Below are 288,358 nucleotides of genomic sequence, written 5' to 3' on the forward strand. Positions count from 1 at the left end.
GAGATGCATGACAAAGACAACAACACACGGAGACAAAAAAACCCGACAACAAGGAAAATAAAATAACTTAGGCCGGAAACGGCAAGAGTTGGGATACATATAAGGTAAATTACATCCGGGGTGTTACAGATCGCTAGTGAACAAAGTTTGTGATGGTTTGGAGCTCTACCTTGAAGACTTACCAGAGTGATTGGGCGAGGACTGGGTGTCCTTAGCTCAAGGGGAATAAGGTGAAGACACGGTCTTCTGAGTTAAATCTCAGCCTCCCTAAGCAGACGTACAATTGCCACATCAACTGGAATTGGTCTACCAAATGCCTGTCTTCAGCAAGCAACTAGTTCTATCTCCCACTTCCCTTTACTTTATAATTTGTCTTTGTGAAGTCATTTCCTGCTTGTTTGATCTGATTGACTTCGTTGAGTGAAGACTGTTTACTGTTTGGCCTCATACTGTCTTCCATCCTGTTCCATACTACCAAGCTGCTGATAGTCTTCACGCTTTCACTTCATTGCTTACTTGACTATGGCTTGTCTAGTGTAGTCTTCCTTCCGCTGCATATCAATAGGTTCATTTCTACCGATTGTCTTCAAAGACCTCATGTTTTGAATACTTTCATAAAAATCGCCTATTCACCCCCCTCTAGTCGATAACTAGCACTTTCAAAACTGCTAGCTAATCCTTATGCAGGAGATGGAACAATACATCCTGATATGCACGTAATCTATGTGGATGAAATTTGTGGATTATTTAAGCTTGCAAGTCTACCCTGAGATGAATTTAATAGGAAGCTTTTCCCCTTATCTTTGAAGGGAAAAACATTGGCATGGTATAGGCTATTTGATGGTATTGGAGCTTGAGATTGGAGTTTCATCAAAAAATTATCCTATACATCTTGTTCATCGTGATCAGAATTATATATATAATTTTTGGCCTCGTGAAGGAGAAACTATCTCTAAAGCTTGGGGGAGGCTTAAGCACATGATGTACACATGCTCCAATCATAATCTCTCAAAAGAAATTATCTTACAAAATTTTTATGGTCGGCTTTCTCATGAAGATCAAACCATGCTCGATTCTTCTTCAACTGGTTCCTTTATGAAGAAAACTATTGAATTCAAGTGGAATCTTCTGGAAAGAATTAAATGAAAGTCTGAAGATTGGGAACTCAACAAAGGTAAAGAGTTAGGTATAATGCTTAAGTTTGATTGTGTTAAATCTTTTATGGATACCGATGCTTTTCATAAGTTTAGCACTAAATATGGACTTGACTCTGAGATAGTAGCTTCCATTTATGAATAATGTGCTGCTCATGTTGATCTCCCTAAGGAGAAGTGCTTTAAATATCACCCCCATATTAAATAAAAGATTTAGGAAACCATTGTAGTTAAAGATGAAACTATCATTGACAATGTTGATCCAGTTGTTCCTACTGCTTATATTGAGATACCACCTTTCCTTGCAAGGATAAAGGAACATGCTAAAGTTTCAACTTTGGTTCACAAAAGTAATATTATAACACCTAGACCCTCTGAATGAACTAAAGTTGAACCTAATGTTTCTATGGTTAAAGATCTCTTGGTCAATAATATTGATTGGCATGCTATTTACTTTTGTGGTGAAGCCGCTAGAATTGCTAAACCCGATACTAAAGATAAGAATAAACCTGTTGTTGGCATGCTTGTTGTCTCAGTTAAGATAGGAGATCATTGGTATCATGGCTTATGTGATTTGGGCGCTAGTGTGAGTGCTATTCTGTTTACTTTATATCAAGAAATTACGAATGATATTGCTCCTGCTGAAATAGAAGATATCGATGTTACTATTAAGCTTGCGAATGGAGATACTATTTTACCGCTTGGGACCATTAGAGATGTTGAAGTATTGTGTGAAAAAATGAAATACACTACTGATTTCCTTGTTCTTGGTTCTCCACAAGATGATTTTTGTCCCATTATATTTGGTAGACCTTTCTTGAACACCATTAATGCTAAGATTGATTGTGCTAAAGAAACTGTCAGTGTTAACTTTGGTGATATATCTCATGTTTCCTAAGTTCATAGACAACCTCGTGATGAAGAATAATTGCCTAGTAAAGATGAAATTATTAGTCTTGCTTCCATTGTCGTACCTCCTACTGATCCGTTAGAACAATATTTGCTAGACCATGAAAATGATATGCATATGAATGAAATAAATGAAATAGATAGGATGTCCTTTGATCAACCACGTATCCTCAAGCATAACTTGCCTGGTGAAACTTTGGGAGGTCCTCCTCCACCTAAAGGTGATCATGTGTTTGAATTAAAACAATTGCCTGATACACTACAATATGTTTATCTTGATGAAAATAAGATATATCCTCTTATTATCAGCGCTAACCTTTCAGAACATGAAGAAAAGAGATTACCAAAAACTCTGAGGAAGCACTGTGCTGCTATTAGATATACTCGTGATGATCTTAAGGGAATAGTCCCACTTTATGTCAACCCAATATTAATATGGAGCCTGATGCTAAATCAGTTGTTGATCATAAACAACGATTAAATCCTAAGATGAAGGGGGTGGTAAGAACTAAAATATTAAAGCTTTTGGAAGCAGGTATAATCTATCCCATAGCTGATAGTAGATGGGTAAGTCATGTTCATTGTGTCCCTAAGAAAGGAGGCATTACTGTTGTCCCTAATAATAAAATGAGCTAATCCCACAAAGAATTGTAACTGGTTATAGGATGGTAATTGATTTTAGAAAATTAAACAAAGCTACTAGAAAAGATCATTACCCCTTGCCTTTTATTGATGAAATGTCAGAAAGATCGTCCAAGCACACACACACTTTTTCTTTATTGATGGATATTCTGGTTTCTCTCAAATACCCGTATCACAAGCCGATCAAGAGAAAACTGCTTTCACTTGTCCTTTGGGAACTTATGCTTATAGACGAATGCCTTTTGTTTATGTAATGCACCTGCTACCTTTCAAAGATGTATGATTTCTATATTCTTTGACTTTTGTGAAAAGATTGTTGAGGTTTTCATGGATGATTTTTTCATTTACGAAACTTCTTTTGATGATTGCTTAAGCAAACTTGATCGAGTTTTGCATAGATGTAAGAAACTAATATTGTCTTGAATTGAGAGAAGTGCCACTTTATGGTGAATGAAGGTATTGTCTTGGGGCATAACATTTTTGAGCGGAGGTATTGAAGTAGATTAAGCTAAAGTTGATGCAATGGAGAAAATGCCATGCCCTAAAGATACTAAAGGTATAAGAAGTTTCCTTGGTCATGCTGGTTTCCATAGGAGGTTTATTAAAGACTTCTCTAAAATTTCTAGGCTGCCTACCAATCTTTTGCAAAAAGATGTTCCATTTATTTTTGATGATGATTGTGCAGAAGCCTTTGGAACACTTAAGAAAGCCTTAATTTCTATGGTTCAACCACTTGATTGGAACTTGCCTTTAGAAATTATGTGTGATGCTAGCGATTATGCTGTTTGGGCAATTCTAGGACAAAGAGTTGATAAGAAATTAAATGTTATCCATTATGCTAGTAAAGCTATAGATAGTGCCCAAAGAAATTATGCTACTACCGAGAAAGAATTTCTAGCAGTTGTGTCTACATGTGATAAATTCAGATCTTATATTGTTGGTTCTGAAGTAATTGTTCACACCGATCATGCTGCTATTAAATACCTTATGGAAAATAAAGATGCTAAACCTAGACTTATTAGGCGAGTTCTTTTGCTTCACGAATTTGACTTGCATATTACTAATAGGAAGGGATCGGAGAATCCCGTAGCTGATAACTTGTCTAGGTTAGAAAACATTCTTGATGACCCACTACCTATTGATGATAGTTTTCTTGATGAACCATTAGTTGTTATAAATGCTTCTTGTAATACTCCTTGGTATGCAGACTATGCTAAATTGCATTGTTGCTAAATATATACAACCTAGTTTTACATACCAATAAAAGAAAAAGTTCTTCTTTGATTTGAGATGTTACTTCTGGGATGACCCACACCTTTATAAAGGAGTAGTTGGTATTATTAGACATTGTATACCTGAGCATGAACAAGAACAAATCCTACAGAAGTGTCACTCCCAGGCATATGAAGGGCACCATGCTGGAGACAGAACTGCGCATAACGTATTACAATCTGGTTTTTATTGGCCTACTCTCTTGAAGGATGCATGTAAGTTTGTCTTATGATGTGATGAATGTCTAAGATTTGGTAATATTAGTAGACGTCAGGAAATGCCTATAAATTATACTCTTCTTATTGAACTGTTTGATGTTTGGGAATTTGATTATATGAGACCTTTTCCTTCATCAAATGGGTATACTCATATTCTAGTTGTTGTTGATTACGTTTTACTAAGTGGGTAGAAGCTATTCCAACTAGTAGTGCTAATCACAACACATCTATTAAAATTCTTAAAGAAGTCATTTTCCCGAGGTTTGGAGTCCCTAGATATTTAATGACTGATGGTGGTTCACATTTTATTCATGGTGCTCTCCGTAAGCTCCTTGCTAAATATGATGTCAACCATTGAGTTACATCACCTTATCATCCTCAATATAGTGGTCAAGTTGACTTGAGCAATAGAGAAATAAAGTTAATTTTACAAAAGACCGTCAATAGATCTAGAAAGAGTTGGTCTAAGAAACTTGATGATGCATTCTGAGCATATAGAACTGCTTATAAAAATCCTATGGGTATGTCCCCTTATAAAATGGTCTATGGAAAAGCATGTCATTTACCTCTTGAGTTAGAACATAAAGCATATTGGGAAATTAAAGAACTTCACTATGATTGCAAACTTGCCAGTGAAAAGAGGTTATTTGATATTAGTTCTCGAGATGAATGGAGGACACAAGCTTATGAAAATGCTAACCTATTTAAGGATAAAGTTCAAGATGCCATGATAAAAGAATCCAAAAACTGGAATTCAAAATAGGAGATCAAGTTTTATTATAAAACTCTCGTTTAAGATTCTTTGCAGGAAAGCTTCTCTCTAAATGGGAACGACCATATATCATTGAAGAAGTTTATCGTTTCGGAGCCATCAAGATAAACAACTCCGAAGGCACTAATCTGAAGGAGGTTAATGGGCAAAGAATTAAACATTATATCCTAGGTACGCCCATTAATGTTGAAACTAATATTATCCAAACCATGACACCAGAGGAACACATAAGAGAGACCTTCGGAAATGCTCTAGAGCCCTGAAAAAGGGTTAGGTATGTGGTACGGTAAATACACCGACTCCAAAAGTTCCATAAAAGTACTTTCTGTCCGTTTTGGAATATTTAAAAAAATAGGAAAATAATAAACAGTTTGAAAAGCGCACGAGGGAGCGACAGGCCCTAGGGGCGCGGGCAACCCCCTGGGCGCACCCCCCAGGCCTGTGGGCCCCTCGTGGACTCTTTCGACTCCATTTTTCTTCCATGTTACTTTTTGTGCACGAAAAAATCATTATATATAAACTTCCCGAGGTTTTGACCACCGCATCGTAGAGATATCCCCTGTTCTTGTTTCATGCTGTTTTTTGCCAGATTTTCAAACCCGGGCATCATGTCTTCCTTCTCCTCCAACAACGTGGAAGACGATTCTTGGTTGATTGATACGTCCATTTTGCATCATGTTTTCCTACTATTATTTATAATGTTTTTATGCATAATAATGCTTTATGGAGTAATTCTAATGCCTTTTGTCTCATAATATGCAAGGTTTACACAAAGAGGGAGAATGCGGGCAGCTGTAATTGTAAGTGCATCTAGTGCCACCCCTAGTTGGTATTGGAGTATTGACGACAAACCTAGTTGAGGGACTAATGTGTTTGTGAGAATTGCAGGATAACACAGGTAGAAGTCCCTCATTGATTCGGTTTTCCTACCAGAGATGACCCCTAAAATGTATGAAGACATTGATGTCAAAGGTGGTATATGAAGATATTCACATTGAAGACTATGACAAGAGAAGACATCGCATGAAGCCTATGGAGCTCGAAGACTTAGATCTTTCGTAGTTCTTTTTCTCCTTTGTTGAGTCATAGGAACCACCGTACTGTTAAGTGGGGTCCAAGAGAACCAGTCAGAATGACTGAAGTGATGCTTAACCAAAACCTATGTCTTCGAGTGAAGAGTATGAGAGCGAATCTTGTCCAGAGTCGGACAAGTCAGCTTTGCTTGTAGCCCAAGTAAAGTTGCCGTGTGAGTTTGAAATCTGACCATTGGAACACGTGTCAGTTCCTTAGTGACCCAGGGTCATTCGGACAAATCAGGCCGGGTTGCCTAGTGGCTATAAATAGCCCACCCCCTACAACCATAAACGGTTGGCTGCTCAGAGTTAGAGTATGGCTTTTGTCGTTTGAGAGCAACCCACCTCGAAGCCTTTGAGAGAGAATTCCTTGCGAGGATAAAGCCCTAACCACCCAGAGCCAAAGAGTGTTAGGCATCACTTAAGTCTTCTTGTCTGTGTGATCTGAAGACTTATTACACTTGAGGACTGTGAATCCTCCAGCCGGTTAGGCGTCGCGTTCTGAGCATCCAAGAGACATTGTGGATCGCCGGTGAATGAAGTCTGTGAAGGTTTGGAAGTCTACCTTGAAGACTTACCAGAGTGATTGGGCGAGGTATGTGTGACCTTAGCTCAAGTGGAATACGGTGAGGACTGGGTTTCCTGAGCTGCGTGTTCAGGACTGGGTGTCCGGGACTGTGTGTCCTCGAGTTTAAATACCTAGCCGCCCTAACCAGACGTAGAGTTGTCACAACAACTGGAACTGGTCCAACAAATCATTGTCTTCAACGAGTCACTGGTTTTATCCTTCCCTTCCCTTTACTTACTATTGGTCCTTGTGAAGTCATTGTATGATTGCATATCTTTTGTCTTCACTGAGTGACTGTGTGTTCTGTTTGGCTTCATAATATCTTCCTACCTGATCCTTGCTACCTAGCTGCTATTAGTCATTGTGCTTTCACTTCATTGAATACTTGACTATGGTTTGCCTAGTGTAGTCTACCTTCCGCTGCATGGTAATAGGTTTATTTCTATCGTTTGTCTTCAAAACTTCCACGTTTTGAAGACTTTCATAAAAATCGCCTATTCACCCCCCCCCTCTAGTCGATATAACGCACTTTCAATTGGTATCAGAGCAAGGTACTCCCTTGTTCTGTGTGATTCGGTTTAACCACCTGGAGTTTTAGCTATGTCAACTACAGGGATAATTAAAGTCTCCGCTACGTGCCCCGTCTTTGATGGAACTGAATATCCCTACTGGAAGAATAAGATGCGCATGCATCTTCAAGCCATTGACGTCGACCTATGGTATGTCGTCAAGAGCTGCTGATGTCAAGAAGTTCATTCAACTGGACTCTACTACCAAGAATATCATCTGTGGTCATCTGACCAAAGGACAGTATGGCCGCGTGAGTGCTTTGGAAACATCTAAGCTAGTCTGGGACTGGCTCTCCAAGGTCAACGAAGGCGTCTCAACCCAGAGAGATCAGAGAATCAGTGTCCTTCGCAACCTCTTCAACCGCTTCAAGCGAAATGACAATGAGAATGTCCAGCTCATGTTTGATCGACTCACTGACATCACAAATGAGCTTCAAGCCCTCGGCTCTACTGAGATCACCAAGCATGAAGTCGTCAAGACACTACTGACATCACTTGACAGTTCATTTGACACCCTAGCCCTGATGATTCAAGAACGTCCTGATTTCAACACACTCGATCCGTCTGACATACTTGAGAGGCTCAACACACATGAGTTTCAGCTTTCTGAGAAAAGAGATATCTACGGTCCAAACTATGGGCGAACTCGTGCCTTGAAGTGAAAGTGCATTATATCGACTAGAGGGGGGGGGGTGAATAGGTGATTTTTATGAAAGTCTTCAAAACATGGAAGTTATGAAGACAAACGATAGAAATAAACCTATTACCCTGCAGCGGAAGGTAGACTACACTAGGCAAGCCATTGTCAAGTATTCAATAGAGTGAAAGCACAATGACTAATAGCAGCAATGTAGTAAGGATCAGGTAGAAAGATATTGTGAAGCCACACAGAACACGCAGTCACTCAGTGAAGACAAAAGATAGTGCGAACATACAATGACTTCACAGGGAGTAACAATAAGTAAAGGGAAGGGAAGATGAAACCAGTGACTTGCTGAAGACAATGATTTGTTGGACCAGTTCCAGTTGCTGTGACAACTGTACGTCTGGTTAGGGCGGCTAGGTATTTAAACCTTAGGACACACAGTCCCGGACACCCAGTCCTGAACATGCAGCTCAGGACACCCAGTCCTCACCATATTCCCCTTGAGCTAAGGTCACACAGACCTCATCCAATCACTCTGGTAAGTCTTCAAGGTAGAATCCCAAACCTTCATAGACTTCGTTCACTGGCAATCCACAATGTCTCTTGGATGCTCAGAACGCGACGCCTAACCGGCTGGAGGATGCACAGTCCTCAAGTGTAATAAGTCTTCAGATCACACAGACAAGAAGACTTAAGTGATGCCTAATTCTCTTTGGCTCTGGGTGGTTAGGGCTTTATCCTCGCAAGGAATTCTCTCTCAAAGGCTTCGAGGTGGGTTGCTCTCAAACGACAAAAGCCGTACTCTGAATCTGAGCAGCCAACCATTTATGGTTGTAGGGGGTGGGCTATTTATAGCCACTTGGCAACCCGACCTGATTTGTCCGAAATGACCATGGGTCACTAAGGAACTGACATGTGTTACAACAGTCAGATTTCAAACTCACACGGCAACTTTACTTGGGCTTCAAGCAAAGCTGACTTGCCCGACTCTGGACAAGATTCGCTCTCAAAGTCTTCACTCGAAGACATAGGTTTTGTTTAAGCATCACTTCAGTCATTCTGACTGGTTCTCTTGGACGCCACTTAACAGTACGGTGGTTCCTATGACTCAACACAGAAGAAAGAGAACTACGAAAGATCTAAGTCTTCGAGCTCCATAGGCTTCATGTGGTGTCTTCTCTTGTCATAGTCTTCAATGTGAACATCTTCATATACCACCTTTGACTTCAATGTCTTCATACATTTTTAGGGGTCATCTCTGGTAGGAAAACCGAATCAATGAGGGACTTGTACTTGTGTTATCCTGCAATTCTCACAAACACATTAGTCCCTCAACTAGGTTTGTCGTCAATACTCCAAAACCAACTAGGGGTGGCACTAGATGCACTTACAATCTCCCCCTTTTTGGTGATTGATGAAAAACTAGTTGAAGTTTTCAATGGGGAATATAATCTATGAAATTGTAAAGGATAAGGAATTGTCTTCATAAGTTGCAAGGGCTCCCCCTGAAGATGTGCATATAAGTAATTTTCTTTTGGAATGCAAATGCACATGGCAGGTTGTACTTGTGGAGATCCACTTCAACTTATGATGACAATCCACTATGCATGTGAAAGTATATGAAGATAATGACATGCATAATGGAAAATGGACGTCTGCAGAATGATCTAAGTGGAATTTATCGTCGCACATGCAGAATTTATCATCGCAACACAAGGTGGCAAATAAGTAGCAGACGACCATCGAGTTTAAGTGTTACAACTCAAAGAACCAAATGTAGCAAAACGATAGTTGTAAGCACGAAGCAAAACATAAAGCACCCGCCCATATGGACCCGCTTGAAGACTATCAACCTCATATGCTTCTCCCCCTTTTGTCAGTAAGGACCAAAAAGGTTTGAAGACATAGAGCATCTACTCATTCCCATGAGGAGTAGGTGAAGCAGCAGGGTCGTTGGTTGTGTTTGGCGGTGCTGAAGAGCTTGGAGCAGAGTCGAAGCGTGTTGAAGGAGGTGGCGGTGAAGCAGCATTGTCTTCATCCTCGATTACTCTGGCATTCACAGTTGCAGCAGAGGAAGAGAACTCAGAGTCTTGAAGGGATGGAGTTCGTCGCAGCACTGCCCTTCGAGGAGGTGTGGAGTCAAACTTGAATCGCTCAGTGAAGCCATCCTCTTGAAGATCATCTTCAGAACACATCAGTGTTAGCCCTTTCCATGTGCGGCGAGAGGTTTCATGGGCAACAAAAGCATTTTTGGTGGCAAGATTGCAAATGCAATTAACATCCACTAAGAGGCTTTGCATCTGACGCTTCAGCCAGTCATGATGCCTATCCTGTTTCTGATGAAGAGCCACAAGAAGCTCTCGGTCGTTGAGAACACGAGTGCACTTCTTGGGTCGTGGAGCAGTTGTACTGTCAGTGGCTTCAGTGAGAGCAGGATGCGGTGCACGTGTAGTGCCAGCCAAAGGATACACACGAGTTACGGCTTCAACACCTTCAACGCTCTGAGTGAAACTTTGATGCTCTGCATTCTGAAGACTGAGAGGTTCCTTGGCAGGCTCAGGATAGATGGCTTCAATAGACATATCCACATCAGGCAAAAAGATCTGATGGTTGCGGGCCGAGGGCTGATATGAGATAGCGGAGTGAAGTTTGATCAGCCGCATCACCCAAGGGGCGTAGAACTTCAAACCAAACAGATCAGAGCCAGATGCAGCAAGTTGGCGAATGAAGAAATCCTGTGTATTGAAGCATTTTCCATGAAGAATGTAGAAGACCAAAGTCTTCATTGCACCTTCCAGCTTGGCATGGGGAGAATGTCCTTTGATTGGCCAGAGAGTTCGCCTTATGATGTGATAAATGGTTCTTGGCAGATACTCAAGGTCTTCAATGAAGAACTCCGTGGGGTAAGCGGCATCTTGGGGCAATGGCTTCATCATACCGAGCATTTGACTCATTTTAGGTTCAGTCTTCTGAAAGATGCTCTCAATAGCTTCACTATGAAGCTGACAGCCATGCTCGTAGAGATCGCCAGGAGTGGGCTTCGTGATGAACGTTTCCTGTCATCCACTCTAGGACCCAAGTCTTCGGATCTCTGCTATACCCGCGGATGTGAAGTCTGGCCTAGAATTGGAGCAGCAACTCTTCATTCCAATGCTCTTGGTCAGTGACGAACGGCAGCAGTCCAACCTCTTTGAAGCAATCCAGAGCTTCTTCCAGACAGGGCAGACCAGCTATTGCTTCAATGTCAAGGCGCTTGTGTGGGAAGATGCGACCTTGGTTGTAAAGAACGCATGAGTAATAGCTTCGCTGTGGATAACTCCAGAACCGATCAGATGATATTCTTTCCCTGGGTAGGGGTTCCTGGAGCTGTTGAAGAATGTGTTGTCTGCTCTGAAGCCATTGATATTGAAGGAGCCAGGTGCTGATGCAGGACCTGGGAACCTTGGCAATCTTGGGATTGGCTTCTGTACCTGAGGCCTGTGCTCAACATGATAGTCGAATTGGGGACCGGCAGCAGACGCAGGAACAGAAGCAGCGGGATCAGTGGCTTCGCTGACTTCTGGTGCTTTTGTTGGTGAGGGCTCCACATTTGCTTCAGCCATGACAGCGTCAGTGGCTTCAGTGGTGTTGGTGGTGGCAGTCGCAAGATTTTCAACCTCCACTTGACGAGCTGGAGGGTCGCTTACGATCACGTTCTCCTCGAGAACTGCTTCTTGGTGGGACAGGGGAGTACCAGCTTGTGGTACTTCTTCTTCATCGGCTGATGCAGCCGGAATGTCTTCAGCAGTTTTAGCTTCAGACGCAAAGACTTGAGGCCTTGGACCTTTGCGAAGCCTGCGCAACGCGGGCGACGCCTATGGAGTTTGTGTTGGCTGGGCCTCAGAGTCTTCTTCCTCTTGTGGGCGATCCGCCCACGAAGCATCCTGTGCTATTGGTGTCAGTGGACGACCAATGCTGATGAGTTCACTGTGCATGAGCACAGGCGATGATACCTATTGGTGCTCTAGCCGAGGAAGGGCTGCATCATCTTCAACATGGTCATGGTGACCAATGTCCTCAGCAGCGAGGGGATCATCTGCTGGAAAGTCTTCAGCTTCATGAGCCTCTGTGAAAGCAGGCTCATGGACAGTCAGTTGACGTTCTTGTGGATCGGCATCGGGGTGAACCATGGAAATGTGTTCAACAATCAAGGGCTCTGTGGGAGCAGCCCGTTCCTTCTTGGTCATTCTTTTCTTCTTGGCGGGGGCAGTAGCTGAGGCTTCAGGATGTTTTCTCTTCCTTGCTTCAGCCTCAGCAGTCCTGGTCTTCTTCAGTTCTGAAGCGGTTGACCTGGCCTTTGGCTTCGGGCCAGTCATGCTAGTTGGGAAGACAAGGGGATCTGCCTCCTGCCTTGGTGCTTTAGGTTCAGCCATAGCAGGCTTCTTCTGCTTCTTGGCAGCCATCCTGGGGTCGATGCCAGGACGCCCAAGGCCTTGCACTTCTCAGCCTCATTGTAGGCTTGCACACACCTATCAGCCAGGACCTTCATGCGCTCACGAGAACCCTGAGCTTCTGCATGTTTCTTTAGAAAGGCTTCCTTGAGCTCGTGCAGCATAATCTTGAAATTCTTCACGTCTTGCACGCTGAGCTTGGCCATATGCTTCTTGAACTGAGATTTCTCAAAGTCAATCTTCTGCTTCAGTTCAACAATGCGCTGGGCGATAGCTAACTCTGAAGCAATGGCGCCATGGAAGGCGACACTGAGGCCAATGGGTAGTTGGAGATCGTCGAAGCTGATGTTTGGCGTGTCAAACCATTCATCAATGAAGTTGTGAATGACTGTTACATCAAAGAGAGGCAGATCATTGAAGATTTCTGCTTCTTCTTTGCTCTTGATGAGTTGCTCAAGAGCGTCATCTGCAAGATCTTCATCACTTGACAGATCAATGGCATCATTGCGCAGAATGGCAGCAGCTGTTAGCTCTTGGCCGATGTGTGGCAGAGGCATCTTGACCTTCTGGGGCTTGGAGACGCGTGATAAATCTTCGGACTGCACACTGTCTTCAGGAGGTGCAGTTGCCAGTGGCTTCGCCCGTGAGATTTTTGGTGAAGGGGCAGGCTTTGAAGCTTTAGGCTTCTTCAACTTCTTTGGCTTCGGCGTTGCAGGCGCTTCATCTGATTCAGCGTCAGCTGCAGGCTCATTCACTGCAGTCCCTTGAACCAAGATATCGGTGATGAGGCTTTCAAGGTTGTAGAAAGGACTGACGACATTGGGTTCTGCATCTCGTGTGCCATCAGCCCTTGGAGCTGAGGGACCAGGGTTTAAGTCTAGTCCCAATGTCTTCTTGTTTTGCTTCGCTGAGTTCTGGGCAAACTGGAAGTTGCGCTTGAACAGAATGTCGTCACGACACCATAGTAGTGACGATGGGTGTGCATCAACAGGCTGTGGCCCATGGACCATGCAGGGATAGAAGCCTTGTTCAATGGCTTCATCTCTGGACCTGGGTTGAAGATTCTTGTATAGGATGTCTCCCCACGGTCTCTTGATGGCATTTTTCTCAGCATATTCCTGGGTTACAAATCGGTATTTGAACCATTGTTCTGCCCAATATCTTCGAATCCATTGGATTCGGGTCTTGCTCTGATTGTAATCCTCTTTAGGATCTGTCTTGTACAGTTCTAAGAGGTCATCTGGCAGATCTCTAGATGTTTCTCCACGACGCTTTCTGCCACCCTTCCTTGCTGATTTCTCTAAAGCCATGAACTTTAAACTAAAAGGCTTCAACACGTTCAAAGGCTTCAAAGATTTTCGCTTGCTGGACAAACAGGAACTTGCTTCGGGAGAATTTATATGATGCTGTAAGAATTGTGCAAATGAATGCAGACTATGAGAACCAAGGGATTCTCCCACGGACATGTACCTGTGACGGCATTAAGGTGCGAGGGAAGGGGAAGAGGTCATATGCATTCTCAGAAGATTTTGAATATAAATCAGTTTAGAAGACATTGACCTCATCGTGCGAAGACATTCACTCATAGATAAGGAGTTGGTTCCAGATTTGTACGAATCCAAAGATCAATACAAGTGAGGAATCTAACTACTTTGTGAAGCATAAGTGAATATACTAGGCATGTTATGAGATGCAGTATGAGAGAGATCTAACTTGTGTGAATAGAAACTGCTTGTGGTAGAAAGTGACAAAGCCATAGGATCAACGGTGCCGTAAAAAGGAAGTTTTATTTACCACACTAAGAACTGCTAGACAGAGTGGAAGATGAGGCCGAGCAGTTCGATCTTCCGTGCCCTAACTTGGCGACGAAGGACACCTACGGCGACGGCGGAGAGGACGATGTCCGCGGTCGGCGTGAAGACGGCATCGGAGAGGTTGCGGCAGCAAAGCGCTTCGTCGCCGGCGTCGTCGAGGGCTAGCGGTGGCACTAGGGTTCGTGCGAGAGTGGAAGAAGAGATAATGACTGCCGTGAAGAGTGTATTTATAGGTACAGGGGCGGCACTGCGTTATTACACAGGTGCCCCTGGCGATTCGCATCTGAGGAACATGTGGCCATCATGCAGAATTTTGGGGTTTGTTCCACGTCCCACGCACGCCTGGATTGTCGGGTGGTCGTTCCTACTTCTCCGGGTTTCATGTGGAGGAATGAGTATTGAAAGTGGACTTAAGGTTTGTCTTTGTATCTTCTGCTGACAAGGACGCAGAGAAGACATTCGACTGTTTCAATGGAATGCATATGATTTGGAGAGATAGAGTTTGAGATAGATAGCATAGAGAGGTTAGGGTCCGATCACATTCACTTAGTTCAAAAGATTCAACAATAATACATAGCTATAAGTGAATGTTGTAGAGGACAGAACACTAGTATATATATATATATATATAATCAACATAGTGAAGATAATCATGAAGACATGTTGAGATTGAACCCAAACCAAATGTGAAGACATAGCAAGGTAACGCCATGAGTGAAACACTTCAAAATAGAACATTTGGTGGTGGCGTTACCCACCGTATAGGAAATATTAGACCTAGACACGACGCACAACTATCGTGGCGCTCCGAAGTCAAATTCCACATTAATGTATTCACACTTAGAATGTATGTCTTCATTGATTGAAGATATACTTTACTTCGTGTGTTGCACATCTAAGTCATCAATATGCATAAAGGTTAGGATGTGTGCCTGATCATAGGACATTTGAGGATTCCAGGATATTTAGCTCACACCGTAACTTGCAAAATCTCTTCTCATCCAAGGGCTTGGTGAAGATATCTGCCAATTGCTCTTCAGTGTTGACGTGTATGATATCAATATCTTCCTTCACAACATGATCTCTGAGAAAGTGATGACGAATTTCAATGTGCTTTGTCTTCGAGTGCTGAACTGGGTTGTTGGCAATCTTGATGGCGCTTTTGTTGTCGCAGTAGAGTGGCACTTGCTTCAAATGAATGCCATAGTCCTTGAGCGTTTGCTTCATCCACAGAAGCTGAGCGCAGCAAGATCCAGCAGCAATGTATTCAGATTCAGCAGTGGAGAGAGATACACAGTTCTGCTTCTTTGAAGACCAACATACAAGTGATCGTCCCAGAAAGTGACATGTGCCTGATGTAGACTTGTGATCAACTTTGTCACCAGCATAATCAGCATCCGAGAATCCAACCAGATCAAACTCCGAGCCCTTTGGATACCATAATCCTAGAGTTTGGGTGTGAGCCAAATATCGAAGAATTCGCTTCACAGCTAAGTGATGCGACTCCTTTGGTGCCGCTTGGAATCGAGCACACATGCAAACACTAAGCATAATATCTGGCCTAGATGCACATAGATAAAGTAAAGAACCAATCATGGAGCGGTATACCTTTTGATCGAACTCTTTACCATTGTCGTCAGGACCCAGATGATGCTTGGCTGGCATTGGCGTCGTGAAGCCTTTGCAGTCTTGCATACCGAACTTCTTCAGGCAATCTTTGAGATACTTCTCTTGAGATATGAAGATGCCCTTGTGTTGCTGTCGTATTTGAAGACCGAGAAAGAACTTCAGCTTTCCCATCATAGACATTTGATATTGCTCTTGCATCATATATCCAAACTCTTCACCATACTTCTGATTGGTGCAGCCGAAGATAATGTCATCCACATATATTTGGCACACAAACAGTTCACCATCATATGTCTTCGTGAAGAGAGTGGGGTCGAGAGAACCAGGTATGAAGACTTTGCTCTTCAGGAAGTATTTGAGTGTGTCATACCAGGCCCGAGGGGCTTGTTTGAGGCCATACAGTGCCTTGTTGAGCTTGTATACCATGTCAGGATGTTTTGGATCTTCAAAGCCAGGAGGTTGTGCAACATACACTTCTTCTTCAATCTTGCCATTGAGGAAGGCGCTCTTCACATCCATTTGATAAAGAAGTATGTTGTGATGATTTGCATAGGCCAGCAATATGCGTATGGCTTCAAGTCTAGCCACAGGAGCAAATGTTTCATCGAAGTCAATGCCTTCCACTTGAGTATATCCTTGAGCAACGAGACGAGCTTTTTTTCTGACAACTTGACCATGCTCATCTTGCTTGTTGCGGTATATCCATTTGGTGCCTATTATGTTGTGCTTCCGAGGATTGGGACGCTTGACCAGTTCCCATACATTATTCAGCTCAAACTATTGAAGCTCGTCTTGCATAGCTTGAATTCATTCAGGTTCCATGAAGGCTTCTTCAACTTTCTTGGGTTCTGTTATTGAGACGAATGCGAAGTGCCCACAGAAATTTGCTAGCTGAGTTGCCCTTGAATGAGTGAGTGGACCGGGTGCATTGATGCTATCAATTATTCTTTCAATCTGCACTTCATTGGCAACGCGAGGATGTACAGGGCGAAGATTTTGCTCTTGCTGATCATTGTCGTTTTTAGAAGGAATGTCTTCAGGCTGAGCATTGTCTTCATGTTGATCAGGTGCTGAGATGATAAGTTCTTCTTCAGGATGAGCTTCAGAAGGTATAATTTCTCCAGTTCCCATTAGCTTGATTGATTCACTGGATAGAACTTCATCTAGCACATTTGGCAGTTGCTCTCTTTGTGAACCGTTTGTCTCATCGAACCGCACATCCACTGTTTCAACCACTTTGTAATGAAAGAGATTGAAGACTCTGTAGGAGTGCGAATCCTTTCCATATCCAAGCATAAAACCCTCATGTGCTTTTGGTGCAAACTTTGAGGTGTGATGTGGGTCCTTGATCCAGCACCTGGCGCCAAATACTCTGAAGTAACTGACATTTGGCTTCTTGCTAGTAAGGAGCTCATAAGATGTCTTGTTCAGAAGCTTGTGACGATAAACACAATTGATTGTATGGCATGCAGTATCAATGGCTTCAGGCCAGAATTTTCTTGGAGTCTTGTATTCATCTAGCATTGTTCTGCCATCTCAATGAGTGTTCTGTTCTTGCATTCGACGACCCCATTCTGCTGTGGCATGTACGGGGCTGAGAATTCATGTGTGATGCCCAAGGTATCAAGATATGTATCAAGGCCAGTGTTCTTGAATTTAGTGCCATTGTCACTCCTAATATGCTTTATCTTGGCGCCATAGTTGTTCATTGCTCGATTGGAGAAGCGTCTGAAGACATCCTGCACTTCAGTCTTGTAAAGGATTATGTGCCCAAGTATATCTAGAATAATCAACAACAATGACAAAGCCATAGAGACAAGCAGTAGTAGTAAGAGTTGAGTAATGAGTGGGACCGAAAAGATCCATGTGAAGCAGTTCGAAGGGTCGAGTAGTGGTCATGATTGTCTTCGAGGGATGTTTGGCCCTCGTCATCTTTCCTGCCTCACAGGCACCGCATAAGTGATCTTTCTTGAACTTGACGCCCTCGATGCCTATGCCATGCTTCTTCTTTGCCAGGGTGTGGAGGTTCCTCATGCCAGCATGCCCAAGCCTCCGATGCCAGAGCCAGCATTCTGAAACTTTTGCTAGACGACATACGGCAAGTTGTGCTCCTGCTGAGAAATCTACCACGTACAAATCATCTTTTCGATACCCTTCAAATACTAGAGACTTGTCAGATTCCATTAGAACAAGGCAACGATATTTTCCAAATATTACGATCATGTTTAAATTGCAAAGCATTGAGACAGACATTAAGTTGAAGCCAAGGGATTCAACAAGCATGACTTTATCCATGTGTTGATCTCTTGAGATTGCAACTCTACCTAGACCCAATACCTTAATTTTACCAGTGTCAGCAAATGTGATGTGGCTCTTGTCGGATGGACGTAAGGTTGACTCCATAAGAAGGCTTCTTTTGCCAGTCATGTGATTTGTACACCCACCATCAATAATCCATTCTGAAGACGCTGGTGTCGTACCCTACAGTGCAGTTAGGGGGATAGGCTTCACGAAGAGCATTGTGAAGCAAAAACATTTGACAAACCAGTGGGTTATGAAAGCTTAGATCTAGATTAGGACTAATAGGGAGAGTAGCAAGCGATTCAGGAATGAAGTACATAGTAAGACCATTCGGGCATTTGATCTTGCGCCCTACAAGATGTTTAAGGTCCCCAGCAACAACGTCAGACGATTTTGGTTTTCTGCTGGAGACCTTTCCCTACAAAAGAGAGTTAAGCTTTCTTAGCCACCCACATCTTCAAGGGTGGCTTAGAAGCAATAAGTCTAGGTGCAGCATCTGAGAACTTTGGCATTGGAGACCTAGCAAACAGTCTTGCAGGCGGACAATAGTACTCATAAGAATAAGCAGAATAGTTATTGGTCTTATGAACATGGCGGTTTGATGAACCGCTCTCATATTCATATGCCTGAGTATGGTTTCCCTGCAAAACATTTGCGTTAGTGCGACTCAGGTGAGTCATCTGTCTGTATGAAGCCTTTGGTCTGAGGTTTGTCTTCTTCATGTGAGGTGTCATGATGACATTTACAGGAAGATTCTCCAGACACCTTTTCGGAACCCAGATCTTCTTCATAGGCGGTCCATTCCTGCAGTTAGTACCAATGTACCTGGCAAACACTTCACCATTCTGATTCTTAAACAGTTTATAGTTTGCATCAAAGGATTCATCAATGACAATGGGGTTAGCACAAGTGAACCTAGATAGAGTGGATGGATCTGCTGAAAATTCCTTTGCAGCAAGCCATGTGGTTTTGGGGTACTGCTCAGGTTTCCAGTAAGAGCCATCAGCATTCATTTTCCTTACGAACCCAACACCCTCTTTCCTCGGGTTTCGGTTCAAAATCTGCTTTTTGAGGACATCACATAGTGTCTGATGCCCTTTAAGACTTTTGTACATCCCTGTTTCAAGCAATGTCTTCAACCTAGCATTCTCATCAGCAATAGCAGTGGAATCCTCAGCAGAGGGGTTAGTTCCCACATCAACAGTTGAAGATATTGCAACAGTAGCAGCAGTAGAACATTCAGCAACAATAGTAGCATTATCACGCTCAATGCATTTAAGACATGGTGGTTCAAATCCTTCCTGAGCGGAGCTGATCTGTTCGGCACGAAGTGACTCGTTTTCCTTTTGAAGATCTTCATGAGCCGCTCTCAATTTCTCAAGATCTTGCTTCCTTTGAAGATAATCATAGGAAAGCTTTTCATGAGTTGTTGAGAGAGTTTCATGACGACTTTCAAGTTCCTCATACTTAACGTGAATATTTTTTATGTCTTCAATTAAGGATTCAGATTGAGTCATTTCAGCACCTAACAGATCATCGCTTCTGTCTAACAGTTTTTGAATATGTTCCATAGCTTTCTGTTGTTCAGTTGCAATTTTAGCAAGTGTTTTGTAGCTGGGTTTTGAACCACAATCAGAGTGATTGTCACTAGATGTTTGATAGTGAGTAGTGCGTGTGTTTATCTTGGCACCGCGTGCCATGAAGCAGTAGGTAGAAGCGGAGTAGTCCTTGTCATTTGCATCGGTGTTGGTGATGAAGTCATTGTCTTCAGTGTTGAAGATGGACTTGGCAACGTATGCTGTAGCCAGACTTGCGACGCCTGAATAGGACTCCTCCTCAGACTCCACCTCCGCCTCCTCAGAAGCGGACTCCTCCTCTGAATCCATTTCCTTGCCAACAAACGCACGTGCCTTGCCAGATGAGCTCTTCTTGTGTGATGAAGACTTTGAGGAAGACTTGGAAGAAGACTTTGAGTATTTCTTCTTCTTCTTGTCGTTAGAGTCATATTCCTTGCTCTTCTTCTTCTTTTTGTTCTCATTGTCCCACTGTAGACACTCAGAGATGAAGTGGCCAGGTTTCTTGCACTTGTGACATGTTTTCTTCTTGTAGTCATGAGCAGAAGCTTCATCATTCCTTGAGCTTGATCGGGAAGACTTTCTAAAACCTTTCTTCTTGGTGAATTTTTGGAACTTCTTCACAAGCATAGCAAGTTCCCTTCCAATGTCTTCAAGATCATCCGAACTGCTGTCAGATTCTTCTTCAGATGAGGAGACAGCTTTTGCCTTCAAGGCACGAGTTCGCCCATAGTTTGGACCGTAGATATCTCTTTTCTCAAAAAGCTGAAACTCATGTGTGTTGAGTCTCTCAAGTATGTCAGACGGATCGAGTGTCTTGAAATCAGGACGTTCTTGAATCATCAGGGCTAGGGTGTCAAACGAACTATCAAGTGATCTCAGTAGTGTCTTGACGACTTCATGTTTGGTGATCACAGTAGCGCAGAGGGCTTGAAGCTCATTTGTGATGTCAGTGAGTCGGTCAAATGTAAGATGGACATTCTCATTGTCATTTCACTTGAAGCGATTGAAGAGGTTGCGAAGGACACTGATTCTCTGATCTCTCTAGGTTGAGACGCCTTCATTGACCTTGGAGAGCCAGTCCCAGACCAGCTTAGATGTTTCCAAAGCACTCACACGGCCATACTGTCCTTTGGTCAGATGACCACAGATGATATTCTTGGCAGTAGAGTCCATTTGAACGAACTTCTTGATATCAGCAGCAGTGACACCTTCTCCAGCCTTGGGAACGCCGTTCTTGACGACATACCATAGGTCGATGTCAATGGCTTCAAGATGCATGCGCATCTTATTCTTCCAGTAGGGATATTCAGTTCCATCGAACACGGGGCACGCAGCGGAGACTTTAATTATCCCTGCAGTCGACATAGCTAAAACTCCAGGTGGTTAAACCGAATCACACAGAACAAGGGAGCACCTTGCTCTGATACCAATTGAAAGTGCGTTATATCGACTAGAGGGGGGGTTAATAGGCGATTTTTATGAAAGTCTTCAAAACGTGGAAGTTATGAAGACAAACGATAGAAATAAACCTATTACCCTGCAGCGGAAGGTAGACTACACTAGGCAAGCCATAGTCAAGTATTCAATAGAGTGAAAGCACAATGACTAATAGAAGCAATGTAGTAAGGATCAGGTAGAAAGATATTGTGAAGCCACACAGAACACACAGTCACTCAGTGAAGACAAAAGATAGTGTGAACATACAATGACTTCACAGGGAGTAACAGTAAGTAAAGGGAAGGGAAGATGAAACCAGTGACTCGCTGAAGACAATGATTTGTTGGACCAGTTCCAGTTGCTGTGACAACTGCACGTTTGGTTAGGGCGGCTAGGTATTTAAACCTTAGGACACACAGTCCCGGACACCCAGTCGTGAACACGCAGCTCAGGACACCCAGTCCTCACTGTATTCCCCTTGAGCTAAGGTCACACAGACCTCGTCCAATCACTCTGGTAAGTCTTTAAGGTAGACTCCCAAACCTTCACAGACTTCGTTCACCGGCAATCCACAATGTCTCTTGGATGCTCAGAACACGACGCCTAACCGGCTGGAGGATGCACAGTCCTCAAGTGTAATAAGTCTTCAGATCACACAGACAAGAAGACTTAAGTGATGCCTAATTGTCTTTGGCTCTGGGTGGTTAGGGCTTTATCCTCGCAAGGAATTCTCTCTCAAAGGCTTCAAGGTGGGTTGCTCTCAAACGACAAAAGCCGTACTCTGAATCTGAGCAGCCAACCATTTATGGTTGTAGGGGGTGGGCTATTTATAGCCACTTGGCAACCCGACCTGATTTGTCCGAAATGACCCTGGGTCACTAAGGAACTGACACGTGTTCCAACGTTCAGATTTCAAACTCACACGGCAACTTTACTTGGGCTTCAAGCAAAGCTGACTTGCCCAACTCTGGACAAGATTCGCTCTCAAAGTCTTCACTCGAAGACATAGGTTTTGTTTAAGCATCACTTCAGTCATTCTGACTGGTTCTCTTGGACCCCACTTAACAGTATGGTGGTTCCTATGACTCAACACAGAAGAAAGAGAACTACGAAAGATCTAAGTCTTCGAGCTCCATAGGCTTCATGTGGTGTCTTCTCTTGTCATAGTATTCAATGTGAATATCTTCATATACCACCTTTGACTTCAATGTCTTCATACATTTTTAGGGGTCATCTCTGGTAGGAAAACCGAATCAATGAGGGACTTCTACCTGTGTTATCCTGCAATTCTCACAAACACATTAGTCCCTCAACTAGGTTTGTCGTCAATACTCCAAAACCAACTAGGGGTGGCACTAGATGCACTTACATGAAGGAAAAAGCGGTCTCCTCATCTGAAGAAGAATCTGACAGCAGTTCTGATGATCCTGAAGACATTGGAAAGGAACTTGCTATGCTTGTGAAGAAGTTCCAAAAATTCACCAAGAAGAAAGGTTTCAGAAAGTCTTCACGATCAAGCACAAGGAATGATGAAGCTTCTGCTCATGACTACAAGAAGAAAACATGTCACAAGTGCAAGATACTTGGCCACTTCATCTCTGAGTGTCCGCAGTGGGACAATGAGAACAAAAAGAAGAAGAAGAGCAAGGAATATGACTCTGACGACAAGAAGAAGAAGAAATACTCAAAGTCTTCTTCCAAGTCTTCCTCAAAGTCTTCATCACACAAGAAGAGCTCATCGGGCAAGGCACGTGCGTTTGTTGGCAAGGAAATGGATTCAGAGGAGGAGTCCACTTCTGAGAAGGCAGAGGTGGAGTCTGAGGAGGAGTCCGGCTCTGGCGTTGCAAGTCTGGCTACAGCATACGTTGCCAAGTCCATCTTCAACACTGAAGACAATGACTTCATCACCGACACCGATGCAAATGACAAGGACTACTCCGCTCTTACCTACTGCTTCATGGCACGCCGTGCCAAGGTAAACACACGCACTACTCACTATCAAACATCCAGTGAAGATGACTCTGATTGTGGTTCAAAACCCAGCTACAAAATACTTTCTAAAATTGCATCTGAACAACAGAAAGCTGTGGAACATATTCAAAAACTGTTAGACAAAAGCGATGATCTGTTAGACGCTGAAATGACTCGATCTGAGTCCTTAATTGAAGACATAAAAAATCTTCACGTTAAGTATGAGGAACTTGAAAGTCGTCATGAAACATTCTCAACAACTCATGAAAAGCTTTCCTATGATTATCTTCAAAGGAAGCAAGATCTTGAGAAATTGAGAGTGGCTCATGAAGATCTTCAAAAGGAAAATGAGTCACTTCGCGCCGAACAGATAAGTTCCGCTCAGGAAGGATTTGAACCACCATGTCTTAAATGCATTGAGCGTGATAATGCTACTTCTGTTGCTAAATGTTCTACTGCTGCTACTGTTGCAATATCTTCAACTGTTGATGTGGGAACTAACCCCTCTGCTGAGGATACCTCTGCTATTGCTGATGAGAATGCTAGGTTGAAGACATTGCTTGAAACAGGGATGTAAAAAAGTCTTAAAGGGCATCAGACACTATGTGATGTCCTCAAAAGGCAGATTCTGAACCGAAACCCGAGGAAAGAGGGTGTTGGGTTCGTAAGGAAAATGAATGCTGATGGCTCTTACTGGAAACCTGAGCAGTACCCCAAAACCACATGGGTTGCTGCAAAGGAACCTTCAGCAGATCCATCCAATCTATCTGGCTTCACTTGTGCTAACCCCATTGTCATTGATGAATCAGAATGGTGAAGTGTTTGCCAGGTATATTGGTACTAACTGCAGGAATGGGCCGCCTATGAAGAAGATCTGGGTGCCGAAAAAGTGTTTGGAAAATCTTCCTGTGAATGTCATCATGACACCACAGGTGAAGAAGACAAACCCCAGACCACAGGCTTCATACGGTCCAAAGGCTTCATACAGACAGAGGACTCACCCGAGTCGCACTAACGCAAATGTTTTGCAGGGAAACCATACTCAGGCCTATGAATATGAGCGCGGTTCATCGAATCGCCATGTTCATAAGACCAAGAACTATTCTGCGTATTCTTATGAGTACTATTGTCCGCCTACAAGACTTTTTGCTAGGGCTCCAAAGCCAAAGTTCTCAGACGCTGCACTTAGACTTATTGCTTCTAAGCCACCCTTGAAGATGTGGGTGGCTAAGAAAGCTTAACTCTCTTTTGCAGGGAAAGGTTGCCAGCAGAAAACCAAAATCGTCTGACGCTATTGCTGGGGACCTTAAACATCTCGTAGGGGGAAAGATCAAATGCCCGAATGGTCTTACTATGTACTTCGTTCCTGAATCGCTTGCTACTCTCCCTATAAGTCCTAATCTGGATCTAAGCTTTCATTACCCACTGGTTCGTCAAATGTTTTTGCTTCACAATTCTCTTCGTGAAGCCTATCCCCCTAACTACACTGTAGGGTACGACACCAGCATCTTGAGAATGGATTATTGATAGTGGGTGTCCCAATCACATGACTGGCAAAAGAAGCCTTCTTATGGACTCAACCTTACGTCCATCTGACAAGAGTCACATCACATTTGCTGACACTGGTAAAAGTAAGGTATTGGGTCTAGGTAGAGTTGCAATCTCAAAGCATCAACACATGGATAAAGTCATGCTTGTTGAATCCCTTGGCTTCAACTTAATGTCTGTCTCAATGCTTTGCGATTTGAACATGATCGTAATGTTTGGAAAATATTGTTGCCTTGTTCTAATGGAATCTGACAAGTCTCTAGTGTTTGAAGGGTATCGGAAAGATGATTTGTACGTGGTAGATTTCTCAGCAGGACCACAGCTTGCCGTATGTCTTCTAGCAAAAGCTTCAGAATGCTGGCTCTGGCATCGGAGGCTAGGGCATGCTGGCATGAGGAACCTCCACACCCTTGCAAAGAAGAAGCATGTCATAGGCATCGAGGGCATCAAGTTCAAGAAAGATCACTTATGCGGTGCCTGTGAAGCAGGAAAGATGACGAGGGCCAAACATCCCTCGAAGACAATCATGACAACTACTCGACCCTTGGAACTGCTCCACATGGATCTTTTTGGTCCCACTCATTACTCAACTCTTACTACTACTGCTTGTCTCTATGGCTTTGTCATTGTTGATGATTATTCTAGATATACTTGGGTGCACATAATCCTCTACAAGATTGAAGTGCAGGATGTCTTCAGACGCTTCGCCAATCGAGCAATGAACAACTATGGCGCCAAGATAAAGCACATCAGAAGTGATAGTGGCACTGAATTCAAGAACACTGGCCTTGATATATATATCTTGATACTTTGGGCATCACACATGAATTCTCAGCCCCATACACGCCATAGCAGAATGGCGTCGTCGAACGCAAGAACAGAACACTCACTGAGATGGCCCGAACGATGCTTGATGAATACAAGACTCCAAGAAAATTCTGGCCTGAAGCCATTGATATTGCATGCCATACAATCAATCGTGTTTATCTTCACAAGCTTCTGAACAAGACATCTTATGAGCTCCTTACTGGCAAGAAGCCAAATGTCAGTTACTTTAGAGTATTTGGCGCCAGGTGCTGGATCAAGGATCCACATCACACTTCAAAATTTGCACCAAAAGCACATGAGGGTTTTATGCTTGGATATGGAAAGGATTCGCACTCATACAAAGTCTTCAATCTCTTTCATTATAAAGTGGTTGAAACAGTGGATGTGCGGTTCGATGAGACTAACGGTTCACAAAGAGAGCACCTTCCAAATGTGCTAGATGAAGTTCCATCCAGTGAATCAATCAAACTAATGGGAACTGGAGAAATCATACCCTCTGAAGCTCAACCTGAAGAGGAACTTATCATAACCGCACCTGATCAACCTGAAGACAATGCTCAGCCTGAAGACAATCCTTCTAACAATGACAATGATCAGCAAGAGAAAAATCTTCGCCCTGTACATCCTCGTGTTGCCAATGAAGTGCAGATTGAGAGAATAATTGATAGCATCAATGCACCCGGTCCGCTCACTCGTTCAAGGGCAACTCAGCTAGCAAATTTCTGTGGGCACTTCGCATTCGTCTCAATAACAGAACCCAACAAAGTTGAAGAAGCCTTCATGGAACCTGAATGGATTCAAGCTATGCAAGAAGAGCTTCAACAGTTTGAGCTGAATAATGTATGGGAACTGGTTAGGCATCCTGACCCTTGGAATCACAATATAATAGGCACCAAATAGATATACCGCAACAAGCAAGATGAGCATGGTCAAGTTGTTAGAAACAAAGCTCGTCTAGTTGCTCAAGGATATACTCAAGTGGAAGGGATTGACTTCGATGAAACATTTGCAACTGTGGCTCGACTTGAAGCCATACGCATACTGCTGGCCTATGCAAATCATCATAACATACTTCTATATCAAATGGATGTGAAGAGCGCTTTTCTCAATGGCAATATTGAAGAAGTGTACGTTGCACATCCGCCTGGCTTTGAAGATCCAAAACATCCTGACATGGTATACAGGCTCAACAAGGCACTGTATGGCCTCAAACAAGCCCCTCGGGCTTGGTATGACACACTCAAATACTTCCTGAAGAGCAAAGGCTTCATACCTGGTTCCCTCAACCCCACTCTCTTCACGAAGACATATGATGGTGAACTGTTTGTGTGCCAAATATATGTGGATGACATTATCTTCGGCTGCACCAATCAGAAGTACAGTGAAGAGTTTGGATATATGATGCAAGAGCAATATCAGATGTCCATGATGGGAGAGCTGAAGTTCTTCCTCGGTCTTCAAATACAACAGCAACACAACGGCATCTTCATATCTCAAGAGAAGTATCTCAAAGATTTCCTGAAGAAGTTCGGTATGCAAGACTGCAAAGGCTTCACGACGCCAATGCCAGCCAAACAATGGTAAAGAGTTCGATCAAAAGGTATACCGCTCCATGATTGGTTCTTTACTTTATCTATGTGCATCTAGGCCAGATATTATGCTTAGTGTTTGCATGTATGCTCGATTCCAAGTGGCACCAAAGGAGTCGCATCACTTAGCTGTGAAGCGAATTCTTTGATATTTGGCTCACACCCCAACTCTAGGATTATGGTATCCAAAGGGCTCAGAGTTTGATCTAGTTGGATTCTCGGATGCTGATTATGCTGGTGACAAGGTGGATCGCAAGTCTACATCAGGCACATGTCATTTTCTGGGACGATCACTTGTATGTTGGTCTTCAAAGAAGCAGAACTGTGTATCTCTCTCCACTGCTGAATCTGAATACATTGCTGCTGGATCTTGCTGCGCTCAGCTTCTATGGATGAAGCAAACAATCAATGACTATGGCATTCACCTGAAGCAAGTGCCACTCTACTGCGACAACGAAAGCGCCATCAAGATTTCCAACAACCCAGTTCAGCACTCGAAGACAAAGCACATTGAAATTCGTCATCACTTTCTCAGAGATCATGTTGTGAAGGAAGATATTGATATCATACACATCGAAACTGAAGAGCAATTGGCAGATATCTTCACCAAGCCCTTGGATGAGAAGAGATTTTGCAAGTTACGGTGTGAGCTAAATATCTTGGAATCCTCAAATGTCCTGTGATCAGGCACACATCCTAACACTTATGCATATTGATGACTTATATGTGCAACACACGAAGTAAAGTATATCTTCAATCAATGAAGACATACATTCTAAGTGTGAATACATTAATGTGGAATTTGACTTCGGAGCGCCACGATAATTGTGCGCCGTGTCTGGTCTAATACTTCCTATACGGTGGGTAACGCCACCACCAAAGGTTCTGTTTGAAGTGTTTCACTCATGGCGTTACATTTGCTATGTCTTCACATTTGGTTTGGCTTCAATCTCAACATGTCTTCATGATTATCTTCATTATGTTGATATATATATACTAGTGTTCTGTCCTCTACAGCATTCACTTATAGCTATGTCTTCTTGCTGAATCTTTTGAACTAAGTGAATGTGATCAGACCCTAACCTCTCTATGCTTTCTATCTCAAATTCTATCTCTCCAAATCATATGCATTCTTTTGAAACTGTCAAATGTCTTCTCTGCGTCCTTGTCAGCAGAAGATACGGAGACAAACATTAAGTCCGCTTTCAATGCTAATTCCTTCACCTGAAACCCGGAGAAGTGGGAACGACCCCCCGACAATCCAGGCGTGCGTGGGACATGGAACAACCTCCGACATGCTGCATGATGGCCACGTGTTCCTCAGATGTGAATCGCCAGGGGCACCTGTGTAATAACACTGAGCCTCCCCTGTCCCTATAAATACACGCCTCACCACTGTCATTATATCTTCTTCCACTCTCGCACGAACCCTAGCGCCACCGCTAGCCCTCGACGACGCCGGTGACAAAGCGCTTTGCTCCCGCAACCTCTCCGACGCCGTCTTCACGCCGACCATGGACATCGTCTTCTCCGCCGTCGCCGTAGGTGTCCTCCGTCGCCAAGTTAGGGCACGGACGATCGGACTGCTCGGCCTCCTCTTCCACTCCGTCTAGCAGTTCTACGTGTGGTAAATAAAACTTCCTTTTTACGGCCCCTTTGATCCTATAGATTCGTCACTTTCTACCACAAGTGGTTTTTGTTCACACATGTTGGATCCACTTCAAACTGCATCTCATAATATGCCTAGTATATTCACTTATGCTTCACAAAGTAGTTAGATTCCTCACTTGTACTGATCCGTGGATTCGTACAAATCTGGAACCAACTCCTTATCTATGAGTGAATGTCTTCGCACGTTGAGGTCAACATCGTCTGAACTGATTTATCTTCAAAATCTTCTGAGAATGCATATGACCTCTTCCCCTTCCTTCGCACCTTAATGCTATCACAGGTACATGTCCGTGGGAGAATCCCTTGGTTCTCATAGTCTGCATTCATTTGCAGAATTCTTACAGTATCACATAAATTCTCCCGAAGCCAGTTCCTGTTTGTCCAGCAAGCGAAAGCCTTTGAAGCCTTTGAACGTATTGAAGCCATTCAGTTTAAAGTTCATGGCTTCCTAGAAATCAGCAAGGAAGGGTGGCAGAAAGCGTCAAGGAGAAACATCAAGAGATCTGCCCGATGACCTCTTAGAGCTGTACAAGACAGATCTTGAAGAGGATTACAATCAGCGCAACACACGAATCCAATGGATTCGATGCTATTGGGCAGAACAGTGGTTCAAGTACAGATTTGTGACAAAGGAATATGCTGAAAAGAATGCCATCAAGTGACCATTGGGAGACATCCTCTACAAAAATCTTCAACCCAGGACCAGAGATGAAGCCATTGAACAAGGCTTCTATCCCTGCATGGTCCGTGGACCACAGCCTGCGGATGCTGACCCATCGTCACTGCTATGGTGTCGTGACGACATTTTGTTTAAGCGCAACTTCCAGTTTGCCCAGAACTCAGCGAAGCAGAACAAGAAATCTTTGGGATTAGACTTCAACCCTGGTCCCTCTGCTCCCCGTGTCGATGGAACTCGTGAAGCTGAACCCAATCTTCTTGGGCCCTTCTACAACTTGGAAGGTCTCATCACTCACATCGTGGTTCAAGGGACAGCCGTGAATGAGCCTGCAGATGACGCTGAATTAGATGAAGCACCTACAGCGCCGAAGCCAAAGAAGTTGAAGCAGCCTAAAGCTTCAAAGCCTGCGTCTGCACCAAAAATCTCACGGGTGAAGCCACTGGCTACTGCACCTCCTAAAGACAGTGTGCAGTCTGAAGATTTATCACGCATCTCCAAGCCCCAGAAAGTCAAGATGCCTCTGCCACACACCGGCCAAGAACTGATAGCTGCTGCCATTCTGCGAAACGATGCCATCGATCTGTCCAGTGATGAAGATCTTGCAGATGACGCTCTTGAGCAACTCATCAAGAGCAAAGAAGAAACAGAAATCTTCAATGATCTGCCTCTCTTTGACATGGCAATCATCCACAACTTCATTGATGAGTGGTTTGACACGCCCAACCTCAGCTTCGAAGATCTGCAACTTCCTATTGGCCTTAGTGTCGCCTTCCATGGCGCCATTGCTTCAGAATTAGCTACCGCCCAGCGCATTGTTGAACTGAAGCAAAAGATTGACTATGAGAAAGCTCAGTTCAATAAGCATATGGCCAAGCTCAGCGTGCAAGAGGTGAAAAACGTCAAGATTATGCTACACGAGCTCAAAGAAGCCTTTCTCAAGAAACGCGCAGAAGCTCAGGGTTCTCGTGAGCGCATGAAGAGCCTGGCTGACAAGTGTGTGCAAGGCTACAACGAGGCTGAGAAGCGCAAGGCCCTTGGGCATCCGGGCATTGATCCCAGGATGGCTGCCAAGCAGAAGAAGAAGCCCACTGTGGCCGAACCCAACGCACCAAGGCAGGAAGTAGAGCCCATTGTCTTCCCAACTAGCATGACTGGCTCGAAGCCAAAGGCCCGGTCAACCGCTTCAGAGATGAAGAAGACGAGGACTGCTGAGGCTGAAGCCAGGAAGAGGAAACATCCTGAAGCCTCTGCTACTGCCCCTCCAAGAAGAAGCGGAAGACCAAGAAGGAACGGGCTGCTCCCACAGAGCCCTTAATTGTTGAACCCATCTCCATGGTTCGCCCAGCCACTGAACATCAAGAGCGCCAACTCATTGTCCATTAGCCTGCTTTCACAGAGGCTCATGAAGCTGAAGACTTTCCAGCAGCTGATCCCACCGCTGCTGAAGACATTGGTCACCATGACCATGTTGAAGATGATGCAGTTCTTCCTCAGCTCGAGCACCAACAGGTATCATCGCCTGTGCTAACGCACAACGAACTCATCAGCATTGGTCGTCCTCTGATGCCAATTGCTCAGGATGCATCATGGGCTAATTGCCCACAAGCACAAGAGGAAGATGACTTTGAGGCCCAGCCAACTCCATCTCCATAGGCGTCGCCAGCGTTACACAGGCTTCGCAAAGGACCAAGGCCTCCAGTCTCTGTGTCTGAAGCTAAAGCTGCTGAAGACATTCCGGCTGCATCAGCCGATGAAGAAGAAACCCCAAGCGCTGCTACACCCCCGTCTCACCAAGAAGTTGTTCTCGAGGAGAACGTGACTGTGACCGACCCTCTAGCTCATCAAGTGGAGGTTGAGAATTTTAAGGCTGCCACCGACGCCACTGACGCTATCATGGCTGAAGCCAATGTGGAGCCTTCACCTACCCAAGCACCAGAAGTCAGTGAAGCCAATGATGCTACTGCTTCTGTTCCTGCGCCTGCTGCTGGTTCTCAATTTGACTATCATGTTGAGCACAGGCCTCAGGTACAGAAGCCAATCCCAAGATTTCCCAGGTTTCCAGGTCCTGCATCAGCAGCTGGATCCTTCAATGTCAACGGCTTCAAATCAGACAACACCTTCTTCAATAGCTCCAAGAACCCCTACTCAAGGGAAAGAATATCTTCTGACCGGTTCTGGAGCTATCCGCATCGAAGCTATTACTCCTGCATTCTATACAATGAAGGTCGCATCTTCCCACATAAGCGTCTTGACATCGAAGCAATAGCTAGTCTGCCCTGTCTGGTAGAAGCTCTGGATTGCTTCAAAGAGGTTGGATTGCTGCCGTTTGTCACCGACCAAGAGCACTGGAATGAAGAGTTGCTACTCCAATTCTATGCCACACTTCACATCCGTGGGTACAACAGAGATCCGAAGACTTGGGTCCTGGAGTGGATGACAGGAAATGTTCATCACGAAGCCAAAGCCTTTGATATCATTGAGCTCACTGGTCTAGCCACTCCTGGTGATCTCTACGAACCTGGCTGTCAGCTTCACAGTGAAGCTATGGAGAGCATCTTTCAGAAGCCTGAACCAAACATGAGTCAGATGCTCAGTATGATGAAGCCATTGCCCCAAGATGCTGCATATCCCAAGGAGTTCTTCGTTGAAGACCTTGAGTATCTGCCAAGGACTATTTATCACATCATAAGGCGAACTCTCTGGCCCATCAAAGGACATTCTCCACATGCCAAGCTGGAAGGTGCAATGAAGACTTTGGTCTTCTATATTCTTCACGGCAAATGCTTCAATGCACAGGACTTCTTCATCCGCCAACTTGCTGCATCAGGCTCTGATCTTTTTGGCTTGAAGTTCTATGCTCCATGGATAATGCGGCTGATTAAACTCCACTCTGCTATCTCATATCAGCCATCTGCTCGCAATCATCGGATCTTTCTGCCTGATGTGGATATGTCTGTTGAAGCATTTATCCTGAGCCTGCCAAGGAGCCTCTAAGTATTCAGAATGCGGAGCATCAAAGTTTTTCTCAGAACATTGAAGGAGTTGAAGCAGTCACTCGTGTTTATCCTTTGGCTGGAACTACACGTGCACCACATCCTGCCCTTACTGAAGCCACCGATAGCACAATTGCCCAACGACCCAAGAAGTGCACTCGTATTCTCAATGATCGAGAGCTTATGGTGGCTCTTCATCAGAAACAGGATAGGCATCATGACTGGCTGAAGCGCCAAATGCAAAGCCTCTTGGTGGATGTTAACCGTATTTGAAATCTTGCCACCAAGAATGCCTTTGTTGCACATGAAACCTCTCGACGCACATGGAAAGGGCTGACGCTTATGTGCTCTGAAGATGATCTTCAAGAGGATGGCTTCTATGAACGCTTCAAGTTTGACTCCACACCTCCTCGAAGGGCAGTGCTGCGACGAACTCCATCTCTTGAAGACACTGAGTTCTCTTCCTCTGCTGCAACTGTGAATGCCAGAGTGATCGAGGATGAAGACGATGCTACTTCACCGCCACCTCCTTCAGCACGCTTCGACGCTGCTCCAAGTTCTTCTGCACCGCCGAACACCACCGAGGACCCTGCCGCTTCACCTACTCTTCATGGGAACGAGTAGATGCTCTATGTCTTCAAAACTTTTTAGTCCTTACTGACAAAAGGGGGAGAAGCATATGAGTTTGATAGTCTTCAAGCGGGTCCCTATGGGCATTTGCTTTATATTTTGCCTAGTGTTTACAACTCTCGTTTTGATACATTTGGTTGTTTGAGTCGTAACACTTAAACTCGATGGTCGTCTGCTACTTACTTGCTACTTTGTGATGCGATGATAAATTCCGCACGTGCGACGATAAATTACGCACTTAGATCATTTTGCAGACGTCCATTTTCCATTATGGATGTCATTATCTTCACATACCTTCACATGCATAATGAATTGTCATCATAAGTTGAAGAGGATCTCCACAAGTACAACCTGCCATGTGCATTTGCATTCCAAAAGCAAATTACTTATATGCACATCTTCAGGGGGAGCCCTTGCAGCTTATGAAGACAATTCCTTATCCTTTTACAATTTCACATATTATATTCCCCGTTGAAAACTTCAACTAGTTTGTCATCAATCACCAAAAAGGGGGAGATTGTAAGTGCATCTAGTGCCACCCCTAGTTGGTTTTGGAGTATTGACGACAAACCTAGTTGAGGGACTAATGTGTTTGTGAGAATTGCAGGATAACACAGGTAGAAGTCCCTCATTGATTCGGTTTTCCTACCAGAGATGATCCCTAAAAATTTATGAAGACATTGATGTCAAAGGTGGTATATGAAGATATTCACATTGAAGACTATGACAAGACAAGACATCGCATGAAGCCTATGGAGCTTGAAGACTTAGATCTTTCGTAGTTCTTTTTCTTCTTTGTTGAGTCATAGGAACCACCGTACTATTAAGTGGGGTCCAAGAGAACCAGTCAGAATGACTGAAGTGATGCTTAACCAAAACCTATGTCTTCGAGTGAAGACTATGAGAGCGAATCTTGTCCAGAGTCGGACAAGTCAGCTTTGCTTGTAGCCCAAGTAAAGTTGCCGTGTGAGTTTGAAATCTGACCGTTGGAACACGGTTCAGTTCCTTAGTGACCTAGGGTCATTTCAGACAAATCAGGTCTGGTTGCCTAGTGGCTATAAATAGCCCACCCCCTACAACCATAAACGGTTGGCTGCTCAGAGTTAGAGTACGGCTTTTGTCGTTTGAGAGCAACCCACCTCGAAGCCTTTGAGAGAGAATTCCTTGTGAGGATAAAGCCCTAACCACCCAGAGCCAAAGAGTGTTAGGCAACACTTAAGTCTTCTTGTCTGTGTGATCTGAAGACTTATTACACTTGAGGACTGTGAATCCTCCAGCCGGTTAGGCGTCGCGTTCTGAGCATCCAAGAGACATTGTGGATCGCCGGTGAACGAAGTCTGTGAAGGTTTGGGAGTCTACCTTGAAGACTTACCAGAGTGATTGGGCGAGATCTGTGTGACCTTAGCTCAAGGGGAATACGGTGAGGACTGGGTGTCCTGAGCTACGTGTTCAGGACTGGGTGTCCGGGACTGTGTGTCCTCAGGTTTAAATACCTAGCCGCCCTAACCAGACGTACAATTGTCACGGCAACTGGAACTGGTCCAACAAATCATTGTCTTCAACGAGTCACTGGTTTCATCCTTCCCTTCCCTTTACTTACTATTGGTCCTTGTGAAGTCATTGTATGATTGCACTATGTTTTGTCTTCACTGAGTGACTGCGTGTTTTGTTTGGCTTCATAATATCTTCCTACCTGATCCTTACTACCTAGCTGCTATTAGTCATTGTGCTTTCACTTCATTGAATACTTGACTATGGTTTTCCTAGTGTAGTCTACCTTCCGCTGCATGGTAATAGGTTTATTTCTATCGTTTCTCTTCGAAACTTCCATGTTTTGAAGACTTCCATAAAAATCGCCTATTCACCCCCCTCTAGTCGATATAACGCACTTTCAGAAATTCTGGGCCTAAAAAGCTACGTCAGAGCTACCTATTCGACACAACTCCAAATGAGCTGAAAATTTATGAAGAATTTTTTTGGAATAGATGAAAAATACTAGAGAAAATAACTACCGGAGGGGGCCAACTCGTGACCACAATACACCAAGGTGCACCAAGCCCCCCAAGCACACCCTAGTGGGTTGTGGTCAGCCCGGCCCACCTTCCCATCTTCTCGTATACAGGTCATTTTGTCCTAGAAAAAAATAAGGAGAGGAATTTTGGGACAGAGTGCGCCGTCTCGAGGCGGAACTTGGGTAGGAGCACTTTTGACCTCCGGCGAAGCGATTCGCTGGGGAACTTCCCTCCCGCAAGGGAAATCGAAGCCATCGTCTTCACGAACAACCCTCTCATCTTTGGGAGGTTGATCTCCATCAACATCTTCAACAACACCATCTCCTCTCAAACCCTAGTTCATCTCTTGTGTTCAATCTTTGTATTGGAACCTCGGATTGGTACCTGTCTATGACTAGTAGTGTTGATTACATCTTGTAGTTGATTACTATATGGTTTATTTGGTGGAAGATTATATGTTCAGATCCATTATGCTATTTAATACCCCTCAGATCTTGAGCATGATTATCATTTGTGAGTAGTTACTTTTGTTCTTGAGGTCTTTGGAGAAGTCATGTTGCAAGTAATCATGTCAACTTGATATGTGTTTGATATTTTGATGATATGTATGTTGTGATTCCCTTAGTGGTGTCATGTGAACATAGACTACATGGAACTTCACCATATTTGCGCCCAAGGGAATGCATTGTGGAGTAGTTATTAGATAATGGGTTGTTAGAGTGACAGAAGCTTAAACCCTAGTATATGCGCTACTTTGTAAGGGACCGATTTGGATCCAAATGTTTAATGCTATGGTTAGATTTTATCTTAATACTTTTCTTGTAGTTGTGGATGCTTGCAAGGGGGTTAATCATAAGCGGGAGGCTTGTTCAAGTAAGAACAACACCTAAGCACCAGTCCACCCACATATCAAATTATCAACGTAGCGAATGCGGATCCAACCAACATGATGAAAGTGACACGATGAAATTCCCGTGTGCCCTCAAGAACGCTTTGCTTATTATAAGAGACCGTTTTGGCCTGTCCTTTGCCACAAAAGGATTGGGCTACCTTGCTGCACTTTATTTAATGTTACCGTTACTTGTCCGTTACAAATTATCTTGCTATCAAACTACTTTTTACCGACTATTTCAGTGCTTGCAGAAAATACCTTGCTGAAAACCACTTTTCATTTCCTCCAGCTCCTCGTTGGGCTCGACACTCTTACTTATCGAATGTACTATGATTGATCCCCTATACTTGTGGGTCATCAATGATGCAGATGGAGCTCAGGAGGGAGGAGGCAGAGGAATTCACTATGGAGGAAGAAGAAGGAGATTCGCTTGAGGTCCGCCCTCCGGCTTCAGAGAGAGGCACTCTAGCTGGCATCTCCACTATTCCAAGTCCCCATCAAGCAATAAGGACTACAAGAAACCATCAAGGCCAAGAGATACAAGAAGGAATTCCCCCTAGGAGTCCCTTACACATGTTTCATCGGAACAATTTTCATAATTTGGTTCACAATTATGGAGTCAAAAATACTCGTATGCACATACCGCCCAATTAGGACATATCTCGCCCAAGAGAAGGGGATGCGGGAACAAAATCTTGTGGACCGGAGAATAAACATATTATGGCTTTGTGGAAAATAATACTGAGTTAATTCTTGATGTGCTCCGGGAAATTCAGAGTTTGAGGGAGATACTCATGAGCATTGTGAAGGACAAGCCTACTACTTCATCGCCGTCAGCATCACCACCAAAGAAGGAGACTTGAGTACATGGGTATGGGCACTCCCCTTGGCTTGTTCCTAGCTTGTGGGAGGTGCCCCGTTATCGTATCACCATTACCTATCTTAGTTCGATCCTTAGTTATTTCATGAATTAGAAGAATATAGTTTTAGTATGATCTATTTTGAGTGCTTGCTTAGTGATCTATCTATCTATGTAATCGTGTGCGGGATATATAATAAAGAGTAGTTTGAGTTTTACTTTTCTTTCTTGTTTCAATCTTGGCAATAAAAAAATAAAAGAACAAAAGATCATATGCTACTCCCATGGGGAGTAATGACTCCACATGAAAGGAGTATAGTTTATAAAATTTGTTGGAAGTTGACAAACATAACATTGGTCATTGGTGTAATCCATGGAAAAGTAATAAGGAGAGAGAGGTCTCACATACAAATATACTATCTTGGACATATTTTATGATTTTGAGCCCCCATCAAATATTCTATATCAATTAGTTGACGTTGTACAAGGAAGACAATGTAATGAGTTATGGTTGTTTACATTCACATAGCAGTTATATTGTTATGGATCTCCTAACATGTGGTGCTTGTCTAGGATCTTTTTCTAGCCAAAAATTCACACTAAATAGAGATACTACTTGTGCATCCAAAACCCTTAAACCCAATTTCATGACACGAGAGTCCACCATATCTACCTAGGGATTGAGTAAGATCCTTAAAGTAAGTTGTCATCGGTACAAAAGAAACAAAAATTGCTCATAAATATGTATGATCTTTGATTGTAAGGGAAAGTAATCTTTGTATGATCTTGTGATGGTGAAGACATAAAAATGACAGTCTGCATAATAAAGGTTGCTATGACAAGGGGCAATATAAAGTGAGGTTCCTTTGCATTAAGAGTTTGCACATTCAAAAACAAAAAGTGCATGGCAACCTTTGCTTCCCTCTACGAAGGGCCTATATTTTACTTTCATGTATTTTACTTTTATGCAAGAGTCATTAGTGTTTTTCCTCTATGTGCTCTCTAGTGGCAATCATCATGTGGTAGATAGATACAGACATATATATCCAGTTGGATGTAGGTGATCATGAGTTATTATTGTTGACACTACCCTTGAGGTAAATAAGTTGGGAGGCGAAATCATAAGCTCGTATCTTTCTATGTGTCTGACTAAGACTTCTTGCTCTATAAATATGCCTTGAGTGTCAGCAATCATAGAAGACTATAAGATGGTTGAGTATGGGAACTTGCTAAGTAGAGCTCTGACATGGACTCTTTCTGAACATATGATGGACTGTGATTGTTTCTATAACTAAGAACACAGTTTGTTAGTTTCCAATAAAGTTTATGTTACATACTTTAGATTGTGAATGAATTGTTACTCTAGCATGAGAAGCTTTATGGTAATATATTGCTGTTATGTTAATGACCATGATGCTTCCAAGTTCGTATTTTATTTTCATCGACACCACGCTCTCTAAACATGTGGTCATGATTATCGATTTCGGCTTTCGCTTGAGGACAAGCGAGGTCTAATTTTGGGGGAGTCGATACGTCCGTTTTGCATCATGTTTTCATATTGATTTTTATTGCAGTATGGACTGTTATTTCACTTCATGATACAATTCTTATGCCCTTTCTATCTTATTTTGCAAGTTTCACATAAAGAGGGAGATTGTCGACAACTGGACTTCCGGACCGGAAAGGGCTATATCAGAGGCATTTTTCTGAACATCTCCAAATGAGTTGAACATTGACGAAGAATTATTTCGGAATATATTAAAATTATTGGCGAAAGAAATACTAGAGGGGGACCCACTAGGCAGCCACAAGCCTGGGGGGGCGCCCCCCGAGCTTGTGGTGGCCCTAGTAGGCTTCGGGGCCCATATTCTCCTATATGATGCCATTTGCCCTAGAAAAAAATCGGAAAGAAGGTTTCGGGATTATGCACCGCCGTCTCGAGGCAGAACCTGGGTAGGAGCACTTTTGCTCTCAGGCGGAGCGATTCCACTGGGGAAACTTCGCTCCGGGAGGGGGAAATCAAAGCCATCATCATCACCAACGACCCTATCATCGTGGGAGGACCAATATTCATCAACATCTTCACAAGCACCATCTCGTCTCAAACCATAGATCATCTATTGTATTCAATATTTGTGTCAAAACCTTAGGTTGGTACCTGTGGGTTGCTAGTAGTGTTGATTACATCTTGTAGTTGATGCTAGTTGTTTGGTGGAAGATCATATGTTCGGATCGATTATGCTATTCAACATCCCTCTGATCTTGAGCATGAATATGTTTTGTGAGTAGTTACTTTTGTTCTTGAGGACTAGGAGAAGTCTTGTCATAAGTAATCATGTGAATTTGGTATTCATTTAATATTTTGATGATATGTATGTTGTTTATTCCCTTAGTGGTGTTGTGTGAATGTTGACTACATGACACCTCACCATCCTTGGGCCTAAGGGAATGCATTGTGTAGTAGTAATTAGTTGATGGGTTGCTATAGTGACAGAAGCTTAAACCCTAGTTTATGCACTATTCTGTAAGGGGCTGATTTGGAACCATATGTTTAATTCTATGGTTACACTAGTACATCGAGGTGCTATAAAAACTATTTTTAACCCCTTTCCACGACGACATTTGGAACCGTCGCCAAGTGAGTGTGGGTGATAGGGGGTTCCTTCTCACACGATCCATAAACTATCGGGGATAGGGAGCCTCAATGCATATACAATATGTCGGTGTTAAAACCGGTGGATCTTGGGTAGGGGGTCCCGATCTATGCGTCTAAGGTCGATGGTAACAGGAGACAGGGGGCACAATGTTTACCCAGGTTTGGGCCCTCTCTATGGAGGTAATACCCTACATCCTGCCTGATTGATCTTGATTAATATGAGTATTACAAGAGTTGATCTACCACGAGATCGTAATGGCTAAACCCTAGAAGTCTAGCCTGTATCACTATGATAATGAATATACCCCCCTCCGGACTAAGTCCTCCGGTTTATATAGACACCGGTAGGATCTAGGGTTACACAAGGTCGGTTACAAAGAAAGGAATCTACATATTTGGTCGCCAAGCTTGCCATACACGTCAAGGAGAGTACCAGCCGAACACTGGTGCAGTCTTCGATCTTCGTATCTTCACAGCCCATCAGTCCGGCCCATGGCTAACAGGCCGGACGCCCGAGGACCCCTTAGTCCAGGACTCCCTCAGTAGCCCCTGAACCTGGCTTCAATGACAAGGTATCTGGCGCGTAGATCTGTCTTCAGCATTGCAAGGTAGGTTCCTCCTTCCGAATTCCAAGATAGCCTTCGGACGAAACAAACGTGCCCCGATCTGCAACACACAGCCGTAGATAGTATAATATTTCATGAATCCAATCTACTGACCACTTTAGTAACGTGACGTCACGCTTGCCCGGTCATTATTTCAAACTGTTTCCCGTCCTGCCGTTCCACATTTTGGGGCGTGGTTTTTGTTGGCACGTCCTGTCGAAGCAGAGATCGTGTCCCCTTATTGCGGGATTCTCATCAATACGAACGTGGGTAACCCAACCGTCCCGCGGGAAAGATTCCTTAGGAATAGGCAAGTTCTCGGGCTTAGGAGGAGGCATTCAATACCCGCTGCCTTTATAAAGGAACCAAGGGTCGTCTTTTTTATGCCAAACCTCCCCTCAGCCTTCCCAACATCGAGTTCTAGCACCCAAGGTCCGACTTCATTGCTTCAAGCCTCCCCATCATGTCAGGACGTAGCCCTCAAGGCCAATGTGTGGCTTCCTCCGTTACAGAGGAGGATATTGCGAAGCTTCGGGTGGCCAGATACTTGACCGCGAAGATCCACCATAGCTTTCCTGCTCAAGGATATGTTATTCCGACCCCCCAATATGGCGAGAGGGTCGTATTCATCTCCCACTTCCTCTGAGGGCTAGGGTTCGCTCTTGACCCCTTCGTCCGGGGGCTAATGTTTTGTTAAGGACTAGATTTTCATGATGTATGTCCGCATTCTTTCCTCCACATCTCGGCATTTATCATTACATGCGAGGCCTTCCTCCGAATCCCCCCACACTTCGGATTATGGCTCAAGACTTTTAGTGTGAAGCCGAAGGTGGGCGACGGGGAACAGGCGGAGGTGGTGGTGCTGTAGTGAGCAAGCTTACCAACACTCTCTGGCCAAAAGGCTCGTTCACCTAAACCTCCAACCAATGGCAGCGAGAGTGGTTTTATATCACGGAACCCCGTAGCACCAAGTGGGCAGCTATACATGCGTTCCGTTTTGGCCCTCCACCATAGCTTGCCCCATGGATTAACAAGGGGCTGGACTGGGGATCAATTGACAAAGTGCAAACTCTACAGAGCCGCATTCGAACCCTCCTTGAGAGAGACATCAATCTTGTCAACGTGATTCAAGTGATGCTAGTTCGCCGAATCCTGCCATGCCATTGCAGGTCTCGCCGCATGTGGGAGCTTAATCTAGAAGGACCACAAACCCTCCAACACTTCTTCGGCACTACACACGAAGGGATGTGGAAGCTGTTTTTTGGGACGCGAAAATATTGGTCGGACACTACTGAGGACGCTGGCCCTGACTGCCACCGTCCGGATACCCCGGTAAGCACTTGTCTTCCGAACACTTTGTAGTTATGCATATCATAATATGGTACTGAGCAAACTATCTTCTTCCAGGGCTGGATAAAGAAAGCGGAACTAATCATGTGTTCGGCCCCCCTGCCTGAAGGCCGAGCGAATCCTGTTTTAACAAGGATGCTAGCGCTGGTACCATACCAGATGCCTGCGAAGGGGGGCAAGGCAGAGAGGACCAAAGATGGCCTCCATCCCGAAGGTGCATCAAACATTGTGTCCGGAGGAATCAAGATCCTATCGTCCAAAGACAAAAATGAGGGGGAGTTCAATGCCTCTTCCCCCCCATGGAAAGAAAAGGGCCGCCTCCGAAGATTTGGAGGAAAAGGCTCCTAAGCGAGGCAAGATGCCTTTGTCGAGCGATTGAAGCCTGGAGGACATCGACGTGCAGTCTCATGATGAGGACAAGCCTCAGGACAAATCGTAAGTAAACAAGGATGTTTTAGACCTGTCCCGTTCTTTTTCTTGTGATGCCTAGAATATATATTTTTCAACAATCCTCTTCCTCGGGGGACCTTCTCCTAGAGATGATGGAAAGCGAGACGCCTCCACCGGCCTCTCCGCCCCATAGGGCGGAGGACTTCGAGGTGTCGTCGTGGAGGGTCTCCCCCGACCAACAGGCGGTGCGAGGGACGATGAAGATATTACCCGAAGGTGATACTTCGGTGGCCCAGGGTCCGGGGACCAGTGATGAAGGCCCTGAACAATCCGGTCTACAGCCGAATACGAATAAACGGATCCCTTCAAAGGGTGGCCGTACTCCTACGGTAGCCTCCGGAGATCCAGAGGTGCCGGATATACTGACTAACATGCTGCAGCAGGCGTCCGTCTCAGAGGAACATCATACCTTGATGGGCACGGTGGTTAAAAAGGTCATGTCCACGAAGCACGGATTGAATGAGGCCTTTGTGGGCCTACTAAGAGGTTTCGAGGTTTGTACTGTAATATGTTCAATTGTGTATTATTCAGGAAATCCACCTGTGTATATATAGTAGCCCCTGAGACTCTGATTGGCTTCTTGAGGGAGGCAATCCGAGGATCAAAAGAAATGCCTAGGGACTGACCTAATTAATTGGAACACATGTTGTTTCTCCCCTGACGAGTGCCCGGACTACAGATATTGTCAAACTGCAGCGGAATCTTGATGTGGCAGGGGATGACATTGCGTTAATCAATAGGCGTCTTGATGAGTCGCAAGGTATGTATTCGGAGCAGTCCTTATACATGCGTGTCTGTAATATAAGCGTGACACTGAAAATTGCATATTGGGATATATATAGCTGCAGAAGGTGCCGCCACCGTTGAGATTCTTCGGGAGGAGCTGGCCTAGGCCAAGGGGCAGGCCCGGTTTAGTAATGCGGCTGCCGAGAAGGCATCAGCCGAGTTAAAGGCCGAACGAGCTGCTCGGCACCAAGACGCGGAGAAAATATCCGCGATGGCGCTTGAACTAAAGAATGCTACTAGCCGCTGTGAATTCCTCGAGAAGATGAATAAATCCAAAACGGCTGATCTTGACAAGGCCTTGCGGGAGGCGAAAGAAGCGCGGTCCGAATCTAGAGCGGCCCGTGAGGAGATCCGTCAAGATGGGTAGATTGCGGCTAGTAAGCCCTTTTTATTACAGACTAAGTTCGATGATCCAAATTATGCTCAGCTTAACCAAGTGTGGAGCCCTCCAGACGTGTTTTTAGACTTGCCGAAGAGTTCTTCCGATGCGGCACATTTTTACCAAGTGCGAGAGGGGTATGCAATGGAGAAGCTTTTCTGGTCACAATTTGGCGCATCAAAGCGCCCTCTGTTGCTGAATGAATAGATGTCCCAATGGGCCAAGCTTCATAGGATATCCGCCGTTGCCATGAAGAACGTCATAATCCAGCTGTGGCCGACTGAGCCTATTCCGAATAGCTACTTCAGCTTGGTGCGACAGCTAGTTGATGCGGCGCCACATATCGACGCTGTTAAGCGGTCGGCGTGCATTGAGGGTGCACGCATGGCCTTTTCCCATGTCAAGACATACTAGGGGAACATGAAGGACATCGATGTTGCAGCGAAGAGTCCACCCAAGGGCATGGACCATCATGCACCGGAGCATTATTATGAGGACGTCATAGAGGCTGCCCGCTTGATAGAGGGTCAATGCTCAAAAGACATAATATTCGAGTGAGGTGTATGGGAATTGTAAAAGACAATTTTATATTTAATCTATTTTCATGTTTTGCTCGAAAGCTTTTGTTCCTCTTGTGCGGCCGTTTTTATATAATCTGAAAGTTTTCCAGTCGTCGGCTTCAGCCCCCTTGTAGGAAGTACGGGGGTGTTCGGAAAAGCATTTGATCACTCTTGACCCAACGTCTTGGTCCGTGAAGGAGGTGAAAATGCGGCGAACCAGGCAATCAGACTATAGGGTGTTAATACTTTCACTTAGCTATAGGAGTTTTATGGTGGGTCTACGATATAGCCCCTGGTACATACGTGGCTTATTTGTAATAAGATGCGTTGGAAAAAATGATCTGAAAAAGATCCTTCATATGACATGGAGAGAATCGCTAAAGATTCCGATAAGTCGTCGAGTGGTTGACCAACTCTCGCCGAATCATGACAGTCAGTTTTCAGCTTTATCTACTGAGGTGCTTGACCAGATGAACCGGAAGCACAATCGCAGTAGTTCTCCCTTTACGACCCTAGCCGATAGAGCGAAACGTAGGGTAGAAAGCACAGGAGTCGGGCAACCCAACTATTGACCCAAGACATGATTCGGAGCTGATGCATATAAGGACAAACTCGCAACGCCGAAGTACGCTATAAAGTTGTTCGGACTTGCCGGCAACTCATTTGTTCCCATACCGAGCCCCTGGCGGGTTATGCCGAGGTGTGTGTGTAAAACAACCATAGGAGCAAAATTTCGGATCGATTAGGAAAAAGTCAATACTGGACACTTGTTACTTTTACTGGGAGTTGGGTGATATGCCAATTATTATATAGATAACAAAGACATGACTTTGGCTATTTGACATGTCAAGGGTCGAAGGCTGAGGAAAAAGGCACTTTACAGGCTCGGAATAGAGAGAGCGGTCTACAAAAAGTTATTTTGGACCTCCTGTCGCACGTCTGCGCCGCCTGTCCTTGGTTAGGGGATTCCTTGACAGGAATAACCCTTGGGTGATTGTACGAACCCGAACTCTAGTAGATTCCTCGGGGTGACCGGCCCTTGAGCTACCTGTAGAGGGAATAGTAAAAGGAAAAGGGCAATTAGAAAAGTAGGGGGGTTTGTAGGCCCACCCTCATTGTGCTTCTGCCGATGCCCAGGGTATTTCAAGTGCATAATTATGTATGCGCGGTACCCACTTCGAAGGCATATTAGGCAAACGGTGGAAGACGAATTGCTAGTCCAATATGGACATTGGTTGGTCATGTTGAATGGAGACCGGCGGCATGATGGCCGACATGGTATGCAGCGTGATAAGGCCGCTGCGTAGTTCGGCAGAGGTAGCCGTAGTATGATCTCCTGTACAGAGGGAGTGTTCCGTGCACTCACCTCTAGGGGTGTGTGTCACGTATACCATGTTTACTATTTTTGCGTCAGGGGGAAACTTCTTCTGACCCCCGTTGTTCGGTTGGTGAGCCTGTTCGTCGTTGCTATCACCGGGCGGCCTCTTCCCCTTGTGTTCGGCATTTAACTTGCCAGCCTTCTTGAAGACCCAACAACTTCTGTTGGTGTGATTAGCTGGTTTATTGGGGTGGCCATGGATCTGGCAGGGCCTATCTAATATTTTGTCTAAATTGGATGGTCCGTCTTTGTTTGCCGCAAATGGCTTTTTTCCGTTGGCCGGGTTTGGGGCCGCTGAATCCAGCGTTGACCGCTGTGTCCTGTGTGCCCTCATTATTATTGCGACGTTTGTTTTTATTGCGCACTTTGTATTACCGTCCCGCACTTTGTAGGTGCCCGGATCGCTGGCGCTATTGCTTCTATGGGCGAGCCAACTGTCTTCTCCCGGAGGGTCATCAGAGCGGTAAGGGCTGACATAGACTTTGGGTTTTCCTGACTGAGGTGGCGGGCAAGCCACTCATCCCGGATGCTGTGTTTGAAGGCCGCGAGGGCTTCTGCGTCTGGACAATCAACAATTTGGTTCTTTTTAACTAAAAACCTAGTTCAGAGCTATCTGTCGGACTCTTCGGGCTGTTGGACAATGTGACTTGGTCATCGGCATCCGGTGGCCGGACATATGTACCTTGAAAGTTATCGCGGAAGGCATCTTCCAACTCCTCCCAGCTGCCAATTGAGTTTTCAGGAAGACTGTTTAACTAGTGCCGAGCTGGTTCTTTGTGTTTTAACGTGGGGTATTTGATGGCATGAAGGTCATCTCCGCGGGCCATGTGGATATGGAGAAGGAAATCCTCAATCCATACCGTGGGATCTGTTGTTCCGTCGTATGATTCAATATTTACGGGCTTAAACCCTTCTAGGAACTCGTGATCCATTACTCTGTCAATGAAGCAAAGAGGGCTTGCGGTGCCTCTATATCAGGCCGCATCGCGATGTAGCTCCGATGGAGTCCGCCTGCAGTTTTCGGCCCGGGCGTGACTAGGTTTGTCGCATCCGAATAGATAGCCATCGTCGCGTGTCGCGGTACGTCCTCACGATCTGTAGATCGATCTGGTATATCCTGCTTTATTGTCCAGGTCCTGCCGAAGGTCATATGTGTAACCCCGAGCTGTGTTGTTTCTGTTTTTACGTGGCGGTGGGGCGGGTTGCTGTTCGGCTTGAATTGCCGCTTTATCCCGGCCAAGTTGTGGTCGACCTGCCGCATTGTCCCGGCCGTGTTGTGGTCGGTCGGCCGTGTTGCGCGAGTGAGGTATGAGCTCTAGCGCCTCCTCATCAAATTGGGGTAGCAGTTTGCGCTTTAGGTAACTCCTGGCTGGGAGCTTGAGGCCGTATTCTTCGGCTGCCAGGACATTAGTCCATCTGTTGTTGAGCAGATCTTGGTCAGCTTGAAGCTGCTGCTGTTTCTTTTTTAGGCTCCTTGCAGTGGCTATTAGCCTGCGCTTGAAGCGCTCCTGCTCAAGAGGTTCCTCGGGCACGTTGAAATCCTCGTCGCCGAGGCTTACCTCATCTTCGGAGAGCGAAAGATAATTATCGTCCTCCGAATTGTCATGTATGGCCTGTTCATTAGCGCTAACTTGCCTATTTTCCCGTTCCTCCTGTTCGGAGGTTACCTCAACGGGGTCTTTATTATCTTCGGGTTCGTCCGGAGTACTATTTTCCCCGGTGCCAGTGTTACTATCCTTTGAACGACGTGTCTTAGAGCGGCGCCGAGGACGCCGGCATTTTTGCTTTGTCTCAGGAGGTTTATTCTCAACTAGATTTTCTTTGTCATCGTCGTTGGTTGTTTTGGATGTGTCCACCATGTACACATCGTATGAAGAGGTGGCCATCCAGCGTCTAGTGAATGGAGGACTTTGATTTTTCTCCTCTCAACATTGTCATCAATACCGTCGATGTCTTCGGAGTCGTAATCGAGCGTGTCGGTTAAATCCTCGACTGTGGCTATGAAGTGGGTGGCGGGTGGGAAGCAAGATTCTCCATCATCGGCCCCTTCGAACCGAACATAGTTCGGCTATGAGTCCCCCACCAAGGACAGGTTTTTTAATGAGCTTAGCACATCGCCCAAGGGTGAGTGCTGGAAGATAGTCTCCGACGCTGAACTCGAATATCGATAAATGATCAATTTCGGCATCCGTGGACTCACATGGTTCGGAATTTACACCCAGAGACGAGTCCAGAATTCCGGTGACACAAATATTGTGTATGTTTAAGTCCATGTGCGGCTCCAACGCTGAGGAATCTGTGGCCTCCGTGGTGGGGTTGAACCTCCAGTCCTTAGAGCTATCTCCTGAATGTGGTCCGATGCTAGATTTAGGTCATGTTCATCGAGGTGACTAGGAGCGATCGCCGCGGTCTCGAATCCAGTGAAGATCAAATCTCCATGGATGTCCGCGACGTAGTTCAAGCTCCCAAATCTGACCTGATGGCCAGGGGCGTAGATATCGATCTGCTCCAGATGGCCAAACGAGTTGGCCCGTAGTGTGAAGCCGCCGAACATGAAAATCTGTATGGGGAGGAAGATTTCTCCTTGGACAACATCATTGTTAACGATTGAAGGGGCCATCGAACCTTTTGAGGACGGCACAGTGGAACTCTCAATGAAAGCACCAATGTCGGTGTCAAAACCAGCGGATCTCGGGTAGGGGGTCCCGAACTGTGCGTCTAAGGTAGATGGTAATAGGAGACATGGGACATAATGTTTCCCCAGGTCTCAGCCCTCTCTATGGAGGTAATACCTTAGGTCCTGCTTGATTGTTCTTGATGAATATGAGTATTACAAGAGTTGATCTACCACGAGATCGTAATGGCTAAACCCCAGAAGTTTAGCCTGTATGACTATGATAATGAATATATCCCCCCTCCGGACTAAGTCCTCCGGTTTATATAGACACCTGGAGGATCTAAGGTTACACAAGGTCTGTTACAAAGAAAGGAATCTACATATTTGGTCGCCAAGCTTACCTTCCACGCCAAGGAGAGTCCGATCCGGACACGGGTGCAGTCTTCTGTCTTCGTATCTTCACAACCCATTAGTCCGGCCCATGGGTAACAGGCCGGATGCCCGAGGACCCCTTAGTCCAGGACTCCCTCACAGTACTCACTACTCGTTTGTGTTCGCATTCCATCGTAGTCGGTATTTTATGGTTCTACATTTACGATGCGCGGCCCATCACAAATAGTTCACTATTATAGAACGTGTACGATAAGCAGACAATCGCACACATTCACTTTTCCCAAACTGTATGCGATAACTAATTAAGAATATTAGATAATCTTCGTACGAGTGCCGGACAGGATTACGAAACATTGGACCGTTGTAACATCATCGTACACGACCACTATTGCACACACTATTCTATGAAGCAATGTTTATGATGCACACCACATCAGAATAAGTTCATGGTTGCGAATTGTGTACAATAAGGCAAGTATCACAAACTTTTAGTTTGCCTGCACCGTTTGTGATATTGTCTGACATCGCACACGCTTTGCAAACGGCAACTGTGTGCATGCTTGCACACGTTTCCTTTCCATGAACCGTGTCGGATTATGTTGTATATCGTAAACGTTTGTGTGTTTACCAACCGTGTGTGTCGTAACGACCTGTAGAGCATAATTTCACCGTATTTAATTGCTGCTATTTCAAATTGTACCGGATTTGAATTTGAATGTATGCTATAGCTTTATTCATATCCATCAGGTTGAAACAACCAATGCATTATTCAATTCATAGGTACATATGTTCAAGAATTACATAAGAACCAAATAAAGAATGATGAACCATAGTTGTATACTTGTACTATTAAAGACGGTAAAGAAACAGACGAAATACATTCTGGTTGTTGAACAAGGTGAAGCGGAATGCCCATATTGTGCCCTCCTCCATGCAGAAGGCACGCACGACTCTAGTCCAACCCCTTGTGATGGCCGACCGCCCATCCTTCATGGTCTTCATGAAAACATCTAGATAATCATCGTGTTCTGGTAGAAATACTTTAACCTTTGCATGCCCACCAATCATGTAGTTTGATGGGTAATCTTGAGTAAACTGCTTTGGGAACCACTGCAAAGGAAAAAGATTCAGACATTGTCATCTAACACAACTCATTATGGGCAGTAAAAAGAAGGCTGCAGAGTTCTTACTTACCATCCTACAGTTCGTTGTTGTCTTGGATAAAGTGTAAACAAATAGTTTAATTGCCATCTTTTGACCCATTTTTTACTAACAATCTTTGTCAGCTTCCTCACTTGATGCTGGTTCATCGATATCTCATTGCCCCATACACAGAAAGGGTCGAAGCGCGGATCTTTACCAATGACATATGTACCTTAAAGAACCAAGTTAATATTAGAAGCTAAACAACAATTGCACACTGATGTAGTACAACACTCTTTTATAATATCTTATAACATCCAATATACTCACATATTAGATGAATTAACATCTTATATTATGGGCCGGAAGGAGTTTATTGCATTCTTACAAATTATCGGCTGATTAACTATTGTTGTATCCATGGGTTGGAGTTAGTTTGAGCTAGTTCGGGCTCGAATAGCCCTAAAGTATATCCAAACATGAGGGCTAGTTTGACCTAGCTGCATCTAACCCACCCAAAAAAACTATCCAACCCAAGAGGTGCTAATGGGAGCTAGTTCTCCTAGTGCATTTATTGTCAATCTAACCCTATCATCCAAAAACCTCTTTGGATGGAGTTAGTTCAAGGTTAGTCATGAGCTAGAAACTAACTCTAACCTCTAGCTAAGTTGAGTGTCCAAACAGGGCTGTGTTGTTGTTGCTGCTCTTCTATGTATATCTAGATATCATCAGAACATTAAGGTAACACTCTTCCTTGTTGCTATGTAGCCTAGGATTGCATATTTAGACATTAAGTACAATGCATGTTGCTATGTAGCCTCAGATATATTACATATGGCCCTAGTTAACCTAACGATAAATGGGTTACAAATATATCCAGTTAAAAGTCTGATTCACCGGTTAGTCCCTTATCAGCCCCCGGCCTATAGGTACCAGCTACCGATATCCTGAACAGTGAGTATATATAAGCCATGGGATGAAACTAACCTCGATGGAAAACAATAGTCGTTCCCAAAATTGTCCCGTGTAGGTACATCGAGAGGCATGTTAAGCACAACAAGCTAAACATCAACCAAAAATATCCATGGCAGACAGAATAATCTCCGAAAGATAACTTTAGTGTCCAGGTTTAAGCACGCTAGTAAAGCAAAACAAGTGGAAAGGTGTCAGTTAACACACCTTTAACAATAGGCCAAACATAGTCATTCAAACGGGAAATTGTGTCAGTCTAAGTACACTAGTTATTGTTAAATAAAAATGGAAAGGCATGTTAACTACAAGATGCAGCAACCAAATGTAGTCATTCAAAGTGGTATTGTTGAAACTGGTATTGATGAAATTGAACTGCACAGTTCATACTTGCACATATAGAACATCACATTGTGAATAACTGGAATAAACAAGGCATACTACGAACAAACAAAGATAGCATTTGAAACTGGACATATGCTAACTACAAACAACCGAACAATCAAAAAACTTTAAAAGAGGCATATGCTAGGTATAACAGGCTTAACAACAAGAAAATATATGCATTCCTATTGGTATGTTTAAAACTGGATTGATGAAATGTATTGCATAGTAAATAATTGCACATATAGAGCATCACATTGTGAACAACTAAAATAAACAAGATATACTACAAACAACCAAAAATAGCAATTAAAACTAGACATATTCTCGCTACACTGCAAAAGGGACTCGACAAAACAAATCATGGGTTCCCCCATGTGAAGAGGCACGGCAAAACAAATCATGGGTTTCCTCACTTGTCACAGATGGGCTCATTCCGGTGGGAAGAGCACGGACCCTGGATGCACTCCATGTTGTCGCAGATGGGATCCTTCCCCTTGGAAGAGCACGGCTATAGGGTGCCCTCCCTGATGTCGTAGACGGGCTCTTTCCCATTGGAAGACCAGATGGGCTCTTTCCCCTTGGAAGAGCCAAAGAGGGTGCCCTCCTCATGGTCGCCGTCAATGAGGTCTGACTTGGAAGCTGTGGATCCCAAGCCAGCGTCACATAACATGTCCTTCAGAAATGACAAAAGGGGCTCGACGGCGATGTAGGATGGAAAATTCTTGACAACGAGCCGGAGGAGATCAGCGACGGGGCCATGGATGAGATCAACGGTGGTTGAACCCGAGGGGTTGGGGTGGGCCACTTAACCTGTGACATAGCCCACCTCAGGCCATCACTGTCGATGACCTTTGTAGCAATCCGACCTCAAACGGTCAAATCTCTATGCATAAGTGTCATCCCTGGATCGGTAATGCTGACACACACAGTACTTCGAAGGATTTATAATAGAGTAGCAATCACACACTTATTACATTGAAAGTCTCAAAAGAGAACTTAATACAATAAATATGGCTTAAGGCCATCTAAATAAGATAACAGCGGAAGGCTTGGAAGATAAAGTGAGTCCATCAACTCCAATGGTATAGTTGAGTGCACAACAACGACCTATCGCACCTTACTCTTCGTCTGAAAAGTCTGCAACATGATATGTTGCAGCCCGAAATGGGTCGGCACATGGAATATGCTGGCAAGATAACATAGTAGAGCAAAGAACAAGTAAAGACTACCACTACATGCATAAGAGGCTGGTGGAGGCTCTACAGCTATAATGTTTTTGCGAAAAGCCAATTTTTCCCTACATCAAAGGAATAATTTATTTAACTATCATGGTAGTTGTTAAACATTGAGAAGGTTCCTCCAACACAATCCCAATTAAGAAGTAATTAACATCCAGATACTCAAGATGTCCATAACAGGGGACACAGCTAACCATGATTAGTTTGTACACTCTGCAGAGGTTTGCGCACATTTCCCCACAAGACTCGATCTCCTCCATTGAATTTCTCGCACTACAGGGTGTTTGAGAAACGGATGACTGAGACGCAGTTTTTTAGAAGCATTAACTCTAACCCCGGGTAGACCATACCAACCTACATCCCCTACATCTGCTAGCCTACCACTGGAAGAGGTCATGCAACTTACTCCACTATGCTAGAGCCCATAATAGCTTGTGGCTGCACATGGAAGTTTCTAGCATGAATAATCTTATGATCCCTTTGAGCCTGGGTGGCAAACCATAGGATGATCACACGGGTACTCCGGGATATCTTAGGACAACCTGGGTTCTCTAGGTGCCCGCAACCAATCCACCCAGATGTGTATTTAAGTAGCCACCTTAAGTTCACCATTAATTAACAAACTCACATCTGTCATGGATACACTCAAACCCAATCCACGTCTACGAGCATAGCATGGCAATATAAGCATAACGTAGAAGTAACTCCCAAGGCTTTATAATAACAGGCAATAGGTTCTACCTCATCATCTACTTCCCAAAACCCACATGTTAAGAGATCCTACTCATGCAATGTTTGATGGTTGTAACTAATGCATAAAAACTGGGTAATAAAAGAGTATGATCAAAGTGTTACTTGCCTTGCTGATGATCCGCAAAACTTAGTGACTTGTAGTAGCACGCTGCGCACTCTGGGAATTCTAGCGCAAACAACCAATAACATTCATAAGCAGTCAAGCTAAGATGCAAAGGTAAAAATTCAAATAATAAGATCCAAATTGAAAGTTCAGTTGAAGAGATTTGATTTGCAAAAAGAATCGATCGAATCGGAGGTACGGAACTGAAACTACTATGAAAGAACTTCGAAAACAAATCTGCTTGAAACCAAAATTTTAAATTGTCAAAACCTTGTTGAAGTTGATTAAACAGAAAGAGGGGTTTGAGATGAAGATTTTGGCGTTGGTTTCACTGGATTTGGACAAACAGTTAAGAAACGGCGACGGTTTGAAATCAGGGGCTAATCTGCGATAAAAATAATCGCAGATAGGTCCCTGGCAGAAAAAAAAGACTAACGAATGAACGTTCGCTGTCTGAATCCTACCAGCGAACAACATTCGTTAAAACGAACGAATGGACAAACGTCCGCTAAATAAATAAACCTAAGAAAACCGAAAAAATGCATCTAGGGTTTTAAAGAAAAACCGGCGGTTTTACCTAAAAACCAACAAAAAACTGGGCGGATCGGATCGGTGGCGGCTCCGGCGGCGTGCGGCGGCTCCGGTGAGGCAACAGGTGGCGGCGGCGCGGCAGCAGCAGCTCGGCGGCGGCAGCGGCGGCAGTGGCGCGGCGGGCGGCGGGGCTGGCGGCGCGGCTCGGGAGGCGGGGTGGTGTGGGGGTCGGGCGGCGGCGGGCTCGGCCTTTAAAGGCCCGAGGGGGGGGGCTGGTGTGCGGGAGGGGGCGACAAGGCGGCGGCGGCGTCGGACTCCTCGTGGAGTCCGACTTGGTGACGACGGGGACGGCGGCGCGGGAGTGGGCCTCAGCCTAGTCGGTCAGGAACATTAAAAAAATATTCCACCGAGAAAATCCTAAATAAATAAAAATAAAAATCTAAAAATGCCAAAACAAATTTTCATCGTCTAAATAAAAAATTTAGAAGAAAGTGAACATTTTCTTGGCCTAAAAATGCAATTTTAAAAAATGCATATTTTTCTAATTGAAATAAAATAGCAACAAAATTCAAATAAAATAATTATTTGATTTTAACATTTTTTCCTCCAATATTTCATTTATTTTGGAGAAGTCATATTATGTCCTCTCATATATTTTTGATATGAAATATTTTTGGAGAGAAAAATAATAAAACCAAAATGATCCACTTTTCATTATTTGAGAAAATTCAAATATGAAAACTATGAAATCCCCAACTCTCTCCGTGGGTTCTTGAGTTGCTTAGGATTTTGGGATCACAAAGCCAAATTGCAAATAAAATATGATAGGCATATGATGACCTATGTATAACATTCCAAATTGGAAATTTGGGATGTTACAAACCTAACCCCTTAAGGTGAATCTCGCCCTCGAGATTCAGGTTGGCTAGAAAATAGGTCTGGGTGGTCTTTCCGTAGATCATCCTCCCATTCCCAGGTGGCTTCATCCTCGGTATGGTGGCTCCAATGAACTTTGCAAAACTTGATAACCTTGCTGCGTGTGACTCGGCTGGCAAACTCAAGAATCTTGACTGGTTTCTCCTCATAGGTCAGATCACTATCCAACTAGATTGCTTCCAGGGGCACTGTATCTCTCATAGGAATATCGGCCATCTTTGCATGGCACTTCTTCAACTGGGAAACGTGAAACACATCATGAACTCTTGACAATCCATCAGGTAACTCCAACTTGTAGGCTACTTCTCCCATGCGTTCCAAAACTCGGCATGGTCCTACAAATCTTGGGGCTAAGTTTTCCTTAACTCCAAAACGTTTAACTCCACGCAGTGGTGACACACGAAGATATGCCCTGTCTCCGATTTCATAGACTACCTCCTTGCGTTTTGAGTCTGCATAGCTCTTCTGCCTGGACTGAGCTACCTTCAGCCTATCTCGAATCAACTTAACCTTATCTTCGGACTCTTTGATCAAATCTGATGCAAACAGCGGGCGGTCTCCAACTTCATCCCACATTAACGGTGTCCTGCATCTTCTTCCATACAAAGCTTTGAAAGGTGCCATCTTCAAACTGTCCTGATAGCTGTTGTTGTATGAGAACTCCTCATAGGGCAAGTTATCATCCCAACTAGATCCATAATCTAGCGCACAAGCTCTCAACATGTCCTCCAGAATCTAGTTGACTCTCTCGGTCTGTCCATCGGTCTGCGGATGGAAGGTTGTACTGAACTCTAGTATGGTTCCCAGAGTCTGGTGCAGCTGGTGCCAAAACTTCGAAGTAAACTGGGTCCCTCTATCTGATAAGATGGTCCTCGGAACTCCATGCAGACACACGATCCTGGTCATATATATCTTGGCCAACTTTGCGCTTGTATAGGTGGTCTTCACTGGGATAAAGTGAGCCACTTTGGTCAAACGATCCACCACTACCCAGATAGAATCATATCCCGATCGGGTCCTGGGTAATCCGATGATGAAATCCATGCCAAGCTTATCCCACTTCCATTCGGGTATCAGCATAGGTTGCAGTAATCCTGCTAGCTTCCGATGTTCGGCCATCACTCTCTAGCATACATCTCATACGGCTACATATTCAACAATATCCTTCTTCATTCCTGTCCACCAGAAACGCTCCTTTAAATCCAAATACATCTTGGTGTTTCCGGGGTGTATAAAAAATATGGTGAGTCGTGGGCCTCCTGTAGTATCAACTTCCTGATATCGTCATTATTGGGTACATAAACACGGTCCTCAAACCACAAGGTGTCGTGCTCATCCTCATAAAAACCCTTGGCTTTTCCTTTGCTCATATTCTCCTTTATCTCGGCAATTTCCTTATCATCCTTCTGACCTTCTCGAATTTTCCCCAATAATGTCGACTGAATTTATAATGCTGCAACAAAACCTCTAGGGACTATCTCCAAACGTAGCTGCCTGAGATCTTCAACTAACTCCTTTGGCAATCCTCCGCTTACAAGGATATTGGCATAACTCTTCCGGCTCAAAGCATCTGCTACGACATTGGCCTTGCCTGGATGATAGCGCAACTTCATATCATAATCCTTTATAAGCTCCAACCATCTCCTTTGCCTGAGATTCAACTCCTTCTCTGTGAAAATGTACTTCAAACTCTTATGATCCGTGTACACATCACAATGATTTCCAATAAGAAAATGTCTCCAGGTCTTGAGCGCATGCACTACAGCTGCTAACTCCAAATCATGCGTGGCATAATTCAACTCATGCGGTCGAAGATGACGTGAAGCATATGAAACAACTCTTCCGTCTTGCATAAGTACGCCTCCATGTCCTAAGCGAGATGCGTCGCAATACACTTGGAAATCCTTCCGTATATCCGGCAGAATCAGCACTAGGGCTGTAACCAAACATTTCTTCAACTCCTAGAAACTTGCCTCACATTTATCGGTCCATTTGAACTTGGTGTCCTTATTCAACAACTCTGTCATAGGCTAGAGAAATTATCAATGAATCTCCGATAATATCCCGCGAGTCCCAGAAAACTGCGGATCTCTCCAACTGAGGTAGGTGCCAACCACTCGGTGACTGACTGAACCTTAGTAGGGTCTACTGCTATACCTTGTCCTGATATAACATGTCCAAGGAATCCATCTTCCTTCAATCAAAACTCACACTTGCTGAAATTGGCGTATAACTTATGTTCCCTGATCTTCTCGAGAACTAAACGCAAATGCTCCTTGTGTTCCTCTTCATTCTTCGAGTATACCAAAATGTCATCAATGAACACCACAATAAACTTATCCAAACACTCCATGAACACCTTATTCATCATACTCATGAAATAGGCTGGGGCGTTAGTCAATCCGAATGACATAACCGTGTACTCATATAGCCCATACCTTGTGGTGAAGGCTGTCTTAGGTATATCATGTTCTCGGAACTTCAGTTAGTGGTATTGTGATCGAAGATCGATCTTGGAAAATACTTTAGCTCCTTGTAGCTGGTCAAACAAATCATTGATCATCGGTAGTGGGTACTTGTTCTTGATCGTCACTTCATTCAATGCACGATAATCAACCACCATTATACGAGATTTATCCTTCTTCTCAACCAAGAGCACTGGGGCTCCCCATGGTGACAAGCTTCGTCGAATGTAACCTTTCTCCAATAACTGGGTGAGCTCCGATGGGAAGACAAATCCAGGGTCACGTCTCGGAGGCATCTGATGGGTTTAGAGGGCAGAGATTAGAATAGAATGAGGTCTAGTGAGAAAGCACCACCCATATGCACATGAGTCAAACACAATCATATCACACCAAAACAATTTCAAGAACGGGCATACAATCGGTCTAACTATCGTTACAGTGCTCGGACTACTAATATATACATGGGGAAAATACTACTAATAATGTGGTAGTCTACTAAAAATTTTGATCGGTGGAAGATTCCATGATATCTGCTCCAGCTTCGTCTTCATATTCATCATCACTACTTCCGGGGTCGGAGTCAGTGTCGTCGATGATGATGTAGTCCTTGGGATGGTCGTCATCTCCTCTTGGCGCAGGGTCTCCCATGAATACTCCTAGCTTCATTGTTAGGTCGTCATTCTTCTCCACTAGTATTGTGATTTCCTCCTCGTATCTGTCGTGTGTAGACTTGAGTTCCTCTTCTAGCTCCATGTTCCTAGTCATCAATTTCTTCAAATATATCATGCTTGCGCATGTTTGGTCCTCCTGGCGTCGAATGTGCTAGTTTAACTCCTGGATGAAGGCTGCAATGGACCTGTATCTCCTGGTGCTGATCATCTCCCATTGCTCATCTTGGCGCCCACATATCTGGTAGATAGTGTCCTTAAGATCCTTGTGATAAACTCCGCCGATGTGTCCCATGGCGATGTGGGCTGCCATGCTCTTACCTAGACTCTAGGTTGGGGCATCAAAGGAAAACTATATGGGCTGAGTGACTGGCATGAATGTCCTTCTTGAAACTTGAACTCGAATCATCCAACGCTCCTCTTCTGGTAAAGTGGTTGTGTAGGTCCCGGTGAAGCTTGGTATTCCAATGTTCAGGTACCTAGTGACTTCCTTCAGGTGGCGTCCAAAAGGTGTGTCTTCATCCGGTTGTGCAAACTTGTTCCTTGAGTCTCCCATCCTATAGAGTAGAAAATGGAGAGGAGTCAGAAATGAATAGAGAAGAGTGAGATATGGCTTATCTTAGTGGTCGTGTCCTACATTCAGCGTGTGCTCTGATACCATCTTGTAGCGATCCGACCTCAAACGGTCAAATCTCTGTACATAAGTGTCATCCCTGGATCGGTAATGTTGACGCACACAATACTTTGAAGGATTTATAACAGAGTAGCAATCACACACTTATTACATCAAAAGTCTCAGAAGAGAACTTAATACAATAAATATGGCTTAAGGCCATCTAAATAAGATAACAGCGAAAGGCTTGGAAGATAAAGTGAGTCCATCAACTCCAAGGGCATAGCTGTGTGCACAACAACGACCTATCACACCTTACTCTTCGCCTGAAAAGTCTGGAACATGATATGTTGCAGCCCGAAAAAGGTTAGCACATGGAATATGCTGGCAAGATAACATAGTAGAGCAAAGAACAATTAAAGACTATCACTACATGCATAAGAGGCTGGTGGAGGCTCTATAGTTATAATGTTTTTGCGAAAAGCCAATTTTTCCTACAACAAAGGAATAATTTGTTTAACTATCATGGTAGTTGTTCAACATTGAGAAGGTTCCTACAACTCAATCCCAATTAAGAAGTAATTAACATCCCAACAAATTAGTTTAGGGTAATAAGATCAACATGATAATCCAGATCCAGATACTCAAGATGTCCATAACCGGGGACAGGGCTAACCATGATTAGTTTGTACGCTCTGCAGAGGTTTGCACACTTTTCCCCACAAGACTCGATCTCCTCCGTTGAATTTCTCGCACTACATGGTGTCTGAGAAACGGATGACCAAGACACAGTTTTTCAGAAGCATTAACTCTAACCCCGGGTAGACCGTACCAACCTACATCCCCTACATCTGCTAGCCTACCACTGGAAGAGGTCATGTAACTTACTCCACTATGCTATAGCCCATAATAGCTTGTGGCTGCACACGGAAGTTTCTAGCATGAATAATCTTATGATCCCTTTGAGCCTGGGTGGCGAACCATAGGATGATCACACGGGTACTCCGGGATATCCTAGGACAGCACTGGGTTCTCTAGGTGCCCGCAACCAATCCACCCATATGTGTATTTAAGTAGCCACCTTAAGTTAACCATTAATTAACAAACTCACATCTGTCATGGATACACTCAAACCCAATCCACGTCTACGAGCATAGCATGTCAATATAAGCATAACGTAGAAGTAACTCCCAAGGGTTTGATAATAAAAAGGCAATTGGTTCTACCTCATCATCTACTTCCCAAAACCCACATGTTAAGAGATCCAACTCATGCAATGTTTGAGGGTTGTAACTAATGCATAAAAACTGGGTAATAAAAGAATATGATCAAAGTGTTACTTGCCTTGCTGATGATCCCAAAACCTAGTGACTCGTAGTAGCACGCTGTGCACTTCGGGAATTCTAGCGCAAACAAACAATAGCATTCATAAGCACTCAAGCTAAGATTCAAGGGTAAAACTTCAAATAAGAAGATCCAAATTGAAAGTTCAACTGAAGAGGTTTGATTTGCAAAAAGAATCGATCGAATCAGAGGTATGGAACTGAAACTATGATCAAAGAACTTCGAAAAAAAATCGGCTTGAAATCAAAATTTTAAATTGTCAAAACCTTGTTCAAGTTGATAAAACAGAAAGAGGGGTTCGAGACGAATATTTTGGCGTTGGTTTCACTGGATTTGGATAAACAGTTAAGAAACGATGAGGGTTTGAAGATCATGGGCTAATATGCGATATAAATAATCGCGGATAGGTCCCTGGCCGAAAATATAATAAAAAAAAACTAACGAACGAACGTTCGCTGTCTGAATCTAACCGGCGAACAATGTTCGTTAAAACGAATGAACGGACGAACGTCCGCTAAATAAATAAATCAACGAAAACCGAAAAAAACGCATCTAGGGTTTTAAAGAAAAACCAGCGGTTTTACCAAAAAACCAACAAAAAACCGGGCGGATCGGATTGGCGGCGGCTCCGGTGAGGCACCAGGCGGCGGCGGTGTGGTGGGGCGACAGCGGCGCGGCAGCAGCAGCTCGGCGGCGGTGGCAGTGGCGCGGCGGCGGTAGTGGCGCGGTGGGCGGGCAGGCTGGCGGTGCGGCTCGGGAGGCATGGTGGTGTGGGGGTTGGGCGGCGGCAGGCTCGGCCTTTAAAGACCCGAGAGGGGGCTAGCGTGCGGGAGGGGGCGACGAGGCGGCCGCGGCATCGGACTCCTCGTGGAGTCCGGCTCGGTGAAGACGGGGACGGCGGTGCGGGAGTGGGCCGGCTGGGCATCGGCCTAGTCGGTCCGGAACATTAAAAAAATAGATTCCGCCGAGAAAAATCCTAAATAAATGCATATTTTTCTAATTCAAATAAAATAGCAACAAAATTCAAATAAAATAGTTTATTTGATTTTAACATTTTTCCTCCAATATTTCATTTATTTTGGAGAAGTCATATTATCTCCTTACATATATTTTTGATATGAAATATTTTCGGAGAGAAAAATAATAAAACCAAAATGATCCCCTTTTCAATATTTGAGAAAATTCAAATATGAAAACTATAAAATCCCCAACTCTCTCCATGGGTCCTTGAGTTGCTTAGGATTTTGGGATCACAAAGCCAAATTGCAAATAAAATATGATATGCATATGATGACCTATGTATAACATTCCAAATTGGAAATTTGGGATGTTACAACCTTGATGTCATAGCCAGCGCCTGCAACATACCCGCATACTCAAGCCCGCTGATTGAGTGCATGCGACCAGTAATGGTCGTCAGCTTCCTCAACGATGTCGGGCGAAGAGACCATGATACACCTCTTTTGGGCCAGTCGCTCCTCAAGCTCCACGGGAAGCGTAGCCGGGCTTAGGCTGCGACGCTCTGGAGTGGGGGATGGGGATGCGGATGCGGATCTGTGGGAAAGGGCGCATTTGGCATGTGTCATCTAAGAAAGTCAGGGTGGCCTGGGTATGGAGATCGATGGGTAAGCTGCACGGGTAAACTAGGAAATGTTGACAATGGAGGCCTTGCGGCGGCGGCGACCTTGCTAGGGTTTCGAGCGAGGGAGGGTGTGTGTGTGTGTGCGCGCGCTCGAGGAGGTTTTATTGTCTCTGTGTGTGTGGAGGGGTGTGTGTTTGAGGAAATAACGCGACTACTGAAAATTTTACTATGCGGGAGTGAAATGCTGGGGCTATTGAAAATTTGGATGATGGTGCATCCCACACGGTCCGGAGATAACAACAGTGTGTTATGAAATAGAAAAACCCATGACGCGGGCAGATATTTTCAAGGGATGCAGTCGGGAGCAGGAACAAGAAACATGACACACGGTCGAAACATAATAACTGTGTGTTATCAAATAGAAAAAAGCTGCAGGCGGGTATATATTTTTGAGAGGGGAAGCCTCATGGAGCCCAACTTGGGCAGGAGCAATTTTGCCCTCCGGTGGAGCGATTCTGCCGGGGGAACTTCCCTCCCGGAGGGGGAAATCATCGTCATCATCATCACCAACAACTCACCCATCTTAGGGAAGGAAATCTCCATCAACATCTTCAACAGCACCGTCTCCTCTCAAACCCTAGTTCATCTCTTGTGTTCAATCTTGTTACCAGAACTATAGATTGGTGCTTGTGGGTGACTAGTAGTGTTGATTACATCTTGTCATTGATTACTATATGGTTTATTTGGTGGAAGATTATATGTTCAAATCCATTATGCTATTTAATACTCCTCTAATCAGGAACATGTTTATCATTTGTGAGTAGTTACTTTTGTTCTTGAGGTCACGGGAGAAATCATGTTGCAAGTAATCATGTGAACTTGATATGTGTTTGATATTTTGATAGTATGTATGTTGTTATTCCCTTAGTGGTGTCATCTGAATGTTGACTACATGACACTTCACCATATTTGGGCCTAAGGGAATGCATTGTGTAGTAGCAATTAGATGGTGTCTTGAGAGAGTGACAGAAGCTTAAACCCCAATTTATGCGCTATTTTGTAAGGGACTGATTGGATCCAAAAGTTTAATGATTTGGTTAGAATTTATTCTTAATACTTTTCTCATAGTTGCGGATGCTTGAGGGATGGTTAATAATAAGTAGGAGGTTTGTTCAAGTAAGAAGAGAACCTAAGGACCGGCCCACCCACATATCAAATTATCAAAGTAGCGAACACAAATCAAACCAACATGATGAAAGTGACTAGATGAAATTCCCGTGTACCCTCAAGAACGCTTTGCTCATCATAAGAGGCCGTTTTGGCCTTTCCTTTGCCTCAAAAGGATTGGGCTACCTTGCTGCACTTTTTTTACTATTATCGTTACTTGCTCGTTACAAATTATCTTGCCATCAAACTACTCCGTTACTTACAATTTCAGCACTTGTAGGCAATACCTTACTGGAAACTACTTGTCATTTCCTTCTGCTCCTCGTTGGGTTCGACACTCTTACATATAGAAAATAGCTACAATTTATCCCCTATAATTGTGGTTCATCAATGCTATTTTCTGGCACCATTTCCAGGGACTGAAGCGCCTTTGGTAGGAAACATTTATATAGTGTGGTGAAATTTATTGTCACTTGTTACTATGGAAAACAATCCTTTGAGGAGTTTGTTCGGGTTATCTTCACCTCGTCTAGAACCACAATTAGCAACCCCTCAACCTACTGCACCTACTAAAAATATTGAATATGAAATTCCTTCAGGTATGATAGAACAACTGCTAGCTATTCTTTATGTAGGAGATGGAACCGAACATCCTGATATGCCCTTGATATATGTGGAACAAATTTGTGGATTGTTTAATCTTGCAGGTTTACCCAGGGATGAAGTGATGAAAAAGGTTTCCCCTGTATCTTTAAAGGGAAAATCATTAGCATGGTTTAGGCTATGTGATGATATTGGATGATGGAATTGGAATCATTTGAAATTGGAGTTCCACCAAAAAAATTATCCTTTGCATCTAGTTCATCGTGATCGGAATTATATATATAATTTTTGGCCTCGTGAAGGAGAAAGTATCGCTCTAGCTTGGGGTAGGCTTAAGTCAATGTTATATTCATGCCCCAATCATAAGCTCTCAAAATAAATTATTATCCATAATTTTTATGCTCGGCTTTATCGTAATGATCAAACGATGCTTGATACTTCTTGTGCTGGTTCATTTAGGAAGCAGACTATTGAACTCTGGTGGGATATTTTGGAAATAATTAAACGCAACTCTGAAGATTGGGAACTCGACGAAGGTAAAGAGTCAGGTATTAAACTTAAGTATGATTGTGTTAAATCTTTTATGGATACCGATGCTTTTCAAAAGTTTAGCACTAAATATGGACTTGACTCTGAGCTTTTAGCCTCATTTTGTGAATCATTTGCTACTCATGATGAACTCCCTAAGGAGAAGTGGTTTAAATATCACCCACCTATTAAAGAAGAAATTAAAGAACCAATACCAGTTAAGGAAGAAACTATACTTGATAATGTTGATCCAGTTGTTCCTTCTGCTTATATTGAGAAACCACATTTCCCTGTTAGGATTAAGGAACACGCTAAAGTCTCAACTGTGGTTAAAAAATCTATATTAGAACACCTAAACCTGATGAACAAATTAAAGTTGAATCTAGTATTTCTATGGTTAAAGATCTCCTGGAAGAAGATATGGATGGGCATGTTATTTACTTCTGTGAAGAAGGTGCTAGAATTGCTAGACTTGATAAAAGAAATAAACATAGACCTGTTGTTCGCATGCCTATTATTTCAGTTAAAATAGGAGATCACTGTTATCATGGTTTATGTGACATGGGTGCTAGTGTGAGTGCTATTCCTTACACTTTATATGAAGAAATCATGAAAGACATAGCACCCGCAGAGATAGAAGAAATAGATGTTACTATTAAACTTGCTAATAGAGACACCATATCACCAATTGGGATTATTAGAGATGTAGCAGTCTTGTGTGGGAAAATAAAATACCCTACTGACTTTCTTGTTCTTGGTTTCCCACAAGATGAATACCGTTAATGCTAATATAGATTGTGAGAAACAAACTGTCGGTGTTAGTTTTGGTGATGAGTCTCACGAGTTTAATTTTTCCAAGTTTAGTAGAAATCATCATGAAAAAGAATTGCCTAGTAAGGATGAATTAATTGGTCTTGATTCTATTCCTGTTCCACCTACTGATCCTTTAGAACAATATTTGCTAGACCATGAAAATGATTTACATATGCATGAAAGAAATGAAATAGATAAGGTTTTCTTTGAACAACATCCTCTTCTTAAACACAATATACCTATTGAAACTCCAGGAGGTCCTCCTCCACCTTAAGGTGATCCTGTGTTTGAATTAAAACAATTGCCAGACACTTCGAAATATGCTTACCTCGATGAAAATAAGATAAATCATGTTATTATTAGTGCTAACCTTTCAGAACATGAAGAAGAAAGATTGTTGAAAGTTCTAAGGAAGAACTGGGCTGCTATTGGATATACTCTTGATGATTTAAAGGGCATTAGTCCCACTCTATGTCAGCACAAAATTAATATGGAACCTGATGCTAAACCCGTTGTCGATCACCAACGACGGTTGAATCCAAAAAATGAAGGAAGTTGTAAGAACAGAAATCCTAAAACTTCTGGAAGCAGGTATACTCTATCCTATAGCTGATAGTAGATGGGTAAGTCCTGTTCTTTGCGTCCCTAATAAAGGAGGTATTACGGTTGTTCCTAATGATAAGAATGAACTTATTCCACAAAGAATTGTTACATTGTAGCGACCCGACCTCAAACAGTCAAGTCTCTGTGCTTCAGTGCCATCCCTGGATCGGTAATGCTGACACACACAGTACTCGAAGGATTTATAATAGAGTAGCAATCACACACTTATTACATCGAATGTCTCAAAACAGAACTTATTACAATAAATATGGCTTAAGGCTATCTAATACGATAACAGTGGAAGGCTTGGAAGATAAAGTGAGTCCATCAACTCCAACGGCATAGCTGAGCTGCACGACAATGACCTAACGAACCTTACTCCTCGTCTAAAAAGTCTGCAACATAATACGTTGCAGCCCGAAAACGGGTCAGCACATGGAATATGCTGGCAATATAACACAGTAGAGCAAGAACATAATAATTCTATCACTACATGCATATTTGGCTGGTGGAAAGCTCTATGGTTATAGTTTTTGCGAAAAGCCAATTTTTCCCTACAACAAAGGAATAGATTTTATTTAACTATCATGGTAGTTGAAACATCATTGAGAAGGTTCCTCCAACTCAATCCCAATTAAAAGTAATTATCAACCCAAAAACATTAATTTAGAGTGATGATATACATATGATAATCCAAGTACTAGATACTCAAGAATTGTCCATAACCGGGGACACGGCTAAACATGATTAGATTGTACACTCTACAGAGGTTAGTGCACTTTTCCCCAGAAGACCCGATCTCCTCCGTTGGATTTCTTGCACTACAGGGTGTTTGAGAAATGGATGACCGAGACACAGTCTTTCAAAAAAAATTACTCTTTACTCCGGGCAGACCATACCAACCTACATCCCTGTACCTGCTGATCTACCTCTTCAAGAGCTCATGTGACTTACTCAGCTATGCTAGAGCCCATAATAGCATGTGGATGCACACAAAAGTTTCTAGCATGAAATATCTCAGTTCCCTTTGAGCCTGGGTGGGGGACCTTAGGATTATCACACGGGTACTCTGGGATATCCTAGGACAACACTTGATTCTCCAGGTGCCCAACAAACAATCCACCCAGATGTGTATTCAAGTTTCCACCTTAAGTTGAACCATTAATTAACAATCTCACATCTGTCATGGATTTCAGTCACCCAAACCACGTCTATGAGCATAGCATAGCAATGTAAGCAATACGTAGAAGTAACTCCCAAGGGTTTGATAATAACAGGGCAATAGGTTCTACCTCATTAACTACTTCCCAACCCACATATTAATCACATCCTAATCATAGAATGTTTGAGGATTGGAGCTAATGCATAAAAACTGGGTGATAAAGGGGTATGATCAAAGTGTTACTTGCCTTGCTGATGATCCGCAATACCTAAAGATTCGAAGTAGCACGCTTCGCACTCCGGGTGTTCTATCGCAAACAAGCAATAGCATACATAAGCAATCAAGTAAATAAGCATAGATAAAACTCAAATAAGAAGGTCTAACCAGAAAGTTCAACTTAAGAACTCCGATTTGCAAAAAGAATCAAATCAAATAGGGCAACGAAACTCAAACTGTGAAAGAAATAAGGTCCGTTTACTATTCTAGACTAAAGTCAAATTTTACAGTACCAAAACCTTGTTCAAGTTGATTGAACAGAAAGAGGGTTTCGAGACGAAGATCTAGGAGCTTGAATCGCCTGATTCCGATAGACGAGCGAAAAAATAAACTAAAACGAAAATTGGATCAGAAATCACGATCAAAAATAATCGCAGAATATCCGGGAAAAAAACTGACGAATAGGCTAACGAACGAACGTTCGCTGTCTGCGGCTAACTAGTGAACACCGTTCGTTAAAATGAAAATACGGATGAACGTCCGCTGAATAACTAAACCGAGAAAAACCAACGAACCGATCTATTCAAAAAAACCTAGGGTTTTCTAAAAAACCGGATCAGTTCTTTTTTTTTAAAAACCGAACGACGGCTTTACCTCCGGAGAGGTCCGGCTAGGCGGGGCGGCGACTCTGGCGGTGGGCGGGGGTGGGGTGGTGCGGGTGGCAGGGGCAGCGGCGACGCGGCGGTGGCGCGGCAAAGGCGGGGCGGCGCGGGGCGGCTCCAGTTGCGGCGGGGTGCGGCGGTGGTGGCGGAAATCGGAGGCGGGGTGGGGTACTTATAGGAGGGGGTGATTGCTTGGGCGAGGGGGCAAGCGGCGCGGGGAAGGAGAGTCCCGGCCGGACTCGGCCTCGCGGGCGGCGGCGCGCTCCCGTTCTCCTGGAAGGAGACGACGCGGGGAGGTGGGCCGGCTGACTTGGACTTCGGCCCAGTCGGCTAAGGAAACTTTTTTTTAAATAATTTCTCCGAAACTAAAAAAATCCTATAAAATAAAATAAAAAAACTAAAAATGCCAAAACAAATTTTCACCGTCTAAATAAAATATTTAGAACGAGATGAACATTTTCTTGGCCCTAAAATGCAACTTTGAAAAATGTGCAATTTTTTCTAATTCATATAAAATAGCAATAAACTTTGAATAGAATCAAATATTTGATTTTCATATTTTTCCTCCAATATTTCATTTATTTTGGAGAAGTCATATTATCTCCTCTCATATATTTTAATATGAAATATTTTTGGAGAGAAAAATAATTAAAACCCAAAATCCTCGTTTCAATATTTGATAAAACTCAAATATGAAAACAGGGAAATCCCCAACTCTCTCCAAGGGTCCTTGAGTTGCTTAGGATTTTGAGGATCGTGAAACGAAATGCAATAAAATATGCTATGCATGAATGATTTATATATAACATTCCAGATTGAAAATTTGGGATGTTACAAACCTACCCCCCTTAAGATGAATCCCGCCCTTGAGATTAGGGTTGGCTAGAAAATAGGTGTGGGTGGTCTTTGCGAAGATCATCCTCTCGTTCCGACGTGGCTTCATCTTTGGAATGGTTACTCCATTGAACTTTGCAAAACTTGATAACCTTGCTGCGGGTGACTCGGCTAGAAAATTCAAGAATCCTGACTGGCTTCTCCTCATAGGTCAGATCACTGTCCAACTGAATCGCCTCCAAGGGCACTGTATCTCTTAGTGGTATATCGGCCATCTCAGCATGACACTTCTTCAGTTGTGAAACATGAAACACATCATGAACTCCTGATAGTCCTTCAGGTAACTCCAACTTGTAGGCATGCTCTGTCTCCAATTTGATACGCTCCTACAAATCTCGGGGCTAACTTTCCCTTAACTCCAAAACGTTTCACTCCTCGCAGGGGTGACACTCGTAGATATGCTCTGTCTCCAATTTCATAGGTTATTTCCTTGCATTTCGAATCTGCATAACTCTTCTGTCTGGACTGAGCTGCCTTTAATCTATCTCGGATCAACTTAACCTTTTCTTCAGACTCCTTGATCAAATCTGGTCCAAACAATGGACGGTCTCCAACTTCATCCCATAACAACGGTGTTCTGCACCTTCGTTCCTACATGGCTTCGAACGGTGCCATCTTTAAACTGGCTTGATAGCTATTGCTATATGAGAACTCCGCGTAGGGTAAATTGTCATCCCAACTAGATCCATAATCTAGCGCATAGGCTCTCAACATATCCTCCAGAATCTGGTTGACTCTCTCGGTCTGTCCATCCGTCTGCGGGTGGAATGCTTTACTGAACTCCAATCTCGTTCCCAAAGTCTGGTGCAGTTTATGCCAAAAATTTGATGTAAAATGTGTTCCTCTATCTGATACTATGGTCCTTCGAACTCCATGCAGACATACGATCCTGGTCATGTATATCTTGGCCAACTTCGCACTTGTATAGGTGGTTTTCACTGGGATAAAGTGAGCCACTTTGGTCAAGCGATCAACTACTAATCATATAGAATCATGTCCTGATTTGGTCCTGGGTAATCTGGTGATAAAATCCATGCCAAGTTTATCCCACTTCCATTCGGGTATCGGCATAGGCTGTAACAATCCTACTGGCTTTTGATGCTCAACCTTCACTCTCTGACATACATCACATACGGTTACATACTCGGCAATATCCTTCTTCATACCAGTCCACCAGAAATGCTCCTTCAAATCCAAATACATCTTGGTGTTTCCAGGGTGTATCGAGTATGGTGAGTCATGAGCCTCCTGAAGTATTAACTTCCTAATCTCTGTGTTATTGGGCACATAAATACAGTCCTCAAACCATAAGGTGTCGTGCTCGTCCTCACGAAAACCTTTGGACTTTCATTTGCCCATTCTCTCCTTTATCTCAGTAATCTATTTGTCCTCCTTCTGAGCTTCTCGAATCTTTCATAACAATGTAGACTGAACCTCCATTGTTGGAACAAAACCTCTGGGAACAATCTCCAATCAAAGTTCCCTGAGATCCTCTGCTAACTCCTTTGGCAATCCCATGCTTATTAGGGTATTAGCATAGCTCTTCCCACTCAAAGCGTCGGCTACGACATTGGACTTGCCTGGATGATAATGAAGCTTCATATCATAATCCTTTATAAGCTCCAACCATCTCCTCTGCCTAAGGTTCAACTCCTTCTGTGTGAAAATGTACTTCAAACTCTTATGATCTGTGTACACATCACAACGATTTCCAATAAGGTAATGTCTCCAAGTCTTGAGCGCATGCACTACAGTTGCTAACTCCAAATCATGCATGGCATAATTCAGTTCGTGCGGTTTTAGTTGTCGTGAGGCATACGAAACAACTCTTCCGTCTTGCATAAGCACACTTCCAAGTCCTAGGCGAGAGGCATCGCAGTACACTTGAAACTCTTTACGTATATCCGGTAGAATCAATACTGGGGCTGTCGTCAAATGTTTCTTTAACTCCTAAAAACTTGCCTCACATTCTTCCGTCCATATAAATTTGGTATCCGTATTCAATAACTCTCTCATTGGCTTCGCAATCTTGGAAAAATTCTCAATGAATCTCTGATAGTATCCTGCGAGTCCAAGAAAACTGCAGATCTCACTAACTGAAGTGGGTGCCAACCATTCATTAACTGGCTGAACCTTGGTAGGATCTACTGCTACAACTTCTCCTGATATAACATGTCCAAGGAATCCAACCTCCTTCAACCAAAACTCACATTTGCTGAACTTGGCATACAACTGGTGTTCCCTGAGTTTCTCGAGAACTAAACGCAAATGCTCCTTGTGCTCCTCCTCATTCTTCGAGTATACCATTATATCATCTATGAACACCACAAAAAACTTATCCAAATATTCCATGAACACCTTGTTCATCATGCTCATGAAATAGGCAGGGGCGTTAGTCAGTCCAAATGACATGACCATATACTCATACAACCCATACTGTGTGGTGAATGTTGTCTTTGGTATATCCTTCTCTCGAATCTTCAGCTGGTGATATCCTGATCGCAAACCGATCTTTGAAAACACCTTTGCTCCTTGTAGCTGGTCAAACAAATCATTGATCATCGGCAATGGGTATTTGTTCTTGATCGTCACCTCATTCAATGCACGATAATCAACAACCTCCTTAAAGACTTATCCTTCTTCTCAACCAAAAGCACTAGGCTCCCCATGGTGATGAACTCCGTTGAATGTAACCTTTCTCCAATAACTCCTTGATCTGCTTCTTAATCTCTTCCAGATCATTCGCGGGCATCCGGTATGATTGCTTCGATATAGGCTCGGTGCCTGGCAACAGTTCTATCAAAAACTCGATGTCTCGATCCGGTGGCATGCCTGGTAATTCCTTCGGAAAAACATCTGGGTAATCCTTCACTATAGGCACTTCCTCCTTAACAATTCCCGTGAGGGTATTTACTTGGCTACTCCTAGGCGCATGCCTAGATACATACTTAATCCTTTTCCCCTCCGGGGTGGTGAGATAAATCGACTTACTAGCACAGTCAATGCTTCCTCCATACTTTGACATCCAGTCCATGCCTAATATCACATCCAATCCTTGTGACTCCAAAATTATTAGGTCAGACGGGAAAACATGGCTACCAATGGTTAAGGGTATCTGGTCGCACCATCGACTAGCCATATACTCTGCTCCAGGTGAACTCACTAACAGGGGGGGTCCTAAGGGTTTGGGTTGGTAGTTTAAACTTATCCACGAATCCCCTTGATATGTATGAATGCGATGCACCAGTATCAAAAAGAATAAGGGCGGTAAAAGACTTAACCAAAAACTTACCAATAACCGCGTCTGGCTGCTCTTCAACCTCCTCCACATTACCGTGGTTCACCTGTCCTTTGTTGAATGGAGTGGGCTTCTTCCCAGCGCTCCCATTACCGTTTCTATTCTTCGCTTCAGGGAACTCCATGGCATAGTGTCCAGTCTTCCCGCACTTTAAACATGTAACGTGGCTTAGGTCTCTCTTGGCCGGTGTGGCTGGATTGGAACGGTTCTGATTGTTGCTTGCTCCATTCCCATTCCCATTCCTTGGGCCGGTATGATTATGGGTACTTCCTCCATTGTGGTTGTGGCCACCATGGTTATGAACAAGTCCTCCCGAGTTCGGGGTTAAGCGAGGCTTCTGCTGAGTTCCTGAATTATATCTTCATTGTCCATAATTCCTCTTACGGCTCTCAATCTGCTGCTGCTTCCCTTCAATCATAAGAGCCTTATCTACCAACTCCTGGTAGTTGTTGAATGTTGCCACCATCAACTGCATGCTCATCTCATCATTCAGCCCTTCCATAAACTTCTCCTGCTTTGCGGTATTTGTGGCCACATTGTCAGGGGCATAGAGAGATAACTTGCTAAACTCATCCGCATACTGAGCCACAGTACGGTTCCCCTGGCGTAAGTTGTGAAACTCACGCTTCTTCATACTCATAGCTCCAGTTGAGACATGGGCTGTGCGGAAAGCTTGCTGAAACTGGTCCCATGTAACAATGGCTACAGGGTAGGTGACAGTGTAATTCTCCCACCATGAGGCTGCTGGTCCATCCAACTGATGTGCGGCAAAATGCACCTTCTCAGCATCGGTACATCCTGCAGTGGTTAACTCCCTTCCAATCCTACGGAGCCAATCATCTGCTACTATGGGCTCGGTGCTATTGGAAAACATCGGCGGTTGCAACCTCAGAAAACGGGCTAAGTTATCAACTGGTGGTGGTGGTGGGTTGTTTTTGTTGTTGTTGTAGTTGTTGTTGCGTTGGTTCTGAACTAACAACTACATTAGGGTATTCTGCTGCTGGATCAACTGAGTGAGCTCCGGTGGGAAGGTGAATCCGGGGTCACGTCTCGGAGGCATCTGATGGGTTTTAGAGGGAAGAGATTAGAATAGAATGAGGTCTAATGAGAGAAACACTACCCATATGCACATGAGACAAACTCAATCATTTCACTCAATCAATCAAGCAAGGGCATACAATCGATCTAAGTATCATTACAAAAATGCTCGGACTATACTATATATATGGTGGAATACTACTACTGATGTGGTGGTCTACTAAAAATATTGATCGGTCGAAGACTCCATGATGTCTGCTCCAGCTTCGTCTTCATAGTCATCATCGCTATCGTCGGGGTCCAAGTCGGTGTCGTCGATGATGATGTAGTCCTACGGACGAATCTCCTTGGGTTCTTCGTCTTCTCCTCCTGGTGCGGGGTCTCCCATGAATATTCCTAGCTTCCTTTCTAGATCATCATTCTTCTCCACTAATACGACGATTTCTTCCTCATAATCTTCGCGTGTAGCCTTGAGTTCTTCCTCCAGTTCCATGATCCTGGTCATCGCCTTCTTCAGATCTATCATGCCCGCGCACATCTAGTTCTCCTGGCGACGAATGTGCTGATTTAATTCTGGGATTAAAGCTGCAATTGATCTATCCTTACTGGTGCTGATCATCTCCCATTGCTCATCTCGGCGCCCACAAATCTGGTAGATAGTATCCTTAAGCTCCTTTTGGTAAACTTCTCCAATGCGTACCATGGTGATGTGAGCTGCCATACTCTTTCCTAGACTCCAGGTTGGTGCATCAAAGAAAAACTCTATAGGTTTGGTGACTAGCATGAATGTCCTTCCTGGAACTTGAACTTGAATCATACATCGCTCATCTTCTGGTAACATGGCGTTGTAAGTCCCGGTGAAGCTTGGTATTCCTATGTTCAGGTACCTAGTGACTTCCTTCAAGTGTCGTCCAAAAGGTGCGTCTTCATCCGGTTGTGCAAACTTGTTCCTTTGCGTCCGCCATCCTAAAGAGTAGAAACTGGAGAGGAGTCAGAAATGAGAAGAGAATAGTGATCTAGGGCTTTAGCTTAGTGGTCGTGTCCTACACTCAGCGTGTGCTCTGATACCATCTTGTAGCGACCCGACCTCAAACAGTTAAGTCTCTGTGCTTCAGTGTCATCCCTGGATCGGTAATGCTGATACGCACAGTACTCGAAGGATTTATGACAGAGTAGCAATCACACACTTATTACATCGAATGTCTCAAAATAAAACTTATTAAATAAATATGGCTTAAGGCCATCTAATACGATAACAGCGGAAGGCTTGGAAGATAAAGTGAGTCCATCAACTCCAACGGCATAGCTGAGTTGCACGGGAACGACCTAACAAACCTTACTCCTCGTCTGAAAAGTCTGCAACATAATACGTTGCAGCCTGAAAATGGGTCAGCACATGGAATATGCTGGTAATATAACACAGTAGAGCAAGAACAGAATAATGCTATCACTACATGGATATTTGGCTGGTGGAAAGGTCTATGGTTATAGTTTTTACGAAAAGCCAAATTTTCCCTACAACAAAGGAATAGATTTTATTTAACTATCATGGTAGTTGAAACATCATTGAGAAGGTTCCTCCAACTCAATCCGAATTAAAAGTAATTATCAACCCAACAATATTAATTTAGAGTGATGAGATACATATGATAATCCAAGTACTAGATACTCAAGAATTGTCCATAACCGGGGACACGGCTAACCATGATTAGATTGTACACTCTGCAGAGGTTTGTGCACTTTTCCCCACAAGACTCGATCTCCTCCATTGGATTTCTCACACTACAGGGTGTTTGAGAAACGGATGACCGAGACATAGTCTTTCAGAAACATTTACTCTTTACACCGGGCAGACCATACCAACCTACATCCCTCTACCTGCTGATCTACCTCTTCAAGAGCTCTTGTGACTTACTCAGCTATGCTAGAGCCCATAATAGCATGTGGCTGCACACGGAAGTTTCTAGCATGAAATATCTCAGTTCCCTTTGAGCCTGGGTGGCGGACCTTAGGATTATCACACGGGTACTCCGGGATATCCTAGGACAACACTGGATTCTCCAGGTGCCCGAGAAACAATCCACCCAGATGTGTATTCAAGTTGCCACCTTAAGTTGAACCATTAATTAACAATATCACATCTGTCATGGATTTCAGTCACCCAAACCACGTCTACGAGCATAGCATAGCAATGTAAGCAATACGTAGAAGTAACTCCCAAGGGTTTGATAATAACAGGGCAATAGGTTCTACCTCATTAACTACTTCCCAACCCACATGTTAATCACATCCTAATCATGCAATGTTTGAGGATTGGAGCTAATGCATAAAAACTAGGTGATAAAGGGGTATGATCAAAGTGTTACTTGCCTTGCTGATGATCCGCAAAACCTAAAGATTCGAAGTAGCACGCTTCGCACTCCGGGTGTTCTATCGCAAACAAGCAATATCATACATAAGCAATCAAGTAAATAAGCATGGATAAAACTCAAATAAGAAGGTATAACCAGAAAGATCAACTTAAGAACTCTGATTTGCAAAAAGAATCAAATCAAACGGGGCAACGAAACTCAAACTACGAAAGAAACAAGGTCCATTTACTATTCTGGACTAAAGTCAAATTTTACAGTATCAAAACCTTGTTCAAGTTGATTAAACAGAAAGAGGGTTTCGAGACAAAGATCTAGGAGCTTGAATCGCCCGATTCCGACAGACGAGCGAAAAGATAAACTAAAACGAAAATTGGATCAAAAATCACGATCAAAAATAATCGCGGAAAATCCGAGGAAAAGAAAAACTGACGAACAGGCTAACGAACGAACGTTCGCTGTCTGCGGCTAATGAGTGAACACCATTCGTTAAAATGAATGTACAGATGAACGTCCACTAAATAACTAAACCGAGAAAAACCGGCGAACCGATCTATTCAAAAAAACCTAGGGTTTTCTAAAAAAACGGATCGGTTCTTTTAAAAAAACCGAACGGCGGCTTTACCTCCGGCGAGGTCCGGCTAGGCGGGGTGGCGACTCCGGCGGTGGGCGGCGCGGGGTGGCGCGGGTGGCAGGGGCGGCGGCGGCGCGACAAAGGCGGGGCGGCGCGGGGCGGCTCCAGTTGCGGCGGGGTGCGGCGGTGGTGGCGGAAATGGGGGGTGGGGCGGGGTACTTATAGGAGGGGGGTGCTTGCTTGGGCGAGGGGGCAAGCGGTGCGGGGAGGGAGAGTCCCGGCCGGACTCGGCCTCGCAGGCAGCGGCGCGCTCCCGTTCTCCTGGAAGGAGACTATGCGGGGAGGTGGGCCGGCTGACTTGGGCTTCGGCCCAGTCGGCGGAGGAAACTTTTTTTTCAAATAATTTTGCCGAAACTAAAAAATCCTATAAAATAAAATAAAAAACTAAAAATGCCAAAACAAATTTTCACCGTCTAAATAAAATATTTAGAACAAGATGAACATTTTCTTGGCGCTAAAATGCAACTTTGAAAAATGTGCAATTTTTTTCTAATTCATATAAAATAGCAATAAACTCTGAATAGAATCAAATATTTGATTTTAATATTTTTCCTCCAATATTTCATTTATTTTGGAGAAGTCATATTATCTCCTCTCATATATTTTAATATGAAATATTTTTGGGGAGAAAAATAATTAAAACCAAAAATCCTCGTTTCAATATTTGATAAAACTCAAATATGAAAACAGGGAAATCCCCAACTCTCTCCGAGGGTCCTTGAGTTGCTTAGGATTTCGAGGATCGCGAAATGAAATGTAATAAAATATGCTATGCATGAATGATCTATGTATAACATTCCAAATTGAAAATTTGGGATGTTACATACATGCTCTAGAATGGTAATTGATTACAGAAAATTAAACAAAGCAACTAGGAAAGATCATTACCCCTTGCCTTTTATTGATCAAATGCTTGAAAGATTATGTAAGCACAGACACTTTTGCTTCCTAGATGGATACTCTAGCTTTTCACAAATACCTGTTTCTCAACATGATCAAGAAAAGACTACTTTTACTTGTCCCTTTGGAACTTATTCTTATAGACATATGCCTTTTGATTTATGTAATGCACCTGCTACCTTTCAAAGATGTATGACTGCTATATTCTTTTGATTGTTTAGGTTTTCATGGATGACTTTTCTGTTTATGGGAAGTCTTTTGATGATTGTTTAAGCAATCTTGAGCGAGTTTTGCAGAGGTGTGAACAAACAAATCTTGTCTTGAATTGGGAGAAGTGCCACTTTATGGTTAATGAAGGCATTGTCTTGGGTCATAAAATCTTAAAGAGGTATTGAAGTAGACCAAGCTAAGGTTGATGCAATTGATAAAATTCCATGTCCTAAGGACATCAAAGGTATTCTTAGTTTCCTAAGTCATGCTGGTTTCTATAGGAGATTTATCAAAGACTTTTCTAAAATTTCTAGGCCTCTTACTAATCTTTTGCAAAAGGATATTCCTTTTGTTTTTGATGATGATTGTTTAGAAGCCTTTGAAACACTCAAGAAAGCCTTAATATCTGCACCTATTGTTCAACCACCTGATTGGAACTTGCCTTTTGAAATTATGTGTGATGCTAGTGATTATGCTGTTGGTGCTGTTCTAGGACAAAGAGTTGATAAGAAACTTAAAGCTATTCATTATGCTAGTAAAACTCTAGACAATGCTCAAAGAAATTATGCTACTACTGAAAAAGAATTCTTAGCAGTGGTGTTTGCTTGTGATAAATTTAGATCTTATATTGTTGATTCCAAAGTAATTGTTCACACAGACTATGCTTCTATTAAATATCTTATGGGAAAGAAAGATGCCAAACCTAGATTTATTCGTTGGGTTCTCTTGCTACAAGAATTTGATTTACATATCATTGATAGAAAAGGAGATGAGAACCCCGTAGCTGATAATTTGTCTAGGCTTGAAAATGTGCTTGATGACTCACTACCTATTGATGATAATTTTCCAGATGAGCAGTTAAGTGCAATAAATGTTCCTAATAGTACTCCTTGGTATCCTGACTATGCTAATTACATTGTTGCTAAATATTTACCACCTATCTTTACATACTAGCAAAAGAAAAAAATTCTTCTATGATTTAAGACATTACTTTTGGGATGACCCACATCTTTATAAAGAAGGAGTAGATGGTATTATTAGCCATTGTGTACCTGAGAATGAACAGGGACAAATCCTACGGAAATGTCACTCTGAGGCTTATGGAGGGCATCATGCTGGAGATAGAACTGCTCACAAGGTATTGCAATCTAGATTTGATTGGCCTACTATCTTCAAGGATGCCCATAAGTTTGTCTCTTCTTGTGACGAATGTCAAAGAATAGGTAATATCGGTAAGCATCAAGAAATGCCTATGAATTATTTACTTGCTGTTGAACCATTTGATTTGGGGATTTGATTACATGGGACCTTTTCCTTCCTCTAATGGGTATACACGTATTTTGGTTGCTGTTGATTATGTTACTAAATGGGTAGAAGCCATTCCAACTAGTAGTGTTGATCACAACACCTCTATTAAAGTGCTTAAGGAAGTTATTTTCCCATGGTTTGGAGTCCCTAGATATTTAATGACTGATGGTGGTTCACACTTTATTCATGGGGCTCTCTATAAGATGCTTGCTAAGTATGAGTTAACCATAGAATTGCATTACCTTATCATCCTCGGTCTAGTTGTCAAGTTGAACTTAGCAATAGAGAAATAAAATTAATTTTGCAAAATACTGTCAATAGATCTAGGAAGAATTGGTCTAAGAAATTAGATGATGCAATTTGGTCTCATAGAATGACATATAAAAATCCTATGGGTATGTCTCCTTATAAAATGGTTTATGGAAAAGCTTGTCATTTGCTTCTTGAGTTAGAACATAAAGCATATTGGGCAGTTAAAGAACTCAACTATGATTTCAAACTTTCTTGTGAAAAGAGGTTATTTGATATAAGCTCCTTACATGAATGGAGAATCCAAGCTTATGAGAATGCAAAGTTATTCAAAGAAAAAGTTAAAAGAGGGCATGAAAAAAGAATTCAAAAGCGTGAGTTTAAAGTTGGAGAATATGTTCTTTTGTACAAGTCTCTTTTTAGATTTTTTGCAGGAAAGCTCCTCTCGAAATGGGAAGGCCCATACATCATCGAGGAGTTTTACCAGTCTGGAGCCATCAAAATAAATAACTCCGAAGGTACTAACCCGAAGGTTGTCAATGGGCAACGAATAAAGCATTATATCTCAGGTACGCCTATCAATGTTGAAAGTAATATTATCTAAACTTTGACACCAGAAGAACACAAAAAAGAGTCCTTCCGGAACACTCCAGAATCGTGAAAATAAAGAGGTACGTGATAGGTAAGTAAACGAACTCCAAAAAATCTGCAAAAATATTTTTTATAAGTTTTGGAATATTTTAAAATTTTGGAAATAAAGAAATTTCCAAGAAGCGTCGCCTAGTGGGCACAAGACACCAGGGCGCGCCAGGCTTGCCTAGCGCGCATAGGTGGGTTGTGCCCACCCGGGACACCTTCCGTACTCCGTGTTTCTACCATATACTTGTCCTCCAAGATAAAAATCTATATATACTTCCCAAACCTATTGATCACTGTATCACGGAGAAATCCTCTGTTCTCTTTTCTTGCTGTTTCCTACGCAGTTTTGAAAATATGTCGTCCCAAGACTCCGACGGTGAGAGCTATGTCTCACATCTCATTGCTGACCCAAAGACCTATGGGGACCTATCTCCTTGTGGTCGAACTACAGATGACGAGGAGGATGCTCACTGGATGATGATTGACGATTCAAGCTCGGAGGAGGAAGATGTTCCTCTACCTCAACCTAGGGATATGCACATAAAATTCAAGAAGTCCCGTCTCCCTAAGAGAGCTAACCGGTCTAATAACCGATCTATTCCTTCTCATTTTCAACAGAAAAGCAAAGGAGATTTATGTGACAAGATCTTCAAGCTGGAGTTGGACGGCGATGATTTAAAAGAGGAAATTGCTCTCCTCAACTACAATATGAAAAAGTTGAAAGGCATAGTTGTCCTCACCACCACCATCTTCTTCACCACCAAAGGAGAATTGAGTATCAGGTATGGGCACTCCCCTTGGCTTTCGCCAAGCTTGGGGGAGGTGTCCCAGAATCGTATCATCCCATTATCCTTTTGCTTTTACTTATCCTAGTTCGATCATTTGGTTTTAGATGAAATAAAGTTTAGTTCGATCCTTTCTTCTTTGAGAGTTTTCTTAGTGATCTATCCTTGTAATCGTGTGCAAGTTATATAATAAAGTTAGTTTGAGGTTTTGCTTTCTTTACTTTCATGTTGCAAATAAAGAAAAGAAATAAAGAAAGAAAAAGAGAAATAAAATAAATGAAGAAAGGAAATAAATCATTAAGATTATATACTAATCCTATGGTAGGTGATGGCACCACATAAGGAAAAGTATAAAGTAGAAAAATTTATTAGAGATTGATAAACATAGCATTAGTCAATGATGCAACTCATGAAAGAATTAATAAGGGAAGAGAAGATTCACATATAGATATACTATCCTAGAAATCTTTTGTGATTGTGAGCCCTCATCAAAATATTATATGCCAAAATTGTTGTCAGATCTTGGGTTCCGGCAAAACTCTCAAGGTTCGAACACTGGAGTGCGCGCGAAGATCTCTCCCAACCGATCCACGTCCTAGCTTTGCTAAGATCTCAAGGGATAACTCGATTAACTCGCAACACAAAGGACACAAGATTTATACTGGTTCGGGCCACCGTTGTGGTGTAATACCCTACTCCAGTGTGGTGGTGGTGGATTGCCTCTTGGGCTGAGGATGAACAGTACAAGGGGAAGAACAGCCTCCTGAGGCGAGGTGTTCTTGTGCTTGGTGGGTGTGAGGATGAGATGAATGAGTTCCAGACCAGTTCCATCCCCCCTACTGTGGTGGCTAATCCTATTTATAGAGGCCCTGGTGCTCTCCCCAAATATTTAGCGGGAAGGGAGCCAACAACGGCCAATTTGAAAGGGGACAGCTAGTACAGCTTATCCTGACAAAAGCAGTCTTCGCCTGCAAAAGGCTCTGGTGGTGACGCCGCCTTGGGCTCCATGGTGACCTCCGTCTTGCCGTCTTGCTGGTCTTGGTCTCGTTGCACTGATATGGAAACCTTTGCTTGACGCCTCGGTACTCCACGCCTGCGCTTGCTTCCTTAGCACCAAAGAGGAAATAAGGACACTCTACGCGCTGGCGCCTGCCTGATTTTGATCTTCATGGCTCACGTCACTGAAACCTCGCAAGGTTTTCCTTGCCTTGAACTCTCCGCCCCTCGCAAGCCAGCCTAGTGAGGGCGCTCCCAAGGAGGTCTTGTGTCATCCACCTCGCGAGGTTTGGCCCCTCATGAGGGTCTTGAGTGCTTGTTGGTGAAGATGGGCCGTATGGGCCCGCTCATAGAGCCACGCCATGGGCCACAGGCAGGCAAGTCTGGGGACCCCCGTTCCTAGAACGCCGACAATTGTTGACGTTGGACAAGGAAGACAACTTAATGATTTACGTTTGTTTATATTCACATGGAAGTCATATTGTCATAGATCCTTTAACATGTGGTGCTTGCCCCTATCTTTGCTAGCCAAAAATTCCACACTAAGTAGATATACTACTTGTGCATTGAAAAACCCTTAAACCAAAATATTTTTCAAGTGTCCACCATACCTACCTAGGGATTGAGCAAGATCCCTCAAGTAAGTTGTCATTGGTGCAAAAATTCACTAAAAATTGATTCTAAAAGTGTGAGATCATTTAGTGTAAGAGAAAATTGAGCGTTATACGAACTTGGATGACAAAGAATAAATGCGACAAATTGCATAATAAAGGTTGTCATCTTAAGGGAAATACAACGTGACGTTCTCTTGCACTAAGGGATTGAGCATCCAAACAAATAAGGGCATGGCAACCTCTGCTTTCCTCTGCGAAGGGCCTATCTTTTACTTTTATGCAAAGAGTCAAAGTTTTTCTCTCTATTCCTTTTATTTTTCTCTTTTGGCAAGCATCATGTGGTGAGGAAATATCTAAGCACATATTTCTAGTTGAATATAGATGGCATGAGTTATTATCGTTGACATCACCCTTGAGGTGAGTATGTTGGGAGGCGAAACTATAAGCCCCTATCTTTCTATGTGTCTGGTTGAACGTTTTGCTCATGGGTACGAGGTGAGTGTTAGCAATCATATAAGACTATATGATGGCTAAGTATGTGGACTTGCCTAAAGGCTCTGACATGTGACCCTTCCTGAAAAGACGATGAATTGTAGTTGCAAAGTTGACTGAGAACATAGTTTGTCGGTTTCTAATAGAGTTTTTGCTTTATACTTCGATTGTGTGATGAACTATTACTTATTCATGAAAAGTATATGATAAAAGTTCTATGATAAAATTCCTATTTTAATGTTGTTGTTATAATAATCAACATGATGCTTCTATGCCAGTATTTTGTTTTTATCGACACCTCTCTCTCTCAAAGCATGTGGACCTGTTTTTTGATTTCGGTTTTCCCTTGAGGACAAGTGAGGTCAAAGCTTGGGGGAGTTGATACGTCCATTTTGCATCATGTTTTCTGACTATTATTTATAATGTTTTTATCCATAATAATGCTTTTTGGAGTAATTCTAATGCCTTTTCTCTCATAATTTGCAAGGAACACACCAAGAGGGAGAATTCCGGCAGCTGGAAATCTGGACCTGGAAAAGCTACGTTAGGCCACCTATTCTGCACAAATCCAAATGAGCTGAAAATTCACGGAGATTTTTTATGGGTTATTTAAGAAATACTTGAGCTAATAAACACCAGAGGGGGGCCACCAGGTGGGCACAACCCACCTGGGTGTGCCAGGCCCCCCAGGCGCACCCTGGTGGGTTGTGGCCTCCTCGGCCCACCTTTGGTGCCCATCTTTTGGTATATAAGTCGTTTTATCCTAGAAAAATAAGGGGAGGACTTTCGGGACGAAGCGCCACCTCCTCGAGGCAGAACTTGGGCAGGAGCACTTTTGCCCTCCGACGGAGCGATTCCACCGGGGGAACTTCCCTCCCGGAGGGGGAAATCATTGTCATCATCATGATCAACAACTCTCCCATCTTGGGAAGGGCAATCTCAATCAACATCTTCAACAACACCATCTCCTCTCAAAACCTAGTTCATCTATTGTGTTCAATCTTGTTACCGAAACTATAGATTGGTGCTTGTGGGTGACTAGTAGTGTCGATTACATCTTGTAGTTGATTACTATATGGTTTATTTGGTGGAAGATTATATGTTCACATCCATTATGCTATTTAATACTCCTCTGATTATGAACATGTTTATCATTTGTGAGTAGTTACTTTTGTTCTTGAGGTCACGGGAGAAATCATGTTGCAAGTAATCACGTGAACTTGATATGTGTTAGATATTTTGATACTATGTATGTTGTTATTCCCTTAGTGGTGTCATGTGAACATAGACTACATGACACTTCACCATATTTGGGACTAAGGGAATGCATTGTGCAGTAGCAATTAGATGGTGGGTTGCGAGAGTGACAGAAGCTTAGACCCTAGTTTATGCGTTATTTCGTATGGGACCGATTGGATCGAAAAGTTTAATGCTATGTTTAGAATTTATTCTTAATACTTTACTCATAGTTACAGATGCTTGTGGGAGGGTTAATAATAAGTAGGAGGTTTGATCAAGTAAGAACAACACCTAAGCACTAGTCCACCCACATATCAAATTATCAAAGTAGCGAACACAAATCAAACCAACATGATGAAAGTGGCTAGATGAAATTCCCGTGTACCCTCAAGAACGCTTTTCTTATCATAAGAGACCGTTTTGGCCTGTCCTTTGTGAATGTGCTAGTGATAGACTAGAGGGGGGGGTGAATAGGCGATTTATATGGAAGTCTTCAAAACATGGAAGTTTCGAAGACAAACGATAGAAATAAACTTATTACCATGCAGCGGAAGGTAGACTACACTAGGTAAGCCATAGTCAAGTATTCAATGAAGTGAAGGCACAAAGACTAATAGCAGCTAGGTAGTATGGATCAGGATGGAAGATAGTATGAAGCCAATAAGAACAAGTAGTCACACAGTGAAGACAAAAAGATAATGCAAACAGGCAATGACTTCAAAAGGACCAACTGAAAAATAAAGAGATGGGAAGGATAGAACCAGTGGCTCGTTGAAGACAATGATTTGTTGGACTAGTTCCAGTTGTTGTGACAACTGTACGTCTGGTTAGGGAGGCTGAGATTTAACTTAGAAGACTGCGTCTTCACCTTATTCCCCTTTAGCTAAGGACACCCAGTCCTCGCCCAATCACTCTGGTAAGTCTTGAAGGTAGACTTCCAAACCTTCACAGACTTCGTTCACCGGCGATCCACAATGACTCTTGGATGCTCAGAACGCGACGCCTAACCGGCTGGAGGATTCACAGTACTCAAGTGTAATAAGTCTTCAGATCACACAGACAGGAAGACTTCAGTGATGCCTAACACTCTTTGGCTCTGGGTGTTTAGGGCTTTGTCCTCGCAAGGATTTCTCTCTCAAAGGCTTCAAGGTGGGTTGCTCTCAAATGACAAAAGCCGTGCACTAACTCTGAGCAGCCACCAATTTATGGTGTAGGGGGTGGGCTATTTATAGCCACTAGGCAACCCAACCTGATTTGTCCGAAATGATCATGGGTAACTAAGGAACTGACACGTGTTCCAACGGTCAGATTTCAAACACACATGACAACTTTACTTGTGGGCTACAAGCAAAGCTGACTTATCCAGCTCTGGATAAGATTTGCTCTCATTATCTTCACTCGAAGACATAGGATTTTGGTTAAGGATCGCTTCAGTCATTCTGACTGGTTCACTTGACCCCACTTAATAGTACGGTGGTTCCTATGACTTAACAAAGAAGAAAAGGAAACAACGAAACAACTATGTCTTCGCGCTCCATAGTCTTCACTGAATGTCTTCTCTTGTCATAGTCTTCAATGTGAATATCTTCACATACCACCTATGTCTTCAATGTCTTCATACATTTTTAGGGGTCATCTCCGGTAGGAAAACCGAATCATTAAGGGACTACTACCTGTGTTATCCTGCAATTCTCACAAACACATTACTCCCTCAACTAGGTTTGTCGTCAATACTCCAAAACCAACTAGGGGTGGCACTAGATGCACTTACAATCTCCCCCTTTTTGGTGATTGATGACAAACTGGTTGAAGTTTTCAATGGGGATAAAAGTATGTGAAACTGTAAAGGATTTAAGTATTGTCTTCGTAAGTAGTAGGAAGGCTCCCCCTGAAGTTGTCCATATAAGTATTTTGCTTTTGAATGCAAATGCACATGGCAGGTTGTACTTGCGGAGCTCCTCTTCTACTTATGAAGACAATTCATCATGCATGAAAGGATATATCGAAGATAATGACATGCATAACGGAATTTATCGTCACACATGCGGAATTTATCATCGCATCACATAGTGTCGAAAAGGTAGCCGATGACCATCAAGTTTAAGTGTTACAACTCAAAACGAACCAAATGTATCAAAAGCGAGAGTTGTAAGCACTTGGCAAATGTAGCAAAAGTATAGCAACCACCCATATGGACCCGCTTGAAGACTATCAACTCATATGCTTCTCCCCTTTTGTCAGTAATGACCAAAAAGGTTTGAAGACATGGAGCGTCTACTCGTTCCCATGAGGAGTAGGCGAAGTAGCAGTGTCGGGGTTTTGGTGCGACATATGCCAACGGATGGCTTATCATGGTGGGGGCGAGTAGAACGTCGCCGGTGCTTGGAAACGGGATGAGGCGAAGACATGCACGCCGGCGAATCTTACCCAGCTTCGGGGCTCTCCGGGGAGATAATACCCCTACTGCTGCTCTGCGGGGTCTCCGCATGATCACTATGGCCAAGTGTTTACACGGTGGCTCCTTGAGCTATTTCTGGTGGTAGAAGAGGGCAAGGCTAGCTCTCTCCTTCTATCCGATATGGTCTAGAACTACTGGGATCCAACCCCTTGCATGGGTGCCCTGGGGGGTTATATAGGCCTACCCCCCAGGGGTACAATGGTAATTCGACTGGGCGCGGGCCCAGCCGTTAGTGCCTCCGACCTCCGACTTCTCCGCCGACTGCTGGGGCCCGCCGACTGGTCTGGTACGGAGCCGACAGGCCGCGTCCGCCGCGGGCGGGTCTTGCTGGTCGTTGATTACTGTAGCCGTGCTTCTGATGACGCAGGCTTGGTCATGGGGTCGTGGCAATAGCCCCGCTGCCTGGCGGGATATCACTGTGGCCACTCCCCATCTCATCTTGATTAATGGCGCATGGGCCCCGGGGGAGGGCTCGGCCGACTCCCCCGGGCCGACTCCCGACGGGTCCGAGTGGCGGTTCTCCCGCCGTCTCCTGAGGTCTCGCTGACTAGTGGGCCCCGCTGCCTCCAGGCCATATAGACAAGCCGTCATGGGCGCAGGACTTGGTACTGTGGTGCTGATGTCAGGGCCGGCCGGGCAATAGTGCCACGCCGCATGTAGATCTTCCTAGGTACGGCGTGCTGTGGCCATGCCTGCCCTTGGTAAGGGGCGGGAGTGGGCTTCACTGTAGCCACGCCTCTGCCCCGTCCCCTTTGATGAGGTCATGGGTTTGCTGGAGTCGCCGGCCGACTCCCCAAAGCCGGCTTCTCTGGAAGTCGTCCCTGGAACTCGGCCGTGAGCGGGCAGTCGGCCGCCCTGCCGTCGACTCCTCAGGAAACGGCTCTTCGCCCTGGGGTCTTGAGGGGCGCAGCCTGCCCCGATGTCTTGAAAGGTTATGGGACTCGGGTTGGCCTACCCGTGGCCCATTACTCCGACAGTGGTCCCTGAAGCTGGTGAGGCGCCATGGACGATCGGCCGAGAAGCCTCACCAGTTTCTCTTTCCAGGTGCTCAACACATGGTCTTGATTGACTTCTGCCAGGCCGTCTAGAAGGAGTCGGACTTGGTCAACTCGGACTTCACTCAATTTCGACTTGCTTGGTATTTCGAACGTCGCGGCGGGATTTTAAGTGGCGTGCTAGCTAAGCCTCCAGGCCGCCGCCCGTTCTTGGCCTATCACGCGAGGGCACGTGGCTAGGCCGTCCTGCCAGCCCACGCATGCGATGAGACAGGCCCAGAGGCGGGGCCCACCACTACCGCGCCTCGGCGCCCGAGCGGATCTGCTGCGGCCCCGGTGGACGGTTGGTATTCCCATGGAGTTACTGCGCGCAGTAACTTTACGTGGATCGTGGGGGTCGTGGGGTTGTGGGCACAGTAAATCCTCAAGTCCGCCCCCTCGGCTTCGCAGCCCACAGGGCTATAAGTAGGGGGAAGAGGGGGGCACGCACGCCCCTCCTTCCACTACTCCTCGTTCTCTTCCTCCTTGCCGCTCCTCGCACTCCTCCTTCCTCTTCTCTTCTTCGCTCCGCTGCACGCCCAAGCTCCGGCGAACGCTGCGGCGACAGCTCGCGATGAGTTCTTCCTCCGCTGCCATGCCTCCTCTAGTGCGTTCCGGCACCTAGGACGGTTCCGAGGTTCATGAAAACCACATTGAGTTCCTCCGCCGGACCCGTCGGCTTCCCGGCAAGGATCGCGTGCAGGTGCGTCTTGCGCCGGAGGGGGAGATTTCCCCCGCCCCGCAGGAGGGCGAGCGGGTCATCTTCCGCTCTCACTGCCTGCGCGGGCTGGGGCTGCCGGCGAGCAGCCTTTTCCGGTCTTTCTTGGAGTTCTACGGCCTCCAGCCGCACCACCTCACCCCCAACACACTGGTGCTGCTGTCCACCTTCGTGGCCTTGTGTGAAGGCTTCCTCGGAGTCCTCCCCACCCTCGAGCTCTTGGGGGAGTTCTTCTTCTCCAATCTCGGCACCCAGGCCGCAGGCGTGCCGGCTCAATGCGGCGCCTTCATCGCCGTGCGAAGGTCAGGAGCCGACAACCCCTTCCCATCCATCTCGTTGATAAAGTCGGTGAAGATGTGGCAGAGATCCTACTTCTACGTCAGGAACGTCGCCACGAGGGGCGACTGGGTCAATCTGCCGGCTTTCGAAGCTGGCCCGCCGGCTGGGAGACTGCCCAACTGGTCGTACCGGGCCAGGTCGCTGACGCCTGCGGGAGCCGGCGCCATCACGCGACTCCGAGTGCTGACGCAGTCGGAGGGTCTGACTGGTCCGGACCTGCTGGCTGCCTTCCTCTCGCGCCGAGTTCTCCCACTCCAAGGCCGCCCTCACATGATATGCCAGATGAGCGGGCACCGCGACCCGAGTCGGATGTGCACCAAGGACATGCCTCACGAAGAGGTGGCCTTCATGGTGAACTACCTCTCGGACAGCAGGCTCCTGGAGGACTAGTGATTCGGCAAGGAGCCGTACTCCCGCGCCAACCCCCCGCCCGTGGTGAGTCGCCTTTCTTTTCTTTCTTTATATTATCTTCTTCTTGCCGAGTTTTGTTTTGACCAGTTGGCTTTGGTTAGAATCCCCTTCTTCATCCACCAGCCGGCACCTCGGGGCCGGTCCATGAGTTCCTCGCCGACCGGGCGGAGAGCGACGTCGACGACCCCGATCTGGGGGCGACGGCTCTGGAAGACAACGCCAAGGGAGGAGGAGGGACAGCAGGCGACTTCAGGCCTTCGGCTACCTTCGCCGACTGGCCTGAAGACAGCGTCGAGGGAGAAGTCGCCCCTCGCCATCGGCCAGGAGCCAGCCAGCCTGGCGCGGGCTCTTCTGCCGTGCCGGGCGCTCCAGGTGGCGGGAAGAAGCGCAGGGCCGTGCCGACCTTGTTCGGCAGTCGGCCGAAGAAGCCCAAGGGCTCGGCTGCGGCGACCCGGCGGGACGAGGCAGCCGCGAAGGCCATCCGCTTCCGTAAGGATGTGAAGAAGCCGCCGTTGGTCTCCGCGTAAGTATTCTGTCTTCAAAGTTTTATTCTTTCTTCCTGATTTGTCTGAGTCTCTTCTTGCCCCTCTTTCTTCAGGGCTCCCCTCTCTCTTGAGCGGGTCGCCGCCGCCTCCGTCATGGGGTCAGCAGAGACGTCCGCCACCACTCAGCGGATTGACCCCGCTGCTGACCTCCGGGAGGCGACGGAGCATAATGCGCAGGAGAGGCGCAACGAAGAAGAGGCCCTCCGCCTGGAGAAGGCGGAGGCTGACAGGGCGGAGGCCTCCACTAAGAAAAAACTAGCGGAGGCCGAAGACGCCACCGCGGCGAAGCAGCAGGCTGAGGAAGCCGCATGCCGCCAGTCAGCCTTGCTTGTCACCCCGCTGAACTCTGCGCCGCCGCCTCCGGAGTTCACGGGGCCAACTGGAGAAGCCGGCAGGGAGAACCTCGTCGAGGAGAGGGAAGGCGGCAACCCCTCTACTCCGGACGCGCACGTTCCGCCGCCGCCTCCGCCGCCGTCTGAAGATGCGCAAGGCGAGCAGCCAGCGGACCCTCCGGTGCCGCTGACCGAAGACGAGGCCGTGGCGAGGCTACTCCTCCAAGTCGGCTCGCCAACGCACCATCATCTAGAGAAGGCGACTTCGGCACCCCGCCCCTGGAAGCCGGCACCGCCATCTCGGCGGCCCCAGACGCCGAAGCGACGAGCGCCGCACCTGTTGGCTGGGTGCGAGGAGGCGGCACAGGGCCGCTGAACCGGGCGCTCCTGGACGTCCAGGCGAAGCTCCGTGCTGAGGGCGACGCTCTCCAGAGTTGCACCAAGGCGTTACTAGCATCACGGGCAGCCGTCCGGGTATGTTTTTTCCTTGGTCTTTATTTTCTTGCTCCTCTCTGTGGGGGCGCACCAGCGCACCCACTGGGTGTAGTCCCCGAGTTTCGGGCCGGCTGTTGAGTAGGCGGCCCGGAACTCCAATTGATGAACTTCTGGGTACTAAATTTGTCTGAAATGCTTGTCGCAGGATTACCACAACCTCCGCATCACTGCCTTCAGCCGTAACGTTGAAGACCTGGGCAAGCGGACTGCCGACTTGGCAGAGAGCCGGAGTAAGTCCTTTTTTCTTCTCTGCAGGGGCACGCTGGTACACCCGCAGGCTGTAGTCCCCGAGATTCGGGCCGACTGCTGAGCAGTCGGGCCGGATCTCCCCGGCGACCTACTTTATTGATGACTGTTATCTTTCTTCCTTTTCTTCAGGAGCCAACGCTGCTCTTCAACAGCTGGGCGAAGCCAACTCCGCCCTGCGCGCCAAAGGGGAGGAGTGCAGCAGGCTCGCCACAGAGCGCGATCTGCTGGCCACTCAGTTGGCAGAGCAGAAGGAACTGCTTGTGAAGTCACAGAGGGAGGCGGAGGAGACGGAAACCACCCTCTTGGCCGAGTTTGCGAGCGAGTTCTCCTCCTGGTCTGACAAGGAGGCGCTGTTGTCCTCCGGCTTCCACGAGATTGAAGACATCGTTGATGGTGAGTCTCTTTATTTTCTTTCCTCGAGCTGCTGATTTAAATCGTGCCGCCTCCTAGTTTTTGACTAGCTTCTTCGTTTCTTCGCGTCTTTGCAGACTTCTTCCCTAGGCAGTCATAGGCCGCCATCCAAGCCATCGAGGCTGACCATGAGAGTCGGAGGGCAAAGGGCGCAGAGATCGCCGCCGATGCCCCCCGAACTCTTGACGAGCACATCCTGAGCATCGAGGCTCACCTCCGGCTAGCTCACCGGATGCTGCACCGGCTCCAGCGCGTCGGTACCTAGGCGATTGCCGCCCTTTGGCCGGATATGCAGGCTCCGCGCACCCCCAGCCTGACGGCCAACTGGCTGGAGGTCGCGGCTAGTCGTCTTGAGGCCTGGAAGGGCTCTTCGGCCCGGGCTGGAGCGCGTCAGGCCTTGGAGTTCGTCAAGGCATGGTACCCGGGGCTGGATCTAGACTGGTTGGCCACGCTTCGGTCGGAGGCCCAGCCGGAGCTGGCGGCTGCAGAAGACGTCCTCGTCAAACGTGCTACGGCGATCGCCGAGTACACCGACACCAGCATCTTCGTCCCCGAGCGGTCTGAAGACGGCGAGGAGGTACCGCCGGAGTGGTTTGGGATGAACCCAGACTACGGCGAAGACTCGGCGGAGGTGATTGGCTCCAGCGTCGAGGAGGAGGACGAAGCGGAGGATGGAGGCGAGGTGGAGGCACCAGAAGACCGAGCAGACGACCAGCCTCAGCCCGACCGCGCCTCCAGCAACGAGCCGCGTGCGACTGAGTCGACTGCTGCCGGAGGTGATCAAGCCGAGACTAGCCAGCCGGCTGCCCCGACGCCTGACGTTGGCGCCTCCTCCGACCCTCCGAATTCGTCTGCTGCCTCCTAAGCTGCTGTTGTATCTTTTATTTTATCTGCTTCAGTAGTCTTTGAAGAACTTGTTAATTCGCATAATTCCACCCGCGGGGTGTATTTTGAACCTCTACTCGATAATTCGGCCAAAGTCCTATGTTATGTAAATATATATATCTATCTTTTCTTGCTCATTGTTCTTTTGGCTTTTTCCTTTGCCGCTTTATCTTAGTTGCCTGCCTTGCCAATCGGACAGCCGCTCTGCGGACTGTTGCTGGATCAAGTGCTAGGCTACTTTGGGAAAGCAAGTACTTAGCCGATTTCAAGATTGTTTGAGCAAGTTGGATAGAAGACGACAATCCGACTATCCAAGAGTCGGTTTGCGAGAAAGGCTTGAAGGCGTCTTGAGATATGTTTTATGCTTTGAGCCCTTAACCCTTTTTCATGCGAACACCCATTCTACCTTACCTCTGCCCACCGTACAGTCGCTCTGCGAGCTGCGGCTTCTAACAGAAGACGGTTTAGGTGTTTACACACTACTTGTCCGGCTGCAGGAAGCATTTCATAGTGCAAGGCGGCAAGTCCCCGGGTCGACTTGTCGAGCCCGGTGCCAAGCGGCATGACAAAGAGTAGCATACTTGTAGGCATAATTTTTATCATACAGACAAAAGAGGGCAGTCCCCGAGCTCGTCTCGGGGGCTCGAAGTCTTGGTACTTTAATACAAAAGGTAGCGTGGTACATACTGCATCAACTGTAAAATCTTCGGAGGAGATTTGCATTCCATGGCCGCTCTGTCTCCTTGCCGGAGTCGTCCCTCTTGCGTGCTCGGGGCTTCTGAGCGTCGATCAGGTAGTAGGAATCGTTGCCCAGTACTTTGCTGATGATGAAAGGGCCTTCCCAAGGCGCCGACAGCTTGTGCTGGCCGGCTGTTCGCTGGATCAGCCGGAGCACAAGGTCGCCTTCTTGGAAAGATCTTGGCCTGACCTTCCTGTTGTGGTATCGGCGCAGGCTCTGCTGGTAGATGCTGGACCGGCTGAGTGCCAACAGCCGGCCCTCTTCCAGCAGATCGACGCCGTCTTGTCGTGCTTCTTCTGCTTCCTCCTCGGTGTACATGGTGACTCGTGGGGAGTCAAACTCTATGTCCGTTGGGATGACGGCTTCGGCACCATAGACGAGGAAGAAGGGCGTGAAGCCGGTTGACTTGTTTGGAGTCGTGCGCAGACTCCAGAGGACGGCTGGCAGCTCGTCGAGCCAGCAGCCAGCCGAGCGCTCCAGAGGCTCGATCAACCGAGGCTTGATGCCGGACAGGATGAGGCCGTTTGCTCGCTCCACTTGGCCGTTTGACTGCGGATGGGCGACGGACGCTAGGTCCAGTCGGATGCCCTGTGTTGCGCAGAAACGGGCCAAGGCGCCTTTGGCAAAATTTGTGCCGTTGTCGGTGATGATGCTGTGTGGTATGCCGTACCGAATTGTGATATCGGTGATGAAGGTCACGGCAGTCGGACCGTTCAGTTTCTTAATTGGCTTCGCTTCCACCCACTTGGTGAACTTGTCCACTGCGACAAGTAGGTGAGTTAAACCACCTCGTGCTGTCTTGAATGGTCCCACCATGTCTAGACCCCAAACTGCGAAAGGCCAGGCAATGGGGATGGTCTTGAGCGCAGAAGCCGGCTGGTGCGGCTTGGAGCTGAACTTCTGGCACCCTTTGCATTTTTGGACCAACTCCTTGGCCTCTTCCAAGGCAGTCGGCCAGAAGAAACCGTGCCGAAAGGCTTTGGCGACGAGTGCTCTTGAAGCCGCATGGTGGCCGCATTCGCCTTGATGGATGTCTTTGAGAATCGCCTGGCCTTGCTCTGGCTCTACGCAGCGCTGGTAGACACCAGTGACGCTGCGCCTGACCAGCTCTCTGTTGATTATGGTATAGGCTGCCGCCCGGCGTTGTACTTGCCGAGCTGAGGTCTCATCAGTTGGTAGCTCTTTGTTCACCAGGAATTTGAGGATGGGCTGGGCCCATGAGGGTGCTGCTATTTCTTCGACTACCAGAACTGCGACTTGGACGAGGGCGGCTGGGCTGGGAGGCGGCGGGTTGGAGTCAACAGCCGCTTGCTGGGTTGATGAAGTCCCCAGGCCGACTGGCGCGGTCCTTGGGCCGAGTTCTGGAATCTTCGAGTCCGCCACCGCAGTCCCCGGGCCGGGCTCGACTGTGGCGGCTTTGGAGTCATCCGCCAAAGTCCCCGTTCCGTCTGCCGGAGCTCTGGAGTCGGATCCGCCGTCTTCGGGAGGAGCCGGCACAAAAATGGAGTCTGATTCTGGTGAAGGCTTGACAGACGGCTTGAGGAGGCGTTGAAGGGCGACGCCAGATGGTATTGCTTGGCGGGTAGAGCCGATTCGTGCCAAGGCGTCTGCTTGGTCGTTGTCGTTTCTTGGCACATGGAGGAACTCGCACCCTTCGAAATACCCGCTGAGTTGCTGCACGAGGAAACGGTAGCTCGCCATGTTTGCGTCTTTCGCGTCCCAGTCGCCAGATGACTGCTGGACCACTAAGTCCGAGTCGCCATAACACAAGATCCGGCGGATGCCAAGTTCTTTGGCAAGCCGGAGCCCGTGAATGAGCGCCTCGTACTCGGCAACGTTGTTGGAGGCGGCAAAATGGATTTGCAGTGCATATTTGAGCTTGTCGCCTTTGGAGAGGTGAGGACGACGCTGGCTCCCAAGCCGGTGCGCATCTTGGAGATGTCGAAGTGCATCCGCCAATGGGTGGAGTCAGGCGCTGGAGGCAGGTACTGGGTCTCGGCCCAGTCGACGAGGAAGTCGGCCAGTGCTTGTGATTTGATAGCGGTGCGGGGCTGGTAGTAGATGGTGTAAGGAGCCAGCTCTATGGCCCACTTGGCCACTCGACCAGAAGCATCTCGGCTACCGATGATCTCGGCATGTGGAGCCGTGCAGACCACTGTGATTGGATGCTCTTGAAAATAAGGCTTCAATTTCTTGGCAGCAAAGTGTATGCCATAGCACATCTTCTGGTAGTGGGGGTAGTTCTGCTTGGAGGTCGACAGTACCTCGCTCAGGTAATATACTGGTCTCTGGACAGGCAGCGCCTTGCCTTCCTCCTTGCGCTCCACTACAATGACTGTGCTGACTACTCGGCTGGTGGCGGCGATGTACAGGAGCATAGGTTCCTTGGGAGTCGGAGCCGCCAGGACGGGTGGAGTAGTCAGCATCTTATTCAACTGGTAAAAAGCTTCGCCCGCCTTATGGTTCAACTCGAAAAAGGTGGTCTTCTTCATGAGTTGGTATAAGGGGAGAGCTTTCTCGCCCAGCCGACTGATGAATCGGCTGATGGATGCTAAGCAGCCGGTGAACTTCTGCACATCCAGCAGTCGGCTGGGTACCTCCATTCTCTCGATGGCCTTGATTTTTACTGGGTTGCATTCTATGCCGCGTTCAGAGACCAGGAAACCTAGCAGCTGGCCGGCTGGTACTCCGAAGACACACTTCTCGGGGTTGAGCTTGATCTGGAACCGGCGTAGGTTCTCAAAGGTCTCCTTGAGGTCTTCCAACAGTGTTCCACGCTTTTCCGTCTTCACCACCACGTCATCTACGTAGACGTGGGCGTTCCTGCCGAGCTGCTTGAGGAGGCACTTCTGCATGCAACGCTGAAAGGTGGCGCCGGCATTCCTCAAGCCGAACGTCATGGTGAGGTAGCAGAATGCTCCAAACGGCGTGATGAAGGCGGTCTTCAATCTGTCAGCCGGGTTCAGCTTGATCTGGTGATATCCTGAGTATGCATCCAAGAAACTCAACAACTCGCATCCGGCTGTGGAGTCTATCACCTGGTCAATTCTTGGTAGAGCAAATGGGTCCTTGGGGCAGGCCTTGTTGAGGCTCGTGTAGTCAATACACATTCGCCATTGCTTGTTCTTCTTTAGCACCAGGACCGGATTTGCCAGCCACTCCGGGAAGAAAACTTCCATAATGAAGCCGGCTGCTAGGAGTCGGGCTATCTCTTCTCCGACAACTCTTCTCTTTTCTTCTGATAAGCGGCGCAGGGGCTGCCTGACCGGCTTTGCATCAGATCGGACATGTAACTTGTGCTCGGCGAAATCCGTCGGTACACCTGGCATGTCTTTGGGAGACCATGCGAAGATGTCCCGATTCTCACGGAGGAAATCGACGAGCTCGCCTTCCTATTTGCTGTCGAGGTTTGCACCTACGACGGCGTACCTCTCTGGGTGCTCCGGATCCAAGGGTATCTTCTTTGTCTCTTTGGCCGGCTTGAACGAACCTTCGGCTTCCGACTCCTTTGGGTCGGGCGATATCTCCGGCTGCTTGCCGGCCATCGCCACAACTCGTTCAAGGAGTCGCTTCTCGGCTGCGATCACCAGGGACTCGGCCAGCCGACTGCTCTCGGCCGCGCAAGCGGACGACTTCCGGTAGTCGCCGGCCACAGTCAGAATTCCCCTGGAACTGGGCATCTTCATCTTGAGGTAGGCGTAGTGGGGGACCGCCATGAACTTGGCCAAGGCGGGTCGGCCAAGTAGCGCATGGTATGGGCTCTCAAGGTCCACCACCTCAAACCAAACAGACTCTCTTCGGAAGTGATCTTTGTCCCCAAAGAGGACGTCAATCAGGATCTTGCCGATTGGTGAGCAGGAAAGCCCAGGAACAATGCCGTGGAACACAGTCCGGCTGTTCTGAAGCTGTCTTTGCTTGATTCCTAACTTCTCCATGGTGTCCTTGTACAGGATATTGATGCTGCTGCCCCCGTCTATCAGAACTCGCGAGAAACGCGCGGCCCGTTTGTCCGTGGCAAAGGTGGCGTCCAGGACCAAGGCGTAGGAGCCCGGACTCGGCATCACTTCTGGGTGGTCAGCCCTGCTCCAGCTGATGGGCTTCTCAGACCAGTGCATGAACTCTGGCGTCTCTGAGGCTACTGCGTTCACCTCTTGTCGCTGCAGCCGCCTGCTGCGTCGATCATCAGCCACACTGGTGAACACCACATAGGCTCCATGCTCTTCAGGGTATTCGTCTTGTACTGCGCCGACTGGCCTGACTGCCGGCTGCTGGGGCGGAGGCGGAGGCGGCTGCCCAGCAGGCGGGGGTGGCAGGAGGCCGTCTCCCTTGGCGATCCTGGTGAGCCAGTGGCACTTCCGGGTGGTGTGATTCGACGGCTTCGCGCCGCTGTGGAACTTGCAAGGTCCATCCAAGGTCTGCTCATAGGAGAAGGCCGGCAACCAGTTCGGCTTGCCGCCTTTCTGTCGCTTGGGCGGAGGCTGCTCTTCTGGCTGCTGGGCTTCAACGGTCGCGACCTGCCGGCTGCCGGAAGCCGGCTGCGGGGCCTTGCGCTTGTTGTCGCCCTGCTGTTGTCGCCGGCCGGCGTCTGCCGCCGGAGTTCTTGGAGCCTGAGGAGCTACTTTGCCAGTCGTGCTGATTTGAATTTCCGCCTTCATGGAGGAGTCGGCCGTGGCGTACTTGTCCGCTATGATCAGCAGCTCGTCGAGGGTTTCTGGCTCGTCGCAGAGGAGCTTGTGCTTGAGGAGGGTGCCTTCTCGGCACCCGGCTGTGAAGTACTCGATGGCCTGCACCTCGTGCACGCCCTCGCAGGAGTTCCGGAGCTCAGCCCAACGCGTGAGGTAGTCGCGAGTCGACTCGTCAGGACCTTGCACGCACAAGGAGAGCTGACGAGGCTTGGGAGGACGCTTGTACGTGCTGGTGAAGTTGCGGACGAACGCTTCAGTGAAGTCGACCCAGCTGTTGATGCTGCGGGGCTTTAGGCTGTTCAGCCATGTCCGGGCCGTGCCCTGGAGCATGAGCGGAACGTACTTTACGGCGACACGCTTGTTGCCGTTTGCTATGCTGACAGCCGTGGAATAGTCGACTAGCCAGTCTTCCGGCTTCACGGAGCCGGTATACTTGGGCGTGTCTCTTGGGAGCGTGAACCCTCTGGGAAAGGGCTCGTCCCGAATGCGGGGCCCGAAACAAGGCGGACCCAGCTCGTCTTCTTCTTCCAGCGCCAGGGACCGGTGAAGTCGGTCGATCCGGTGGCGGGCGTCATTCTCTCCAACTCCCTCTCGGCGGCCAAGGCGGTCACCGAGAGTCGGATGGTCAACAGGCGGCGGGGAGACTCGCCTCTCCTTGCGGGGAGGGGGAGGCGGACAGTCGTCCCGTCGTTCCACTGCTCTCGGGCGGCCATCTCGGTCGCGCTCTATGGTAATGCGAGTCCGACTGTGGCTGACAGCCGGCTCCTTGTCCTTTCTTCCTCGGGCGCCGCCAGTCGGCGTCCGAGACGTCGCGCCTTGATCTCGGTGCGGGTCGTCGTTTGGCCGCTGCGGCGCCTCCGTGCGGCAGCCGGCCTCGTTCTGCGCGGCGGCCGCGTCGAGGAGCCGCTGGACTCGCTCCATCATGAGGCGGCGTTCTTCGCCCTCGAAATTGTCCAGCTCATCCGCCGCTGCCTGGGCGGCTCGGATGTTCTCCGCCGGTGTAGCGTACACGGGGCGGCTAGCCCCAAACAGGCTGGCGATGGCTACGCCGCGCTGCTGGACCGCGCCAAGGCGGCTGGGCCCTGCCGGGGCCGGCGAGCCGCCAACGGCGCGATCCATCTCCCGCTGGTAAGCTTCTGACAAGCGTCTCATGCTGGCCAGCTTCTTCGCGCCTTCAACGAGCTGAAGGCGGCGCGCTTCTAACGTCTCCGCGTCAGCATCTTCCGGAATGGGCGCAGTCAGGTCTTGCAGCGCTGCGCCGAGTGAGTCGGGCGCTCCTCCGCCAGGGAACTCGTCATGACTGATGACTAGCACCTCAGTGACGGTGCTTCCGTCGCTCTCTGCGTGGGGGAGAGGTTCGTCGTAGACCACCACGTTGGTGGGGAACGCGTCGATCGACGCGGTGTCGGAGTCGACCAGCATCGGGTCGGTGGAGCCTACGGACTCCAAGTCTACGGCAGGCTCGCCGGAAACGTGGAGTTGATCGAGGAGGCCCGCGAGGAGGTTTTCGGGGCCGCCCGCGCCTGCGTCGGACGCAGGTTCGTCGGAGAGGCGGACCTCGCCGACAAGTTCGGCCAAGGAGCTGGCTGCGCAGGCGATCTCAACGCCGCGCAGCGCGTCGATGCAGACTTCGCCTGGCGTGCCTGGCTGGCTGCGCTCGCCAGGGAGGAAAAGGGTTCCCGTCCAGAACAGATCTCCGGACGGCGGTGCACCAGGCCCCACGGTGGGCGCCAAATGTCGGGGGTTTGGTGCGACATATGCCAACGGATGGCTTATCATGGTGGGGGCGAGTAGAACGTCGCCGGTGCCTGGAAACGGGATGAGGCGAAGACATGCACGCCGGCGAATCTTACCCAGCTTCGGGGCTCTCCGGGGAGATAATACCCCTACTGCTGCTCTGCGGGGTCTCCGCATGATCACTATGGCCAAGTGTTTACACGGTTGCTCCTTGAGCTGTTTCTGGTGGTAGAAGAGGGCAAGGCTAGCTCTCTCCTTCTATCTGGTATGGTCTAGAACTACTGGGATCCAACCCCTTGCATGGGTGCCCTGGGGGGTTTATATAGGCCTACCCCCCAGGGGTACAATGGTAATTCGACTGGGCGCGGGCCCAGCCGTCAGTGCCTCCGACCTCCGGCTTCTCCGCCGACTGCTGGGGACTGGTGGGCCCCACCAACTGGTCTGGTACGGAGCCGACAGGCCGCGTCCGCCGCGGGCGGGTCTTGCCGGCCGCTGATTACTGTAGCCGTGCTTCTGATGACGCAGGCTTGGTCATGGGGTCGTGGCAACAGCCCCGCCGCCTGGCGGGCGATCACTGTGGCCACTCCCCATCTCATCTTGATTAATGGCGCGTGGGCCCCGGGGGAGGGCTCGGCCGACTCCCCCGGGCCGACTCCCGACGGGTCCGACTGGCGGTTCTCCCGCTGTCTCCCGAGGTCTCGCTGACTGGTGGGCCCCGCTGCCTCCAGGCCGTACAGACAAGCCGTCGTGGGCGCAGGACTTGGTACTGTGGTGCTGATGCCAGGGCCGGCCGGGCAACAGTGCCATGCCGCACGGAGATCTTCCCGGGTACGGCGTGCTGTGGCCATGCCTGCCCTTGGTAAGGGGCGGGAGTGGGCTTCACTGTAGCCATGCCTCTGCCCCATCCCCTTTGATGAGGTCATGGGTTTGATGGAGTCGCCGGCCGACTCCCCAAAGCCGGCTTCTCTTGAAGTCGTCCCTGGAACTCGGCCGTGAGCGGGCAGTCGGCCGCCCTGCCGTCGACTCCTCAGGAGATGGCTCTTCGCCCTAGGGTCTTGAGGGGCGCAGCCTGCCCCGATGTCTTGAAAGGTTATGGGTCTCGGGTTGGCCTACCCGTGGCCCATTACTCCGACAAGCAGGGTCGTCATTGAGGTTCGGTGGTGCAGAAGAACTTGGTGCAGTGTCGATAAGCGCCAAAGTTGGAGGTGGTGAGGTAGCATCATCTTGATCATCTATGACTCTGGCATTGACTGTTGCAGCTGAAGAAGAACAGTCAGAGTCTTCAAGTGAGGGAGTCCGACACAAGTGAGCATTCCTTGGAGGAGTTGAGTCAAACTTGAATCTCTCTGTGAAGCCATCGTCTTGAAGATCAGCTTTAGCACTAAGCAATGTCAAACTCTTCCAAGACCTCCGACAAGTTTCATGTGTAACAAAGGCATTCTTGGTGGCAAGATTGCGAATGCGATTGACGTCCACCAAGAGGCTTTGCATCTAATGCTTAAGCCAGTCATGATGCTTATCCTGTTTCTAATGTAGAGCAACGAGAAGCTCTCGGTCATTGAGAACACGAGATCGCTTCCGAGAACTTTGGGCAATGGTGCTTACAGTGGCTTCAGTTTGGGCGCGAGGGGCACGTGTGTTGCTAGCCAAGGGATAAACACGAGAGACGGCCTGAACTCCTTCAATGGGCTGGGTGAAGCTTTGACGATCAACATTGTGAAGATAAATTGGCTCCTTTGCAGGCTCTGGGTAAATAGCTTCAAGAGACAGATCAACCTCTGGCAAGAATACTAGATGATTGCGCTCAGACGGCTGATAGTTGAAGGCAGAGTGAAGCTTGACAAGACGCATTACCCATGGAGCATAGAACTTCAGACGAAAGATGTCAGAGCCAGATGCAGCCAACTTCCTGATGAAGAAGTCTTGAGCATTGAAACTGATGCCATTGAAGATATAGAAAACCAAGGTCTTCATTGCTCCTTCAAGCTTCACTGCAGATGAATGTCCTTTGACAGGCCATAGAGTTTTTCTGATGATATGGTAAATGGTGTGGGGCCGATACTCTAGGTCTTCGACAAAGAATTATGTTGGGTATTCAGCATCGCGTGGCAGAGGCTTCATCATGCTCAGCATTTGGCTCATGTTAGGCTCAGGCTTCTGGAAAATGCTCTCCAAAGCATTCTGGTGTTGTTGACAACCTGGTTCATAATATTCGCCAGGAGTGGGCAGGGCTGTAAGCTCAATGATGTCTTGGGCTTTAGCTTCATGATGGACATCGCCTGTCATCCACTCAAGGATCCAAGTCTTCGGATCCCTGTTGTATCCACGAATGTGGAGGGTAGCATAGAATTGAAGCAGAAGTTCTTCATTCCTGTGTTACTTGGCAGTCACAAAGTTGAGCAGACTCGCATCATGGAAGCAGTCAAGGGCTTCTTCAAGGCATGGAAGTCCAGCAATGGCTTCACAATCAAGACGCATATGTGGGAAGATGCGCCCCTCATTGTACAAGATGCAAGAGTAGTAGCTTCGCTGCTGATAACTCCAGACTCGATCTGAGGAGATTCTTGGCCTTGTGTAGGGGTTCTTGTCACTCTCAAAGAATGTGTTGTGTGCCTTGAATCCATTCAGATTAAACGATCCTGGTGACATTGCAGTACCTGGAAACCGTGGTAGCCTTGGCTTTGGCTTCTAGACCTGAGGCATGTGCTCCACATGATAGGCAAATTGTGGTCTTGAGCAGGCGGAGGAACCAGAATTGGCCAGCGGACGGTAACAGGCTGACCACGATCATATGCTTGCTCGATGGTGTGTGGCCTAGGAGGTGGTATAGGAGCAGAGGCATTGGCTTCAAACTGCAGATTTGCATCAGGTGCAGCATTAGCTTCAGGTGCAGCGACATCTGGCACCACATTAGCTTCAGGCGCCACATTAGCTTCAACCATGACAACGTCATTGGCTTCAATGTTGGTGGCAGCCTCATTATTGGTAACCTCCACTTCAGGAGCTAGAGGGTCAGACATGTTCTCCCCGAGAACAACTTCATGGTTGGACAGGGGTGTAGCAACTCTTTCTTCATCTCTTGGTTCTTCTTCTTGGTCATCGGCTGATGCAGCCGGAATGTCTTCAGCCGTTTTGGCTTCAGATTCAGGGATGTTCGCAGTGGGAGAGGCTTCAGGAAAGACTTCGCGTGAGACGGATTGGCACTCTTCTCCTTCTGGAACACTTGATAATGTGACATGTGGCCTTGGTCCTTTGCGAAGCCTGCGAAACGCTGGCGATGCCTGTGGAGATGGAGTTGGTTGGGCCTCAAGGTCTTCATTGTCAATCACCGGAGTGGTGACCTGTGGTGGGGGAGTAACTAGTGTTTCTTCATCACGAGGGGATTCTTGAGGGTGATCAGCCCATGAGTCATCCTGAGCAATTGGCGTCAATGGACGACCAATGCCGATGAGTTCCTTGTTCGTGAGAACAGGCGATGGTACCAAATTGTGCTCGATCTGAGGAAGGACTTCATCATCTTCAACATTTTCTTGATGACCAATGTCTTCAGCTGCGGTGGGGTCAACAGCTGGATTCGCTTTAGCTTCAGGAGCCTCTGTGGCAGCAGGCTCATGAACTAGCAAACGATGTTCTTGATGTGCAGAGGAAGGACGAGCAATAGAAATTGGCTCGACAACAAGGGGCTCTATGGAAGCAGCCCGGTCTCTCTTCTTCGTTTTTCTTTTCTTGGTTGGTGGGGCATCATCAGTGGTGGCTTTGGTCTTGCGCTTTCTGGCTTCGGCTTCAGCTGCTCTAGTTTTCTTGAACTCCAAAGCCACTTTGGGGACCTTAGGCTTCGAGCCTGTCATACTGGCCGGGAAGACAATCTGAGGTTCTTCCTGCCTTGATGCTTCTGGTTCTGCCACAGCGAGCTTCTTCTTGGCAGCCATTCTGGGGTCGATGCCTGGTCGCCCCAAAGCCTTATGCTTTTCAGCTTCATTGTAGCCTTGAACACATTTGGCAGCAAGATTCTTCATGCGCTCATGAGAACCTTTTGCTTCTTCTCGTTTCTTGTGGAATGCCTCCTTGAGCTCATGCATCATGACCTTGAAGTTTTGAATGTCTTCAACATTGAGCTTAGCCATGTGCTTCTTGAACTGAGCCTTTTCATAGTCAATCTTGTGCTTCAGCTCAACAATCTTCTGCGCAAGAGCCAGCTCAGGAGCAATGGCTCCATGGAAGGAGACGCTGAGGCCAATTGGGAGCTGAAGATCATCAAAACTGAGGTCTGGGCTGTCAAACCACTCATCAATAAACTTGTATAGAATCTCCACATCAAAGAGGGGAAGATCATTGAAGATTTCCGCCTCTTGCTTGCTGTTTATCAATTGCTCAAGAGCGTAATCGCCAAGATCGTTATCGCTAGACAGATCAATGGCGTCATTCTCGTTTTTCAAAATAGCAGCAGGGGTCAATGCTTGACCAGTTGGTTGCATGGGCTTTTCCAACTTGTCAGACTTTGAGATGCGAGAGAGATCTTCACACTGCACACTGGCTTCAGGAGGTGCAGTGGCCAGAGGCTTCGCCTGTGAGACCTTTGGTGCAGAGGAGGGCTTTGAAGCCTTTGGTTTCTTTTGCTTCACAGGCTTCGGTGGTGCAGGCGCTTCGTCAGAATCAGCGTCATCTACAGAGTGGTCCACGGCTGCCCCTTGAACCTGAATGTGAGTGATGAGACCTTCTAAGTTGTAGAAGGGCCCAACAAGATTGGGTTCAGCTTCGCATGTGCCGTCATCACGTGGCGCAGAGGGGCCTGGGTTGAAGTCTAATCCCAAAGACTTCTTGTTTTCCTTGGCCGAGTTCTTTGCAAACTGATAGTTGCGCTTGAACAGATTGTCATCTTGACACCATAGCAATGATGATGGGTCGGCATTAGTAGGCTGTTGCCCTCGGACCATGCAAGGGTAAAATCCTTGAGCAATGGCTTCAGTTCTGGTCTTGGGTTGAAGATTTTTATAGAGAATATCTCCCCAAGGATGCGAGAGAGCATTCTTTTCAGCATACTCCTTGGTGACGAATCTGCACTTGAACCATTGCTTGGCCCAATATCTTCGAATCCATTGGATTCGTGTCTTGCGCTGACCATAGCTTTCTTCGGGGTCAGTTTTGTATAGTTCATAGAGATCTTCAGGCAGGTCCATTGATGTACCCCCACGGCACGGTCTGCCACCCTTCCTTGCTGATTTCTCTTTTGCCATGAAGTTTAGACTGAAAGGCTTCAACACTATCAAAGTCTTCCGTCTGCTGGTCAAATAGGAACTGGCTTCAGGAGAATTTATGTGATGCTGTAAGAACTCTGCAAATGAATGCAGACTAAGAGAACCAAGGGATTCTCCCACGAACATGTACCTATGAAAGCATTAGAGATGCGATGGAGGGGGAAGAGGTCATATGCATTCTTAGAAGATTTTGAAGATAAATCAGTTTAGAAGACAGTGACCTCATATTGCGAAGACATTCACTCATATGTAGAGAGTTGGTTCCAAATTTGTACGAATCCACGAATAAGTACAAGTGAGGAATCTAACTACTTTGTGAAGCATAAGTGAACATACTAGGCATGCTATGAGATGCAGAACAGGATAGATCCAACTTTGTAGCAACAGAAACCACATGTGGTTAAAAAGGATGAATCTATCGGATCAAAAGGACTGTAAAAAGAGTTTTTATTTACCACTCGAGGAACTGCTAGGCTGAGTAGGAGATGAGGCCGAGAAGTTCGATCTTCTGTGCCCTAACTTGGCGACCGAGGACACCTACGGCGACGGCGGAGAAGATGATGTCCACGGCTGGCGTGATGACGGCGTCGGTGAGGTCGCGGCAGCTAAGCGCTTCGTCGCCGGCGTCGTCGAGGGCTGGCGGTGGCGCTAGGGTTTGTGCGAGGAAGAGAAGTGGAAGAAGAGATAATGATTGGGGTGTGGTGAGTATTTATAAGGACAGGGACAGTGCAACGTTATTACACAGGTGCCCCTGGCGGTTCACATCTGAAGGACATGTGGCGATCATGCAACACATCGGAGGCTGTTCCACGTTCCCATGTATGCCTGGATTGTCGGGTGGTCATTCCGGCTTCTCTGGGTTTCAGGTAAAAAGGATTGAGCATTGAAAACAGATTAATATTTGCCTCTGTATCTTCTGCTGACAAGGACGCAGAGAAGACATTCGACAGTTTCAATAGAATGCATATGATTTGGATAGATAGATTTGAGACGGGAGCATAGAAAGGTTAGGGTACGATCACATTCACTTAGTTCAAAAGATTCAACTAGAAGACATAGCTATAAGTGAATGCTGTAGAGGACAGAAACCAAATCAATATATTGAAGATAAACATGAAGCCATGTTAACATTGAAGACAAACCAAATGCGAAGACTTTGCAAAAGTAACGCCAACAGAAAGCATTCTAAACAAAAGTTTGGTGGTGGCGTTACCCACCGTATAGGAAGTATTGGATCCAGACATGGCGCATAATTATCGTGGCGCTCCGAAGTCAAATTCTGCGTTAATGTATTCACACTTAGAGTGTAAGTCTTCATTAGTTGAAGATATACGTTACTTCATGTGTTTGCACATCTAAGTTATCAACATGCATAAGTGTTAGGATGTGTGCATGATCATAGGACATTTGAGGATTCCAAGATATTTAGATCACACCGCAACTTGCAAAACCTTTTCTCATCCAAGGGCTTTGTCAAGATATCTGCCAGTTGCTCCTCAGTGCTGACGTGAATGATATCAATATCTTCCTTCATGACATGATCTCTAAGAAAGTGATGACGGATCTGAATGTGCTTTGTCTTCGAGTGCTGAATTGGGTTGTTGGCGATCTTGCTGGCGCTTTCATTGTCGCAGTAGAGTGGCACTTGCTTCATATGAATGCCATAGTTTATGAGTGTTTGCTTCATCCATAGAAGCTGAGCGCAGCAAGATCCAGTAGCAATGTATTCAGATTCAGCAGTGGAGAGAGATACATAGTTCTGCTTCTTTGAAGACCAACACACAAGTGATCGTCCGAGAAAGTGACATGTCCCTGATGTAGACTTGGGATCCACCTTGTCACCAGCATAATTAGCATCCGAGAATCCAACTAGAGCAAACTCTGAGCCCTTTGGATACCATAATCCTAGTGTTGGAGTGTAAGACAAATATCGAAGAATTCGCTTCATAGCTAAGTGATGCGATTCCTTTGGTGCCGCTTGGAATCGGGCACACATGCAAACACTAAGCATGATATCTGGCCTAGATGCACATAAATCAAGCAAAGAACCAATCATGGAGCGGTATACCTTTTGATCGAACTCTTTACCATTGGTGTCAGAATCCAGATGACTCTTGGTAGGCATTGGCATCGTATAACCCTTGCAGTCTTGCATTCCAAACTTCTTCAGGCAATCTTTGAGGTATTTCTCTTGAGATATGAAAATGCCATTGTGTTGCTGCCGTATTTGAAGACCAAGGAAGAAATTAAGCTCACCCATCATGGACATCTGATATTGCTCTTGCATCATGTATCCAAACTCATCACTGTATTTCTGGTTAGTGCAGTCGAAGATAATGTCATCCACATATATTTGACACACAAATAGTTCACCATCATATATCTTCGTGAAGAGAGTGGGATCCAGGGAACCAGGTTTGAAGCCTTTGCTCTTCAGGAAGTCTTTGAGTGTGTCATACTAAGCACGAGGGGCTTGTTTGAGGCCATACAGTGCCTTGTTGATCTTGTAAACCATGTCAGGATGTTTTGGATCTTCAAAGCCAGGCGGTTGTGCAACATACACTTCTTCTTCAATCTTGCCATTGAGAAAAGCACTCTTCACATCCATTTGATACAGAAGGATGTTATGATGATTTGCATAGGCTAGTAGTATGCGTATAGCTTCAAGCCTAGCCACAGGAGCAAATGTTTCATCGAAGTCAATTCCTTCAACTTGAGTGTATCCGTGAGCAACGAGATGAGCCTTGTTTCTGAAAACTTGACCATGCTCATCTTGCTTGTTGCGATATATCCATTTAGTGCCTATGATATTGTGTTTACGAGGATCAGGACACTTGACCAGTTCCCATACATTATTCAGCTCAAACTATTGAAGATCTTCTGGCATAGCTTGAATCCATTCAGGTTCCATGAAGGCTTCATCAACTTTCTTGGGTTCAGATATTAAGATGAATGCAAAGTGCCCACAGAAATTTGCTAGTTGTGTTACCCTTGAATGAGTGAGTGGACCAGGTGCATTGATGCTATCGATTATCTTCTCAATCTGTACTTCATTTGCAACACGAGGAAGAACTGGACGAAGATTTTGCTCTTGCTGATCATTATCATCGTTTGAAGGATTGTCTTCAGGCTGAGCATTGTCTTCAGGTTGATCAGGTGCAGAGATGATAAGTTCCTCTTCAGGCTGTACTTCAGACGGTATGATTTCTCCAATTCCCATAAGATTGATGGGTTCACTGGGTGGAATTTCATCTAGCACATTTGGCAGGTGCTCTCTTTGCGAGCCGTTAGTCTCATCGAACCGCACATCCACAATTTCAACCACTTTATAGTGAAAGAGGCTGAAGACTCTGTAGGAGTGCGAATCCTTTCCTTAACCAAGCATAAGACCTTCATGTGCTTTCGGTGCAAATTTTGAAGTGTGATGTGGATCCTTGATCCAGCACCTGGCACCAAATACTCTGAAGTAACTGACGTTTGGCTTCTTACCAGTGAGGAGTTCATAGGATGTTTTCTTCAGAAGCTTGTGAAGATAAACACGGTTGATGACATGGCATGCAGTATCAATAGCTTTAGGCCAGAACTTCCTTGGAGTCTTGTATTCATCGAGCATCGTCCGAGCCATCTCAATGAGTGTTCTGTTCTTGCATTCCACGATGCCATTCTGCTATGGCATGTACGGAGCTGAGAACTCATGAGTGATGCCCAATGTATCAAGATAAGTGTCGAGGCTGGTGTTCTTGAATTCAGTGCCATTGTCACTTCAGATGTGCTTGATCATGAATCCACAGTTGTTCATGGCTCGATTGGCGAAGCGTCTGAAGACATCCTGCACTTCAGTCTTGTAGAGGATTATATGCACCCATGTATATCTTGAATAATCATCAACAATGACGGAGCCATAGAGACAAGCAGTAGTAGTAAGGGTTGAGTAGTGAGTAGGGCCGAAGAGGTCCATGTGTAGCAGTTCGAAGGTTGAGTCATTGTCATGATTGTCTTTGAAGGATGCTTGGCCCTCGTCATCTTTCCAGCTTCGCTGGCACCGCATAAGTGATCCTTCTTGAACTTGACGCCTTCGATGCCTATGACGTGCTTCTTCTTTGCAAGAGTGTGGAAGTTCCTCATGCCAGCATGCCCTAGCCTCCGATGCCAGAGCCAGCATTTTGAAGCTTTTGCAAGAAGACATACGACAAGCTGTGGTCCTGCTAAGAAATCTACCATGTACAAATCATCTTTCCGATACCCTTCAAAGACTAGAGACTTGTCAGATTCCATTAGAACTAGGCGACGATATTTTCCAAATATCACAATCATGTTCAAATCGCAAAGCATTGAGATGGACATTAAGTTGAAACCAAGGGATTCAACAAGCATCACTTTATCCATGTGCTGATCCTTTGAGATTGCAACTCTACCTAGACCCAATACCTTGCTTGCCAGTCATGTGATTAGTACATCCACTATCAATAATCCATTCTGAAGCAGTTGGTGTCATACCCTATAGTGCAGTTAGGGGGATAGGCTTCACGAAGAGCATTGTGAGGCATAAACATTTGACGAGCAAGATGATTATTAAAGCTTGGATCGAGGTTAGGACTGATAGGGCAAGTAGCAAGCGACTCAGGAACAAAATACATAATAATACCATTTGGGCATTTGATCTTGCGCCCTACAAGATGTTTAAGGTCCCCAGCAATAGCTTCAGACGCATTTGATTTTCGGCTGGAGACCTTTCCCTGCAAAAGAGAGTTAAGCTTTCTTAGCCACCCACATCTTCAAGGGTGGCTTCGAAGCAATGAGTCTAAGTGTAGCATCTGAGAACTTTGGCTTTGGAGCCCTAGCAAATAGTCTTTCAGGTGGAGAATAGTATTCATAAGAATAAGCAAAGTAGTTTTGGGTCTTATGCACATGGTGGGTTGATGAAACACGCTCGTATTCATAGGCCTGAGTATGGTTTCTCTGCAAAACATTTGCGTTAGTGCAACTCAGGTGAGTCCTCTGTCTGTATGAAGCCTTTGGACCATATGAAGTCTGTGGTCTGGGGTTTGTCTTCTTCACTTGTGGTGTCATGATGACATTCACAGGAAGATTCTCCAGACACTTTTTCGGCACCCAGAGTTTCTTCATAGGTGGCCCATTCTTGTAGTTAGTACCAATATACCTGGCAAACACTTCACCATTCTGATTCTTAAACAGTTTATAGTTTGCACCAAAGGATTCATCAATGACAATTGGATTAGCACAAGTGAAGCCAGATATGGTGGATGGATCCACTGAAGGTTCTGTTGCAGCAACCCATGTGGTTTTGGGGTACTGCTCAGGTTTCCAGTAAGAGCCATCAGCATTCATTTTCCTTTCGAACCCAACACCCTCTTTCCTAGGGTTTCGGTTCAGGATCTGCCTTTTGAGGACATTACAAAGTGTCTGATGCCCTTTGAGACTTTTGTACATCCCTGTTTCAAGCAATGTCTTCAACCTAGCATTTTCATCAGCAATACTAGTGGCGTCCTCAGCAGAGGGGTTAGTTACCACATCAACAATTGAAGATATTGCAATAGTAGCAGCAGTAGAACATCCAGCAACAGAAGTAGCGTTATCACACTCAAGGCATTTAAGACATGGTGGTTCAAATCCTTCCTGAGCGGGACTGATCTGTTCGGCGTGAAGTGACTTGTTTTCCTTTTGAAGATCTTCATGAGCCGCTCTCAATTTCTCAAGTTCTTGCTTCCTTTGAAGATAATCATAGGAAAGCTTTTCATGAGTTGTTGAGAGCGTTTCATGACGACTTTCAAGTTCCTCATACTTAACATGAAGATTTTTATGTCTTCAATTAAGGACTGAGATGGAGTCATTTCAGCATCTAACATGTCATTGCTTTTGTCTAACAGTTTTTGAATATGTTCCATAGCTTTTTGTTGTTCAGTGGCAATTTTAGCAAGTGTTTTGTAGCTGGGTTTGGAACCACAATCAGAGTCATCTTCACTAGATGTTTGATAGTGAGTAGTGTGTGAGTTTACCTTGGCACCATGTGCCATGAAGCAGTAGGTGGGAGCGGAGTTGTCCTTGTCATTAGCATCGGCGTCGGTGATGAAGTCATTGTCTTCAGTGTTGAAGATGGACTTGGCAACGTAGGCTGTAGCCAGACTTGCAACGCCAGAATCGAACTCCTCCTCAGACTCCACCTCTGCCTCCTTAGAAGCAGACTCCTCCTCTGAATCCATTTCCTTGCCAACAAACGCACGAGTCTTGCCAGATGAGCTCTTCTTGTGTTATGAAAACTTTGAGTAAGACTTGGAAGAAGACTTTGAGTATTCTTCTTCTTCTTGTCATCAGAATCATATTCCTTGCTCTTCTTCTTCTTCTTCTTGTTCTCATTGTCCCACTGCGGACACTCAGAGATGTAGTGACCAGGTTTCATGCACTTGTGGCATATTCTCTTCTTGTATTCATGAGCAGAAGCTTCATCATTCATTGAGCTGGATCGTGAGGACTTTCTGAAGCCTTTCTTCTTGGTGAATTTCTTGAACATCTTAACAAGCATAGCAAGCTCCTTTACAATGTCTTCATGATCATCAGAACTGCAGTCAGATTCTTCTTCAGATGAGGAAACAGCTTTTGCCTTCAAGGCACGAGTTCGGCCATAGTTGGGACCATAGATGTATCTTTTCTCAGAAAGCTAAAACTCATGTGTGTTGAGCCTTTCAAGTATGTCAGATGGATCGAGTCTCTTGAAGTCAGGGCATTCTTGTATCATCCGGGCTAGGGTGTCAAACGAGCTGTCAAGTGATCTCAGGAGTGTCTTGACGATTTCATGCTTGGTGATCTCAGTAGCACCGAGAGCTTGAAGCTCATTTGTGATATCAGTGAGTCGATCAAACATGAGCTGAACATTCTCATTGTCATTTCTCTTGAAGCGGTTGAAGAGGTTGCGAAGGACACTGATCCTTTGATCTCTCTGGGTTGAGACACCTTTTTTGACCTTGGAGAGCCAGTCCCAGACTAGCTTAGATGTTTCCAGAGCACTCACACGACCATACTGCCCTTTGGTCAGATGACCACAGATGATGTTCATGGCAGTGGAGTCCAGTTGAACGAACTTGTTGACATCAGTAGCGGTGACACCTTCAGCAGCCTTGGGGACGCCATTCTCGACGACACACCAGAGGTCGACATCAATGGCTTCAAGATGCATGCGCATCTTATTCTTCCAGTAGGGATATTCAGTTCCATCGAAGACGGGGCACGCAGCGGAGACTTTGATTATCCCTGCAGTCCACATAGCTAAAACTCCAGGTGGTTAAACCGAATCACACAGAACAAGGGAGTACCTTGCTCTGTACCAATTGAAAGTGCTAGTGATCGACTAGAGGGGGGGTGAATAGGCGATTTTTATGAAAGTCTTCAAAACATGGAAGTTTCAAAGACAAACGATAGAAATAAACCTATTACCATGTAGCGGAAGGTAGACTACACTAGGCAAGCCATAGTCAAGTATTCAATGAAGTGAGGGCACAAAGACTAATAACAGCTAGGCAGTATGGATCAGGATGGAAGATAGTATGAAGCCAATCAGAACAAGCAGTCACACAGTGAAGACAAAAAGATAATGCAAACAGGCAATGACTTCACAAGGACCAACTGTAAATAAAGAGATGGGAAGGATAGAACCAATGGCTCATTGAAGACAATGATTTGTTGGACCAGTTCCAGTTGCTATGACAACTGTACGTCTGGTTAGGGAGGCTGAGATTTAACTCAGAAGACCGCGTCTTCACCTTATTCCCCTTGAGCTAAGGACACCCACTCCTCGCCCAATCACTCTGGTAAGTCTTCAAGGTAGACTTCCAAACCTTCACAGACTTCGTTCACCGGCGATCCACAATGACTCTTGGATGCTCAGAAAGCAACGCCTAACCGGCCGAAGGATTCACAGTCTTCAAGTGTAATAAGTCTTCAGATCACATAGATAGGAAGACTTCAGTGATGCCTAACACTCTTTGGCTTTGGGTGTTTAGGGCTTTGTCCTCGCAAGGATTTCTCTCTCAAAGGCTTCGAGGTAGGTTGCTCTCAAACGACAAAAGCCGTGCACTAACTCTAAGCAGCCACCAACTTATGGTGTAGGGGGTGGGCTATTTATAGCCACTAAGCAACCCGACCTGAATTTTCCAAAATGACCCTGGGTCACTAAGGAACTGACACGTGTTCCAACGGTCAGATTTCAAACACACACGGCAACTTTACTTGGGCTACAAGCAAAGCTGACTTATCCAGCTCTTGATAAGATTTGCTCTCATTATCTTCACTCGAAGACATAGGATTTTGGTTAAGCATCACTTCAGTCATTCTAACTGGTTCACTTGGACCCCACTTAACAGTATGGTGGTTCCTATGACTCAACAAAGAAGAAAAGGAAACAACGAAACAACTAAGTCTTCGCGCTCCATAGTCTTCACTCAATGTCTTCTCTTGTCATAGTCTTCAATGTGAATATCTTCACATACCACCTTTTTCTTCAATGTCTTCATACATTTTTAAGGGTCATCTCCGGTAGGAAAACCGAATCATTGAGGTACTACTACCTGTGTTATCCTGCAATTCTCACAAACACATTAGTCCCTCAACCAGGTTTGTCATCAATCCTCCAAAACCAACTAGGGGTGGCACTAGATGCACTTACACTTTGCCTCAAAAGGATCGGGCTACCTTGATGCACTTCTGTTACTATTATCGTTACTTGCTCGTTACAAATTATCTTGCTATCAAACTACTCCATTACTTACTATTTCAACACTTGCAAACAATACCTTACCGGAAATGACTTGCCATTTCCTTCTGCTCCTCATTGGGTTCGACACTCTTACTTATCAAAAAGAGATACAATCGATATATTATACTTGTGGGTCATCTGGGCGGCGGTGGTGCTGGGCAGCAGCGGTGAAGGTGGTGGCAGGGTCGGACGGGCGCGGCCCTAGCGGAGCAGCGCGGCAGGATGCGGTTGCACGGACGCAGCCATAGAGTGAAGAGGCAGCAGCAGCGCAACTAGGCGGCACGGGCGGCAGCGAAGCGAGGCAAGCCAACAAGGCGGGCGGCGAGCCACATGCGGCAGAAGGAGGCTGGGGCGCCGTGGTCGACGGTGGGCGTGGGAGGCCGTAGGGCGCGAGGCGCGGACGCAGGACCATGCCGGGGCTCGGTGGTCCATGTCGGGGGGGGGGCTTCGGTAGTGGCAGTAGTAGCGAGCAACCGCGCAGTGGGTGGTGGCACGTGCACGTAGGTGGACGTGGGTTGCAGCGAGCGCGACGGAGGCGAGGCAGGACCGAGCGCGGTCGGCGCACGGGGGACGGCGCCAGTGACAAAGAACGAGGAGAGAGGAGGCCGGTGGCCTCACCAACGTTGCAGGTGTCCAGGGTGGCAAGGCATGAGGGATCTCATCGGGGAGATGGGGATGCGAGCATCGATGACAGGCGGTTCCGGGTGACGACGTCGGCGTCGGCGAGGTTTGGGGCGAGCGTCGGGGAGATGGGATCAGGGTCGATCGCGATCCAGATCAAGGAGGGGAGAAGGGCATCGTGGGGTGTGAGGGAGAGTGGGGCGACCGGGCTAGGTCACGGGGGAGTGGGGTGGTTATGGGAGGCTGGGTGGCCGGCCGGGTCGGCCTGGCTAGCCCAGTGGCCAGCTGGGCCGAGGCCGAGCGAGGGGGGTTTCTTTCTTCTTTTACTTTTCTATTTTTTTACTTTTTCTTAATTTTTTTGCATTTATATTTCTTTAGCAATTGACTTTTGCATAATATGGAACTTGGTCCAAAACTAGTGTTGTATTATTAGGCATTGCCACCAAAGTGTTGGGGGTTATTTAAAACAGTTTGGAATTTAGTTAACTTAAAAGGCAACTAAAATATCAATTTGGCCCCTCCTTTAATTGTTTTAGGGCATTTGAATATGTTATAAAATGTTGGTTTCTTTTTGTTAATTAGTTAGTGAATATATGTAACATTTTGAACAATCTTAATTCACTATTTCACGAAACTATATTTGACTTGATTTTGAATTTGAATTTGAATCGGTTTCTAAACAACGCGAGTTTATCAACAGTAACCGAGGTGACGTGGTATCATTAGTAGAGGTTCACTGTAGCTTAATTATCCGGGCGTTGCAATTCTCCTCCACTACAAGAAATCTAGTCCCGAGATTTAAGAGGTGGAGTAAGGGGAAAAGTCCTGGTTAGAAAATTCTAATGGATCTTTTTGTTCTGGGTTGCTCTTCTCGAAGAAGTCGATCTCTTCCATTGACATCTTCATTCCTCTGCTCCAGGCCATCATGATGAAGTCGTCATCCTTTCTTTGAGAGATCCATCATACTTATGAAAGAATAGGGGGGGTACTCCAGAAGAATGGACCTCTACATTTGTTTATCTGGTAGATAACACCAGGGAAGCTTGCAGAAAGTAACTCTTGAATTAAAACTTAAGAAAATATCGAGACCAAAGTAAGAAGGTGCAAAATAGAAGTTTCAAGCAAATGGGCAATCATTCATTGCCTGAATCGAAGTGCGAAAGGGGTTCAGAGCAACGGTAATAAGTATTGTGCCTGATACTAGAATGGATCACTAGGAAGGTGACCCGTGAATTACAACCGAAGTTAAGTGCGAGAAATAACTGGGGAGACAGGGGCGTACAGGGGAGTCAGGTTTCGATCCTGTGGAATTGTGGGTTAAGAGTAGGAGGAGCGGTAACACCTTGCACGATCATGGTAGCAAGACATGTCAGAGGACATCTTCTCAGTTATGTTGACAACAAATGTTGGTACCAAGGGATAGGGATGAAGAGAACCATTCTCCTGCTCGTTTGAACAAGGCAGACCAATAGGCAAAGTTCTCATCCATCGGTGGTTACCGGAATGTCATCAACAATAGTAATAGGGTCTTACTGACAGAGTGGTACAACCAGGTGCTTACCTAAGCATGGAATTATCACTCCTCAATTAAGTAGATTACAAGAAAGGTTAAACAAAACAATGGAAAGTAAAAATGCGATTATCGGCTTAAACAGAACAATGGAAAAGAAAATGTGTTTAAACACATATTTCAGGGGTATTTCCTTTCCAGTGACAAGCAGAGCATTATATCCATGACATGATATAAATAGAAAACCCTTTACGAAAGGGGTGAGAAATTTCATGACATTACCCATACAACGGTGTTTGGATAAATGATAAAGAGAAAATAGCATTGTGCTTCAAATGCTTTTATTGAAGATTGGAGTACCACAGACATGCTTCGAGATAGCATTGGCATGGTCTTAAAGCAAAGGTCAGACTTTCGATACACAAAGGATCCATCAGGAACAACTTATAGGATAAGTCTTACAATTTCCTCATGGGAGAATGGTTAACCTTGCTAAAAAAGGAAGAACCATAACAATAGGTCCTCTGGCCAGGTGTGCTAGTCATGACATCACCTTACCGGGTCATATAAAGACCAATGTTATAATGATGTCGCTTGAAGCTACGTCGGTATTTCCCCAAAGAGGAAGGGATGATGCAGCACAACGGCGGTAGGTTTTTCCCTCATATATGAAACCAAGGTTATCGAACCAGTAGGAGAACCAACCAACACAACGTAAACAACCCCTGCACACAGATAACAAATCCTCGCAACCTGACGTGTTAAAGGGGTTGTCAATCCCTTCCGGGTACGGTGCCTCAAGATAGGCAAACAGACGTGAGATAAAATTGTAGTAGATTGATAGATCGAACGCCAAATGAAATAAATAAAACTAAATTGCAGCAAGGTATTTTTGTATTTTTGGTTTAATAGATCTGAAAATAAAAGCAAAGGAATAGTAGATCGCAAAGGCAAATATATGAGAAAGAGACCTGGGGTCCGTAGGTTTCAATAGTGGCTTCTCTAAAAAAATAGCAAATGGTGGGTGAACAAATTACTGTTGGGAAATTGATAGAACTTCAAATAATCATGACGATATCCAGGCAATGATCATTACATAGGCATCACGTCCAAGATTAATAGACGGACTCCTCCCTGCATCTACTACTATTACTCCACACATTGACCGCTATCCAACATGTGTATAGTGTATTAAGTTCATGGTGAAATGGAGTAATGCAATAAGAAAGATGACATGATGTAGACAAGATCTATCTATGTAGAGATAGACCTCATCGTTTTATCCTTAGTAGCAACGATACATACATGTCGGTTCAACTTCTGTCACTGGGATCAAGCACCGTCAGATCGAACCCACTACAAAGCACATCTTCCCATTGCAAGATAAATAGATCAAGTTAGCCAAACAAAATCGAAATAATAAATACGAGGCTATAAGAAATCATGCATAAAAGACATAAAAGAAACACAAATGCTTTCATGGATATAAAAAGATAGATCTGATCATAAACTCAAAGTTCATCGATCCCAACAAACACACCGCAAAAGAGTTACATCATATGGATCTCCAAGAGACCATTGTATTGATAATCAAGAGAGAGAGAGAGAGAGGAATCCATCTAGCTACTAACTATGGAGCTGAAGGTCTACAAAGAACAACTCACACATCATTGGAGAGGCACCAATGGAGGTGGTGAACCCCATCCGAGATGGTGTCTAGATTGGATCTGGTGGTTCTGGACTCTGTGGCGGCTAGATGAATATTTTGTCGACTCCCCTAGGGTTTTAGGAGCATTGGGATATTTATAGAGCAAAGAGGCGGTCCGGGGGGCACCCGAGGTGGGGACAACCCACCAGGGCGCGCCTGGGCCTCCTGGTACGCCCTAGTGGGTTGTGCTCTCCTCGGAGCACCCCCAGGTGCAGCAAAGGCCCATTATGTTCCTTCTGGTCCAAAAAAATCTCCCTAAAGTTTTGTTGCATTTGGACTCCGTTTTATATTGATTTCTTGCGATGTAAAAAACATGCAGAAAACAGCAACTGGCACTTGGCACTATGTCAACAGGTTTGTACCAAAAAATTATATAAAATGATTATAAAACATCCAAGATTGATAATATGACAGCATGGAACAATAAAAAATTATAGACGCGTTGGAGACGTATCAGCATCCCCAAGCTTAACTCCTACATTTGCTCGAGTAGGGAAGTGATAAAAACAGAATTTTTGATGTGGAATGTTACCTAACATGTCATATCATATTCTTTGTTTATAGCACGGACATTTGGACTTTTATGTGATTCAAAGCAATAATCTAGTTTTGACATGATAATTTAAATACTTAAGCATATCAACAAGCAACCATGTCTTTCAAAATATCAACACTAAAATAAGCTATCCCTAGGCCATCATGCTCAATCATTGATCCATTCATGAAACACAGTCGCATATTAGCTACGCCTAATACTCAAGTACGATCATATTGGCTCCTAGTTAGTGCTTTTATAAAAGAAGATGGAGACTCAAATCCAAAATAAAAAAATGCATAAAGTAAAAGAAAGGCCCTTCGTAGAGGGAAGTAGGGATTTGTAGAGGTGCCAGAGCTCAAAGAGAAAAACTTAGAGATAAAAACATTTTGGGAGGTGTATCGATCCCACCAATGAAAACAACTTAGAGTTCCCAACACTTTCCATGCTAGATATATCATAGGAGGTTCCCAAACAGAAAATAAAGTTTATTCCTTTTTCCACCATACTTTCACTTTCCATGGCTAACCATATCCACGGGTGCCTTCCATGCCAACACTTTCCAAGGAATTTATTATTTGACAACATAAAGTAATATCATTTTTTTCATTTCGGGACAGGGCATCCCAAATACCTTTGCCTTACTCTCATGCAATGACAAGTGAATAAACACTCATAGTGGACTCATGTGGCAAAACTAGGTTAAGGTTTTTTGGATGGAGAAGTAGAAATCATACTTAGTGCAAAATGAAGGCTAGCAAAAGATTAAGAAGCGACCATCCAAGAAACGGATAATCTCATAAGCGAGCATTAAGCATAATTAACACCGAATAATGCACCACAAGTAGGATATAATTTTTGTCAGATTCTGTGTTCGAGCAAACCCTTAAGATTCGAACACTAGGGTGTGCATGAAGATCTCTCTTCCCCACGAGCCCACTCTCGCAATGATCTCTAAGCTCAGCTCGCCCAACCCAAAGAACAAGGGACACAAGGGTTTATACTAGTTCGGGCCACCGACGTGGTGTAATACCCTACTCCAGTGTGGTGTGATGGATTGCCTTGTAGGCTGAGGATGAACAAGTACAAGGGATGAACAACCTCCTCAGGAGAGGTGTTCTTGAGCTCGATGAGCTTGTGTGTGTGAGGATGGTCTAGATGATCCCCCCTCTCTATGGTGGTGGCTAGTCCTTTTTATAGAGGCCCTGGTCCTCTTCCCAAATATTAGGCGGGAAGGGATCCCACAACGACCAATTTGAAGGGGGACAATTAGTACAAGTTATCCTGACAAAAGGTGGTCTTCGCCTGGCAAAGGCTCTGGTGGTGACGCCGTCGTGGGCTCCGCGGTGACCTCCGTCCTGCCGTCCTGCTGGTCGTGGTCTCGTTGCACCGATATGGAAACCTTTGCCTGATGCCTCGTGACTCCTCGCCTGCGCTTGCCTCTTTAGCACCAAAGAGGCAATGAGTACTCTGTGTCCGCTGGAGCCCGCCTGGCCTTGGTCGTCATGGCTCACGTCACGCGCCCCTCGCGAGGTGCCCCTTGTATAGACATGTCCACCCCTTGGGAGCCAGCCTAGGGAGGCTTCCCATGAGGAGGTCTTGCGCCATCCACATCACGAGGCTTGGCCCCTTGCGAGGGTCTTGAATGGTTGCTGATGAAGATGGGTCGTACCAGGCCGCTGGTGAAGGCATGCCCTGGGCTGCCGGCAGGCAAGTCTGGGTACACCCATTCTCAGGACGCCGATAGTAGCCCCCATGCCCAAGGCGCGCTCGTGCTTGGCTTCACGGTGAAGCCAAGGGTCAAGTGCGGAGCACTGCGGGCGCCAATAGCTTGCGGCCTTAACTAACGCGTGGCGTTTCATGGGACATGGGCATCTCCGCTTCCCCATGCTGCCTCGGCAATTGCCTGACTTGACAAGACCCTGTTGCATGCAGAAGAAAGTCATCATTACCTTATATCGTGGAGGCCGGGGATTGGCCTCCCTCTAGATATAAACGAGGAGAGGGGCAGAGCCCCTGTTGCTCATCTCTTCCTCCATTCTGCCCGCTTCTTCTTCTTCCTTGCTGCAACACCCATGGCGCCGATATAGAGGTTCTCCGCTGCTGAGAAGGGTAAATCCCCCTGCGAAGAGCCAGGGCCACTCCCACCGAAGAGGAGGCTGGTCCGCTCCCGCAATATCATCGCGAGACCGGAGGTGACAAGGCCCTGGCACGAGCGGCCTCCCCAGGGCTACCCGCTGGCCTTGTATGCTCAGGCGGATGGTTCCGGAGGAGGAGGCATGGGCCGACACCCCTCGCGCCATGGCCGTAGTAGCCGCGCAGTGGTGGCGTGCGCCGCGGCCCCATGAACCCACACCGAGGGATCCTCGCGAGAACTCGTGGTGTGGGCGGCGATGCCACCGCACACGTGGATCCGGTTCCCGCCGTTCTTCACCGAAGAGATGCCGCCGAGGGGGACACTAGAGTTGTGGCTGCAGCATGCCGGGTGCGACACCCCGGCGATGGGAGCGAAGGTCGCGGTCGTCTCCCCAGGCAAGATCTTCATCACCCGCGGATGGGGTGAGGTCGCTCGCGTATGCCATGTGGAGGGGGTGCTCGCCATCCATTTCGAGTACGACGGCGCCTCCATGCTGTTCTTCAAGGTCTTCGACAAGGAGGGAAATCGCTTGGAATGCTGCCCTGGAGGGGGCCGTCAGGATGGTGTGGCGGCAGGTGCTCAGCCCGCCCTTGGACCTACCGAAAGCTCCTCCAGCAGCAGTGGCGGCTCCTGGGAGTCCAGCGACTCTCCCGAGCCTGACAAGACTTCGGAGACGAGCGACGACAGCTACGTGCCCCCGAGCTCTCATCGTGCCCAGAGCGCAGCAGCAGTGTCCGCTCGTCGCCGTCGTCGATCTGGATGAGGCTGGCATCGGCCTCCCCTAGTCCACCGTTGATGATGGCGCCGGCGGTGGCGCCTGTAGATGTGATCTCCGATAGCCTTCTTCTTTTGTTCCCTGTGAAAGGTCGAGACGAACCCCATGGGGGCATGTAAAGGGTCTGTAGTGCGTTTTGTCAGTGTTATCCTTATTGTGAAGATTTATGACTGCGTGTTTTCCTTCGGCTCAGCCCCCCCTTTCCATCCTCGCGCTATCTTGGTGCTCTACGCCGACAGGTCCTGGTCCCTAGGCAGGCTGCAGCCATCGCTGGTATGCCAGGTCGCGATGCCGTGGTCAAGGCCAGGAGGTGAGCGGCCCGAGGTCTAGTAAGAGCTCCTGAGGCGTGATGCCCAAGAGGTCCCCTTTAGCGTGCAAGCAACTACCTGAAGGTAGGAAAGGAAGGCGGCGTCGCCGTAGCAAGGCTGCTAGAGGTGGGAATCCTGTCTCACATTGCCGAGCTGATTCGAGCGTGAAACTTATATTAGTGGTCTGGAGCCGATTCCTTGCGCAGCGCCAATTCTGTGTGTCAGCTGGGTCAGGCTCGCATGAGCTTCCCCCTCCTTTCACGCTCTTCTATGTGCTTTGCGTCCTCGGGTCTCGGCCCCTGAGCGAGCTAAGCCGCTGTTCGTAAGCCAGGTCGTGATGCCATGGACAAGGCCAGGGGGTGAGGGCTGGAGAGCCAGTAAGAGCTCCTGAGTCGTGATGCTCAAGAGCCCCCCCTTTAACGCCCAAGCGAATTGTGTGAAAAAAGAAGGAGCCCGCGGTGCCGCCTGCCATCAGCCTCCGGAGATTCCTGCAAGTTAGTGCGAGGGAGGAATACAAGTTGCTACCACGCTTGCCGGTATACCACTAGTCGTTCCGCAAGAAGATGAAGGCACTGAGGGCCTGGTGAGGTGACGTGCGCGGGGCATGCCACGAGCCAGAGCTCGACCGCTCAGATTTGTCAGCGTTGCAGGGACGGACCCGAGCACAAGCGTCGTGCCAGCATGAGTAGCCCCCATTGCGGCATGAGCAGGGGACCGGTTGGCGAGGCGGGTGGCCGCAATGGATAGTAGGTAGCAGGAGATAGTCATGAAATGACTCCAGCAATGGAGCGGGTTAGCTTAGATAGATGCAAGAATGATACATGCCACACGGATTGACCCATGCGGCCTAGGGATGATGCAGCCCGAGGGGCGCCCCATCAAAGTAAGCTAGAGATGCAAAAGGATACACGTTGCAGGGATAGGCCCGTGCGACTAGGGGATGTTGCTGCCGAAAGGGCGCCCCCAACTGAATGAACTAGAAAGAGTCACCTGATACCGTAGCAGGAGCGGTGTCGGAGTAGCTGAAGATGCGCGGCGAAGGGTTGTTCCTGACGAGCCACCAAGGTCCTGAGCCTCAGGAGGCTCCGCAGGCCTAGGTGGCTCCTGAAGAGCCGTAACGATTTCTTCCAGGACAGCGTGATGCCTGGCCTCCTAAGCCGCCAGGATGCTCCACAGGTGGCGCTGGAAGGTGACAGCTGCGCTCGGCAAGCCGAATGGCATGCGAACGTAGCTGTGAGGTGGACCCTCACACCGTCCAATGCGCGAAGGCCAGAAACGTCCCCGAGATGCAGCCCTATTGAGCCCTGGAATGTTGACACAGATGCGCATCCCGCCTTCCTCGCCAGGATGGGGAGCTGCGCTGGGTGGTGGGCGGCGGTCGCCACATATGGTCCTTGCCTCTTGAAGCTCCTAGATCGCCTTGGTGATGAACTCCTGAGCACTGGGCGCTCCGTGCCTTGTGCCATCTTGAAGGAAACGTGCAGCGAAGCATGCCTCCACGTGGTGCCCGAGTGCCTCCCTCGCGACGTTGGCTAGGTCTGAGGCCCTCCAGAAGAGAGCCCCGGAGCCTAGCCTGAGGAGGGCGCCGGGCGCACCTTCCTATGTAAGGGAGGGACGCGCCCCATCTGCGAGCGCGGGTCCTGAGGTGGTATTGCTTGGAACGCCGCTCTCATGAGGTCCTGGGTGGAACAACTTCTTCTTCTTCTTCTTGGGGGCGGCTTCAGGAGGGTACAAGGTCCCTTCGTTGTCAGGTCTTCGGCCGCTGCAGCTTGGAATGCGCACTCAAAGTAGCATACCACATCTCTTTCTTCACAGACAACCGAGATGACACCACCACTCCCTGGCATCTTGAGGACATTGTAGCCATGGTGGGTTACTGCCATAAACTTGGCCAAGGCTGGATACCCAAGGATGGTGTTGTACGGCAGGCGGATGTGGGCGACATCAAAGTCGATGAGCTCGATGGAGTAGTTGTCACGCTGGCTGAAGGTGAAAGGGAGGCGAACCTGCCCTATCGGGGTGGTGGAGTCGTCGGTCACTCCTAAGAAAGGCTTGGTAGGTTGTAGCTGATCGTATGTCACCTGAAGGTTGTCGAATGTCTAGACAGACAGGATGTTGAGCCCTGTGCCACCGTCGATGAGGGTCTTGGTGATTTGAACGTTGCTGATGACGGGTGAGCAGAGCATCGTAAGGACACTGGCGGTCGCCGCACACTTGAGCTGGTCCACTGAGCTGAAGGTGATGGCGCACTTGGACCACCTGAGTGGGCGTGTGGCCTCGAGCCTGGGAAGGGCTGCGTTCACCTCATGAGCAAACTGCTTGAAGATACGCTGAGAGGCGGGGGCTTGAGCGCCACCCAAGATGCAGGCGATGGCACGAGGCTCTTGGAAGCCCCCAGCCCCGTCGTCCTGATGATGGTCGTCCTTCCTCCTTGGCCGTGGTGGCAGCGGAGGGAGGCCGGCGTTGCCCTGAGGGCGGTCCTCACGAGGCTGCTCCCTCCAGGCGCCCTCACGAGGCGGGTCCTACCAGCGGTCCTCATGAGGCCAGTCGTGCCACTCCTAGCGGCGGCCATGGTCGTCCCAGCGCCCTCCACTTCATCCTCCTCCTCGACCGTAGCCCCGGTCGCCGCGCTCGGGGCGCCGATCGAAGCGCCCATTACGGATGGCCCTAAGCTCTTGGCAATCGTTGGTGTTGTGGTTGTGGATGTTGTGGAAGGCGCAGAACAGACGTCTGGCCTTGGATGACTCGGGGTGGTCGCGGCCGCGTTTCTCTCCGGCTTTGCCGCAAGCACGGGAGCCCCCTTACACTTCACGTCCTTGATCTTGGCCTTCTTGTCTTCTTGGTCTGCAGCTGGGAGCTCGAGGAGGGAAAGGCGCCCTTCCTTAGCCCTCGCGCACTTGGTTGCCATGTTGAACATCTCTAGGGCCATGCACAGGTCCTCGTGCATGGCGAGCTCCCCCTTCATATTAACATCGTGGACGCCATCAGAGAATGCAGAGATGATCGCTTCGTCCATCACCTTGAGGATCTTGAGGCAAATGAGGTTGAAGCACTAGATGTACTTCTGCAGAGTTTCCCAAGCTGCTTCTTAATGCACCGCAGGTCTCCCACGGCAGGCCGGCGTTCGCGAGTGCCCTGGAAGTTGGCAACAAAACTCTCGTGCATCTCGCCCCAAGAGGAGATCGATCCCGCGGGCAGGTTCAGGAGCCATGAGCGTGCGCCATCTTTCAGGGCCATAGGGAACCAATTCTCCATGACCTTCTCATCGCCGTTTGGCTGCCTCGATGCTTAGCTCATAGAGCTGCAAGAACTCCGCAGGGTCGGGGGGGGGCATCGTAGCGTGGAGGCAGGTTTGGCTTGAACTTGCCGGGCCAGACGACGCTGCGCAGCTCGGGAGTGAAGGCGCGGAAGCCTGCTACGGTCACTGGAGCTCGTCGTGGAGGCGGGGCCTAACCTTGATATCCATGTGCCGTAGGCGCAAGCGGCACGCGGTCTTGACGCAGCGGTGCCGGGAGGCCCCGGGACTTCTTGGTAGCTTCCTTCTTTGTGTGCGGGCGCCCAGCGCGGCGGGTCACGCAGCGGGGCCGCGCATCTTGGTGCGAGGGTGTTGTCTTGGTGTGGAGGTGGTGGAGGCGCTCCGTGAGTGACATCACCCGCCGCTAGAGGTGGTCGAGGTAGCGAAAGGGACGGTGCAGGAGAGCCCCCAGCAGCGCTGACAAGCTCGATGATGCGGTCGAGCCAGTCGTCGTAGAGGTTGTTAACCGGGCGGTAGCGTAGGAGCTCACGCGCCATGATTAGCGTAGCCTGCCCGTCCGTGGCCGCACGACGAGCTTGGGACGACGATCCGACCCAAGTCAGCGACGGGGTCGCGGTGCGTCCGTCCCACCGCACGAAGGGGTGCAGCGATGAAGCCTGCTGCTCATTCGCTGTTGGGCCAGTGGCGGCGTTGGCAGCGGGTGATGGAGAACAACGGGGAGGTCCGCCAATGGGCACCGTCTAAGCGACGTGGCTGGCGAGGACAGCGTGACACTTAGCACGGGCTCAACGAGTGTCAGACATGGATGTGATGGAGCAGTGGTACGCGGATCGACGGATTCTGGGTTCCGACAAACCCTTGAGGTTGGAACACTAGGGTGCGCATGAAGATCTCTCTCCCCCGTGAGCCCACTCTCGCAACGATCTCTAAGCCCAGCTCGCCGAACCTGAAGAACAAGGGACACAAGGGTTTATACTGGTTCGGGCCACCGTCTTGGTGTAATACCCTATGTCTAGTGTGGTGTGGTGGATTGCCTTGTAGGCTGAGGATGAACAAGTACAAGGGATGAACAGCCTCCTCAGGAGAGGTGTTCTTGAGCTCGATGAGCTTGGGTGTGTGAGGATGGTATGGATGAGCCCCCTCTCTATGGTGGTGGCAAGTCCTATTTATAGAGGCCCTCGTCCTCTTCCCAAATATTAGGCGGGAAGGGATCCCACAATGGCCAATTTGAAGGTGGACAACTAGTACAAGTTATCCTGACAAAAGGTGGTCTTCGCATGGCAAAGGCTCTGGTATTGACGCCGTTGTGGGCTCCGCGGTAACCTCTGTCCTGCCGTCGTGCTGGTCTTGGTCTCATTGCTTTTATAAAAGAAGATGGATATTCAAATTCAAAATAAAAAATGCATAAAGTAAAAGAAAGGCCCTCCTTAGAGGGAAGTAGGGATTTGTAGTGGTGCGAGAGCTCAAAGTGAAAAACTTAGAGATAAAAACATTTTGGGAGGTGTATCCATCCCACCAATGAAAACGACTTAGAGTTCCCAATACTTTCCATGCTAGATATATCATAGGCAGTTCCCAAACAGAAAATAAAGTTTATTCCTTTTCCACCATACTTTCACTTTCCATGGCTAACCATATCCACAGGTGCCTTCCATACCAACACTTTCCAAGGAATTTATTATTTGACAACATAAAGTAATATCATTTTTTTCATTTCGGGACAGGGCATCCCAAATACCTTTGCCTTACTCTCGTGCAATGACAAGTGAATAAACACTCATCATGAGAATAACACATCTAGCATGGAAAATATTAGCCACCCCTCACCGCTCTGCGAGCGAAATGAACAGACAAAAGGGAAGTTTATTTTGAAAATTAGAGATGGCACATGCAAATTTGCTTAGAACGGCAAAAGAATACCGCAAATAGGTATATATAGTGGACTCATGTGGCAAAACTCGGTTAAAGGTTTTTGGACGTAGAAGTAGAGATCATACTCAGTGCAAAATGAAGGCTAGCAAAAGATTAAGAAGCGACCAACCAAGAAACGGATAATTAACATTGAATAATGCACCACAAGTAGGATATAATTTCTGTCGGATTCTGGGTTCCGGCAAACCCTTGAGATTCGAACACCGGGGTGCGCATGAAGATCTCTCTCCCCCGCGAGCCCACTCTCGCAACGATCTCTAAGCCCACCTCACCAAACCCGAAGAACAAGGGACACAAGGGTTTATACTGGTTCGGGCCACCGTCGTGGTGTAATAGCCTACTCCAGTGTGGTGTGGTGGATTGCCTTGTAGGCTGAGGATAAACAAGTACAAGGGATGAACAGCCGCCTGAGGAGAGGTGTTCTTGAGCTCGATGAACTTGTTTGTGTGAGGATGGTCTGGATGATCCCCCCTCTCTATGGTGGTGGCAAGTCCTATTTATAGAGGCCCTGGCCCTCTTCCCAAATATTAGGTGGGAAGGGATCCCACAACAGCCAATTTGAAGGGGGACAACTAGTACAAGTTATCCTGAGAAAAGGTGGTCTTCGCCTGGCAAAGGCTATGGTGGTGACGCCATTGTGGGCGACGCGGTGACCGCCGTCCTACCGTCCTGCTGGTCTTGGTCTTGTTGCATTAATATGGAAACCTTTGCCCGATGCCTCGGGACTCCTCGCCTGCGCTTGCCTCTTTAGCACCAACGAGGCGGCGAGTACTCTGTGCCCGCTGGCGCCCGCTCGGCCTTGGTCGACATGGCTCACATCATGCGCTCCTCGCGAGGTGCCCCTTTTATATACATCTCCATCCCTCGGGAGCTAGCCTAGGGAGGCTACCATTGAGGAGGTCTTGCATCGTCTGCCTTGCGAGGCTTGGCCCCTCACGAGGGTCTTGAATGGTTGCTGATGAAGATGGGCCGTACCAGGGTGCTGGTGGAGCCACGCCCTGGGCCGCAAGCAAGTCTGGGTACCCCCGTTCCCAGGACGCCGACAATTTCATTGCATGACTATTGACTTTCGTGCTTGCATAGGGAATCACAAACCTTAACACCAGTATTCTTACTAAAGCATAATTACTCATCAACATAACTCACATATCACATCATCATATCTCAAAACTATTACTAAGAATCAAGTTTATTTTGTCCAATGATCTTCATGAAAGTTTTTATTATATCCTTCTTGGATATCTATCACTTTAGGACTAATTTTCATGTGTTGCTTTTCATAAGCTCAAACAAATATAAGTGAAGATCATGAGCATAATATTTCTTTGTTTCTCTCAAATTAATTTAAGTGAAGCAAGAGAGTTACTAACTCTCAAATAAATCTAAGTGAAGCAAGAGAGCATTTCTTGAAAAATACTAAAGCACACCATGCTCAAAAAGATATAAATGAAGCACTAGGGAAGTCCATAGCTCATAAAAAAATTAAGTGAAGCATAGACAGCAATTCTAACAAGTCCTGGCATAATTTTTGCTCTCTCAAATAGGTGTGTCCAGCAAGGGATCAAGACTTAAAACACAAAATAAAACAAGCAAGCACTCATATCATACAAGACGCTCCAAGCAAAACACATAGTATGTGACGAATAAAAATATAGCTTCGAGTAAAATACCGATGGTCGTTAGAAGAAAGAGGGGATGCCACTCGGGGGCATCCCCAATCTTAGTTGGTTGCTCATTTTTAGATAATAGCTTGGGATGTGGGGGAATCCCCATGCTTAGGCTCTTCTACTCCTTATTCCTTCATCCATCGTAAGATAACCCTTGTGGGCCCCCCGTGACCCTCCTGACCTAATTCTTTCGCCTATATATTCCCAAATATCCCCAAACCACCAGAGGCATCGATGAAAACACTTTTCCACCACCGCAACCTTCTGTATCCGTGAGATCCCATCTAGGGACCTTTTCTGGCACCCTGCCGGAGGGGGTTTCGATCACGGAGGTCTTCTACATCAACACTATTGCCCTTCCGATGAAGCGTGAGTAGTTTACCATAGACCTACGGGTCCATAGCTAGTAGCTAGATGGCTTATTCTCTCTCTTTGATTCTCAATACCATGTTCTCCTCGATGTTCTTGGAGATCTATCTGATGTAATCTTCTTTTGCGGTGTGTTTGTCGAGATCTGATGAATTTTGGATTTATTATCAACTTATCTATGAATATAATTTGAACCTCCTCTAAATTCTTTTATGCATGATATGATACCTTTGTAATTCTCTTCGAACTATCGGTTTGGTTTGGCCAACTATATTGGTTTTTGTTGCAATGGGAGAACTGCTTAGCTTTGGGTTCAATCTTGCGGTGTCCTTTCCCACTGACAGTAGGGGCAGCAAGGTGAACGAAATATGCCCTAGAGGAAATAATAAAGTTGTTATTTATATTTCCTTATATCATGATAAATGTTTATTATTCATGCTAGAATTGTATTAACCGGAAACTTGATACATGTGTGGATACATAGGCAAAACACAGTGTCCCTAGTAAGCCTCTACTAGACTAGCTCGTTGATCAAAGATGGTTAAGTTTCCTAACCATAGATATGTGTTGTCATTTGATGAACGGGATCACATCATGAGGAGAATGATGTGATGGACAAGACCCATATGTTAGCCTAGCATAATGATCGTTAAGTTTTATTGCTATTGCTTTCTTCATGACTTATACATATTCCTTTGACTATGAGATTATGCAACTCCCGAATACCGGAGGAACACTTTGTGTGCTATAAAACGTAACAACGCAATTAGGTGATTATAAAGAAGCTCTATATGTGTCTCCGAAGGTGTTTCTTGGGTTGGCATGGAACAAGATTAGGATTTGTCACTCTATGTAACGGAGAGGTATCTCTGTGCCCTCTCGGTAATGCACATCACTATAAGCCTTGCAAGAAAAGTGACTAATGAGTTAGTTATGGGATGATGCATTACGGAACAAGTAAAGAGACTTGCCTATAACGAGATTGAACTAGGTTCAGGGATTTTTCGGAGTGCCGGGAGGCTACCGAAACCCCCCAGGAAAGTTATTGGGCCTAATGGGCCATAGTGGAGGAGAGGAGATAGGCCACAGGAGGTGGGGGCGCGTCCCCCCTCTCTATTGGAAGGAAAGGGGGGGCGAATCCTACTAGGAACGGAGTCCTAGTAGGACACCCCCCATGGCACGCCCCCTTGGCCAGCCACCTCCTCCTTCCCCTCTTTATATACAAAGGCGAGGGGGACCTGAGGGAGTCATGGATTACGGGGTCCTCGAGAGTCCGGCCCATGTGTTGTCAGCTGGACTTATGGGCCGTGAAGATACAAGGTAGAAGGCCTTCCCCCGTGTCTGGATGGGACTCTCCTTTGTGTGGACGGCAAGTTTGGTGTCTGGATGCATAGTTTTATTTCTCTGTAAACTGACTCTGTACAACCGTAGGCCCCTCCGGTATCTATATAAACCGAAGGGGTTAGTCCGTAGAGGCTACCAGAATTCATATAAGATAGACATCTATGGCTTAGGCATTACGATCTCGAGGTAGATCAACTCTTCTAACCTCTATACCCATCAAATACAATCAAGCATGACATAGGGTTTTACCTCCATTAAGAGGGCCTGAACATGGGTAAACATCGTGTCCTTCTTGTCTCCTGTTACCTTTGATCCTCAGACGCACAGTTCGGGACCCCCTACCCGAGATCGGCTGGTTTTGACACCAAGATTGGTGATTTCATTGAGAGTTCCACTGTGCCGTCGACAGAAGGTTCGATGCCTTGTTCGATCATCAACAACGATGATGTTTCGGGGGAAACTTTCCTCCCCGGTCAAATTTTTGTGTTGGGAAGCTTCACTCTGTGTGCCAACTCAATTGGCCACCTCGAACAGATCGACAGCTACACCCCTGGTCAACAAATCAGTTTTGGGAACCTGAATTAAGTCGTTGACATCCGAGGAGATTTGTTCTTTGAAGGGTTTGTGGCCCCGACCGCCACTCTGTCCTTAGATCCGGAGAAAACTGTCGGGTCCGAAGATGGGAGTTTGGAGCCCGTCGGACTCTCTTCTATGAAGCCCACTACCAGAGATCTGGAGGCGATTGTGTCCTTAGCAAGCCTGGAGTCAGACTGGGTTCCCCCTATCGTTGGAAAGCCGGACTCACACCTGGACTCTAGCTCCCAACTCTCGAAGTCCATGCCAAATGAGCATGGCCTGGAGGCTTTTGCCCTGGCTAGCTCCGCAGGCTCTCATTTCCCCGTCCAAACCTTGCTCTTAAACAAGGCTCTGGACTAAATGCGATCCCTCGCCATTACAGAGGGATCACATTCGAACTATGCCCAGCCCGGATTAGGGGTTGAGAGCAGGGAATTTTACGTCCCACCGACAACCCACTTCATAGACACCGTCGAGGACTTAACCGACATGCTGAATTACACCCCCGAAGACATCGACGGCATGGATGACGATGCCGGAGATGAACAAGTACAAGACCCGCCGTTTACCGAACGTTGGACGGCCATCTCCACATACGACGTGTATATGGTGGATACACCCAAAGAGGATGACATCGAAGGAAGGAAGGATCCGGTTGAGGACAAACTTGCTGAGGCACCACTGAAGCGTTCACGCCAGTGACGCTGCTCAAAATCACGTCATGAAAAAGACAGTAATACCGGCACAGGAGACAATAGCACTCCAGAGAACGCCGAAGACCCCGGAACCCCCGTCGAGCCCGCATCCGAACAGGGTGATGGGGAGGAGGGGTAAGTTAACCATGACGATCCGAGAAAGATGACTCGGAAGATAGAAACTATTTACTGGTCTTCGAGGATGATGTCAGCCTCGACAACGGAGATTTCATCATGCCAGAGGAACCCCTCGAGCAGGAGCACTTTAAGCGCCAACTAATCGCCACATCGAGAAGCCTAAAAAAGAAGCAGCAACAGCTCCAAGCCGAACAAGATACACTCAACGACAGATGGACCCAGGTCCTAGCTGCCGAAGAATATGGCCTCCAATGCCCAACAAAGAATTATTTGAAGCGTCGGCTACTACCACAATTTGATGAGCAGGCCCTCAAGCAAATACCGTCAAGACACGACTGCGCTGATGAACCAGACCGACCACCACATGGGCGAGATAAAGCGGCCATCTATGCCAAACACGAACCCGCACCACCTCGCCATAGAGGCAGAGAGACGGAGGCTCGAGGATACACCTACGACCTACGAAAGGACCTTGACAATATAGCAGGCGAAGCCAGATCAATCTATGGATCAAGGGCGCATGCTGCAACGCAAGAAGACGACCATCAGGTCTAGCACGATAGGCATAACCTCACCCAGGCCGAAAACCGCATACGGATGTCATCCGAACTCCGTCGTGACGTTGCCCGGTACAGAAGCGCTGCGCACCCCTTATGCTTCACCGATGAGGTAATGCATCACCAGTTTCGAGAAGGGTTTAAACCCGTAAACATTGAATCATATGATGGCACGACAGATCCTGTGGTATGGATTGAAAATTTCCCTCTCCATATGCACATGGCTCACGGTGACGATCTCCATGCCATCAAATGTCTCCCTTTAAAGCTAAAAGGACCAGCACAACACTTGTTAAACAGCCTCCCAGAGAACTCTATTTGTAGCTGGGAAGATTTGGAAGATGCCTTTAGAGACAACTTCTAAGGTACCTATGTCCGGCCTCCAGACATTGCTGACCTTAGTCATATAGTCTAGCAACCCGGAGTGTCAGCCCGAAAACTCTGGACCAGGTTCTTAATTAAAAAGAACCAAATTGTCGATTATCCGGACGCTGAAGCCCTCGCAGCCTTTAAACATAGCTTCCGTGACAAATGGCTCGCCCAACACCTCGTCCAAGAAAAACCGAAGTCCATGGCAGCTCTTACCACACTCATGACCCGCTTTTGCACGGGAGAAGACAACTGGCTAGCTCGTAGAAGCAACAGCACCAGCGACCCTGGCACCTCCGAAGCCAGAGATGGCAACGGTAGGCCACGACGCAACAAACACAAGCGTCGAAGCAACAATGAAGATACCGAAGACCCGACAATCAACGCCGGATTCAGTGGCTCTAAACCCGGTCAGCAGAAGAAGTCATTCAAAGGAAACAAAGATGGTCCATCTAGTTTGGACAGAATAGTCGATCGGCGTTGCCAGATTCATGGCACCCCTGACAAGCATGCCAATCATACCAATAGAAATTGTTGGGTCTTTAAATAGGCTGGTAAGCTCAACACCGAATATAAGGGGAAGGATCCGCCTAGCGAGGATGACGATGAGCCTCGCCCATCGAACACAGGGGGCCAAAGAAATTTCCCCCCGAGGTAAAAACAGTGAATATGATCTACGTCACTCATATCCCAAAGCGGGAGCGCAAGCGTGCAATAAGGGACGTCTACGCCATAGAGTCAGTCACCCCAAAATTCAACCCACGGTCGGCCTGCCCGATCACTTTTGATTGCAGAGACCATCCGACCAGTATACGTTATGGAGGTTCGGCAACATTGGTCCTCAAACATCACTGGATTCCATCTCACGCTAGTTCTCATGGACAGCGGCAGCAGTCTTAACCTGCTTTATCAGCACACTATCTGTAAAATGGGTATCGATCCGTCAAGGATCAAGCATACCAAAACCACCTTTAAAGGAGTAATACCCGACGTGGAGGCTTGCTGCACAGGGTCAATAATGCTGGAACTAGTATTCGGCTCACTCGATAATTTCCGAAGCGAAGATATGATCTTCGACATCGTCCCCTTCCGCAGTGATTATCATGCACTGCTCGGACGAATTGCTTTCGCCCACTTTAATGTAGTCTCGCACTATGCTTATCTCAAGCTCAAGATGCCCGGACCACGCGGTGTTATAATAGTCAATGCAAATATGGAGCGCTCCCTCTGTACTGAGGAGCATACCGCAGCCCTCGCAGCTGAGGTACAAGGTGGTCTTATTAAGCCAAATACTTCATCGGTCATCAAGCCCCCAGACACTGTCAAATGAGTCTGGTCTACCCTGCAGAACGACAGTTCGGTTCATCCAAAACTGGACTAGCAATTTGGCCTCCGTCAAAACCCTCACCCAATCGCAACAGACGTACCGCATGTGCATAACTACGCACTAAAAATACCGTGGGCAAGGACAGTGGCACACTAAGGACAAAGTCCACAATACGGCTCGACCCTATTCGGACCTTAATCTTCTTCTTCTCCCTTTCTTCTCTTTCCTCTCTTATTTCAGGTTCTTCAAAACCTATATCATTTTTCGGTGGTACAAGGGCCCTCTCCCAGACCCCTTCTATATGTACGATCTTTGATCCTCTCAAAGGATCCTTCACCAAGGTGAAAAGCGGCGCAGACGTGCAGTGAAATGTCCAAAGGATCTTCAAGACCACCATCTTTAGGACCTGTATCCAGCTTTCCCTTGTTCACAAATTCTTGGCATGTAAAATAGCCTTGATGTATATGGCATTCTCTGTAAGAGCAAGTTTTGACGTATCAGTCAGACTATAGTGGAAACAACTTGGTCCAACCCTATTCAGTATTAGCTTATTTCATAATCTGTATTCCCTCTTCACGTCAGATTGACATAATACACCTCAGCATAAATTGCTAGGGGCTATATTTGGCCACGTGTTTTTTTCAAAAACAAAAAGTTCGAACACTTTTATAGTATACTTCGGCGTCCGAATACTGCATTATATGCATTAGCTCAGAATCATGTCTTTGGTCAATAGTTGGGTTGTCCGGCTCCTGTGGTTACCACCTTATGTTCCGCTTGTTCGGCTAAGGTAGTAAAGGGAGAACTACTGCAATTGTGTTTCTGGTTCGGCCGGTCAAACACCTCAGTAGAGAAAGCCGAAAACTGACTGTCATGATATAGCGAGAGCTGGTCAATGGTTCGGCGACTTACTAAAACTTTTTCAATATCATACGAAGGACTGACCTCCACCCAGTCAAGCACCTAAGACATCCAAGTTCGGATAGCCGCACACACACCAGGGGCTAGCTCATAGTCCCATTGTCAAACTCCTATGGCTAAGTGAGAATGATAAAGCCGCATAGTCTGATTGCCTGGTTCGCTGCACAATCACCTCCTTTATGTACCAAGACGTTGGGTCAAGAGTGGTCATGTGCTATTCCAAAGACCCCCGTAGTATCTACATGGGGGCTGATGCCGACAACTGGCAAAGTTTTAGATATAAAAACGGCCGCATGGGAGGAAAATAATTTCAGATAAAGGCACAAATATATTACAAAAGCCTTGGTTCATAAAACAAAGTCTAGGGCAACCCAGATACATTCAATCAAACATGACATCTTTCGAGCATTGACCCTCTATCAAACGGGCACCCTCTAGGACATCTTCAAAATAATGCTTCGGTTTGCGGTGGTCCTTGCCTTCAGGTGGACCCTCATCCACCACGACGGCGGCCTTCATCTTTGCCCAGTGCATCTTGGCACGTGCAAAAGCCATCGGTGCACCCTCAATGCACGAAGAGCTCTTCACAGCTTCAATTCGGGGTAGGGCATTGGCGAGCTGCTTGGCCAGTCTGAAGTAGCTGCTAGAAATGGGTTATGCTGGCCATAGCTGGACTACGATGTCCTTCATAGCCATGACGGACATCATATACATCTCCGCCAGTTGCATCATCTGGTCATTCAACAGTGATGGACGTTCCGGCGCCAGGTACTGCGACCAGAAGACTTTCTCCCTCGTGTTCCCCTCATCGGCCCGAAAAAACTTCGCAGCGTCGGCTGCGCTCTTTGGAAGATCTGCAAACACGTCCAAAGAACTCCATAGTTGAGTAAGCAGGGCATATTTTTAACTGCCGAATTTACTCTGCAAAAGAAAGGGCTTACCCGCCACTATTTGTTCAGCCTACTTGATCTCCTCGCGAGCCGCCCGGGACTCAGTCCGCGCCTCCTTGGCCTCTTGGAGAGGCTTGGTGAGCTCGACTGCTTGGGCCTTATTCTTCTCCTCCAAGGCCTCACACTTACCGGCAGCATCCTCGAGCTCTTGCTCGACTTCGGTCACCCTCTCCTCATACTGGCGGCGGGTGGCCTGCTCGGCCTTTAAGTTTGCAGCCACTTTACTCAACCTCGCCTGCTCTTTGGCTTGCGACAGGGCACCCTTGAGGGTCTCAACCTCGGCCGCACCGCCTGCAATCATTTACATGACAAAGTGTGTGAGTTTAAACTCCGCATTCACATATTATTTCAGTCGTATAAACAACCTTTTAAATAACATACCTTGCGCCTCATCGAACCGCTTGTTAATGCGGCAGAGGTCATCATCGGCTAGCTTCAGCTTCCGCTTGAGTTTGGAAACTTTAGCAGCCTGGGCAGCGCCACCAATAGGGAAGCATGTTCATTTAATAGATATGTATGTCACCTCCTACGATAATCATTTGATCCTCTGTTCGGCTTTTTTCCAAAACCAAACAGAGTCTCAGGGTCTACTATCTATATACACGCATATTTCCTTCATATGAAAAAGCATCTTACGTCGCATACCTCAAAGCCCGTCAGTGATGACCCACAAGTATAGGGGATCTATCATAGTCCTTCCGATAAGTAAGAGTGTCAAACCCAACGAGGAGTAGAAGGAAATGATAAGCGGTTTCCAGCAAGGTATTCTCTGCAAGTACTGAAATAAGTGGTAATAGATAGTTTTGTGATAGGATAATTTGTAACGAGCAACAAGTAACAAAAGTAAATAAAGTGCAGCAAGGTAGCAAAGGACAAGCCTGGACAAACTCTTATATGATGTAAAGCGCTCCCGAGGACACATGGGAATATCGTCAAGCTAGGTTTCATCACGTTCATATGATTCGCGTTCGGTACTTTGATAATTTGGTATGTGAGTGGACCGGTGCTTGGGTGCTTCCCTTACATGGACAAGCATCCCACTTATGATTAACCTCTATTGCAAGCATCCCCAACTAAAACAAAAGCATTAAGGTAAACCTAACCATAGCATGAAACATATGGATCCAAATCAGCCCCTTATGAAGCAACGCATAAACTAGAGTTTAAGCTTCTGTCACTCTAGCAACCCATCATCTACTTATTACTTCCCAATGCCTTCCTCTAGGCCCAAATAATGGTGAAGTGTCATGTAGTCGACGCTCACATAACACCCCTAGAGGAGAGACAACATACATCTCATCAAAATATTCAACGAATACCAAATTCACATGACTACTAATAGCAAGACTTCTACCATGTCCTTAGGAACAAAAGTAACTACTAACAAAGCATAAACATGTTCATAATCAGAGGGGTATTAATATGCATATAGGATCTGAACATATGATCTTCCACCAATTAAACCAAGTAGCATCAACTACAAGGAGTAATTAACACTACTAGCAACCTACTAGCACCAATCCTGGACTTGGAGACAAGAATTGGATACAAGAGAGGAGATGGTGCTGATGAAGATGTTGATGGAGATTTCCCTCTCCCGATGAGAGGAGCGTTGGTGATGACGATGGCGATGATTTCCCCCTCCGGGAGCGAAGTTTCCCCGGCAGAATAGCTCCGCCAGAGACCTAGATTGGTTCCGCCAAGGTTCCACCTCGTGGCGGCGGAGTTTCGTCCGAGAAGATGGCTTATTGTTTTTTCCCATCGAAATACTTCATATGGCAGAAGATGGCCACCGGAGGGCCACCAGGGGGCCCACGAGGTAGGGGGGCGCGTCCAGGGGGTAGGGCGTGCCCCCACCCTCGTGGGCAGGGTGTGGCCCCCCTGGTGAAGTTCTTGCTCTCAGTATTTTTATATATTTGGAAAACGTCTTCCGTGAAGTTTCAGGACTTTTGGAGCTGTGCAGAATAGGTCTCTAATATTTGCTCCTTTTCCAGCCCAGAATCCCAGCTACCAGCATTCTCCCTCTTTATGTAAACCTTGTAAAATAAGAGAGAATAGGCATAATTATTGTGACATAACGTGTAATAATAGCCCATAATGCAATAAATATCGATATAAAAGCATGATGCAAAATGGACGTATCAACTCCCCCAAGCTTAGACCTCACTTGTCCTCAAGCGAAAAGCCGAAATCGAAAAATATGTCCACATGTTTAGAGATAGAGGTGTCGATAAAAATAAAATACGGACATGAGGGCATCATGATCATTCTTAAAACAACAACTTATATAATTCTTGCCATATGATTTCTTATGCTTAGAGTAATAATTCAATCACAATCTCAAGTATGAATAGTAAACTTCATTAAAAACTAACAAACTATAATCTCAGTCATTGGAGCAATTGCAATTTATCATAACATAGGAAAGAGTCAATGTATAAGAGCTTTTCAGCAAGTCCACATACTCAACTATCATATAGTCTTTCACAATTGCTGACACTCATGCAATACTTATGGGTATGGAGTTTTAATCGGACAAAGAGAAAGATATGGGCTTATAGTTTTGCCTCCCAACGTTTTACCTCAAGGGTAATGTCAACAGTAATAGTTCATGAAAACACACATCCAATTAGCCATATATACCAGGATCATTCCAACATACTGTGCTTGGCAAAGGATAAAATGTAAAAAGGAAGGGTGAAGATCACTATGACTCTTATGCAATGTAGGAGATAAAAGTAAAAGATAAGCCCTTCGCAGAGGGAAGCAGAGGTTGTCATGCGGTTTTATAGTTGGATGCACAAAATCTTAGTGTGAAAGAACGTCACTTTATATTGCCACTTGTGATATGGACCTTTATTATGCAGTCTATCGCCTTTATTTCTTCCATATCACACGATCGTATCAAGCTTATTTTCTCCCACACTAATAAGTCATACATATTTAGAGAGCAATTTTTATTTCTTGCACCGATGACAACTTACTTGGAGGATCTTACAAAATCCATGGGTAGGTATGGTGGACTCTTATGGCAAAACTGGTTTAAGGGTATTTGGAAGCACAAGTAGTATCTCTACTTGGTGCAATGAATTTGGCTAGCATGAGGGGGAAAGGAAAGCTCAACATGTTGGAGGATCCAAGACAATATAATTTATCTCAGATATAAGAAAACATAACCCATTACGTTGTCTTCCTTGTCCAATGTCAACTCTTTAGCATGTCATATTTTAATGAGTGCTCACAATCATAAAATATGTCCAAGATAGTATATTTATATGTGAAGACCTCTCTTTCTTTATTACTTCCTATTAATTGCAACGATGACCAAAACTATGTTTGTCAACCCTCAACAACTTTTATTCATCATACTTCTTCTATGTGAGCTCATTACTCTCATAAGACTCACATGATCTCTTTGTTTCTTTTTATTTCTTTCTCTTTTATTTTATTCCCTTAGGATCTTGGAAAAATAATCAAGCCCTTGAATCAACACTAATCTTTATTAAGTAGCCCACGGACTCGATTACATAGAAGGATTATAAAGCAAAACTCACTACTAGATCATACTAAGAACTTTTATTCTACTAGATCAAGATATTATCGAAAGGATCGAACTAAGAAAAACGGTAAAGATAAAAGTGATGGTGATATGATACTGGGGCACTCCCCCAAGCTTGGCAGTTGCCAAGGGGAGTGCCCATACCCATGTGATTATGTCTCTCTTTTCAGGGATGGTGATGTGATGTTCTTGGCGATGATGCCCCTCAAGATACGATTCTCCTCCTCGAGCTTGTTGACTTGCTGCTTGAGGTCCATTATTTACTTTCGGAGTTTTCCTGTAACAGCCAAAGCTCCCTGCACCCAAGGATGCTGCATAGCTACGGGAGAACCAGTGACACTCTTTTTCATATTCTCATAAGAAAGAAATCTAACATTGGAAGGGATAACCGAGTTTGGAATAGCCGAGCTCTGTTGTTCTCCCATTGTGAATCCAGATTGGAGGCGGGAAGTGACTTCTTGATCATCTTCCATGGCATCTATCCTCTTCAAATCAGCCTCCATCTCTTACTCCGTTGCTGGCCCAAAGAGGTCAGCATTGTTGTTTGTCGTTGATCTCGGTGCCGGATGAGACACCCGGCTCTCCCCGACTGACTCTTGCGAAGACATCTTTCTCTAATCTGCAGCAGCAACAACTCGAAACACAAACATAGGATAATTGCATGATACGGGAGTCAAAACCTTCGGGAGATTATATAATGAATTTTTACCGACCAAATACGTGTCGTGTACGAAAACGGAGTCCTGAGAGCACACGAGGTAGGGGGCGCGCCCAGGGGGGTAGGGCGTGCCCTCCACCCTCGTGGAGCCCTCATGTCCTTCCCGGACTGCTTCTTATTTTTCTATTTTTCTAAATATTCCAAAACGGAGAAATATTGCCTTAAAAACTGTTTTGGAGTTGGTTTACTTACCGTACCACATACCTATTCCTTTTCGGAGTCTGAAACATTCCGGAAAGTGTCCCTTATGTATTCCTCAGGGGTTACGGTTTCAATAACATTGGTTTCAACATTTATGGGATTACCTGAGATATAATGTTTGATTCTTTGACCGTTCACCACCTTCGGATTTGTGCCTTCAAAGTTGTTTATTTTTATGGCACCGGAACGATAGACCTCCTCGATAATGTAAGGACCTTCCCATTTAGGGAGAAGTTTTCCTGCAAAAAATCTTAAACGAGAGTTGTATAGCAATACATAATCACCTACATCAAATTCACGCTTTTGTATCCTTTTATCATGCCATCTTTTAACTTTTTCTTTAAACAACTTGGCATTTTCGTAGGCTTCGGTTCTCCATTCATCAAGTGAGGTAATATCAAATAAACTCTTCTCACCAGCAAGTTTAAAATCGTAATTGAGTTCTTTAATACCCCAATATGCCTTGTGTTCTAGTTCGAGAGGTAAGTGACATGCTTTTCCATAGACCATTTTATACAGAGACATACCCATAGGATTTTTATATGCAGTTCTATAGGACCGTAATGCATCATCAAGTTTCTTGGACCAATTCTTTCTAGATCTATTGAAAGTCTTTTGCAAAATTAATTTGAGTTCTCTATTACTCAATTCTACTTGACCACTAGACTGTGAGTGATAAGGAGATGCAATTCTATGATTGACATCATATTTAGCTAGCATTTTACGGAAAGCACCATGAATAAAATGTGAACCACCATCAGTCATTAAATATCTAGGGACTCCAAATCTTGGAAACATAACTTCTTTAAGCATTTTAATAGAAGTGTTATGATCATCACTACTAGTTGGAATAGCTTCTACCCACTTAGTAACGTAATCAACAACAACTAGAATGTGTGTATAACCATTAGAGGAAGGAAAAGGTCCCATATAGTCAAAGCCCCAAACATCAAATGGTTCAATAACAAGTGAATAATTCAAAGGCATTTCTTGACATCTACTAATATTGCCAATTCTTTGACATTCATCACAAGATAGGACAAACTTACGGGCATCCTTGAAGAGAGTAGGCCAATAAAAACCAGATTGCAATACCTTATGGGCAGTTCTATCTCCAGCATGGTGTCCTCCATAAGCATCGGAGTGACACTTGCGTAGGATCTGTTCCTATTCATGCTCAATTACACAACGTCTAATAACACCATCTACTCCTTCTTTATAAAGATGTGGGCCATCCCAAAAGTAATGCCTCAAATCATAGAACAACTTTTTCTCTTGCTGGTATGTGAAACTAGGTGGTATAAACTTAGCAATAATGTAATTAGCATAATCAGCATACCATGGAGCAGTATGAGAAGTATTTATGACATTTAATTGCTCATCAGGAAAGCTATCATCAGTAGGAAGTGGGTCATCAAGCACATTTTCTAACCTAGACAAGTTGTCTGCAATGGGGTTCTCAGCTCCCTTTCTATCAACAATATGTAAGTCAAATTCTTGTAGCAAGAGAACCCATCTAATAAGTCTAGGTTTAGCATCTTTCTTTTCCATAAGATATTTAATAGCAGCTTGATCAGTGTGAATAGTTACTTTCGAATCAACAATATAAGGTCTGAACTTATCACAAGCAAAAACAACTGCTAAGAATTCATTTTCAGTAGTAGCATAATTTCTCTGAGCATTGTCTAGAGTTTTACTAGCATATTGAATAACATTTAATTTCTTATCAACTCTTTGTCCTAGAACAACACCTACAGCATAATCACTGGCATCACACATAATTTCAAAGGGTAAATTCCAATCAGGTGGCTGAACAATAGGTGCAGAGATCAATGCTTTCTTAAGTATTTCAAATGCTTCTACACAATCATCATCAAAGACAAATGGTATATCTTCTTGTAATAAATTGGTCAGAGGCCGAGAAAGTTTTGAGAAGTCCTTAATAAACCTCCTATAAAATCTGGCATGGCCAAGGAAACTTCTTATACCTTTGATGTCCTTGGGACATGGTATCTTCTCAATAGCATCAACTTTGGCTTTATCAACTTCAATACCTCTTTCAGAAACTTTATGCCCCAAGACAATACCTTCATTTACCATAAAGTGGCACTTTTCCCAATTCAAGACAAGATTAGTTTCTTCACATCTCTGCAAAACTCAATCAAGGTTGCTCAAGCAATCATCAAAAGAAGATCCATAGACGGAAAAGTCGTCCATGAAAACCTCACAAATCTTTTCACAAAAGTCAGAGAATATAGCCATCATGCATCTTTGGAAGGTAGCAGGTGCATTACATAAACCAAAAGGCATACGTCTATAAGCAAAAGTACCAAAAGGGCATGTAAAAGTAGTCTTTGATTGATCCTTAGCTGACACAGGTATTTGAGAGAAACCAAAATAACCATCTAGAAGGCAAAAATGTGTATGTTTGGATAAACTTTCTAGGATTTGATCAATAAAAGGTAAGGGGTAATGATCCTTTTTAGTAGCCTTATTTAATTTGCAGAAATCAATTACCATCCTATAACCTGTAATAATTCTTTGAGGGATCAATTCATCTTTATCATTAGGAACAACAGTAATACCTCCCTTCTTAGGGACACAATGGACAGGACTTACCCACTGACTATCAGCAACGGGATAGATTATACCTACCTCAAGGAGCTTTAGTATTTCCTTTCTTACCACTTCTTTCATTTTAGGATTCAGCCGGCGTTGATGATCACGAACTGGTTTAGCATCTTCTTCTAAATTAATTTTATGTTGACATAAAGTGGGACTAATGCCCTTAAGATCATCAAGAGTATACCCAATAGCAGCACGGGGCTTCTTTAGAGTTTTCAATAATCTCTCTTCCTCATGCTCTGAAAGTTAGCACTAATAATAACATGATATATCTTTTTCTCATCAAGATAAGCATATTTAAGAGTATCTGGTAATGGTTTAAGCTCAAACACGGGATCACCCTTGGGTGGAGGAGGATCCCCTAGGATTTCAACAGGTAAATTGTTTTTCAGAATAGGTTCCTGTTTAAAGAATACTTCATCGAAATCCCTTCTTTCATTCATAAACATGTCATTTTCATGGTCTAGCAAGTATTGTTCTAAAGGATCACTAGGAGGTACGGCAATAGAAGCAAGACCAATAATTTCATCCTTACTAGGTAATTCTTCTTCATGGTGTTGTCTACTAAATTTAGAGAAATTAAATTCACGAGTCGTATCATCTAAACCAGTAGTAACAACATCCCTTTTGCAATCTATGGTAGCATTAACAGTATTTAAGAAGGGTCTACCAAATATAATGGGACAAAAGCTATTTTGTGGGGAACGAAGAACAAGAAAATCAGCAGGATATTTAGTTTTCCCACACAAGACTTCAACATCTCTAAAAATTCCCATTTGTGAAATAGCATCTCTATTGGCAAGTTTAATTGTGACATCAATATCTTCTAAATCAGCAGGTGCAATATCATTCATAATTTCTCTATATAAGTTAATAGGTATTGCACTAGCACTAGCACCCATATCACACAAGCCATGATAACAATGATCTCCTAATTTTAACAGAAATAATAGGCATGCCTACCATAGGTCTAGGTTTATCTTTAGCGCATGGTTTAGCAATTCTAGCAGTTTCATCACAGAAATAAATAACATGCCCATCAATATTATCAGACAAGAGATCTTTAACAATAGCAATATTAGGTTCAACTTTAACTTGCTCAGGAGGTGTATAAGTTTTAATATTGCTTTTATGAACTACAGTTGAAGCTTTAGCATGATCCTTTATCCTAATTAGGAAAGGTGGTTTCTCAAAATAAGAAGTAGGAACAATAGGATCATTATAAGTGACAATCTTTTCTTCAACTTTAATAGGTGCAACTACTTTTACTTCTATGGGAGGATTATATTTAAACCACTTCTCCTTGGGGAGATCAACATAAGTAGCAAAAGATTCACAGAAAGAAGCTACTATCTTAGAGTCAAGTCCATATTTAGTGCTAAATTTACAAAAAATATCGGTATCCGTAAAATATTTAACACAATCAAAACTAGGTGTCATACCTGACTCCTTACCTTTGTCGAGGTCCCAATCTTCAGAGTCGTGTTTAATTCTTTCCAATAAATCCCATTTGAATTCAATAGTCTTCATCATAAAGGAGCCAACACAAGAAGTATCAAGTATGGTGCGATTGTTATCAGAAAGTCGAGCATAAAAATTTGGAATAATCATTTCTCTTGAGAGCTCATGATTGGGGCATGAATACAACATTGATTTAAGCCTCCCCCAAGCTTGAGCGATGCTTTCTCCTTCGCGAGGCCAAAAATTATATATGTAATTGCGATCACGATGAACAAGATGCATAGGATAAAACTTCTGATGACATTCCAATTTCAATCGTTTGTAATTCCAAGACCTCATATCATCTCGTAGCCTATACCATGTAGATGCATCTCCCTTCAAAGATAAAGGGAAGACCTTCTTCTTAACAACATCTCCGGGTATACCTACAAGCTTAAATAATCCACAAACTTCATCCACATATATTAGATGCTCATAGGGATGTTTTGTTCCATCTCCTAAAAAAGGATTAGCTAGCAGTTTTTCTATCATACCCGAAGGAATTTCAAAGCTGACATTTTCATTTTCATATTCATTTTCAGTAGGTTGAGTAGGTTGAGGAGCAACTCTTTGCTCTACTGGTCGGGGTGAAGATACCCCGAACAAGCCCCTCAGAGGATTACATTCCATAGTAACAAGTGACAGTAAATTTCAGCACACTATATAAATGTTTCCTTACCAAATTCCACCTACCAAAGGTGCTTCACTCCCCGACAATGGCGCCAGAAAAGAGTCTTGATGACCCTCAAGTATAGGGGATCTATCGTAGTCCTTTCGATAAGTAAGAGTGTCGAACCCAACGAGGAGCAGAAGGAAATGATAAGCGGTTTCTAGCAAGGTATTCTCTTCAAGTACTGAAATAAGTGGTAACAGATAGTTTTGTGATAGGATAATTTGTAACGAGCAACAAGTAACAAAAGTAAATAAAGTGGAGCAAGGTGGCCCAATCCTTTTTGTAGCAAAGGACAAGACTGGACAAACTCTTATATGATGTAAAGTGCTCCCGCGGACACATGGGAATATCATCAAGCTAGGTTTCATCACGTTCATATGATTCGCGTTCGGTACTTTGATAATTTGGTATGTGAGTGGACCGGTGCTTGGGTGATGCCCTTACTTGGACAACAATCCCACTTATGATTAACCTCCATTGCAAGCATCCGCAACTACAACAAAAGTATTAAGGTAAACCTAACTATAGCATGAAACATATGGATCCAAATCAGCCCCTTACGAAGCAACGCAAAAACTAGGGTTTAAGCTTCTGTCACTCTAGCAACCCATCATCTACTTATTACTTCCCAATGCCTTCCTCTAGGCCCAAATAATGGTGAAGTGTCATGTAGTTGACGTTCACATAACACCACTAGAGGAGAGACAACATACATCACATCAAAATATCGAACGAATACCAAATTCACATGACTACTAATAACAAGACTTCTCCCATGTCCTCAGGAACAAAAGTAACTACTCACAAAGAATAAACATGTTCATAATCAGAGGGGTATTAATATGCATATAGGATCTAAACATATGATCTTCCACCAATTAAACCAACTAGTATCAACTACAAGGAGTAATTAACACTACTAGCAACCTACTAGCACCAATCCCGGACTTGGAGACAAGAATTGGGTACAAGAGATGAATTAGGGTTTTGAGAGGAGATGGTGCTGATGAAGATGTTGATGAAGATTGCCCTCTCCCAAGGAGAGGAACGTTGGTGATGACGATGGCGATGATTTCCCCCTCCAGGAGGGAAGTTTCCCCGGCAGAACAGCTCCGCCAGAGCCCTATATTGGTTCCGCCAAGGTTCCGCCTTGTGGCGGCGGAGTTTCGTCCGAGGAGATGGCTTATTATTTTTTCCCATCGAAAGACTTCATATAGTAGAAGATGGCCACCGGAGGGCCACCAGGGCGCCCATGAGGTAGGGGGGCGCGCCCCCACCCTCGTGGGCAGGGTGTGGTCCCCCTGGTGAAGTGCTTGCTCTCAGTATTTTTTATATATTTGGAAAACGTCTTCCGTGAAGATTCAGGACTTTTTGAGCTGTGCAGAATAGGTCTCTAATATTTGCTCCTTTTCCAGCACAGAATCCCAGCTGCCGGCATTCTCCCTCTTTATGTAAACCTTGTAAAATAAGAGAGAATAGGCATAAGTATTGTGACATAATGTGTAATAACAGCCCATAATGCAATAAATATCGATATAAAAGCATGATGCAAAATGGACGTATCAGTCAGTAGGCTGGTGAAGGCTTCTTTTAGCTCGCTCTTGGCGGACTGAATCTTCAAAACCGCCATACCCATCAGGGTACGGTGGTGCTCCATGACGGAAGCACGTAGAAGTGCTTGCACCAAAGTATCCGGCGCCTTCGGATTGATGGAGTCGACGCTTCCCCCTCCTTCAAAGGGGGTTGCTCGCTTGATTCTGGAGCCGTGTTGGTCTCCATAATGTTGTTCGGCTAGGGGCCGGATTGGTCATGGCCCCCGTCGTCAGTCTCCATGGGGGTTGGTTCCCCCATGTTCTCGGTAACCGAGGTGTTACCCTTTGGCGCCGTCTTGGCGGCCTCCCGCACCTCCCCATGGCCTGGAGAGGCTCTTCGGGACAACACTTCAGTGTCGTCCGTAGCGGGTGGCGGGGAAGCTCGCGGAGGCGTCTCGCTCTCCACCATCCCCCGCTCCAGGGAGTTCCCCCAAGATGATGATAATTGGGGAGATCACGAGCCGGATTAGAGCACACAATACAATGTGTTATAACTATAGTCATAAAAACCAGATATATGTACAGTATCCTTGGATACTTACGATACGGCCAGGGGCTTCGACCTGGGGCACCATTCAGGGATGGCTTCGACATTCGAATCTGCGCCATATGAGAGGGATATCTTCCCCCTCTTGGACGCCTTCGCCTCTGGGTCTACGGAGGCCGCCCTTTTCTTCTTCCTCCCCTTAAGGGGAGAATCGTTTTCGGCCTCCTCCTCCTCTTCGTCTTCATCTCCCTCGTGGGAGGTGGGAGCCTCGGTCTCTCCGAACATAGTGTCTGAAGTGCCTTTACGGCGGAGGCCACCCCTGGCTCCCCTGCTCTTCTTCTTGGCCTTCTTCTCCGCCGCCTCATAAGGCACCGAGACCAGCTTCCTTGTTAACAGAGGAGTGGTTGGATTTTTGCGCAGCGGCACCAGACACCTGATTCGCTCCGCCTTCACTGTCCAGTGATACGTCTCCAATGTATCTATAATTTTTGATTGTTCCATGCTATTATATTATCAACCTTGGATGTTTTATATGCATTTATATGCTATTTTATATGATTTTTGGGACTAACCTATTAACCTAGAGCCTAGTGCCAGTTTCTATTTTTTCCTTGTTTTAGAGTATCACAGAAAAGGAAAATCAAACGGAGTCCAATTGACCTGAAACTTCACAGAACTTATTTTTGGAATGGAAGCAATCTAGGAGACTTGGAGTACACGTCAGGGAAGCTTCGAGGGAGGCACGAGGCAGGGAGGCGCGCCCCCACCCTCGTGGGCCCCTCGTGGCTCCCCTGACTGACTTCTTTCGCCTATATATATCAATATACCCTAAAAACATCAAAGAACACAATAGATCGGGAGTTCCGGCCCTATAAGCCTCCGTAGCCACCGAAAACCAATCTAGACCCAATCCGGAACCCTGCCAGAGGGGGGAATCCCTCTCTGGTGGCTATCTTCATCATCCCGGTGCTCTCCATGACGAGGAGGGAGTAGTTCTCCCTCAGGGCTGATGGTATGTACTAGTAGCTATGTGTTTGATCTCTCTCTCTCTCTATTTCTCTCGTGTTCTTGAGTCGGCACGATCTTGATGTATCGCGAGCATTGCTATTATAGTTTGATCTTATGATGCTTCTCCCCCTCTAGTCTCTTGTGATGAATTGAGTTTTCCCTTTGAAGTTATCTTATCGGATTGAGTCTTTAAGGATTTGAGAACACTTGATGTATGTCTTGCATGTGCTTATCTGTGGTGACAATGGGATATCACGTGATCCACTTGATGTATGTTTTGGTGATCAACTTGCGAGTTCCGTGACCTTGGAACTTATGCATAGGGGTTGGCACACGTTTTCGTCTTGACTCTCTGGTAGAAACTTTGGGGCACTCTTTGAACTACTTTGTGTTGGTTGAATAGATGAATCTAAGATTGTGTGATGCATATCGTGTAATCATACCCACGAATACATGAGGTGACATTGGAGTATCTAGGTGACATTAGGGTTTTGGTTGATTTGTGTCTTAAGGTGTTATTCTAGTACGAACTCTATGATAGATCGAACGGAAATAATTGCTTCATGTTATTTTACTACGGACTCTTGAATAGATCGATCAGAAAGGATAACTTTGAGGTGGTTTCGTACCCTACAATAATCTCTTCGTTTGTTCTCCGCTATTAGTGACTTTGGAGTGACTCTTTGTTGCATGTTGAGGGATAGTTATATGATCCAATTATGTTATTATTGTTGATAGAACTTGCATTAGTGAAAGTATGAACCCTAGGCCTTGTTTCAACACATTGGAATACCGTTTGTGCTCACTTTTAATATTAGTTACCTTGCTGTTTTTATATTTTGAGATTAAAAAAACCTTTATCTACTATCCATATTGCACTTGTATCACCATCTCTTCGCCGAACTAGTGCACCTATACAATTTACCATTGTATTGGGTGTGTTGGGGACACAAGAGACTCTTTGCTATTTGGTTGCAGGGTTGTTTGAGATAGACCATCTTCATCCTACTCCTCCCACGGATTGATAAACCTTAGGTCATCCACTTGAGGGAAATTTGCTACTGTCCTACAAACCTCTGCACTTGGAGGCCCAACAACGTCTACAAGAAGAAGGTTGTGTAGTAGACATCATCCAGCCCTAAAATTAGGAAGGGGCATCTTAGTATACCATTTGACTTATGGACCGATATCATGTTCGAAAGTAAAATTCTAACCTCAGTAGCCGGATTCGCGCTATCGAGACCGATGTCTTTGGTCTTCTCAGGCCATGTCTTCTGGGCCTTGAAGAGCAGTTTCCAGATCTCTTCGTCCGTTGTGCCGAAGAAGCGCTTGAGGGTCCGGGGGCCCTCCGGGTTGAACTCCCACAGACGGAGAGGCCGGCGTTGGCATGGGAGGATCCGTCGGAAGAGCATCACCTGAATCACGTCGGTGAGACTGGTGTTCTTGTTTATCATACTCTTGATGTGCTTTTGCAGCATCGTCACTTCGTCGATCGACCCCCAGTCCAGATCCTTGTTGGTCCATGACGCGAGCCGCATAGGGGGCCGAGATCTAAATTCAGGAGCGACCGCCCATTTGGTACCGCGGGGTTAGGTAACCACTCCTTCTGCCAAACCTTCATGGTCTCCATGAAGGCTCCTTTGGGCCAAGTGGTGTTGGGGAGTTTGCTCACCATGGCGCCGCCGCAGTCCGCATGTTGCCCGTCGACCACCTTTGGCTTCACATTAAAGACTTTTAGCTAGAGGCCGAAGTGTGGGGGAATGCGGAGTAGCGCCTCGCATACGACGATGAACGCCGAGATGTGGAAAAATGAATTCGGAGCTAGATCGTGGAAATCTAGCTTGTAGTAGAACATCAAGCCATGGACGAAGGGGTGGAGGGGAAACCCTAACCCATGGAGAAAGTGAGGGATGAACACAACCCTCTCGCCAGGTTCTGGAGTGGGGATGACCTGCTCTTTGGCAGGGAGCCTATGTGCGATTTCCGCGGTCAAGTATCTCGCCTCTCGGAGCTCCTTGACGTCCTTCTCCGTGATGGAGGAGGCCATCCACTTGCCCTGTGAGCTGGATCCAGATATGGCTGGACAGGATGCATGTTGGCGATGGGAAAGATTGAAGCTTGGGCGCTGGAGCTCGAGGATGGGAAGGCTAAGGAAGGAAGAAGGCATGGGGTAAAAAGATGGATCTTTATCCGCTTATATAGGCAGTGAATATCAAGTGCCCCCCACAAGCCTTAAAACTTGCATGTTCCAAAGGGGTCATGCAAATGGCACGGTTGGATTACCCAAACCCGTATTGATGGAAATCCCGCAACAAGGGGGACATGATCTCTGCTTCGACAAGACGCATCAATGGAGGCTGCGCCTCGAAAGACGAAGCGGGAGGCCAAAAACGGCTCGAAATAATAAAAAGGCCAGACGTAACGTTTCACCGAAAAAGCTGTCGGTAGACATACCTTTTTTTGATTAAGTATTGTACCGTTATGGTTGGGGGTTGTGATGACCCACAAGTATAGGGGATCTATCGTAGTCTTTTCGATAAGTAAGAGTGTCAAACCCAATGAGGAGCAGAAGGAAATGATAAGTGGTTTTCAGCAAGGTATTCTCTGCAAGCACTGAAATTATAGGTAACAAATAGTTTTGTGATAAGATAATTTTAACGAGAAACAAGTAACAAAAGTAAATATAGTGCAACAAGGTGGCCCAATCCTTTTTTCAGCAAAGGACAAGCCTGGACAAACTCTTATATAGAGAAAAGCGCTCCCGAGGACACAAGGGAATTATCGTCAAGCTAGGTTTCATCACGATCATATGATCCGCGTTCGGTACTTTGATAATTTGGTATGTGGGTATACCGGTGCTTGGGTTCTGTCCTTACTTGGACAAGCATCCCACTTATGATTAACCTCTATTGCAAGCATCCGCAACTACAACAAAAGTATTAAGGTAAAACTAACCATAGCATGAAACATGTGGATCCAAATAAGCCCCTTACGAAGCAACGCATAAACTAGGGTTTAAGCTTCTATCACTCTAGCAACCAATCATCTACTTATTACTTCCCAATGCCTTCCTCTAGGCCCAAATAATGGTGAAGTGTCATGTAGTCGACGTTCACATAACCCCACTAGAGGAGAGACAACATACATCTCATCAAAATATTGAACGAATACCAAATTCACATGACTACTAATAGCAAGACTTCTGCCATGTCCTCAGGAACAAACGTAAATACTCACAAAGCATATTCATGTTCATCATCAGAGGAGTATTAATATGCATATAGGATCTGAACATATGATCTTCCACCAAATAAACCAACTAACATCAACTACAAGAAGTAATTTACACTACTAGCAACCCACAGGTACCAATCCCAAACTTGGAGACAAGAATTGGATACACCAGATGAACTAGGGTTTGAGAGGAGATGGTGCTGGTGAAGATGTTGATGGAGATTGACCCCCTCCCGATGAGAGGATCATTGGTGATGACAATGGCGGTGATTTCCCCCTCCCGGATGGAAGTTTCCCCGACAGAACAGCTCCAACGGAGCCCTAAATTGGTTCTGCCAAGGTTCCACCTCGTGGCGGTGAAGTCTCGTCCCGAAAGCTTGCTTATCATTTTTTTTCTCATCGCAGGACTCAATAGAGCAGAAGATGGGCATCAGAGGGCCGCCAGGGGGCCCACGAGCCAGGGGGCGCGCCTCCACCCTCGTGGCCAGGGTGTGGCCCCCCTCTAGAACTTCTTGCGCTCAGTATTTTTTATATATTCTGAAAATGACTTCTGTGAAGTTTCAGGACTTTTGGAGCTATGCAGAATAGGTCTCTAATATTTGCTCCCTTTCCAGCCCAGAATCCCAGCTGCCGTCATTCTCCTTCTTTATGTAAACCTTGTAAAATAAGACAGAATAGGCATAAGTATTGTGACATAATGTGTAATAACAGCCCATAATGCAATAAATATCGATATAAAAGCATGCTGCAAAATGGACGTATCAACTCCCCCAAGCTTAGAACTCGCTTGTCCTCAAGCGAAAGCCGAAATCAAAAAAATATTTCCACATGTTTAGAGATAGAGGTGTCGATAAAAATAAAATACGGACATGAGGGCATCATGATCATTCTTAGAACATCAACTTATATAATTCTTGTCATATGATCTCTTATGCTAGAGTAACAATTCAATCACAATTTCATGTATGAATCATAAACTTCATTGAAAACTAACAAACTATAATCTCACTCATTGGAGCAACTGCAATTTATCATAACATAGGAAAGAGTCAATATAAGAGCTTTTCAACAAGTCCACATACTCAACTATCATATAGTCTTTCACAATTGCTAACATCACGCAATAATTATGGGTATGGAGTTTTAATCGGACACAGAGAAAGATAGGGGCTTATAGTTTTGCCTCCCAATGTTTTACCTCAAGGTTAATGTCAACAATAATAGTTCATGAAAACTCACATCCAATTAGCCATATATACCAGGATCTTTCCAACATGTTGTGCTTGCCAAAAGATAAAATGTAAAAAGGAAGGGTGAAGATCACCATGACTCTTATGCAAGGTAGGAGATAAAAGTAAAAGATAGGGCCTTCGCAGAGGGTAGCGGAGGTTGTCATGCACGTTTATGGTTGGATGCACAAAATCTTAATGCGAAAGAACATCACTTTATATTGCCACTTGTGATATGGATCTTTATTATGCAGTCCGTCACTTTTATTTATTCCGTATCACACGATCGTATAAAGCTTATTTTCTCCCACACAAATAAGTCATACATATTTAGAGGGCAATTTTTATTGCTTGCACCAATGACAACTTACTTGAGGGGTCTTACTCAATCCATAGGTAGGTATTGTGGACTCTCATGGCAAAACTGGTTTAAGGGTGTTTGGAAGCACAAGTAATATCTCTACTTGGTGCAAAGACTTTGGCTGGCATGAGGGGTAAAGGCAAGCTCAATCATGTTGGATGATCCATGACAATATAATTTATCTCATATGTAATAAAACATAACCCATTATGTTGTCTTCCTTGTCCAACGTCAACTCCTTAGCATGTCATATTTTAATGAGTGCTCACAATCATAACAGATGTCCAAGATAGTGTATTTATATGTGAATACCTCTCTTTCTTTATTACTTCCTATTAATTGCAACGATGACCAAAACTATGTTTGTCAACTCTCAACAACTTTTATTCATAATACTCTTTATATGTGAGCTCATTACTCTCCATAAGATCCTTATGATCTCTTTATTTCTTTTTATTCTTTTCCCTTTTCTTTTATTCACTCAAGATCATGGCAAAATAATCAAGCCCTTGACTCAACACTAATCTTTATTATATATAGCTCACGGACTCGATTACATAGAAGGATCATAAAGCAAAACTCACAACTAGATCATACTAAAACTTTATGCTACTAGATCAAGATATTACCAAAAGGATCAAACTAAGAAAAACGGTAAAGATAGAAGTGATGGTGATACGATACCGGGGCACTCCCCCAAGCTTGGCAGTTGCCAAGGGGAGTGCCCATACCAGATACTCAGTTCTTCTTTGTTGGTGAAGAAGGTAGAGTTGTTGATTATGGATAGTCACACATCGAGCGTAGGAGGTCCTCCAACTTGCGGATAATGCCCTTGAGTGCAATGATATGCTCCTTCAACAAAATATTTTCATGTGTGAGATACATGTTTTGTATACGGGCTTACTCAATCATCTTGAAATCCTCGATCTCAGTTGGGGTAAGAAGATGGCGATCAAGTTGAAGGATGTCTTCTGCTACCGGAACTTGGTCCTCCGTGGTCTTCTTGATACCTTCATCCTTGTTGATCTCCATAGGTTCTTCCTTCTTCACCTCTATCTTCATTAGCCAAGCATCGTTGTCCTCATTGTTGGAAGAGGAGGGAGACGACATGATTCTTGGCTTTGACAACCCTGGCAGAAAACAGCCCGAAACAAGAACAGGAGATTTTTGCGTGATACGGGAGTCAAAACCTTCGGGAGATTATATAATGAATTTTTACCAACCAAAAGAAGTATCGTGCAAGAAAACAGAGCCCGGAGAGCACACGAGGTGCCCACGAGGTAGGGGGCGCGCCCAGGGGGGTAAGGCGCGCCCTCCACCCTCCTGGAGCCCTCGTGTCCTTCCTAGACTGCTACTTATTTTTCTATTTTTCGAAATATTCCAAAACGGAGAAAAATTACCATTAGAATTGTATTGGAGTCGGTTTACTTACCGTATCACATACCTATTCCTTTTCGGAGTCTGAAACGTTCCGGAAAGTGTCCCTTATGTATTCCTCCGGGGTTACGGTTTCAATAATTGGTTTCAACATTTATAGGATTACCTGAGATATAATGTTTGATTCTTTGACCGTTCACCACCTTCGGATTTGTGCCTTCGAAGTTGTTGATTTTTATGGCACCGAACGATAGACCTCCTCGATAACATAAGGACCTTACCATTTAGAGAAGCTTTCCTGCAAAAAAAATCTTAAACAGGAGTTGTATAGCAATACAAAATCACCTACATTAAACTCACGCTTTTGTATCCTTTTGTCATGCCATCTTTTAACCTTTTTCTTTAAACAATTTAGCATTCTCATAGGCTTGGGTTCTCCATTCATCAAGTGAGCTAATGTCAAATAACCTTTTCTCACCAGCATGTTTGAAATCATAATTGAGCTCTTTAATAGCCTAATAAGCCTTATGTTCTATTTCGAGAAGTAAGTGACATGCTTTTCCATAAACCATTTTATACGGAGACATACCCATAGGATTTTTATATGCAGTTCTATACGCTCATAATGCATCTTCAAGTTTCTTGGACCAATTCTTTCTAGATGTATTAAAAGTATTTTGCATAATTAATTTGAGTTCTCTATTACTCAATTCTACTTGACCACTAGACTGTGGGTGATAAGGAGATGCAATTCAATGATTAACATCATACTTAGCAAGCATTTTACGGAAAGCACCATGAATAAAATGTGAACCACCATCAGTCATTAAATACCTAGGGACTCCAAACCTCGGAAAAATAACTTCTTTAAGCATCTTAATAGAGGTGTTATGATCAGCACTACTAGTTGGAATAGCTTCTACCCACTTAGTAATGTAATAAACAGCAACTAAAATATGTGTATATCCATTAGAGGCAGGAAAAGGTCCCATATAATCAAAGCCCCAAATAACAAATGGTTCAATAACAAGCGAATAATTCATAGGCATTTCTTGACGTCAACTAATATTACCAATACTTTGACATTGATCACAAGATAAGACAAACTTACGGGCATCCTTGAAGAGAGTAGGCCAATAAAAACCGGATTGCAATACCTTATGTGCAGTTCTATCTCCAGCATGGTGTCCTCCATAAGCCTCGGAGTGACACTTGCGTAGGATCTGCTCCTGTTCATGCTCAGGTACAGAACGTCTAATAACACCATCTACTCCTTTATAAAGATGTGGATCATCCCAAAGTAATGTCTTAAATCATAGAAAAACTTTTTCTTTTGCTGGTATGTGAAACTAGGTGGTATAAATTTAGCAACAATGTAATTAGCATAATTAGCATACCATGGAGCAGTATGAGAAGCATTTATGACATTTAATTGTTCATCAGGAAAGCTATCATCAATAGGTAGTGGGTCATCAAGAACATTTTCTAACCTAGACAAGTTGTCTGCAACGGGGTTCTCAGCTCCCTTTCTATCAATAATATGCAAGTTAAATTCTTGTAGCAAGAGAACCCATCTAATATGTCTAGGTTTAGCATCTTTCTTTTCCATAAGATACTTAATAGCAGCATGATCAGTGTGAATAGTTACTTTAGAATCAACAATATAAGGTCTGAACTTATCAAAAGCAAATACAACTGCTAAGAATTCTTTTTTAGTTGTAGCATCATTTCTCTGGGCATTCTCTAGAGTTTTACTAGCATATTGAATGACATTTAATTTCTTATCAACTCTTTGCCCTAGAACATCACCTATAGCATAATCACTAGCATCACACATAATTTCGAAAGGTAAATTCCAATCAGGTGGCTGAACAATAGGTGCAGAAATCAAAGCTTTCTTAAGTATTTCAAATGCTTCTACACAATCATCATCAAAGACAAAAGGAATATCTCTTTGTAATAGGTTAGTCAGAGGCCGAGAAATTTCTGAGAAGTCCTTAATGAACCTCCTATAAAAACCGGCATGACCAAGGAAACTTCTTATACCTTTGATGTCCTTGGGACACGACATCTTTTCAATAGCATCAACTTTAGCTTTGTCAACTTCAATACCTCTTTCAGAAATTTTATGCCCCAAGACAATACCTTCATTAACCATAAAGTGGCACTTCTCCCAATTCAAGACAAGGTTAGTTTCTTCACATCTCTGCAAAACTCGTTCAAGGTTGCTGAAGCAATCATCAAAAGAGGATCCATAAACGGAGAAATTGTCCATGAAAACCTCACAAATCTTTTCACGAAAGTCAGAGAAAATAGCCATCAGGAATCTTTGAAAGGTAGCAGGCGCATTACATAAACCAAAAGGCATACGACTACAAGCAAAAGTATCGAAATGGCAAGTAAAAGTGGTCTTTGCTTGATCATCAGCTGACACAGGTATTTGAGAGAAGCCAGAGTAACCATCTAGAAAGCAAAAATGTGTATGTTTGGATAATCTTTCTAGCATTTGATCAATGAAAGGCAAAGAGTAATGATCTTTTTTAGTAGCTTTATTTAATTTGTGGAAATCAATTACCATCCTATAACCTGTAATAATTCTTTGTGGAATCAATTCATCTTTATCATTAGGAACGACAGTAATACCTCCCTTCTTAGGGACACAATGGACAGGACTTACCCACTAACTATCAGCAACGGGATAAATTATACCTGCCTCAAGGAGCTTTAATATTTCCTTTCTTACCACCGCTTTCTTCTTAGGATTCAGCCATCATTGGTGATCAATAATTGGTTTGGCGTCTTTCTCGAAATTTATTTTGTGTTGACATAGAGTGGGACTAATGCCCTTAAGATCATCAAGGGTATATCCAATAGCTGCACGGTGCTTCTTCAGAATTTTCAATAATTTTTCTTCCTCCTTCTCTGAAAGGTTAGCACTAATAATAATAGGATATATCTTCTTTTCATAAAGATAAGCATATTTAAGAGTATCAGGCAAAGGTTTAAGATCAAACACAGGATCACCCTTGGGTGGAGGAGGATCCCCTAAGATTTCAACAGGCAAGTTGTGTTTCAGAATAGGTCCCTGTTTAAAGAACACTTCACCTATTTCCCTTCTTTCGTTCATAAACATATCATTTTCATGGTCTAGCAAATATTGTTCTAAAGGATCACTAGGAGGTATGGCAATAGAAGCAAGACCAATAATTTCATCTTTACTAGGCAATTCTTCTTCACGATGTTTTCTACGAAATTTAGAAAAGTTGAACTCATGAGACATATCACCTAAACTAATAGTAATAACATCCGTTTTGCAGTCTATCCTAGCATTAACAGTGTTTAAGAAGGGCCTACCAAATATAATGGGACAAAAGCTATCTTGTGGGGAACCAAGAACAAGAAAATAAGCAGGATATTTAGTTTCCCACACAAGACTTCAACATCTCTAACAATTCCCATTGGTGAAATAGTATCTCTATTGGCAAGTTTAATTGTGACATCAATATCTTCTAAGTCAGCAGGTGCAATATCATTCATAATTTCTCTATATAAGTTAATAGGTATTGCACTAGCACTAGCACCCATATCACACAAGCCATGATAACAATGATCTCCTAATTTTAACAGAAATAACAGGCATGCCTACCATAGGTCTATGTTTATTTTTGGCACAAGGTTTAGCAATTCTAGCAGTTTCATCATAGAGATAAATAACATGCCCATCAATATTATCAGCCAAGAGATCCTTAAATAGCAATATTAGGTTCAACTTTAACTTGCTCAGGAGGTGTATAGGTTCTAATATTACGAACCACAGTTGAAGCTTTAGCATGATCTTTTATCCTAACAGGAAAAGGTGGTTTCTCAACATAAGCAGTAGGAACAATAGGATCATTATAAGTGATAGTCTTTTCTTCAACTTTAATAGGTGCAGCTACTTTTACTTCTATGGGAGGATGATATTTAGACCACTTCTCTTTAGGGAGATCAATATGAGTAGCAAAAGATTCACAGAAAGAAGCTACTATTTCAGAGTCAAGTCCATATGTAATGCTAAATTTATGGAAAACATCGGTATCCCTAAAAGATTTAACACAATTAAACTTAGGTGTCATACCTGACTCCTTACCTTCATTGAGATCCCAATCTTCAGAGTTGCGTTTAATTCTTTCCAATAAATCCCATTTGAATTCAATAGTCTTCATCATAAAAGAGACAACACAAGAAGTATCGAGCATGGTGCGGTTGTTATCAGAAAGCCGAGCATAATTTTTTTGAATAATCATTTCTCTTGAGAGCTCATGATTGGGGCATGAATATAACACTGAGTTAAGCCCCCCCCTCCCCCAAGCTTGAGCGATGATTTCTCCTTCGCGAGGCCAAAAATTATATATATAATTACGATCACATTGAACAAGATGCATAGGATAAAACTTCTGATGAAATTCCAATTTCAATCGTTCGTAGTTCCATGATCCCATATCATCACATAGCCTATACCATGTCAATGCGTCTCCCTCAAAAGATAAAGGGAAGGCCTTCTTCTTGATAACATCATAGGGCATACCTGCTAGCTTAAATAATCCACAAACTTCATCCACATATATTAGGTGCTCATCAGGATGTAATGTTGCATCTCCTGCAAAAGGATTGGCTAGCAGTTTTTCTATCATACCCGAAGGAATTTCAAAGAAGACATGTTCATTTTCAGTAGGTTCAGTAGGTTTAGGAGCAACTCTATGCTCTACTGGTCGGGGTGAAGATACCCCGAACAAGCCCCTCAAAGCATTACTTTCCATAGTAGCAAGTGACAGTAAATTTCAGCACGCTATATAAATTTTTTCTTACCAAATTCCACCTAACAAAGGCGCTTCACTCCCCGGCAACGGCGCCATAAAAGAGTCTTGATGACCCACAAGTATAGGGGATCTATTGTAGTCCTTTCGATAAGTAAGAGTGTCAAACCCAACGAGGAGCAGAAGGAAATGATAAGCGGTTTTCAGCAAGGTATTCTCTGCAAGCACTGAAATTATAGGTAACAGATAGTTTTGTGATAAGATAATTTGTAACGAGCAACAAGTAAAAAAATATAGTGCAGAAAGGTGGTCCAATCCTTTTTGTAGCAAAGGACAAGCCTGGAGAAACTCTTATATAGAGAAAAGCGCTCCCCAGGACACATGGGAATTATCGTCAAGCTAGGTTTCATCACGATCATATGATCCGCGTTTGGTACTTTGATAATTTGGTATGTGGGTGGACCGGTGCTTGGGTGATGTCCTTACTTGGACAAGCATCCCACTTATGATTAACCTCTATTGCAAGCATCCGCAACTACAACAAAAGTATTAAGGTAAAACTAACAATAGCATGAAACATGTGGATCCAAATCAGCCCCTTACGAAGCAACACATAAACTAGGGTTTAAGTTTCTATCACTCTAGCAACCCATCATCTACTTATTACTTCCCAATGCCTTCCTCTAGGCCCAAATAATGGTGAAGTTTCATGTAGTCGATGTTCACATAACAGCACTAGAGGAGAGACAACATACATCTCATCAAAATATCGAACGAATACCAAATTCACATGACTACTAATAGCAAGACTTCTCCCATGTCCTCAGGAAACAAACGTAACTACTCAAAAAGAATATTCATGTTCATAATCACCTAGGGGGTAGGGCAGGGGGGCGCGCCTAGGGGGTAGGGCGCGCCCCCATCCTCGTGGCCAGGGTGTGGCCCCCTCTGGAACTTCTTGCCCTCAGTATTTTTTATGTATTCTAAAAATGACTTCTGTGAAGTTTCAGGACTTTTGGAGCTGTGTAGAATAGGTCTCTAATATTTGCTCCCTTTCCAGCCTAGAATCCCAGCTGCTGGCATTCTCCTTCTTCATGTAAACCTTGTAAAATAAGAGAGAATAGGCATAAGTATTGTGGCATAATGCGTTATAACAGCCCATAATGCAATAAATATCGATATAAAAGCATGACGCAAAATGGACGTATCAGGTTGTAACTGTTATACAGAGCCGGATACAGTTCTCTTGCTCAGAAGACTGCTTTGAAGTATGCGGAGAAGGAACTCACCTTGCAATGCCGAAGACAATCTATGAGCCAAACACATCGTCATTGAAGACTGGTTCAGGTGCTACTGAGGGAGTCCTGGACTAAGGGGTCTCGGGAGTCTGACCCATGTGTTGTGAAGCGGACTTATGGGCCGTGAAGATACAAGGTAGAAGGCCTTCCCCCGTGTCTGGATGGGACTCTGCTTTGCGTGGATGGCAAGTTTGGTGTCCGGATGCATAGTTTCCTTTCTCTGTAAATTGACTCTGTACAACCCTAGGTCCCTCCGGTATCTATATAAACCGAAGGGGTTAGTCCGTAGAGGCTATCAAAATTCATATAGGCTAGACATCTAGGTTTTAGCCATTATGATCTCAAGGTAGATCAACTCTTGTAACCACTATACCCATCAAATACAATCAATCAGGACGTAGTGTTTTTACCTCCATTAAGAGGGCCCGAACCTGGGTAAACATCGTGTCCCCCTTGTCTGTTGTTACCTTCGATCCTTAGACGCACAGTTTGGGACCCCCTACCCAAGATCGACCAGTTTTGACACCGACAGCACCCCAAAGTCACAACAGAAAATCTCTTAGTTGTGTGCGGTGCCCCCTCCATAGTTTAACACCTTGGTCATATCGTTGTAGTCCTTAGGCGAAGCCCTTTGCTAGTAACTTCATCATCACCATCGTCACGCCGTCGTGCCAACGGAACTCTCCCTCGTCCTCGACTGGATCAAGAGCTCGAGGGACGTCATCGTGCTGAACATGTGTTGAACACGGAGGTGCCGTACGTTCGGTACTTGGATCGGTTGGATCGTGAAGACGTTCGACTACATCAACCATGTTACTACACGCTTCCGCTTTCGGTCTACAAGGGTACATGGACACACTCTCCCCTCTCGTTGCTATGCATCTCCTAGTTAGATCTTGCGTGATTGTAGGAATTATTTTTGAATTACTATGTTCACCAACAGTGGCATTTGAGCCAGGTCTATGCGTAGATGATATGCACGAGTAGAACAGAAAGAGTTGTGGCGATAATAGTCATATTGCTTACCACCAACGTCTTACTTTGATTCCGTGGTATTGTTGGATGAAGTGGCCCGGACCAACATTACATGATCACATTCATGAGACCGGTTCTACTGACGTGCTTTGCACACAGGTGGCTGGTGGGTGTCTGTTTCTCCAACTTTAGTTGAATCGAGTTTGACTACGGTCGGTCCTTGTTGAAGGTTAAAACAACACACTTGACGAAAAATCATTATGGTTTTGATGCGTAGGTAACAACGGTTCTTGCTAGAAGCCCGTAGAAGCCATGTAAAACTTGCAACAACAAAGTAGAGGACGTCTAACTTGTTTTTGCAGGGCATGTGGTGATGTGATATGGTCAAGACGTGATGAGATATAAATTTTTATATGAGATGACCATGTTTTGTAAAAGTTATCGGCAACTGACAAGAGCCTTATGGTCATTGCTTTATTGTATGAAATGCAATCGCCATGTAATTGCTTTACTTCATCACTAAGCGGTAGAGATAGTCGTAGAAGGCATAGTTGGCGAGACGACAATGACGCTACGATGGAGATCAAGGTGTCAAGCCGGTGACGATTGAGATCATGACAGTGCTTTGTAGATGGAGATGAAAGGCACAAGATGATGATGACCATATCATGTCACACATTTTGATTGCATGTGATATTTATATTTTATGCATCTTATTTTTCTTAGAACAGCAGTAGCATTATAAGATGATCCCTCACTAAATTTCAAGGTATAAGTGTGCTCCCTGAGTATGCACCGTTGCGACAGTTCCTCATGCTGAGACACCACCTGATGATCGGGTGTGATAAGCTCTACCTTCACATACAACGGGTGCAAGCCAGTTTTGCACGTGCAGAATACTCAGGTTAAACTTGACGAGCCTAGCATATGCAGATATGGCCTTGGAGCACTGAGACCGAAAGATCGAACGTGAATCATATAGTAGATATGATCAACATACAGATGTTCACCATTGAAAACTACTCCATCCCACATGACGATCGGACATGGTTTAGTTGATATGGATCACGTGATCATTTAGATGACTAGAGGGATGTCTATCTAAGTGGGAGTTCTTAAGTAATATGATTAATTGAAATTTAATTTATCATGAACTTAGTCCTAATAGTATTTGCATATCTATGTTGTAGATCAATAGCTCGTGTATAGCTCCCTTGTTTTATTTTAATATGTCCCTCGATGCGACTATATCTCCCATGTGTCGAGGCACGACTTAGAGGCATAATCACATTGAAGGCATATGTCGCAAGTTAGGCAATCTTCACAACATCCCATGTAATATAAATAATAAAGGGGAGATAACATAGTTGGCTTACACTCGCCACGTCAATCAAGTACATAAATAACATTACATCATCCAAACACTCATGGCCCGACTACGGCGCCAAAATAAAAGAGAACCCAACATGCGACAACGATCCCGTTCACCCCCAACTGGGCACCACTACTGATCATCGGGAAAGGAAACATAGTAACGTTGAGAGTATTCGTCGAACTCCCACTTGAGCTCGTACGCGTCTCCTGGAGCGGAATCATCAGGCCCTGCATCTGGTGTAATAGTAATTTGTAAGCCACAGGGACTCAGCAATCTCGCACCCTCGCGATCAAGACTATTTAAGCTTATAGGTAAGGCAAGGTAAATATAGGTGGAGCTGCAGCAAGTGACTAGCATATATGGTGGCTAACTTATTCGCAAAAGAGAGCTAGAAGAGGAGGCAAAGCGCGAGCGAGAAACTAGAGAACAACCTGCGCAAACATTACTCCAACACCGTGTCCACTTCCCGGACTCCGCCGAGAAGAGGCCATCACGGTAACACACTTAGTTGATTCATTTTAATTAAGTTAAGGTTCAAGTTATCTACAACCGGACATTAACAAATTCCCATGTGCCCATAACCGCGGGCACAGCTTTCGAAAGTTCAAATCCCTGCAGGGGAGTCCCAACTTAGCCCATGACAAGCTCTCACGGTCAACGAAGGAATAGACCTCCTCCCAAGACGTTCCGATCAGACTCGGTATCTCGGTAATTCAAGACACTTCGACAAGTTAAAACAAGACCGGCAACACCGCCCGAATGTGCCGACAAATCCCGATAGGAGCTGCACATATCTCTTTCTCAGGGCACACTCAGATTGTCCTAGGTACGGGTAGGCCAGCCCAGAGTTGCCCCTGGTGGCCACCGGTAGTTGACAGGTGGACCAACACTCAGAGGAGCACTGGCCCGGGGGGGTTAAAATAATGATGACCCTTGAGTCTGCAGAACCCAAGGGAAAGAAAAGGCTAGGTGGCAAATGGTAAAACCAAGGTTGGGCATTGCTGGAAATGCTTTAAGCAAGGCGAAATATCAAGGGGTTCCCATTATAACCCAACCGCATAAGGAACGCAAAAATCCGAGAACATAACACCGATATAACGGAAACTAGGGCGGCATGAGTGGAACAAAACACTAGGCGAGAGGCTGAGCCTTCCACCCTTTACCAAGTATATAGATGCATTAAGATAACATAGCAATATAATGATATCCCAACAAGTAAATAAATGTTCCAACAAGGAACGGCCTCCAATCTTCACCTGCAACTAGCAACGCTATAAGAGGGGCTGAGCAAAGCGGTAACATAGCCAATCAACGGTTTGCTAGGACAATGGTGGGTTAGAGGTTTGACATGGCAATTTGGGAGGCTTGCAAGCGAGTGGTAGGCATCGTAGCAATGGCATAGCAAAAGAGCGAGCAGACTAGCATAGCAAAGATAGTAGTGATTTCGAGGGTATGATCATCTTGCCTGCATAGTTGTCAGAGTTGACTGGATCCTCAAAAGCAAACTCAATGGGCTCCTCGTTAGCGAACTCGTCTCCCGGCTCTACCCAAACAAGACAAACAAGCAACAAGGATACAATCAACCACGTGCAAACTCAAACAACACAATGCAAAGATGATATGCTATGCGGGATGCGATGCGGGATGCAAAATGCAAGATATGATAGGATATGCAAGAACCTGGCCTCAACTTGGAAAACCAAGTGTTCCACTGGAAAGATGAGATGAAATCGCTTGAAAACGATATAAAGAACGCCGGAATCAGAGTTACGGTTTGGAAATGGCAAGCGATTCAAAAATGACACCGGTCTGCGATTTATAGCAAGTAGGCATCTAAATGCAATGAGATGAACATGCTACAGCACCCAAACATGACAAAAAAATACATGGCAGGGATGCACACAAGATGCTTAACAAAAGTCTAGCACTGAGCTACGGCCAATTCATCCATTAACAGGTTCAAACAAGCATGGCAAAAATGCAAATGGCAAACAGATCTCAGACTTGGTGAAATTAACACTTGTCTGGAATTCCAGATCAGGTAGCCCTCTTCGGAGCAACAAAACTACATGCTACAGGACCTGAACATGGAAAAGTAAAACATGGCATGGATCTACTCAAAGAGCTTAACAAAAGTCCCTTAGTGACCTTGAGCCAAAAGGGATCAGAAAATACAATTGCAAGCATGTGAACATCGCAAAAACATAATCAGTTTTCAGACTTAGTGAAAATTGACACATGCTGAAATATACCTCAAGTAGGCATGTTGACGAGCTCGTGCACTCACTACGGTGCAAGTCATGGCCAGAGAAGCATACCCCCATCAAGAAGGCACAAAATGCAAGCTATACATGGCAAGAACAATAGCATAGCATGCACGGATCAACTACAACATCACCAGCAAAATTGCAAACAAGTTGACAATCTGCCCAGATTCGCAAAGTAGCAAAAGTAGAGCTCGATTGACTCAAGCTAGGGTTCTCCACAATTGCAATCAAAGACATGGATGGATAGAGAACTATAAGAATAACAAAACATCCTTACTGATCATCCTCAAAAGAGGCACGGATCACTAGGAAACAACTTGAACATATGGCATCATGAGATAAACAGCTCCAGGACTTAGTGAAATCACTAAGTCCCTGAAAACAGAATTATCTTGCACAAGTCACTACACACATCACAAAAATACATGGGTTGCACCTCTGGAAAGATGGCAAAACCCTTAACAAAACATATGTAGAACTCATGGGCATAGCATGCACACATTATTCATGGCAAAAATTACAAAAGTGCTAAACGGAGTAGCAGATCTGACAATTAACTCAAGTAGCCCTCTTCTAATAGCATTTCGGGCATCAAGATGAGCTCAAATGAAAATGATGCAATGGAATGAAATTATGTACTCTCTGAGATGAACATTTTGATATGCTATATGCAAGAATCGGAGCTACGGATGCAAAGTTACGGGGCTACGAACATGTGCATATGGACTGAGAATATCAGGGACTTAGTAAAAAAACAACCCCAGATCTAGGGTTTGACCGGCGCGGAATCCGAGGCAGGGCCGGCGCGCACTGTTCACGCCGGAGTTCGTCGCCGACGTTTCCGGAGTGGAGAGGAGAGGCCGGGCCAGGGCCGCCAGTGGCGGCGGTGGCCGGGCGAGGCGGCGGCGCAGGGCGGCGGCGCGAGGCGGCGGCCGGGAGGCGGCGGCGCGCGGGCCGGGAGGTGGCGGCGCGGCGGCTCGGGCCGCGGGGGCCCTCCCTGGGCCTGGCGGGCCACGGCGGCGGGGACGGCGGCTGTGGCCACGTGGCGGCGCGGGAGAGGCTGGGCGCGGCGGAGCGGACGCGTCCGGTCCGTCCCGGACACGTCCGGCGGCGGCGGTGGATGGATCTAGGGTTAGGAGGAAGAGTGGAACCGCGAATTTGAAGGAGGGGGTCTATATATAGGCATAGAGGGAGCTAGGAGAGTCCAAATGAGGTGCGGTTTTCGGCCACGCGATCGTGATCGAACGATCTAGATGATGGAGCAGAGTTAGGTGGGTTTTGGGCCAAATTGGAGGGGTGTTGGGCTGCAACACACACGAGGCCTTTTCGGTCTCTCGGTTAACCGTTGGAGTATCAAACGAAGTCCAAATGTTACGAAACTTGACAGGCGGTCTACTGGTAGTAAACCAAGGCCGCTTGGCAAGTCTCGGTCCAATGCGGAAATGTTTAATCCCCACACACGAAAGAAGGCTAGAAATGACCACCGGAGGAGAACGAAGCGCCGGAATGCAAAACGGACAACGGGAAAAATGCTCGAATGCCTGAGACGAGTACGTATGCAAATGCAATGCACATGATGACATGATATGAGATGCATGACAACGATAACAACACACGGAGACAAAACCTGAACCCGAGGAAATAAATATAACTTAACGCCGGAAACGGCAAGAGTTGGAGTACAAATAGGGAAAGTTATATCCGGGGTGTTACATGCACTTTACTAGTGTTCATAGTAACCCCTAGGTATTTGATACCGGTTCAGTTGCTAAGATTAGTAACTCGAAACAGGAGTTACAAAATGAACATAGACTGGTTGAGGGCAAAGTGACGATATGTGTTGGAAGAGATTCCAAGGTTGATAAGATCACCATCACATACGCCCTCTACCTTCGGGATTAGTGTTGAACCTTAATAAATGTTATTTGGTGTTTACGTTGAGCATGTGTGACGCCCGGGTAATCATGCTACAGTAATTCCATGCTAATGATGCCACGTCACCTCGGTTACTGTTATTAATCTCGCGATGGTTCAAAAACGGTTCGAATTCAAATTTAAAATCAAGTCAAACAATTAAAGTTTTCAAAAGTCAAAACTAAAATGTTATTAATGTGACAAATAAATCATGGATATTATTGGTGGAGTAACAACATCTTTATAAAATATTTAAATACCCTTAAGTGATTAAAACAACATCGATACCATTAGTTATACTCCTAATATATTTTACCAAATACTAAACTATTTTTATTCTGAGGTAAAACTTCTTAGAACAGTGGATTAATTTGACACACTATTTTTGGAGCTGTTTTCATATTTTACTAAACCAAAAATATAGTGCAACTAAAATAAAAGAGAAATGAATAAAAGGTAAACCAAAAAAACAACAAAAGGAGACCCCTTGGCCAATTGGGCCAACAGGCCCAGCTAGCCTCTACCAGCCCAACCGACCGGCCCACCCCGCACCCATAAGCCGTTCCCCACTCCCCCCACTCTCCACCGACACCCCACTCCCCCCCCCACGAAAATATCTCCTCTCTCCCCGATTGGATCAGGAACGGAGGGGGAGATCGCCGCGACGCCCTCGCTCGACGCCCGACGCCCCCACCGCTGGACCTCGACGGATGGCGCCCTCGCCGCCCTGCTGCCATCGCCTCGCCTCCCTCCGCAAGCCTCCCCCTCTCCCCTCCTCTGCGCCCCCGATTGGATCGGGGGGATCGATTCACCGCCGCCGCACGGAACGCCACTGCCGCGGCCTCCCTCGCCGGACCACCTCAACGGCCTGCCTCCTCGTCGCCCGATCGTCGCCGTCGACCACCCCGAGCCCCGTTGCCCTGACCCTACTTCTACGGTGAGGCTCGGCCTCCACCCCCTCTCTCTCGTGCCTCACGCCCCGCTCCGGCCACAGCCTTGCCTCGCCGCTCGTACCAGCCGCCGTGGCCATGCTGATTGCCGTCGCGCGCTGTCGGCAGCTCCCGGCCGATCCTGCCGTCGCTTCTCCGCTGCCCGCACCGCTCCCCAGCCTCGCCTGCAGCCTCGCGCGCTGCTCCTGCGGCAGCTTGTTGTCCTTGCGCGCCGCCGCCTGGCAGCGCCCGCCTGGGTGCGCCCCACCGGCCTCCCCCTGCTCCGGCGCCCTGCCGGGCTTGCCTGCCCGCTCGGGCTGCACCCACTCGCCCGAACCCGATAGGCCTTTGGCCCAGTGACAGCCGGGGCCCCCCGCCCCAGAACGTTTAATAAAAAAAGAGATAAAAAACTAAATAAAAATAAAAATATTAATTAATTAATTAATTAATTAATTAATTAATTAATTAATTAATTAATTAATCCTAATTAGATTAGCCTAATTAACTAGTTTCACCTAATTAACTTTGATTAATTAACATAACTAATCTGATTAACTAAACTAATTAATCATGGTTAGATTAGCCTAAGCAGATAATTAAACCCTATTTAACCTAACAGAGTATGACAGGTGGGTCCCACTGGACCCACGCATCAGTTGACCCAGTCAACCCCTGTTGACGGGTGACGTCAGCATGACATCATGCTGATGTCATAAATCCAAATTTCGAATTAAATTAAATAATTAAATTCTAGAAATTAGTAAAATCTTTAGAAAATCATATCTTTTAATCCGTAACTCGGATTAAATTATTTTCAACATGAAAGTTGCTCAGAACGACGAGACGAACCCGGATTGTCCGCCACGCATCCCTAGCATAGCAAACTCGCAACTTTCCCCCTCCGGCTCCTCTGCCCGAAAACACGAAACACCGGGGATTCTTTCCCGGATGTTTCCCCCCTTCACCGGTATCACCTCATACCGCATTAGGGCGCCCCTAGCACCGATACTTGTCATGTCATGCATCGCTATGCATCTGTTTGCTTAAATATTTATTGTTTCTCCCCCCTCTTCTCTCGCTAGACACCGAGACCGACGCCGCTGCTACCCAGTACGACTACGGAGTTGAAGACCCCTCTCTCTTGCCAGAGCAACCAGGCAAGCCCCCCCCCCTTTGATCACCAGATATCGCCTACTCTTCTCTATACTGCTTGCATTAGAGTAGTGTAGCATGTTACTACTTCCCGTTAATCTTATCCTGATGCATAGCCTGTCCTTGCTACTACTGTTGTTACCTTTACCTGCAATCCTAATGCTTAGTATAGGATGCTAGTTTATCATCAGTGGCCCTACATTCCTGTCCGTCTGCCATGCTATACTATCGGGCCGTGATCACTCGGGAGGTGATCGCGGGTTTATACTATGTACTTTATACTTGATACATGTGGTGATTAAAGATGGGCCGGCTCGTAGGAGCACCCGCGAGTGGATCTTTGAGGCGAAGCGACAGGGCAGGTTCAGACCACCTAGGAGAGAGGTGGGCCTGGCCCTGGTCGGTGTTCGCGAATACTTAACACGCTTAACGAGATCTGGGTATTTGATCTGAGTCTGGCCATTTGGCTTATACGCACTAACCATCTATGCGGGAGTAGTTATGGGTATCCCGGCGTCGTGGTATCAGCCGAAGCCTTCTTGACGTCAGCGACTGAGCGGCGCGCGCCGGATTGGAACGTAAGCCTGCTCTTGTATTAAGGGGGCTAGTTCTGCTTCCGGCCGCGTTCGCAACGTGCAGGTGTGCTAAGGGCGATGGGCCCAGACCCCTGTGCGCTTAGGTTTAGACCGGCATGATGACCTCTCTGTTGTGCCTAGGTGGGGCTGCGACGTGTTGATCTTTCGCGGCCGGGCATGACCCTGAAAAGTGTGTCCGGCCAAATGGGATCAAGCGTGTTGGGGTATGTGGTGCACCCCTGCAGGGAAGTTAAACTATTCGAATAGACATGATCTTCGGTAACAGGACGACTTGGAGTTGTACCTTGACCTTATGACAATCTAGAACCGGATACTTAATAAAACACACCCTTCCAAGTGCCAGATACAACCGGTGATCGCTCTCTCACAGGGCGACGAGGGGAGGATCATCGGTTAGGGTTATGCTATGCGATGCTACTTGGAGGATTTCAGTCTACTCTCTTCTACATGTTGCAAGATGGAGGTGCCCAGAAGCGTAGTCTTCAACAGGATTAGCCATCCCCCTCTTATTCTGGCTTTCTGCAGTTCAGTCCACCGATATGGCCCTTTACACATTTACCCATGCATATGTAGTGTAGCTCCTTGCTTGCGAGTACTTTGGATGAGTACTCACGGTTGCTTTCTCCATCTTTTCCCCCTGTCCCTTCTACCTGGTTGTCGCAACCACATGTTGAAGCCCAGGATCCAGACGCCACCGTCGACGACGACTCCTACTACACCGGAGGTGCCTACTACTACGTGCTGCCCGCTAACGACGACCAGGAGTAGTTAGGAGGATCACAGGCAGGAGGCCTGCGCCTGTTTCGATCTGTATCCTAGTTTGTGCTAGCCTTCTTAAGGCAAACTTGTTTAACTTATGTCTGTACTCAGATATTGTTGCTTCCGCTGACTCGTCTATGATCGAGCTCTTGTATTCGAGCCCTCGAGGCCCCTGGCTTGTAATATGATGCTTGTATGACTTATTTTTATTTGTAGAGTTGTGTTGTGATATCTTCCCGTGAGTCCCTGATCTTGATCGTACACGTTTGCGTGTATGATTAGTGTACGATTAAATCGGGGGCGTCACAGCATGAATATGATTGGATCATGTTTATTGCAATATGGTTATTCATTTAAGTCAGAGTTGTTCTGTTTACATGAATAATACCTTCTATGGTCATACACCTAATATAAATAGTTTACTGAATCTCGATCATAGTGATACACATATTCATAAAATGGAAGCCAAAAGATGCAAAGGTAATAGTAATAGTGCAACTTATTTGTGGCACTGCCGTTTAGGTCATATTGGTGTAAAGCGCATGAAGAAACTCCATGTCGACGGTCTTTTGGAATCACTTGATTATGAATCACTTAATACTTGCGAACCATGCCTCATGGGCAAGATGACTAATACTCTGTTCTCCGAAACAATGGAGCGAGCCACTGACTTATTGGAAATAATACATACTGATGTATGCAGTCCGATGAGTGCTAAGGCTCGCGCGGGTATCGTTATTTTCTGACATTCATAGATGATTTGAGCAGATACGGGTATATCTACTTAATAAAACACAAGTCCGAAACATTTGAAAAGTTCAAAGAATTTTAGAGTGAAGTGGAGAATCATCATAACAAGAAAATAAAGTTTCTACGATCTGACTGCGAAAGCGAATATTTGAGTTACGAGTTTGACCTTCATTTTAAAAAATGTGGAATAGTTTCACAACTCACGCCACCTTGAACACCACAGCGTAATGGTGTGTCCGAACGTCGTAACCTTCTTTATTGGAAATGGTGCGATCTATGATGTCACTTACCGATTTACCACTATCGTTTTGGGGTTATGCATTAGAGACAACTGCGTTCATGTTAAATAGGGCACCATCTAAATCCGTTGAGATGACACCATATATGGTTTAACAAGAAACCTAAGTTGTCGTTTCTTAAAGTTTGGGGTTGCGATGCTTATGTGAAAAAGTTTCAACCTGATAAGCTCAAACCCAAATCGGAGAAGTGCATCTTCATAGGATACCCAAAAGGAACTGTTGGGTACACCTTCTATCACAGATTTGAAGGCAAGATTTTTGTTGCTAAGAATGGATCCTTTCTAGAGAAGGAGTTTATCTCAAAAGAAGTGAGTGGGAGGAAAGTAGAACTTGATGAGGTAATTGTACCTTCTCTAAAATTGGAAAGTAGCTCATCACAGAAATCAGTTCCAGTGATGCCTACACCAACTAGAGAGGAAGCTAATGATGATGATCATGAAACTTCAGATCAAGTTACTACTGAACCTCGTAGGTCAACCACAGCATGTTCTGCACCAAAGTGGTATAGTAATCATGTTCTGGAAGTCATGTTACTAGATCATGATGAACCTACGAACTATGATGAAGCGATGATGAGCCCAGATTCCAATAAATGGCTTGAGGCCATGAAATCTGAGATAGGATCCATGTATGTGAACAAAGTGTGGACTTTGGTGGACTTTCCCAATGATCGGCAAGCCATTGAGAATAAATGGATCTTCAAGAGGAAGATGGACGCTGATGATACTGTTACTATCTACAAAGCTTGACTTGTCACAAAAATGTTTTCGACAAGTTCAAGGTGTTGACTACGATGAGATTTTCTCACTCGTAGCGATGCCTAAGTCTGTCTGAATCATGTTAGCAACTGCCGTATTTTATGAAATCTGGCAAATGGATGTAAAAACTGCATTCCTTAATGGATATCTTAAAGAAGAGTTGTATATGATGAAACTAGAAGGTTTTGTCCATCTTAAATTTGCTAACAAAGTGTGCAAGCTCCGGCAATCCATTTATGGACTGGTGTAAGCATCTCGGAGCTGGAATATACCCTTTGATGAGGTGATCAAAGCATATGGTTTTATACAGACTTTCAGAGAAGCGTGTATTTACAAGAAAGTGAGTGGGAGCTCTATAGCATCTCTGATATTATATGTGCATGACATATTGTTGATTGGAAATGATATAGAATTTCTGGATAGCATAAAAGGATACTTGAATAAGAGTTTCTTTTAATGAAAGACCTCGGTGAAGCTGCTTATATATTAGGCATCAATATCTTTAGAGATAGATCAAGCCGCTTAATTAGAATTTCACAAAGCACATAGCTTGATAAAGTTTTGAAGAAGTTCAAAGCGGATTAGTCAAAGAAAGGGTTCTTGCCTGTGTTCCAATGTGTGAAGGTGAGTCGGACTCAAAGCCTGACTACGGCAGAAGATAGAGAGAGAATGAGAGTCATTCCCTATGCCTCAGCCATAGGTTCTATAAAGTATGCTATATTGTGTACCAGGCATATTGTGTACCTTAGCATGAGTTTGGCAAGGGGGTACAATTGTGACCCAGGAGTAGATCACTGGATAGCGGTTAAAATTATCCTTAGTTACCTAAGAGGACTAAGGAAATGTTTCTCGATTATGGAGGTGACAAAGAGTGTGTCGTAAAGGGTTACGTCGATGCAAGCTTTGACACTAATCTAGATGACTCAGTCTCTCAATCTGGATACATATTGAAATGGGAGCAATTAGCTAGAGTAGCTCCATGCAGAGTATTGTAGACATAGAAATTTGCGAAATACATACGAATCTGAATGTGGCAGACCCGTCGACTAAAACCTCTCTCACAAGCAAAACATGATCACACCTTAGTACTCTTTGGGTGTTAATGACATTATGATGTGAACTAGATTACTGACTCTAGTAAACCCTTTGGGTGTTGGTCACATAGCGATGTGAACTATGGGTGTTAATCACATGGTGATGTGAACTATTGATGTTAAATCACATGGTGATGTGAACTAGATTATTGACTCTAGTGCAAGTGGGAGACTGGAGGAAATATGCCCTAGAGGCAATAATAAAGTTGTTCTTTATATTTCCTTATATCATGATAAATGTTTATTATTCATGCTAGAATTTTATTAAACGGAAACTTGATACATGTGTGGATACATAGACAAAACACAGTGTCCCTAGTAAGCCTCTACTAGACTAGCTTGTTGATCAAAGATGGTTAAGTTTCCTAACCAGAGACATGTGTTGTCATTTGATGAACGAGATCACATCAATTGGAGAATGATGTGATGGACAAGACCCATCCGTTAGCCTAGCATAATGATCGTTAAGTTTTATTGCTATTGCTTTCTTCATGACTTATACATATTCCTTTGACTATGAGATTATGCAACTCCCGAATACCACAGAAACTCATTGTGCTATCAAACGTCACAACATAACTGGGTGATTATAAATATGCTCTACAGGTGTCTCCGAAGGTGTTTGTTGGGTTGGCATAGATCAAGATTAGGATTTGTCACTCTGAGTATCGGAGAGGTATCTCTGGGCCCTCTCGGTAATGCACATCACTATAAGCCTTGCAAGCAAAGTGACTAATGATCTAGTTATGGGATGATGCGTTATGGAACGAGTAAAGAGACTTGCCGATAATGAGATTGGACTAGGTATGAAGATGCCAACGATCGAATCTCGGGCAAGTAACATACCGATGACAAAGGGAATAACGTATGTTGTTATGTGGTTTGACCGATAAAGTTCTTCGTAGAATATGTAGGAGACAATATGAGCATCCAGGTTACACTATTGGTTATTGATCGGAGATGTGTCTCGGTCATGTCTACATAGTTCTCAAACCTATAGGGTCCGCATGCTTAACGTTCGATGACGATTTGTATTATGAGTTTTGTGATTTGATGACCGAAGTTTGTTCAGAGTCCCGGATGAGATCACAGACATGACGAGGAGTCTCGAAATGGTCGAGAGGTAAAGATTGATATATTGGAAGGTTATATACAAACACCAGAATGGTTCCGATAAGGTTCGGGGATTTTTCGGAGTACCGTGAGGCTACCGGAACCCCTTGGGAAAGTTATTGGGCCTAGTGGGCCATAGTGGAGGAGAGGAGACCTGCCACAGGAGGTGGGGCGTGCCCCCCTTGCCCCAATCCGAATTGGACAAGGGGAGGGGGCGCCCCGCCTCTTTCCTTCTCCCTCTCTCCCCTTCCCCTTTTCCCCTCTCCGTTGGAAGGAAAGGGGGGCCGAATCCTACTATGAACGGAGTCCTAGTAGGACCCCCCCATGGCGCTCCCCCCTTGGCCGGCCACCACCTCCTCCCCCTTTATATACAGAGGCGGGGGGGAACCCCAAAGGCACAACAGACAATCTTTTAGCCGTGTGCGGTGCCCCCTCCACAGTTTAACACCTCGGTCATATCGTCGTAGTGCTTAGGCAAAGCCCTGCACCTATAACTTCATCATCACTGTCGGCATGCCGTCATGTCGAGGGAACTCGCCCTCGTCCTCAACTCGATCAAGAGCTTGAGGGATGTTATCATGCTGAACATGTGCTGAACACGGAGGTGCCATACGTTCGGTACTTGGATCAGTTGGATCGTGAAGACGTTCAACTACATCAACCACGTTACTAAACGCTTTCTCTTTCGGTCTACATGGGTACATGGACACACTCTCCCCTCTCATTGCTATGAATCTCCTAGTTAGATCTTGTGTAATCATAGGAATTTTTTGAATTACTACGTTCCCCAACACAAGGCACGTATTGTATTGTTGCCCTCGAGGATAAAAAGATGGGGTTTTCATCATATTGCTTGAGTTAATTCCTCTACATCATGTCATCTTACTTAATGCGTTACTCTGTTCTACATGAAATTAATACTCTAGATGCAGGCAGGAGTTGGTCGATGTGTGGAGTAATAGTAGTAGATGCAGAATCGTTTCGGTCTACCTGACACGGACGTGATGCCTAGATTCATGATCATTGCCTTAGATATCGTCATAACTTTGAGCTTTTCTATCAATTGCTCGGCAGTAATTTGTTCACCCACCGTATTATCCCCCGGGTCTATTTTCCATCATATAAGTTTCCGATCTACAATATTAGTTTCCAATCTAGTATTTTTGCAATCTTCTAATTTTCGATCTATAAACCAAAAATACCAAAAATATTTACTTTACCATTTATCTATCTCTATCAGATCTCACTTTTGCAAGTAACCGTGAAGGTATTAACAACCCCTTTATCGCATTGGGTGCAAGTTGTTTGATTGTTTGCGAAGGTATTAGGTCATTTGTGCGTTGCTCCTACTGGATTGATACCTTGGTTCTCAAACTGAGGGAAATACTTATCTCTACTTTGCTGCATCACCCTTTCCTCTTCAAGGGAAAAACCACCACAAGCATAGGAAGTAGCAGTATCCCGGTTAGAATTAACACAGGAACCAAAAAAGAATGTTGATGGTGAGAAGTATCACTATTTGAAGAATTCTTAAGAGGTGGAGCAATCCTCACAACATCCTTGACATAAAAGATGGCAATACTCCAAGGTAGAGCATAACATAAGCTAGATAGCAAGGAATTCAAGATACAACACAAAACATGAAGAAGTTTGTGTTGGGGGGCAAGACAAGAATGTTCTTGATGATAACACAAATCATTGAGGGGCAAGGATGGTATTTCTCATCATGAATTTGATTGATACTCTCGAAGAGTTCAGGATGTTGATGATGATCACGACACATTTGTTGAGAGATTTCATGAAGATGTAATCGATCGGCTATGACATCAAGTCAAAGGAATGATGAAGCGCAAGGTTATTGGAACCACGGGTATGACACAAACTCGAAATCAAGCTAGTTAAGGTGAAATGATATGACGAGGAAGATTGACATAAGCTTAGCTCAATGTCGAAAATTGTGCTTCGGGAAGGACCATGTAGCACAGTTAAAATTTACCCTGATCATGTTATAGCCGATCAGTCTAGGAATGACTTGAAGGATTATTAAACTCGTAAGCAATGAAAATTACTAAGAGTTATTGAATTGGAGTTGAATTGGAGTGTGGAATCGATTCACTTATCGGTGTTCTTTAGTGACTAATAACTCAGAACTCGAGGGAAATTTGAAATTGGTGAGAAGCAATACTAGATGAAGACTCATATGAAGCAACATAGTTCTTTGATATTCTCAAGATACCGGAGGGTAGTACTCAAAGGAGGATCAAAATAGAGGTTGCAGAGATGTATTGATCTGCAGATGACAAGTGCTTTAACTTGTCCGAGAAATGGAATCAAGGAGAAACTATGGTCAGAACCACGATTGTATGGGATCAAACATAGATACCAGATGAATTGATAACAAGGGAATTATTATTATTACAAGAAGCCTCCATCATAAGATCTACATCGTGTCCATGGGCATGAACATAATTGTTCGAGGTTGACCCCCATTTATTCAATGCATAACCTTTCATGTACTTCTTGTTTTTGAAGAAGTTGTAGTGCTGAAATTTTATCTGGCAAACGCCAGAAGAGCAAGATTCGTGAAAACTCTCGGTTCACACGGATTAGGGGAAGGCATTCGGTTCAACCCATAGGGGCATCTTACGAACATATACGATAACTTCAAGAGTAGATAACTCAAGCTCGAAAGTAGAGCTCGGTTGGCCAAATCAGAGAATACAACTCATGAAGGCATTATGTACCCGAGGAAAGGCTCACAAGGTTATTGAATATGAAGGACGCTGTGGGATGATAATTCAACAAAGGATCTGACGATCGATAACAGAGCTGATGTGAGCATCGACACATAACCAGAGGAAGAAACAATGGAAAGGCATTGGATTGTAGAAACAACTAACTAATTCAAAGCTCAAATGTAAAGGAATTATGGTTTCTGATTCAAGGGATCAGAAGCAAACACTCTGATTAAGGATGGGTAAGCTGAATAGACTTAGCGGTACAATCGACAACAATTTGATTGGTCAAGAACCAACTCTTGTTTGAAATGATGTCCGAGCCAAAAGGATGAATTCTAGTTCCGACCGATGATTATGACCATTCACAAACATATCAAATCAACGGACTCAAAATGGCAATGACAAAGGATGCTAATAAGATTACCAGACTTATGGGATTAATCATAAGGCAAGCAAGCAGGAATTTCAAGAGAAATAGGTTGTTGAGGATTTTTGGAAGATCGAAAGGTATTTTGAAAACTTTTGTGAAATACATGAATCAACTAGGGATGAGCGGATACTGGATACGTGCGAGAAATTATCCATATGGGTATTCAGGTGGCAAAGAACTGCAAGGCAGTAGGCACAAGGTATTCTCGGAACAATAGAGACAATTTCGGGGTATCTTGTAATAACAAGATCAACTGGGAATAAAAGTAAGAACGACATGTGTATGTATTTATCCATAGGGTTATTTCAGTGGTAGGGAATTGCAAAAGCAACGGGCACAAAGTATCGAGAGAACATCAGAGAGTATCTTCGGAATCTTCTGGTGCACCAAGAAATTATCTGGAGTGAGGGTCTCTCCGGGAGGAAGTAGTTACGAGAACCTAGAGTAAGAGTTAGTAAAATGATTTAACCTGAATAGAATAGTGATCAGAATCCCAGAGTATAGACGGGGAATAAAAGATCCTAATACCACTCAATGGTGACATGGGCCCGTAAGCCACACATCCATGTTAGTAAAAGTTTTGCAATGACTAGACTCAACTTTAGCCAAGAAGTTTGGAAGGGGGATTCCTACAGGTAGTCGGCCCTGATGCCAACTTCTGACGCCCCCGATTTGACCGTACACTAATCATACATGCAAACATGCACGATCAAGATCAGGGACTCACAGGAAGATATCACAACACAACTCTAAAAACAAATAAGTCATACAAGCATCATATTACAAGCCAGGGTCCTCAGGGGCTTGAACACAAGTGCTTGAACATAAATGAGTCAGTGGAAGCAACAATATCTGAGTACAGACATAAGTTAAACAAGGTGCCATAAGATGGCTAGCACAAAAGTAGCAACGAGCGAAAAGGCAAGGCCTCCTGCCTGGGACCTCCTAACTACTCCTCGAAGCCGAACTCCACGTAATCCTCGGGATCCTCTAGCTGCTGCACTCCACCATCTGGTTTCATCATCCGAGAAGAAGGGAAAAGGGAAAAGGGGGAGCAAAGCAATCGTGAGTACTCATCCAAACTACTCGCAAGCAAGGATCTACACTACATTTGCATTAGTATCAATGAAATGGGTAGTATCTCTGGACTGAACTGTAGAATGCCAGAATAAGAGGGGGATAATCTAGTCCTATCGAAGACTATGCTTCTGGCAGCCTCCATCTTAAAGCATATAGAAGAGAGTACCTACTAAGTTAACCAAGTATCATCGCATAGCATAATCCTACTCGGCGATCCTCTCCTCGTCACCCTGTGAGAGAGCGATCACCAGGTTGTCTCTGGAACTTGAAAGGGTGTGTTTTTATTAAGTATCCGGTTCTTGTTGTCATGAGGTCGGAATACAACTCCGGGTCGTCCTGTTAACATGGACACCGCTATTCAAATAGATTAGTCTTCCTTGTAGGGGTGCACCACATTAGCTAACACGCTCGATCACTTTGGCCGGACACACTTTCCTGGGTCATGCCTGGCCTCAGAAGATCAACACGTCGTAGCCCTACCTAGGACTAATAGAGAGGTCAGCACACCGGTGTAAATCCTAAGCGCACAGGGGTCTTAGGCACATCACCCTTTGCACTCCTGCATGTTGCGTGGGCGGTCGGTGAGCACACCTGACAGCCTCCATTACAAAGGAGGGTGCTTTACGTGGTCCAACCCAGCGTGCGCCGCTCAATCGCTGACGTCTAGGAGGCTTCGACTGATACTACCACGTCGAGTGCCCATAACTGTTCCCGCATGGTGGTTAGTGCGTATAGGCCAGTGGCCAACTCAGATCAAATACCCAATCTCGTTAAGCGTGTTATTTGAAGTAACCGCGGACGCTGACCAGGGACCAGGCTCACCTGTCTCCTAGGTGGTCACAACCTGCCCATCGCTCTGCCATAAAGTAAAACCTGGGGGCCGTCGGGAACCCAAGCCCACCACTACCTAGGTGGAACCACCTGTCCTTTCAGCCCCCCACATCAAAATCACTTGCGGGTACTCTATGAGCCGACCCGACTTTAGTCACATCATGTAACATGTATAGTATGTATGTATGTGTAAACCCATGATCACCTCCCGATGTGATCATGCCCCAGTAGTATAGCATGGCAGACGGAAAAGAGTGTAGGGCCACTAATGTAATACTAGCAACCTATACTAAGAATTTAGGATTGCAGGTAAAGGTATCAACAGTAGTAACAATGACAGGCTATGCACTAGAATAAGATCAAACCGATGAAACAGTAACACTACTCTAATGCAAGGAGTAGAGGGAAAGAGTAGGCGATATCGGGATGACCAAGGGGGGTTTGCTTGCCTGGTTGCTTTGGCAAGGAGGGGTCATCAACATCGTAGTCGATCGGGGCAGCAGTGCCGTTAGTCTCAAAGTCTACCGGAAAGAAGTAACGGAGGGGGGACACAATAAATAACAGAGCAATCAAAGCATCACGAAGCATAACATGGCAATACGCTGTGCTAGGGGTGACCTAACGCAGTACTAGGTGCTACTCGCGAAGGGGGAAATCATCCGGGAAAGTATTCCTGGTGTTTGGCATTTTCGGACAAATGAAACGAAGGGGGACGGTTGCATGTTCGCTATGCTAGGGACTTGTGGCAGCCGAACGGACTGCGTATCCAGATTTGTCTCGTTTTTCTGAGCAACTTTCATGTACAAAGTATTTTCATCCGAGATACGGTTTATTTCATGTTATTTTTCAAAGTTTTAATTAATTTTTAATTAATAGAATTAATTTAAATCAAAAATATGTTTACTGCTTTAGCATGATATTAGCATGATGTCATTAGTCAACAATGCATTTGACTCGTCAAACTGGGCAGTGGGGCCCACTGCCATTGACTGTTTATCTAATTACCAATTAATTAAGTCAATTACTTCATTAAGTTAACTAAGTTTAATTAGTTTAATATAAACAATTAATTATCCTAATTATTTATTTATTTATTTCTAAAATGTTTCACAGGGCGGCCCCACTTGTTATTGGCCAGGGGGTCTTTAGCGGGCGCCGACGCTAGCGGGATACGGGCGCACGGCGCGTGGGCGCCAGCCCGGCAGGGCGCTCACCCAGGCCATCTGCGGCATTGTGGGCCGCCGGCGGCCACCGCAGCAAGCTGCGGCAGCCGCAGGGAAAGGGAACAGCATGACCGCAGCATCGGCGCGGGGCGGCGGTGGTGCTGGGCAGCAGCGGTGAAGGTGGTGGCGGGGTCGAACGGGCGCGGCCCCGATGGAGCGGCACAGCGGGATGCGGTGGCACGAACATGGCCACGGAGTGCAGAGGCAGTACCAATGCAGCGAGGTTGTGCGGGCGGCATCGGAGTGGGGCAAGCCAACAAGGCGGGCGGCGAGCCGCAAGCGGCAGAAGGAGGCCGGGGCGCCGTGATACGTCTCCAACGTATCTATAATTTTTGATTGCTCCATGCTATATTTTCTACTGTTTTGGACAATATTGGGCTTTATTATCCACTTTTATATTATTTTTGGGACTAAACTATTAACCGGAGGCCCAGCCCAGAATTGCTGTTTTTTTGCCTATTTCAGTGTTTCGAAGAAAAGGAATAACACACGGAGTCGAAACGGAATGAAACCAACTGGAGAAGTTATTTTTGGAAGGAAAGCTACCGGAAAAACTTGGAGTGCGCGTCAGGAAAGGAACGAGGGAGCCACGAGGCAGGGGGGCGCGCCCACCCCCCTAGGGCGCGCCCTCCACCCTCGTGGGCCCCTCGTGGCTCCCCTGACGTATCTCTTTCACCCATATATACACACGTACCCTAAAACTATCCAGGAGCACAATAGATCGGGAGTTCCGCCGCCAGAAGCCTCCGTAGCCACCGAAAGCCAATCTAGACCCGTTCTGGCACCCTTCTGGAGGGGGCAATCCCTCTCCGGTGGCCATCTTTATCATCCCGGTGCTCTACATGACGAGGAGGGAGTAGTTCTCCCTCAGGGCTGAGGGTATGTACCAGTAGCCATGTATTTGATCTCTCTCTCTCTCTCTCGTGTTCTTGATTTGGCACGATCTTGATGTATCGCGAGCTTTGCTATTATAGTTGGATCTTATGTTTTTCCTCCCCCTCTACTCTCTTGTAATGGATTGAGTTTTCCGTTTGAAGTTATCTTATCGGATCGAGTCTTTAAAGATTTGAGAACACTTGATGTATGTCTTGTCGTGCATATCTATGGTGACAATGGGATATCACATGATTCTCTTGATGTATGTTTTGGTGATCGACTTGTGGGTTCCACCCATGAACCTATGCATAGGGGTTGGCACACGTTTTCGTCGTGATTCTCCGGTAGAAACTTTGGGGCACTCTTTGAGGTTGTATGTGTTGGTTGAATAGATGAATCTGAGATTGTGTGATGCATATCGTATAATCATACCCACGGATACTTGAGGTGACATTGGAGTATCTAGGTGACATTAGGGATTTGGTTGATTTGTGTCTTAAGATGTTATTCTAGTACGACCTCTAGGGCTGTTTGTGAAACTTATAGGAATAGCCCAACGGATTGATTGGAAAGAATAAATTTGAGGTGGTTTTGTACCCTACCATAATCTCTTCATTTGTTCTCCGCTATTAGTGACTTTGGAGTGACTCTTTGTTGCATGTTGAGGGATAGTTATGTGATCCAATTATGTTAGTATTGTTGAGGGAACTTGCACCAGCGAAAGTATGAACCCTAGGCCTTGTTTCCTAGCATTGCAATACCGTTTACGGTCACTTTTATCATTATTTACCTTTCTGTTTTTATATTTTTCAGATTACAAAAACCTTTATCTACTATCCATATTGCACTTGTATCACCATCTCTTCGCCGAACTAGTGCACCTATACAATCTACCATTGTATTGGGTGTGTTGGGGACACAAGAGACTCTTTGTTATTTGGTTGCAGGGTTGCTTGAGAGAGACCATCTTCATCCTACGCCTCCTATGGATTGATAAACCTTAGGTCATCCATTTGATGGAAATTTGCTACTGTCCTACAAACCTCTGCACTTGGAGGCCCAAAAACGTCTACAAGAAGAAGGTTGTGTAGTAGACATCAAGCTCTTTTCTGGCGCCGTTGCCGGGGAGGTTAGCGCTTGAAGGTATATGTTTAGATCTTGCAATCGAGTCTTTTAGTTTCTTTTTTTATCACTAGTTTAGTTTATAAAAGAAAACTACAAAAAGTATGGAATTAAGTTTGCCTCATACGCTTCATCTTTTTAATATCTTTCGTGAGTATGATGGAAAGGAAAATTGTTCTCGAATGCTAGAAGAAGAATGCATTAAAATGTTTGGCACTAAATCTTTGAATGATGAGCATGGTTGGAATGTTGTTAGTATGAACTCCTTGAATATCCATAGTACTAATGATGATTGCACTAGTTATGATGAAAATGTCTCCTATAAACATGTCAATTTTTGTGGAGTGCATTGGGTTTGCAAGTACACACCAATTAGGGAAGATAGATATTGCAATAGGCATAAGTATTTAGAAACTAAATTGTTGCAAGAAAGTCTTGATGATTGTGCTGAAAAATTCAATATTTTTCGCACCCCTTGTGAACTTTGCAATGAACATGGTCATTTAAATCTCCAATGCAAATTGTTTCATGACCGAATCGTATACAAAAATTGTGATAATTTGATTACCCTTGAGCATCATAAAGACCTTAGTCTTCTTTTGGGGTATGAGGAAATGAAACGTATAACTGAGGGTATTCCAAAGTTTAATCTTGATAGATTTCTTGATTTTGATCTAGAGAAAATTTATATGTATTGTGCGGTGAATTGTATTGAAAATCCTTATATTGCCAATTACATAAAGAAAAGAAAGCAAATAGAAGATGGAGAGAATACTAATGGAAGGGAAGAGACTTACCAATATCCCTCTATTATTTCTTATGATGAATCAGGTAATGAGGAGGAGCCTCCTATTCAACCAATCTCATTAATAAGGAGCTCCAAAAAGAGGATTCAACCCACACATGATGTGCTAAAGAAGAAGAAAAGAAAAAGAAAGAGAGGTAAAAATATATCTCCGCCAAATAATGCAGCTCCTATTACTATTGTGCCTCATGAAAATATAATTGTGGAAGATAATGATACTTCTTATGATCTTGAAAATCTTTTTGGCACTTGCTTAGAATAATATGATAATTGTTATACTATTGGTGATATCCATAATATTGATGATGAAAGTGATTATGCTTATGATACGAAAAGGCCCAAGCTTGGGGATGCTATGTTTGATGAGGATGACATATTTGAGAATATATTTTCTGAAATTATTGTTTGTCCCAAGCTTGGGGATGCTACGTTTAATGAAGATGATATTTTTAGTCTCCCAAGTTTTGATATGCAAATTTATAATGATGATAGCATGCCTCCTACTTATGATGATTATTGTGATGATACTTATGCTATAAAAACTAGTGATTATATTTATAAAACTTTCCATGATTATGGTTACCCCTTTTCTGAACATTACTCTTTTAATATGGAAACAATTTATAGTATTCAAGTCTCTTATGATACTCCCACTTTCCCGAATGAGAAGAATTTTTCTTATGTGGAGAGTAATAAAATTTATATGCTTGTAGATCATGAAAAGAATGCTTTAGGTGATGGTTATATTGTTGAATTCATTCATGATACTACTGAAAATTATTATGAGGGAGGAACATATGCTTGTAGGAATTGCAATAATATCAAGTTTCCTCTCTATGTGCTTAAAATTTTGAAGTTATCCTTGTTTTACCTTCCTATGCAAGTTGATTCTTGTTCCCACAAGTTGTTTGCTCACAAAATCCCTATGCATAGGAAGTATGTTAGACTTAAATGTTCTAGTCATATTCTTCATGATGCTCTCTTTATGTATAAATTCCTATCCTTTATGTGAGCATCATTGAAATCATCATGCCTAGCTAGGGGTGTTAAACGATAGAGCTTGTTGGCAGGCAACCCAATTTTATTCTTGTTCATTGCTTTTTGTTGCTGTTTAGTAATAAATAATTCATCTATCTTCTGTTTATATGTGGTTTTATGCTTTTACTTAGTGTTTGTGCCAAGTAGAACCTTTGGGAAGACTTGGGAGAAGTTTTGTTGATCATGCTGTAAAAAACAGAAACTATAGCGCTCACGAGAATTGCTTCCATTTTTATTTGGAGAGTTATATTTAGTTAATTCTTTTTGAAGATGATTAATAGATACATTCCTCAGGTCCAGAAATTTATTTGAGAAATTTATGAGTTCCAGAAGTATACGTTTGATTCAGATTACTGCAGACTGTTCTGTTTTTGACAGATTCTGTTTTTCATGTGTTGTTTACTTATTTTGATGAATCTATGGCTAGTAAAATAGTTTATAAACCATAGAGAAGTTGGAATACAGTAGGTTTAACACAAAGATAAATAAAGAATGAGTTCATTACAGTACCTTGAAGTGGTGATTTACTTTCTTATACTAACGGAGCTTACGAGTTTTCTGTTAAGTTTTGTGTTGTGAAGTTTTCAAGTTTTGGGTAAAGATTCGATGGACTATGGAATAAGGAGTGGCAAGAGCCTAAGCTTGGGGATGCCCAAGGCACCCCAAGGTAATATTAAAGGACAACCAAAAGCCTAAGCTTGGGGATGCCCCTGAAGGCATCCCCTCTTTCGTCTTCATTCATCGGTAACTTTACTTGGAGCTATATTTTTATTCGCCACATGATATGTGTTTTGCTTGGAGCGTCATTTTATTTCATTATTTTTTGCTTGCTGTTTGAATAAAATACCAAGATCTTAAAATCTTAAATGTTAGAGAGTCATCACATAGTTGCATAATTATTCGACTACTCATTGATCTTCACTTATATCTTTCAGAGTAGTTTATCGTTTGCTCTAGTGCTTCACTTATATCTTTTTAGAGCACGGTGGTGGTATTATAGAAATAGATGAACTCTCATGCTTCACTTATATCATTTTGAGAGTTTTAAATAGCATGGTAATTTGCTTAAATAATCCTAATATGCTAGGCATCCAAGAATAGTAAAAACTTTCATATAGAGTATTGAATACTAAGAGAAGTTTGATGCTTGATGATTGCTTTGAGATATGGAGTTGGTGATATTAGAGTCATGCTAGTTGAGTAGTTTTTAATTTGAGAAATACTTGTGTTGAAGTTTGTGATTCCCGTAGTATGCACGTATGGTTAACCGTTATGTGATGAAGTCGGAGCATGATTTATTTATTGATTGTCCTCCTTATGAGTGGCAGTCGGGGACGAGCGATGGTCTTTTCCTACCAATATATCCCCCTAGGAGCATGCGCATAGTACTTTGTTTCGATAACTAGTAGATTTTTGCAATAAGTATGTGAGTTCTTTATGACTAATGTTGAGTCCATGGATTATACGCACTCTCACCCTTCCATGATTGCTAGCCTCTCTAGTACCGCGCAACTTTCGCCGGTACCCTAAACCCACCATATACCTTCCTCAAAACAGCCACCATACCTACCTATTTTGGCATTTCCATAGCCATTCCGAGATATATTGCCATGCAACTTTCCACCGTTCCATTTATTATGACACGCTCCATCATTGTCATATTGCTTTGCATGATCATGTAATTGACATCGTATTTGTGGCAAAGCCCCTGTTCATAATTCTTTCGTACATGTCACTCTTGATTCATTGCATATCCTGGTACACCGTCGGAGGCATTCACATAGAGTCATATTTTGTTCTAAGTATCGAGTTGTAATTCTTGAGTTGTAAGTAAATAAAAGTGTGATGATCATCATTTTTAGAGCATTGTCCCATGTGAGGAAAGGATGATGGAGACTATGATTCCCCCACAAGTCGGGATGAGAATCCGGACGAAAAAAGAGGCCATAAAAAAGAGAAGGCCCCCAAAAAAATGAGAGAAAAGTGAGATGGGGCAATGCTACTATCCTTTTTTCACACTTGTGCTTGAAAGTAGCACCACGATCTTCATGATAGAGAGTCTCCTATGTTGTCACTATCATGATAGAGAGAAGCCACCGTTCATAATTCTTTCATACATGTCACTCTTGATTCATTGCACATCCCGGTACACCGCCGGAGGCATTCATATAGAGTCATATTTTGTTCTAAGTATCGAGTTGTAATTCTTGAGTTGTAAGAAAAATAAAAGTGTGATGATCATCATTATTAGAGCATTGTCCCAGTAAGGAAAGGATGATGGAGACTATGATTCCCCCACAAGTCGGGATGAGACTTCGGACGAAAATAAATAAATAAAAGAGGCCAAAGAAGCCCAAATAAAAAAAGGAGAAAAGAGGCCATAAAAAAAGAGAGAAGGCCCAAATAAAAAATGAGAGAAAAAGAGAGAAGGGGCAATGCTACTATCCTTTTACCACACTTGTGCTTCAAAGTAGCACCATGATCTTCATGATAGAGAGTCTCCTATGTTGTCACTTTCATATACTAGTGGGAATCTTTCATTATAGAACTTGGCTTGTATATTCCAATGATGGGCTTCCTCAAAATGCCCTAGGTCTTCGTGAGCAAGCAAGTTGGATGCACACCCACTTAGTTTCTTTTTGAGCTTTCATACACTTATAGCTCTAGTGCATCTGTTGCATGGCAATCCCTACTCACTCACATTGATATCTATTGATGGGCATCTCCATAGCCTGTTGATATGCCTAGTTGATGTGAGACTATCTTCTCCTTTTTGTCTTCTCCACAACCACCATTCTATTCCACCTATAGTGCTATGTCCATGGCTCATGCTCATGTATTGCGTGAAGATTGAAAAGGTTTGAGAACATCAAAAGTATGAAACAATTGCTTGGCTTGTCATCAGGGTTGTGCATGATTTAAATATGTTGTGTGGTGAAGATGGAGCATAGACAGACTATATGATTTTGTAGGGATAACTTTCTTTGGCCATGTTATTTTGAGAAGACATAATTGCTTAGTTAGTATGCTTGAAGTATTATTATTTCTATGTCAATATGAACTTTTGTCTTGAATCTAATGGATCTGAATATTCATACCACAATTAAGAAGAATTACATTATGCCAAGTAGCACTCCGCATCAAAAATTCTGTTTTTATCATTTACCTACTCGAGGGCGAGCAGGAATTAAGCTTGGGGATGCTTGATACGTCTCCAATGTATCTAAATTTTTGATTGCTCCATGCTATATTATCTACTGTTTTGGACAATATTGGGCTTTATTATCCACTTTTATATTATTTTTTGCACTAACCTATTAACCGGAGGCCCAACCCAGAATTGCTGTTTTTTTCCTATTTCAGTGTTTCGAAGAAAAGGAATATCAAACGGAGTCGAAACGGAATGAAACCAACTGGAGAAGTTATTTTTGGAAGGAAAGCTACCGGAAAAACTTGGAGTGCACGTCAGGAAAGGAACGAGGGAGCCATGAGGCAGGGGGCGCGCCCACCCCCTAGGCGCGCCCTCCACCCTCATGGGCCCCTCGTGGCTCCCCTGACGTATCTCTTTCACCCATATATACCCACGTACCCTAAAACTATCGAGGAGCACAATAGATTGGGAGTTCCGCCGCCAGAAGCCTCCGTAGCCACCGAAAGCCAATCTAGACCCTTTCTGGCACCCTGCCGGAGGGGGCAATCCCTCTCCGGTGGACATCTTCATCATCCCGATGCTCTCCATGACGAGGAGGGAGTAGTTATCCCTTGGGGCTGAGGGTATGTACCAGTAGCCATGTGTTTGATCTCTCTCTCTCTCTCTCTCTCTCGTGTTCTTGATTTGGCACGATCTTGATGTATCGCAAGCTTTGCTATTATAGTTGGATCTTATGTTTCTCCTCCCCCTCTACTCTCTTGTAATGGATTGAGTTTTCCCTTTGATGTTATCTTATCGGATTGAGTCTTTAAAGATTTGAGAACACTTGATGTATGTCTTGTCGTGCATATCTGTGGTGACAATGGGATATCACGTGATTCTCTTGATGTATGTTTTGGTGATCAACTTGCAGGTTCCACCCATGAACCTATGCATAGGGGTTGGCACACGTTTTCGTCATGATTCTCTGGTAGAAACATTGGGGCACTCTTTGAGGTTCTATGTGTTGGTTGAATAGATGAATCTGAGATTGTGTGATGCATATCGTATAATCATACCCACGGATACTTGAGGTGACTTTGGAGTATCTAGGTGACATTAGGGTTTTGGTTGATTTGTGTCTTAAGATGTTATTCTAGTACGAACTCTAGGGCTGTTTGTGACACTTATAGGAATAGCCCAACGGATTGATTGGAAAGAATAACTTGGAGGTGGTTCCGTACCCTACCATAATCTCTTCGTTTGTTCTCTGCTATTAGTGACTTTGGAGTGACTCTTTGTGGCATGTTGAGGGACAGTTATGTGATCCCATTATGTTATTATTGTTGAGGGAACTTGCACTAGCGAAAGTATGAACCCTAGGCCTTGTTTCCTAGCATTGGAATGCCGTTTACGCTCACTTTTATCATTATTTACCTTGTCGTTTTTATATTTTCAGATTACAAAAACCTTTATCTACTATCCATATTGCACTTGTATCACCATCTCTTCGCCGAACTAGTGCACCTATACAATCTACCATTGTATTGGGTGTGTTGGGGACACAAGAGACTCTTTTTTATTTCGTTGCAGGGTTGCTTGAGAGAGACCATCTTCATCCTACCCCTCCTATGGATTGATAAACCTTAGGTCATCCACTTGAGGGAAATTTTCTACTATCCTACAAACCTCTGCACTTGGAGGCCCAACAACGTCTACAAGAAGAAGGTTGTGCAGTAGACATCACGCCGTGGTCGACGACGGGCGTGGGAGGCCGTAGGGTGCAAGGCCCGGACGTAGGACCAGGCCGGGTGCAGCGGTCGATGTCGGGGGCAGGTGGGCTTTTTGGCAACGGCAGTAGTAGCGAGCAGCCGCGTAGGGGTGGCGGCACGCGCACAGGTGGACCTGGGTCGCGGCGAGCGCGACCGAGGAGAGGTAGGACCGAGCGCAGTCGGCGCGTGGCGGACAACGCTGGCGAAAGAGAACGAGGGTAGAGGATGCCGGTTACCTCACAAGTGTTGCAGGGGTCTGGGGCGGCGAGGCGTGAGGGAGCTCATCGAGTGGATACGGGGACACAAGCATTGACGACAGGCGGCTCCGGGCGACGACGTCGGTGTCGGTGGGGTTTGGGCCGAGCGACGGGGAGATCGGATAGGGGCCGATCCCGATCCAGATCAAGGAGAGGAGGAGGGGATCGTGGTGGGGGCGAGTAGGGTGATCGGGCTAGGTCATAGGGGGAGTGGGGTGTTTATGGGAGGCTGGGAGGCCGGCTGGGTCGGACTGGCTAGCCTAGTGGCCAGCTGGGCCAAGGCCCAGGGAGGGGGGTTTCTTTCTTCTTTTACTTTTCCGTTTTATTTACTTTTTCTTTTTTGCATTTATATTTTTTTAGCAATTGACTTTTGCATAAAATGGAACTTGGTCCAAAACTTGTGTTGTATTATTAGGCACCGCCACCAAAGTGTTGGGGGTTACACTACAAAAAAGGACACTTCCGTGATGATACGTGTTTGTCACAGTAGGTCACGTTTTCTGTCATCCATGTACATCCATGAGGATTTTATGACAGAATCAAGATAGTCATACCTCTGTTGTCATAGAAGTGTTCCATGACATTACCAAAATTATCATCATGGAAGTGTCCACTTCCATGACGATAAATCGCGCGTCATAAAAGTGCTTTCGTCAAGGGTGACCAACACGTGGCATCCACCGTAACGGGTCGCCGTTAAGCTATCGGGTTCTGGTTTGGATCCGATAACCCATTGATAGCCAGGACCAATGAGGATGTTCCACTTGTAAAATTGTCATTGGCCGGAGGAAACACGTGTTGGCTCACCGTTGGGATAGATGTCATCCATTTATTGGACATGAGGTGCCTACGTTACGTCGACACGTGGCACGACCCAACAAAGGCCCATATAGGTTAAAAAGGCCAGCCCAGTCAAAGGCCTGTACTACTTACTCAGGTACTAGTGGGCCAGCCCAATAACGGCCTGTTTAATAAGGCCCATTTATGACCCAAAGCTAGATCTGGCCTGTTAATTGTTCGCCGAATATTTGGGCCCAACTACGGCCCAGTGACTTTCGGCATGTTAGAGGCCCGATGTCGACATGGGCCCATTTCAGCCCGGTGTGTCTTTCGGCCTGGGAACGGCCCGTGCTTCCCATGGGCCATATATGGTCGGACACGACATCTGACCCACTAACGGCCCGTGATAAATGTGGCAACAGTTCAGCCCAACGTGACTTTGGGCCTGTTTAAGGCCTGTCGTACAATTCGGCCCGTTGATGCATGTACTAAGCTTTCGGCCTCTTAAAGGCCCATGACATCAGTGGGCCAACTAAGGCCCGAAATATGTTTTAGCCTGGTAATGGCCCGTCATATAACTGGGCCAAAAAGGGCATGGTCTACCTTTTAGCCTGCTGAAGGCCCGTCGACGACTAGTGAAAATTGACGCCCAACATGAATTTCGGCCTGCTCAAGGCCCATGGTTTCTTCTGGGCCGTAACATGCCACCAGAATATTCAGCCTATTAATGGCCCAACGCTACATGGGCCAAACTAAGCGCAAATCCACAAAAGGCACAACTAAAATTTGGGCCGAATATAGGCCGGAGTAAGTTGTGGGCCTGGCGCAAAGTGTGAAGGCCCCAATGACCATTCAGGCCCAAGAAAGATGCAGGCTGGCCCAATTGTGGCCCGCTAAAAACCAGGCCCGTTAGAGGCGAATGTTTCGGCCCGGTGGACTACATCAGATTTTTTTCACATAGCAAATGATGGTAGTAACTAGTAGGAATTAAGAAGAAACCTACTCTATACAATAAAGAAATTATGACATAGTAAATTAGAATAAACCTACACTATACAATAAAGGATTTATGGTATATTACATCCACTAGGCATCGAAGTTCACCACCAGTGATCATAAAGCGCAACAAAGAAGCAGATTACAAAAACTGGGCACCAGTGCAGCGTAACAAAATAATACTAAACCGAGACCACTTCCAAGACAGTTCAAGAAAGGTTAGCCTTGCGCGGGAACTGCTGCGCAAGCTGCTGAGCAAGGCTGTAAGACCGACCTAGCACGTCGGTCATAGCTTCTAGGTGTAGCTGTTTAGCAATGAGGTTCTCATTGGTGTTCTCCGGAATCTTTCTTAGAGATAGGACTTCAAGTCGAAGTTGAGTTGCAGAATGCCTTTCTTCTAGAACTTGGGACTGAAGAAGTCGAACTGATTCAGACAGCAAATTCTATGAGCTTGTCTGACTGCTTGTAACGACCCGACCCAAAATCGGTCAAGTCTCTATGTAGTTGTACCATCCCAAGATCATCCTGGCACATACAGTACATTGATGAAAAGATTCAAAGTTCAATCACACCTGAATTTATTACACGATTCTCATATTGAGTCTTTATTACATCATAATAAATTCGGCCGAAGGCCAAGTCATGAGAAATAAACTAAATAAAGCTGCGAAAGCGTAGACGAATAGCGAGTCCATCCGACTCCATAGGGCAATCGCCAAGCGTAGATCGTAGCCTCACTCCTGGTCGGAAAACTCCTCTGCAACATGAGACGTTGCAGTTGTGTAGGTCAGCATTTTGAATATGCCGACAATTCATAGAGAAAACAACAAATAATAATACTAACACTATATGCAATTTGGCCGTGGGGCTCTAAGTTTTATAATTTTGCGAAAAGGCAGTTTTTTCCCTACAACAAAGGTCTTGCTTGCAATTACTACAAAATGTTGGTAGTTATTGAGATGGTTCCGCCAACGAATGTCTCATTCCCAATTATTAATTAACCCCTCAATTAATTTATTTGTTCAGTGTTGAGATTTCTGAAATACTCCAATTCCAGAGGCTCAAATGTCCGTAACCGGGGACACGGCTAATCGATTAGGTTGTTACTCTGCAGAGTCTTGTGCACTTTACCCGCAAGATTCATTCCCACCTTTATGTCCTCGCATTGCCTGGTGTTTGAAGACGGGACGAACGAAACATGGTCTTCCATAGAGTTTCTCTAGGCACTTCCGGTGCCCATCCATGTCCTACCATTCTTCTACATCTGCTGGCACCGTCCGTCCAGAGTCACGCCTAAGGTCAACCCAGCCAGAGCCCATAATGGCTTGCGGCTGCATAGGTAAGCTTCCGGTCAAGGGGTATCCATCCGTCTCTTCGTGGCTCAGTGAAGCTTTCCGCAAGATGTCATGGCGCTTCTCCATGCATCCTGGCCATCCGCTGGTTCCTCCAGGGTTCCCATCAACCGTCCTCCACCCATTAGTGAATTTGAAGTCCATCTTGAGCTTGAAGTCATGGGGTTATCATCATCTTGACTCTCACATCTCCCTTATGAATCTCTCAACCAACCCCGTCTATGAGCATAGCAAAATAAACTCCATCATCCCGGGCAATAGTAACAAGGGGAATTGGGTTCATCCTACCTCATGATACTACTCAAGACTTAACTTAAAATTCTCCTACTACATGCATGGTGGGGAGGAATAATTCTAATGCAACAAAATCATAGGTATTGTAAAACATGATCAAATGACTTGCCTGGCTGATGGTCTTCAAACGCTAGTGACTCGAGATAGCAAGCTTCGCACTCCAGAAATTCTATCGAGTCTAACAATAGCACAAATAAATATTCCACTAAATATCATAACAGCAAGCTAAAGGAAATCACACAAGCACTCAAACCAAAACCAAAGAAAACTCGAAGAACTCCAAACCAACAACTAGCAAGAACTTTGAATCTTTTCATCAATGTACTGTGTGTGCCAGCATGATCTTGGGATGGTACAGCTACACAGAGACTTGACCGATTTTGGGTCGGGTCGTTACACTGCTAGTCTCAAGTAACTTGAACACTGCATCAAGACAAGACTTTGGTGTTGTCTCGCTATCTTCAAGATGTTTTGCCTTCTTTGCTGCAATATATGTTGGGTTTGTGTCATAGCCTTCAGTAGACTTATGCATCCCATCAGGCATATCACCCTAAAACAAGCAGAGAGATGGCGGGTTTCGCACGTGTATAAACAAAGATGATAACTGTACTGTCAATTCCATCAAATTTCAAATTAGAAAATAAATAGTAAGTTCAAAATATCAATAGCATAATTTGGCATTGTTCATAATGCGGGGAGCTTCACCACACTACTGGATTACCATGTCGGCATAACAAGCATAGATGAAGGGCAAAGACAATCAATGTATCTATTTTGGTTAATGTGCATGGAATGTTGTTCATATCATCAGGCACACCAGTAAGATAAAACAGGAGATGACAAGGTGCAAACATGGGCTGCTTCACCACACACTGGATAATAGATCCACAAAAACAAGCATACATATAGGGAGTATTGAGTAATGTGCATGGTATGAATAAGGAATTTGGTTTTACAAGTAAAACTTGGAACTTACGGTTGTTGTGAACATGCATTTTGATAGAAACAACAAACTAAACAGCAGTAAACTATAGGGAGTATGAGCAAATTAAAAAGCAGTTGAGGATGAAGGCTTTAGAAGGACTGACTTACATTAACAGTTAACATCGGCTTTATAATGCCCTTCTCTATGTCAAGGGAAGGATAACTCAAGAATTTCAGCACATAATCTTCTTCATAAGCATTGCCTGTACTCTACATTTTGTAGAAAGTAATTATAGATATGATAATACTGGAAGGGATAGAGGATAATGAAGGTAAGATCCAGATTGATGCTACATAATCAACTACCAATCCCTGGAAGTACAAGCGTTACAGGACAAAATGTACTGACAAGAGCAATGGGCTACACTTCTGCACTGGCATTGTCTGTGTATTCAACTTTTTGGTAAGATTAAATATAGATCTGATATTTTTAGTAAATGGTGGGCGAGGGAGATAAGATGCAAAATCCTACACAATGGACCAATCCCTCTTCCCATAATACAAGAGTGTTTTGAACACTGGTGTACTGTACAAAACGTTCTTATATTATGGGACAGAGGGAGTAGTTGTTAATGTAAGTATAGTGATGGACGACGTTCAGTCCTTACAAGAGGACTGCAGAGCTAAACCTCTTCAAAAGCATTGGGTTGATTCTAAATTTTTGTAAGAGTCCATACGGATCTTATAATGTCCACCAAATGGACGATAACGAGGCTAACATGTGCAATGATGCTACATAATCAAACAACCATCAAAGTAAGTATGCTCATACAGGGCAAGAGGTACTCACAAGAGCAATGCAGTGTGCAGTATAGTTGCAAGATTCCGTGGTCCCTTGAGAATGAATGTTCTTCTGCTAAAAGTTTTCATACAAGTGAGATGTTAAGGCAAATGCATAAATGTAGTTCAAATTGTGATGTGATATCATAGACTGTACCTTACGCTGCAGACGAGACCAGTGTGTAACAAGATTATTCCATTCATTGTTTGATAAATGTAGCACCGGAGACTTTACAGAAATTTTGTTTAGAGGCTTGCCATCGAAGTGCGCTTGCCTCAGGTAGGAGCGATAGTTCATCAATGAGTGCAGGAAAAGCGCAACCAACCCTTGCTCGTCTTGACTATCTAGTTTGGTCCTCGCCTATTTAAAAGAATGAAATCATGTCTCTTCTATCAGCAGAAACATATGCACTAATTACCATGAATAACGTTAGTATATTACTTATGCGTAAGTTGTGGAGGAAGACTGGAAATTGTTCTATGTCTGCCGTATAATATTTCCATGAAGGAAAGATGCGCACAAAGTTCCTGGCAACAATATAAGATTCATCTTCTAAACTGGGAAGAAATGGAACAAGGGTCCTATTTGCTGCAATTGGGGCCCTCTCTGGTTCGAAAAGGGATTTGACAACTGGATTTGGTGTACTCTTTGCTGGAATGGGGGTATTGCGTCATAGAGCTGGTGCTATGTCAACTGGCATCATCATACTGTTTACTGAAGTTGGGGTCTCCTGAGTTGGGGCATCAGAAATGACTAGTGTAGTAGGGCTAGAGTCTGCTAGAGTTGGGGTGTTTTGTGAGTCAGGTGATATTGCAACTACACTTAATGGGCTATTTGATTTATCAGGTGTCACTACCTTTTCCAAATACTTTGCTCGTGCTCCTCCGCGATCAGCAATCGCCCTCTTCCTTTTGAACGTCTGATACACAAGAACAACATTTGAATGGATAAATGTGGTAGGATGACAGATGGAATATGTACTGAAAATGGATAGGCAGGGCATATTCACGTACACGATGTGTAAAGTAAGCTAATGGCAATGCAACAAAGTAGAAGCAATGCAAAGCATCAGTTGCAAGATATGTGCGACCAATATAACCTTGGAAAGTTAGAGCAAGCACCTTGATGGGTGAATAAGGTAGGGCATCTGCCTCTGACTCCTCCACTAGGGAGCTACATTGACTTAGGTCTCCCTCTAGCTCAGAATCACTGTTAGGATCATATTCTGAGCATGGATTTGTAGGTGGAGAGTGTTTGCATTGCATTGCATCCAGACTTGATTTCAGTCCCTTAAAGCCAAGTTTGACATCCATGGCATTGTTCTGCTTTATTCTTTTCATGTGCGCAATCTCATAATCATTATGATGCTATTCAGAATCTGAGATTCATGAAAACATAAAAAGTAGTCAGATTATCTATGGAATGCATTGCGGATTCAACTTGAAGAGCGTCTCCCTATAAACCCCTACATATGCAAAGTTCACCCCTAACCATTCTGACCAGACCACACATAGAATATAAACCTCTTATGTCTCTATAACAGGCAGACACACATTTCAAAACTGAAGTAGGAACATTAGAATCATATCAAATTCGTATTCGGGCAAATAAACTAAGGAATTATCAGTGGCATAATGTTTAGCTTCAAGGGTGGAGTGCTCGTAGTGAGACATAAAGCAAGTAGGCAGATTGTATTCCATGTAAAAGACTGTAGTCTATGTAAAAGCTGCAAATGACACTTTCTTTCTATACAATGCAATGCTCGTTGCCCACACATGTTGGAAGAGTTCACACAGAGAAATACTATTCACTCATGTCTACGGTTCCAGTATTTTGAAACAGGGTGGTCCACCCTAAAAGAATATTGAAAACAAATATGACAAGGCAAGCATAGATGTAGTGAATCAATCATTTACTTGTGAGCTTACTAGGTCAGGTATGCAGAATTGTAACTGCAGTAAGAGACCGTCCAAACTCTGAATCAAGAAGTTTGTCTAGCACTTACTGTTTGCAACTAATCGACGTGAATAATTGGATATTATATCAAATGAGTAAGAAAGACAAGTAAAATTGTCAACAAACCTGGCCTGCAGTAGTAATCTGGGTCAATGTCACTACGACCAACAATCCAAAATGACTAGTGTCTGTTCCTAGGGCCGGAATTTTGAAACCATGTGAACTTTATAGGTACTAAAGATTACTGAAATAATCTGAACCATTAAGTGTAGGTAGCACTCATCACACAACAAACCCTAATGACAGTCCTGCCTAATGAGTAATGAATCAATTAGAAAATGGGTGATGAGGAGTGGCTGCTAAGTGTTGAGGACGTATCTTAGGATAAATCGGGTTGGCTTAGTGGGTGTTGCACGCCTGAGCCCTGAACGGACTGGGAAGGTAGGCACGGCGGCGCGCCCGGGCAGCAGTGACGCTGTTGGGCGAGCGGCTCCTGACCTCTGTTAGTTTGGCGTCTCCTCCTAGAGTCATGCCATCCGGGGACGGCAAGTCCTCGGCGAGGCAGGCGGCTCGGGGCGAGTAGAGATCGGAAGCGCGCAGCAGAACAGAGGGGAATCAGGGCCTGGGCCAACCCAAAATCCCAGGGTGGGCCGTGGCCCACCGTGGGCACCCTGTAGAGATACACACCGAGCTATTATGATTCGTATTTGAACAACTAAGCTTGTTTATCTTGATGGGTGGAGCGGTGCTATTATGACACGAAGCACATATGCTGATTGTATAGTGATCATAAAAGGGGGAAACCCTAAGCATTTTTTGAGCAAAAGAGGGTTTCCCCTCCGATTTCTATTAAAGAAACCACCACGGAACCAACATGATCAATTAAACCCTAAGCATGATCAATTAAACCCTATTATGACTGTGCCATGGCAGATTTAAAGTTGCAAACCGGGGAAATGCTATTTAGCATCCACTGTTTGCTTCGAACTAAGAATTAAATTCTAAGAGATGAAAATAAAGTACAGTAACCAAGTTACGATCTATTTTCTGGTTGAGATCAAAAAGTTGTGGAGATATGAAGTATCGCCTCTCTTGCGGCGCCATGTAGGCATCGGGGTTGCGATGGCTGTCGGTGGCGTTGAAGCAGATCTGCGATGGTAGACGGGTGCATGGTGTGATAAGTCTCGTTGCGGTGGAAGAGAAGGTCGTGTGAGCGGCCCCGGCAAATAGGACGACGACGCCGATTAAGCGAGAGGACGCAATGCAAGGCTCTTGGTCCGTCACCGTGGATGAGAAACATCCATCTCTAGCAGTGGACGACGCGGTCTTGGTAGGCGCTCCGGCATGGTGGAGGACGGTGGCGATGGATGGGGTGGAGGACGGCGGCGATGGATGGGGTGGAGGACGGCAGCGATGGATGGGGTGGAGGACGGCGGCGATGGTTGGGGTGGAGGACGACGGCGATGGATGGGGTGGCGGACAAAGGAGGCTGGTGTGGGGATGGTGTTCTAGCGCGGATGGTGTATGAATGGTAAAATGGAGGGGGTACGGGGAACCATGTTTTTGGGACGCACTTGTCTGAAATATGGGAAAGTTACGAACTTAGCGCGCGTTTAAAATTTGGACATCTTGTTAGTTGGGGATAGGACGGTAATCTTGCATCTCGCAAATATTTTCCCATAGTGATTTCAGGCGAGGAGGGTGTTTTGGCGCCCATGGTTGGCACCCATGATGTATGAAGGGGGCTGACAGGTAGGGCAGTTGTGTCATGTCTGATTGAAGTTACAAACCTGCCCCTATTGAAATTATTTGCCTACATCAATTTTGGCCGAGTCGAGTTTGTTTTGCCGCCCATCGTGTATGAATGGGAAATGGAAGGACAAACAGAGGTCTTTCGGACGAGCTTGAATCAAATGTGTTTTGCCACCCATGTTTGGTGCCCACCGTGTCGGAATGGGCTGAGAGGCGGTCATGTCACGTCTAATTGAAGTTACTAGCCTACCCCTATTGAGAGCAGTGGAAATCAGACCGATGGATTGTCTGTGTAAGGGGTAGACAGTAATTTCCATCTCCCAAACACTTGGCTTCGGGCAGCCGATGTGGGAGTGGACATTTTGCCGCTTCTTTCGAATTTTGGGACAATAAGCATCCACGTTTACCCTGGAAACTAAATTCGAATTCATTTTTTATTCCTACATGAATCTTTATAAATCATTCTATGTGTTTTTATATATCTTCAAAAGCATCACAAATATGTATTCCACTGTCATATATGAATATGATTTAAAAATGTCGATACTTGAATTCAGAAGCTAGAATCCAGTTTAAGGTGAATTCGAATATTTGGAACACTTCATGTCCAACTCAAATGTCACACGCATCATAATGTGTACTCCCATTTAGATATGTACACAAGCGATGTATCAAGATTCATATACCGAGTCAATCAACCAATAATGTACAAAACTAACAGACATATAAACACTTATAGAGTATATGGATCAATAATATCAACTAACATACATAAGTCAGGCCGTTATACTTTTTCTTGCTAGAAGAGCATCCTTTTTTTAGCGAAGCTAGTACATCATCTTGGCCCTTTTCCGATGCGTGCCACTTATGGTCCATCTATACTACTATTATTGTTGAATGCACATTTAGCCCGATTGGCATATTTGTAGGTCTGGCACATCAATCAAAATGAAATGTCTCTGAGTCTTATCAATTAATACAGACTTGTGCTCAAATAAAATTACAAACCAAAAACCAAAAAACGAACCTTACATGATCTCTAAAACAAATGGTTTAATCGATTACATGAACAAACAACACAAAGGTTATTCAACGATGGAGAGAACATTTCACCTATGATTTACCAGGTGGGAATGCCATTTCCTTTTTTCCTTCAGGACCTTAACAATGCGGTCAGTCTCAGCTTGCTTCATTTTGAAATCCACCAAATATTTTATGGTTCTCTTGAGTACTTCTTGTGATTGTGTTGTTTGCTTCCTCAAAATGTCAACTTCATCTCTAAGTGCAGAAGCAGAATCTCTTTCTACCACTAGTTTAGCCTCTAGAGCATCAGCAGTTGGCAATTCATGATGCACGATTGGGCTGGTGCCACTGTTGTGGGATGATACAACATCCATGAGGACCTCGCTCTTTGATCTTGGGCTAACCTATTTTACCATTAAAGTTCTGATTGGATTCTGGAAAGTTGAAGTTAGCAAAACATCTCAACTAGGAGTTATAACAGCAAACTAGTTAAACAAACAAGGAAATAAAGAGTTTCAATTAGATGTTGAAAAGTAGTTATTAACATCATTGTAACTGGTTGTTGCAGCAGCAAAGCAGTTAAACAAACAAGTTTTGCAAATGGTACCTGTTGTGGCATTGGAGTTTCTCTTGGATCCTGAAAAGTTGAGTAGACAGTAACGTGATTAGAGAAACCAGTTGCAGCAACGAAGCAGTTAAACAAACAAGTTTTGCAAAAGGAACCTGTTGTGGCATTGGAGTTTCTCTTGGATCCTGAAAAGTTGAGTAGTCAGTAACTTGATTAGAGCAACAAGTTACAACAGCAAACCGATTACACAAATATATTTTTGACAATGTACCTGTTGTGCAATTGGACTTCCAATTGGATCCTGAAAACTTTAAGTTGGTAAGATGATTACAACAACAAGTTACATCAGCAAACCAGGTAAACAAGGAAGTTTCTGAAAACATACCTATTGTGCCAACGGAGTTTCAGTTGGATCCTGCAAACTTGAATGTTAGCAATCAATAAATAGAGTTTTGTAAGAGCCATACGAAACTAACATCAAACTATTAAAACTAACTAGTTTTGGCAACGTATTTAATTACACATGAACTAGTAAAACTAACAAGTTCTTGGCAACGTATTAAAGTAACAAGTCAGTGCCGTTTACCAGCAACACAAACATCTGTAAATTTCTTTGATGTAAGCAAAATTATTCCAACACATATATAAGTTAAAAGACGGTGTCCCTCATATAAACCTGACAATTGTCTATCTATGAACATGCAAACATTACTGGTTCTACAAGTGATAACAACAAACCATTTAAACAAATAGGGTATCAAAACGTAAATTACACGTGAATTCTGCTGCACCCTAGAAGTACATATGACCAGCTATCTACGTGCTTAAGTAGCTATTTAAGTTCAAGCAAACAGGTAATTCTTAATAGTAAGTATCAAACACATAGACAGACATAGTCTATAATAGGATTAACAGGCTATGTCATTATGTAGTCAGTAGCAAACTAAATTAAGCCAAGCAATGTAATTGAACAATTTTGCAATAAGTGGCTAACTAAAATTCCAAGAAGCAGGTAACTGAACTTACGCTAGCTCTTTGTACAAGCACACTGCAACTTCCTTTTCGCTTACAAGGTTCTATGAAGGAGTCCATGGCATCAATCGCTTGGATACGCAGTCCCAATACTTCTTTCTATCGACACTGCATTGGTAAGTCGAATGGTTAATCTGGTAAGATGGTGCGTCCTTGATATGTTATATGAGGACGTGTAGTCATACTAGTTGTAGCCACACACATCACACTGGCTCTTGCTATATATTTCATGCGATTACATTTGGCATATCGAGATCTAAGTAATCTACAATAGGATGAAAAGACTAGCATCCGTCACATTATTGGCGAACTTAGTTAATAGAAACAAGCAATTCAACCATTCTGTGGGTAAATCAAAAGCGCCACTGGAATATTTTTCACTACCCCAATCATACATGCAAAAGGGGCGACGCCACCGTAGGGGCTGTTATGGGCGGCCGCCTCGGGTGGCTGGAAAGTGTGCACCAAGTTTGAGTCGTCTAGGTTGGCCCAGGCTAGTTATGTTCGTCCCAACGCACGAGCAGGCAATGTAAAAATGAAGAAAAACATTTCAATTTGGATGGGACAATAACGTAAGTGCAAGGCATGCCCTATAGTAGGCTCGCGGCCCAAACAAGCGCCTCCCATATCGATCGACAGCAGGAAAAATCCCAATTCGTTCCCTCCAGCCTCCAGTCTGGTTCGCTCCTAACCTAGCCGCCGCTGGACAGACCAACACAGCACTTCCTCGCGCCCTCATTGGAGGGCGGTCGCCGGGCTTCAAGCAAATGGAAGGACAATAAGATGAAGATCCAACCCTGGGTGTAGCCTGCGTGGGAGGCAGCGGAAACATCACGGGCATGGCATCGAGCTTGCGCAAACAGACAGTCGCAGCTTGCAAGAGCAGCGTGCGCAACAAGGAGGTACATCACATCGATGATTATATCTAATTCAACTGTTCAATTTCTGGCCAATAGTTAAACCTGACGGTGTTGTGAAACTGCTTGTATGTAGGCAATCTATGAGAAAATGAAACCAATTTCTGCTTATTTTATAATTCCCCCAATCAATACTGAGCTGACTGAATCTGATGTATCTAATCAAGTTTCCAGTGCAAACATACAAGCTCATGTTGTTCTTGAGCCTGAAGTGTGTAATGAACAGACTGCTAATGTAGGATTTGATGCAAACATTTTACATGCTCCTGGTGATGAACATATAGTGTCTAATGATGGATCTAATGCAAGCATTTTGCAAGCTCCCATTGAAGGATTTAGTGTCTAATGATGATCTGCTATGTTGAGAGAGACATAGAGATTTGCAGGCATTGATGACAAGCAAATTATAGTACATTTTCATGGCTTCAGGAAACGTCGAGGCCATCTACCAGAAAGTCCCCGTATCATGACAACATAGCATAAATACTTTTCTAATCTATTATTTGAAACTATTGGCATACTTGTGCAGGATAGACATATTGATATGTAGTTTGCGCACTTGTTATAGCTGCAATTACACTTCGATATTTTTAGCCAGAGAACGAATAATTCAAGCAAGTACAGACCATGTTAGTAGTCCTTGTACACCATGTCGCATTTTGTGTTTTTTGGTGCTTGCATCATTTAGTGTTTTATAATCTGAACTACTTTATATCATTCGCTGGTTTTCAAAGTGCATGTAGCTTCACATTTCTCAAGTCATGTTGATTTCCAGAGTGCAAGTGCCTTCGTATTTTTTAAGTTAAATGTTCGCCCTGTTAACTTGACTTCGTGGATCAGCCACTGCACACAAAGCATACACATAGGCCAGTACGAATTAAATGAAATGCAGGGAGATACGCTAGCTCGTTGTATAGGCTCATTGTAGCTCTGCTTGCGCTTGGGATGTTCCATGTACAAGTCCATGTTACCACTTGCTTGGATGTGCAGGCCTTGTGCTCCTTGCATCCCCCTCTACATTTTTTTTACACGGCGAATGGTTGATCAAATAAGAGGAATCGTCCTTGCTGTTGTACTGGAGGACAGATACTTACAAGGTTATACGGGTGTGCTGGATGTGTACCAGATCCCGTAGCGCCGTCATGCTTCGCTAAAAAATGGGTTTGCTTGTTTCAGATGATATCTCCAGAAGAAACAAGAGTTAAAGTCAGAGTTGCATAGGCGTGTAAGATAAGAGAGCAATGAAAGGATATCCAAACATCGTCGGAACAGTGCACAAGGGAGTGATGTGTGGATACCTAGTTCGGGCCGGCGTTTGGGCATGCTCGCCTAGCTAGAGTGTGGGTCACTTCAGAGCCGTTGAGGGTGATGCGCTGGCGTTGGCTGGCCGTGCACGGATGCAGATCTAGAGTGGCAGCGGAGCGCTACGATGCGGTGGACGAGACCATTGGTGAAGCCCCAACGGCCTCGGGGCGGAGCTGTGACGGTGTGCTTGGTGAAGTAGCCCGGTGAGGTGGGAGACGACGTCGGTGAAGCGTACCTGATGCGGTGGAAGTCGGTGTCTGTGAGGCACGTCAGTTGTGGTGGCCGTTGTTGTCGGTGGACCACCCGGTGCGGTGGACGAGGGCGTAGATGAGGTAGCTCCGGTGCGGTGGTGAAGCGCGACCGTCGTCTTCATCGTCGTCGTCCGGCACAGAGGTGTGGATAGAGACGAGACGAGGGGCGATTCAAACTTTGCTTGGGTTGGCAGCGAAATTAGGGATTTGAGCAATCTGGGCGCGGAAGGGTATGGTGGAGAAGGGAGATTTTGCAGGGCTGGAATTGGGGTGCCGGATATTTCAATCCGAAACATGGAAGCGCGAACTTGTTTTATTGTCGTTCTTTTTGGGGGGGGAGGGGGGAGGGAGGGAGGGGGTGGGTGGATGGGTGCTAAGCGTCCGTACGACACACGCGACCACCACGACACGACCCTGGTCTGCCTGGTGCGCCTACATTTGTGAATGCAAACGAATCTTCTTTCATTTGCAAACGAATCTGTATGTATTACCATGCCCGTGTTTTCCTTGCAAATAATTAGTCATTTGAAACGAGATACTATAAATTAATTAATGAGGAGTTATTTGAAAAAAATTGAAATGGTATCCACGATATCCACGCTAACGTGGATTAGAGTGTGTGTCACATAATTAGTTATTTGAATTAGAGTGTGTGTCACACAGGAATCTTCAATTCTAACGTGGATTTCGCATTTCACGGTATCCATGCTACTTTTTTTAATACAAATTCATATGTATATGATGAACACCATGGTAGTGAGAAAACTTTGGATGGATTCAAACATATGACCTACAAAATAGCACAACAAACGAGTCAATGTCAACTTTTCCAAACCTAATATGGCACGAATTCAAAATAATTACCCATATGAATGGTCCTCAGTTCAAATCTTACAATGTACACGGGATTGAATCATCGATATTAAGTCTCGTACTATCTACATTCAAATGTTGTTTTTAGCCCCACGCCCCCCTCGGTACACACACTACATACTTCCTGTATCAGTCAATCTTCCTCTCCTAACCACATTAGGAGGCCATCGGTTTCCTACACACGCTCATTCTTTCTCTCCATGTTTCGATCTCTAACTCTCTCAACTACACAACCCCCTTGTTTCCACTCTGTTACCAAATGTATTTACCTCACACACCCGCCATTACACTCCATGCCGAGCTCTCCCTCCCTCTCTCTCCCTCCCACCCTCTCTCGCTAGATACATGCATTTCCTATCTAGCCCCCCAACCTCTCATGCGCATGCACGCACGTTGTCTATCTAGGTCACTACCTCGAGACTGTCTCACCCTTTCTTCCGCAAGGTGGGCCACACTCTCTCAATCTCACTCTCTTTATCTGAGTCTCGATTAACCTCGTTTTCTTTCACACACAAATGATATATCTCCTTGTTTGGGCCTCGATCGACACACTCTATACTCTCTCACCCAGATTGTCTATCTAGGTCAGACCATCCAAGCCGCCCCCACTCTTTTGACCTCATGACGGGCTACGCTCTCTCTCTCTATCTCTCTCTCTCTCTCTCTCTCTCGCTCGCTCGCTCTCTCCCTCCCTCCCTCCCTCTCTCTCTCTCTGTATGTCTCGATTGACCTCACTCTTTCTCGGACACAAATGATATATCTCCATGTTTGAGCTCAAATCGACATATTCATATTGTATATACTCTCTCATGCACATTTTCTATCTAGGTCACTCTCTCCAACCCGTCTCACTCTTTCGATCGCACGACGACCCGCACTCGCTCAATCTCTCTCACGTTATATATGTAATCGATTGACCTTGCTTCCTCCAACACACAAAATATATCCACATGCCTGTTGCTGGATCATCTCTCAAGCTTTATCTTACATCCCTCACCCTTCCCAAAATCTCAATCCGACAATATCTCTCTAGAGCATATATATCTTTTCAATCAATGTTGGACCACACTCACTTTGTCTCTCTATCTATATATCTCTCGATTGACCTTGCTTTCTCATGCCGTATCTTCCACACATTGAAGCTACCTCTCCATCCCTCACAAAGACGGAGCTATTTACATTGCGAGGGGACTCCAACCTTGGATTAATTTGTGTAGGCATTTATTCTGGTGGGTTTAGATTATATTTTCGTAGCATTCGGCCCACAACTACTCCAAATTAGCACTATTTTTGCAGATTTTTTAAGAATTATTAAATAGCACTATTTTTGCATGATTAACGCTAAACGTGTTGAGCGCTCGACATTGAAGCAGTCTAGGTCGTTGATGAGAAGGAATACATGTGGCTTGATGACATTTGTAGTTAATTTGATACGGCTATCTAGCAGAACATTCAATCGATCAACCATAGATTTCATTCAGTCTGCTCGACTTTGCATTCATACGACGATCGATCTAAAATTAACGGAAATGTAACGGTCAGATTTAAGCATGGCAATCCAAACGTTTTTCATGGAAAATTTAGATGCGCGGCGGCGGGGCGTCTGCGGTGGGAAGGGCTCCCTGCTCATGCTCTGTGTGTCGTCGGGCCACTGACCGACGGCGACAGCGGCGTCTTGCGACCGTTGTTGCGTACTCCTGGACGTTGGCCCTAGCTTCAAGGAAGGCCACAATGTTCTGGACTTCGGTCTCCAGGAGCGAGTCAACTGGCGGGAGGAGGCGACTGGCGTTGGTGCAAGGAAGCGGTCGACGGCGGCCATCCATGCCACTGAGGGGGGCACTGGCACCCGCGCGGGGACAGGCGCTGGCAACGGCGCGGCAGAGACATTCGTGTGCACGGGCACCGGCACGGGCGCGCACGTCAGTGCACGCGCAGGCGCATGCGCTGGCAGGTGCACGGGCGCGTGAAAGTCGGCGGGGACCTCGTGGAACCCCGTGGCATCAAGCTCGGCAACAATGTGCGGCTCCCAGCCCATCAATGCCACGGGGATGGGCGCTGGCGCAGTCGGGGCGACGGGAGCCGGAACGGGAGCGGGGACAGGCGCGGCGTCTTCCCGCAAGGCGGTTCAAGCTCGTCCCAAAGCGCCTTATGTTCTTGAGACTCCGGCTGGGTGTCTTCCTCAGGAAACTGGAAGACTAAGGGCAGACCATCGTGATGCGGCATGGCGTACGGTTAGGTCAGGCTGGTTGGAGGTAGACGACAGGAGAATCGGAGAGGAAGAGAGAAGATTGTAGCGATACCGGGTAGTGCGGGGTTGATTTTAAACTGCGGCGCCGGCGACATTAAAAGTGGGAGCAGTTGGGACGAAGGTGGGCGGCGGAGCCTGGTCAAAGGGCTCGCCTCCCGGTGAGCCTGAGCAGCGGTCTGCTCGCACGCCTCCCTGTCAGCCGGCGCAGCGGTCTGCTCGCACGCCTCCCGTCGACTCACACGCTTGCTCGGACGGCACCTGCCGATGAGAAGCGGGACTCGTGGCGGGATGTAAATGCCCACGGTTTCAATAGTGAAAGCGTTCGCCTTAACGTGACAGGTCTTTGTTCCAAATACCTTGGCTCTTCATTTGTGCAACTTCTCATAAGCAGCTGTCTCAAATTGAAGAAAAAAATTACGTAGGAATATTTGTGCCATATCACGTGACCATGCTCAGTTTCATGAATTTCTGGTCACTTTTGGATTTTCTGAAATTTAAAATCCAGGATTCGAAACAATATCATAACCTGCATCATGAATAAATTTTCAAGCGATACATCTTTCCTGTTGTATTTCTTAAGAAAGGATTTGGTCAAACATTTTGCTTAGTTAGACTTCAGACAAGTTATATATGCAGAGTAAAAGGATAATCCCTCCGTACCAGTGCATTGCCTGATATATTAACTCAAGTACTAGGCACGAACAAACGGGCTCAATTCTGTGCTCATCCTGGTGTAGTACTCCTATTAGTACTAGGCAATGCAGTTGACGGGTGACCTTGGGTAGCGGCGGCCGAGGGAATTGAACCGTGCTCCGCACGGTAGGTAATGTTGTCTAGTTACTAAAGCATCCCTCCATTGTTCATCGGTAGTCATTATGGACCGGGGACATGAGGGGAATTTCCTAGGGCTGGAATTCTGGCCGCCAGATATTTCGACTCGAAACGCGGAGGCTCGACTGGTTGGGGTTGGCTAATGTGCGTACCACGCACGCCACCAGAAGGACACGAGCCCGGTTTTTTTTAGGATCAACACCAGCCAAGGTCTGGCTGGTACGCCGTTGGGTCCTACCATTCCAGTATACGAAATGAATCTTTTAAATTGCCGAACGAATCTATGTGTATTACAATGCCCGTATTTTCCTTGCAAATAGTAATCTCAACGTGGTAATTGATTTATGACGAGTTCTTGGATTAGAGTGAGTTTCTGATATAGTGATCTCAACGTGGATTTCACATTTCATGGTATCCCTAGTAAGTTTTTCATTGCAAATTCAAATTTAAAAGATGAACGGTATGGTGGTGAGAAAACTTTGTATGTATCAAGCATATGACCACACGCGCGCACACACACACACACACACGAACACAACAACAATCCAATAAGTATAGTGCATCTATTTTTCCAAACCATGCATGTATGACACGAATTCAAAAATACTCCTTCTGTTCCTAAATATTAGTCTTTTAGAGATTTCAACAAGTGACTACATACGGAGCAAAATGAGTGAATCTACACTCTAAAATATGTCTATATACATCCGTATGTGGCAGTCCATTTGAAATCTCTAAAAAGACTAATATTTAGGAACGAAGGGAGTAAAATGTAAGACATGCATGGTCCTCAATTCAATATTTAAAATGAACAGGAAACTGAAACATGAATATTAAGTCTAGTGCTACAGTACATGCAAATGTTGTGTTTAGGCGGAGCTATGTAGATTGTCGGGGGTTAACCCCTCGACCTTAGATAAAATTGTGAAGCTGTGTTTAGGATTGTTTAGATTATATTTGTCCCCACCCTCCCAAACACCGATTGGTTCTGCACCCCCTCCTCCCCGGGAGAATATCATGTGCCCCCACACCTTAGATGCTATATACTGATACGAGTTCCTTGGAGCTTGTAGATCTGAGATATAGCAGCTCACAGGATGTCTTAATATTTTTACAGGAAACCTTGATGAGTTTGAGAATTGCACACAATTTGTACAAAAACTACTCAGATGCCCTTGGATCCCATATCCAACGACCTCGAAGCTCGTATCACCGTAGCATCTAAGATGAAGGAGGACATCATATTCTCCTGTATGTAAGAATATCATGTGCTACCACACCTTAGATGCTTTGGTGATACAAGCTCTTCGGAGCCGTTGGATTTGTGACCCAACAACTCCTCGGTGGTTCGAATGTTTTTTGCAGAAAAGCCCCCAAAGAGTTCGGCCACTGCTTACAAGCACAAAGACTGCTCAGATGCCATTGGATCTCAGATCAAACGACCTCGAAGCTCGTATCACCGTAGCGTCCAAGCTGCGAGAGCACCTGATGTTTTCTCGCACGGGAGAATATGAGGTGCCCCCGCACCGTAGATTCTATGGTGATACGAGTTCACGGAGATCTAATGGCTCATAGTAGGAGGTTTGAATGTTTTTGCAATATACGCCTGAGAGAGTTTGGGAATTGCGCAGAAAGTACAAGTACTACGCATGTGGCATCTGATCACACATCATACGACCTAGATGCTCGTATCACTGTAGCGGCTAATTAAGCTACGGGGAGCACCTAATATGAGCAACGGGGAGCCATTGGATCCAAGATGCAGCGGCACACACGAGGCCTGAATGTTTTATTTGCAAAAAAACCTTGGAGAGTTTGGAAATTGCGCATAATTACAAAGACTACTCCCAAGCCATTGGATCTCAGTTCCAATGATGTAAAAACTCGTATCACCATAGCATCTAAGCTGCGGGGTGGATGTGATATTCTATGCGCTGTCATTTTTGTTCGTAAACTTGCAAAATACGTGTAACTCGTGCCGTTACTTGTCTAACCGCGCAAAGTGTTTGTTCAAAAAAACCATCCTACACTGAAATATCGGAACAACACATGGGGGTCCCACTTGTCATTGATCAAATTTGGACCTAAAACTAACAAATCTGAAAGACGAGATTCGAACTGGCAACCTGGACTACAAAGCGTAAGTCGATAGCCTGAAACAACAACGGTTGTTGGCTTTGTCCCATAACTTGATTTTATACAGTATTACGTTGAGTAGAGTAGAGGGAGTGGCTCGTCAACACGTGCATGACCATTGACTCACTTACTAGTGGGTCCCAGGTCTGCGATCTCTCTCTCCTCTCCATCGTCTAAACTTTAGACGCACGTGCACACATGCAGAGCGGCGCTAGCTTTCCTTGGTGTTATTATAACTAAAAATCTTGGAAAATAGAAGAATCGCCTAGAACAAGAGACGTTGTGGCTGGTCGAGACGGAGCTAACCACACCTATCCTCCGTGCCACGTTAGCATGATGAAGCTGTGTGGCTAATGGGGTGTTTCCGACCGACTGCCTGGGTCCCGAGGTCAAACCATAGGTAGTATGTCTGATACAGTATAATTTTACATGCACATTTTTCCTCTGTGTCGAGACGTGGTATGCCCTACCGCGCGGTTTCGGGGTCCTCCCGGGTGGTGCACGCATATATTCTTCCTTGCCGAGATGTGGGATGCCCTATCGTGCATTTTCTGGGTCCTCCTCTGTCGTAGCGCCGAAGCAACTAAATGTGTCGTCAAATCACGAAAGGCAACCTTTCCCGCTGAGTACATCAGTGAAGTACGATGGTTAGTTAGTTGGGCTAGTGCGACCGATTAGCTAAGCCACCGCCACATTTGTTTTTTCACCCCTTTTTTATCTCCTTGCCGGCAGGTAAATTTAAATATCCGCCGCGACATTGCTCTGGTCTTTGGGTGTGGCAGGCGCGGTAGGATTTTTAATTTTTTGATTGACGGGAGCAGGCATGGCAGCATTTTTACTTTTTTTTTTATTGACGAGAGCAGGCGCTACAGCAATTAGTCACGATGACTCCGCCTCTAAAACCAACTGCTCGCTGATGTGAAAATTCGTCGAGTAGTGTTTTCCCATGGTGAAACCAAAAGATTCACCCCGCTCCTCGGCTGGCTCCCTCCGCCTTCCAGTAGATTGCATTGCCTTTCAGCCGTTTCACCCCCTTTGCTTCCTCTCCCCATTTCTTGTACCTGGTGCCATGGCGGCACAGCAGATCACGGAGTCTAAGGTGAGGCTCCTCACACAGGAGCTCCAGGACAAGGATGTGGAGCTCAGGGCCAAGGACGTGGAGCTCCGTGAGCTCAAGGAGGAGAGGAGTGCCATGCTCCTCCGTTATGTGCGGGAGTTCACAGAGCTTCAAAAGCGGCAGGCGTCCACCACAAAGATGCTCGAGGCGTCAGCGTTGTTGCTGCAGGAAGCAGGAGATACAATAGGCCATCAAGGGAGCTGGCTAGAGCGCGAGCGGGCATATCGTGACGAAGTCCAGGATCGCCTCAGCCACTTGGTGGACCAAGTTGCCATGCACGTGTTGCGGCTGCGCGATGCCTACCGTCGTGCCAGCGCAACCATATCGGCCGTCGGGCTAAACCCCTTCGACCACCCCGTCGACTTCAATGAGCTGCGGCTTCCTGACCTGGCCTCCTTCTTCACCTATATCTCCGAGGAGCTAAGCCATCTCCGCGCGATGGTGGGGGTGGAGCTGGACAAGGAAGGGTTGCGGGCTTCCGTTGCCGTTGCCGGGCGAATCCTCTCAGGGCTCTATCACCAGAATCCATTTGTGCCATTGGACACCGTCTTTGACAAGCTGGCTCCCATCGACCGGGAGCGGGCTCTGTGGGCGGTTGCACCCTGCGTCACCAAAGTCATGTGCCTCGAGAAGCAGAGGGACTTCGGTGGTGTTTAGGCGTCCTTTTAATGGGCATGTCCATGTCTCGGCGCAACATGACCATTGGATCAAACTCAGACGGCGCAGATCGGTCACTGTAGCACAAAGCGTGTGGGTGTGTTTGGTTGCATTCTCATCTCAATATAGTTGTTCCCTCTTCGTGTATTTGTGTTAACCTACTAGTGTGGACTCATGCACCCTTCATGCACTCTGTCAAACACCCAAAAGTGGGTCGAGAAGGGAAATTTTGCTCCCATCCCATGCACCCTTCATACACCCTGCCTAACACCGATTCGTGCTTCATATGGTTGATGTTTCGTGGAGTACTATAGCATCGTACTCTCCGTGCACTGTAGACCTAGTTCTCTTAACATTGATATCACCGTTCATTCTCGACCGGACAGTCAAAAAGCGGTACTATGTTACATTACTGTTCATATAGTTGACATACGCACATGATTTGTTGTCGTCATATCTTACTACGCTAGCAACAAGATTATGTAGTACTGACGTATGAACCACTGCACATGCCTAGTAGTAGGAGCACTATGTATGTTCAAGTGGCTGCTGTGTTTCGCACTCCTCCATCGTAAGAGTGGAAACGCTTGCTGTAATCATTTTTTCTTCAAAAAACATTGGACACGCTCTACCGTCTGGATCCTCCTCGACGGTCGTCGGGAACCTTGCTACTCACTTTCGTCGATGTGTGGGACAGCCAGCATCGGGGTCCACCAGCCATGCACTAAATTACTCCATAGTAGAGTGCCCAACTGCACGATAGACTACCCCGATCGAAGCGCCACAGTAATGCCCAATGAGCTGTCAAATCACAAAACCCCCTCCTTTCCAGCAGTAAGTTGGACAGACGAAGCAACCATCATTTCACTCTTCTCTCTCAGCTTCCTCTCTTGAAGAAAACCCCCACTCGCTTCTCCCTCATCTTGTTCCTCATTTCTTCAAGAAAACCCCGACCTGCTTCTGCCATTGTTCTTCTCTCCCAAAGAAGGAAAGGTGAGCGCATCAATGGTGTTGATTCTGGCCAAGGCCCGGTCTTGCAATCCCGAGACTGATCCTATAACCCCCTCTCTGTTCTTCTTTTGGGTTTGGGATTATGGTTTATTTTCTTTTATTTCTATTTGACAGTTTCTTGATGGACGCTGGAGCACCGGCCAAAGTGATGTCTATGGCTCTGGCCAAAACCGTCGAGGCTCATGGTACGAAGAAGCGCAAGCACCCCGCCGAGACTACCGCAGACAAGCTCAAAGCCATCGCCCTGTCCAAGCCCCCCTCTCCGGGATCCCTCATTAAGCAAGTCCAGGTAATATCTCTTCTTGACGATCTTTTTCTCGATCTTGATCGTGTTTTTTCATCTAACACGCAGTACTAGTACTAGTAGTACAACTTTCTGGGTGATCTTGCATGTGATTTTTGTGTGCCAAATGACGGTTCTAAATTCCTCTTTTGACCAAAACATGCGAGAGGTTGACACTGATTTCTTATAGATTACTTTCAACTACTTTATGAACATCAATGCTACCTTTGAAGAGGGTATATTTGCCTCAGTAACTTGTGTTATGGATATTGCAAGTAATCCCTCTGCTCTCATGCCTTTGAAGACATGTTCTAGTGTCTTTGTTCACTCATTTCTGTGCGTATATGTAGTCATATATGGAGTAAAATATCGAAAATCATCTTATATTTCTGAACGGAGGTAGTAATAAAATATCTGGTTTCTGTTTGAATTAGAACCAGGTCCGCGGTGGAGATGAAGTTCTCAAAGTCATGCCGTGTGAACTGGAAGACCTGAGGATGAGTTCTACTGCTAAACTATCCAGCTGCTGTGTCCTTGTCGCCACGTGTCCTGAACTAGTGTTTTCCTGTAGCATTGTTGTCAGGCGTGTTCTCGAGGCTGTACTTGACCACAACAATTTCCTGGTGTGCCTTCGATTACGAAGGGTGTGGTTCTTGTAAAGCTTCCCGACAAATCTGATGCGGCCTGTCTTCATCGTCATGTTTATGAGTGGAAAGACCACTCTATTAGGTTCTCCAAGGTTGACGAGATGGTGATGGTGCCAGTAGACATCTCTCACGAAGTCCATGGCCTAGTCAGTTATGCGGGGTTCATCCCGTAGGTCGGTGGCAAGAAATAGTCTGCAGAGTTTAATTAGTGCAACTTTGCTTGTCTGTAGTAAGTACTATTGTTCAGTACTTGATTTGTGTTTGTGAACACTGTATTGTTTAGTACTACCGCTTTTGGTGTGTGGTGAGTCCTGAGAATAGTCTATATTAATGTCTGTCCACTCAATTCAGTTTGTATATTTTGAAGTATCCAGATCATCTTTTTGTGAGGACGGTTTATCAATTATGGTTACACTCCAATATCTGTATACATTGCAGGGTTTATCGCACCCACCAGGATTTCCAGTCCCATGGATGTTCGGTCCATACGATTTGTCATGACCTTTGGACTGTCCTGCTTGTGGGAGTAGGCAGGGGCCCTACATGCCACGCGTAGTTGGACGATCAATCTTATATTTAGTACTTCAACATAGTGATTTCCTGGTAAGGATTCACTCGTGTCACATCAAGTAAATCTTATTAATTTAGTGTCATGTTTTCTTTCCTTTGCTGCAATTTCACGATGCAGGTTTTTCCATGTGACATTCTTCATAGAATAAACCATTTGGTTTACTCTATGATGGATATATTTGCAGGTTTCACTTCTTATGTCATGTCAGTAACGAAGGCACTGTCCATCACTTATATTACTGGAAAAAATTGGATCAGTCTGTTGTCTGAGTACAAGCTGAATCCCTATGATGAACTGCTGTTCGGTTTAACAAACACGCCACAATTAGTCCTTCTCGCGTTTAACAGAAATGAAGAAAAAGACTGGATCACGGTCACGGAGCCAACACAAGTTAGAAAGCTGATCATAGTAGACCAGACACGATTGCCGCTGTCTCGCACATCGGTACCACCTCCAGCAACGGATCAAGCACTGATAGTTGCTCTAGCACTGACAGCGGTAGTAGCTCAGTCTGATCCAGCTGAGGATTGGGCACCGACCGCATCAGCGGATCAGGACGATCTACCGGAGGATCGGGCATCGACACCGGCACCAGCTCTACAAGATCACCATCTTCGGCAGCAGCAGCGGCACTACTAGTCGCACTGGCACGGGCACCAGCAACGGCTTCGGCACCTGCACCAACACTTCCACTTGCATCTGCTCCAGCCCGTGTAGCGGCAACGAAACCAGCAGTTGCACCGGATACAGACTGGGCTACAGTTCGCACTTCATATACCAAAGTCCTTACAAAAACCGACATGTCCACCTTCTTGGCAAGCATTGGCCACCCAAGTGCTTCGTTCTTTTTTCTTTCCATGTTTTTTCACATGATTCACTGTGTTGATCTAACTTTTTGTGTATGTCTTCTTGTTTGCAAATAGAGAATTCTTAGAGCAACGAGGGAGTCGTTCAACAATCCGGGCGAGCATGGCCAAGTTTCTCTTACCATGTGCAACCTTGGTGTGAATGAACCTGCTCAATATACCGTAAGTACAAAGGATGGTCGCATGATGATTGATGCTAAAGGATGGTCAAGGTTTAAATCTAAATCATATCTTGCGGTAGGGGATGATGTCAAAATTGAACTTTCTCGGCAAGGAGAGCTGGTCCAAATCAACTTTGAAATTCTTCAGTGGGAGCACGCAACTGCCGAACTGATCTATCCTCCGAGAGATTTTGATGTAATAATCTGGCATGGTGAAACAAGTGTCATGTGTGTATAAGTAGTACGACAGTATTATTTATCACATGGTGTATCGTTGATAGAATTGCAACTCTGATTGCTGGTTAGGAACTATCGTTCGATTTCATTCTAACAGTTGTCGTGCTTTACTCAATTTTGTGTATTCGCCTTGAGACCGCATCTAAAACCAGCGCCGTACCGATCGCTTGCAATATGAAAAGCACTGAGGTGGAACACATGCCCCCCAAACATGCAGGCCCACCGGCCTGTGGCCTAAAGTCCAGAACCATGAGCCTATCTGAGTATTATATTCTCAACTGAAGTCCCATAATGCCTGTGCGTTGCACATAACATCAAGATGTATTTTCATGAGTATTTTATCTTGTGAGAGAAAAGGATAAATGAGGGAAGGCCTTATTTGCAAGTGTGGAGAGGTGTGTGTGTACCTTTTTGCAAAATTGCCATAGTTTCCTTCCTATCCATTAGATATAAATCGGGCGGCCTATATTGCAGGATTACAGGCACACCATCATCACCAACTCGTCTATACTGTGTTAAAAAAACTCTATTTTTATAATTATATATGTTATATATATTCCCCTTGATTTTTCTTATGTACAAAGTTGTGATATAAAAGATTTTTATATTTCTTTACAGAGGGAGTATCTCTCTGTCAAAAATATATTTTTGTGTAAGTGGTTGCTCCTGTCTTTCTACTTCCTTTCGCTGATATGTGGGGCATCCAGCAACGGGATCCACATGCCATATGCACCAAATTAGAGTGCACAACTGCACGGTAGACACACCCCGGTCGTAGCGCCGCAGTAATGCCCAATGAGCCGTCAAATCACAAAAAAAACCACCTTTCCAGCTTTAGCAGTAAGTTGGACGGACGAAGCGGCAATATTTCACTGGGCCTGAATCCCCTTATCCCCCGTCTGCTTGTTTAGAGAAAACTCCCGCTCGGCGATTTCATAGGGTTTTCTCATGGAGAACCTGGTACGAATTCTTCATCCATCCCCGATAAATCCAAGTCCGTTGGTCGCAGGTAATCCTAGGATGGCAGCCGTCGTCGTTGATGCATTTTCTTCCTACTGAATCTAGTGTGTTTCATTTGTAGTGCCCAAAGTGCGAGGACCCTACAGGTTTCTGCGCCCTTGGCGAGATGTCACACTTGTTCCTTCTCATCCTAACACAGGATTTTAAAATGCGCACAGTATGTTCTTAGAATCCTCTTTTCTATCCAGAAGGGTAGGGTTTTTTGAACATGTTGTCGACTAATTTGGAAATTTGGATTGCTATATTTGGATAAAAGGTACTGGTACCATGGTCAACATTGACGTGAAGGAGGAAATTATTTATATATTTGGATAGGGAATACATTGTGTTCTCATATTACTTTCCTTGAAGTGCATTCCTTGCTCTGCCAGAACACATGTACTCAAGATGATCAGCCTTGCCATAACTAAATACATCAGTTTAATGGTAACAGTGAACACAAGCCATGGAAATAAGTTCCGGTTGGGTTCATGAACCAAGAAGAACACTGCTTTTTTTGGCCGAACTTGGATAAACTTTCACAAGTGTTACGGACGGAAAGTTGGCGCACGAATGTTGATGGAAATAGCAGAACCTGGTCTCATCTTCACTGCGATCTTCCACCCTAGCATCGTTCCAATTGTTCATCCATGTTAATTTTGTATCTGGTTCTTGCTTGTTGCCTCGATTACTTATTAATCCACCTATTCTGTCTAACTAATCACAATTTAACTTTAGAAGTAGCAAAGTATCTCTCACGAAGATGCTACTTCTAACTAATATTTTCTTATAATTCGTGGCACATGTAGGTTTTTTCATAGTTAAGCAGGCTACTCATTTGTTATTCTGTAAGAACTCGACTGTTACTAATGGCACTGAAGTTGATTGGGACGACATCCACAAGTTCCTACACTTTATTGATCGTCTTGAGGTCCTTGTGGGGCGTTTCAATGGTGGAAGACCTCTTGGGATATGTGTGCCACTGCTGCACTCATTGAACAGGTCCAACTATGTCGAGAAACATATGGTACGAGCTGTTTTCTATTATATATGTTGTTCATAAACTCTTGCTTATACAAAGTTTTACAGCTGTGATCTCCTTGAAATAGAAACTGCCCAGTTCTATCGTTCCTATACAGATGCTTGACCATGGTCGGGTCAGACTTGCGCTTGGTCACAACATGATGTTTATGTCAACCTACTCCATTCCACTTGGAGGTGAAAAGATACTTATTCATGGGTGGTCTCAAATAATGAGGGCCCGTCCATCTTGGAGAATAGGATAGAAGATTATGTCCTTGCTTTTCCATGGCTCTAAAGCGAATATATTGCTTATTGACCACATTGCGAGATGGATCCGCTTTCAGAAGGTTGTGGATGCACGTGGTGGCGCCTGGGCCTTGTCCTGGGGCTTAGCGGCCTCACCCTTGGTTAATTGTAGACAAAGTAGCACTGTTCGAGGCATGTTTTGTACGGTTGAACCTGTATAAGTACTCATACTGCTTTCAGCTATGGTTGTTAAGTGCCCCTGGTAGTTTCAGTTAAGGTTTATAAGTACTCCTGCTGCTTTTACAGTCTGTCGCGTTTCTTCAATCCTGTCTTCCTCCAGTCACCAATACCAAACCAGCGCCTGCGGGGCCGCCTGCTTCCGCCTCCCATGGCTGGCTGCGCCTCAGCGCACGCATCGCCATCCCACCGTCTCCTAAATCATTAACGCCGATGTTTGAGGCCTCGTTGTCGTCCTCTGCGCACTTTGGTGCGCTTACCGCGGCGCCGCCCTCTTGCGTTGTCAAGATGGTCAACAAACAGCAGGAATCGGCAGACTATACATGGAGAGGATGATAGTAGGGGCCCACCATGTCCTTGGCCGGACGCAAGGAAGTTCCTCATTTTTTGTTATATATATATACTCCATTGTGAGCGTATGGAAAAAGAAAATGCTTCCTCCTAGTGGTTTCCTGACATCTGGGACCCACGACATTGTCAGTGTATATAGTCAATAGACAAGAGAACAACACCACAAGATAGACTGACACCTGGGACATAGCTGCTCAAGCAACATTTTTTTTTGTTATTGTTGAGATGGAGCAGGGTTTCAACTGGGTTGTGGCCCGTCTAGCCTAGGCTTATATTTTATGTTCACCATATGACCAGCCCAGCTATTTTTTCTTTGTGAAAATGAGCCCAGTTTATTTTTTCTGAAGAATACCCAATCCAGGCGTACTTATTTTTCTATGCCCTGATGGGCTACAACTCTTTCAAGATGCCTGCAAATCTTGAAAGTAATATGAAATGGGTTGTAAATATAAAAACAGATGACAAATTGACAATTACTTTATAATTTTTGAATTTTTTGACATTTTCATATTCCTATTTCACTAGGCTTTAACCTAATTTAAATATATCTTCAAAGTACTTTAAATCTGGCTCGACATTTTGGTATTAAAAATAGTTTGGAACCCACAGAAATATCTGAAATTTCGTTTAAATTTTTAACCCTGCCCTTGGCCAACGAAAGAAAAAAACGGACTGCAATAAATTGCATAAGAAGTTGCAATGAGCTATATATAAATTATTAAAAAAAATAGGGAATGGTCTGACTTGTGGGCCTATTAAGTTGACGCATATGCAAGATTTTATTACTTATTATATACGTCAACAAACAATTATAGCAGACTTAACCATTGGATGTCAATCCAATGGCCGTCGTGTTTCTTCAATCTCTAATCTTCTTGCTCTAGCCGCCAAATCCAGCACCGGCGGGACCGCCTTCTCCCGCCTCCCGTGGTCGGTTGTGCTGCCGCAAAGGCCTCACACCCCCTATACTCACACCACTGGCTAGGCCATCCCTCTACTCACCCACATCCCTCCACTGCTGTGGCTTCGCCGCCTCCGGGTCATTCCCTTCCTGGGTCTCATCATCGTCCATCGTGCTGGTGTTCTCGGCACGGCGTGGTCAACATTGTCAACAAACGATAACATCGGAAGAGGGATGTACATGGAGAGGCTGATACTTGGGACCCACATGGTCCATTGCCGCACGGAAGCAAGTACCTCCTTATTACAACAAAAAGAATGAATACTCCCTCTGACAGCTCGGACCCACCAGCTATATCTTCGCACGCAAGGAAGTGCCTTCTTATTACGCACAGAAAATGAATACTCCCGCTGCTAGCTGGGACCCACCATAGTAGGAGCCTAACTTGTGGGCCTACTAAGTTGAGGCGGACGGAGGGCTTTGTCAACCTAGTCAATAAACGATTCTATCACCAGTGACTGTTGGATTGTTAACATCCAACGGTCGTCCTGCTTCTTCAACCTCTGATATTCTTGCTCTTACGTCCAAACCACCACGTACTCTTGCCTCCCGTGGCTGGCTGTGCTGGCGCGGAGGCCTCACCGCCCCCTACTACTCCCGCCGCTGGCCAGGCCATCCCTCTACTAACCCACACCCCCTGTTATTCTACGGCGACGGCAGGCTCACACCGCAGCCGAACCGGTGAACCCTGGTACTCATGTCCACGTGGGCTTCCACTGCCACATCTTCCCCGGCTCTGCGCATCCCCTTCCTAGGCCTCGCCGTCGTCCACCGCCCTGTTTCTCTCGGCGTGGCGTGGTCAACGTGGTCAAGGAACGGCTTCCATCGGAAGAGTACTGTAAGTGGAGAGGCTGACAGTTGGGTCCACGGCCGCAGCAAGGAAGTGCCTCCTTATTACGCGGAAAGACAATTATTCCTCCACTAGACAGCAGGGACCCACCGGACGGGCCACCGTATTTCGTGAAAAAAATTCCCCCTTGACTGCTGGGACCCACCAGCTATATCTTCGCGCGCAAGGAAGTGCGTCCATATTATGGGCAAAAAAATGATTCACCCCCTGACTGCCGGGACCCACCAGCTACATCTTCGCACGCAAGGAAGTGCCTAACAGTCGGGACCCAGCTGGTCAAAGCATACATAGTATTGTCATTCTGGTCGCAAACGTGTACGTACATACTGGTCGATCAGTTTCCCTGCAAGTATGAACCGTGGCCGAGTAAGTAGCGGCATGTGTGTTGTTGTAGAGCACCCGCCATAGCAGTTCGTGCAGTCCTGTCTAAGTCCGGTACATGTACGTACAGCCACAGGGTAAAAAATATGGCCACGTATGTACATACAGGCGGGGTCTCGAGCGCGTACTTGCGGACGGCCAGGGCTTGTGTACATGGAGAGGCAACGGACGGGAGCAACGACATCCTGTTCATCGGGCAGCAAACCGACTCGGTCGGAATGGAGAAACAACGTCGTGTTCATCGAGAGGTAATGGAATGCGTGCTGTTCATCGGGAGCCAACCAGCTTGGACGGAACAACCGATGGAAACGAGGCCTGGCGTACCGCAGAACGGAGGAAAGGGCCTTGTGTTCGACCGGCTGCGGTCGAAACGGGATCCTGTTCATCGAGAGGGGTCTGGCATACCGTAAAACGGACGAAATAGACCTCCTATGATCGAAATGGGGTCCTGTCGATCGGGAGGGGTGTGGCGTACCACAAAACAGAGGAAATGGACCTCCTACGGTCGAAACGGGGTCCTTTTTATCGGGAGGGGTGTGGCGTATCGCAAAATGGAGGAAACAGACTTGTGTTGGAGCGCTACGGTCGACCCGGGGGTCCTGTTCATCAGGAGGGGTGTGGCATACCGCAAAACGGGACTCCATGGGATACTCATCCACTGTTGACCTCCTCCAGGCTCCACATGCGACTGTTCATCCAAGGGCTCCTGTTTATCCAGCCTTCCTCGCACGCTCCTCCGCCGGCTACTATTCAACCAGCCCTCTCCACGGGGGTCCTGTTAAACCACCCCTCCACGAGCTACTGTTCATCCAGCCCTCCACCGGCTACTATTCAACCAGCCCTCCATAGGGTCCTATTCATCCAACCCTCCATGGGGTCCTATTCATCCAGCCGCCACGGGGTCCTGTTCATCCACCGGCTCGATCGATCGGGGTACTGTTCATCCAGCGGCAACAGCCTCTACTACCACGGGGTCCTATTCATCCAACCCCCCACCGGGAACTGTTCATCCAACCCCCCCAACAACGCTCACTGTTCATCCAGAGGCAGCATCAATCGGCTTCAGTTAGCAGCAGTAGTGAAGGAATCACTCAGGTTTAGTTAGCAGCAAGGGATCGATTGATTGCTCGGGTTCAGTAACATGTAGCATGCAATGCAATCGCTCGGGTTCAGTTAGAGCCCAACACCTCGCTCGGGTTCAGTTAGAGCCTAACGCCTCGCACACACTCGCGTACATGTACGAGATAAACGTGCATTGCTCGGCCCCCGACCAACCACCGTAACCGGGAACTCCTCTATATTTTCCTCGCCCTCGCTTCTACCATGGTTTTTTCCATCATGGACGGCCCAAAGAATTTCAAGCAGCTGCGTCTTCGGCCCGCCCAGGACGAAAAGCGCATTTTCTGTCATGATTTTTTTTCATAGAAGTAGGACCCCACCACATCTATGATGATATCAGGTTTTGCCACAATTATCGTCATAGAAGTGTCATAAGCATGACAGAAAAAAATTCGTTCGACCCAAAATGTCACGGATGTGTCTTTTTTTGCAATTTTATTTAAAACAGTTTGGAATTTAGTTAACTTAAAAGGAAACTAATATATCAATTTGGCCCTGGCTTTAATTGTTTTAGGGCATTTGAATATATTATAAAATGTTGGTTTCTTTTTGTTAAATAGTTATTGAATATATGTAACATTTGAAAAATCCTAATTCACTGTTTTACGAAACTATATTTGACTTGATTTTAAATTTGTATTTGAATCGGTTTCGAATCAATGCGAGTTTATCAACAATAACCGAGGTGATGTGGCATCATTAGCAGAGGTTCACTGAGTTTAATTATCTGGGCATTACAAATACAACCCAAAAAGAATCCTCCTTGATCGTGAAATTAATTAACCTCTCCTGATGGAGGTCAAAGTGATGCATGCATCGATGATGGCCTCGTGGGCCCACAGATGGAAGTGTCACACGTGAGTGTCCTAGGATAACCACCGCCTGCATGCATGTGGCCCAAAGAGGTGTTGTGTGATGTTTGAATAGCCAATTTCACAACTTTGATGTGGCACGTGCCTCGGAAACCGAAAAGTCCCGACACTGAGTGAGGTGTACATGTTTACGGACCCGTACGTATAGTATATATGCTAGTTCCCTCCCACGTCTTCGACATGTACTATATATATACTCCCACCATAACACAAACAAAAAAGATTCTACCCTGTTGGTCAAATTAATCTCACTGCCGGCTATTCGTCAAAGTGATGGTCAACGACCTTGCGGGCCCACACAAAGCGTAACACCCGAGTATCGAGTGTCGTGTAGGACAATCATCGACTGCATGTGGCCAAAACATGTATGTATGAAAGGGTTGTCTAATGTATTAAATAAAAAATTCATGACTCTGATGTGGCACCTGCCTTACAAAACGGCCAACCCACATGGTGGCTCATGACTCGTAGTGTATTGCGAGCCACCCGCCACCTCCAGACGCACGCACGCACACACACACATACACACACACACCGCGAATCCACCGCAACTATGATGCATGTTAAATTATCCCGCGGTGAACATATGTTACCAAAGGAGGGATGTTTCAATTTTGGAAAAAATATATCATTAAGATGTTTTAGTACATTGATTGATTTTCTAGGGGTATAATGTGCAAAAATCAAATTTGATCTACATGCACACGTGATAGTGCACCTAAATGGATTGCAAAAACACATGTGTCTCACTAGGTGCATGTTTACTCCCCGTGCAAGAAATTTCAAACATTTAGAATCTTGATTTTTAAATTCTAGTGCATCCAAAACTTATTTGAAATTCATGAGACTTATCATGTTGTCATATGGACACCAATACAAAGTGGCATTGTACTTTTTTTGGTCAAATTTGAGACCAGTTTTGATGTATTCTTTATCTTCTTACAAACGGGAGATTATTATGAATTGGGAACCAATATCCCAAACGGATTATTTATTCGAACCGTGAGCGTTAGACCAACAATGGACACGTGACATGCTTCGGTTAAGCAATAAAGTGGCAGCATTAATCATCCAAATAGAAAAACAATATATGTGTCGTCACGCGACCCGTGTGCCATGCGAGCAGGCATGAGTTGACGGGACGCATACGAGCAGTCCGCAATGCAGGCAGACCAGGAGGCATGCGTGCATGCGTGTAAATTGACGGGAGGCGTGCTCGATGCGTAGTGTCATTGGGAGGCGTGCGAGTAGCTGTGTGAAACAACGGTGGGCATGATAGCAAACCAGTGCACAGGCTCACCGGGAGGCGAGCCAGCGGTTTGACCGCTGCCCGCCTCTCTCACACTACTCTGTATTAATGGCGCGCCCGAGCGGCCGCACCACCCATCCTCGCGACACACACAATCATCTCTCTCCGCTTGCATCCTCGATGCCGCTCTCAGTCCTCAAAGCCGTCTGTGTATGAGGATGCCACCGAAGCACCCCATCGGAGGGAGTGGCGACGTCGGGGCTGCTGAAGCACCGGAGCACAGCATGGAGATGGAGACAGAGCTTGCCATCACCGCCAGCAAGGTATCACTCCACCCTGGCGCTATCAATGCCCTCGAGCTTCCACAGCCGGAAGCAGAGGTCCACACCAACTCCGGTGATGACTCGGGCGACGATCTCGATGATGACTCTGACAACCACTCCGACGATGACTCCGATGACGACGGACAACTGGTTAGTCATCTATACCCATTTATGTATCAAATAGATCCTAGGGTTTCTCTGCTTACTCCTGGCTCCCCCTTTTTGGAATAGAAATCATATGGTTATATTCTCCCAATCCATGAAATCTGAATAAGTTTTCTTAGATCCATGTAGTGTATTAATTGTTTGAATGGTACAAGTGATAAGTGATTAGTTGTTTCATCTGTGCAAATGATTTCTGCAAGTAATCCGACTAGGGTTAGTGTTCGTGCTAATAATTCCTAGCCAGGACTTAACAATTGATTTTGAATGACCTACATATATGTCTATGCCATTATTTTGTTCAAGATAATTTTGCACATAGACGATTGTGCTTAAAATTCGAACCATAATATCTGGATATGTATAAAAAATAGCCATAAATTCCTAATCCTACTTCACGTCATGTAAACATTGATTTGATGCCAAATTTTGGCAGGTGACAAATGTTCGCTAGAGATTAGTTTGTAAATAGTAATTTGGCGCCACATTTTTTTACTATTTGTATAGGTTCTGTCTGACGATGTGGACAGCGAGGATGAAGATGGCCAGAGGAGGTACATGAGGCAAATCCTGAGGGAGCTTTATGAGGGAATGCATAATAGGCATATTAGGACCTGGGACGGTGGCTATCGATGCCCATTTTGCAACCACAAGCTTCATGAGGCGTATCAAAGTGTGCTGGTGCATGCAAGAGGATGGGCCCTTGGCTCCTTCAAGCAGAAGTATTCTCGCATGGGTGGCGCACGACGCGTACGCCGAGTACCCGGAGAAGCTTCAGGATCGTGCTGGCAGATGAGATGAGATGTGGGATCGAACTATGTATGGCTATGTAGTGTCTTAATGACGATTGAACTATGTACTTATGGTTGAACTGATTATTATCTATATCTGAGTATGTTTAATCTATGTTTACTTATGTCTAAATGTGGGATATGGATGCAATCAGTTCGGTTATGGAATCCACCTCCGTCCTGGTTTATTGGTCCCCTTTGTAATTTGTGTTAAATTTTGACCAAAGATTCAACTGACAAAATGTTAGTGCAGGTCAGAAAAAAGTATATCGTACGATGCGTATTTGAACATAGTGTTCAATGATATAATTTTTGGTGACATGCATAAACATTTGTTAGTTCAATATTTGGTCAAAACTTGGTACAAATACAAAGGGGGCCAATACACCAGGACGGAGGTAGTACGTCAATCACACACGGTTGCCAAAATTGGAACCGTGTGCAATGACTTTCATTTAGGTTGTTACGTCAATCACACACGGTTGGCTCTAGCAAACCGTTGCCTCTGAAACTCTTTGTGGGACAGAAAACCCTCACCACCCAATTCAAAAAAGAAAAAAGAAAACCCTCACCATCCCCATGTCACAAAAACCCTCACCCCCCCGCCACCCCCTCCGGTGCCCATTCACACCTTCACAAGCTCCTCCGGGTCTATGCATGGCACCACCTATAGCAACGACAACCACTTATATTGCCACCTGCCGCCGCCAGGCTGCCAGCAAACCCCACCACATTTCACCACTTTCGCTTGTCGCTGCCTATTGCCATCGACTTTCTTAATGTTGTTCATGGTTGACCCAGCTCCACCAGGTTGGGGAATCTGCCGTACTGAGGGTTTGTTCTCATGGACAACAAGGTAACTAATTTAATGAGATATTATCTCATCTCTTATCCCAGTTCATCTGTCTCCTTTAATCACCCGGCCAAAATCGTTGTGAACTCATTTTTATTCGAGCTGATTTGACGTTTTCTTTCATTCACAGAGTGTACAGTGCGCGGATACATCAGGACTATGCGGCCTCGGCCAGACATCCATGGTGTTCCATCTCACCGTACCACATGACTTGAGGATGCACGCGGTATGTTCGAACTGACCCTAAATAGGTTGGCATGGCCTACTTTCCTGAACATATACTAAATATTGCTACATTTGCATAAAAGGTGCCACATGCACCATATACATCAAAGGGGATTTTTTTTTCCTTTTCTTTCTATATTAGGAAAATTAATGATGTATTTTTCTTTCAGTTAGTCTCATATTTCCATGACATCATGTTTACCCTTTTTGTTTAATTATAGATTTTTGTCCTTCGATTTCAACTATTTTACAGTTCTTTCAATTTGGTCCCATATTTGCATGTTACCTTATTTTCTTTAACAATCCTACCATTTTCTGCAGTGCATCCCTTGCTATGCAACTGAATCTGTAGTGCACAATCTTTCCCTTCACATAAATCAAGACTGCAGGGATGTCATACTGAACACAAACCATGGATTTACAATCGTTGCTACTTTAAGACTTGGTGAGTGTGGTGACTCCTATTTTTGCACTGGCCTTTGGAAAGAAATTTCTAAGTTTTATGTACTGAATGCTGGCACTAAAATTGCACCGCACATAAAAGAGCCTGGTCATGAGATATATGCTAACTTCGCCGACGATATCATCTGTCCAGACTTTGTTCGAAGTAAGTTTTCTTTTCAAGTATCTGCATGTTGAATTACCCAGCAATACCAAATGAATTGTGTAGTATTTAAGCAACCAATTGTTATTCATTTTCTTACTATATTCCTACCTACTAACTTCTAGTTACCAATACACTTTTCTATTGCCCTGTTTAAAAAAATATTCCCTGTATTCTGTAGCGACCCGACCTCAAACGGTCAAGTCTCTGTGCTTCAGTGTCATCCCTGGATCGGTAATGCTGACACACACAGTACTCGAAGGATTCATAACAAAGTAGCAATCACACACTTATTACATCGAATGTCTCACAAGAGAACTTATTACAATAATATGGCTTAAGGCCATCTAATATGATAACAGTGGAAGGCTTGGAAGATAAAGTGAGTCCATCAACTCCAATGACATAGCTGAGCTGCACGGCAACGACCTAACGAACCTTACTCCTCGTCTGAAAAGTCTGCAACACAATACGTTGCAGCCCGAAACGGGTCAGCACATGGAATATGCTGGCAAAGTAACACAGTAGAGCAAGAACATAATAATGCTATCACTACATGCATATTTGGCTGGTGGAAAGCTCTATGGTTATAGTTTTTGCGAAAAGCCAATTTTTCCCTACAACAAAGGAATAGATTTTATTTAACTATCATGGTAGTTGAAACATCATTGAGAAGGTTCCTCCAACTCAATCCCAATTAAAAGTAATTATCAACCCAACAACATTAATTTAGAGTGATGATATACATATGATAATCCAAGTACTAGATACTCAAGAATTGTCCATCGGGGACACGGCTAAACATGATTAGATTGTACACTCTACAGAGGTTAGTGCACTTTTCCCCAGAAGACCCGATCTCCTCCGTTGGATTTCTTGCACTACAGGGTGTTTGAGAAATGGATGACCGAGACACAGTCTTTCAGAAAAATTTACTCTTTACTCTGGGCAGACCATACCAACCTACATCCCTGTACCTGCTGATCTACATCTTCAAGAGCTCATGTGACTTACTCAGCTATGCTAGAGCCCATAATAGCATGTGGATGCACACAAAAGTTTCTAGCATGAAATATCTCAGTTCCCTTTGAGCCTGGGTGGCGGACCTTAGGATTATCACACGGGTACTCCGAGATATCCTAGGACAACACTAGATTCTCCAGGTGCCCAACAAACAATCCACCCAGATGTGTATTCAAGTTTCCACCTTAAGTTGAACCATTAATTAACAATCTCACATCTGTCATGGATTTCAGTCACCCAAACCACGTCTACGAGCATAGCATAGCAATGTAAGCAATACGTAGAAGTAACTCCCAAGGGTTTGATAATAACAGGGCAATAGGTTCTACCTCATTAACTACTTCCCAACCCACATATTAATCACATCCTAATCATAGAATGTTTGAGGATTGGAGCTAATGCATAAAAACTGGGTGATAAAGGGGTATGATCAAAGTGTTACTTGCCTTGCTGATGATCCGCAAAACCTAAAGATTCGAAGTAGCACGCTTCGCACTCCGGGTGTTCTATCGCAAACAAGCAATAGCATACATAAGCAATCAAGTAAATAAGCATAGATAAAACTCAAATAAGAAGGTCTAACCAGAAAGTTCAACTTAAGAACTCCGATTTGCATAACTTACTCAACTATGCTAGAGCCCATATTAGCTTGTGGCTGCACACGGAAGTTTCTAGCACGAATCATCTCAGTTCCCTTTGAGTCTGGTGGCGGTCCATAGGAAGATCACATGGGTACTCCGGGATTTCCAAAAATACAGGCAACACTGGGTACTCCAAGTGCCTCAATCCACCCAGATGTAAGTTTAAGTTGCCACCTTAAGTTGAACCATTAATTAACAATCTCACATCTGTCATGGATTTCACTCACCCAAACCACGTCTACGAGCATTGCATAGCAATATAAGAAAAGCGTAGAAGTAACTCCCAAGGGTTTGAATGTAACAGGGTAATAGGTTCTACCTCATCAACTACTTCCCAACCCACAAGTTAATGTCATCCTAATCATGCAATGTTTGAGGATTGGAACTAATGCATAAAAACTGGGTGGTAAAGGGATATGATCAAAGTGTTACTTGCCTTGCTGACGATCCGCATAACCTAGAGACTCCAAATAACATGCTTCGCACTCCGGGAATTCAATCGCAAACAAACAATAGCATACATAAGCAACTAACAAGAAACACGGGTAAAACCCAAATAAGAAGGTCTAACAGGAAATTTTAACTTAAGAACTACGGTTTGCAAACAGAATCAAATCAATCGGAGCCACGAAACTCAAACGGCGAAAGAAACAAGATCCGTTTACTAATCTGGACCTAGGTCAAATTTTACAGTACCAAAATCTTGTTCAAGTTGGTTAAGCAGAAAGAGGGTCTCGAGACGAAGATCTAGGCGCTTGAATCGCCTGATTCTGACTAACAAGTGAAAAGAAAAACTAAAACGAAAACCGGATCAAAAATCGCGATTAGAAATAATCACGGATTAATCTGATAAAAAGAAAATGGACGAACAGAGTAATGAACGAGCGTTCGTCAGATGTGGCTAACAGGCATAAACCGTTCGTTAAAACGAACGTATGGACAAACGCCAGCAAAAGTAGAAGAACTGGAAAAAAAACCGGCAAACCGATCTAAAAAACGAACTAGGTTTCTAAAAAAACCGAACGGTTTTAAAAAAACAGGCGGCTCGGATCGGCGCGGTACGTCAGCGAGGCGGCTCCGGCGAGGTGGGATTGGGCGGCAGGGCGGCGGCTCGCGGGGCGGCAAGGCGGCGGCGCGGGGCTGCAGCGGCGCGGGCGGCGGCAGGCGGCAGGCGGCGCGGGCGGCGAGGCGGCGGCAGGCGGCGTTGCGGCTGCGGCGGCAGGGCTCGGCGGCTGGCGGGGTGGTGGCAAGGGGGCGGGGTGGCGGCTATAAAAAGGGGGGCGGTGGCTGGCTTTGGCGAGGGGGTGCCCGGGGAGGAGTCCGAGCCGGACTCTCCTCGGCGTCCGTGTCAAGCACGGCGACGCGCGTGTGGGGAGGCGGTGCGCGGGGTGGGCTGGCCTGGCTCGGCTGGGCTTCGGCCTAGTCGGGGGCGGGGAGTTTTTTTTTAACAATTCCGCCGAACTCAAAAAAATCCTAAGAAATTAAATAAAATTCTAAAAATGCCAAAACAAATTTTCACCGTCTAAATAAAATATTTAGAACATGATGAACATTTTCTGGGCCCTAAAATGTAATTTTGAAAAACATGCAATTTTCCTAATTGCAAATAAAATCAAATAAATGATTTTAATATTTTTCCTCCAATATTTCAGTTATTTTGGAGAAGTCATTTTATCTCCTCTTATATATTTTATTATGAAATATTTTTCGGAGAGAAAAATAATAAAAATCAAAAATCCTCGTTTCATTATTTGATAAAAAAATCAAATATGAAAACCGGGAAATCCCCAACTCTCTCCGAGGGTTCTTGAGTTGCTTAGGATTTTGAGGATTGCGAAATGAAAATGCAATAAAATATGATATGCATAAATGATCTATGTATAACATTCCAAATTGAAAATTTGGGATGTTACAAACCTACCCCCCCTTAAGATGAATCTCGCCCTCGAGATTCGGGTTGGCTAGAAAATAGGTGTGGCTGGTCCTTGCAGAGATCATCATCTCGTTCCTAGGTGGCCTCATCCTCGGTATGGTGGCTCCATTGAACTTTGCAAAACTTGATAACCTTGCTGCGGGTGACTCGGCTGGCAAACTCCAAAATCTTGACTGGCTTTTCCTCATAAGTCAAATCACTGTCCAACTGAATCGCCTCCAAGGGTACTGTATCTCTTAACGGTATATCAGCCATCTCTGCATGACACTTCTTTAACTGCGAAATGTGGAACACATCATGAACTCCTGACAGTCCTTCAGGTAACTCCAACTTGTATGCAACTTCTCCCATCCGTTCCAAAACATGATACGGTCCTACAAATCTCGGCGCTAACTTTCCCTTAACTCCAAAATGTTTTACTCCTCGCAAGGGTGATACTCGCAGATATGCCCTATCTCCAATTTCATAGGTTACCTCCTTGCGTTTTGAGTCTGCATAACTCTTCTACCTGGACTGAGCAACCTTCAGTCTATCACGAATCAGTTTAACTTTCTCTTCAGACTCCTTGATCAAGTCTGGTCCAAATAACTGTCGGTCCCCTACTTCATCCCATATCAACGGCCTTCTGCACCTTCGTCCATACAGGGCTTCGAACGGTGCCATCTTCAAACTGGCTTGGTAGCTATTGTTGTATGAGAACTCTGCATAAGGCAAATTTTCATCCCAACTAGATCCATAATCTAGCGCACAGGCTCTCAACATATCTTCCAGAATCTGGTTGACTCTTTCAGTCTGTCCATCCGTCTGCGGGTGAAATGCGGTACTGAACTCCAATCTCGTACCCAAAGTCTGGTGTAACTGATGCCAAAACTTTGAAGTAAACTGTGTTCCTCTATCTGATATGATGGTCCTCGGAACTCCATGCAGACATACGATCCTGGTCATATATATCTTGGCCAACTTTGCACTAGTATAAGTTGTTTTCACTGGGATAAAGTGAGCCACTTTGGTCAAGCGATCAACTACTACCCATATGGAATCATATCCTGATTTTGTCCTGGGCAATCCGGTGATGAAATCCATGCCAAGTTTATCCCACTTCCATTCGGGTATCGGCATAGGCTGTAACAATCCTGCCGGCTTTTGATGCTCCGCCTGCACTCTCTGACATACATCACATACAGCTACATACTCGGCAATATCCTTCTTCATACCTCCACCAAAAATGTTCTTTCAAATCCAAATACATCTTGGTGTTTTCGGGGTGTATCGATTATGGTGAGTCCTGAGCCTCCTGTAGTATTAACTTCCTGATCTTTGTGTTATTGGGCACGTATATCCGGTCCTCAAACCATAAGGTATCGTGCTCATCCTCACGAAAACCTTTGGCCTTTCCTTTGCTCATCTTCTCCTTTATCTCGGCAATCTCTTTGTCATCCTTCTGAGCCTCTCGAATCTTCAACTGAAGGTATCCCGATCGTAGATCGGTCTTTGAAAATAACTTAGCTCCTTGCAGCTCATCAAACAGATCATCTATCATCTGCAGTGGGTACTTGTTCTTGATCGTCACTTCATTCAAGGCCCAATAATCAACAACCATTTTTAGGGATTTATCCTTCTTCTCAACCAAAAGTACTAGGGCTCCCCAAGGTGATGAACTCCTTCGAATGTATCCTTTCTCCAATAACTCCTTGACCTGTTTCTTAATTTCCTCCAGATCATTTGCGGGCATCTGATAGGGGCTCTTGGATATTGGCCCTGTACCTAGCAATAGATCTATCAAAAACTCGATGTCTTGATCCGGTGGCATGCCTGGTAACTCCCCTGGAAAACATCAGGGTAATCCTTTATTACAGTCACTTCCTCCTGAACAACTCCCGTGAGGGTATTCACTTGGCTCCTCCTAGGCACATGGCTAGATACATACTTAATCCTTTTTCCCTCCGGGGTGGTGAGATAAATCGACTTACTAGCACAGTCAATACTTCCTCCATACTTTGACATCCAGTCCATGCCTAATATCACATCCAATCCTTGTGACTCCAAGATAATTAGGTCGGACGGAAAAACATGGGTGCCAATGGTTAGGGGTATCTGATCGCACCATCGACTAGCCATATATTCTGCTCCAGGTGAACTCACTAGGAGAGGGGTCCTAAGGGTTTGGGTCAGTAGTTTAAACTTATCCACGACTCCCCTTGATATGTATGAATGTGATGCACCAGTATCAAAAAGAACAAGAGTGGTAAATGACTTAACCAAAAACTTACCTATTACCGTGTCCGGCTGCTCTTCAACCTCCTCCACGTTAACGTGGTTCACTTGTCCTTTGTTGAATGGATTGGGCTTCTTCCCAGCGCTCCCATTTCCGTTTCCATTCTTTCCATCAGGGCACTCCGTGGCATAGTGTCCAGTCTTCCCGCACTTGAAACAAGTAACGTGGCTTAGGTCCCTCTTGGTGGGTGTGGCTGGATTTGGGCAGTTCTGATTGTTGCTTGCTCCATTCACATTCCTAGGGCCAGTATGATTAAGGTTACTCCCTCCATTATGGGTGTGGCCTCCATGGTTATGAACAAGTCCTCCCGAGTTCGGGGTTAGGCGAGGCTTCTACTGAGCTCCTGACTTATACCTCCCTTGTCCATACTTCCTCTTACGGTTCTCAATCTGCTGCTACTTCCCTTCAATCATAAGAGCCTTATCTACCAACTCCTGGTAGTTGGTGAATGTTGCCACCATCAACTGCATACTAATCTCATCATTCAGCCCTTCCATAAATTTCTCCTGCTTTGCGGCATCTGTGGCCACATCATCAGGGGCATAGAGAGATAACTTGCTAAACTCATCCGTGTACTGAGCCATAGTACAGTTCCCCTTGCGTAAGTTGCAAAACTCACGCTTCTTAAAATTCATGGCTCCAATTGAGACATGAGTTGTACGGAAAGCTTGCTGAAACTGGTCCCATGTCACCGTGGCTGTAGGTTAGGTGACAGTGTAATTCTCCCACCATGATGATGCTGGTCCATCCAACTAATGTGCGGCAAAATGCACTTTCTCAGCATCAGTACATCCTGCAGTGGTTAACTCCCTTTCGACCTTGCGGAGCCAATCATCTGCTACTATAGGCTCGGTGCTACTGGAGAACACCGGCGGCTGCAACCTCAGAAAACGGGCTAGGTTGTCAACTGGTGGGGGTGGTGGTGGATTGTTGTTGTTGTTGCCCTGGTTCTGAACTACCAACTGCATCAGGGTATTCTGCTATTGGATCAACTAAGTGAGCTCCGGCGGGAAGGCAAATCCGGTGTCACGTCTCGGAGGCATCTGATGGGTTTAGAGGGGAGAGATTAGAATAGAATGGGGTCTAATGAGAAGGCACTACCCATATGCACATGAGACAAACACAATCATTTCACTCAATCAAGCAAGGCATACAATCGATCTAACTATCGTAAAAGTGCTCGGACTACTTTATTTACTTACTACTAATATGGTGGTCTACTAAAAATATTCCTCGGTTGCAGATTCCATGATATCTACTCCAGCTTCGTCTTCAAAGTCATCATCGCTAAGGTCGGAGTCGGTGTCGTCGATGATGATGTAGTCTTTTGGGCGAATCTCCTTGGGTTCTTCATCTTTTTCTACTGGAGTGGGGTCTCCCATAAATATTCCGATCCTCTTAATTAGGTCGTCATTCTTCACCAATAGTGTTGCAATTTCCTCCTCATATCCATCGTGTGTAGACTTAAGTTATCCTTCCAGCTTGATGATCCTTGTCTTTGCAGTCTTCAAGTCCATCATGTCTGCGCACATCTGATTCTCCTGGCATTGAATGTGCTGGTTTAACTCCTGGATGAAAGCTACAATTGATCTATCCTTCCTGGTGCTGATCATCTACCATTGCTCGTCTCGACGCCCACATATCTGGTAGATAGTGTCCTTAAGATCCTTGTGATATACTTCTCCAATGCGTCCCATGGTGATGTGAGCTGCCATACTCTTTCCTAAACTCCAGGTTGGTGTGTCGAAGGAAAATTCGACGGGCTTAGTGACCGGTGTGAATGTCCTTCCTAGAACTTGAACTTGAATCATCCATCGTTCCTCTTCTGGTAAAGTGGCATTGTATGTCCCGATGAAGCTTGGTATTCCTATGTTCAGGTACCTAGTGACTTCCTTCAAATGTCGTCCAAAAGGTGCGTCTTCCTCCGGTTGTGCAAACTTGTTGTTCGTCTCCTCCATCCTAAAGAGTAGAAAATGGAGAGGAGTCACAAATGAGAAGAGAAGAGTGACCTAGGGTTTATCTTAATGGTCGTGTCCTACACTCAACGTGTGCTCTGATACCATCTTTGTAGCGACCCGACCTCAAACGGTCAAGTCTCTGTGCTTCAGTGTCATCCCTGGATCGGTAATGCTGACACACACAGTACTCGAAGGATTCATAACAAAGTAGCAATCACACACTTATTACATCGAATGTCTCACAAGAGAACTTATTACAATAATATGGCTTAAGGCCATCTAATATGATAACAGTGGAAGGCTTGGAAGATAAAGTGAGTCCATCAACTCCAACGACATAGCTGAGCTGCACGGCAACGACCTAACGAACCTTACTCCTCGTCTGAAAAGTCTGCAACACAATACGTTGCAGCCCGAAACGGGTCAGCACATGGAATATGCTGGCAAAGTAACACAGTAGAGCAAGAACATAATAATGCTATCACTACATGCATATTTGGCTGGTGGAAAGCTCTATGGTTACAGTTTTGCAAAAAGCCAATTTTTCCCTACAACAAAGGAATAGATTTTAAATTTTACTATCATGGTAGTTGAAACATCATTGAGAAGGTTCCTCCAACTCAATCCCAATTAAAGTGATTATCAACCCAACAACATTAATTTAGAGTGATGATATACATATGATAATCCAAGTACTAGATACTCAAGATTGTCCATAACCGGGGACACGGCTAACCATGATATTTTATACACTCTGCAGAGGTTTGCGCACTTTTCCCCACAAGTCTAGATCGCCTCCGTTGTATTTCTCGCACTACATGGTGTTTGAGAAACGGATGACCAAGACACAGTCTTTCAGAAACATTAACTCTCTACTCCGGGCAGACCATACCAAACCTACAAACCCACTACCTGTTGGTCCACCTCTTCAAGGGCTTCATGTAACTTACTCAACTATGCTAGAGCCCATATTAGCTTGTGGCTGCACACAGAAGTTTCTAGCATGAACCATCTCAGTTCCCTTTGAGCCTGGGTGGCGGTCCATAGGAAGATCACACGGGTACTCCGGGATTTCCAAAAATACAGGCAACACTGGGTACTCCAAGTGCCTCAATCCACCCAGATGTAAGTTTAAGTTGCCACCTTAAGTTGAACCATTAATTAACAATCTCACATCTGTCATGGATTTCAGTCACCCAAACCACGTCTACGAGCATAGCATAGCAGTATAAGCAAAGCGTAGAAGTAACTCCCAAGGGTTTGAATGTAACAGGGTAATAGGTTCTACCTCATCAACTACTTCCCAACCCACAAGTTAATGTCATCCTAATCATGAAATGTTTGAGGATTGGAACTAATGCATAAAAACTGGGTGGTAAAGGGGTATGATCAAAGTGTTACTTGCCTTGCTGACGATCCGCGTAACCTAGAGACTCCAAATAACACGCTTCACACTCCGGGAATTCCATCACAAACAAACAATACCATACATAAGCAACTACCAAGAAACATAGGTAAAACCCAAATAAAAAGGTCTAACCGGAAAGTTCAACTTAAGAACTCCGGTTTGCAAAAAGAATCAAATCAAACGGAGCAACGAAACTCAAACGGTGAAAGAAACAAGATCCGTTTACTAATCTGGACCTAGGTCAAATTTTACATTACCAAAATCTTGTTCAAGTTGGTTAAGTGGAAAGAGGGTCTCGAGACGAAGATCTAGGCACTTGAATCGCCTGATTCCGACTAACGAGCGGAAAGAAAAACTAAAACGAAAATCGGATCAAAAATAGCGATCAGAAATAATCACGGATTAATCCGATAAAGATAAAATAGACGAATAGACTAACGAACGAGCGTTCATTAGCTATGGCTAACGGGCGAAAACCGTTCATTAAAACGAACGTACGGACGAACGTCCGCAAAAATAGAAGAACCAGAAAAAAACCGGCGAACCGATCTAAAAACGAACTAGGTTCCTAAAAAACCGAACGGTTTTTAAAAAAAACCGGTGGCTCGGATCGGCATGGTACCTCAGCGAGGCGGCTTTGGCGAGGCGGGATTGGGCGGCGGGGCGGCGATTTGCGGGGCGGCGGGGCTCGGCGGCAAGGTGGCGGCGCGGGGCTGCAGCGGCTTGGGTGGCGGCAGGCGGCGCGGGCGGTGGCAAGCGGCGAGGCAGCGGCAGGCGGCGGTGCGGCTGTGGCAATGGGGCTCGGCAGCTGGCGGGGTGGTGGCAAGGGGGCGGGGTGGCGGCTATAAAAAGGGGGGCGGTGGCTGGCTTGGGCGAGGGGGCGCCCGGGGAGGAGTCCGAGCCAGATTCTCCTCGGCATCCGTGTCAAGCATGGTGGCGCGCGCGAGGGGAGGCGGTGTGCGGGGTGGGCCGGCCTGGCTCGGCCGGGCTTCGGCCCAGTCGGGCGCGGGGAGTTTTTTTTAAACAATTCCGCCGAACTCAGAAAAATCCTAAGAAATAAAATAAAATTCTAAAAATGCCAAAACAAATTTTCACCGTCTAAATAAAATATTTAGAACAGGATGAACATTTTCTGTGCCCTAAAATGCAATTTTGAAAAACGTGCAATTTTCCTAGTTGCAAATAAAATCCAAATAAAATCAAATAAATGACTTTAATAATTTTCCTCCAATATTTCAGTTATTTTGGAGAAGTCATTTTATCTCCTCTCATATATTTTATTATGAAATATTTTTCGGAGAGAAAAATAATAAAAATCAAAAATCCTTGTTTCATTATTTGATAAAAAAATCAAATATGAAAACCAGGAAATCCCCAACTCTCTCCGAGGGTCCTTGAGTTACTTAGGATTTTGAGGATTGCGAAACGAAAATGCAATAAAATATGATATGCATAAATGATCTATGTATAACATTTCGAATTGAAAATTTGGGATGTTACATATTCCCACTTCTATCAGAAAGCGCCGCTGACAAGGAGACTCCGGCGGTGGAGAATGGGGCTGCCAACAAGCGGAGGCGGAGCGAGCAAGAACCGCAAGCGACTCCAGCAGGCCTAGACTTCATCAGCAGCCTCCCCGATGATATGTTGACAGTCATCATCTCCCTCCTCCCAATCAAATATGGGGCGCGGACAACCGTCCTTTCCCAGCGGTGGCGCCCCCTATGGAATTCCACCCCTCTTGACCTCATCGACACCCACAAGCTCTGCCATGGCTATCGCAAAAGCTTGGATGCATTCTCCAATATCGTCGACAGTCACCCTGGCCCAACCAGAGGCCTTAGAATGGGCAAGTTCCGTTCCAACGGCATGGATCGAGCCAATCTTGACGACTGGTTCCGATCCCCCACCCTAGATCAGCTCGAGGAGCTCACTTTTGATGATGGGAATATGCGCTTGCTGCCAATGTCCGCGCTCCGCCTCACGCCCACGCTGCGCATCGCCAAGTTCAAGAACTGCCATTCGCCCCCCTTAATGACGCGCCCACTCTTATTCTACCATGACTGAAGCACCTCGAGCTCGTCACCGTCTGCCTCCCAAACGGTGACATGGAGCGCCTGCTCCATGGCTGTACTGCACTTGGGTACCTTTGTCTTCAGGCAATCAATGGGTTGAGTAGCTTCCACATCACCTCCATGACTCTTCGGACTATTTATGTGTGTTGCTGGTGCGGCAAGAAGACATCACAAGATGTGTACCACGGTATGGTCAATGAGGACACACCTTCACTTGAGAGATTACTTATAGTTGATGAAGAAGGTCCAACCATAATCAATGTCATTTCTGTGCCGAAATTGACAGTGGTGGGCTACTCGTCTCACAAATACTCCGAACTTGTTATTGGATCCACACCCATTCAGGTACAACATCCACCTTCTACCTCTCCTTCTAGAAATTAAATTTATTTCTATTTTGAAGAAGTATGTTCGTCTGTCATCCAGAACATGATTCCGACAAGCTTGATCCCGAAACTGTGCACAGTGAAGGTCTTGGCACTAGAATCTATCGGCTGCAACCTTGAGAAAGTTGTCAGTTTCCTAAGATGCTTTTCGTGCCTGGAGAAGCTATATATCGAGGTTATGTTCCTTTCCTGTTAAATGTTAACCCTAAGGGAGTTCAATTTGTGACACCTTTTTCCAAGTTTGCAATGACAATGTAATAGATTTCTGAAGGATTTTTTTGGAGGATTCCAGTACGTACATGCCCAACATATTCGTTGCTTGATCCATATGGTTACAATCCATAAGAATTTCTCCTTTGGATTCATCTGTACTAGTTTTCTTAGGGAACTTGTCATCCACTCCAACCTTCTGTGAAGAAGGCTACATTTTTCTAGATTGCAATCAAATGCCCATGTTAATCATGTAGGATCAAAGATGACATGTTAGTGCATTTTACAAATCGTGCAAACCAAATAGGCCTGTAGTAGTGTTAAAAATTGCATGTAGGCACTAACACATTTTCTTCTTTTGCAGAAAATATTAGGCCCGGTAGTGGATAATGTGATACAATATAACAATCACGTCGAATGCCTAGATCTACATCTCTCAGAAATTACTTTGAACTCCTATGGAGGGACCTTACCGGAGATTATATTCGCCAGGTTCTTTGTTGTCAGAGCAAGGGTTTTGAAGGTAATGAGGTTTGCCCTACATTTATTTAGCAAAAATGAATGGTTTGTTGATCAGCGCCGGCGGCTGCGGCAGAATGGAATAGACTCCGAAAATGCTGAATTTCATTTTGGAACTTCTGATGACAGAGTAATCGGAAGTCATCATGTCAACCCCATACATGACTTCTTAGTGGCTGGCCCCTTTGCAAAAATTATGAGGTTTCGAAACCAAACTTAGAGCAACTCTAGCAGACCCCGTAAAAGTCGCATACCCACAAAATTCTGGCAAGTATACGGGCTCGGCCCCCGTATACTCGCGCGGCCTGTAAAATTTTATACCGGCCCACAAACAGCCCCCTGAGCAGTCACTGGTACGCGTTGGTGCTATACAAATGGTTTTAAATCCCTTTTCATGACGGTATTTGGAACCGTCGCCGAGTGAGTGACGGCGATAGGGGGGTCCTTCCCAGACGACCCAGAAATCGTCGGGGATACGGCCCTCCTGGCACACATGCTCGGAAAAATGAGTTTGTGTGCGATTAGTGAGCGCTCAAATATGGAAATACATATAGTTGAGCTAAAAAATACAATTATACAAGAGAAATTGTTTCCGGTCGCAAGTACATCCCACACAGTCAGTCCCCGCTAAACGTATCCGTTCGTATGTACATCCCACACGGTCCCTCCAAGGAAAACCGTTCCATTCACAGGTACATCACACACAATTTTCCCATTAAATCATTTGTGATAGCGTTGCCATTGCACACGATATTAACAATATTATCATTTGCGTTATTGAATGCATCAAACACGGTTTGTAGAAGAAATTGTGTGGCAAAGGTTGTCCGTCACACACATTTTTTATGTTGTAAAACATTCGTGCAAGGTGGCCTAACGCAAACAGTTTTCAAGAGGATGTCGTGTGTGTAGTGGAGATTGATCGCACACCTAGTAGATCCTAGAAACGTTTCTGATCTCCACGTCTATCGCAGACATTTCGCTTCCGCAAACCATGTGCAGTGTAACCCCTAATTAATCCCTAATTTAAAATCACATGTTTTGAATCTGAAAGTAGGAAATCACTTATTTCATATCCAACCATATTTATTACAAATATAGGTTCAACCATGAATGCATAATTCGATGCACAGGTACATAACTGAAGAACTACAGAAGCACCAAGTAAAGAATGATGAACCACAGTTGTACTAAAGACTGTAAAGAGATAGGCGAAAGACATTCTGGTTAAGGGAGAAGGTGAAGTAGAATGCCCATATTGTGCCCTCCTCCATGCGTAATGCGCGCGCGACTCTAGGCCAACCCCTTGTGATGGCTGCCCGTCCATCCTTCACTGTCTTCATTATGACTTCTCGATGCTCATTGCAGTCTGGATGAAATACTTTAACCTTCATTGCGTGTCCACCAATAATGTACTTTGCAAGGTAATGTTGAGTGAACTGCTTCGGGAACCACTGGGAATGAAAAAGATTCAGACATTGTTGTCTAACAACTCATTATGGGCATTAAAAATAGAAGGATGTTGAGTTTGTAGTTACCATCCTACAGCTTACTATTGTGTTGGATAGAGCATAAACAAATAATTTGCTCGCCACCATTCATATCTTTTTGCTAATAATCCTTATCAGTTTTCCTCACTTGATGCTAGTTCATGAATATCTCATTGCCCCATGCGCAAAAAGGGTTTATGCGTGGATCCTTGCCAAGGGCATATGTACCTACAAGCAACAAGTCAATATTAGAAGCTAACAAGTGTCCAGGCCTGGATCTATATGCACTACATTATGGAACTACAGAGGGATTACAAGCCGAGGGATGAAGCTAACCTCGGCGGAAAATGATGGCCACTCCCGTTGTTGTCCTGCATTAGTGGAAAGGCATGATAAGTACAACAACCTTAACATCAAAGAAATATAGCAAAGGTAAACAACATCATCTCCAAATGACAGCTTGAAAGTGTTGGTTTCAGCATGTTGTTAAAGAAGATATAAAATGGAAGGCAATGTTACCGACAGCAGCTTAACAGCCATCAAATATTGTAATTCAAACTGGTATTGTTGAAAATGAATAGAACGTAGGTAATGCTTAAACATCACACTTGATAAATGTGTAAAACTAAAATAAAGGGCATGTGTTAACTACACCAGGAATAACTGGAACCAAATATAGCCGTTCAAACTGGTATTGATGTAGTCGAGCGGCACAATTCCGACTTGCACATAATGAACAACACATTGAGAATGACTGAAATAAACAAGGCATAAATGACCAGTATAACAACCAAATATAGCCATTGAAACCTAGACAGAGTCTCACTCCAACCAACGTAACAAGCAAATACAGATAAACAGGGCATATGCTTGAAAACTAGACAAATGCTCACTTCAACCAACCTAACAAGCAAATAAAGATAAACAAGGCATCTGCTTGATAACTGGACAAATGGTAAAAAAAGCAACCTAACAACCAAATAAAGATAAACAAGGCATCTTCTTGATAACTGGAAAAATGCTAAAAAAAGTAACCTAACAACCAAATACAAATAAACAAGGCATCTGCTTGATAACTGGACAAATGTTCACTGCAACCAAACTAAGAACCAAATACATATAAACAAGGCATCTGCTCGATAACTGGAAAAATGCTCACTCCAACCAACCTAACAACCAAATACAGATAAACAAGGCATCTATTCACTATAAACAACCAAATATAGCCATTCATGAAACTGAAGTGGACAATTCATACTTAAACATCACATAGCCCTATTGAACAATACATTTTTGCATAACTGAAATAATTAAACACGGCACAGTTAAACCACTGCACGACAAATGCATCTACAACAAAGGGTACGGGTTGGCAAGCTAGAAAAGGTAAGATTTGCTGATAGAATGTTGCCTCACATTTCATGGACGGGATCCTTCCAGTTGGAAGAGCACAAACCCATGGTGTGCTCTCTGATGTCACAGATGGGTTGTTTCACCTTGGAAGAACCTTCGTGGGTGCCCTCCTCATGGTCGTGGTCATGGTCGTGGTCGATGAGATCTGACTTGGCAATTGAGGATCCCAAGCCACCACCGTAGAATGTGTCCTTTAGAAATGACAAAATGGGCGCGATGGCGTATAAAGCTCGCAAATCCTTGACTGCTTGGCAGAGGAGATCAGCGGTAGGGTCGTCGAAGAGATCGACAACGGTTGAACCAGAGGGGTTGGCGATGGACCACTTAACCTGTGACATGGCCCACGTGAAGCTATCGCTGTGGACAAGTGACACGTCTCCAATGTATCTATAATTTTTTATCGTTCCATGCTATTATACTATCTGTTTTGGATGTTTAATGGGTTTTAATATGCACATTTATATTATTTTTTGGACTAACCTATTAACCAAATTCCCAGTGCAAATTGTTGTTTTTTGCCTATTTCAGTGATCCGCAGAAAACGAATATCAAATGGAATCCAAATAGAATGAAACCTTTGCGAGGATCTTTTTTGGAACAAACGCAATCCAGGAGACTTGGAGTGGAGGTCAAGAAAGCCACGAGGCGGCTACGAGGTAGGGCGCCGTGCCCAGGGGGGCAGGCACGCCCCGCACCCTCGTGGGGCCCTCGTAGCTGCACCGACCTACTTATTTCGCCTATATATACTCTTATACCCTGAAAACATCCATGGGAGCCATGAAACCACTTTTCCACCCCCGCAACCTTCTATACCCGTGAGATCCCATCTGGGGACCTTTTCCGGCGATCTGCCGGAGGGGGACTCGATAACGGAGAGCTTCTACATCAATACCATAGCCTCTCCGATGATGTGTGAGTAGTTTACCACAGACCTTCGGTTCCATAGTTATTAGCTAGATGGCTTCTTCTCTCTCTTTGGTTCTCAATACAAAGTTCTCCTCGATGTTCTTGGAGATTTATTCGATGTAATACTTTTTGCGGTGTGTTTGCCGAGATCCGATGAATTGCGGGTTTATGATCGAGTTTATCTATGAACAATATTTGATTCTTATCTGAATTCTTATATGCATGTTTTGATATTTTTGCAAGTCTCTTCGAATTATCAGTTTGGTTTGGCCTACTAGTTTGATGTTTCTTGCAATGGGAGAAGTGCTTAGCTTTTGGTTCAATCTAGCGGTGCTCGATCCCAGTGACAGAAAGGGAACCGACACATATTGTATTGTTGCCATCAAGGATAAAAAGATTGGGTTTATATCATATTGCTTGAGTTTATCCCTCTACATCATGTCATCTTGCCTAATCCGTTACTCTGTTCTTATGAACTTAATACTCTAGATGCATGCTGGATAGTGGTCGATGTGTGGAGTAATACTAGTAGATGCAGAATCATTTCGGTCTACTTGGCACGGATGTGATGCCTATGTTCATGATCATTCCTAGATATTCTCACAACTATGCGATTTTCTATCAATTGCTCGGCAGTAATTTGTTCACCCACCGTAATATATGCTATCTTGAGAGAAGCCACTAGTGAAACCTATGGCCCCCAGGTCTACTTTACATCACATTATTTCCCCGTCAACTAGCCATTTCTGTCACCATTTATTTTGCAATCTTTATTTTCCAATCTATACAACAAAAATACCAAAAATATTTATCTTATTATCTTTATCAGATCTCACTTTTGCAAGTGATCATGAAGGGATTGACAACCCCTTTATCGCGTTGGTTGCAAGGTCCTTATTTGTTTGTGAAGGTACTAGGCGATTTGCGTGTAGTCTCCTACTCGATTGATACCTTGGTTCTCAAAAACTAGGGGAAATACTTACGCTACTTTGCTGCATCACCCTTTCCTCTTCAAGGGAAAACCAACGCATGCTCAAGAGGTAGCAAGAAGGATTTCTGGCGCCATTGTCGGGGAGATCTACGCTCAAGTCAATACATACCAAGTACCCATCACAAACTCTTATCCCTCGCATTACATTATTTGCCATTTGCCTCTCGTTTTCCTCTGCCCCACTTCACCTTTGCTGTTTTATTCGCCCTTTTTCCTTTCGCCTCTTTTCACTTGCCTCTTGTGTGCCTATTTTCCCTGATGGCCTTGCCTAAAAGTGTTGATCCTTACCTCAGAAGGTTGGAAGAAATTGAAAACAACGTTAGAAGCTTTATGTATTTGCAATTTGAGCATAATAATTTCTTTAGAAACGAGCTTAAAGCGTTGGGGAAACATAGTAATTTCAAAAAAATTCCTACGCACACACAAGATCATGGTGATGCATGGCAACGAGAGGGGAGAGTGTCGTCCACGTACCCTTGTAGACCATAAGCGGAAGCGTTATGACAATGCGGTTGATGTAGTCGTACGTCTTCACGATCGACCGATCCTAGTACCGAACGTACGGCACCTCCGTGATCTGCACACGTTCAGCTCGGTGACGTCCCACGAACTCACGAACCAGTAGAGCTTCGAGGGAGAGTTCCGTCAGCACAATGGTGTGATGACGGTGTTGATGAAGCTACCGATGTAGGGCTTCGCCTACGCACTGCTACGATATAACCAGGTGGATTATGGTGGAGGGGGGCACCGCACACGGCTAAAAGATCAAAGATCAACTTGTGTGTCCACGGGGTGCCCCCTGCCCCCGTATATAAAGGAGCAAGGGGGGAGGCTGTCCGGCCCTAGGAAGGCGCGCCAAGAGGGGGAGTCCTCCTCCTAGTGGTAGTAGGACTCCCCTTTCCTAGTCCCACTAGGAGGGAAAGGAAGGAGTGGGGGAGGGGAAAGGCAAGGGGGGCGCCGTCCCCCCTTCCTTGTCCTATTCGGACTCAAGGGGAGGGGGCGCACGGCCTACCCTAGCCTGCCCCTCTCTATCTCCACTAGGGCCCATCAAGGCCCATTAGCCCCTAGGGGGTTCTGGTAACCCCTCCGGCACTCAGGTTTTCTCCGAGATCACCCGAAACCCTTCCGGTGTCTGAATATAGCCGTCCAATATATCAGTCTTTATGTCTCGACCATTTCGAGACTCCTCGTCATGTCCGTGATCACATCCGGGACTCCGAACTACCTTCAGTACATCAAAACACATAAACTCATAATACCGGTCGTCACCGAACATTAAGTGTGCGGACCCTACGGGTTCGAGAACTATGTAGACATGACCGAGACTCATCTCCGGTCAATAACCAATAGCGGAACCTGGATGCTCATATTGGTTCCTACATATTCTACGAACATCTTTATCGGTCAAACCGCATAACAACATATGTTGTTCCCTTTGTCATCGGTATGTTACTTGCCCGAGATTCGATCGTCGGTATCTCAATACCTAGTTCAATCTCGTTACCGGAAAGTCTCTTTACTAGTTCCATAATACATCATCCCGCAACTAACTCATTAGTTGCATTGCTTGCAAGGCTTATAGTGATGCGCATTACAGATAGGGCCCAGAGATACCTCTCCGACAATCGGAGTGACAAATCCTAATCTCGATCTATGCCAACTCGACAAGTACCATCGGAGACACCTCTAGAGCACCTTTATAATCATCCAGTTACATTGTGACATTTGGTAGCACACAATGTGTTCCTCCAATATCCAGGAGTTGCATTATCTCATAGTCATAGGAACATGTATAAGTCATGAAGAAAGCAATAGCAATATACTAAACGGTCAAATGCTAAGCTAACGGAATTGGTCAAGTCAATCACATCATTCTCTAATGATGTGATCCCGTTAATCAAATGACAACTCATGTCTATGGTTAGGAAACTGAACCATCTTTGATTCAATGAGCTAGTCAAGTAGAGGCATACTAGTGACACTTTGTTTGTCTATGTATTCACACATGTAGTAAGTTTCCGGTTAATACAATTCTAGCATGAATAATAAACATTTATGATGATATAAGTAAATATAAATAAAAACTTTATTATTGCCTCTAGGGCATATTTCCTTTAGTCTCCCACTTGCACTAGAGTCAATAATCTAGATTACACAATAATGATTATAACACCCATGGAGTATTGGTGTTGATCATGTTTTGCTCGTGAGAGAGGCTTAGTCAATGGGTCTGCAACATTCAGATCCGTATGTATCTTGCAAATCTCTGTCTCCCTCCTTGACTTGATCGCGGATGGAATTGAAGCGTCTCTTGATGTGATTGGTTCTCTTGTGAAATCTAGATTCCTTTGCCAAGGCAATTGCACTAGTATTGTCACAAAATATTTTCATTGGACCCGATGCACTAGGTATGACACCTTGATCGGATATGAACTCCTTCATCCAGACTCCTTCATTTGCTTCTTCCGAAGCAGCTATGTACTCCGCTTCGCATGTAGATCCCGCCACGACGCTTTGCTTAGAACTACACCAACTGAAAGCTCCACCGTTCAATATAAAAACGTATCTGGTTTGTGACTTAGAGTCATCCAGATCAGTCTCAAAGCTTGCATCGACATAACCATTTACTACGAGCTCTTTGTCACCTCCATAAATGAGAAACATATCCTTAGTCCTTTTCAGGTATTTCAGGATGTTCTTGACAGTTGTCCAGTGACCCACTCCTGGATTACTTTGGTACCTCCCAACTAAACTAATAGCAAGGCACACATCAGGTCTGGTACACAGCATTGCATACATGATAGAGCCTATGGCTGAAGCATAGGGAATACCTATCATTTTCTCTCTATCTTCTGAAGTGGTCGGGTGTAATGCCCCGGATGCAACTTTCCATATTTGTACTCCAACTCTTGCCTTTTCCAGAGTTGCGATAGGAGATTCCCTTCGTGGTTAGGTTTTGTCTTTGCTTTGTATTTTGTTCATGCCATGCATATCATATCATGTCATCATGTGCATCGCATTTGCATACGTGTTCGTCTCATACATCCGAACATTTTCTCCATTGTTCGTTTTGCAATCCTACACTCCTACGTCCTCCGGCGCCCCCTTTTGTCCCTTTTCGTCAGCGGGTGTTAAACTTTCTCAGAATGGAACTAGATTTGCCAAGCGGCCTTGGTACACCACCGGTAGACCGCCTGTCAAGTTTCGTGCCATTTGGAGTCCGTTTGATACTCCAACGATTAACCGGGGAACCGTAAATGCCTCATGTGTGTTGCAGCCCAACACCCCTCCAAGTCAGCCCACAAACCCATCCAAACCCCCTCCATCCTCTCGGCCGTTCTATCATGATCGCGTGGTCGAAAAGCGCACCTCATTTGGACACTCCCACCTCCTCCTATATATATGTGTGCCTCCCCGAAAATTCGTGTAGATGAAACCCTAGCAAACTTCCTCTTCGCGCCGCCGGACATGTCCGCCGCTCCCCTCGACGTCGCCCGGACCAATGGGGTCGCGCCACGTCACCCCGCTGCCGCTCTCCTCCAACCCGCGACCGCCACCTGTCATCGCCGGCCTCCCCATCCCGCAGCGGCCCGCCGCGGCCCAGGGCAGGCCCCCGCGGCCCGTTCCGCGCGCCGCCCATCCCTCGCCGAGCTGCCCGCCGCCGAGCTCCGGCGACCACCCCGCGCCCGATCCGGTTCGACCGCCGCATCGCCTCCGCCGCTGCCGACGTCCCACTTCGTCGCGCCACCGTCCCGGATCTCCTCCGTCGCGCCGCGCAGCCCTCGTCGCCGGCGAGAGCTCCGGCGACCGGATCGGGTGCCCCGAGCCTCCCCGGCCGCCTCCTTCTTCCTCACCGGTGCAACTCCCGTCGTCTGCCGGTGATCCTCGTTTCTCGCGCCGCGGGTCAACCCTAGATCTGGGCGAGGTGTTTTCCACTAATTCCTTTCCCCTCTCATTTCATGGCCCTGTTCATCATGCCATAACTTGTTGCATACTGCTCCATTTTGTGCGTGCTATATATCAAAATGTTCATCAGGATGTGCTCTTCATTTTGTTCCATTGTGGCATGCTTGTTTGAGTCCATCTTGATGGCCAAATAGTTGATGTAAGAGTGCTATAAATTGTTAGGTGTTGTTACTTAGCAGATCATGAGCTTTTGTGATTTTTGCCACATTTATTGTGTGCTGCATATGGGCATGAGCTCTACTTGTGTTTTGGTCTATGACATGCCATCTTTACAGGGGTGTATGCCATGTATTTTTGTGATCAATATGGTGACTAGCACAAGCATGCAAAGTAGCTCTCGTGACATTGTTGATTTCAGGGACTTAGAATTTGGCTAAGTCATTTCCCTGCTGTTATTTTTATGCCATGTGTTCATGTTGCTACAGTGAGATCCATGCTTATTTTGTGTATGATCAGTAAGGATATTTTGGACATATGGTTATGCTCTATCCATCCATGCCCCTGTTTGCAATTATCGAGTGCCCTAGCATGACTTAATCTTGCTCTACTTTTGCTATAAAATGTTCCTGGCAGATTGTTTACATGTTAATCAATTTTGCCAAGGTTGTTGTAGTTGATCCATGCATGCTATGAACTTTTTCTTGCCATGGTTAGATTCATGATTATGTCTTCTTGCTGATGCTATGCTTATCTTGTCATGCAATGCCTTGTGATGAGTGAATCGAGCTCGCAAAGATGCCTTCATAACTCTGTTTTGCCATGCTCAGTTTTCTGCTAAGTCTGAATCTGTTAACGAAACTTGCTATGTTTACATGGGTGCCATCATATCTTCTGATCCTTTTTGACTCATGGTCAGTAAGGGACTTTTGTTCTATGCTTTGATTAGATTCATGCCATTCCTTTATTTGGTATGATCTGGTCATGTAGCATGTTGTTTTCTTGCTCTAGACATTGCTTCTTGATGTTAATTCCTGGCATGTTAGTATTTTCACTAAGTCTATGATGATGATATCTTTTGCTCTTTTGCCATGTTGGTTTGAACCTAATATTTTGCTATTTAGCCGTAGCTCAGTGTTCATATTTTGTCAAGCATCTTGAGTAGAGCACTGCCATATGCCTTGTTGCTATGTTGGAGTGCAGTAGCTTAGTTTCTTGTTGCATTCTAGATGGCATCGTGTTGTTAATCGCAGAATTGTGTGGCATCGTGCTGTTAATCGCAGAATTGTGCCATTATTGTTTTGCTTTCCATTTGCAAACCGTGCCTCCGATTCCGGCGATCTTCATATCGATTTTGACCGAAATCATCTCATCTTTCCAGTGGCACACTTAGTTTTCCAAGTTGATGCCTTGTTCATCTTTTTCCTTCTAAAGCACGCATATGCATTGCATATCACATCTCGCATATCATGCCATGTTTTGCATCATGTTGCTTGCGCATTGCACCGTGGTTGATTGTTGTTTCCTTTGCTTGTGTTATTTCTTTGGGTAGAGCCGGGAGACGAGTACGTGATCGAGGAACCCGTTGAGTATGCTTACGAGGATCAAGCTTTCGTCAACTCGGAGAACTTTGCAGGCAAGATGACCATACCCTCGAAATCACTTCTATCTTTGCTTGCTAGTTGTTCTCTCTATTGCTATGCCACAATACCTACCACTTGCTATATCATGCCTCACATATTGCCATGTCAAGTCTCTAACCCACCTTTCCTAGCAAACCGTTGTTTGGCTATGTTACCACTTTGCTCAGCCCCTCTTATAGCGTTGCTAGTTGCAGGTGAAGTTGAAGTTTGTTCCATGTTGGAACATGGATATCGTTTGGGATATCAATATTATTATATCTTGTTTACTTTAATGCACCTATATGCTTGGTAAAGGGTGGAAGGCTCGGCCTTTTGCCTGGTGTTTTGTTCCACTCTTGCCGCCCTAGTTTCCGTCATACCGGTGTTATATTCCTTGATTTTGCGTTCCTTACGCGGTTGGGTGTTATGGGAACCCCCTTGACAGTTCGCTTTGAATAAAACTCCTTGTCGGTGTCAAAACCGGCGGATCTCGGGTAGGGGGTCCCGAACTATGCGTCTAAGGCGGATGGTAACAGGAGGCAGGGGACACGATGTTTTACCCAGGTTCGGGCCCTCTTGATGGAGGTAAAACCCTACGTCCTGCTTGATTAATATTGATGATATGGGTAGTACAAGAGTAGATATACCACGAGATCAGAGAGGCTAAATCCTAGAAGCTAGCCTATGGTATGATTGTATGTTATTGTGTCCTACGGACTAAAAACCCTCCGGTTTATATAGACACTGGAAAGGGCTAGGGTTACACAAGGTCGGTTACAAAGGAGGAGATATCCATATCCGTACTGCCTAGCTTGCCTTCCATGCCAAGTAGAGTCCCATCCAGACACGAGACGAAGTCTTCAATCTTGTATCTTCATAGTCTAACAGTCCGGCCAAAGGATATAGTCCGGCTGTCCGGAGACCCCCTAATCCAGGACTCCCTCAATAGCCCCTGAACCAGGCTTTCAATGACGATGAGTCCGGCGTGCGGTATTGTCTTCGGCATTGCAAGGCGGGTTCCTCCTCCGAACAAATCACAGAAGAATTTGAATACAAGGATAGTGTCCGACCCTGCAAAATAAGTTCCACATACCACCATAGAGAGAATAATATTTTCACAAATCTTAATCTGCTGACATGTTTTGGCAACATGACATCATGCCATGGCTCGGTGATTATTCGAACCGTTTTTCTTCAACCAGCTCCACACATAACACAAGGCGGTTTCTTGACACGTCTTGTCAAAGCAGAGATCGGTTCCCCTGATTACGGGATTCTCATCAATACGGTCGTGGGTAACCCAACCGTGTATAGGACTCCTAGATTATAGGCAAGTCCCAAACGGCTACGGAGAGGACGCTTGATATTCACCCTCTTTATAAAGGGACAAGGCTTTTACTTCTTTCCCTCCCATGTTCAATCGAATCCTTCCCTCGCCTCGAGTTCTAACACCCAAAGCCCAGGTCAGGTGCTTCGGACCTTCAATCATGTTCAGATCTAGCCTTCAAGGCCGGTGGATGCCCTCCTCCGTTACGGAAGAGGATATCAAGAAGTTGAGGGAAGCCAGATACCTGATCGCCGAAATTTCGCATAGGCTGCCCACCCGAGAGCAGGTCATCCCTACTCCCGAACCCGACGAGAGCGTCGTGTTCGTCTCCCACTTCCTCCGAGGTCTAGGCCTCACTCTGGATCCCTTCGTTAGGGGTTTGATGTTCTATTACGGGCTAGATTTCCACGATCTAGCCCCGGACTCCTTTCTCCACATCTCAGCATTTATTGTCGTATGTGAGGCCTTCCTCTGCATTACCCCTCACTTTGGCCTGTGGCTCAAGACCTTTGACATGAAGCCGGAGATGGTCGAGGGGCAGCATGTAGCGTGCGGGGGCGCATTAATAACCAAGATCGCTGGAGCTCCATGGCCAAAGGGTTCCATTCCACAGGTGTCCGGATTATGGCAACGGGAGTGGTTTTACATCACAGCTCCCAGAAGTGCCAAGTGGGCGGCTGCCCCTGCTTTCCGCTCGGGCCCTCCACCACAACTGATGTCATGGATTAGCAGAGGGCTGAGCTGGGGTCCATCCAAGGATGTGCCTATACTGCAGAGCTGCATTCAAGATCTCTTTGAAGGAGATTTCAGTCTGGTTATGGTGGTGCAAGTCATGCTGGTTCGATGAATCCAGCCATGCAAACGCCGGCCCCTCCGCATGTGGGAGTTCAACCCAGAAGGACCATGCACTATTCGGAATTTCCTTGGCCTGACGCACGAGGAGATGTATAAATCATTCTTCGGACCCCAAATAGAGTGTCCGGACACTACCGAGGACATTGGCCTGAGCAGCAACCGTACCGCCGACCAAGTAAGTAATCCTCTAGCCGAACACACTGTCTTTCTTTTATCATGACGTCATTCTGAGAAATTTCTCTTTGACCAGGACTGGCTAACAAAGGCGAAGATGATTCGGTGTTCGGCCCCCCTTCCTGAGGGTTTGGAAAATCCGGTACTGGAAAAGATGCTCGAGCTAGCACCTTGCCCGAAGCCCTCAAAGGAAGATAAAGGGGGGAATAAAGAGGGCGAAAGCGGACCTCCACCGCTACCTATTCTGACCGAGGGAACGAGCGCCTTCGTGAGGGAGGATAACCAAGGGGAGGAATCCGACATTTTCTCACCTCGGGGAAGGAAGAGGACTACCTCTGAAGATCCGGAAACCAAGGTTTCCAAACGGGAGAAGAAATCTCCACCAGAGGGTCCTGCCTTGGAAGGTGCTCTTGCCGCACAAAGTCCGTGCGGGGATCTGCCCTCTAACGAGCTGTAAGTAATCAAAAAGCACTTTAATAGTGAAGATATACTTCCTTACCTCTGAGGAAAATAACCAAAGCATTTATCTTGCAGTTCAGATCTTAGCCCTTCTCAGTTGAGCTCGTCTTCGGGGGAACTTCTTCCGGAGATGATGGAGAGCGAAATGCCTCCCCCGGACTCCCCCACTCAAGAAGCGGGCGACCTTGAAGTGTCGTCACGGAGAGCCTGGCCGGATCCGGTGAGGCCAAAAGATAATCCTATAGTCACCCGAAGTCCCCAGCGTCCGGCTCTCGAAGAGAGCAAACAAAAGAGTCCGGCACCGTCTGGTATGCGGTCGGACGTACTAAGGGAGCTGTCGGAGCGAGCAGCCATCTCAGAAGAACATCGTACGTTGATGGGTACGGTGATGGAAAGAATTCCGTCCGCCGAAAGCGGATTGCATGAAGCCTTTATGAGTCTACTGACGGGCTTTGAGGTACGTGAAATGATATACTTTGTGCTAGTATCGCACATTTTTAGGTGTGCCCTGTGTAGATAGTAGCCTCTGAGACTCTGGTTGCCGTCGAGAATGGCGGCGAATAGAGGATCGTAGTCCCAAGTAATAACCAAACCGCCTTTATGTGCAGGTGGTGGAAGCTCTGGTGGCTAGCAGGACTAATGAGTTTGCCGAACTAAAGCGGCAACTGGATGTGGCAGATGCCGACATCGAGCTTGTTAACAAGCGGCTTGACGAGGCACAGGGTAAGTAATGTTTTCTGGTGAATGTCACATAGTAAGAGCAGCATGATGTCAGTATCTTTAATATGTTGTGACTATAGATGGAGCTGCCATCATGGAGACCCTTCAGGCGGAACTTGCCCGAGCCAAAGAACAAGCGAGGAGTAGTAATGCGGCTGCATTGAAGGCGGCCGAAGAGTTGAGAGCCGAGAAGGCCACGCATTGTGAGGGCAAAGAGAAGATGGCCAAGATGGCTGTGAAGGTAAAAGACATGGCCGACCGTTGCCAGTTCCTTGAAGAAGAAAACCGAGCGAAGGCGACGGACCTTGAAAAGGCCACGATGGCGACCAAAGACACCCGCTCTGCTATGAGGGCGAAAAAGGAGGAGCTGCGTGAAGCCGGGGATATTGCGGCTGGGAAGCCCTTTTTGCTGCGGAGGAAGTTCGGAGATCCGTGGTATGCCCCTCTAGATCGGCTGTGGAGTTCGGCAGACGCATATCTGGACTTGGCGGCGAGCGCTGTTGATGCGGCCGAATACTTTCGAGATCAAACAGATCGTGAAGTGGACAAGCTATTCGGGGTGCAGTTTAACATTCCAGAGCGTCCCCTTCCACTAACTGATCAACTTGCCGAATGGGCCGAACTCAAGAGATTGTCCGGACTTGCCATGAGGTCCGTCGTAGATCATCTGTGGCCGGATAAGCCGAAGCCGAACAGCTATTTCAGCTTAGTGCAGCAGTTCCTTGGTGCGGTGCCACGCATCAATGCGATGAAGAGGTCGACGTGCATAGAAGGCTCGTGGATGGCCCTTGCCCGTGTCAAAGCATACTGGGAGGAGATGGATGCTACCACTGTTGCGGCGCAGGGTTCGGCCATAGGCCGAGTGGCTGCCGAGCACTATTTTGGAGAAGTTCTTGAGGGTGCTAGTTTGATAGAGGCCCAATGCTCGAAGAATATTATGTTTGAGTGACATATGTTCCCATTGTAAAAACAATGTTTATCAAATTTATTAAGGCTGTATTTATACTTTTTCCTGAAAGTAATATGATGCCTCCTGTGCGGCCGTTTATGTATATATGTATATGACCTGAAAGATTGCAGTCGTCGGCTTCAGCCCCCACGCATATAATGCGGGGGTGTTCGCAAAAGACACGTGTTCACACTTAATCCAACGTCTTGGTCCTAATAAGGAGGTGATAGCGCAGCGAACGAGGCAACCGGACTATAATGCTTTAACACTTTCACTTAGCCATAGGAGTTTGACGGTGGGGCTACTATATAGCCCCTGGTGGCTCCGCACTCTCCCGAATTCGGGGTGTGTACATGCCTTGCCAGGAAACGGCCCTTCGTTAAGGCGGGGGAATTCTAACATTCCGATGGGTCATCGAGTGGTTGACCAGTCTCACGCTATATCATGACAGTCAGTTTTCGGCTTTCTCTACTGAGGTGCTCGTCCGGATGAACCGCGGCACAATCTGTAGCGACCAGACCTCAAACAGTCTGATCTCTGTGCTCCGGTGTCATCCCTGGATCAGTAATGCTGAAACCACACAGTACTCGGAGGATTTATAACAGAGTAGCAATCACACACTTATTACATCGAGTGTCTCAAGAGAGAACTTATTACAATAAATATGGCTTAAGGCCATCTAATAACGATAACAGCGGAAGGCTTGGAAGATAAGTGAGTCCATCAACTCCAACGGCATCACTGAGTATAGAACCACGACCTAAAAACTCCTTAATCATCGTCTGAAAAGTCTGCAACATTAACGTTGCAGCCCGAAACGGGTCAGCACATGGAATATGCTGGCAATGTAACACATAGAGAGTAATGGAATGAAACAGCTATACTATATGCATATTTGGCTGGTGGAAAGCTCTATGGTTACAGTTTTGTGTAAAGCCAATTTTTCCCTACTACAAAGGAATAAATTTATTTAACTATCATGGTAGTTGTTAAACATTGAGAATGGTTGGCAGCATCCTCAATCCCAATTAAAATAATATCATTAACAAAACCCAACAAAATTAATTTAGAGTAACATGTTGAGATTCACATGATGATCCAAGTACTAGATACTCAAGTTGTCCATAATCGGGGACACGGCTAATCATGATTAGTTTATTACACTCTGCAGAGGTTTGCGCACTTTTCCCCACAAGAATCGATCGCCTCCGTTTGGTTTCTCGCACTACATGGTGTTTGAGAAGACGGATGACCGAGACACAATCTTTCAGAAGCACTAACACCTTACGATGGATAGACCGTTACACCTACTTTCCCCTACATCTTCTAGTCTACCCTGTAAGAGTTCGCACGACTTAATCAACTATGCCAGAGCCCATAATGGCTTGTGGCTGCACACGGAAGTTTCTAGTATGAATAATCTCATGATCCCTTTGAGCCTGGGTGGCGGTCCATAAAGAAAACAGGCAATCCTGGAATACCCAGGTACCTCAATCCACCCAGATGTGTGTTTAAGTTGCCACCTTAGATAAACCATTAATTAACAAACTCACATCTGTCATGGATATCACTCACCCAACCCATGTCTACTAGCATAGCATGGCATAATGGCAAATGTAGAAGTAACTCCCAAAGGTTTGATAATAAACAGGTAATAGGTTCTACCTCAACTACTCCCCAAACCCACAATTTAGTTAGATCCTAATCATGCAATGTGTGAGGATTGATCTAATGCAATAAAACTGGGTAGTAGAAAAGGTATGATCAAAGTGTTACTTGCCTTGCTGATGATCCGCGAAACCTAGAGATTCGAAGTAGCAGGCGGTGCACTCCGGGTATTCTATCGCAGACAAACAAACAAGCATACAATAAGTACTCATCTAATGCACAGGTAAAACTCAAATAAGAGAAACTAACCAGAAGGTTCAACTTAAGAACTTAGGTTGGCAAAAGAATCAAATCAAACGAAGCAACGAAAGTCAAACGGCGAAAGAAAACAACTTCGTTCTACTAATCTGGATCTAAGGCAATTTTTACAGTAGCAAAAACTTGTTTAATTTGGTTAAACGAATAGAGGGTTTCGAGACGAAACTCCAGGCGCTTGAATCGCCTGATTCCGATAAACGAGCAAAAAGTTATACTAAAACGAAAATTGGATCAGAAATCGCGATCAAAAAAATCGCGGATTTAATCCGAGAAAAAGAAAAACGACGAACGTTCGCTAGAACGAACGAACGGACGAACGCTCGCTAAAAAAATAAATCGGAAAACCGATCTATTAAAAAAACCGACACTAAAAAAATGACGAAAAACCGACGGTAAAACCGAACGATTTTTTTCGAAAAGGAAAAAAACGGCGGCGCGGACTTCGAGGCAACCTCGGCGGCGAGTCGGCGAGGCGGCGGCTCCGGCGATGACAGGCGGCGGCTAGGGTTTCGGGGCGTGGGCGGGCTGGCTTCGGCTGGGCTGCCCCCCCCCCCCCACCGGCTTATAAAGCCTAGCGGGCCGGAGTCCCGGTCGGACACGGCCCGTAGGTCCGTGTGACTTTTTTTTTAAATTACGCGCAGAAGAAAAATAAAGGGAATTACTAAACGGACACCAAAAATCCCGAAATAAATTTTCCCAGGCTTCTAAAATCAAGCCGCACAAGCTGAACATTTATTTGGGGCCTAAATGCAATTTTGAAAAACGCACATTTTTCCTAAATTCAAATAAAATATCAAAAAACTCCGAAACAAAATCTTATTTGATTTTATTATTAAATCCTCAATATTTCTTTATTTTGGGAAAGTCATTTTATTCCCTCTCTCATATTTTTGTAATAGAAATAATTGATGATAAAATAATTAAAATCAAATGATCCTATTCTCAAAATTTGAGAAAACTCAAATATGAAAATAGCGAAATCCCCAACTCTCTCCGTGGGTCCTTGAGTTGCTTAGGATTTCTAGTATCAAAACCAAAAGAAAATAAAATATGATATGCAATGATGATCTAATGTATAACATTCCAAATTGAAAATTTGGGATGTTACAAACCTACCCCCTTAAGATGAATCTCGCCCTCGAGATTCGGGTTGGCTAGAAAATAGGTGAGGGTGTTCCTTGAGCAAATCTTCCTCTCGTTCCCAGGTGGCTTCATCCTCTGTGTGGTGGCACCACTGAACTTTGCAAAACTTGGTAACCTTGCCGTGAGTGACTCGACTGGCAAGCTCGAGAATCTTAACTGGTTTCTCCTCATAGGTCAAATCATTGTCCAACTGGATTGTTTCCAATGGCACTATGTCTCTCAACGGTATGTCAGCCATCTCTGCGTGGCACTTCTTCAACTAAGAAACGTGGAACACATCAAGAACTCCTGACAATTCTTCGGGAAATTCCAACTTGTAGGCCACTTCTCCCATACGTTCCAATACTCGATATGGTCCTACAAATCGTGGCGCTAACTTTCCCTTAACACCAAAACGCTTTGTTCCTCGAAGTGGGGATACTCGAAGATAAACTCGGTCTTCGACTTCGTGAACTGTCTCCTTGCATTTAGAATCTACGTAGCTCTTCTGTCTGGACTGAGCTACCTTGAGCCTATCACGAATCAACTTCACCTTCTGTTCAGACTCTTTAATCAAATCAGGCCCAAACAACTGGCGGTCTCCAACTTCGTCCCATGACAACGGTGTCCTGCACCTTCTTCCGTACAAAGCTTCGAAAGGGGCCATCTTTAAACTGGTTTGGTAACTATTGTTGTAAGAGAACTCTGCATATGGCAAATTGTCGTCCCAACTAGATCCATAATCTAGCGCACAAGCTCTCAGCATATCCTCCAAAATCTGATTGACTCTCTCGGTCTGTCCATCTGTCTATGGATGAAAAGCTGTACTGAATTCTAGCCTGGTACCCAAAGTTTCATGCAACTGCTTCTAGAACTTTGAGGTAAACTGGGTTCCTCTATCTGATACGGTACTCCTCGGAACTCCATGCAGACATAGGATCCTGGTCATGTATATCTTTGCCAACTTAGCACTGGTGTACCTGGTCTTTACCGGGATGAAATGAGCTACCTTCGTCAACTGATCGACTACAACCCAAATCGAGTCATAGCCTGAATGAGTCCTGGGTAATCCCGTGATAAAATCCATGCCTAACTTATCCCACTTCCATTCGGGTATCGGCAATGGTTGTAACAACCCTGCTGGCTTCTGATGCTCAGCCTTTACTCTTTGACACACATCACAAACTGCTACATACTCCGCAATATCCTTCTTCATTCTGGTCCACCAGAAAATATCCTTCAAATCCCAATACATCTTGGTATTTCCTGGGTGAATCGAATATGGTGAATCGTGTGCCTCTTGCAGAATCAACTTCCTGATCTCCAGGTCGTTGGGCACATAAACACGGTCTTCAAACCATAGAGTGTCGTGCTCATCCTCATGAAATCCTTTATCCTTTCCTTCGCTTATTTTCTCCTTTATAGTGGCAATCTCCTTGTCAGTCTTCTGAGCTTCTCTGATTCTATCCATCAAAGTTGACTGAATCTCCAATGCTGCTACATAGCCTCTCGGGACTATTTCTAAACATAACTCTCGAAGATTTTTAGATAACTCCCTTGGTATTTCTCCCGTCATTAATGTATAGACATGGCTCTTACGGCTCAATGCGTCAGCCACTACATTAGCCTTTCCGGGATGGTAATGCAATCTCATATCATAATCCTTGATGAGCTCCAACCATCTCCTTTGTCTGAGGTTTAACTCCTTCTGTGTGAAGATGTATTTCAAACTCTTATGATCTGTGTACACCTCACAATGGTTTCCAATGAGGAAATGTCTCCATGTTTTCGATGCATGCAGTACGGCTGCTAACTCCAAATCATGCGTAGCATAATTCAACTCATGAGGCTTAAGATGTCTTGAGGCATATGAAACAACTCTCCCTTCCTGCATAAGCACTGCTCCAAGTCCTTGATGTGAAGCGTCGCAATACACCTCATAATCCTTTGGTCTGGTCTGGCAAAATCAACACTGGTGAAGTAACCAAGCGTTTCTTCAACTCCTGGAAACTAGCCTCACACTCCTCAGTCCATTTGAACTTAGTATCCTTCTTTAATAACTCCGTCATAGGCTTTGCAATCTTGGAGAAATTCTCAATGAATCTCCGGTAGTATCCTGCGAGTCCAAGAAAACTCCGTATCTCTCCAACTATGGTTGGTGCTTCCCACTTGGTCACGGTATCAACTTTAGTGGGATCTACTGATATACCTTCTCCGGATATAACGTGTCCGAGAAATCCAACTTCCTTCAACCAAAATTCACATTTGCTGAACTTGGCATACAACTGATGTTCTCTGAGCTTCTCAAGTACCAAACGCAAATGCTCCTTATGCTCCTCTTCATTTTTTGAGTAAACCAGGATATCATCAATGAACACTACGACGAACTTATCATAAAATTCCATAAACACTTTGTTCATCATGTTCATAAAATATGCAGGTGCGTTAGTCAGACCAAATGACATAACAGTATACTCGTACAGCCCATACCTGGTGGTAAAAGCCGTTTTGGGTATATCCTATTCCCGAATCTTCAACTGGTGGTATCCGGATCGCAGATCGATCTTGGAAAATACCTTAGCTCCTTGCAATCGATCAAACGGATCATTGATCATTGGTAGTGGGTACTTATTCTTAATCGTTACTTCATTCAATCCTCGATAATCAACAACCATCCTTAACGATCCATCCTTCTTCTCCACTAGAAGTACTGGCGATCCCCAAGGCGAAGAACTTGGGCGACTATATCCCTTATCCAGTAACTCCTTAATCTGCTTCTTAATCTCCACCAAATCCTTTGCAGGCATCCTGTATGGTCTCTTTGATATTGGCCCTGTGCCTGGCAATAGCTCAATCAAAAACTCAATATCTCTATCCGGTGGCATGCCTGGCAACTCTTCTGGAAATACTTCAGGGAAATCCCTTACCACTGGTACTTCCTCCTGTACAACTCCTGTTAAACATTTTACTTGAGTCCCTTTTGGCATAAGCCGGGATACATACTTGATCCTTCTCCCTTCTAGGGTAGTAAGCAAAATTGTCTTACTGGCGCAATCGATGTTTCCTCCATACATCGACAGCCAATCCATACCCAGAATTACATCCAATCCTTGTGATTCCAAAATGATTAAATCCGAGGGAAACACATGCCTACCTATACTCAATGGCACTTGAAAACATCCTTGACTAGCCGTATACTCCGCCCCTGGTGAGCTTACTAGCATAGGCGTTCTAAGAACCTTAGTGGGTAGGTTATACTTATCCACAAATCCCCTTGATATGTATGAATGTGATGCACCAGTATCAAAAAGAACGAGTGCAGTAAATGACTTAACCAAAAACTTACCGATTACGGCATCCGGCTGCTCTTCAACCTCCTCCACATTAACGTGGTTCACCTGTCCCCTGTTGAAAGGGTTCGGCTTCTTCCCAGAACTTCCATTGCCATTCTGTCCTTCAGGACATTCATTGGCATAATGTCCGGTCTTCTGACACTTAAAGCAAGTGACTTGGCTCAGGTCCTTCTTGGCTGGGGTTGATGGGTTGGTGCAATTCTGGCCATTGCTTCCTCCATTCCCATTACCATTTTTTGTGCCATTGTGATTGTGCGAGCTACCTCCTCCATGGGTATGCTGAAAATGTCCTCCCGATCTAGGGGTAACATGTGCCTTCTGCCGAGCTCCTGAATTGTACTTCCCTTGTCCATACTTCCTCTTGCGATTCTCAATTTGTTGCTGCTTGCCCTCAATCATAAGAGTACAGTATACCAACTCCTAGTAGTTGTTGAAGGTTGCTACCATCAACTGCATGCTCAACTCATCATTCAGTCCTTCCAGAAACTTCTCCTGCTTAGCTGCATCCATAGCAACGTCATCTGGGGCATAACGTGCTAACTTACTAAAGTCCTCCACATACTGGCCAACTGTCCGTCCTCCTTGGCGCAAGTTGCGAAACTCACGCTTCTTCATGGCCATAGCTCTTGCTGAAACATGGGCAGTATGAAAGGCCTGCTGAAACTGGTCCCATGTGACAGTGTCGACAGGGAAAGTGGCTGTGAAATTATCCCACCATGATGTTTCAGGTCCTTCAAGCTGATGTGCGACAAACTTCACCTTCTCTGCATTTGTGCATCCTGCTGTGGTCAACTCTCTAGCTGTCTTGTGGAGCCAATCATCTGCTACTATCGGCTCGGTGCTACTGGAAAACACCGGCGGATTCAGCCTAAGAAAACGGGCTAAGTGATCAACAGGTGGTGGTGGTGGTGGTGGGTTGTTGTTATTGTTCCCCTGATTTTGATTCTGGACTAGCAACTGCATCAATGTATTCTGCTGCTGGATCAACTGGGTGAGCTCCGATGGAAAGGTAAATCCGGGGTCACGTCTCGGAGGCATCTGAGGGTTTAGAAAAGATGAGAGTTAAGAATAGAGGGGGTCTAAAGAGAAAACACTACCCATATGCACATGAGGCAAAAGCAAACAATTCACTTCATTCAATCAAACAAGGGCATACAATCGATCTAACTATCGCAAAAGTGCTCGGACTACTATATTTACATGGTGGACTACTACTACTGATGAGGTGGTCTACTAGAAATATTCTTCGGTTGCAGACTCCATGATATCTGCTTCGGCTTCATCAACATAGTCATCATCTCTATCATCTGAATCCGAGTCGGTGTCGTCGATGATGATGTAGTCTTTTGGGCGAATCTCCTTGGGTTCTTCGTCTTCATCTACTGGTGTAGGGCCTCCCATAAATATCCCGATCTTCTTGATCAGATCATCATTCTTCTCCACCAATACTTCAATTTCCTCTGCATAATCTTCACATGTAGCTTTGAGTTCTTCCTCCAGTTCCTTGATTCTTGTCCTTGCCTTCTTCAGGTCTATCATGTCGGTGCACATCTGGTTCTCCTGTCGTCGAATGTGCTGGTTTAACTCCTGGATAAAAATTGCAATGGATCTATCCCTTCTGGTGCTAATCATCTCCAAGTGTTCATCTCGGCGCCCACAAATCTGGTAGATAGTATCCTTGAGATCATTGCGGTAGACTTCTCCAATGCGTCCCATGGCGATGTAAGCTGCCATGCTCTTTCCTAGACTCCAAGTTGGTGCATCAAAAGAAAACTCTATGGGCTCAGTGACTGGCATGAACGTCCTTCCTAGAACTTGAACTTGAATCATCCAGCGCTCTTCTTCAGGTAAAGTGGCGTTGTAGGTTCCGGTGAAGCTTGGTACTCCTATGTTCAGGTATCTCGTGACTTCCTTCAAGTGACGTCCAAAGGGTGTATCTTCATCCGGTTTCGTGAACTTGTTCCTTGCATCCGCCATCCTAAAGAGTAGAGAAGATGAGAGGTCAGAAGAGAAGAGAGTGAATAGTAATCTAGGTCTTTAGCTTAGTGGTCGTGTCCTACAGTCAGCGTGTGCTCTGATACCATCTCTGTAGCGACCAGACCTCAAACAGTCTGATCTCTGTGCTCTGGTCTCATCCCTGGATCAGTAATGCTGACACCACACAGTACTCGGAGGATTTATAACAGAGTAGCAATCACACACTTATTAAATCGAGTGTCTCAAGAGAGAACTTATTATAATAAATATGGCTTAAGGCCATCTAATAACGATAACAGCGGAAGGCTTGGAAGATAAGTGAGTCCATCAACTCCAACGGCATCACTGAGTATAGAACCACGACCTAAAAACTCCTTAATCGTCATCTGAGAAGTCTGCAACATTAACGTTGCAGCCCGAAACGGGTCAGCACATGGAATATGCTGGCAATGTAACACATAGAGAGTAATGGAATGAAACAGCTATACTATATGCATATTTGGCTGGTGGAAAGCTCTATGGTTACAGTTTTGCGTAAAGCCAATTTTTCCCTACTACAAAGGAATAAATTTATTTAACTATCATGGTAGTTGTTAAACATTGAGAATGGTTGACAGCATCCTCAATCCCAATTAAAATAATATCATTAACAAAACCCAACAAAATTAATTTAGAGTAACATGTTGAGATTCACATGATGATCCAAGTACTAGATACTCAAGTTGTACATAACCGGGGACACGGCTAATCATGATTAGTTTATTACACTCTACAGAGGTTTGCGCACATTTCCCCACAAGACTCGATTGCCTCCGTTTGGTTTCTCGCACTACATGGTGTTTGAGAAGACGGATGACCGAGACACAGTCTTTCAGAAGCACTAGCACCTTACGATGGATAGACCGTTACACCTACTTTCCCCTACATCTGTTAGTCTACCCTGTAAGAGTTCGCACGACTTAATCAACTATGCCAGAGCCCATAATGGCTTGTGGCTGCACACGGAAGTTTCTAGTATGAATAATCTCATGATCCCTTTGAGCCTGGGTGGCGGTCCATAAAAAAAACAGGCAATCATGGAATACCCAGGTACCTCAATCCACCTAGATGTGTGTTTAAATTGCCACCTTAGATAAACCATTAATTAACAAACTCACATCTATCATGGATATCACTCACCCAATCCATGTCTACTAGCATAGCATGGCATAATGGCAAACGTAGAAGTAACTCCCAAAGGTTTGATAATAAACATGTAATAGGTTCTACTTCGACTACTCCCCAAATCCACAATTTAGTTAGATCCTAATCATGCAATGTGTGAGGATTGATCTAATGTAATAAAACTGGGTAGTAGAAAAGGTATGATCAAAGTGTTACTTGCCTTACTGATGATCTGCGAAACCTAGAGATTCGAAGTAACACGCGGCGCACTCCGGGTATTCTATCGCAGACAAACAAACAAGCATACAATAAGTACTCATCTAATGCATAGGTAAAACTCAAATAAGAGAAACTAACCAGAAGGTTCAACTTAAGAACTCAGGTTGGCAAAAGAATCAAATCAAACGAACCAACGAAAGTCAAACGGCGAAAGAAAACAATTTCGTTCTACTAATCTGGATCTAAGGCAATTTTTACAGTAGCAAAAACTTGTTTAATTTGGTTAAACGGATAGAGGGTTTCGAGACGAAACTCCAGGCGCTTGAATCGCCTGATTCCGATAAACGAGCGAAAAGTTATACTAAAACGAAAATCGGATTAGAAATCGCGATCACAAAAATCGCGGATTTAATCCGAGAAAAAGAAAAACGACGAATGTTTGCTAGAACGAACGAATGGACGAACGCTCGCTAAAACAATAAATCAGAAAAACCGATCTATTAAAAAAACCGAAACTAAAAAAACCGACGAAAAACCAAACGATTTTTTTTCAAAAAGGAAAAAAACGGCGGCGCGGACTTCGAGGCGACCTCGGCGGCAAGTCGGCGAGGCGGCGGCTCCGGCGACGGCGGCGGCTAGGGTTTCGGGGTGTGGGCTGGCTGGCTTCGGCTAGGCTCCCCCCCCCCCAGCTTATAAAGCCTAGCGGGCCGGAGTCTCGGTCGGACACGGCCCGTAGGTTAGTGCGACTTTTTTTTTAATTACGTGCAGAAGAAAAATAAAAAGAAATACTAAACGGACTCCAAAAATCCCGAAATAAATTTTCCTGGGCTTCTAAAATCAAGCCGCACAAGGTGAACATTTATTTCAGGCCTAAATGCAATTTTGGAAAACACACATTTTTCCTAAATTCAAATAAAATAACGAAAAACTCCGAAACAAAATCTTATTTGATTTTATTATTAAATCCTCAATATTTCTTTATTTTGGGAAAGTCATTTTATTCCCTCTCTCATATTTTTGTAATAGAAATAATTGATGATAAAATAATTAAAATCAAATGATCCTATTCTCAAAATTTGAGAAAACTCAAATATGAAAATAGCGAAATCCCCAACTCTCTCCGCGGGTCCTTGAGTTGCTTAGGATTTCTAGGATCAAAACCAAAAGCAAATAAAATATGATATGAAATGATGATCTAATGTATAACATTCCAAATTGAAAATTTGGGATGTTACACAATCGCAGTAGTTCTCCTGGTGCCGCCTTAGCCGATAGAGCGGAACGTAAGGCAGCAAAACACAGGAGCCGGGCAAACCCAACATTTGACCAAAGACATGATTTAGAGCTGATGCATATAAGGCCAAACTCGCGACGCCGAACACTCCCTAAGGTATTTGGTCTTTATGGTATAAACCGGGCCTAAATAGTGCCCTTTGTAAGAAGCCCCTCGTGTCCAGGTACGTGAATTATTCTGACATGGCCACATGCCAAGACGCCAGCATCCGTCTCAATAATATTGAGAATCCGAGGGATGTGTATCAACAAGAGACAGTAAGAAAGGTTTACGCAGGGTCTTAATCTAAAAAGAATCCTTGGAACGGGTCCCTGCTGCACGTCTGCGCATGTGTCTCTGTTGTGCCGTATCCTGGACGGGTGTAGCACGATGGTCATCTGTAAAAGAGAGGAACTTAGGTGAAAAGTTGTCGTGCAAAAAGGTAGGTTTAAAGAAACCATGTACTATTCAAGATGAGTAAAAATTGCCACTTGTCTGCGCGCGTTGAGCCCCTTGTATTTGTAATAGGGGTGTGGCCATCAAATTTGTATGAATTACATATAGCTGCGCCGGACTCGTCTAACCGTGTCCGTGGTCTTGATGACCTATCAAATGCTTTAGTTGGTGAGGCCATTTTTAGTGTGCGGCTGCCTAGGCAGTCGCACTCTCTTCGGCGCACAAGGATCGCCTCAATATTTCCATTCACTGTAATGATGCCACGTGGACCGGGCATCTTAAGCGTGAGGAAAGCGTAATGCGATATTGCATTAAAGCGAGCGAAAGCTTCGCATCCAAGTAGTGCTTGATAGCCACTTTGGAACGGAGCAATGTGGAATGTTAAATTTTCGCTACGGAAGTTATCGGGGAAGCCGAATATAACCTCTAGTAGAAGGGAGCCCGTGCAATGAGCCCCTGAGCCTGGCGTTACTCCTTTAAAGGTGGTGTTGTTGTGGCAAATTTTCATTGGGTCTATCCCCATTTTGCGGATTGTGTCCTGATATATCAGGTTTAGACTACTGCAACTGTCCATCAGGACTCGTGTGAAATGGTATCCGTAAATTATTGGGTCTAATACCAAGGCAGCCCATCCTGCACGCCGGATACTTGCTGAGTAATCCCGATGGTCCAAAGTGATCGGTTGAGACGACCAGTGGCAGGACTCTGCGGTGGTAGGCCCTTGGGCATATTTCTCTAGGAGTGCCGCTTTGTTTCTCCCCTTGATCACGTGTAACACGTTCACTGTTTTGACTTCTGGTGGAAATTTCTTTTGTTCCCCAGTGTCTTGCTTGAGAGGCTCATCCTCATCTTTGCTTGGTGTATCCTCCCCCTTGTGTACGGCGTTGAGCTTGCCGGACTGCTTGAAGACCCAACATTCTCTGTGGGTATGATTTGCAGGTTTATCGGGGGTGCTATGGATCTGACATATTTGGTCCAGAATTTTGTTTAGGCTGGACAGTTCATCTCTGGCGCCTTTAGAGGGCGGCTTTTGCTGACCTGGCCGAGAACTTCTGAATCCAGCGTTTACCGCCGTGCTCTTCGGGTTGTCTTCTTTATTCCGGCGCTTATTATTTTTGCTGCGCCGTGATTTCTCGTTTCCATCTCCAACTTCAGATGTACTGGGGTCGCTGGTGCTGCATTTGGCTAGCTAGCTATCCCCACCTGTGCAAAAGCGGGTCATGAGGCTTGTTAATGCTTCCATTGTTCTCGGCTTTTCTTGGCCGAGGTGTCTGGCAAGCCATTCGTCGCGGATGCTATGCTTAAAAGCTGCCAAGGCTTCGGCGTCCGGACAGTCGACTATTTGGTTCTTTTTTGTAAGAAACTTGTTCCAAAGCTTTCGGGCTGACTCTCCTGGCTGTTGAGTTATATGACTCAAATCGTCCGCGTCTGGAGGTCGGACATAAGTCCCTTGAAAATTTCCTGAAAAGCGTCTTCGAGCTCTTCCCATCTTCCAATGGAGCTTTCGGGGAGGCTTTTAAGCCAGTGCTGAGCTGGCCCTTTGAGTTTGAGGGGTAAATACTTAATGGCGTGGACATCATCTCCTCGAGCCATATGGATATGGAGGATATAGTCCTCAATCCAGACCCCAGGGTCTGTTGTTCCGTCGTATGCCTCTATGTTTATGGGTTTGAATCCCTCTGGAAATTCATGGTCCAGCACCTCCTCGGTGAAACACAGGGGGTGTGCGGCACCCCTGTATCAGGGTGTACCACGTTGTTCGGATGTTTGTTGTGTTGCATCGTATGCTGGAGCGCGCTTGCGTGGTCCGTAGATGGGTCTGGTTGCGTCGTCCTTTCGATGCGAGCCCTCGCGTGGATCGCGTATTGGCTTATGTGCGGCGTTGTTTGCCGCTCTATGTTGGCCGTGAGGTTGTCTATCCAGCCAGATGGCCGTTTTAATTTTTGGTTGCGGGGGATCTAAGGCCTCCTCATCGAATTCAGGTAGCAACTTCCGCTTTGGGTAGCTCTTGGTGTGGCGATTACTATCGTACTTCGCTGCTGAGTTGAGTACTTTACTCCATCTGATTCAGAGTGTGTCTTGCGCAGCCTTAAGCCTTTGCTTCTGCTTTTTTAGACTCCTCATGGTGGCAACAAGCCTTTGACGGGCATTATGTTGCTCCGGGTGTCTGTCTGGTGTGATGTCGTCTGGACTATTATCTTTAACAGAGTCTGGTTGTTCGGTTTGATTCTCCGTGTTGCCGTGGTCCGGCGATGGTTCACCCTGCGCTAACGCTGGGTCTATATGATCGTTGTTTCCGCCGAGGCATGATTTGGAGCGGCGCTTATGCCGTCGCTTTGACTGCTTCTCGAGGGGACAACCCTTCGTTGCATCCTTCCGTTCCTCGTCGTCATTCTTCTTTTGGTGTGTCCACCATGTATACGTCATGTGATGAAGTGGTCGTCCAGTGCCCTGTGGGTAGTGGTTCCTGTTCGTCTCCTGCATCGTCGTCCATACCGTCGATGTCTTCGGAGTCAAAGTCGAGCATGTCGGTTAAGTCGTTGACAGTGGCTATTAAGTGGGTGGTGGGTGGGCGGCGAATTTCTTCGTCATCCGCATCCCAATCCTGCCGGACATAGTTCGGCCAGGACTCTCCTGACAAGGAGAGAGACTTTACTGAGATCAGTATGTCGCCGAAGGGCGAGTGCTGAAAGATATCCGCAGAGGTAAACTCCATGATTGGCGCCCAACCGGATTCGATAGGAACGGGCGCGTGCGGTTCGGAGTCCGTGGCCGGAGAAGTATCCGACAGTTTAACAACACGACTCTCGTGAAGGGTAAGATCGATATTCGGCTCGATCGCCGTTGGGGATGCAGCCTCTGTGGCGGGGTCTATCCACCCATCCATGGGAGGCACAACTGGCTCCGAATTAAGGGTCGGAGCGGTTGCCGGTGTGATTTCTTGAACACTGTTCGATGCCAGAGCTAAATCATACTCATCGTGACCGCGTGACGCACAAGGCAGAGGCTCGAATGCGTCGAAGATCAAGTCTCCACGGATATCGGCCGTGTAGTTTAAGCTTCCAAACCTGACCTGGTGGCCAGGGGCGTAACTTTCGATCTGCTCCAGATGGCCAAGCGAGTTTGCCCGCAGTGCGAAGCTGTCGAACACAAAGATCTGTCCGGGGAGAAAAGTCTCACCCTGGACTGCATCGCTATAGATGATCGTAGGAGCCATCAAGCCTAACGGCGACGACACAGAGGAACTCTCAATGTAAGCACCAATGTCGGTGTCAAAACCGGCGGATCTCGGGTAGGGGGTCCCGAACTGTGCGTCTAAGGCGGATGGTAACAGGAGGCAGGGGACATGATGTTTTACCCAGGTTCGTGCCCTCTTGATGGAGGTAAAACCCTACGTCCTGCTTCATTAATATTGATGATATGGGTAGTACAAGAGTAGATCTACCACGAGATCATAGAGGCTAAACCCTAGAAGCTAGCCTATGGTATGATTGTATGTTATTGTGTCCTACGGACTAAAAACCCTCCGGTTTATATAGACACCGGAAAGGGCTAGGGTTACACAAGGTCGGTTACAAAGGAGGAGATATCCATATTCGTACTGCCTAGCTTGCCTTCCACGCCAAGTAGAGTCCCATCCGGACACGAGACGAAGTCTTCAATCTTGTATCTTCATAGTCTAACAGTCCGGCCAAAGGATATAGTCCAGCTGTGTGGAGAGCCCCTAATCCAGGACTCCTTCACTCCTCCAGCAAGGCCCAACTTTGGTTTTACCATTTGCCTACCTACCACCATATACCTTCCCTTGGGTTCTGCAGACTCAAGGGTCATCTTTATTTTAAGCCCCCCCCCCCGGGCCAGTGCTCCTCTGAGTGTTGGTCCGAACTAGAGTCCTTTGCAGCGCCAACTCGGGGAAACTCGAGGTTTGGTTTTAGTTGTATGGAGCACTCATCCGGTGTGCCCTCAGAACGAGATACGTGCGCCTCCTATCGGGATTTGTCAGCACATCGGGCGGCTTTGCTGGTCTTGTTTTACCATTGTCGAAATGTCTTGTAACCGGGATTCCGAGTCTGATCGGGTCGTCCTGGGAGAAGGAATATCCTTCATTGACCGTGAGAGCTTGTGATGGGCTTAGTTGGGACACCCCTGCAGGGTTTTGAACTTTCAAAAGCCGTGCCCGCGGTTATGGGCAGATGGGAATTTGTTAATGTCCGGTTGTAGAAAACTTGACACTTAACTTAATTAAAATGCATCAACCGCGTGCGTAGCCGTGATGGTCTCTTTTCGGCGGAGTCCGGGAAGAGAACATGGTCTCGTGTTATGCTTGAACATAAGTAGTTTCAGGATCACTTCTTGATCATTTGAGCTTCTAGACCATGCTTTGCTTCTCTTCTCGCTCTCATTTGCATAAGTTAGCCACCATATATGCTAGTGCTTGCTGCAGCTCCACCTCACTACCCCTTCCCTACCTTAAGCTTAAATAGTCTTGATCTCGCGGGTGTGAGATTGTTGAGTCCTCGTGACTCATAGATACTTCCAAACAGTTGCAGGTGCCAACGAGACCAGTGCAGGTGACGCAACCCAGCTCAGAGGGGAGCTCGATGAGGTCCTTGATCGTTGTCTTGTTTTGTTTCCTTTTGATCAGTAGTGGAGCCCAGTTGGGGCGATCGGGGATCTAGCATTTGGGGTTGTCTTTCTTTATTTTGGTTCCGTAGTCGGACCTTGATTATATTCTGGATGATGTATGATATATTTATTTATTGTTTGAAGTGGCGATTGTAAGCCAACTCTTTATCCCTTTCTTATTCAGTACATGGGATGTGTAAAGATTACCCCTCTTGCAACATGCCTACCATGTGGTTATGCCTCTAAGTCGTGCTCCGACACGTGGGAGATATAGCCGCATCATGGGTGTTACATCGGGCATTGAGTCTGACTCAACTTCACACCTTGTAACACAGACAAGAACCCTTTCTTTGCTTGATCCATTTTGAACTTATTCAAAACTTTATCAAGGTATGTGCTTTGTGAAAGTCCAATTAAGCGTCTTGATCTATCTCTATAGATCTTGATGCCCAATATATAAGCAGCTTCACCGAGGTCTTTCATTGAAAAACTCATATTCAAATATCCTTTTATGCTATCCAGAAATTCTATATCATTTCCAATCAACAATATGTCATCCACATATAATATTAGAAATGCTACAGAGCTCCCACTCACTTTCTTGTAAATACAGGCTTCTCCAAAAGTTTGTATAAAACCATATGCTTTGATCACACTATCAAAATGTTTAGTCCAACTCCGAGATGCTTGCACCAGTCCATAGATGGATCGCTGGAGCTTACACACTTTGTTAGCATCCTTTGGATCGATAAAACCTTCAGGTTGCATCATATACAACTCCTCTTCCAGAAATTTATTCAGGAATGCAGTCTTTACATCCATTTGCCAAATTTCATAATCATAAAATGCGGCAATTGCTAACATGATTTGGAGGGACTTAAGCATCGCTACAGGTGAGAAAGTCTCATCATAGTCAACTCCTTGTACTTATCGAAAACCTTTCGCAACAAGTCGAGCTTTGTAGACAGTAACATTACCGTCAGTGTCAGTCTTCTTCTTGAAGATCCATTTATTCTCGATGGCTTGCCGATCAATGGGCAAGTCAACCAAAGTCTAGAGTTTGTTCCCATACATGGATACCATCTCAGATTTCATGGCCTCAAGCCATTTGCGGAATCTGGGCTCATCGCTTCCTCATAGTTCATAGGTTCGTCATGGTCAAGTAACATGACCTCCAGAACAGGATTACCGTACCACTCGGGTGCGGATCTTATTTTGGTTGACCTATGAGGTTCGGTAGTAACTTGATCTGAAGTTACATGATCATCATCATTAGCTTCCTCGCTAATTGGTGTAGGAGTCACAGGAACAAATTTCTGTGATGAACTATTTTCCAATAAGGGAGCAGGTACAGTTACCTCATCAAGTTCTACTTTCCTCCCACTCACTTCTTTCGAGAGAAACTCCTTCTCTAGAAAGGATCCATTCTTACCAACGAATGTCTTGCCTTCAGATCTGTGATAGAAGGTGTACCCAACAGTCTCCTTTGGGTATCCTATGAAGACACATTTCTTCTATTTGGGTTCGATCTTATCAGGTTGAAGCTTTCTCAGATAAGCATCACAGCCCCAAACTTTAAGAAACTACAACTTTGCTTTCTTTCCAAACCACAGTTCATAAGGCGTCGTCTGAACGGATTTAGATGGTGCCCTATTTAACGTGAATGCAGCCGTGTCTAAAGCATAACCCCAAAACGATAGCGGTAAATCGGTAAGAGACATCATAGATCGCACCATATCTAGTAATGTACGATTACGACGTTCGGACACACCATTACATTGTGGTGTTCCGGGTGACGTGAGTTGTGAAACTATTCCGCATTGTTTCAAATGAAGACCAAACTCATAACTCAAATAATTCTCCTCCACGATCAGATCGTAGAAACTTTATTTTCCTGTTACGATGATTTTCCACTTCACTCTAAAATTCTTTGAACTTTTCAAATGTTTCGGACGTGTGTTTCATCAAGTAGATATACCCATATCTGCTCAAATCATCTGTGAAGGTGAGAAAATAACGATACCCGCTGCGAGCCTCTATATTCATCGGACCACATACATCAGTATGTATGATTTCTAACAAATCCATTGTTGGCTCCATTGTTCCGGAGAACGGCGTTTTAGTCATCTTGCCCATGAGGCATGGTTCGCAAGTACCAAGTGATTCATAATCAAGTGATTCCAAAAGTCCATCAGAATGGAGTTTCTTCATGCGCTTTACACCAATATGACCTAAATGGCAGTGCCACAAATAAGTTGCACTATCATTATCAACTCTACATCTTTTGCCTTCAATATTATGAATACTAGATGAAACCCCGCGCGTTGCTGCCGGATGTTTGGTTAATAATTTTAAAGAGATTGCATGAAGTGCGAATGAGGTCAAAACTGAAGTAAAACTGAAGTTTAACTCCTGGACGATCAACAAATTCAGTTGTTTCTTATGCTTAAAATAATAGTTCCGTCTATAATGATCAAACAGAAGGAGTCTCTTGTTGTGCAATTTCCCCCCTGAAATATATGTGAACCAAATTTATACATAAAATCAAATTTATTCCTGCTTATCTAGTTTTGGCTCAATATAGTACAACATCTTAATCAAGAATGAACTTGGCAAATCAGTTTCTTTCTGATTGGACTCAAGTAAGCCAAATATGTAGATAACATGAATACCAAAAGAGAAACTACAACCCTTTAGTGGAATTAGCATGGAAACATAACTTGAGAGGGGCAAACATAATCTGCAGGTTGCAACTACTACCTACAAATCTTTGCATGTGGTGACTTAAGACACCAGAGTAAAAACAATGTCATCTTAGTAGCTCAATGATACCTACTTACAAATCCTACTACCCGCACTGGAGATTGCAAATAATTTGCAAGCATCATTATCAGAAGACAGTGAATGGAGATACCAATACTCTATGGCCATGCAGGTGCAGCTAACTTTGTCGAAAACATAGCATATAAACCACCCTCCCTCCTGAAAGAACATATATAACAAGTAAAATTAAGAAGTGTCTTATGAAATGCAAGAGAATGGAAAACATGCTTAACAGAAGTATATATCGTAATTCCTCCAATAAAAGAAATCCATTAAGAGGTCTTCGGAGTTGAGAATAGCCTACCTCTCAAAACTATTTAAACGTGCTTAGAATCTCGAAAACCTACCATGTAAAGAAAAATCCTTACACTACTATTATCTCACAATATAAACTTCACAATGTTTAACTGTCCATGGGAGGTGAATATGGATGCATCTCCAGGATATACATGATAATCCGATTTAAGTACATGGATGTTCATACATGACATGAATCACCCTTCATGGATTTCTACAAAAAAATGTCGAAGAAATGATGGTAAATTAGCTACGGCCATAGGTGCATATGCTAATTTTGTCTAATGAGAAGAGAAAACCGAACCCATGCCCTCGAACATCACCTTGGTCCCCTTCTTCGACCTGGGCTTCACCTGAATGGTCTGCGTCACCTCCTTCCTGGCGATCAGCCTGTCAGTCAGGAACCAAATCATGTAGATGATGGTCACTGCTCAATCATAAAAAATGTGAGCTTGATAATGCAATCAGGTGGTACGAATAGTGTCACTGTCCCCTGTACCAACTAGGCCAGCACCCTCACATGCAGGCAGTATTCCTGAATTACACGCCCCCTAATGCCCTGAAGGATCACACACCATGCATTTCGACAGGTTAGTCTCCAAAACAGAGGTATTCAACCAAATGCACGAATTATTACATTGAAAATTATGCTACTCACGTCAAAAAAAGAAAAGTATGCAACGTACCTCATATTACATGCCAAGGAATCTTCTTCTGATTAAATGTTGTCGTCGTCCATAACCCCATGGCGATTTTTTTAACAAAACGCCTTCAGCAAAATAAATGATGGGATCTCTCTCCCCTTACCAAACTCTAGATGATCACGATGACACCTGATAAATTTTGGATCAAAGCTTCCAATGATGCAGCAGAAACAAAATATCATTTTCCCCTCACCTTTTTGGCAGAGCTTGGTTGAAAAAAGGGGTCATCCACCATTGCGGCTGTGGCAAGGGTCATATGTCGTCGCGCCAGGCCATGCACCGCCACTACCTTCGGCAGCCATGCCGCAGGATATGCCTTGTCGGGAGAAGTGAAGAGCCAAGGGTCGCCGGGCCGTGCGTCGCACGCCGTGAGTGGCCCTGGACGTTGGCCATCTGAACCGCGGACATGGACGGAGGCGTCGGGGCCGATTACCATAGACGACGCCGCCACACCGAGATCTGGGTATTCGTCGCCGTTATTGTCGGCATCTGCGTGGCATGTGGATTCGTTGACAGGCACCGCTTTGACGCTCGCCGGGGAGCGCATCGCTGTTGCTGTCGGGCTAGGCTTCGTGTGGAGGTCGGATGGCTCAGGCCGTGGACCTCTGTCGAACTGGGGCACCGGTTGTTTGCTGGTCTTGTGTGATGGTGAATCGCTGTGGGAGGGGAGGAGATGCTGATGCATTGGAGCTTTGGGTGGGGAGCAGTGGGGAACAGACGATGCGATATTAATGGATGCGTACCGGAGGTGGAAATGGAAAGATGGTTAAGATGTCATAATTGCTTCGTAAGAGATTCAAAGAGATGAAATGATGGGCTCGTGTTGGGCTTATCGGTTGACGGAAGAGGCCTTTTCACTTCTCTGAGAGTCAAATTACATGGGAAAACATGTTTTTTAAAAATAAAAATGCTGACGTGGTGAGTTGCATGATCAAAATAATTAAGAGTAACTGATGATGTGGCAAGCCGCTGAGGTGGATAGGCTGCATGTCAAGAGAAATAGATTAGTCGGGATGAACTATTGAGGTATTATATATGTGTATCACTACTATCGAAATGCATCAAAAATAGGCCACTCTTCAAGTGTGCATGACCATAAAAGATATTACTCATATAAATAGAACAACCATTATTTTCAGATTTAAATGAATAACCGTCTCACATCAAACAGGATCCAGATATAATGTTCTGCTCAACGCTGGCACCAAATAACAATTATTTAGGTCTAAAACTAATCCCGAAGGTAGATGTAGAGGTAGCGTGCCGACTGCGATCACATCGACTTTGGAACCATTTCCCACGCGCATTGTCACCTCGTCCTTAGCCAATCTTCGCTTAATCCGTAGTCCCTGTTTCGAGTTGCAAATATTAGCAACAGAACCAGTATCAAATACACAGACACTACTCCGAGCATTAGTAAGGTACACATCAATAACATGTATATCACATATACCTTTGTTCACCGTGCCATCCTTCTTATCCGCCAAATACTTGGGGCAGTTTCGCTTCCAGTGACCAGTTCCTTTGCAGTAGAAGCACTCAGTCTCAGGCTTAGGTCCAGACTTGGGCTTCTTCACTTGAGCAGCAACTTGCTTGCCGTTCTTCTTGAAGTTCCCGTTCTTCCCTTTACCCTTTTTCTTGAAACTGGTGGTCTTGTTGACCATCAACACTTGATGCTCCTTCTTGATTTCTACCTCCGCAGCCTTTAGCATCGTGAAGAGCTTAGGAATAGTCTTATCCATCCCTTACATATTATAGTTCATCATGAAGCTCTTATAGCTTGGTGGCAGTGATTGAAGAATTTTGTCAATGACACTATCATCCGGAAGATTAACTCCCAGTTGAATCAAGTGATTGTAGTACCCAGACATTCTGAGTATATGTTCACTGACAAAACTATTCTCCTCCATTTTATAGCTGTAGAACTTATTGGAGACCTCATATCTCTCAATCCAGGCATTTGCTTGAGATATTAACTTCAACTCCTAGAACATCTCATATGCTCCATGATGTTCAAAACGTCGTTGAAGTCCCGGTTCTAAGCCATAAAGCATGGCACACTGAACTATCGAGTGGTCATCAACATGCGACTGCTAGGCATTCACAATGTCTACAGTTGCCAACACGGGTAATACACCTAGCGGTGCTTCCAGGACATAATTCTTCTGTGGAGCAATGAGGATAATCCTCAAGTTAGGGACCCAATCCGTATAATTGCTACCATCATCTTTCAACTTAGCTTTCTCAAGGAACACATTAAAATTCAATGGAACAACAACACGGGCCATCTATCTACAACAACATAGACACGCAAAATACTATCAGGTATTAAGTTCATGATAAATTAAAGTTCAGTTAAACAAATTACTTAAGAACTCCCACTTAGACAGACATCCCTCTAATCATCTAAGTGATCACGTGATCATTATCAACTAAACCATGTCCGATCATCACATGAGATGGAGTAGTTTTCAATGGTGAACATCACTATGTTGATCATATCTACTATATGATTTACGCTCGACCTTTCGGTCTCAGTGTTCGAGGGCATATCTGCATATGCTAGGCTCGTCAAGTTTAACCCGAGTATTCTGCGTGTGCAAAACTGGCTTGCACTCGTTGTATGTGAACGTAGAGCTTATCACACCCGATCATCACGTGGTGTCTCCTCACGACGAACTTTCGCAATGATGCATACTCAGGGAGAACACTTATACCTTGAAATTTAGTGAGAGATCATCTTATAATGCTACCGTCGATGTAAGCAAAATAAGATGCATAAAAGATAAACATCACATGCAATCAATATAAGTGATATGATATGGCCATCATCATCTTGTGCCTTTGATCTCAATCTCCAAAGCACCATCATGATCACCATCATCACCGGCCCGACACCTTGATCTCCATCGTAGCATCATTGTCGTCTCGCTAACTATTGCTTCTATGACTATCGCTACTACTTAGTGATAAAGTAAAGCAATTACTTCGCGATTGCATTTCATACAATAAAGCGACAACCATATGGCTCCTGCCAGTTGCCGATAACTGTGTTACAAAACATGATCATCTCATACAATAAAATTTAGCATCATGTCTTGACCATATCACATCACAACATGCCCTGCAAAAATAAGTTAGACGTCCTCTACTTTGTTGTTGCATGTTTTACGAGGTTGCTACGGGCTGAGCAAGAACCGCTCTTACCTACACATCAAAAACCACAACGCGGTATAGTGATTGCTTTTTGATCTTCAGAAAGAACCTTGTTCATTGAATCCGATTCAACTAAAGCTGGAGAAACAGACACCCACTAGCCACCTGTGTGCGAAGCACGTTGGTAGAACCAGTCCCGCGTAAGCGTACGCGTAATGTCGGTCTGGGCCACTTCATCCAACAATGCCGATGAATCAAGAATCAACTAGTGATGGCAGGCAATATGTATATACCCACGCCCACAACTCCTTTGTGTTCTACTCGTGCATATAACATCTACGCATAAACCTGGCTCAGATGCCACTATTGGGGAAACATAGTAATTTCAAAAAAAATCCTACGCACACGCAAGATCATGGTGATGCATAGCAACGAGAGGGGAGAGTGTCGTCCATGTACCCTCGTAGACCGTAAGCGGAAGCGTTATGACAACGCGGTTGTTGTAGTCATACGTCTTCATGATCGACCGATCCTAGTACCGAACGTACGGCACCTCCGCAATCTGCACACGTTCAGCTCGGTGATGTCCCACGAACTCACGATCCAACAGAGCTTTGAGGGAGAGTTCCGTCAGCACGACGGCGTGATGATGGTGTTGATGAAGCTACGGACGCAGGGATTCGCCTATGCAGTGCTACGATATAACCGAGGTGGATTATGGTGGAGGGGGCACCGCATACGGCTAAAAGATCAAAGATCAAAGATCAACTCGTATATAAAGGAGCAAGGCGGAGGCCGGCCTGCCCTAGCAGGGTGCGCCAAGAGGAGTCCTCCTCCTAGTGGGAGTAGGACTCCCCTTTCCTAGTCCCACTAGGAGGAGGAAGGAAGGAGTGGGAGAGGGGAAAGGCAAGGGGGGCGCCGCCCCCCTTCCTTGTCCTATTCGGACTCAAGGGGAGGGGGCGCACGGCCTTCCCTGGCCGGCCCCTCTCTCTCTCTCCACTAGGGCCCATCAAGGCCCATTAGCCCCCAGGGGGTTCCGGTAACCCCTCCCGCACTCCGGTTTTCTCCGAGATCACCCGAAACCCTTCCGGTGTCCGAATATAGCCGTCCAATATATCAATCATTATGTGTCGGCCATTTCGAGACTCCTCGTCATGTTCGTGATCACATCCGGGACTCTGAACTACCTTTGGTACATCAAAACACATAAACTCATAATACCGATCGTCACCGAACGTTAAGCGTGCGGACCCTACGGGTTCGAGAACTATGTAGACATGAACGAAACTCATCTACGGTCAAAAACCAATAGCTCAAGTGTAGACATGACCTGGATGCTCATATTGGTTCCTACATATTCTACGAAGATCTTTATCGGTCAAACCGCATAACAATATACGTTGTTCCCTTTGTCATCGGTATGTTACTTGCCCAAGATTCGATCGTCGGTATCTCAATATCTAGTTCAATCTCATTACCAGCAAGTCTCTTTACTCGTTCCGTAATACATCATCCCGCAACTAACTCATTAGTTGCATTGCTTGCAAGGCTTATAGTGATGTGCATTACCGAGAGGGCCTAGAGATACCTCTCCGACAATCGGAGTGACAAATCCTAATCTCTATCTATGCCAACTCAACAAGTACCATCGGAGACACCTGTAGTGCACCTTTATAATCACCCAGTTATGTTGTGAGGTTTGGTAGCACACAAAGTGTTCCTACGGTATCTGGGAGTTGCATAATCTCATAGTCATAGGAACATGTATAAGTCATGAAGAAAGCAATAGCAATATACTAAATGATCAAATGCTAAGCTAATGGAATGGGTCAAGTCAATCACATCATTCTCTAATGATGTGATCCTGTTAATCAAATGACAACTCATGTCTATGGTTAGGAAACTTAACCATCTTTGATTCAACGAGCTAGTCAAGTAGAGGCATACTAGTGACACTTTGTTTGTCTATGTATTCACACATGTACTAAGTTTCCGGTTAATACAATTCTAGCATGAATAATAAACATTTATCATGATATAAGGAAATATAAATAACAACTTTATTATTGCCTCTAGGGCATATTTCCTTCATAAAGAACAGAAAGGCTTTATGGTGTACATGAATAAAGAGCTTGATGATATGTCTATCTTGAAAATTTAGTAGGCCAGATTTTGGATAAGCAAGTCACCTTAGTTAATAAGATGGCTATTAACCGGAAGTTCTAGAGGGTAATAATGATGAAGATCTAAAAGTGATTGGTGTCTCCTAGAAAGTCTTTGTTTTCCAATATGAATCTTTATAAAGATGGGACTGGAGATGAGTCAACTATAGTTAGAAGGCGTCCCAATGATTCAGAGTTTTTTGATCTTGATGCAAAAATTGGTAAAAGTGGGATTCAAGAGGTCAAAACTTTACATAGCAATAAACCCACTATTTTGGATTTCAAGGAATTTACTTATGATAATTTATCTTTGATAGATTGTATTTCCTTGTTGCAATCTGTGTTAAATTCTCCTCATGCTTATGATTAAAACAAAGCTTTTACCAAACATATCGTTGATGCTTTAATGCAATCTCATGAAGAAAAACTTGAATTAGAAGTTTCTATCCCTAGAAAACTTCATGATGCGTGGGAACCTACTATTAAAATTAAGATTAAAGATCATGAATGCTATGCTTTATGTGATTTGGGTGCTAGTGTTTCCATGATTCTAAAATCTTTGTGTGATGTGTTAGGTTTCTGTGAATTTGATGATTGTTCTTTAAATTTGCATCTTGCGGATTCCACCATTAAGAAACCTATGGGAAGGATTAATGATGTTATTATTGTTGCAAATAGGAATTATGTGTTAGTAGATTTCATTGTTCTTGATATAGATTGCAATCCTTCATGTCCTATTATTCTTGGTAGACCTTTCCTTAGAACGATTGGTGCACTTATTGACATGAAAGAAGGAAATATTAGATTCCAATTTCCGTTAAGGAAAGGCATGGAACACTTTCCGAGAAAGAAAATTAAATTACCTTATAAATCTATTATGAGAGCCACATATGGATTGCATACCAAAGATGACAATACTTAGATCTATTCTTGTTTTTATGCCTAGCTAGGGGCGTTAAACGATAGCGCTTGTCGGGAGGCAACCCAATTTTTATTTTTGTTCCTGTTTAGTAATAAATAATTCATCTATCCTCTGTTATGATTGTGTTTTTATTTTTTAATTAGTTTTTGTGCCAAGTAAAGCCTTTAGGATCTTCTTGGATGATTGTTATTTGATCCTGCTGAAAAAAACAGAAAGTATGCGCTCACGAGAATAATTTTCATTTTTTACTAGAGAGCGATAAAATACCAATTCCAACTGCAGTAGATCAATATACAAATTATTTAGGATTTCCTAATTTCTCAGAATTTTTGAAGTTACATAACGGTTCAAATAAGGAAGGCAATCAAAAAATAAATCATGCTCCCACTTCATCACATAACGGTTCACCATACGTGCATGCTACGGGAATCACAAACTTTAACACAAGTGTCTCTCAAATTCACAATTACTCAACTAGAATGTCTCTAATATCACCATCTTCATATCTCAAAAAAATCATCAAGTATCAAACTTCTCATAGTATTCAATGCACTTTATATGAAAGTTTTTATTATACCCATCTTGGATGCCTATCATATTAGGACTAATTTCTTAACCAAAGAAAATTACCATGCTATTCTAAAAAGACTCTCAAAATAATATAAGTGAAGCATGAGAGATCAATAATTTCAATAAAATAAAACCACCACCGTTCTCTAAAAGCATATAAGTGAAGCACTATAACAAAATTATCTAGCTCAAAAGATATAAGTGAAGCACATAGAGTATTTTAATAAATTCCTATTCATGTGTATCTCTCACAAAAGGTGTGCACATCAAGGATTATTGTGGTAAACTAAAAAGAAAAGACTCAAATCATACAAGACGCTTCAAGAAAAAGACATATCCTATGGTGAATAAAAATATAGCCTCAAGTAAAGTTACCGATAGACGAAGACGAAAGAGGGGATGCCTTCTGGGGCATCCCCAAGCTTAGGCTTTTGGTTGTCCTTGAATTTTACCTTGGGGTTCCTTGGGAATCCCCAATATTAGGCTCTTTCCACTCCTTGTTCCAAAATCCATTAAATCTTTACCCAAAAACTTGAAAGCTTCACAACACAAAACTTAACAAAAAATCTCATGAGCTCCGTTAGTATAAGAAAACAAACCACCACTTTAATATACTGTAATTAACTCATTCTTTATTTATATTGGTGTTAAACCTACTGTATTCGAACTTCTCTATGGTTCATACCCCCCGATACTAGCCATAGATTCATCAAAATAAGCAAACAACACACGAAAAACATAATCTGTCAAAACAGAACAGTGTGTAGCAATCTGGAGGTTTCAAATACTTTTGTAACTTCAAAAATTCTGAAAAAATAGGACGACCTAAATAATTTGTATATTGATCTACTGCAGTTGGAATTGGTATTTATCGCTCTCTGGTAAAAAATGGGAAATATTTTCATGAGCGCATACTTTATGTTTTTTTCAGCAAGATCAAACAACATTCACCGAAGGAGATCCTAAAGGCTTTACTTGGCACAAACACTAATTAAAACATAAAAAACACAACCATAAAAGTGGCTAGATAAATTATTTATTACTAAACAGGAACAAAAGGTAAAGAAAAAAATAAAATTGGGTTGCCTCCCAACAAGCATTATCGTTTAACGCCCCTAGCTAGGCATAAAACAAGAATAGATCTAGGTATTGTCATCTTTGGTAGGCAATTCTTCGACTGAACACTCATACTCCTTAGGAGGTTCTTTGTTTTTGTTGAAGATCAAACTCCTAGGAAAGAAATCAAGAAATTCATTTATAGCAAAAGGTTCCTTAATGATAGCGAAATGGTTGGGGTGAACACTTATTGATTTGAGATCTTCATTCTCCTTACTAGAGGATTCACCCTTATTTTTAGGAACATACATAAACTTGGCAACTTTGGTAGGAGGAGGGTTTGAGGTGTTTCTAACGGCCGAAAGAGCAGACCCCAAGTTGGTAACAATATCCTCATGTTTGTCAATTCTAGTGGAATCTTGATCTATCTTTTCATTAACTATGGGTTCCTTTTCCCTAAAAAAATTCAGAGTAACTCCTATCTTAGATCCATATTGGGTAATTAGGCTGTGAATCTTTTTATCCAAATTCTCGATCAACTCTACGGTGGTAATTTTATTTTCAATAATATCAAGCCTTTGCATCACATGTTCCAAGGTTAAAATAGTTCCATTGACCAAAAGAGGTGGTGGGCCTAACAAAACTATCATAGCATTATAAGAATCAAAAGTATGGCTACCCAAGAAATTGCCTCCGGTAATGGTATCAAGAATATATCTATTCCAAGGGGTGATGCCAACATAAAAATCGTGAAGAAGAACGGAAGTAGATTGCTTTCTCGTGGATCTATTTTGAGCATTGCAAATTCTGTACCAAGCATCTTTTAGATTTTCTCCCTCCCTTTGTTTAAAATTAAGAACTTCATTATCGGGAGTACTAACAATGATAGAAGGACTAGCCATGAAGGCGAAACAAATGATCTAACACACGGACACACAAGAGGCAAGTGGAAAGAGACGAACGGAAAAGGGGGTGAATAAAACGAGAGGCAAATGGAAAATCATGTAATGCGAGGGAGAAGAGCTTATATGGGTACTTGGTATGTCTTGAGTTGAGCGTAGATCTCCCCGGCAATGGTGCCAGAAATCGTTCTTGCTACCTCTTGAGCATGCGTTGGTTTTCCCTTGAAGAGGAAAGGGTGATGCAGCAAAGTAGCGTAAGTATTTCCCTCAGTTTTTGAGAACCAAGGTATCAATCCAATAGGAGAGAACATGCAAGTCACCTAGTACCTGTACAAACAATCAAGAACCTCGCAACCAACACGATAAAAAGGGGTTGTCAATCCATTGACGGTCACTTGCGAAAGTGAGATCCGATAAAGATAGTAAGATAAATATTTTTGGTATTTTGTTGTATAGATTGGAAAGTAAAGATTGCAAAATAGCAAACGAGATGTGATAATAAACGAGATGCAATATAATAAGAAAGAGACCCGGGGGCCATAGGTTTCACTAGTGGCTTCTCTCATGATAGCATGTATTACGGTGGGTGAACAAATTACTGCCGAGCAATTGATAGAAGAGCGCATAGTTATGAGAATATCTAGGCAATGATTATGAATATAGGCATCACGTCCGTGTTAAGTAGACCGAAATGATTCCCCATCTACTACTATTACTCCACACATTGACCGCTATCCAACATGCATCTAGAGTATTAAGTTCATAAGAACAGAGCAATGCTTTAAGCAAGATGACATGATGTAGAGGGATAAACTCAAACAATATGATATAAAATCCCATCTTTTTCTCCTCGATGGCAACAATACAATGCATGCCTTGTTGCACCTACTATCACTGGGAAAGGACACCGCAAGATTGAATCCAAAGCTAAGCACTTCTCCCATTGCAATAAAGATCAATCTAGTAGGCCAAACTAAACCGATAATTCGAAGAGACTTGCAAAGATATCAAATCATGCATATAAGAATTCAGAGAAGAACCAAATATTATTCATAGATAAACTTGATCATAAACCCACAGTTCATTGGATCTCGGCAAACACACCGCAAAAAGTATTACATCGAATAGATCTCCAAGAACATCGAGGAGAACTTTGTATTGAGAGAGAGAAGAAGCCATCTAGCTAATAACTATGGACCCGAATGTCTGTGGTAAACTACTCACACATCATCGGAGAGGCTATGGTGTTGATGTAGAAGCCCTCCGTGATCAAATCCCCCTCCGTCAGATCGCCGAAAAAGGCAGCAGATGGGATCTCATGGGTACAGAAGGTTGCGACGCTGGAAAAGTGGTTTCGTGGCTCCCCTTGATGTTTTTAGGGTATAAGAGTATGTATGGGCAAAATAAGTACGTCGGTGGAGCTCTGTGGGGCCCACGAGGGTGAGGGGCGCGCCTACCCCCTGGGAGCGCCCTCCTATGTTGTGGAAGCCTCGCGACATTCCAGACTTCCACTCCAAGTATCCTGGTTTGCGTTTGTTCCAAGAAAGATCCCCGCGAAGGTTTCGTTCTCTTTGGATTCCGTTTGATATTCCTTTTCTATGAAACACTGAAATAGGCAAAAAAACATAAACTGGCACTGGGCCTTCCGTTATTAGGTTAGTCCCAAAAATAATATAAAAGAGCATATTAAAGCCCATTAAATATCCAAAACATATAATATAATAGCATGGAACAATAAAAAATTATAGATACATTGGAGACGTATCACATGCCACCTTTGATGACTTTCTGGTGAGTTTAGGATTTACGGGGATTTAAAAACCGTGATTCCAAATGTTTGAGGATGAGCCAGGACATGGGTATGGTTCTAATTCTTTCCCATTCCTAGCATGGGACCTAAACATGCACCCAAGGACACATGTATAAATTTTCTAGCCATTTTGGTGAACTGGAGCATGTATTTGAAGTTCATATTTGAATTATGGACATTAAATGCCTAGGAAACTCAATTAGTGTATAAAAAGGCCAAACGAACCCTGAATAAGTTTAAATTTCAGCCTAGATAGCCTGTCGTTCCATGTTGCCCATAGAAGAAAATACAAGGCGAAAAGAGGTAGTGATTATGTTTCGCCCACAAGGGTGACACGTTTCCCTATCGGAACCACGACGCTTCTTTGAGAGAAGCTCCAGTTTGTAAGAGGCTTGTAATAAAACTTGACCCACAATGGACGAAAAAAATTCCTCGACATATAAGTGCCATGTCATGACACCATGCCAGGTTTCACGATTTTCGGCTTAGTTTTGGATTTACGGGGATTTAAAAACTGAGATTCTTCTTACGAAATGTTTGCAAATAGCACACGGTTCACTCACGAAAGCCGATATTCAATGAAAACTTCATGGAAACCATATTTTAAAGTTTCATAAAAATCTGAAGAAAAAGAATGTGGGAAGTTAAGAAGGTGATGTTTTATTGCGATACACAATTTCAAGTTGAAAAACATTACAAGATGTGAGCTATGAAAAAGACAAATTCAGCCCTGAATAGTGACATTACTATTCGGCATTATTCAACGCTGATTTTGTCATTTTCATAGCTCAAATCTCGTAATGTGTTTCAACTCGAAATTTTGTGTGGCAATAAAACATCATCCTCTTAACATCCTGCAGTTTTTGAATTTTTTTTGAAACTTCAAAACATCTTTTTCTCGTGGTTTTCACCGGTTTCCATCGAATGTTGGTTTCCGTATGATATTCTTCTCACCCCCTGCTGCGCGCGCGATATGAGTCGTGTGTTCTGATTGGCCAGAACTCAAACCCCACAGATCGTACGTGTGCACCGTTGGATGCTCCCAGATCGAACGGCAACCCAAAGCCCTTTCGACAGCACATGCAGTACATGGGTGAGCACTGTGCGCATGCGTCGTGCTAGCTCACGCTTCCTTCTCTACTAGGTTTTCAAAATAGGCTACCGTTTCTGGCCACTCCACTCATCGGCTTCCCGCCTGTTCCCCCATCGTTTTCCCGCTACCAGTGGCAGTGCTCATTGAAGGTTTGAGTCAAATATGCATGATATAGATGTTCGTTTAATTCTTATAGTTCATCTCATCCAAAATCAATTAGTTTTATAAAAAATATATTTTAAGATTCACTGAATTATGCATTGTAAAGGTAAAAACAAAAAGTGACAATTCATTTAAAAAAGTTTGGGCAATTAAGATATGGAAGATTCTAGAGAAGAAAGGAGAAGTGCTTGTGTATTGAGGTTTGTGCATTATTCTTAAGTTAAACAATTGAGTCTTCTAGATTGTACATGTGGCACAATCTGGTGGAATGTAGATGATATCCAACGGCCAGTAGTGCTCAGATTTGCCATCTCTGTACCATCGGATTGGCTTCATCCAACGACCAACTTTCAAAGTTATTCGCACACTATATAGGTGTATATATGTATAGATATATATAGTTGTGTCCCATGCTAAACCAAATAAAGTTTGAGCGCATGCATGGGACGATCCCCCCCGGCCGCCTCGAAGTTGGGAAACTGACATCGTACGTATTGAACCAGGCTTGGAGTCGGGTACGGTGTTCGGTTTGTAATGTAGTTGGTGGCCCATTGAAGTTGTGCATTTGGGATTTAAACACATCACACACCACCGTACCCATACATATTTTCGGGCCGCATGTAGTGTATATGGGGTCTTCTAATCGACCATGTCTCCCTTGTGCGGTTTTTTGTGACGACACACATATCTATGGGCTCCGCGAGTGTATATATATCATTCCTTTGACCGATAATGAGGGGTATGTGTTGGCCATGAATGGATTCCTCCTAGTTCGTGTTAGGGCCGGTCACCGTCACATGTTGCTCAACCAAAGCTAGAGCTCATGCGTTGTCAGGATTCCCTCCCACATGCTCGGATTGCTGGGTTCGACCTACATCAAAACCTGCATATCTCGTCCTTAACTACCTTGCTTTCATGGTTGTTGTCTATATCGAGAGGTAGGCACCACATCTAAATTGTACATTATTCTATATTGAAAACACACATCACCGCTTCCGAACATACATCATTTTGGGGCGCATTTCGTGCTATTTTTATGATGGTTCAATCTGTTGGCCCAAGCGGTTTATCGACAACAACAAGTGTCATTTGACCAAACGATAGATTCATTGGTCCGTCTTACGGTAGGTCATGGCGACATGCATGTATGACCAAAGTATCGATCATTACGTGCATCTGCCCTGCTGACACGAAGTGGGAGGTGGTGGACTAAGCATCCTAGCTAGGTACGATATATATTGACGACACACATATCTATGACGACACACATATATATTGACGACACACATATATACATGAACACTATTCTAATCACGGGATCAGAATAATATTCTGATCACAACATGAACTTCCCGAGTAACGCGCCTGACCTTCCCCGAGTACTAGGTTGAACTTCAGCTAAAAGGTGTCCAAATGGGGCTTGCGATATACCGTTGGATAGCTATTAACATCAGTATCATGACCCAAGTTAAATTTTTTGGCAAAATATAAGCAGTTTAAGAGCAGTTTTGAAAACCATTTTTTCTTCATACAAAGAACGTGAATCGTATTTTCGATCGCATTTTTAAACCGTTTATCAGAATGAGGCAAATAATATGGCGTTGGAAAGCTACTGCAAAACCGCTCCTTCCACATGCTGAAAGATTTCTCTAATTCCCTACGGTTAAAGAGTAATTTGGAAAATCATAGAATTTCGCAAACGGAACACCTAAGTTTGTATTTTCGATGCCATTTCTAAACAGCTAATCCAATTGAGGCAAATAATATGGCGTTGGAAATCTTATGAAAATGCGCTTCTTTTTCATATTAAAAGTTTTTTCTAATTTTGAACAGTTTAAAAGTAATTTAGAAAACGGTACAAGTTCCACCGAGTTCATATTTTCAAGATAACTTTTTAACCGTACGTCCAAATGCAGCAAATGATATGGCGTTGGAAATCTTGAAGAAATGTGAAACGTTTTTGTATATATTGTTTCTCCTAATTCATTACGGTTTTATGTCAGTTTTGAAAATGGTTAAAAACGTATTTTTACCATAATTTCTACAAACTTTATCGGAATGGGGCAAATAATATACCGCTGAAAAGCTACGGAAAATTCGAAACTTTTTCATGTTGATGCTTTTCCCTGAATCCTGGCCGTTTTCAAGTAATTTCGAAAACAGCGAGATCATTCATTCTGCCTTTATCGCGAAACAGATTGTTCAAAAATGCACCGCGTGAAGAACTTGAACTTCTCGACATGTCTACTTGAACTTCACTCTGTTTTTCACGTGCTTTTTTTGCTCGTAGATCTCCATCCCCTGCTCCTAGCTCTCCATCCACCCACCGGAATTGAGCAAGTGATATACCGATGGAAAGCTGCTCTAAACACGCAAGTTTCCCGTGTTGATCATTTTTTCATACTCATGACGATTTTAAAAGTTCTTCATCTAAAATTCATTCAGTGTAGTAGTTGAACTTCCTATTGTTTTCACGTTGAACTTCTGTGACGTATTTTTGTTTGTAATTTTCTCATCCATTCGTCAGTGTTACATAAATGATATTCCTTTTGTACAAACCTCTCTCACAATTTTTTTTAACTTTTTCCGATCGAGGACTTGAACTTACACAAATGATATTCCTGCCGTTTTGAAGTAAATTAGAAAATGACGAGATTATGATTTCTTCCTTCATCGCGAACGGAAACGCACTGCGTGAAGTAGTTGAACTTCTCGGGCATGTCTGTTTGAACCTCACTCTGTTTTTGACGTGCTGTTTTTTGCACTGCGTGAAGTAGTTGAACTTCTAGGGCATGTCTGTTTGAACTTCACTCTGTTAGACTTTATTGTATTTTTCTTATATGAAATACACACCATGTAGTACGTGAACTTCTGGTTGTTATCGCTTTAAACTTCTCTCCGGTTTGAGAAAATTATTTTAAAACACAAAAAACAACATTTTTTATGTATTTTGGACATCTAACTACACGGTGAACCTCTCTCACAAGATTTTTTTGAACTTTTCCTCGTCGAGCACTTGAACTTCTAGCAAACTTTTTTTATGAGTTGTTTTTAAAAGTGCAAAAAAAGGCGTTGTGTTTTTTATTTTTTGAACAGGTAAATCCTAGGTTTGAATAAACTCTGAACTTCTCTATTATTTCAATATGAACTTCACCTTTTTATATTTTGAGTAAAGAATTGTATTTGATTTTTATACGAAAAAATTCGAACAAGGAGAATACAAGGTGAACCTCTTTCGCAAGAATTTTTGAACTTCTCCGGACAGAGTACTTGAACCTCTTGCAACAAATCTGAGTTTTTATATACTTCGAACTTCTCTGTGTACGTGAACCTCCTTTTACAAGAATATTTGAACTTCCTGGGCCCACCACATGAACTTCTAGCTAAATGTATTTCTAGACCTTGTCTTTTTATTCTTTTATTCGTATATGAAAAACACTCCATGTAGTAGTTGAACTTCTGTGTTATTTTTATTTGAACTTCACATTTTTGTTTCGCTTTACTAATGGAAAAAATTCAAGTTTTTATGGACATCGAACCGCTCTAACTTTTTCTAGTTTTTCCTTTTTATTTAATTTTAAACTTCTTCATTTTATTCTTTAGTAATGAGAAAACATCTGAGTTTTTTTAATCTTCGTACTTCTCTCTTGTTTTACTTTAAACTTCTTAGAGAAAAATGTGGTTTTAAATAAGCAAACAATTTTCTAGGTTTTTAAATTTGAACTTCTAGGTATTTTGACCTTCTCGATTATTTCAAATTGAACTTCTAGTGTTTTCAAATTTGAACTTCTAGGTTTTTTTTAACTGAACTCCTCTGTTATTTTGAGTTGACCTTCTTAGTTTTGTAAGAAAAATTGAACTTCTCTATTATTTAAATTTGAACCTCTATGGGTATTTTAGAAACAGGGAAAATCCAAGTTTTTTAAATTTTGAATTACTCTATTTTTTCAGTTTTGAACTTCTTGGTTTATTCTTTAGAAATGGGGAAAATCTAATTTTTGTAATAAACATCGGAACAATCTTTGTTATTTTAATTTGAACTTCTCGTATTCTTTTTAATATCTTTTCTACATTTATACATTATAATTCTGTAGTTTTCCTAGTGGAAGTTTTTTGTATGAAGTACTAGTGGAATCAAAGTTGGAAAATATAGGCTTTTATAGTTGATCGTGACCACTAGGTAAAAAACATCACTTTTTATTTGAACCACGCACGTTCTTTTATCAGTGAATAGTAAGACACGTTGTACCTTATCCTCTCACACATGACACGTTCCTTATCCACACCGTCTGAACACACTCATCTTTATCTCTTTCACCCCATGTTTTTGTCTTCTTCTCTATACACCCAAATTAACAGCAACCAAAGCCAGCAGCAACTCGGTGACATGCGCGGGGAAGATGACAGGGAACACAACACACACAACTACGGGAAAATCCTAATATAGTAATAAACATTGAACCTCTCATTATTTAAATTTGAACTTCTAGGGGTTTTTATTAAAATATTGAACTACTCTATTATTTCAATTTGACCTTCTTGGTTTTAGTTTTAGAAACGGGAAAAAATCATTTTGGTAAACATTGAACCATTTTGTTATTTTAACTTGAATTTCTTGGTTTATTTTCTTTTTTATAAACATCAAATTGAGTTGTCATGTTAATTTCAACTTATTATGTTTTTTAGGACTAGCATTTTTTTAATTGGTGCACTCTTTTCTCATAATGATTTTTTAACATGTAAATCCTAGGTTTTAATAACCTCTGAACTTCTGTGTTATTTTAATTTGAACTTCACTTATTTTAGTAAATAATTGTTTTTAGCTTTTAAATAAATATTGAATTTGAATGTTTTTTCAATTTGAACTTCATGGTTGATTTTTTAATATCATTGGGTTTTTATGTATTTTAATAATAGTAAAATCCTAGCATTCTTAATAAACATTGAACGACTTATTGATTTTTTTGTATACATCGACTACTCCATTTTTTATTTGAACTTCTTGATTATAAACTTTAGGAACGAGGAAAATCTGTGTTTTTTATAAACATCAAACTGTTTCATTTTTTAAATTTGAATTTTTTTCATTTTATTTCTTTTAGTAAGAGGGGAAATTGCCATGGAGCCACGAATCTGTGTTCACATCTACATGTGTGTGAAACAAACACCACCGAAGAAAAAGGAACTGTGGGCCCCCTGGAGTTATTCACGTGGAAGAGAGAGGGTAATTAATTCTAGCGGGCCTTATTCCTGCTTTTTGGAACAAATAGAAATTGCTAGTGAGACCTATACACCGGATCGGAGGGAGTTTGTTGTATCTTGTGAGGTTATGATATTTTATGTCGCAACATTTTATGCATTTTTGTGTCGTGACATTTTATGCCCCGATCCCTTTTTTGATGATTTTTCTTTTGTATGTGGTACATGTGAACTTAGAAATTTCTGAAACATGAACTTCGCGTGCTATTGAAAATTAAAAAAATTACACACGGAAATATAGATACACGGTATACCACAACAATTACTTTGTTATTTTTTCAAGAATTATCTAGTGAACTTATTTGGATTTTCCACTTGAACTTCTAGTATTTTTTTACTTACTCAACCTCGCATGTCAACTTATTTTCCTTATTTTTGATTTTTTTCCCCAAAATTTTGAACTTCCGGACCTTTTACCCGTGAACTTATTTTTCAAATTTTTTAGTGAATTCAACGTTTTTGTTATGTTTTGAAGCTTTCTCATTTTTTTGTTATGTTATAACTTTTTTC

Source organism: Triticum aestivum, chromosome 1A (genome assembly GCF_018294505.1).
Source record: "Triticum aestivum cultivar Chinese Spring chromosome 1A, IWGSC CS RefSeq v2.1, whole genome shotgun sequence".
Classification (NCBI taxonomy): domain Eukaryota; kingdom Viridiplantae; phylum Streptophyta; class Magnoliopsida; order Poales; family Poaceae; genus Triticum; species Triticum aestivum.